At 47.2% G+C, this 225381-nt stretch overlaps 3 protein-coding genes, 1 long non-coding RNA gene and 1 other non-coding gene across 7 annotated transcripts; 1 reads left to right on the forward strand and 4 right to left on the reverse strand.

The window, feature by feature from the left end:
- Window positions 1–33025: 33025 nt before the first annotated feature.
- On the reverse strand, window positions 33026–35548 carry LOC133229003 (uncharacterized). Of its 2 annotated transcripts, XR_009730438.1 has the most exons (3): window positions 35451–35548; window positions 35118–35217; window positions 33026–33942 (listed from the first exon to the last, which is right to left on the reverse strand). It is a non-coding gene; the product is annotated as an uncharacterized LOC133229003 (long non-coding RNA). The 2 variants fall into 2 exon arrangements; XR_009730437.1 differs by having other exon boundaries at window positions 35118–35548.
- Window positions 35549–96588: 61040 nt separating this feature from the next.
- On the reverse strand, window positions 96589–118822 carry PIWIL3 (piwi like RNA-mediated gene silencing 3; the record flags this gene model as incomplete). Its single annotated transcript, XM_061383857.1, has 16 exons — window positions 96589–97167; window positions 97845–97998; window positions 98845–98973; window positions 99760–99913; window positions 100347–100417; window positions 101360–101463; window positions 101595–101902; window positions 106544–106823; window positions 107792–107918; window positions 108404–108521; window positions 108737–108863; window positions 112879–112990; window positions 114957–115163; window positions 116127–116207; window positions 116932–117134; window positions 118607–118822. Coding segments are annotated over 16 exons (2508 nt in total), but the record flags the coding sequence as incomplete, so codon positions are not given.
- An 18049-nt stretch (window positions 118823–136871) lies between these two features.
- Window positions 136872–210666, forward strand: SGSM1 (small G protein signaling modulator 1). 2 transcript variants are annotated; one of them, XM_061385179.1, is made up of 26 exons: window positions 136872–136960; window positions 137058–137101; window positions 160944–161019; window positions 165226–165388; window positions 167535–167687; window positions 170929–170996; window positions 171274–171419; window positions 171552–171683; window positions 173354–173478; window positions 175524–175591; window positions 176641–176804; window positions 176986–177118; window positions 180565–180729; window positions 182604–182742; window positions 185129–185193; window positions 187104–187249; window positions 188569–188697; window positions 189846–190028; window positions 191216–191284; window positions 192231–192821; window positions 197082–197206; window positions 197984–198066; window positions 202097–202206; window positions 204004–204100; window positions 205840–206007; window positions 208515–210666. In XM_061385179.1, the coding sequence occupies exons 1-26, from the start codon at window positions 136942–136944 to the stop codon at window positions 208601–208603; spliced, it is 3450 nt and encodes a 1149-aa protein (XP_061241163.1). In that variant the 5' UTR covers window positions 136872–136941; the 3' UTR covers window positions 208604–210666. The 2 variants fall into 2 exon arrangements, with proteins under 2 accessions (XP_061241163.1, XP_061241164.1); XM_061385180.1 differs by lacking the exon at window positions 180565–180729.
- Window positions 210667–211771: 1105 nt separating this feature from the next.
- Window positions 211772–211844, reverse strand: TRNAW-CCA (transfer RNA tryptophan (anticodon CCA)). Its single transcript has one exon. It is a non-coding gene; the product is annotated as a tRNA-Trp (tRNA).
- Window positions 211845–215011: 3167 nt separating this feature from the next.
- Window positions 215012–225123, reverse strand: LHFPL7 (LHFPL tetraspan subfamily member 7). Its single transcript, XM_061385184.1, has 4 exons — window positions 224251–225123; window positions 219386–219603; window positions 217904–218042; window positions 215012–215733 (listed from the first exon to the last, which is right to left on the reverse strand). The coding sequence occupies exons 2-4, from the start codon at window positions 219584–219586 to the stop codon at window positions 215471–215473; spliced, it is 603 nt and encodes a 200-aa protein (XP_061241168.1). The 5' UTR covers window positions 219587–219603; window positions 224251–225123; the 3' UTR covers window positions 215012–215470.
- Window positions 225124–225381: the final 258 nt, after the last annotated feature.

The raw sequence follows: 225381 nt of genomic DNA on the forward strand, positions 1-225381 counted from the left end.
TTAAGATTAAATATCAATAACCTCAGATATGCAGATGATAGCACTGTAATGGCAGAAAGTGAATAGCAACTGAAGAGCCTCTTGATAAGGGTGAAAGAGAAGAGTGAAAAAGTTGGCTTAAAATTCAACATTCAAAAAATCTGCTGCCATCACTTCATGGCAAATAGATGGGAGGAAAAGGTGAAAACAGTGACAGATTTTATTTTCTTGGGCTCCAAAATCACTGCAGTGACTGCAGCCATGAAATTAAAAGATGCTTGCTCCTTGGAAGAAAAGCTATGACAAACCTAGGCAGCATATTAAAAAGCAAAGACATCACTTTGCTGACAAAAGTCTGTATAGTCAAAGCTATGGTTTTTCAAGTAGTCATGTATGGATGTGAGAGGTGGACCATAAGGAAGGCTGAATGCTGAAGAACTGATGCTTTTGAACTGTGGTGCTGGAGAAGACTCTTGAGAGTCCCTTGGACTGCAAGGAGATCAAACCAGTTAATCTGAAAGGAAGTCAACCCTGAATAGTCTTTGGAAAAACTGATGTTGAAGCTGAAGCTCCAATACTTTGGCCACCTCATGCAAAGAACCGACTCATTGGAAAAGACCCCGATGCTGGGAAAGATTGAGGAGAAGGGGGCAGCAGAGGAGATGGTTGGATGGCATCACTGACTCAATGGATATGAATTTAAACAAACTCTGGGATATAGTGAAGGACAGGGAAGCCTGGTGTACTGCAGTTCATGAGGTTGCTGAGGCAGACATAATTTGGTAAATGAACAAACAAAATTGTTAAATGGAAGTTCTTCATGTTAAAATAGTCAATTTTCCTTACACGGTGAGCACAATTTTATCCTAGTTATACAGTCTTTGCCTACTCCCGAAGTTATGAAAACATTCTCTTAGGTTTTATTCTACAAGTGTATGTTCTACCTTACATAAGTAGATCCACAATAAATCTGGAACTGATTTTTGGGTCTGATTTTGAGGTCCAGTTAAATATTTCCATATGGAAAAATGAGCCAGTATCTCTTTATTGAAAAGTATCGTCAAATTTATTTTTGTTTTCATTTCCAAGAATGAGGTGTACAGATGTGAGAGTTGGACCAGAAAGAAGGCTGAGCACCAAAGAATCGATACTTTTGAATTGCAGTGCTAGAGAAGACTCCTGAGAGTCCCTCAGACTGCAAGGAGATCAAAGCAGTCTTAAAAGAAATCCTAAAAGAAATCAACACTAAATATTCATTGGAAGGACTGATGCTGAAGCTCCAATACTTTGGCCACCTGATGCAAAGAGCTGACTCACTGGAAAAGATCCTGATGCTGGGAAAGGTTGAGGGCAGGAGGAGAAGTGGGCAGCAGGGGATGAGATGGTTGGATGTCATCACCAACTCAAGGGACATGAATCTGAGTCAAATTTCAGGAGATAATAAAGGACAGGGAAACTTGGAATGCTGCAGTCCATGGGGTTGCAAAGAGTTGGACACAACTTAGCAGCTGAACGACAACATCTTTAAGTGCCTGTTGTAGAGACTGCAGCAGTGTGTTCATTTATTCAGCCAACATTAACTGAGGTCATACTTTGTGCCAAGCTCTGTGCTGGGCACTGTGGACACATGGGCACTGCCCTCAGCTTCCGTGGGGAGTGGACACAGGACAAACTGCCCATTGAATGGGTCTGTCTGATTCACTTCTGTATTCTCTAAGCCCCACATGGTGCTAGCACACAGTAAGAGCTCAATAAATACCAACTCCTTTGGATGACAGACAATACTCCGTCTCTGGCACCCGGACTTGGACAAAAACTTCATTAAACCACAGCCTGCCCAGTCCCTGCTCTGTGACTCTCAGCAGGTCACATCATCTCTCTGAGACTCAATTTCCTGATATGTAGGATGGGAACTTACATTGCAGGGTCTTGGGCAGCGGGTAGGGTGGGGTTAAGTAGCTAATCCGTGAAGAGAGTCTGGCACATCCTGAATGTGCGACAAGGTATAACTTTGGAGTTAATACTGTCAGCATGATGTCCACAAGCCCTGGTAAATGTTCTGGTCCCTTCTAGAAAATCAGGACGACATCACTTCTCTGTCTGCACAGGACCTTAAGGGATCAGAAATGACTATTGTATCAGGTGGGTATAGAGCAGCATCTAGTGGAGAAGGGGAAAAAAATGTGACAAAGTGTCACAAGGATATTTAGAAGAGGAAGTTTTCAAGGCTGGCAGAGAAGCCAGGAAGGTAATGTGCAGGTGCTGGTGTCCTCAGCATGGAAGGTATAAAAGGTGCCCTTAACAGCACCCAGGACTCCCTCCCAAGTATCTGCCTGAGCCTCAAAGTACTAAAGAGGGATATCCCCTCACCTGTCCCTTGGTTTCCCTGGGTGCTGAGTCTCTGGGTCCTGTGGGCTTTCATGTTCTGCTCCATCTTCCCCGTGTCCAGCTAAGGGCACTGCCTCCACTGATCCCAAGTCCCCAGCACTCAAGATAATTAAGACTCTGTGTTAGTAATACTCAAACACTTTCTGTTTCCACATTTTGCTACTCAGAGTGCAGTAGTTAATCTAGGGCCTGACTCCAGGCTTTTGTTTTCCATGTCTGTAAACAAATCAGACAATTCTCTGCATGGTCCTGACAGGTCATAGGGTAACCAAAAGTACGGTCTGGCTGCTCATCACTAGAGGACAGGTTGGTGGAAAGTTTGCTTCATTTGGGATACTGGCAACCAGGGAATGGGGGGCGGGGAGGGTGGACCCCTGTCCAAAGGCAACCAGTGGGCAAATCTTTTATAGGCTGAGGGAGGGGGCTACATGCAGAAATTGTATTTCATCTATAATCACTGTTTGCTTTTTGCAGGATTCTTTGATCATTGTAAAGATAGAGCCCAGCCTTCCTGTATTATCTAAGAAAAATTGAAAAAGACATCTCTAGAAAGTGTGCCCCATGTTCTGTGAGGCAGGGGTTCAATATCCTGTGGAAAAACAGAAGATAGTGGAAATAATTTATCTCGACATAAGGACAAATTTATGTTATGGAAGCAACCGTTGAGCTGGGCTTTGAGTTTTCGTGGAGTTTTGTCAGCCAAACAGGCTCATCTCTGGGCTGAAGGGAGGGTATGTGGATACCATTGGAGGAGTGGAAACAACATAAGTCGCTCAGTCATGTCTCTTTGTGACCCCATGGACTGTAGCCTACCAGGCTCCTCTGTCCATGGGATTTTCCAGGCAATAGTACTGGAGTGGATTGCCATTTCCTTCTCCAGGGGATCTTCCTGGGTCTCTCGCATTGTAGACAGATGCTTTACCGTCTCAGCCACCATAGGCTATTAATTAATCCTGTTAGTGTAACTTGTAGGGAATACTAGGACCTTGATGGAGAAGGCAATGGCACCCCACTCCAGTACTCTTGCCTGAAAAATCCCACGGATGGAGGAACCTGGTAGGCTGCAGTCCATGGGGTCGCAAAGAGTCGGACACGATTGAGAGACTTCCCTTTCACTTTTCACTTTCATGCATTGGAGAAGGAAATGGCAACCCACTCCAGTGTTCTTGCCTAGAGAATCCCAGGGACGGGGGAATCTGGTGGCCTTCTGTCTCTGGGGTCGCACAGAGTCAGACACGACAGAAGCGACTTAGCAGCGGCAGGACCTTGATAACCAGGGTAATGGGCAAATGCACAGTATGTCCACTGGGTGGCGCGAGGACACTATTCCGTGACCCGTGTAAAGATGTACATGTTTGCTCGCAGCGCTCTCAACAGCTGTGTTGAGCATCATGCGTGGTGGGGGATGGCTGGGTGCTGGGGCCAGGATGAAGACAGTCACGGTTTAGGGGAAAGTAACAGAAGGCAAGGGGCTGAGTTCTTAGAGCGATGACCGGTTAGGCCCGACAGTTTTCCTGTCCCTGCAGTGAAACCACGTATGGTCCGTCCTAAATAAGCAAGACACTGGGAGAGCACAGTCCCCAGCGGAGGCGTGTGGAAAGGCAGCAGCGTGACCAAGGAGACGCCGACTCTGGTGGGGAAGCACAGGGTGGAACCTTCAGAGAATCGGCCCAGGATAGGTGGGAACTGTGGGTGAATGCCCACCGCTCTGCAGTACATCATGAGAAATGTTGGGCTGGATGAAGCACAAGCTAGAATCAAGATTGCTGGGAGAAATATCAATAACCTCAGATATGCAGATAACACCACCCTTAGGGCAGAAAGCGAAGAAGAACTAAAGAGCCTCTTTAGTTTTTAAAGTGAAAACTTTTAAGAACTTTTAAACTTTAGTTTTAAAGTGAAAGAGGAGAGTGAAAAAGCTGGCTTAAAGCTCAACATTCAGAAAACTAAGATCATGGCATCCCGTCCCATCACTTCATGGCAAATAGATGGGGAAACAGTGGAAAGAGTGCAGACTTTTTTTTTTTTTTTGCTCTAAAATCACTGCAGATGGTGACTGCAGCCATGAAATTAAAAGACACTTGCTCCTTGGAAGAAAAGTTACGACCAACCTAGACAGCATATTGAAAAGCAGAGACATTACTTTGCCAACAAAAGTCTAGTCAAGGCTATGGTTTTTCCAGTAGTCATGTATGGATATGAGAGTGGGCTGTAAAGAAAGCTGAGTGCCGAAGAATTGATGCTTTTGAACTGTGGTGTTGGAGAAGACTCTTGAGAATCCCTTGGACTGCAAGGAGATCCAACCAGTTCATCCTAAAGGAAATCAATTCTGAATATTTACTGGAAGGACTGATGATAAAGCTGAAACTCCAATACTTTGGCCACCTGATGCCAAGAGCTGATTCATTTGAAAAGACCCTTTTGCTGGGAAAGATTGAAGGTGGGAGGAGAAGGAGACAACAGAGGATCAGGTGGTTGGATGGCATCACCGACTCAATGGAGATGAGTTTGAGTAAACTCCGGGAGTTGGGGATGGACAGGGAGGCCCTGCGTGCTGCAGTCCATGGGGTTGCAAAGAGTTGGACACGACTGAGCAACTGAACTGAACTGCAGCACCCAGTGGAGGGTTGATGAGAGGCTGAGGGTGAGGCACTGCCAGGCCCCATCTGAAGGGTACCAGGAGCTAGCTAGGCAATGGGTAGGCTGTGTAGCAGCAGGTCAGAGCCTCAGGCATCAGGTGTGCCAAGCTTTCAGATTTTGCTTACTACTTTAATTTTGTCAATGATGGAAATATCGATGGCAACATCACTTAAAATTCACTTTTACCAATAGCCCAAATTGACCTTGTCTTTTCAAATTATATACAAATTATTACTATTATTTGGCTGTGCCACATGGCTTGTGGGGTCTTTGTTCCCTGACCAGGGACTGAACCCAGGCCCTCAATAGTGAAAGCATGGAGTCCTAACCACTGGACAGCCAGAGTATTCCTTATGTACATGTTACTTTTATGTTATTTAAGAAAATTTCCAAATTGTGTTACATTTTTAAAACTATTATTTTCAAAAATATTTTTGGGAGCTTCTTTTTTGGAGTGTGTCCAAGCTCGCCATGTATTGCTTCCAGCCAGTGTTTGTTGATGTCACTTTGACGTTGAGGAAGAGGTTTATATTGTCAACAAAATGAAATTTAGGGACTTTCTGGTGACCCAAGGGTTAAGAATCCACCTCTCAATGCGGGGGACACAGGTTCAACCCCTACTCCTGGGAGGTTCCACATGCCTTGGGGCAGCTAGGCCTGTGCATGGCAACTCCTGAGTCTGTGCTCTAAAGCCTGTGAGCTGGAACCACGGAGCCCAGGGCACAACTACTGAAGCCTGCGCGCTTTAGAGCCCCTGCTCTGGGACAACAGAAGCCACCGCAGTGAGAAGCCCGTGCACCAGAACTAGAGTAGCCCCAGCTCGCCACAACCTGAGAAAGCCCACATGCAGCAACAAAAAGCCAGGGCAGCCAAAATAAAATTTTTTTTAAATTGTAGATATTCCACTTCACTGTTGCATATACATGTATAGTGTTAGTTGCTCAGTCATGTCCAGCTCTTTGTGACCCCATGGACTGTACCCCACCAGGCTCCTCTGTCCGTGGAATTCTCCAGGCAGGAATACCAGAGTAGGTAGCCATTTCCTACTCCAGGGGATCTTCCCAACCCAGTAATCAAACCCTCAACTCTTAGATCTCCTGCATTGGCAGGCAGGTTCTTTACCAGCTGAGCCACCAGGGAAGATAGTGTATATCTAATCAGTACATTATATATAAATATATATACATGTATAAGTATAATATAAATATAACATTAGACATATATATGTGTTTGTATATAAATATTTCATGCTTAATATTTAGCCAGTGCAATAGTGGGCTAAAAAAAAGACTTTCATTTTAACTTCACTCTGATGACTTTTTAAAGATTTAAAAAGTTCATTATCATATAAACCATACCAATATTTTCCTAGGTCAGTTTCCCAAGGCAATAGAAATAAAAGCAAAAACAAACAAATGTGGCCTAATCAAACAAGTTTTTATACAGCAAAGGAAACCATAAACAAAATGAAAAGACAACCTAGGGACTGGAAGAAAATATGTGCAAATGATGCAACGACCAGGACTTAATTTCCAAAATATACAAACAGCTCATGCAACTCAATAACAAGAAAACAAAAAACCCAATCTAAAAATAGGCAGAAGATCTAAATGTTGCTGTAGTCACAAAGCTGTGTCCAACCAAAGATGACATATATATGGCCAACAGGCCTATGAAAAGATACTCAACATCGATAATTTTCAGAGAAATGCAAACCAAAACTACAATGAGGTATCACCATACAGTGGTCAGAATGGCCATTATTAAAAAGTCTACAAATAAATGCTGGAAAGGGTGTGGAGAAAAGGGAACACTCATATTGTTGGTGGGAATGTAAATTGATGCAACCAGTGTGGAAGACAATTTGGAGGTTCCTCAGAAAAAACTAAAATAAAGCTGCCATATGATCCTACAGTCCCACTCCTGGGCATATGTTTAGACAAAACTATAATTCAAAAAGGTGCATGTACCCCAGTGTTCATTGCGGCACTGTTCACAATAGCCAAGACATGGAAATAACATAAAGGTCCATCACCAGATGAATGGATAAAGAAAATATGGTACATATATACAATGGAATACTACTCACCCATTAAAAAGGATGAAATAATGCCATTTGTAGCAACACAGATGGACCCAGAGACTGTCGTGCTAAGTGAAGTCAGAGGAAGATGAAGACCCTATCATTGTTATGTGGAATCTAAAGTATGACACAGGACTTCTCTGGTGGTCCAGTGGTTAAGAATCTACCTGCCAATGTAGGGGATATGAGTTCCATCGCTGCTTCAGGAAGATTCCATATGCCATGGAACAACAAAAGGCCATGGACTGACCACAACTACTGAAGCCCACATACCCTAGAGCCTGTGCTCTGCAATGTGAGAAGTCACGACAGTGAGAAGCCCAAGCACCCCAACTCGAAAGTAGCCCCCACTTGCTGGAACTAGAGAAAGGCCAAGCACAGCCAAAAGAAAATTAAATTCATTAAAATGACACAAATAGGTTCAAGTGAAATGTGAGATGCAGAAAAGACACTGAAAAGGGCTGTGGACAGTTGGATTAGAAGACAGAGTAAACTGCACACACAGATAGTCTACCATGTCTGCTACCCACAGAGGCTTGACTGATACTCACCAGGCATCCTCAAAGATTCTGCCCTTGAAGTTTTCCAAAGGAATTCATCAGCCTAAAGAGAAGAAATGAGCCTCAGAGATCAAGCCCTGAGCCTTTGGTGTGGGAGCACTGACTCCAAGACCCTAGACTACCAGAGAACTAACCCTAGTGGCTATCAAATAGAACTCACACAAAGGAAACCATTGTAATACAAGACCCTGCATCACCCAACCACCAAGAGCACCCTGTGCAGGACGCCTCATCTAAACAACAAAATGAAAATACAAACCCAATCATCAGCAGACAGGATTACCACCTCACTCAGCCTTGCCCATCAGAGGAAAAACAAACATGCCAAGAAACAAAAGCTCAGTACAAATCTCACCCTATAAGAAGCTCACACAAGCCACTGGACCAACCTGAGAGGGCAGAAACCAAAAGGAAGAAAGAATTCAACCTGGAAGCCTGGGAAAAGTAGACTTCAAACACAATAAGTTAAAAAAAAAATGAAAAAGTAAGACAAATGAAGGAACAAACTAGAAACAGAGAAGTCAAAATAAATGAAGAGGAAACAAGCAAACTACCTGAAAAAGAATTCAGAATAATGATAGTAAAGATGATCAAAAATCTTGAAAGCAAAATGAAGAAAATGTAAGAATCAATTAACAAAGACTTAGAAGAATTAAAGAATAAACATGCAGAGACAAACAACACTATTACTGAAATTAAAAATACTCTGGAAGGATTCAGTATCAGAACATCAAATCAGTGAGAACTAAGCAGAAGAACGAATCAGTGAGCTGGAAGATAAAATGGTGGAAATAACTTCTGAAGAGCAGAATAAAGTAAAAAGAATGAAAAGAACTGTCTCAGAGACCTCTGGGAGAATATCAAATGCACCAACATTAGAATAATAGGGGTCCCAGAAGAAGAAGAGAAAAAGAAAGGGTATGAGAAAATTTTTGAAGAGATGATAGTTGGAAAATTTCCTCAGCACGGAAAAGGAAATAATCAAGTCCAAGAGGCATATAGAGTCCTATATAAGATAAAACCAAGGAGAAACATGCCAAGACACATACTAATCAAACTAACAAAGGCTAAACACAAAGAATATTAACAGCAGCAAGGGAGTGTTGGGAGGTGCAGTGCAAAATAGCCTTGAAGGAGAAGGTCCTCGGGGAAATGGCGAAGGGCCAGAAGTACCCAGGCATTGTGTACTGATAGCTGAAAAACATTTCCTGCCTTTGGCTATGCTCGGCACCAAAATTTAGCGATTAAACATTTAAGACGTTGCTTGAGAAAAATGGGTCATGGATAACACATGGGTCATTAAGAACACACTGGTCCTTGAAGTATCTTTTACTGATTATATCTTAGCCTTGTACGTGCTCTGCTTGCCTTATGCTCTAAGCTCTTTCTTTGTTCCTTGCTCCTATAAAAAGGCTCGACTACAAAATAAAGTTGTCAGTCCTTGCAGAGACTGTCCGAGTGTTGTTCTTTCAGGTTCGCCGTTTCCAAGTCCCGAGAAAGAAAATTCCCACAGGGAGAAACAACAAGTAACATACAAGGGAAACCCCAGATGCTTAACAGCTGATCTTTCAGCAGAAACTCTGCAGGCCAGAAGGGAGTGGTAGGATATATTTCAAGTACTGAAAGGGAAAAATCTACAACCAAGATTACTGTACCCGGCAAGGCTCTCATTCGAAACTGATGGAGAAATCAAAAGCTTTTCAGACAAGCAAAAGTTAAGAGAATTTGGTACCACCAAACCAGCTTTACAAAAAATGTTAAAAGGACTTATATAGTCAAGAAATACAACAGAGGAAAAAACATCTACAAAAGCAACCTCAAACAATTAAGAAAATGGCAATAGGAACATATATATAAATAATTACTTTAAATGTAAATGGAGTAAATGCTCCAACCAAAAGACACAGACTGGCTGAATGGATACGAAAATACAACCCATATATATGCTATCTACAAGAAACCCACTTTAGACCTCAAGACACATATAGACTGAAAGTGAGAGGCTGTAAAAATATATTCCATGCAAATAGGAAGCAAAAGAAAGCTGGAGTAGCAATCCTTAGACAAAATAGACCTTAAAATGAAGATTATAAGAGATAAGGAAGGACACTACATAATGATCAAGGGATCAATCCAAGAGGAAGACATAGCAATTGTAAATATCTATGCACCCAACATAAGAGCACCTCAATACATAAGACAAACACTAACAGACATAAAAGGAGAAATTGACAGAAACACAGTAATAGTAGACCTTAACCCCCCATTCACACAGATGGACAGATCATCAAAACAGAAAATTAATGAAGAAACACAAGTCTTAAATGATACATTAGGTGAGATGGATCTCATTGATATCTTCAGGACATTCCATCCAAATGCAGAAGAATACACATTTTTCTCAAGTGCACATGAAACATTCTCCAGGGTAGACAACATCTTGTGTCACAAATCAAACCTCAGTAAATTTAAGAAAATTGGAATCATATCAAACATCTTCTCCAACCACAATGCTATGAGACTAGATATCAATTACAAGAAAAAAGCTGTAATAAACACAAACACATGGAGATTAAACAACATGTTTCTAAATAACCAACAGGTTACTGGAGAAATCCAAAGGGAAACCAAAAAATTTTTAGAAACAAATGACAATGAAAACACGACAACTCAAAACCTATCAGATGAGATCAGTCGCTCAATCGTGTCCGACTCTTTGCGACCCCATGAATCGCAGCATGCCAGGCCTCCCTGTCCATCACCAACTCCCAGAGTTCACTGAGACTCACGTCCATTGAGTCAGTGATGCCATCCAGCCATCTCATCCTCTGTCGTCCCCTTCTCCTCTTGCCCCCAATCCCTCCCAGCATCAGAGTCTTTTCCAATGAGTCAACTCTTCGCATGAGGTGGCCAAAGTACTGGAGTTTCAGCTTTAGAATCATTCCTTCCAAAGAAATCCCAGGGCTGATCTCCTTCAGAATGGACTGGTTGGATCTCCTTGCAGTCCAAGGGATTCTCAAGAGTCTTCTCCAACACCACAGTTCAAAAGCATCAATTCTTCGGCACTCAGCCTTCCTCACAGTCCAACTCTCACATCCATACATGACCACAGGAAAAACCATAGCCTTGACTAGACGAACCTTTGTTGGCAAAGTAATGTCTCTGCTTTTGAATATGCAGTCTAGGTTGGTCATAACTTTCCTTCCAAGGAGTAAGTGTCTTTTAATTTCATGGCTGCAGTCACCATCTGCAGTGATTTTGGAGCCCAGAAAAATAAAGTCTGGCACTGTTTCCACTGTTTCCCCATCTATTTCCCATGAAGTGATGGGACCCGATGCCATGATCTTCATTTTCTGAATGTTGAGCTTTAAGCCAACTTTTTCACTCTCCACTTTCACTTTCATCAAGAGGCAAAACCTATAGGATGCAGCAAAAGCAGTCCTAAGAGGGAAGTTTATAGCAATACAATCCTACCTCAAGAAACAAGAAAAACATAGAACAGACAGCCTAATTTTACACCTAAAACTTGAAAAAGAACAACAACAAAGAAAACAAACCCAAAATTAGTAGAAGAAATCATAAAGATCCAAGCAGAAATAAATGAAAAAGAAGTGAAAGAAACAATAGTAAAGATTAATAAAGCTAAAAGCTGGTTCCTTGAGAAGATAAACAAAACTGACAAATGTTTAGCCAGACTCATCAAGAAAAAAAGAGAGAAGAATCAAATCAACAAAATTAGAAATGAAAAAAGAGAGGTTACAACAGACAATGCAGAAATACAAAGGGTTACAAGAGACTATTATGAACAACTATATGGCAATAAAATGGATAACCTGGAAGAAATGGACAGATTCTTAGAAAAGTTCAATCTTCCAAGACTGAACCCAGAAGAAATAGAAATTATGAACAACCCAATTGCAAGCACTGAAATGGAAGCTGTGGTCAAAAATCTCCCCAAAAATAAAAGCCCAGGAACAGATGGCTTCACAGGAGAATTCTATCAAACATTTAGAGAAGAGCTAATGCCTATCCTTCTAAAACTCTTTAAAAAAATTGCAGAGGAAGGAACACTTCCAAACTAATTCTACAAGGCCACCATCACCCTGATACCAAAACCAGGCAAAGACAAAACAGAAATAGAAAACCACAGGCCAATATCACTGATGAACAAAGATGCAAAAATCCTCAACAAAATTTTAGCAAACAGAATTCAGCAACACATCAAAAAGCTCATACACCATGATCAAGTTGGATTTATTCCAGGAATGCAAGGATTCTTCAATATACACAAATCAATGTGAACAAATATTAACAAATTGAAAGGTAAAAATCGTTTGATAATCTCAATAGATGCAGAAAAAGCCTTGGACAAAATTCAGCACCTATTTATGATTAAAACTCTTTGAAAAATGCGCATAGAAGGAACCTACCTCAACATAGGAAAGGCCATATATGGTAGGCCTATAGCAAACATTATTCTCAATGGTGAGAAACTGAAAGCATTCCCCCTAAGATCAGGAGCACAACAAGGATTATCTTGTAATTGTATAATTAACCACTATTATTCAACATAGTTCTGGGAGTCCTAGCTACAGCATTCAGAGAAGAAAAATAAAAGGAATTCAGATCAGAAAAGAAGTAAAGCTCTCACTGTTTGCAACTGACAGGATACTGTACATCAGATCAGATCAGATCAGTCCCTCAGTCATGTCCGAATCTGCGACCCCATGAATCGCAGCATGCCAGGCCTCCCTGTCCATCACCAACTCCCGGAGTTCACTGAGACTCACGTCCATTGAGTCAATGATGCCATCCAGCCATCTCATCCTCTGTCGTCCCCTTCTCCTCTTGCCCCCAATCCCTCCCAGCATCAGAGTCTTTTCCAATGAGTCAACTCTTTGCATGAGGTGGCCAAAGTACTGGAGTTTCAGCTTTAGAATCATTCCTTCCAAAGAAATCCCAGGGCTGATCTCCTTCAGAATGGACTGGTTGGATCTCCTTGCAGTCCAAGGGACTCTCAAGAGTCTTCTCCAACACCACAGTTCAAAAGCATCAATTCTTCGGCACTCAGCCTTCCTCACAGTCCAACTCTCACATCCATACATGACCACAGGAAAAACCATAGCCTTGACTAGACGAACCTTTGTTGGCAAAGTAATGTCTCTGCTTTTGAATATGCAGTCTAGGTTGGTCATAACTTTCCTTCCAAGGAGTAAGCGTCTTTTAATTTCATGGCTGCAGTCACCATCTGCAGTGATTTTGGAGCCCAGAAAAATAAAGTCTGACACTGTTTCCACTGTTTCCCCATCTATTTCCCATGAAGTGGTGGGACCGGATGCCATGATCTTCATTTTCTGAATGTTGAGCTTTAAGCCAACTTTTTCACCCTCCACTTTCACTTTCATCAAGAGGCTCTTTAGTTCCACTTCACTTTCTGCCATAAGGGTGGTGTCATCTGCATATCTGAGGTTATTGATATTTCTCCTGGCAATCTTGATTCCAGCTTGTGTTTCTTCCAGTCCAGCATTTCTCATGATGTACTCTGCATATAAGTTAAATAAACAGGGTGACAATATACAGCCTTGACGAACTCCTTTTCCTATTTGGAACCAGTCCGTTGTTCCTTGTCCAGTTCTAACTGTTGATTCCTGACCTGCATACAAATTTCTCAAGAGGCAGATCAGGTATTCTGGTATTCCCACCTCTTTCAGAATTTTCCACAGTTTATTGTGATGCACAGAGTCAAAGCCTTTGGCATAGTCAATAAAGCAGAAATAGAGGTTTTTCTGGAACTCTCTTGCTTCTTCCATGATCCAGCGGATGTTGGCAATTTGATCTCTGGTTCCTCTGCCTTTTCTAAAACAAAACCCTAAAGATAGTATCAGGAAATTACTAGAGCTAATCAGTGAATTTAGCAAAGTTGCAGGATATAAAATCAATACACAGAAATCACTTGCATTTCTATATACTAACAATGAAAAGTCAGAGAAATTAAGGGATCAGTGCCATTCACCATTGCAAAAAAAAGAATTAAATATCTAGGAATAAACTTACCTAAGCAGATGGTGATTGCAGCCATGAAATTAAAAGCCGCTTACTTCTTGGAAGGAAAGTTATGACCAACCTAGATAGCATATTCAAAAGCAGAGACATTACTTTGCCAACAAAGGTCCATCTAGTCAAGGTTATGGTTTTTCCAGCAGTCATGTATGGATGTGAGAGTTGGACTGTGAAGAAAGCTGAGTGCCAAAGAATTGATGCTTTTGAACTGTGGTGTTGGAGAAGACTCTTGAGAGTCCCTTGGACTGCAAAGAGATCAAACCAGTCCATTCTAAAGGAGATCAGTTCTGGGTGTTTTTTGGCAGGAATGATTCTAAAGCTGAAACTCCAGTACTTTGGCCACCTCATGCAAAGAGTTGACTCACTGGAAAAGACTCTGATGCTGGGAGGGATTGGGGGCAGGAGGAAAAGGGGATGACAGAGGATGAGATGGCTGGCCATCATCACTCAAACTCGATGGACATGAGTTTGAGTGAACTGTGGGAGTTGGTGATGGACAGGGAGGCCTGGTCACAAAGAGTCAGACACGACTGAGTGACTGAACTGAACTGAAGGAGACAAAAGAACTGTACACAGAAAATTATAAGACACTGATGAAAGAAATCAAAGACAACACAAACAGATGGAGAGATAGTCCATGTTCCTGGGTAGGAAGAATCAATATTGTGAAAATGACTATACTACGAAATGCAATCTACAGATACCATGTGATCCCTTATCAAATTACCAATGGCATTTTTCACAAAACTAAAACAAAAAATTTCACAATTCATATGGAAACACAAAGACTCCAAATAGCCAAAGCCGTCTTGAGAAAGAAGAATGGAGCTGGAGGAATCAACCTTCCTGACTTCAGGTTATACTACAAAACTACAGTCATCAAGACAGTATGGTGCTGGCACAAAAACAGAAATATAGACCAATGGAACAAGATAGAAATCCTAGAAATAAACCCATGCATCCTATTGGTGCCTTATGTTTGACAGAGGAGGAAGAATATACAATGGGGCAAAGACAGCCTCTTCAATAAATGGTGCTGGGAAAACTGGACAGCTACATGTGAAAGACTGAAATTAGAACACTTCCTAACACCATACAAAAAGATAAACTCAAAATGGATTAAAGACCTAAATCTAAGACCAGAAACTATAAAACTCTTAGAGGGAAACATAGGCAGAACACTCGATGACATAAATCAAAGCAAGATCCTCTATGACCCACCTCCTAGAGTAATGGAAATAAGAATAAAACTAAACAAGCAGGACCTGATTAAACTTAAAAGGTTTTGCACAGCAAAGGAAACTAAATCAAGGTGAAAAGACAACCCTTGGAATGGGAGAATAGCAAATGAAACTGACAAAGGATTAATTTCCAAAATATACAAGCAGCTCATACAACTCAATCAAAAAGTGGGAAAAAGACTTAGACATTTCTTCTAAGAAGACAGACAGATGGCTAACAAATACATGAAAAGATGCTCAAAATCGTTCATTATTAGAGAAAAGCAAATCAAAACTACAATGAGATATCACCTCACACCACTCAGAATGGCCATCATCAAAAACTCTACAAACAATAAATGCTGGAGAGGGTGTGGAGAAAAGGGAACACTCTTGCACTGTTGGTGGGAATGTAAATTGATACAGCCACTATGGAAGACGGTATGGAGATTCCCTAAAACACTAGGAATAAAACCACCAAATGACCCAGCAATCCCACTCCTGGGCATATACCCTGAGGAAACCAGGGTTGAAAAAGACACATGTATCCCATTGTTCATTGCAGCACTATTTACAATAGCTAGAACATGGAAGCAACCTAGATGCCCATCGACAGATGAATGGATAAAGAAGTTGTGGATATTACTCAGACGTACAAAAGAAGACATTTGAGTCAGTTCTGATGAGGTGGATGAACTTAGAACCGATTATACAGAGTGAAGTGAGTCAGAAAGAGAAAGATAAACATCGTATTCTAACGCACATGTACAGAATCTAGAAAAATGATTCTGAAGAATTTACTTACAGGGCAGCAATGGAGAAACAGACAGAGAATAGATTTATGGACACGGGGAGAGGAGAGGAGAGGAGAGGGTGAGATGTATGCAAAGAGTAACATGGACACTTACATTGCCGTATCTAACATAGATAGCCAATGGGAATTTGTTGTCTGGCTCAGGAAACTCGAGGGCTCTGTATCAACCTAGAGGTGTGGGATGTGGAGGGAGATGGGAGGGAGGTTCAAAAGGGAGAGGATATACACATACCTGCGGCTGACTCATGTTTAGGTTTGACAGAAAAGAAAATTCTGTAAAGCAATTATCCTTCAATAAAAATATAAATTTTTTAAAAATGACACAAATAAACTTACCTATGAAACAGAAACAAACTCACAGACATTGAGCACAGGCTTGTAGCTGCTGAGGCAGAGAAGGTAGGGGAGAGATGGATTGGGAGTATAGGATGGATAAATAACCAGGTCCTACTGTATACCACAGGGAATTATTAATATATTCATTATCCTGTGATAAACCATAATGGAAAAGGATTTTACAAAGAATGTACATGCAATTAAGTCCCCTACATATGAACAAGTTCCATTCCAAGACTGCGTTTGTAAATACAATTTTTCGTAAGTCCAACAAAGTTAGCCTATGCTATGCTATGCTAAGTCACTTCAGTCGTGTCCGACTCTGTGCAACCCCATAGACGGCAGCCCACCAGGCTCCCCCTGTCCCTGGGATTCTCCAGGCAAGAACACTGGAGTGAGTTGCCATTTCCTTCTCCAATGCATGAAAGTGGAAAGTGAAAGTGAAGTCGCTCAGTCGTGTCCGACTCTTAGTGACCCCATGGACTGCAGCCTAACAGGCTCCTCCGTCCATGGAATTTTCCAAGCAAGAGTACTGGAGTGGGGTGCCTAGGTACCCAATTAACACCATCAGCTATATAGTACTGTAATAGGTTTATACTTTTCACACAAATGATACATAAAAGACAAAAACACAGAAAACATTTTTAATCTTGCCATACAGTACCTTGAAAAATACAGTAGCACAGTACAACAGCTGGAATACAGGAGCTGGTGTCAAGTGAATGGGCTGAGAGGGTTACCAGGTAGGAAGGCCAGAGGTCCCCACGCAGCAGGAGGAAATAAACTGCAAGTGGCAGGCTTTTTTTTCTCTTCTCTGTTGAAGACACTTAGTTCCACCTGAACTTTTTTCGAACCTTGAGCTAACCAACGCAATTTTCTTATGGAAATATTTTTTTTAATTTAAATATTTATTTTAATTGGAGGCTAATTGCTTTAAATATTGTATTGGTTTTGCCATACATCAACATGAATTCTTATGGAAATAGTTTTCTTAAGCTATGTTAAGGAAACATGTATTTGCTTTGGAATCTACCTTTCTTCAAATTGGTTCCAGCAAGGACTAATCTTTTTTTTTTTTTTCTCAAACTTTGGGCTGATAATGGCTCAACAAACCAGTATTAATGTCAAACGTTTTATGGCTGTGGGGGATGACATACCATTGCCATTCTATATCAAAAGTGCATATGGTAGGAGAGGGGCCTGGTGAAACTCCCTCACCGCTGAGATGTTTCCCTTATCCAATTAGCAGTCAGCTAACAGACACAAAACACACTAGCAAAGGGTGGGGCACTCTTTCTGTCCCCTTCTAATGTCTATGTCAGAGCTTTCTCTATCTCTTTTTATACTTTAATAAAGCTTTGTTACACAAAAAGGCTCTGAGTGATCAAGCCTTGTCTCTGGCCTCAGATCAAATTCCTCTCCAGAAGCCACGCATCCTGGTGTTGTTCACGGCTCTGTAGCAGCAGCCTTCCACAGGCAAGAACAGTTACCGACTGGAGCTGGGAGAGGAGGTGGGAGATGGTAGAGCTGAAGGATCGTCAGCAGTAGGAGACAGAGAGCAGGCTGAAGTCTCACTCACACCTGATGTTAATGGCACAGATTCCGATTCCTTGCTGGGTTCAATTCTGTCTACCCTCTTGAAAAAACAATCCAGTGATGCCTGGGTTGTTACTGTACTGTTGAGGTCCTTTAATGGACCGGAACCTGGTGGTCCAGAGTCCACGGTAAGAAAGTGAAAGAGAGAAAGAAAGAGAGAAAGAAAGACACGGGGACCCAAGCTCTGATGGAGCAAGGGTATTTTATTAGCAGAAATGCAGGCTTATATATCTGTAGGAAGAATGATTACTCAGCTATTACACAGAATGAAATTTTATCAATAGCCACAATATGGATAGTCTAATACATACAAGGTCGCTGATGCTGAAAAGAGTCACTGCATGTCTCATCCTATGACCTTAGTCCTGAGAACTGCGTGCAGCTCTACTCGTTCTCGGAATAGGAACTGATGAGAACAGAGAATCCTTGAGAAACAGAAAACAGCATGCAGGACTCCTCCTGTTAAATGCTCCCTGACACCACTGCTGCTTCTACACATGCTTCCGGACCTCCTGGGCTTGACATAAAGATGCTGTGCTATTGTACTGTGTACAGCGTTGCACAGTGAAGTATACTTGAAGAGCACAACCCCCTGTAGAAGATGCACGCATGCGACAATGTACGCCAGACATGTGAACGACTCTACATGACAGGGCATGTGGACACATGGTCGCATCTTTCCAAGTTCACAACTTGCAGGTTTGTATGCAAGGGATTTACAGTAGAGGCATAAGCAAGTCACTTTGCAGTACAGTAGAAACTAACACAACATTGTAAATCAGCTGTACTACAATAAAAGTTCAAAAATATTTTAAAAACCTTTAAAAAAAAAAAAAAGGAGAGAGAGAGAAACTGGGGCTGGAACCCCGGGAGACTCACTGTCCAGCTGGGTTCTTGTCACATCTGGGTGTCCTGCTTTGGGTCTCTGTATCCTCTGAAGCCTACGAAGTACTTGGAGATCCACCACTAATATGTTACAAAGGGAAAGGATTCCAATATCCACCTCCAGGAAAATCCCTGAAGGCCACTATAGACCTGGGCTGCCCGGTATTGTAGCCATCAGCCCCACGTGGCCACTGAGCACTGGGAATGTGGCTTATCTGAACCGAGATGCGCTGAGTATAAAACGCTTCAGAACCACATTTTGAAGATGTTTGTTTGTTTTAAAAAAAAGCAATTTCAACTATTTTGACATATTTTAATTGTTGATGACTGGTTGAAATAACATTTTGCCAAATGATTTTGACTTGGTTCCTTTCGCTCTAGATGAAGGTGGTTACTAGAAAACTTTTATCATTAGATGTGTGGGTTCCATTCCACTGGATATCCTCGTTTAGACTCAGAGACCCTCCAACCTCCGCCAGTGGGTCCCACTGTCTGGTCATGGCTCAGACCTACAGCAGCAGCTGAGAGGCTGAACTAGTCAGTGGGGGGAACTCACTTCACCATCTCATGAGGGAGTCCAAGCCAAGATCTGACTAACGAAAGAGAGCGTCGTCTCTACGGCTTCAGGGCTGAATTATCTAGTCCTGCCTACAGTTTCTGGAGCAGAGGGCCCGAGAGTCCCTAAGCGTACACCTTGGGTGCGGGATTTGAGTTGCCTCGGCAACACTTGCTGTATTTAATAAATTACTCCACTCCCCCAAACTTTGTTCTGTCATCTTTGCCTTTTGTAGAAAACTGAAAAGCAAAAAAGAAATCAAGATTGGCCTCACATTTCTCCTAGATCCTCCTCTGGCCTCCAACTCCTTCTGAGGATGGTTCAGGTTCAGGAGTGAAACCCACCTACAAGGGGCTTTTAAATTCAATTTTTTAGAAGATGCTTAGCTATAATTTTTTTATATAATTTATATATTTATTTTTGGTCTCGTGCTGGGTCTTTGTTGCTGTGCAGGCTACCCTCTAGTTGCAGTGTGCTGGCTTCTCATTGCTCCGGCTTCTCTTGTTGCAGAGCACAGGCTCTTGGGCACTCAGGCTTCAGTAGCTTCAGCCTGTGGGCTGAGTAGTTGCGGCTCCAGGGCCCTGCAGCCCCGGGGCTCAACAGCTGTGGCACACGGGCTTAGTTGCTCCACAGCATCCGGGGCATCCAGAGGATCTGGGATCCTCCCGGATCAGGGATCAAACCCGTGTCTCCTGCACTGGCAGGTGGATTCCTTACCACTGAGCCACCAGGGAAGCCCTCTTAGCTACACATTTAATGAGACCTGTTATAGGAGACCTGTATACAGTAAAACCTACAAATTTTGCTGAAGGATATAAAAATTGATACTTTCACTGAAGTATATAGTTGATTTACAATATTATATTAGTTTCAGGTACACAGCAAAGTGATTTAGTATTTTTACAGATTATAATCTGTTACAAGTTACTTATAAGATTAATGGCTACAATTCCCGTTGATACAATATATCCCTGCTGCTTATCAACTGCTTAGGAGTTTGTATTTCTTAATCCCTTAATCCCATACCCTACCCCCACTGGCAACAACTAGTTTCTATATTTTGAGCCTGTTTCTCATTTGCTATATACATTCATTTGTATTATTTCTTAGATTCCACATATGTGATATCATATGTATTTGTCTTTCTCTGGCTTACTTCACTGAGCATAATAAACATTGCAAATTATTAAAAATGACAGAATCTCATTCTTTATGGCTAAGTAACATCCCATGGCATGTACATACCATATCTTCGACAGTGGGCTTTTTATGTTGGAGGATCTCTTCCTGCCCTTCAAACCAGGTGTCTTTAACCTGACTGTATTTTGATTTCATTCTGGCAAAAATGAGATTCTCACTAAAGACAGAGAAATTATGCCACAAACTTTTTTTATTGAAGTAAAACAAGCATTTTTATTCAGTACTGAACCAAATTTCAAAATGATTTGCATTAATTACAATTCACTAATTATTTCATATATATTTGTAAATATGTTGTGCTTATTAATCTGTAAACCACACAATGCTAGCTAAAATTCTCATTCTGGCTCATATTTTAAAGATTAACTTTGCTAATATTTACCCTTCACTGATATCTAATATAAACTCTCACTTCAGCTAAACTGTTTGGAATATGTAGGTCCAATTTGATGGGCAAACAACCTACTCGATGACGGGCTTCTCAGGTGATTCTAGTGGTAAAGATTTCGCCTGCCAATACAGGAGACATGGGTTCAATCCCTGGGTGGGGAAGATCCCCTGGAGTAGTAAATGGCAACCCATTTCAGTCCTTGGGTAGAAGAGCCTGGCAGACTACAGTTCACCGGGCCACAAAGAGATGGAAACGACTCAGTGACTAAGTGCGCATGTGTGTGTGCGCGCGCGCGTGCACACACACACACACAACCTATTCGCTAAGCCATTGCATGGTAGGCTATTCCATAGTGAATGTGGAAGGCAAGATGGGATTAGGTAATAATTGCCATCCTATGATAAATTCTTCACTTTTATTTTCTTGCAAGAGACTGCAAATTGCTATTTTGTTTTACGACACATTAAATTGAAAAAGTGAAGTCAAAGCAAAAAATCATGAAGCTGATTTTAAATATTCTTGAGATTCAAAATATGAGGTCATAATGGCAGTTTATAAATTGTACATATTTTAAATATCCGTATCACCGAACACTCGATGAAATTTGAGAGTCTGTTGTTTCTAAACACCTGCGCACATAATGTGACCTTTTTTCTTCAGATATTAAAGAACCCTGGACAGGTTTTAGTTCTTGAGTGACAGTTGCACACATAGCTAACATTTGATTCGTGATAATCCTAAAAGCCTCTAGCCATCTTACAGCCTGGTAGGCTACAGTCCATGGGGTCGCAAAGAGTCGGACACGACTGAGCGACTTCACTTCACGTCATCTTACAGCTACCCGCTAGGTGGCGCTCTGTCAAAGTCTATGAAAGGACCTTGCTCTTCCCTGTTCTCATTCACGCTTCCTGTCTCCTACTTTCTTTGAAACGCCCACCAGAAGGCAAGGACCCGTCTGATGCTATGGCGCCTCAGCTTTGCACATATCTCTGCCTCCTGGTAACTGGGCTACGGTGACCACCTTGTCCTCACAAGACTATAAAAACTTACAAGCTGTTTAAATTCTGTTATGGGCTGAATGGTGTCCCCCCCAAACCAAATTCTGATGTCGAAGCCCTAAAACCCAGTATCTCAGGATGAAACTATGTTTTGAGAGAAGGCCTTTAAAGAGGGGGTTCAGTTCAAATGAGGCCGTCAGCTGAGCCCTTATTCAATCTGACTGGTGTCCTCACGAGGAGAGGAGACCGAAATGTACGAAGAGAAACCAAATGTGCGCCAGCCCTGAACGACCATGGGGTGACCCACAGGAAACTTCTGCAAACCCAGGAAGGTAGGCCTTCCAAAAACTTTTTAAACACTTTTCTCAAGTTATAAAAGGGACGGGTGGGATTTAGCCACAGATAACTCAGCCATTACTGAGCACCAACTGTATGCCCGGCAATAAGTATGCAACTTTGTCACCCACCCAATGTGGTACCGACTTTTGTTACTGTTTTAGTCACAAGTCGTGCCTGACTCTTTGTGACCCCCACGGACTGTGTAGCCCGCCAGGCTCCGCTGTCCATGGGATTTCCCAGGCAAAAAATACTGGAGTGAGTTTTCATTTCCTTCTCCAGGGAATCTTCCTGACCCAGGGATCAAACTCAAGTCTCCACCGTCGGCAGGCAGATTCTTTTTCACTGAGCCGCTAGGGAAGCCCAAGGTAGCAGCTGGCTCAGTGTAACTATTGAGCCCTACAAATGTGGCCACATTTTATATGCCACGTGTAAAAATTCCAACATTTTGGACATATTGAGTTGAAAAAATATATGATTTACGTTTACATCATCATTTTTCTTTTCTTTTTTCCAAAGTTTTTTTTTTTTTTTCCCTTGGTTGTGCTGCACAGCATGCAGAATCTTTTAGTTCCCTGACCAGGGATCAAATCTGGGCCCTCTGAAGTGGAAGCACAGAGTCTTAACCACTGGGCTTCCAGGAAAATCCCCTTCCAATATATATATATTTTTTAGACGATTCAAAATGTGTGCAAAAACTCTGATGTAGAGGATGGTAGATATGCACCGTCGCCTCACTTCCATAAACTTCTCAGCCCTGCTCTGGGTCAACGTCCCAGCCAAAGAGGACTTGCAGGATAGCTGGAGGTGAGTCTGGATATTTCTTCCACCTCAGCCTAGTGATGGACAACCCACGAATGGGAAAAAAAAAATGCAAATCATGTATCTGAAAAGGGGTTAATATCCAGAATATACAGAGAACTCCTACAACTCAACTACCAACAACCCAACTTTAAAAATGGGTAAAAGACTAGAATACACAGTTTTCCAAAGAAGATACACAAATGGCTAATAAGCACATGAAAAAAAAAAAACAAAAACAACTCAGCATCACTGATCAAGGGGAGAGATACAAATCAAAACCACAACAAGATACCATCTCACATGTATTAGGGTATCAAATACTTAAAAAAAAAAAAAAAAACCAGAAAGTAAGTGTTGGCCAGGTTGGGAAGGAATCAGAACCCTTGGGCACTGTGGGAGGTAATGTAAAATGATGCGGCCATTACAGAAAACAGGAGGGCAGTCTCTCCAAAGATGAAAAAATGCTGTGATATTTTTCTATTCCCAAAGTAGAGTCTTGAGGAGATATTTGTACACCCGTATTCACAGCAGCATTGTTCTCCACAGCTGAAAGGTGGAAGCAAGCTACGTGCCCACTGACAAGAGGATGGGAAGGCAAAACGGGCACATCCATACAAAGGTATTATTCAGCCTTAAAAAGAAGGACATTCTGACACATGCTACCGGTGGGCTTCCCTTGTGGCTCAGCCGATAAAGAATCCACCCGCAATGCAGAAGACCTGGGTTTGATCCCTGGGTTGGGAAGATCCCCTGGAGAAGGGAAAGGCTACCCACTCCAGTACTCTGGCCTGGAGAATTCCATGGACCGTATAGTCCACGGGGTCGCAAAGAGTCAGACACGACTGAGTGACTCTCACTTTCACCGACATGGATGAACCTTGAGGCCATTATGCTAAGTGAAAGAAGCCAGTCATAAGAGGGCATACACTGTATGATTCCACTTATATGAAGTGTCCAGTCAGATTCAGAGACAAAGTAGAATGGCTCTGTTCAGGACATCCCAGGACACTCCTCCTGGCAGCCACCATGGCTTGACCACTTTGAAGAAGCAAGCGCATGGCCTGGGTGCCGGGCCTTCACGGAGATACTCGTGTAAATATGGTGGTGTCTCCACTGCATCCGTTTACTGCAGGAGAACCCCTGTGGGGAGGGCTGTTGCTCTGTGAACTCGCAGAAGAATAACTTCAGACCCAACTCGAAAGTTGATTTCCAAGAGGAGGGACCTGGAGCCCCAGCTGAGAGATAGTCTCCCAGTGAATCCAAGGATGCTGACGTTCCAAGGAAGAACCCAGCCTCCGTGACTCCTATCCTCTTCACTCAGAACTCAAGAGACAGTGGACGTTCCCTTATGGCTATGAGCGAGGGTATTACGTTCTCTGCTCTTGTGGGTGGCCTGAAAAGCAAAGAAAACTCTACATATTCAGGAATGAGTCTACTGCTAAGGAAAAAAAGCTAGCGGAGGAAGGTGGAGCTTTTTTGCTGGCTTTTGGGATGACCATCCCAATTCCAGCTTCCTGGTGAGAGAGAGGATTTGGGGGTGTGGTGAAATAAATTTATTCTTCAGGTAAAGACCTATGGCCATGTCCTGTAAGTCCCTGGCAATGGCTGCATTCCGTTTCAGGGGGGGTGAGGGTGTGCGTGTGATTAGTGGGGGTAGGGGGTGATCTATGTGTAAATCTTAAGTGGGGTAATTGTGAATATGTGTGCAGAGGTTGTGTGTGCGTGCTTCCCCCAGTAGATACATCTAACTTACACAGTGCAACCTGCCAATTTTCTCAAGTAGCATAGAGGGAGTGAAGGAGGCCATCACCACTGCACTCATTCATTCATTCGACACCCACCATGGCCATACCTGGAGGTTTGCTCAACAACCCCACTCCTTAGATGGAGAAACTGGGGGACAGGTATGCATGTGTGCCAGTCTCAAGCGCTTGAGTGGAAGAGACAACATGTGAACCAGGCATGTGGTGTGGGTGGCATGGCTTGGACCCCCTGAACACCCATCACCCATCAATGGAACCATCAGTCACCAGCATCTGTGCTTGCACCCTCAAGCGCCCAGGCCCCCAGCCCTGTCACCCCTAGAAGGTGGCCCCAGGGGTCCCATAAACCAAGAGAGCGGTCAGGCAGGGAGGGCCAGCTACCAGTGCCCAGAGGGGATTCCCAGAACATGCAGATCCTCACGATACTGATCCTCCCAAAGTAGGAGCCTGCAGACCTCCAGCCCATGGCCATCTGGGGCTGGGGTTCAGTCTCCCGGGGTGATCACACCAGTTGGGTCGAGACAAGCTTTAGGCAAGAACGGAGAAGCCACACAGCGCGATCAGTGCCTGCAGTGCCCTGGTTCCCCCATGGCCAGCAGGTCCCTCCCCACAGCTGTCTCAAAGCCGTGGACCGCGTATCTGCAGGTGGGGTTGGCCAGGTGGCATACGACCACGCAGTTCAGCAGCACGAGTCAACTCAGGTCACGGGCAGACCAGGGGAGAGGTTCTCCTAATAAGAAGAATCCGGGACCATAAGACACAAGGAGAACTCTTGGTTCCAGTCCCAGCGTACCAATGTTGCAATGCTGCCCGTGGGGCCTCCCCACCATTCCCTGTGGGTGCATCCTCGTTACAGAGACTTGGGCCCCATGGTTAGCGTGAAGGGCACGCAGAGTTCACAGGCTCCTTGGCCAGCTCACAGATGCTAAGCACGGAAGGCAGAATCGAGGACGACTGGGTCACCTTCTGCCACTTCTGGGTCACGACTCCTTAGGAGCCAGCCTCAGACATCAGACAGGTAAAGCTGAGTGTTGGCTACATTATCACCGGGAGTCCTAGAAATTCTGAAATCCTTGAGTTACACACCCTGGGGATGGTGACAGGTTAAGAACTCAAAGTGCCTGGTGCCCACCCTCTTTACTACTCTCTTGCACTGCCCACGTTGAAAAGCGTTGGCCCTCACACACACCCCCCATCTCCCTCCCTCTGAAGTGGACTAGCCCACCCCCAGACTGCTACCCAGGTGAGGACAGCCACCTCTCCCAACGAGAACACATACGTGAAAAAGAAAAAGAACACTGGAGGTAAAAACAGCACATGACTATAGGGGGTTACTTTGAAACGGCAGTATTTCAGTGTTCTCGCGTCTCCACAGCAGAGGATCGGCAAAGCACAGTAGAATGCACTGCCTATGGCTGAATCTCTTCCACCAAAAATCTTCTCAAGTGTGAGATCCCATGCCTCAGATGGCTAACACCAACGCAGTATCGTTGCCTCGTGGAGACTGAAATGGTCTTGGAAGAGGTCAGGAAGAAAATGGCAAGCAAAATGAGCTTCAGAATGGGCAGGAGAGGCAATGGAGACCGCGCCACTGAATCACAGCCGGCAAGCCAGGACCACGCGTAGACTGACACATTCGCGTTGGTCAGTTTAGGTCACCTTGAGAGACGAAGCCAAACCAAGGGCTCTGTTTCTTTTTCACATTCTCTCCTTTGCCTTCCCCCTCCCCTCTGGTCCATGCCTGTTAACCAGCCACATCCACACACCGCCATCCCAGGGTCCATACATCAAGCAAAGCACTCCCCCCCCCACACACACCAAGTCATTTCTGAGTGGCACCACCAATGTCCCCACGTCATTGCGGGTTTTCTTAGGACCCCCACCCCGACCCCCTGCAGGACCTATTAGAGGATCTTCCCAGTGACAGAGCAGAGGAAGAAGCCCCATCCAGAGCCAAGGTAAGCTAGCTTTTCTTCGTCTGGGGTAGAAATGCTGCTTTCTTGGTTTCTTTCCTTTTCAATCAAATATGAAAGCTGGCCAGGGTACATGAGGGGTTATAGGCACCATTTCCATGGTGGGAGAGGGGAGGGGACTACTGAGTAAGAGTCTTTGACTGACTGACACCTGATCCCAAGAGGGCATTTACAAATGACAGCATCAGTGGTAAATTTCGTGGTGGCGGAGTGGGGTTGGGGGGAATGCGGTCAGGGGAAGGCAGACCTTTTGTTCGGCAGCAATAGTTCCCTCTTGAATTTTCGTATAGCCGACCAAACTAAACTTGAGAGTCTCAACCTTCAGGAAAAGCTCATGTTTTTGCCACGGGTGTTCCCTACCCCTTGCTTTTGGGGCCTTTGACCTGACCACTGTCTCCCATCTGGTCTCCTAAAGTCACCAGGAGAACGGAAGACTGGTGCAGGCAAAACGCACTGGGTCTGATCCTCAGATCAGTGTTTTTTCCCTGTACTGGCAGGTGGCGTCAGGGAACATGGGATGTAGTCTGGAGTCACTCACTCGCTGAGTGGAAAAAAAAAAAAAAACATGCTAGCTTTCGTGGGCAGAGCCCACCTGATCCAGGTTGCATCTGGGACTGGCCAGGAGACGCGCCCACAGGGATGAGGGTCGTGAGACAGTCAGGGCCGAAGACATGGAGGTCCCCAGGCCTCTCCCACCTGGGAGCCCAGGAGGGACAAGTTTCTGCTCACTCCTGTTTCTGGAAGTTGCCTGACAACCAGTCCTTATCTACACACTGTTGGCCAAGGGTTGTCTGGCTCAGAAACACATTTAAACAGCAGCACTTTCACACCACATGGCCAGGGCAGCTGTGGACCATTCTCATTGCAGAGGAGGTAGGTAGGAGGGGCGTGGGCCCCAGGGCTGGCCAGGGGGAGGGGACGCAAGGAAAAGAAATGGGGGCTGACCCCAGGTGGAGGTGGTCCCTCCTGCTCTCCTTTTATGGCCCCGTGGTCATCAGTTGGAGAGCTCCTCTGACAGGTCTTGCAATGCTCAGGCCCAAACTCCATGTCCACCCGCTCGTGAGTCCAGCAACCCTGGACGTTGCATAGGTGAGTCTCTGCAAGGGCGCTGCCTCTGTGTGTCTCCCTCATCAATTCTCACCCAAGTGAGAATTGGACAGCTCAGCCCTTGGACAACCCATCTCAGGCCACCCCCCATCAGTGTCTGAAGTGTACCCCCTGGGCTGGGATCTAGTTCAGGGGTGGCAAGCTTCCCTCTGCTCAGCTTGTCCAGGCCTGCTGGGCCCACGTCAAGCAAGGGCCCCGTCCACAGGCTCTAATCTCCATCAGGGGCGAGAAAGGCGGGCTCCTGAAGCATCACGCCCTGCCCGCCCCGTCACCCACCACCTCTCCAGACCCTGCGGTTCGGATTACGAATTACAGATTACGTCCAGCACCGGTGTGCCTGGCCTTGCCCTTCACCCTGCTGGGAACCCTCAAGGGCCCCTGGGTGTTGACCTGTGTTCCCCAGGGCCTCACGTAGGGTCCTGGCACGTGTGCCGGAGCCCAGGAAGAATCTGCAAAGGCATGGTCACCATCAGGCCGTCTAACTCCTCCAAAGCAAGGAGCCGCTTCTGATCTCGTTGTAGTGCACTGCCCCCAGTGGCCCCAAGCCAGAGCTGTCTGCTCCCATGGAAACCAACGTAAAAAAATCAAAGAAAATACTCAAGTCCCCCGCCCCCACCCACCACCCATCGCCCGAGCCCTGTTTCAAGGGCCCCATCCACAGAGAACATTTTCATCCTCACAGAACATTCTCCCGCGAAGCTGCCCTGTGCCTGCCAAGGGCTCTGCTCCCTTCAAGTCACCTAACCCACAAAGCCTGTGCTCGCCTCACAGGTGGATTTGCGGGCTAATAAGGTGGGAGGCCAGAGCGGGAAGGATCCGATGGAAGGGGGATGTGAGAAGTTGAAGGGGGGGATCTTCTCTCTCAGTGAAGGTTTTGCAAGTGCCATCAACCTCTGGGCGGAGGGCTCTGGCTCCAGGGAGCCCCGGGGAAGGTCTGAGAACCAAGAGGAAGGAGCTCCGTGATGCTGAGTGGCAGCCAGCCCAGCCTCTGCGGGCACAGGAAGAAAAAATGGGCCACTCTCTCTATTAACTCTATTGCTCACGTTTGTGTCGCTAAGGACTGTTTCCTGGAGAGTGTTTGTAGCTCAGTGAGGGTGGAGGCTCTCCAGGTAGGGACTGACATTCGGGCAGGATCCAATAGGTCAGGGTCCCCAGGAGCAATCGGGTTACCCATGCCTCTTTGGAGACTGATGAAGAGGGACACGAAATAAGAAAAGAAGGAAGTATGTGTGAGGGCTTGTGTTGCTCTTTTCTTATATTAATGACATAACAGTGGGAGACACTAAGCCTTTGTATGGGCTTCAAGATTTAAGATTTATCTTTCCCATGACATAAAGAGCTCCCATGAGCTCTTTCCTGGCTTTGCCAAAGCAAAGCCTTTGCTTACGTTTGCTTGGCATCTCTTGGGAATAAAACACATGCATTACTGGTCGGGGTTTGGGGGTTGAGCTGGGATGAGGCCATCTGGTGGGACATGACTCCCTCACCAACACTGGAACCTGGAGACATAGCCCCTCCTGTGCGCTCCAGGAGGGAGCAGATGCACTCTCCCCTCTACACGTGCAGGTCTCCGGGCAGCCCCTCCACTGGGGGGCTTGGGTCTCCTGCCCTCAGGTTTCCTCCCGGTTTGAGGGCGCTGCTCCCAGGGGTCGGGAAGTTAGAGAGGACGTCCCCCCAGCTCCCTCCACAGGCTCCCAGGTCCTCCCACAGAGCTGAGGGGGAGCACACCCTGGAGCACCTTTCTAGCCTCCACTTCTCCCCCACATCCCGAATCCCGGGGCCAGCTGCCCCCTCGAGCCCCTCCACAGCCAGCAGGAATCCTCCAGGATGCTGTGAACGACTGCGGGGCCGGCTGCACACCCCTGTCCTCACAGTCCTGCTGACCCGGTCCCCTGGGAGTGACCTGCCCCAGGACAGCGCCTCTGGGCAGCGGGGCCAGGGGTCATGGCTCTTCTCAGAAGCCCCTGCTCCCGCCAGACAGTGCCTGCTCCTGCCCCACTGCACCCCAGCCCAGCCCGCCCTGCGACCTTCCCCCAGGCCAGCCCAGGTCCCCGCCTCCCCGTCCCCAGTCCTTCCAAGGCTCCGGGACTAACCCTGGCCAGGACTGGGGATTTATGTGACCAACACCTGCTGAGGACGACCCCTGTTGCATCGCTTGCAGACCCAGAGAATTTGGACAAGTTACTTTACCTCTAAGCTTGTGTTCATCTTCAGAACGTATATACAGATTTGCTGTGAGTCTCAAATGTCTCTCAAGAACCTAAAGATGCCCCAGGATGGGACAGTCACTCGCTACATGGAGTTAGCTGTCAGTCTCTGCCACAGAGCCCAGCACAGCCAGGCAATCAACCGTGGTAGGGGTTCCCAGGGTAGGGATGCGGGAGTGGAACACCCGTGATTACGCCTCTTTCCATGCTCCCATGTTAGAGAACACTGATGGATGGAGGTTGACAAGGAGACAGGAAACGGGCTTTTACTCGAGAGAGAAAAACAGGGAGGTTAAGTCGTGAAGGGAGGGGGAGGAACAGAAGGCAATGCATGCAGTGACATGGGGACAGTAGTGACTGCCTTCTTGGAGGAGCAGGATGACGCAGGCATTCATTCTCGGCCACACACAGAATGCGGGCCGGAAACGACACTGGAGATCGTAAGCCCACCCCCCTCATTGCAAAAGTGACAGGGTCCCCGCCCCAGGGGAGAAGGCATAGCAGGGGGTGGGCGCAGAAAAGGCCCAAAGGTCGGGCTTCAGCCCTGCCGGGAGCAGCAGGAGCAGCAGGACCTCGCGTTCTCAGCCAGGCCCGGACCCTTCCGCCTTTTTCTTTTCCCAAGGCCTCTCCACCCCCATTCTTGCAATTCTCCGTGTGGGGCATTACTTGGTGGATTTTGAAGCCTCTTAAAGAGAGAGCAACAATCTGCATGTGATTTATTCCTCTTTTTTAAGTTCTCACCCTCTTATTCATAAGCTCCTCTTTCTCTCTCCTGTCCTCTCCTTCCCTCTTTTTCTGCTTCTCATTCAGAAAGACTTGGTCTCATCCAGGCACTTGAGGCCCTGGCACCAGCTATAAAATCTATACAATAATCTCCCTGCAGCCCTCCTCCCCCATTACCCTGGCTCCTGACACGTCCACCCTCAACCCGTCTAGAATCAGTGAATTCTATGGAAAGGGTAACCCCGAGTACCCCTCCAAGCCCACCCCGCCCCACCCCCATGCCCACCCTACCACCTCCAATCCCTACCCAACCCGTCCAACTTCCAGCCCCCACGCTACACCCCTCAGCCTCAGGCCCAGGCAAGAGGAGGGGCTTGGGTGTCAGAAGGGCTGGCCCCACCCGGCTGGAGGGACCCCCAGGACATCTGGCTCTGCCCTGGACCTCCCCCACATCACTGCCGCTTCTGCCATCCATGGGTGTCCTGCCCTGAGCAGCTGTGGACACACACAGTTGTTCCTTGCCCTCCAGCCGTCAAATTCTCTAGTCCTGGACTCAAGAGAAAGGATGAAGTAAAAGGGGATGAGGAAGAACAAGAAGAGGAAATGCGAGCATGGAGCGGGCAGGAGGAAGAGCAAAAGGCAAATAAGTGCACGCACCTCCCCTGCCACCCCTGGCTTTTTTTTTTCTTGGCGCTTCAGGAAAACCCAAAACCAGAGAAGAGCATGGAGGTGGCCATCTCTATGTGTGAGCACAACAGCAAGAGACAAGAGTATAGTGGTCATCCACACACGCAACTGGTGGATGACCTGAGCACAACTCATCAGGGGATGGTCCCCGTTCCATAGAACCCGAGATGCCAGGCTCCTACATTCAGGGCGGGGGCGGGGGGCGGCCAGCGGGACAAGCAATGTACGTCATCCCTGGAGGTATTGTTCACATCGTGTTCTCTGTAAAGGGTGTCCCTGGCACGGTTCAGCATCTCCCTCTGTAGGACCCGGCCTTGCCCTCCCAGCCAGCCAAGGTCAGCAGGCCACATCCCCAGTTAGTCACGTGATGTGGTGAGATAACAAGGATGGCCCGGGTACCCCTGAGTGCAGGCTTCCTGGGAGAGGGTGAGAAGAACAGACACCCCGGGGCTCCTTCTCGTAAGCAGACAGCTCCCTTGTGGGCGTGCAGCCGCCCTGACATCAAGCAGGGGACCCTGCAGAATCCACACCTGGCTGGGATTTACCCAACTACCCGCCCCAGCCTCCGTGGAGCCCCATGGAACAGCCCGGGTCACCTCACGGCACCATTTCTCAACTTCAGGTTCTATTGATTTTTAATAGACGTGTGAAAATTGAATACAACACACACACACAAATGAAGGCCAATTCAAAGCAATGCTAATTCAGCGTGCAGTAAAGAGCCAGTCTTCCAAATTAATAATCTTAAAATTAAATATCGAGTGGATCTGGTTTCATGGCACTCTGAAAAGCGGTGTCTTCTGTAAACTTTTCATGTTGGGATGGGGTTAAGTGGTGAAACCTATGATCCTGTCACAGCAGAAGAAACACAGGCAAGTTTGGCTGGGATGTTAAAGAAAAAGGGTTCTTAGGGGAAAAGGGAACGTTGTGGTTCTCTGACCATTTCCACTGACTCAACGGACATGAGTTTGAGCAAGCTCCAGGAGCTGGTGATGGACAGGGAAGCCTGGCGTGCTGCAGTCCGTGGGGTCACAAAGAGTCGGACGTGACTGAGCGACTGGACTGAACCGACCATTTCCACTGTGTGGGTCTCCCGATGAGTCGGCTGAGTAGGGCTGGAGGGACGGGGTTATTTACCACGTCCACCCGTGTCATCAGACCTCCCGCTCTCAGAGCGCCCAGACGGAGGGACCCAGCGTTTCCTTTCATCCTGGAGCCCCAGAGCCTCCCCGTTCCTCTGCATCACTTACACTGTTTCATAGGACCAGTCACTTGAACACTGCCTGGCCAAACGCCCAGGTTAAATCACCCCTTCAGAACATCTCTCCACTACTAGACACCACGTTTAGTAAAGAGCAACAAACAGGGGTGCCCTGGGGATGTGACCCCTGGGGGAGCCAGGGCCCAGGTCTGACTAGCCCCCTGGGTCCCGCACACAGACCAGGGAGCCCACCCACCTCTCCACTGCATGTGTGTGGCAGGTTCTGGTGCGACACCTGCGAAGGACCCGGAGGACTCATCCTGAGACTCAGAGGGGATGGAGCTTCCAGTGTCTGGAAGCTTAAATGAGACACATGAGGTGAAGGAAGGAGGGCCACCTCCCTACGCCTCCTGAGTTAGCTGTTTAGTGCCCCTTTTCTTCCCTGATATGATCTGTATGGGTTCAGCATTAGTTTCCTATATATGTTTTATATTTAACCCTTTTAATATCAAGCAAAGTTGAGCTCCTGCTGGGTTTATTTTTTAAACATTTGTATGTAAAATAACACACAAGTATAGAAAAAGCACCCTCAACAAAGGGAGGGCTCAGTGGATTGCAATGGGTGCTCCACTTTGAGAAGTAGTCGTGTTTTCCTCTGTAAAAGCCCAGGTGCTTCTGAAAAGCTCCTCTTACAACTTCCTAATCCCTGACCTCAGACGTCCACAGCACAAGTCCCAAAGGCATTGGATTCTCCCAGCTCTCCAGCTCCCTCCACTTCTTTCCCGGTGTGTTGCCACACTAATTTTGAGCTAACTGTGTGTAAATCATTGTGCTTGCTGCATGCACGGATAACTGATTTCATTCTTATAACCTGATAAGTTAGTGACTCCTCTACTTCCCTTCTTCAGAGGGCTGCCAGCATGCTGGGGATATCCTGTGTACTGAACTGGGTGTTCGACAGATGTGCTTATATTTACAAGATCATAAAGCTCTATACTTAAGACCTGTGCCCTGTACCATGTACCAAATAAGCTTCTGTTGAAAGAAATGCAAAAAAGAAAAAAAAATTCCACAAAACAGACTTCAGGCCCAGATGGCTAGCTCTGATTTCTACCAAACATTTAAGGTAGAAGTTGATGCCCATCTCCTAACACACTCTTCCAGGGAACAGATAATAGAGAAAATACACCTGACACTGCCTTTATCGGACCAGGAGAGCACTGCTCAACCTCAGCAGTAGACATCAGTAGACAAAGACAACAGCATCAGACAAAGAAAATTACAGGCCAAATGGTCCTGAATGTTGATGTCAAAATCCAAAGCCAAATATCAGCAGTCTGAATCCAGAGGTCTTCGGAAAGGAAGGAAGCTGGGATTTCCTGGCAGGATTTCCATTGGTTGATGTGGACAGGACCGCTGGGTATTCGGGTGCTGCCTGGGGGAGTGAAGGGACAATGCCATCAGGTTAGAGGAATGAGCCTTCAGTGACAGAGGTGTGGAGGGCCTGATCTTTCAAGGAAATTCTTTGCAGAGTATTGGACGGCTTTGGGGTCAGGGATCAACTCAAAGGAGGCAGCTGGGTCAGGCATGTGCCCTCCTGTTGGCTAAGACCCCTCTTGTCCTCGGAGCAACCGTGGGGCAGGAGGATTGAGGGGCCGAAGGGAGCAGAGTCCTGGGCTCTGGGGTCCAGGGCACCATCTAGAGGATTTAGGGTTTCAGAGTTTTCTGTCCCCAGGGGAGCAACTACATTCGTGTCCCACATCCATCTGTCATCAGCTTTGAGACTCTGGGAAAGTCACTGAAAATCTAGACATTTTAGTGCCATGTATATATGGATCACAGCACCTGCCCTGAGAATTTCCTCCCTGCCCCCATGGCTGATGTGGGGATCACAGGAGATAACAGATACTCTTCACAAGCTGCAAAGCATCGCACCCAGAACCTGCCCCCATCCTCTGCCCTGTGGCATCCAGGAGGCAGCACTTCTACATTTCTTGCTTATTCTTCCAGACGTTTAATTTCTGAACACTTAGGTAGCACCTATGAAGGACCAGTCGTTTTTCTTCAGCGTCTACCTGACTTTTTGTATTAAGCTTCATCATGTTATACTAATACGTGGGCCCATTAATATTTCCATATCACAGAACAGGGAACTGAAGACAGAGAGGTTAAGTAATCTTCCCAGATTCACGTGATGCCTGGTATGATCTGAACCCGGATCATCAGGCACCAGCCTCCACGCCCTCAGTCACTGTGCTGTGCACCATTTCTATATTATCTCATCTCAATAAAGTCATGTTCCAGTGCGATCAGTGCTGAATATTTTGGATGTATTAACTGTACACCGCATTGTAACATTCTTCTCCCCAGCTTTGATTCAGCTGACTCCCCTAGGCAGCTGGCGATCAAGGGGAACAGAAGTGGGGACAGAAGTGGGGCCTGGGAATGAACTGATATTTCCCCATGGTCTTCTCCCAGGAATATGTCAATAGTTCTGCTTTGAACGTATTTTCCAGTGTTGTGGCCCGGTTAACCAAAAGAAAAGGATCACAAGGGATTCAGACACTGGACGCACAAGAATATCATGTGCAGTCAGGATGGTCTGCTCACCATTCCCAGTCGTGGTTCAGACGCATCAGAATTCACTTCTGGCCAAACCACAGGTAGGGGCACATGTGTGCCACCCCCACTAACCACTCCATTGAAGGTGCTGTGGAAATAACACCAGTGAGTAGATTCAGGAGGAAAGGCTGTGGTTTATACAGCAGAGCCTGGATCTGGGAGAGCGAGGACTGGGCAGAGATGGTGCCCACTCAGAACCAGTTCAGCCACTGCCCGCCCCCAACCAGGCCTTAGTCCAGGCTACTCCAACCATTGGTCAGGTTTTAGTCAGTGAGGCACTGGGGCCCACATTCTTCATTCATTAAGCCCCCAAAACACCACCAGCCCAGGAGATCCTGTGCCCAGCTAGTGAGTAGCCACTGCTCCTCATCCAGGTTAGGTCAGTTGAAGATGATGCGAATTCTCTGTGCAACTGTCATGTGGGCAGTTGGTTTAGAATGTCCTGGGTTCTGAGCCAATTAGAGTCAAGCAGGCTACTGGTCATTCAGGGTGGTCACCTGACCACCAGGAAGTCTCATTGCAAAGCAGCAGCAGATAGAATCATGTGCTGAGGGGGAGGGGAGGGGGCAAGATGCATGTTCTCATCTCCCGGTCCATCAGGGGGTCTTGGGGGAAAAGGCAGTGTATTTGGGCTCAGGGATTGAGTCAGGAGTTGGGCTGAGATTTGAGCCATTTTCTTGGGCCAGGCACCTCCTCTGGGTACCAGCTGTCTCCCTGCAGCATCCTAGGCAGGAGGATGTGGGAAGGGAGTGAGGAGAGCTCTTGGTTTGTGTATCCAGGGCACGATCTCATGTCCAGGGGTTCAGGAATCTCCATCCCCAGGGAATCATCTCCCTGTCTTGCTTCATACCCATCACTCATGAGTGTTGTGACTCTGGGCAAGTTACTCAGTCTCTCTAAATTTCAGTCTCCTGAACCGTAAAATATGGGTCACCCCCTACTCTGCCCACCCCACAGTGCACTCTGAGAAATAATATTCTTTTCACAAGCTCTACAATCAATGTAAATAAGTACGTTCTGTCCTGTTCGTAGCCTCCTAGGTGCCCTTTCTGGAGACATTCTGCTTTTGCTTCCAGACACTTAATACTTGATCACTTATGTAGGTAGCACTTAGGAAGTATCTTATCATTTTTCTTCAGGCTCAGTATTTACTAAGTTTAGAACATAATACAAATAAGCAGGTCCTGTTAACATTTCCACATTACAGACCAGGGAACTGAGAAACAGCAAGTCTAAGCAATCAACCTTCCTAGGTACCTGGGACTTTCAAATGGGACACGACTTCAGGCCATCAGGCACCAGCACCTATTCTCTCAGTAAGTTGTGCTGACTTTGTATTGTCTCATCTAAAGTGATTGTTCCCATGCAATCAGCCCGTTGGGTATTTTAAGTGCACACTGAAATATAAGGTCCATCTTCGTAAGCCCTACTGTGATTCAGGGGGCTCCCTGGGACAGTTAATGATGAGATCTAAAGTGTGTCCTGGAAACAAGTTAAGACTTTTGCCAGGAAGATGTCAACAAACTCTCACTATTGTGAATGAATTTCCGAGGACCATGTTTCAAGCAAATGGAGAAAAAAAGACAGTGGATTCAAAGCAAGGATACATACAGGGATTGAATATACCCTGGGTATGAAGAATATATACTGGCATTCAACAGCCCTAAATGAGCATTTAGTTCCAAAGGGTTGAGTCTCAAATATCAATCACCTCATACAAGCCACTCCATTGAAGTCACTGTGGGAATTTCATTGTGAAATTGATCACGAATAATGACTGTATCTTACTCATGTACCATGTTGAGAGACAAACTATAAAAATGTTAAGTTGCAGTTTCTTTATTGAGATATAATTAACATTCCATAAATTCACACTTTTTAAAACTGTACTATTTGGTGGCTTTTTATCTTGAGGTTTTGCAACCAACACCCCTAATTCCAATACATTTTCGTCATCCCCAAAAGAAACCCTGTAGTATCAGTCATTCTTGCTGTCTCTACCCCTTTCATCTCAGCTCTGGTCCTGTCTCTATGGATCTTCCTACAATGGATGTTTCATATATTATATGTGGCTGAATAATATTGTATGGATATAACACATTTTGTTTTTCCAGATATCAGGTGATGGACAGTTGGACTGTTTCCACTTTTTGACTATTACAAATAGGGATACTATAACACTCATGTACAAGCTTTTGCATGAACATATGCTTTTATTTCTCCTGGACATACACCCAGGAGTGGAATTTCTGGGGCATTTGGTATCTCCGTGTTTAACTTTTTGAGGAACTACCGAACTATTTTCTTTTTTATATTTGTACCAGGAATGTTTGAAGGTACCCATTTACCCATATTATTTCCAACACTTAAAAAAAAAAATCAACTGTATCCATACTAATGGGTATGAAGTGGTGGTATCTCACTGTAGTTTCAGTTTGTATAATTTTGACTAACTTTGAACTATGTTCCCGTGATTATTGACAATCTGTGTCTCTTCTTTCGAGGAGTATCTATGCAGGGTCTTTCATTTTTCAGATTTGGTTGGCAGTTTTTGTTTTTGTTGCATGTGGGCTTTCACGAGTTGCAGAGCAAGCAGGGGCTACTCCCTCCTTGTGGTGGGTGGGCTTTTCCTTGTGGTGGCTTCTCTTGTTGCCCAGCGCAGGGAGCTCGGGCTTCAGAGGTTGTGGCACGTGGGCTCAGTAGTTGTGGTTCCCCGGATCTAGAGCACAGGCTTAATAGCTGTGGTGCATGGGCTTAGTTGTCCCGCAGCATGTGGGATCTTCCTGGATCAGGGATCGAACCCATGATCGATCATGGCAGGCGGATTCTTCACCATGTGCTGCCAGGGAACCTTGACATTTTATTGCTGAATAGCCAGTGTTCTTTACATATTATGAGCACTAGACTTTAACAGACTTGATTTGCAAATATTTTCTTTCATTCTGAAGGTTGTATTCTATTTTCCTTGGTGGTGTTCTTTGAAACACAAAGGATTTCAGTTTTATAAAGTCCTATTTATTTTTCCTTTTGTTGTTTGTGCTTTTGCTATCATATTTAAGAGTTCATAGCCAAATCCAAAAATAAAGACTTATCCCCCGTTTTCTTCAGAAATTGGTACAGTTTAGCCCTTACATTTAAGTCTTTGATCCATTTGTAATTCAAGTCGATTCTATCTGATATTGGCATAGACACTCTTGCTGTCTTTTGGTTACTATCTGGGTTTTCTCATTGAGTTTTTTTCTTATTATTCCTTTTTCCATCCTTTAACTTTCAAAATGTCTGTGTCTTTGAATCTTAAGTGAGTCTCTTATAGACAGCATATAGTTGGATTATATGTTCTTCCCTATTCTGCCAATCTCTATATTTTGATTGGAGAGTTTAATCCATTTACATTTAAAATAATTACTAAGAAAAGGCTATTGTGCTATTTGCTTTCTATATGCCCAAAGCATTTTTACCTCTCATTTCCTGCATTCCTATCCTTTTTGTGTGTTTAGCTGATTCCTTACAGGTAAATATTTAAATTACTTTCTCACTTCCTTTTGTGTATATTTCACAGCTATTTTGTGTTTACCATGGGGATTACCTTTAACATCCTAAAATGAAAACACTAACTTGAATTTATTTTATTTAATTATTTATTTATTTTGCCCATTCTGGGACTTAGTTACAACATGCAGGATCTTTAGTTTCACCATTCAAACTCTCAGTTGCAGCATGTGGGATCCAGTTTCCCAACCAGGGATCAAACCCCCCTTGCATTGGGAGTGAGGGGTCTTAAGTCTTAACCACTAGACTAATAGGGAAGTTTCAAAGCACTTAAGTTGACTCTAGATCAGGTTAATCTCAATAACATCCAAGTTCATAAAGCTAAAAAATCATCCCACCATCTCAAAGCAAAAGAGACCGTCTCTAAGACACATTATAATGAAACTGTAGAAAATCAAAGGATAAAGAATTCTAAGGCAGGTGAGAAAAGATTTGAACCTACCTAGGAACCCTCACTAGACTATCAGATTTCTCAGCAGAAACCCTATAGGCCAGGAGAGAGTAAAATGACATATTCAACATGTTGAAAGAAAAAATATGCCAACCCAAAATACTCTATATCATCAAAGTAATCCTTCAGATATGAAGGAGAGATATTTTTCTAGGCAGACAAAAGCTGAGGGAGTTCATCACCATTAGACCTGCCTTGAAAGAAATGTTGAGTTCTTCAAGCTGAAATGAAAAAACAATCAGCAACACAAAAACGTATGAAAGTATACAACATACTGGTAAAGGTAAATATACAATCAGACTTCGAAAACTCTAAATCTGTATTGCTGCTGCTGCTGCTGCTAAGTCGCTTCAGTCGTGTCCGACTCTGTGTGACCCCAGAGACTGCAGCCCACCAGGCTCCCCCGTCCCTGGGATTCTCCAGGCAAGAACACTGGAGTGGATTGCCATTTCCTTCTCCAATGCATGAAAGTGAAAAGGGAAAGAGAAGTCGCTCAGTCGTGTCCAACTCTTAGCGACCCCGTGGACTGCAGCCCACCAGGCTCCTCCATCCATGGGATTCTCCAGGCAAGGACACAGGAGTGGGTTGCCATAGGAAGGTGCATTAATCAAATTATAAAGATCAAAGGAAAAGAGTATCTAAACTACAGTTACTGTGAAGCACCGCTATGAACAAAGTGAGTGGAGGTGATGGAGTACAAGTTGAGCTATTTCAAATCCTAAAAGATGATGCTGTGAAAGTGCTCCACTCAATATGCCAACAAATCTGGAAAACTCAGCAGTGGCCACAGGACTGGAAAAAGTCAGTTTTCATTCCAATCCCAAACAAAGCCAATGCCAAAAAATGTTTAAACTACCACACAACTGCACTCATCTCACATGTTAGCAAAGTGATGCTCAAAATTCTCCAAGCTAGGCTTAAACAGTATGTGAATTGAGAACATCCAGATGTTCAAGCTTGATTTAGAAAAGGCAGAGGAACCAGAGATCAAATTGCCAACGTCTGTTGGATCATAGAAAAAGCAAGAGAATTCCAGAAAAATATCTACTTCTGACTATGCTAAAGCCTTTCTGTGGATCACAACAAACTGGAAAATTCTGAAAGAGAGGGGAGTACCAGACCACCTGACCTGCCTCCTGAGAAATCTGTATGTAGGTCAGGAGGCAACAGTTAGAACTGGACATGGAACGACAGACTGGTTCTAAATTGGGAAAGGAGTACATCAAGGCTGTATATTGTCATCACTCTGTTTATTTAACTTACATGCAGAGTACATTATTCAAAATGCCAGGCTGGATGAAGCACAAGCTGGAATCAAAATTACTGGAACCTGAGAAATACCAATAACCTCAGATATGCAGATGAAGAGGAACTGAAGAGCCTCTTGATGAAAGTGAAAAAGCTGGCTTAAAACACAACATTCAAAAAAGGAAGATCATGGCAACCAGTCCCATCACTTTACGGAAAATAGATAAGCAAACAATGGAAACACTGACAGACTTTCTTTTCTTGGGCTCCAAAATCACTGCAGATGGTGACTGCAGACATGAAATTAAAAGACGCTTACTTCTTGGAAGAAAAGCTATGGCCAACTTAGACAGCATATTAAAAAGCAGAGACATTACTTTGCTGACAAAGGTCCATCTAGTCAAAGCTATGGTTTTTCCACTAGTCATGTATGGATGTGAGAGTTGGACCATAAAGAAAGCTGAGCACTGAAGAATTGATGCTTTTCAACTGCACTGTTGGAGAAGACTCTTGGACTGCAAGGAGATCAAACCAGTCAATCCTAAAGGAAATCAGTCCTGAATATTCACTGGAAGGAATATACTGAAGCTCCAGTACTTTGACCACCTGATGCGAAGAACTGACTCATTGGAAAAGACCCTGATGCTGGGAAATATTGAAGGCAGGAGGAGAAGGGGATGGCAGAGGATGAGATGGTTGGGTGGCATCACTGACTTGATGGACATGAATTTGAGCAAGCTCTGGGAGTTGGTGATGGACAGGGAAGCCTGGTGTGCTGCAGTCCATGGGATCATAAAGAGTCAGACACGACTGAGCGACTGAACTGAACTGAAAAATACTGTCAAGTATAAATTTTACTAATACAGTGATTCCAAAGGATAAAGGAGCAGGGCAGTGACCTTACCGAGGACCCACGATTGCTAAGTGTTCACTGTGCCCAGTCACCCTTTAATTATCACCACATCCCTGTAACCCAGAGATGTAGGTGAGCTGATTTGCCCTGTGTCACATCGCTAGGTGAGAGTCTTCTAGGACCAACAGTAGCTTTTGCAGAGACACCTGCTGTACTTTAATCACTTCTACCCTCAGACACATTCCTTTTATATTATTCTGTTTCCTTGGGTCAAAGAATCCAACTCCTGAATTAAGGTTAACCCACTCCAATCCTCTTGCCTGGAAAATCCCTTGGACGGAGGAGCCTGGAAGGCTGCAGTCCATGGGGTCGCACACGACTGAGCGACTTCACTTTCACTTTTCACTTTCATGCATTGGAGAAGGAAATGGCAACCCACTCCAGTGTTCTTGCCTGGAGAATCCCAGGGACGGGGGAGCCTGGTGGGCTGCCATCTATGGGGTCGCACAGAGTCGGACACGACTGAAGCAACTTAGCAGCAACAGCAGCAGCAGGAATTAGTAGCGGATCAACAGCCAAAATCACTTCATCCTTTGAATTCCCCAAGTAATGCTTTTAGTCACAAAAGTATAGAATTTAATATAGAAAATTACAAATCAAGTGACCTTAGTGTTCACAGGTAAGCACTAATACATTTTAATGTACCATGATCATATTAAAACATTACTATGAAACATTTTCTTTCACATGCATTTATAAATGCATTTTTTTATCAGAGTGCACATGGAGTGAATACTTATTTATTGTCAAACAATCCTAATTTGTATTTCTTGGAAATCACCTCATTATCGAGTTGACTACTTAGCATAGTGCATTACATTCCTAAGCGTTCTGTGATTCCTAAGCATTCCAAGCATTATGTGATCGCTAGAAATTACCTAAATTTTTTATTGTGTTAAAAACACAACATGAGATCTCACCTCTTAAATTTTTAAATGCACCATGCAGCATTGTTACATGTTGTACAGCAGATCTCTAGAACTTATTCATTTGCCGAACTGGAAATTTATGCCTATTTAACTACTTTTCATTTCCCCTACCCCTAGCTTCTGCCAATCATCATTCTACTCTCTGTGTGTATACATTTGACTTTTTTTCTGGGGTTTTTTTTTGGGGGGGGTGATCCTTTTTTCAGCTCTATTGGATATCACTGATCAACAAAAGTGTGAGTTATTTACAATATGATTGAAAAAACACTGACCAACTTAAACTGGTTTTGCCTCTTTATATAGGTTGATTTGGGCTTCCTATGTGACTCTAGTGGTAAAGAACCTGCCTGCCAATGCAGGAAATTTAAGAGATGCAGGTTCAGTCTGTGTGTGGGTCAGGAAGATCCCCTGGAGGAGGGCACGGCAACCCATTTCAGTATTCTTGCCTGAAGAATCCCATGGACAGAGAAGCCCGGATGGCTACAGTCCATAGGGTCTCACAGAGTCAGACATGACCAAAGTGACTTGGCACGGCATAGGTTGACTAATCAAACCTTGAGTCATTTTATAGAGACAGCACTGTTGCACACGCAAGACGGGAATCCATGTCTCCGGAACACATCAGATCCTTAGGTTTACAGAACCTAAAGAAATCTTGTCACCGCAGTCCTTTACAGAGGAAGAAGTAGTACTTCAGGAAGGAAAAGCTGCCTTCCAGGTGCACGAGTCGGTTATATGGAGTGATTCAAGACTAGCCAGCCAGCTTCCAAGTTTGAAACTCCCTTAAGTCCTTAAATTTTGCCCCAAACACTGGATCAAGGAGACAGATTCCAGAGCCTTGCCTCCTGTCTGGCTCGGATCGACCTCACAATAGAGCTCTCTCTTTCCTCAAGACCCAGGAGTACAGTTCTGGCTTCTTTGGGCATGGGGCAGCCAGCCCTTGTTCAGCAATATGATTATTTGATGCACTGTGAAAGGACTTCCCCCATCAAGTTAACACACCTGGCACCTCACATATTTACCTTTTGGGTGGGGGAGGGGGTGTTCTCACTCAGCAAATGCCAATGATCCGATTCAGTGTTATCAACTGGAGTTGAGTTTAACTATTTCAGATACTTCATGAAAGTGAAATCTTGCAACTTCTGTCCTTCTGTGATTGGCTTGTTTCACTTGGCACAATGGAGCCATCTCACTTCTGGGCCTGTATCCAAAAGAATCGAAATGGGATCTCAAAAGAGATATTCTGCACTCCCATTTTTATGGCAGCATTAGCCACAAGGGCCAAGGTATGGAAACGACTTCATGTCCATTGACATATGGATAAAGAAAATGTGGCATACATACAGAATGGAATTATTTATTCAGCCCCAAAAGAAGAGGATACCTTGGCATATGCGACAGCTTAAATACATTTATTTCTAAAGTAACAGCAGACTTCTGGTTGGGCCAAGACAGAGGAAGCCTCATACAACAACCTCTCTTATTGCAGATTACAAGTGAAATTCAAGACAAGAGGACAAAGAAACATGCGCTTGCAACTTTATGAAGTAAACACTAGCAGGCAGATGGGGCCTGGAAGTCCAAAGCTGAATACCAGCCTGTTAAGGGATAATGTCTCTTGTCTCCTAGCTTACCCAAAGCAGGTGATGTCCAACAGCAGCTTGAAAGTTAAAACTCTGGGATCCACCCCTTCTTTTCAGCCAGAAGAGTGAAGTGTGAGACTTACATAACGAGGAGTGAGGGAGGCCATCCCCATTAGTTTCTTTTCCTCCCTGGTTATCCCATCTCCCCTGCAGCCTCAGTGATGACACAGGCACCTAAACCCTGAGAGATGACCCGCATCTCTGGGCAAAGGAACAGGTAAAGAGGCTCCTGTTTTCTGAAGAGTGGTGGGGTGGGGGTGGGAAATGCCTGTTATTGTCCTTTCTTTTCTCTTGCTATTTCACCTGAAAGGTCAACCTGGCCACGAGGAACTGCAAGACAGCCTGGAGGCTGAAACACTTTGAGGAACATGTGAGAGGAGCCCTTGAAGCCTGAGAATGTGGGTAGAATCCTGAAGAGGAGAGGGTTAGAGAAGGCCTGTGCATGAACCAGCATAGGTCCTAGGCCTCCCCGAGCCTTATGCACAGACAAAGCCTTATACCTCACCCGACGAGGCAAAGTGGAGGCTTGGAGAAGTGAACTACAGTATGAACTGCCACTCAGCTCCCAGGTCAACACCTGATGGACATGTGCCGCATGGACACAACGTCCTAGAAACGGCCCCAGGCTGGAACAACGCAGAGGACAAGGCACAGTATCTGCCAGAACACAGATTCACAGGCTTCTTCATAGAACAGCAGAGAGTAACGATCTACAGAGGATTTTAATAGGAACCAGAGTCTTACAATAGGCAAACTGTCCAGGGTACCAGCCAAAATCCCACAACAGAGCATACAAAGAACTAGGAAAATCTGACCAGTTCTCAAGGGGGAGAAGGCAATCAACAGACTCAGCCCTGAGAAGGAATTAGCAGCCGAAGCATCTGCTTCGTGGTTATCACCACTCTCAGTGAGGTTAAATCCTCTTGAATGGAAAGAAACAAGTTCTTCACAGAGAAGTAAAAACTACAGAAAAAAAAAAAAAAAGCAAATGGGAATTTTAGAACTTAACATGCTAAATCAAACATTCACTGGATGGACTGAATAACGGAACAGAGAAAACAGAGGAAAGATTCAGAAAACCTATGAATCAATGGAAATGGCACAATCTGAAAAACAAAGAGGAAAAATGACTGAATGAACATTGTCTCAGAGATGGGAGAAACAATAAGTTCGAATTTTGTGCCATTGGAGGATCTAAAGGAAAGGTGCAGAATAAAATATATGAAAAAAAGAATGGTTGAAAATGTCACTGATTTAGAGACACAGATCTAAGCTCAGAAAACCTCACCCTGACACAATCAATCTGACAAAAAAAAGAAGCAAATGTGAAGAGTAATCTTGAACACAGTCAAGGAAAATGACCTGTTACACATCAGAGAATACCAACTTGAAGGACTGTGACTTTTCATCAGAAAACAGAGGCCAAAAAAGAATGGAATAACATCTTCTTTAAAGTGTTGAAAAGATCACATCAGGACATCATATCCTTAAAGCAAAGATACCCTTAAAGATTGAAAGCCAAACAAAACTCAAAATGATGGCTGATGGAGACAAAAGAAAACTAAGAGAATTCTTTACCAATTTGCTATAAAAATGCATGAAAAGAACTTCAGGCTGAAGTCAAATAACACAAGAAAGTCTGAAACTTCAAGAACAAAGAAAGGGCAACTGAAATAAGTATCTGGATAAATTACCCTCTTATTTAATATATACATGACTTTTCTTTTTTCTTTTGGTCTCACCACGCAGCTTGAGGGATTAAGTTTCTTTACCAGGGATAGAACTCCGGCCCCAGGCAGTGAATGTAGTGAGTCCTAACCACTGGATCACCAGGGAAATTCCCTGTATGACTTTTGAATGAAAAAAGGACATCACAGTCTCAGAGGGTGGCATTCAAATCATATAAAGGTGACACATATGAAAACTATAAAAAAGAGTGTCAAGTAAAATAATCTATATGAATGTAAGTCTTCTGCATTTTATTTAATTGGTAAAATATTAACTCGACTGTTGGGCAACGTGTATACACAGTATTGTTCTGAGAACAAGTGAAAAATGACAAATTCAAGAAAAAGTGGACAATCTTAATAGTCCTGTGTTTAGGAGTTGTGGATAAGTTAGCTAAAACATTCCCATACATTCATTACAAGTTTTTCCCTGAGTTAATTGCCTAGGAGTGGGTTTATGGGTCATGGAGTAAGTATGGCCCTCTCTGCCTGCCCTGGCGGCTGCCTCGGGGTTCACCCCAGCAGGATCTGGGTGAGGTGGTCACTTCTGCTTTTAGCAGCTCTCCCCTCCATTGCTGCTAGAATTAAAAGCAGGAGGATGTACAGGCGCTGATGCCAAAGCTGCCACCCTGGGGGTGGGGGCTCACAGCCAGGAATCCTGCTGCTCTTTGTTGGGTGGAGACCCCCGAGACGTCTGGGACCCAGGCAGGAGAGAAGGGCCAGATGTCCTGCCAAGAAGCTCATCGCCCTCAAGGCAAACACTTCCAACCCTCAGACCCCAGGAGTTTCGGAAGCGCCAGACTGTCTAGGAGCGCATCTTCACCTGCGCACCACCCGGCCTCACTTGTCCTCTGCGCATGCGCCATCCTTCCAGCACGTTTTGCACCGAGCGCACGCGCCACATTCTTTGCTCACAGGTTCTAGAGCAGTGTCCCAGCAACACTCCAAGCAGTGCTTGCTTGCTTCGCCTTCAGCCAAGTTGGCAGCTGAACCAGAGCACTCCGAGCCCAGCTCTCTATCCAAGCGCCGAAAACCCACACGTGCCCTTTGGGCAGTTACCTGGGCAGGCCCTGCCGCTCATTCCCACCCCAGGCTCGGGGGGGCCAGCACCTGCCAGGAGGGCTCGACCGCCCCCAGCCCGATCCCCGCACCCGCCGATTTTCCGTGGCCAGCCCAGGTCACCCAGCTGTCACCCCGCTGTCCACTTGCAGGCCAGCCCACAAGTATCCGGTGACTCTGCATCTGCGCTTTGTCACAGCGTCTCTGAGACGGTGTTCTATGATTCCGCAGGCCCTGCGCTCCTTCCTGGGGGTCCTCACCTCCCTCTGCAGGCGACGCCATCAGAGGAAGGCGGTGCTGGGTGCTCGCATCTCCACGATGTGCCGCGGCTCAGCGTCCGCAGTGGGCACGGTCACTGTGTGTGGTGGGCACCAGCAGCAGGTCACCCCCGTGCCGCCCACCACACTGAGGTGTGCCCCGGGCTCCTGCACAGAGAAGATGGTGAGGAGGGCCCTGGGAGAGAGCGGGAAGGGCATGGCCCAGCAGGAGGAAGACCCCGCATCCACAGGGAAGGACCATCAGAAAAGGGGCCCCGATGGCTCTCGGGGTGCACGATCAACATTTAGGCCCCTGGGGGCCCAGAGAGACCTCTCTGCCTTCGTGCCCAAGCCTGGGCCTCTGCGGAGAAACCTCCACGCCAAGAGCTCAGTAGACAGATCCACCAAGAAACTCCAGACCTCTTGTGTGAGCTCCTGCCCCCAAGGAAACGCCATCACGAGCTCCTACAGCTCCTCCTGGCGAGGTTTCCCGCCAGGGCAGAGGAGGACGGGCCCCGGCATACCGCGAGGGCTGCCCCGGAGGTCCTCGAGGAAAGCGAGCGAGGGGGGCCTGCTGCCGCCCTGTGCCGCCCCGGTGGCCTCCCAGAGCAACAGCCGGTCTGACGAGGACGCGGAGGCAACCAGGGGGCAGAAACGAACCTGGAAGATAGGCGCCCCTACGTCGGACTGTCCCAGGCCCGGAAGACGCAGGTTTCCTCTGCTGCGGCGCAGGCGAGGGGAGCCGCTGAGGCTGCCCCCACCCCCTGAACTGGGTTTCCGAGTCACCGCGGAAGACCTGGACGCGGAGAAAGCAGCGGCGTTGCGGCGCATCAACAGCGCGCTGCGGGATGAGACCCCGGCCCCGCAGCCCTGCGGTCCCTTCCCCGCGCCCGCCGACCCTCCGGCCCCCGGCAGGGCTCCTCGGCCCGAGAGAGACCAGAGGGAGTCGGCCTCCCCAGCGCCAGTGGACACCCGGGCGTCTGCTGGAGGGGCCTCCTCTGCGCATCCCTGGTCAGGAGGGCGGCACGGCTCCCCCGGGCCCCTCTCCCCCTGGTCCCAGCCCCTCCCGGGCCCTCCTTCCCACTCATGGCCCCCCGCCCCGTTCACCTTGCCCACCCGCGCTTCCTCCCCAGGATCGGGCAGCGCGGGCCTGTCTGCTCGGCCCCCAAGCCCCTCTGCTCCTGCTTCAGCCCCCGCGCCAGGCACAGCGGGTGCGACGGGAAGCCTGGCTCCGGCCCGGCTGCGGCTTGGCTTCCCCGCTTCCAGCAGAAGCTCGTCTGGGGGCCTCTTACGAACATGGCAGGAGGAGGAGGCCCTTCCCAGCCCCCGGCGTGGGGCCCGGCTGCGGAGGATGCCAGACCGGCCTTCCCTGCAGCGCCCGGCTCCTCGGGCATGGGGTCCCCCACACCCATGTGCCTGGACTCTCCTGTCTTCACCCCCAGAGCCGCCCTCCCGTATCTGACCCTCGATCCCTGCCCCCCACCAGCCAGCTTATCCTGTCTGCTCTCCAAACCAGGCCCTCACCTTGCACATCTGGAGACCTGGCTCCCCACCTCGCTTCTGACACTGAGGTCGCCCCGATGGACACCATTCCACTCTCCCAGTCTCCCCTCTTCGGGTCTCCCCCTGGCTCCAGTGGGAGCCTCGTCCCATCTTCCCAGGCCCTGCAGACACCCCCCAGGGACAGCGCGGCCTGTCACAGTCAGCACCAGCCTGCCTGGACTCGGGTTCAGCGGCTCCTCTCACACCGGAGCCCCTGCCCAGCCCATCGATGGGGCCCCTGATGTGCAGCAGCAGGGCACCCCGCCTGGGACCACTCTCCACACTATGGAAACCCAGCAGCTCCAGCCCTAACCGGGGACCTAGCCTCTGCTCCAGGCCCCCCAGCTCCACCCACCACCTCCCCCATGGGCAACCACCCATGCCAGCACCCATCCGGCCTTGGCTGCCACCGCAGCTGTATTCCCATCCGGCCCAGCCCCTGCCCCTGGCTCTGCAGCTGACACCTGCATGCCCCAGGCCATGCCCAGTCCTGGGCCCAACAGTGGGCCACGCTGCTCCACAGTTGGTGGATCGAGCACAGCCCCCTGCAGGCCAGGGGTCTCGGCAGAACCTCGGAGCGTTAGGAGCAGAGCATCTGTCCTGGATCTGACCTGCCCCTTTGCAGCTTTCAGTATTTCAATGGAAAGAAGGGGAGCCCGGAGAACCACACACAGCAGAGTGGGAAGAGTGGCCCGCCACACTGGGGCCTTCCTGGCCAGAGCCCCCACATGGTGACCATGGGGGCCAGGGCTAAGAATAAGCCCAGTGCTAAGAATAAGCCCGGCTTTGGAGGCTTTATTGCCCCCATCTTCAGTCACATGCCTGGAGGTGCATCCAGGCAGAGCCCCCGTAGTTCCAGCTGAGAAGACAGCCCACCCCCACTCAAGGTTGCTTTCAGGGGTGTGTCTGCTCCAGCCTCTACCCCCAGCAGCCAGGAAACACCATGCTATAGGGACCTATCACCTGCTCAGGACTTGGCTAGACAGAAGACCGTTGGGCCATCAACCAAGTCCTCCTCCTCCTCCAGGGCGAGATCCACTCCCTTGGGGTCTAAGAGGTGGATGAAGACCTGAGCCGAGAACTTTGGGGACAGACAGTGTCTACCTTCCTCCCAGGCTGGGCCTCGTGTGGGCCCTGTTTCCATGTGAAACCCAAGTCTAGCCCTAACCCCTCTAACTCCAGAGCAAACCGGGCGCCTAGAGATACAGCACTCCGTTCCGTTCCCCGGCCTTCCATCTTCCCCTCTCAAAGGTGGGTGGTTCGAGGCTGTTGTCCCATAGTCCTATCCCCTCCACTCCTGGAGCAGGGGGAGGCCCCCCGTTGCCTACACAGTTGACTCCTCCCTTCTCCCTGTTTTCCTTCCAGAACCTTTGTGTTAGCTTTGTAACATGAAAGTTTTGTTCTCATTCCAAATGTGGAATAGCATTGGCTTGTATGAGTGGTGACACGGAAAGCCAGACCTAAGTGTTTTAGACTTTCCAGTAGTCCTGTTCATGGGGTATGTAGAGCAGTACAACGCGATGACTACAAGGACCAAATATTAAAAGTTTAAGTGATGAAGTCCAGGATAATATGAGGCCAAGATAAGTCAGGATAAACCGGATCATCCCTGTCTGTTGGAATTGCTCTTTCTCACCCACCTCTCTGACCTGAAGGAGTCTGGATCATCCTGAATGTACACCAGGAGCCCACATGCTATGCACCGGTCTTTTTTGTCTTTATTTTAGCCGTACCCATGGCATGCGGGATCTTAGCTCCCCAACCAGGGATCAGATCCGTGCACCCTACATTAGCAATGTGGAGTCTTAACCTCTGGACTGCTAGATAAGTCCCCACCCTAGTCTTTTCTAATGCAGCAAGTCTCTTTTTTCTTTCTTCTTTGCTCTTAGGATCCCAGGCAAATGACTGACCTATAGATACATCTCCCCTGGGCATCCCTGGTGGCTCAGCTGGTAAAAAATCTGCCTGCAATGTGGGAGACCTGGGTTCAATCCTTGGGTTGGGAAGATCCCCTGGAGAAGGGAACGGCTACCCACTCCCATATTCTGGCCTGGAGAATTCCATGGACTGTATTTGGGGTCACAAAGAGTCGGACATGACTGAGCCACTTTCATACACCTCCCTTAAAGAGTATGGGATTGGCACCAAAGCTTCTGGAAAGGGGCAAACAAGGAAAGCTTTAATTAGGATGTGACAGGTCCCTGAGCAATCTGTGGCATTCTGGTTTTAAACAACCAGGAGGATTCCCTGAGTACATCACTTCACAAGGGATGGTACTGGGAGGGAGGAAGGAGGAGGGTTCAGGATGGGGAACACGTGTATACCTGTGGCGGATCATGTTGATATATGGCAAAACGAATACAATATTGTAAAGTTAAAAAATATAAAAAATATATATAAAAAAAGAAGAAAACCTTCAGGTCATACAAAGAAAAAAAAAAAAAAGAAACAAACATTATTTAACTATAAGAGATTAAAAGACTTCCAGTTTGTGGTCCATTATGTTTGGAGCTTAGAGATCATCATTCCTGTCATCACAATAGGAGAAAAGCTGAACAAACTGAAAATCAACAATCCTGAAATCTGTCAGAGAACTGTTTTCATGTGGTGAGCTATCACCACAAGACCTAGATAAGTGACTACAGAGAATTATAGCTTCACCAAGCACAGGACTCTGCTGGAGCCCAGATCTGGGTAGCAAAACTTAGACTGCAATTGATGAATTTCTGCTCATGGTAGACACACTTAAACTCCAGGGGAGGGAGCAGTCTTATGGGAACCACCACCATTTCATGCATTATGCCACCACCCACATTCTCAGGGTGAAGATCAAAGAAAAGTCCTCCATACTTCTGGCATGGGAGAAGAAAAGCATTTTGAAACATGCCCAAAGCAGTTCTCCTTAAGAATGCTTTCCCTCAAGGGAAACTTTTACCAGAACATCACCTTAATTTCTATAAGATCATAAGAAAGGCCACTTTCTGGCCTGGAGAAAGGAAGTCCCCAAATCTAGTAACATGGTTCTAAATCAGGAAAGGAGTATGTCAAGGCTATATATTGTCACCCTGCTTATTTAACTTATATGCAGAGTACATCATGCAAAATGCCAGGCTGGATGAAGCACAAGATGGAATCAAGATTGCTGAGAGAAATATCAATAACCTCAGATACGCAGATGACACCACCCTCATGGCAGAAAGTGAAGAGGAATTAACAGCCTCTTGATGAAGGTGAAAGAGGAGAGTGAAAAAGCTGGACAACATTAAAAAAACGAAGATCATGGCATCCGGTCTCATCACGTAATGGCAAATAGATGGGGAAACAATGAAAACATTGACAAGACTATTTTCTTGGGCTCCAAAATCACTTCAGATGGTGACTGCAGCCATGAAATTAAAAGATGCTTGCTCCTTGAAAGAAAAGCTATGGCAAATGTAGACAGCATATTAAAAAGCAGAAACATTACTTTGCCAACAAATGTCTGTCTAGTCAAAGGTATGGTTTTTCCAGTAGACATGTATGGATGTGAAAGTTGGACCATAAAGAAGGCTGCGCACCGAAGAATTGATGCTTTTGCACTGTGGTGTTGGAGAAGACTCTTGAGAGTCCCTTGGACTGCAAGGAGATCAATCCAGTCAATCCTAAAGGAAATCAGTCCTAAATATTCATTGGAAGGACTAGTGCTGAAGCTAAAGCTTCAATACTTTGGCCACCTGATATGACGAGTCGACTCATTAGAAAAGACCCTGATGCTGAGTAAGATTGAGGGCAGGAAAAGGGGATGACAGAGGACGAGATGGTTGGATGGCATCACTGACTCAATGGACATCAGTTTGAGTAAGCTCCAGGAGTTGGTGATGGACAGGGAAGCCTGGTGTGCTGCAGTCCATAGGGTTGCAAAGAGTTGAACACAACTAAGTGACTGAAAAACAATAACAAAAAAACTCAAGACCTATTTACCTCAGTTGTTTTTACCAGATACATTGTTTAGTGTTCAATCAAAAATTACAAGGCATTCTCAAAGGTATAAAAAAAAGTTTGAAGAGACAAGCATCAGAACCAGACCAGGATAGGACACAGATTTTGCTCTTGTTAGACTGGGAGCTTTGTCCACCCGATGTGAAGAGCTGACTCATCAGAAAAGAACTTGATGCTGGGAAAGACTGAAGGTAAGTGAGAAGGGGGCAGCAGAGGATGAGATGATTAGAAAGCATTACTGATTCAATGGACATGAATTTGAGCAAACTCTGGGGCTTCCCTGATAGCTCATTTGGTAAAGAATCCACTTGCAATGCAGGAGACCCCGGTTCAATTCCTGGGTCAGGAAGATCCACTGGAGCAGGGATAGGCTACCCACTCCAGTATTCTTGGGCTTCCCTGGTGTCTGAGCTGGTTAAGAATCTGCCTGCAATGCAGGAGACCTCGGCTCAATCCTTGGGTTGGGAAGATTCCCCTAGAGAAGGGAAAGGCTACCCACTCCAGTATTCTGGGCTGGAGAATTCCATGGACTGTATAAGTCCATGGAGTTGCAAAGAGTCGGACAAGACTTAACCACTGAACGACAACAACAGAATGGGAATTTAAAATATGTAAAATTAATACAATAAGGGAAGAAGTGGACAGTATACAAGAACTGATGGGGAGTGTAAGCAGAGATAGGAATTCTAAGAAAGAAAGGAAACGGTAGAAGTTGGAAAGCATTGTAACAGAAATGGAGAAGGCTTTGTACGAGTTCCTAAGTACTGAATATGACTGAGGGAAGAATCAGTGAGCTCGAAGATAGGGCAACAGAAACTTCTAATAAGAGGAAAAAAAAAAAAGACAAGAAAATAGAAAATATCAAGGAACTGTGGGACAGTTATAAAAGGTGTAATATTTGTGTAAAGGGACTACCAAAAGAAGAAAGAGGAAATATATTTAAAGTAGTAAGGGCTGAAGATTATTATTCTACATGCATCAAACCAAAGATCCAGAATCTCAGAGAACCCCAAGCAGGATAAATACTCTTGGATAAATATCAGGATGATTAACACCCTTGGATATCATAGTTAAACTTTAGAAAATCAGAGCCAGAGAGAACCTTTAAAGTAGACAGAGGGGGAAAATCTTACCTGAAGAGAAATTAGTGTCACAGTGATCATGGATTTCTCTCCAGAAATCAAGCAAGCAAGAAGAGAGTGTGGTGAAATGACGAATTGCAAGGTGCGGGGTGGTGTGGTGGGGGTGGGGAGGAACTTAGATTTTGTATCCATCAAATTTCTACTGCAAAACTGAAGGAAAAATAAAGACTTTCTAAGATAAAGCTTGGATTTATCTCCAATAGACCTGCTTTGCAAGAAATGTTAAAAGAAGTTCTTCCCAGAAGTAAAAGGAAAGTGATATAGGATAGAAACTTAGATCTACATAAAGAAAGAGTGTTAGAGAAGGAATAAATAAATAGAAAGGTAGGTAAAATATAATATTTTAGTTGTTATTTTTTTATCCTTTAGTGACCTAACTGATTCATTTAGTTCAAAATAATTGCAAAAATACAACTGGTGATAATAGTTTATGGGTAAATAAACTGGTATGAGAGCAGTTCTTTATGAGATAGAAGGGAGGAACTGGAAATACTCTCTAATAAGGTACATGCAGCAAGCATGAAGAAATACAGCACTATTTGTTTATGAACTTAGGTTAGTTGTAAGTGTACACTGTAAACTCTGAGGGAACCACTTAAATCTTTTTTTAAAGAAGTACATATAATTGTCATGCTAAAAGAAGAAAAAAATGGAACTATACAAAATACTCAAAACCAGAAAAGGTGAAAAAAAATCATTTAAAAGAGTGGATTACAAAAAAAAAAAAAAAAAAAGGAAGAATGAGGGCAATGAATGGAAAACAGTTACAAATATAGTAGCAATTATTTCAAGTATATCAATAATCACTTTAAATATTAATGGTCAAAATGCAGCAATTAAAAGAGACTCTCAGGATAGATTAAAAAAATAAGCCCCAGTGATATTGTCTCTAGGAGACCCAGGTTTGATTCCTGGGTCCAGAAGATCCCTTGGAGAAGGAAAGAGCAACCCCCTCCAGTATTCTTGCCTAGAAAATCCCATGGACAGGGGAGCCTGGTGGGCTACAGTCCATGGGGTTGCAAGAGTCAGACACAACTTAGCAACTAGACCACCACCACATATTGTCTATAAGAAACTCATTGTAATTACAAAGATACTTTAATTAAAAGAGACAAAAAAATGATAAATTATGCTGACACAAAGCAAAAAAAAGCTAGAATAGCTATGCTAATGCCCTACCAAATAGACTTCAGAACAAGGAAAGTTATTAAGAGATAAAGAAAAGGTATTACATCATGTTAAAAGAAGTCAATTCTTTCAAAAAGGCATAATCTTTAGCATACATGCACCTAACAACAGAACATTAAAATACGTAAGGCAGAAACTGATAAAATTGCAAGGAGAAAGATACAAATCCATTATTGTAGCACTAAACACAGCTCTTTCAGTAACTGATAGATGCGGGAGGCAGAAAATCAGGATGAATTGAACAGTATCATCAATCCACTAGATCTAATTTTATAAAACACTACATCCAACAATGTAGAATAATACAGTCTTCTCAAGCTGATATGAAATGTTCACCAGATAGTCCACATTCTGGGTAAAAAAAAAAAAAAACTCACACCTCAAAAAACTTAACATAAATTATACAAAATAGATTCTCAAACCAAAAAAATAAAACACTAAAGTAAAAAAATAAAAACAGAAAGACAGCTGAAGAATCCCCCAATATTTAGGTGACACAGGAATCAAAAAAGAATTCTCCAGAGAAATTTTACATACTTATTGTCAGGAAGCATTTAACAGGAGGCTTCCTGTGTGCTGTTTTGGATCTGTCAGGAATTCTCTGTTCCTTATTAATTCCTGAATATTCAGGAATTAAGAGGAGAGGCAAGCCTCTCCGGGACTGAGGAATCCAGGCATTTCCTTCTTTAGTGTTTCTATATGGTGATAAGTACCTTCTTCCTTCTTGTGAACCATACGGTAAAAGTGATTGTTTACAACTCTCTCTCTCTTTAATATGGATTGCCTATGTTTTGTAAGTCTGGAATTTTAATCTTTATCTTTGCTGAGAATAACTACCTTATAAGACAGTATATATGCCCACACCATGTTCATTAAAACACCTTTGCTCCATAGGAGCTCTGGTCCCCATGTCTGTCTTTCTTTCTCTCTCTGTCTTTCAGGCTGATCCCCTGGAGCACAGAGGCTCTCTAAGTTCACTTTCCTGCCTGGGCTTCTAAGACCCTCTCGAGAAGGTGTTCTGCACCTTCACCCCATCGAGAGGGCGCCTGAGGCCTCCATGAACAGAGCAAGTCCCGTGTCAGGGGCTTTATTGGCTTTCTGTGTAAACCAAGGAATATCAGCCTCTCTCTCCTTTGCTTTCTTATCGGTTGACTCTGGACCAACAGGTTTCCATCCATTAAAGGACCCCAACAACTTATCACTAAACGAAAATGAATATAAGCATATAACTTATCAAAAGTATGAAATGCAGTAAAAGCAGCATTTAGAGGGACATTTATAGCACTAAATGCATATATTAGAAAAAGTTCTGAAATCACTTAGAGAAAGAACATTAAACCCAAAGCAAAAAAGAAAAGAAATAATCCAAACTACAGCAGAAATTAATGAAATTGAAAAAACAGGAAATCAGTAAAACCAAAACTAGTTCTTTGAAAAGAAGAAACAAATTGGTAAACCTCTAACTAAGCAACCTTTAAAAAAAGAGAGTGAGAGAAGGCACAAATTACTAATATCAGAAGTGAGTGAGGGACTATTATTACTTATCACATGGACATTAAAAGGATAATCAATAACATTTGAACGGGGTACCATATGATATCACTGATATGTGGAATTTAAAATACAATGCAAATAAGTATATCTGTGAAACAAAAACAAATACAAAGAACAGACTCACAGTTGCCAAAGGGAGGATGAGGGAAGGAAGGATTGGGAGTCTTGGATTAGCAGATGCATATTATTATATATGGGATGGATAAGCAACAAGGTCCTATTTTGTAGCACAGGGAACTATATATTGAATATCCTGTGATAAACCATAATGGAAAACAATATGAAAAAGAATATATAGAAATAACAGAGTCACTTTGCTGTACAGCAGAAATTAAGCACAACATTGTAAATAAGAAAAACGACATATTTGAACAGAGGAATGACATGTTCACTAATGAATTATTTTGCATATATACCAAATTTTGAAATGAACTAATTCAAATACTTCCCAAACCCTTTCACATTCAGCTTTTAATTCATATAACCAAAATACTGCTGAGGATGTGATTTAATGACTAAATAGTTCCCAGCCAGTAAGATTCCCTTATGCATAAACTAATGCATCGCTAAAATGTAAAGCTATTGTGATTCAAAGGACACCATTAAGAAAGTTAAAAAAACAGCCACCAATACAAATAAAAAATGGCAAGGGCTTCCCTGGTGGCTCAGTGGTAAAGAATCCTCCTGCCAATGCAGGGGACACGGGTTTGATACCTGATGCAGGGAGATCCCACGTGCTGCAGAGTAACTAAGCCCAACTAAGCCCATGTACCATAACTATTGAGCCTGTGCCCTAGAGCCGGGGAGCTGCAACTACTGAGCCCCCGTGCCACAGCTACTAAAGCCGGAGAGCCATGGAGTCCCTGCTTCAGCAGAGCCTAGGGCCCGTGTTCCACAAGAAAAGTCACCACAATGAGAAGCCCAAGCACCGCAGCTAGAGAGTAGCCCCCCGCTCTCCAGAATTAAAAAAGCCCTCACAGCAATGAAGATCCAGCACAGCCCAAAATAAACTTTTTAACTGCAACTCGTATGTGTGATTCTAAAAATCTAGAATATTTAAGAACTATTACAACTCACTTATAAAAGACACATGGCCTAATTTTTTTTTAATGGGCAAATGACTTGAACAGACCTTTCTCCAAAGAAACATTAAGCACATGAAAGGAAACACAACATTAGCCATCAGAGAAATACAAATCAATACCACAATGAGACAGCATTTCACATTTCATAGGATAGTTATAATAAGAAAGACAGATGATAAGTATTTGTGAGGGTGTGGAGAAACTGGAACATTCACATACTGCTGGCAGGAATGTAAAAAGGGGCAGTCATTTTGGAAAAAATTCTTGCAGGTATTCAGTGAAACAGAGTTTACCATATGGCCCAGCAATTTCACTTCTAGGTATACACTCAAAAGATATAAAAGGGTATATTCACACAACACCCTATACACGAATGTTCACAGTGACTTTCCCCATAATAGCAGAAAAGTGGAAACAACACAAAAGTCTATCAACTGAGGAATGGTCTATACAATGGAATATTATTCAGTAATAAAAAATCAGGGACTGATACATGCTACACCATAGATGGACCCTGAAAACATTACACTGAGAAGCCTGACACAAAAAATCATACACCGCATTATTCCATCTAAATTAAATGTTCAAAATAAGTAAATCCACAGAAATAAGGAGTAAATTAGTGTTTTCCTAGGCCTTAGGGGTTAGGGGAAAAAGGGATTGTTTGCTAATGAGTAAGGTATTTATTTGGGGGGAATGATGTAAAGCTTCTGCTGTTGCAGCCTTCTGTAAATATTCTAAAAGACGCCAAATTTCATACCATAAAGTGTGACTTGTAAGTGAACTATATTTCAATAAAGCTGTTACAGTGATATAAAGACTTCATTATGTATCACCAAAATACAAAGTAAGTCCCCATAAGAGTGCAGAATCTTGTTTACTCACTTTAAAAGACCCAAACTAGGGCAATGAAACTTCAGAGGAATCCTATCAGTTAATGTTTGAGGTACTATGACATATTGAAATATTCATAAGGATTTCCATGTTTATTCTTTTTTAAAAGTCACCTAAAGTTTAATAAAACATTCAAAAGTGTCAGAGAAAAATTGTAACTCAGGGAGAAGGTAACACAGGGAGGTTATCAAATTGAAAATAACTGTAAAAGTTTTGATTACATGAATCTACACCCTGAATATGAAATTGGACCCAAATTTATATGTCCAAAATAACATCAAATTAAAACAGCTCAGTTAACAACACCTCTTTAGAAAGCACCAATTTTTGAAAAAACAAAATAACAAGAAATAAATGTTTTGCAGTCATGAATCATCCAAATTTCTAGACTGAAATTTAAAAACTCAGATTCCATGTCATAGGCATTGGAATGCCTCTCCTCCTCCTGGCAGGAGTGGATTCCAGGTAGTGACAGATGCGTAAGGACAAAACTCATAAGAATCCAAAAGTATTTTTAAAAGACTACTGTCCTTTTTGACCCTGAATATAATTCTAAACTATATATAGTAGACAAATTCAAATCAGCACAACCCACAGGCAAAGTAACCAATAATCATGAAAAATTCAGAACTGTGTGCAATGATATTTCGCTGGTATGTATCTAAAATTTATAAGGCTTGGAAAGATGCATGACCTGCACTGTTCGTAGCAGCATTGTTTACCGTTGCCAGGATATGGGTGCAGCTAAGTGTCTGCCAACAGATGAATGGATGAAAGTGTGGCATGCATGTGCAGTGGAATACTACTAAGCCATAAAAAGAAGGACCTTTTGCCACTTACAGTGACATAGATGGATTTGGAGGGATTGTGCTGGGTGAAATATGTCAGCCAGAGAAAGACAAACATAGGTAGCAAACAGCTGGATACAATTGAGCGACTGAACTGAATTGAATATGATATCACTTGAATTTTGAAATTTTAAAGATACAACAAACTAATGAATATAGCAACAAAAAAAGGAGAGTCATAGAGAACAAATTGGTGGTTACCAGTGGGGAGAGGGACAAGATAGGGTAGGGAATAGGTACAAGCTATGATGTATAAAAATAAGCTACAAGGATATATTGCACAAGATAGGAAATATAGCCAATATTCTAGAGTAACTATAGATGGAGTAAAAACCTTGTAAAAAAAAGTTGCAAATTACTACACTGGACACCTGTCACTTATATAATATTGTACATCAACTGTATGTCAAGAAAAAGTTTTTTGAAAATTTAGAAAAATAAAATCCATCAGGCTTTTAATATAAAACTTTCCACAGGCATTCAAAACCCAAAGCAAAGACATTCTGCACTTGTCAAAAAGGTGTCTAACTGTCCTTTACACCCGTTTATTTCAACCCTCAGTTCACAGGACTACCACTTACCACAAAACACTCTCCTTAGCGCTTCCAAGGTGCCTGAGGCATCGTGCTTTTAAAGTGCCTGGGGCATCCTCAGCCAAGACGCGGCTACTTAAAGTGGTGAAAGAGGAGAGGCTTAAGCTGGCTTAAAACTCAACATTCAGAAAACTAAGATCATGGCACCTGGTCCCATCACTTCATGGCAAATAGATGGGAAAACAGTGGAAACAGTAACAGACTTTGTTTTGGGGGGCTCCAAAATCAATGCAGTTGATGACTGCAGCCATGAACTTAAAGACGCTTGCTCCTTGAAAGAAAAGTTATGACCAACCTAGACAGCATATTTAAAAGCAGAGACATTACTTTGCCAACAAAGATCCGTCTAGTCAAAGCTATGGTTTTTCCAGTAGTCATGTATGGATGTGAGAGTTGGACTTTAAAGAAAGCTGAGCACCGAAGAATTGATGCTTTTGAACTGCACTATTGGAGAAAACTCTTGAGAGTCCCTTGGACTGCAAGGAGATCCAACCAGTCCATCCTAAAGGAAATCAGTCCTGAATATTCATTGGAAAGACTGATGCTGAAGCTGAAGCTCCAATACTTTGGCCACCTGATGCGAAGAACCGACTCATTGGAAAAGACCCTGATGCTGGGAAAGATTGAAGGTGGGAGGAGAAGGGGACCACAGAAGATGAGACGGTTGGACTGCATCACCAACTATGGACATGAGTTTGAGTAAACTCTGGGAGTTGGTAATGGACAGGGAGGCCTGGTGTGTGGCAGTCCATGAGGTCGCAAAGAGTCCGACACGACTTAGCGACTGTACTGAACTCAGCTTCCTCGGAGCTGAGCACCTGTACCAAAAAGGTCGGGCAACGCAGACCACGCCCCCATCGAGGCCCGCCCCCACTGGCGCTATGTCCAACCAGGGCTCCTGGCTGGGGCAAGCCCTGCCCACACCCAGGAGAGACGCCCAATGCCTCAGCCACCGCGGGCGCCATTTTGAGCTCCCCGTAGTCACGCTGAGGCACCCAGGTGTGTCAAGCGGGAAGGCAGGGCTAGAGCGGGGACCCAGAACGCTTTCCCCAGCCAGACTGTGCCATTTAAAACTAACATTAAGCACTACTTATTTGTGCTGGGCACTATGCTGAGTACTTTCTGTGCATAATCGCCTGAAATCTCCTCAGCCGTCTTGGAACCTGGAAGGTGAGTCAGTTAGTCCTTTGGATGCATTAACAAATAATAATACGAAATGAATGAGAGACTACACCCCGGTAGAGTAATCTGAGTAAGCAGGACCCCTCGTTGAGTAATAGAAGTGGACAGAGCTTGGAGAATATTAAAATTAATCCTACCTGCATAAACCTGGAGTCTTACAGCGGTGCATGCTGCATTGCTTCAGTCGTGACCCCATGGACTGTAGCTGTAGCCCACCAGGCTCCTCTGTCCATGGGATTGATTTCCCCAGGCAAGAATACTGAGTGGGTTGCCAAGCCCTCCAGGGAATATTCCCGACCCAGGGATCGAACCCTCGCCTCTAATGTGTCCTGCGTTGGCATGTGGGTTCTCTACCATTAGTGCCACTTGGGAACCCCTTTACCACGATGGGGGTGCTTCTTTCTGGAAAATATGGGGCTGGAAAAGTACCTAATGATCCCGCTGCGAATGAGATGCCTCATTTTTTTTTAATGAATAAACTTTATTTTGAGATGACTGTCAATTCCCACACGGTTGTGAGAATTAACACAAAGGGATCCCATGCATTCTTGATCCAATTTCCCTTAATGGTAACATCTTGAGAAACAGTAGTTTATTTACAATGTCACAACCTGGGTATTGACATCGATCCAGTCAAGATAAAGAGTTGATCCATGACCACAAGGGTCCGTCATATCCATTTTATTCCCACATCACTTCCGTTCTCCATGCAGCTTTTCCTTAACCCCTGGGTTACACTCCTGTATTCTCCATCTCTGTAGTGGCAAGAATGTTGTGTACACTTTACTTCTAGATTTAACTATTAAATGGTTGTTTTTGTTTAAGTTGCTAAGTAATGTCCAACTATTTTTCGACTCCATGGACTGTAGCCTGCCAGGCTCCTCTGTCCTTGGGATTTCCCAGGCAAGAATACTTCTTCAGGGGATCTTCCCCACCTAGCAATGAAACTCGCATCTCATGCATTGGCAAGTAGATTCTTTACCACTGAGCCACCAAGGAATAAATGTGTGAAAAAGATGAGCATCACATATCTATTTTGTTTTTCTCTGTTCATAATCTGTGTATAATTCTATGGTTGCTGAATAAAAGTTTTTAAAGTGCATTGCCAAAGAAAAAGAATGTTGTGTAAATATACCATACAGTCCTTTTGAGATGTGTGCTTTTCACTCACATAATTCTCTGAAGATTCATCTAGGATGTCAGGTACATAAATAGTCTTTTATGGCTGACTACTGTTGCATAGTATGGGTGTTCTCCAGTTAGTTTAGCCTTTCACCCACTGAAGGACATCTCAGTTCTTTCTAGTTTTAGCTATTATGAGTAAAGCTGCTATAAACATCCATGTACAAGGTTGCTATGTAAGCATAAATCTTCATGTCTCTGGGTGGGTGGGGAAGAGATGCTCAATTGCCAGGGCTTGTTTATTTTACCAGTAAGAAGTTGCCAAACTGTTTCCTGGATTGGAAATAAAATATACCATCTTATATTCTACCAGCAATCTATGGATGATTCACATCCTCTCCCACCTCACCAAAAGTTGGTGTTCTCACTACTTTTTTTAGCCATTCTGATAAATAAATAATGGTATCTCATTGTGGTTTTCATCCCTGATGGCCAATGAATGTGGAAAACTCTTCTTCTCTGTAAATTCTTCTTTGATAAAATGACTCTTTATGTCATCTACCATCTTTAAAATTGGTTTTTTTTTTTTTATATATAAAAGAAAATCCATCCTGAACCCTCCTCCCTCCTCCCTGGGTTTTTTTTATTGTTGAGTTTTAAGAGTCATTTTATACACAGATAATGTGTTTGTATGATGCTGAGTCTTTGAAATCTCCTGAGACTTTATGACCTAAAACGTAAGATTTTTAATTAGAAATATCTGTGCTTTAAAAGAATCTGTACTTGTCTGTTCTTCGATGTAATGTTTGATATGCCTTAGAGAATTCTTTACATATTTACACAGTGTTGCTTTGTTGCATGTTTGTTGCTAAGTTTTCTCTCAATCTACAGGTGATTTCTTCCTCTTAACAAGGTCATTCACAGATCAATATATTTTAATTTTGATGAAGTTCAGTTTATCAGTTTTTCCTTCTAAGGATTATGCCTCTGCCTATCCTCAGATCTTGATGATTTTCTTCGTGATTTTTTTCTCCAAAAGTTTTATAGTTTTATATCTGTGATCTATTTTTTTTTTTATCTGTGCCATGTCTTCACTGTGGCATATGAGATCTAGTTCCCTGACCAAGGATTGAACTCAGGCCCCCTGCACAGGGAAATCCCTGTAATACATTTTTTATTACTTTTTGTATAACATGTGACACGTAGGTTATAGTTTTGTTTTGTTTTGTTTTGTTTTTTGTCTTTTTTTTTTTTTTTGGTCTTTTGATGTCCAGTTGCTCCAGCATCATTTCTAGAAAAGGAACATCTTTCATCTATTAATTGCTTTTGGCCCTTCATCAAAAATCAGCTGGGAATATTGGTATATATCTATTTCTAAGTTATCTGTCATTTTCTATTAATCTCTGCATCTGTTCTGTCAATTCCACAAAATCTTGATTACTATAAACCTATAAAATAAGTTGTGAAGTCAGGTGACTGATTTCCTCCAATTTTCTTCTGTAAAAAAATTTTGTTTTAGCAATTCCTGTTGCTTTGCTTTTCCATATAAATATTGTAATGATATCATTTGTAACTATAAAAATCTTTCTGGGTTTTGATAGGAATTACATTAAACCTATAAATGAACCATAGGAAATTGATGTTTTACCAGGTTGACTCTTGAAGTAGCATTTGAATTCATGACCACAGTAATACCACTTCATTTGTCTACATCTTTGATTTCTTTCTGTGTTATGTGGGTTTTCAGCATGCAAGTCCTGAGTATATTATATTAGAAATACACCTAAGAATTTCTCTTCTTTTCAGCTGTTGTGTTATTTTTGATTTTGTCCATATGTTCATTGCTGTTATTAAAATTAAATACCAAGTGGAGACCAGACTTGAAAATTCTCTTGCGTAGACAAAACCTGTTAAGCCACTTAACTGAAACTTAGCTTATCCTGCTGTGTAACCAAAACTCAGCTTGGATTGTTTCTTGTAAATGCCTCTGAAAATAATAAAACAAACTGTTTTTCAAAATTGGAATAAGATAACAACTTTCTAATCCCCTGTCGTTTGAAAAACCTCAATGCTGTAACCAGTCTTTGTAAAGAGTAAATAGCTTCTGTACTTTCACTGTATAAGCAATTGTAAAAGTGTAACTCAGCGTCATTCCACTGTGAGTCCGCTGTCAGCTCACAAGCTGTTCTTATGTGCCAGATAAACTGATCTCCGCCTCCTAATTACTGCTTTATTGATACAGTGATTTCATTTGTTATTTCTGGATTTTTAATAGTATATTGAAATGTAATTGATTCCTATAAGTTTTTGCCATCTCTTGCAAACTGCTAAAATCATTTATTCTAGAGTTTTATTTTCTGGGTTGTTGGGGTTTTGTTTGTTTTGTGGGGTTTGTTTTATTTTGATTCCTTGGGATTTTCCTCTATAGACAAGTGTTTGGTGAATAAAAGCACTTTTATTCTTTTCTGTCATCTGAGAATGTTTCTATTTCCTATCCATTCCTAAGGGATATTTTCACAAGATGGAGGATTCTGGGTTGACAATTCTTAGCTTTGAAGAATTGATGCTTTTGAACTGTGGTGTTGGAGAAGATTCTTGAGAATCCCTTGGACTGCAAGGAAATCCAACCAGTCCATCCTAAAGGAAATCAGTCCTGGGTGTTCATTGGAAGGACTGATGTTGAAGCTGCAACTCCAATATTTTGGCTACCTGACAGGGAGGCCTGGCGTGCTGCGATTCATGGGGTCTCAGAGTTGGACACGACTGAGTGACTGTACTGAACTGAACTGATGTGAAGAGCTGACTCATTTGAAAAAACCCTGATGTTGGGAAAGATTGAAGGCAGGAGGAGAAGGGGACGACAGAGGATGAAATGGTTGGATGGCATCACTGACTCAATGGACATGAGTTTGAGTAAACTCCGGGAGTTGGTGATGGACAGGGAGTCCTGGCATGCTGCGGTTCATGGGGTCACAAAAAGTCAGACACAACTGAGCGACAACTGAATTGAGTACTCAAGAAATGGTGTGCCACTTTCTTCTGGCTCAAATGATTTTTGCTGAGAAATTCTGTTACACTTAGATTGTTTTTCTCTGATAGCATGTTATTTCTCTTCCACTGTTTTCCAAATTCTTCTCTCTGTCATTGGCTCTCAAAAATCTGACCACACTGTGTCTTAGTGTGTAGTTCTTAGGTTTGTTCAGTTTGAAGTTCATTCGACTTCTTAAATATATAGGCCTGTGACTTTTGTCAAATTTGAGAACTTTTTGGCCAATATTTTTTCAAGTATTTCATCCCTGCCTTTTTTTTTTTCTTCTGGGACTCTGGTAATGAGACTGTGTTTATTTTTGTTCAGTCTGCTGTCTTTCTGTTGTTCAGATGAGGTTATTTCTGTTGGTATAGCTCAGTGGTAGACCATTCGACTGTAGACAGGTTAATTGTTCTGTCTTCAGAGTCATTGATACTTCCCTGTGTCTCCTATATTCTGGTCTTAAACCTGTCCATTAATTCCTTTTAATATTTCATTATTGTATTTTTCAGTTCTAAACTTTTCACTTGGTTCTTCATTATATCTTCTCTTTCTTTGCCAAAATTTTCTATTTTTTTCATTGATTTCAAGTATATATGATGGCTGCCTTAAAATCCTTGTCAAATAATTCAAAATCTCTGTCACATCAGTGTTGGCATCTACTGATTGTCATTGTTCATTTGAGATCATCCTAGTTCTCTTGATGTGATGACTCATTATCTATTGAAACCTGGACATTTTGAGTTTTATGAGACTCTGGATCTTATTTAAATGTTCTGTTTAAGCTGGATTTTATGACCCTGCTCAAGGAGAAGGTCTTGCCTCATGACTGCCAGGTGAGTGTGAAATCTAGGTCTTCCAATTGGCCTCCATTAACCCTGAAGGGCTGAGGTTCCCCTCTGCTGGTCTGGATGGGACAGGAACGTGAAGTTCCAGCTCTGACCAGGGCTCCAGTGCTACCTTGGTGGGAGGGAGGGGTATGAATGCCTCATTAGTGCTCCCCATGTGACCTCACTGACATCACAGGTAGGGAGAGTGGCCTCAGTAACACTGAGCAGTAGTCAAAGCCTCCTCTGACATCACCCCAGCAGGGAGAGGGTAGCCACCTCTTGACAGCTGGGTGGGGTTGGAAGTCCAGGCTCTTTCCAGACTCCACCAGCACTGAAGAGTAGAGGGCTTCCTCATCACCCAGCAGGGATGCAAGTCCTGACTCCCTTCTCAGGACACCCCCATGCCCTTGCCCTGCCAGAGGGGAGTTGGGGCACTTCATTACAGCCTGGAGAGAGTGGAAGTTGAGATTATTGAGTTGGTCTTTGCAGGCGTGTGTGGGTGGCTTATTCAGACTAACTTATCTCTGGTTTCTACTTTGTGCCTGGATCAACCTTGACCCTGAGATACAGATGAGAAGCAAACCAGTCAACTGGCTTCTTTGAAATGTGGCCAGACATTTTCACTGAGAACAATGAAGGGGAAGGGTCAGAAGGAAGAAACAGGGCTTGCAACCCACAGTAAGCACTATAAATTACTAATCCCTATTAATGTTCACCAATCCCTAAAATGTTGACATGTACTCTCGCCACCTCCTGCTTGACCACGTCCAATTGACCTTGATTCATGGACCTAACATTCCAGGTTCCTATGCAACATTGTTCTTTACAAGCACTGGACTTTCACACATCCACAACTGAGCGACATTTCTGCTTTAGCCCAGCCTCTTCATTCCTTATGGAGCTGCTTCTCCGCTCTTCCTCAGTAGCCTATTGAACACCTACCGACCTAGGGGCTCACCTTACAGTGTCATAACATCTTTTTCCCTTTTCATTTTGTTCACGGGATTCTCAAGGCAAGAATACTGAAGGGGTTTTGCTATTCCCTTCTCAAGTGGACCACGTTTTCTCAGGCCCTAACTAGCAGGGACATGCCCTTCAGCTGCTCCACGTAGCCAGACAACACGCCTGGCATCCTGGTTGTCCCACTGCTGGTCCTCGTTAAGCATGTAAACTTAGAACTGAATAAATAACATGTGCTGGCAAACCTTGACAAGGATAGCAGCCATGAACATGAGCTTTGGAATCAGATAGCCCTGGGTGCAAATTCTAGCTCTTCCACTAATTAGCTCTGTGACCCTGGGTAAGTTATTTAACTTCTCTGAACCTCATCTATAAAAGGAGAATTGTTAACGTAACATATTTTGGTTTCCAAGTATGAACAAATAGCTGTCTGCTGCTATTTTTGTTACTCAGGACCCTATCATTACACGTTGGGATGGTTTGTTGCACAGCAGTGGGAGGATATGGTTTTTATCCTCCCATATTACAGACTGAACAAATGGGATTTTCCTGACATTATGGAGCCAGAATTCAGTCTCTTTCCACTACACCATCAGGGTGCAGCCCCTTCAGACATCCCCAGCCCCATGAAGCAGGGCCCAGTTATTGATAAGACAAAGGGTAGGTTCCATTTGTGAAACTCCAGTCTACTCACTAATGACTCGGTTTTCATTTCAATAAAATGGGGTCACGGCACCTCCTGGGAGGATTATATTACTGTGAGAGTCTTTTCAGGTGGGGATTCTGCCAATGAGACTTTGGTACTGGCCTTCCTCCCTTGTGGAATCAAAAACTAAGACACCTTTCCCTGTCTCTCCTTGGGGGTGCACTGGAAACAGTGTCCCTGGAGGCCAGCAGACACACAGTGTCCACAGCCAGAGCCCTCCTCCTGAAGACCAGAGGGCTAGTGGAGGCTGGAGGGTGCGGGTGGGGGTGCCAGGCTTGGAGGAGACAACATACACAGTGAGTGAGACCAGGCCCCTGGCTGGAGCGGATGCAGTCCCGGGGAGGAGGAGGGTGTTGGGGCAGGTGTCTTTGTGGGTGTGACCCCCTGCAGTTCTAAAGGCGGCCCTGTGGCTGCCCCTTGGAGCTGAACTTGTGCAGGCGAGGCTTCTGCTAACCAGGGGTGGGTGGGGGGAGTGGGATGAGGTGAGGGCTTTCCTCTTCTGGAGCTCTGAGAGTTTCTAAAGAGGCAGAAGCTCAGAAGATGCTGGCACTGTAGCCCACCACCTCCCCAAGTGGGTTGGGGAGGCAGGCTGAAACTGCCCCCAAAGCACATAACTCACAGTGTGTCCCTGGGCCATCCACTGCCTCTTTGTTTATTCAGTCAATACATCTGAGCCTGCGGTCAAGACTCTTCATCTCACCACTGTGTGATTTGAGCAAGTGACCTCACCTCGCTGAGCCTCAGTTTCCTCATCTGTAAAATGAGGATGACAATAATACCGCTTTCATAGCTCTTCCAGGATTTATTGAGTAAACAAGTAAGGCCCTCTTACTCCTGTTGGTGCTCTCCTCCACTCCACCCCCTCTCCATCCCCTCAGCCCAGGGGACCCCAGACCTGTCTGTCTACCCAGAGGCCCAGCCCTGCTGATATTTGGGGTTGTGCAGGGAAAATACCTAAAGCCACAGCTGAAACCAGCAAGATAATAGTCTCTGTGACCTTGGACAAGACACTGGCCCTCTCTGGGTCTCAGCTTCTCCATCTATGGAAGACAAGAGCTGTACTATAAAAAATGTGAGACAGCTGTGCCAGTGCACCTGTGACGTGCCAGCCGTGTGCTCCACGCTTCACCTGCATCCCAGCAACCCTAGGGGGCTTGCCAGCAGCAGCAGCAGCTGCATTGTACAGGAAGAGAGGCTCAGAGAGGTGGGGTGATGTGTCCACAGGCACACAGCCAGGAGTAGGGGTGCTGGGCTTGAAGCCCCCCACTTTCCTGTCTGAGGAGCTTGGGCCCCTGGGAAAGCAGGGCTAACTCTGGAGGGGCTTCGTCTTGCCCTCCTTCCCAGTGCCCACTGGGAGGTGCACCCTGGAGGAGCAGCCACCACCCTGCCTCCACCAGGCTCAGCACAAAGCAGGGGCAGAGCTGGTGCTCCGACTCCAGCTCATCGGAAATGAGATGGAAAAACACAGGAGAGTTGGCCTGGGAGGGGAGGGTGCTCAGGAGCCAGTGTTGGCTCTCTGGGGCTGCATCTCAAACAGCTGAAACAAGATTCCATTCCTTTGAGCGTGTGAGGACCTACTGTGTGCCTGGCACTGAGTGGGGCCAGAGGGTGGGTGGGAGAGTTAGGAGCCGTTCCCGCCCCCAGAGAGCTCACGCTCCATCACACGAGCCCCCCAAAGCATCACTTGCATAGGATGCTCACCATGTCCCTTCACTCTCACCACCCTGAAGCTATGGGTGCTGGCATCACCCCCAAGGAATGTGTCTGGAAAATGAAGCCCAGAGAAGGAAAGTGATTTGTCCAGGGTTACACAGCTGGTCTATGTGGAAGTAGAGAATTAACGATTCTTTCCTCTTAATTATACAATTTATTATCAGGTATTGACATTTTAAGGTCAAATGGGCTTCCCTGGTGGCTCAGAAGATAAAGCATCTGCCTGCAATGCAGGAGACCCGGGTTTGATCCCTGGGTTGGGAAGATCCCCTGGAGAAGGAAATGGCAATCCACTCCAGTATTCTTGCCTGGAGAATCCCATGGAGAGAGGAGCCTGGCAGGCTACAGTCCACGGAGTCGCAAAAAGTCAGACATGACTGCGCAACTTCACACACATTGACCTTTTAAAGACAAAACAATCCTTTTGGGTCTCCAAACATATTTAGTTTTCTATTTATTAATGTGGCCTCATTAATCTTTCTCTCTCACTAGTGTTTGCTTAGTATAACTTCCAAATTTTGTAATAAAAAATACATATGTGTACTTATATGTAGATGTGTCTTACATGATTTATCTAATCTGGATAAAAGCTTTTAAACTCTCATATCAAGCCCATTTAAATTTAGTATAAGAGTATTTTTATATTCATTTATTTCTACTATATTTTTATATATTTGTATTTATTTCTACTTTTTTTTTCTATTTGTGCTTATGTCACTGAACAAAAGGAGAAGTCTTCAAATCTGATTGCTGTCTTTCTCACCTCATGCATTGCTTTTGTCTGATAGTTCACTTCTAACTTTTTTAACTCCAAATTTGGAAAATAGTGTTATTTCATTTGGTGAGTACTTCATTTCTGTTCACCAGTCTTCACTGAACATCCCAACATCTCAGACTTTGATTCTAAGATCATTGTCCCTTTAACTACCTCAGTTTTGTCTTGAAGAATCATCTTTACTCTTTTCGCTGTTACTTGAATACACATTCAGGCCTATAGTTCTACACAGACCTTGTGAATCTTAGCACACGAAGGTGTTTCAGTTCCTTTTAGATCTACTTTCGCTGGTTGTTTTTATGGGGTAAGAACAGCCCTTTCTCATCACTCCCTTTGTTTTTCTTGAGACACACCTGAATGTAGCTCTACATGGATTTTTAAAGTGAATAAAATTTTTTATTCACATGCTAGGGTTTTCATCTGCCTGTCTGAGGCTGATAATTTTTGTCAAATCCAGGAAATGCTCAGCTGTAATTACTTCCAGTGTTTTCTTTCTCCCATTGTCTCCATTTTCTCCTTGGAATAAAATTGGAAGATGAGCAAAGCTTCCCCCCTTCTGTGTTTCATATTGTTTAACCTCTTTATTTGAACATCCCATTTCTTTGTATACTGAATTGGGAAAAATACGCCAGACCTAATTTTCGTTTCTATATTTCTTTCTTGACCTATCTCTAATCTTCTGCTGTAGCTCATTAAAGGAGTTTTAAATGTTAATGTCTGTATTTTCCCTTCTAGTCGTTTCAGTTGTTTCCTTTAATCATCTGGCTGTTTCTGATCCCTTGGGTATCTAACTAGACAGGAGAACATAGGTGAATTTTCAAGGTAAAGACATTTGACCGTGTTCCTATAAACTGTTGTAGTCCCTTTATACAGTACAGATTTGTGTCCTGGGAGTGGGGTGTGTCCATGTGTGAGTTTGTGTGGTGCGACTGTGCGTGTATATTTGTGTGTCTTTCCCCTATATTCCTTTTACAGAGCAAAATTGCAAGTGTCATCTTTCTGTAAAATGTCCCATCGCCATTGCTTCATGGGTATTTGCATTAGGTATACTGTGACATCATTCTGAGGCTAACCACCTGATCTGGGCATTGGTATCTACTGCCTGGTGCATACATTTCAGTCCACAGTCAGTGTCTTTTCCTGCCAGGACTTAGCTATAAGCCCCCTGGGGCCCCAACATTAGTCTAGTCTAATCTACTTGCCAACTTTCCTCCTGGGGAATCTACCCCAGGAAAATCTACCCCAGGAATCTATCAGCAGTTTGTGTCTCCCCTGTGGACAGACAGAACAGTTCTTGGCATTTTGTGTCTGAGGGTACAAAAGGAGTCTGTGCAGATTCAGCCCATTTTTTTACAGTCCATGGACCAAGGAGGCCCCCTCAAACCAACACATTAGCATAGCCACTCATCAGTTCCAGTCATCTTACAGATCTGAAGAATGGTTTTTCTGAAGGGCATTGACATATCCTACTTTAAGTCAATCTTCAGATTTCCATCCTGATTTACATAGGGCCAGGCCCCATCTCGGAGAAGGCAATGGCACCCCACTCCAGTACTCTTGTCTGGAAAATCCCATGGACGGAGGAGCCTGATGGGCTGCAGTCCATGGGGTCGCTAAGAGTTGGAGATGACTGAGCGACTTCACTTTCAATTTTCACTTTCATGCATTGGAGAAGGAAATGGCAACCCACTCCAGTGTTCTTGCCTGGAGAATCCCAGGGACAGGGGAGCCTGGTGGGCTGCTGTCTATGGGGTCACACAGAGTCGGACACGACTGAAGCAACTTAGCAGCAGCAGCAGCAGCAGCAGCAGCAGCAGCAGCATGCCCCATCTGGGCATCCTTCCAGCAGGCCAGTTTTCCATTGCCTTCTGGCCTTGACCACATGGCCAAGCTATTGGTCACCACCCATGCCTCAGTGAAAAACCCCAACATAGGAGCAAACAGATGCAAAATATAGCCCCATGGAGCTAATTTAACTTCTTTGATCGGAGTGATAGTTTTCCAAATAGGAAACTGTTCACCTTGGAACTGTCATCCGAAAGTTAATCTGATCTTTGTTGGTTAATCAAGAGCTATTTATAGGGCACTGTCCCAAGTGGCAATAGAATCAGTGGCTCCTCACGTGATTCCAGAGTCAGTCTGGGGACAATGAGTGCACTTGCCCACGGACACGATGCGCAAGTCTGTGCGGCTCCCTAACAGCATATTCCTATGCTAACCATTGCTATTTTATTAGGAAACTCATCTGGGCATTTCCTTCTGTTAGAGTGTCCCTTTTCCATCACCCGAAATACTATGGTATTTTGGGTTTCAAGGTTATTTAATGTCCTTCAGTTGTAGGGCAGAGTCAATTAATGTCTGAGAACAAGAGAATAATTGTTCCTCATGTGGAAATTTTCTGGTCAGTGATCCCAGCAGTGGTCACTGGGAGGGAATCACAGGGTTTTGCCATAAACCCCAGTGTCTATACTCTACATGGGTCTATTGTATCTGTACCAACACTTCAACTTCTATTTTATACTCTGTAGCCTTTGACGTTTTACTGCTTCCCATATAGCAGTTAGGATTGCTTGAAGGGTGTATTTATGTGCCCTTTTTTATAATGCCAAGCAGGGTAAACATTCTCTAGTCAGACCCAGTGTCCATCACCATAATATATTCAGGTAAAACAGACATGGCCACTTCACACAGAGCTGCATAAAACATTCCAGTTTTCATCCAGACCTTCTGTCTTAATCCTATTAATTCATGCAGTTCTATTATTTTCTCAGTTTAATTATAGGCTTCATGAGATCCTGTCTCTCTCACAGGTTTGGGTGCTGCATAGTACATGAAGTTCGTTTGTCAAGGAGCCCGAAAAACTTCCCTCCCTCCCTCCCAGTCATTCCACCCACTGACATAGCATAAGGCTTTGGGTCCCTGAGCGGAGGCTTGAGCCAAGATACACTGGCCCCTTTGTCAGTCTTTATCTAGGTAACTAGGTAAGTCTGCTCACTCCACTGTCATCCCAGCTGACCCCCAGCTGGGTTCTCATTGTAATCTTTGCCTCCTGGCTTTTAAAATTACTCCACACTGGGTTAAATAGAGTGGAAAGGCATGTTTGAGAACCCATGTCCCCTTGGTCCACTCATTCTGTGATAGTGTTCCATTAAGACTTTTGTTTAGATCCCTTTAATGCCTGCTCTATTCATCCCATTCTCAAACACCGTGCAGAGATTTCCTTTCTGCAGGGATTTGTGCCTTGATTTTCCTTTCTGCTTTTTGCCATTTTTTAAGTCTATTTCTTAATTAGCATCTATAAGACTCATAAGGGGAAACAGAAAAATCTAACAAGTCATTTTGGGCTGTTGTTTGATTTGACAGCAGTTAGGTTACACGGCATGCTGATGCAAAAGGGGTGCTTTAATCACAGCACTTACCATGCCCTGAGTAAGGATTAAAGTCGCAATTGCCATAAAACCAGTGTCTGCCAAAGATGCATCCCCCACATTAGCCCTCGCACGTTCCATTTCAGCAGGCTTTTCAGGAAGCTGATAAAAACAACCCAAGAAGGAAACCACTTCAGACTACACCCCCTGGTGTCAGTGGGTTCTTGGTGTTGCCATCTTCCTCACCTTTAATCACAGCACTTACCATGCCCTGAGTAAGGATTAAAGTCGCGATTGCCATAAAACCAGTGTCTGCCAAAGATGCATCCCCCACATTAGCCCTCGCACGTTCCATTTCAGCACAGGCTTTTCAGGAAGCTGATAAAAACAACCCAAGAAGGAAACCACTTCAGACTCCACCCCCTGGTGTCAGTGGGTTCTTGGTGTTGCCATCTTCCTCACCAGGCTGACCTTTTTGATGACCAGAGGTCAACTCTCCCGTCCCACAGCTGAGCTTCGTCAGCTCCAAGACCTGACCCCAGCACTTTCTTTCAATTCAGTTTTAGCTATCACAGGTAACAGTAACCCCAGGGACTGCATACTTAACTGTTTTCTTATTATTCTACAATTCCTATACATCCACTGAGGCTCAAACCCCAGGAGCTGGGTATATCATCTCTAAACTCTGTTGTTTCCTTTTGAGTAGGAGATGGCAGCACAGCTGCTACTTCATACTGTGAATGACCTAGTGGCCGTCCAAGGATCAAAGGATCCTCACTGCCTCACCCACCCTCTCATCCTTTCTCTTCCCAAACCGCATGTCTCAGTGAGTCAGGCCTTGTAGTAGATCCCTCACTTTTGACACAAAATGCTGTTTCCTCCCTTTTCTGGGCATACAGTAATACGAATCTGATGTTCACCACACTACCTGGAGTTAGCATCAGACCCCACAGTGGGGGACAGAGTCCCCGACAAGACGGTCCCTCCATCAGAAACCATATGCAATTTGGGGATTCCTAGCTGTTAGGGGTGGAGTAGGCGATGGCACCCCACTCCGGTACTCTTGCCTGGAAAATCCCATGGATGGAGGAGCCTGGTAAGCTACAGTCCATGGGGTCACGAAGAGTCGGACACAACTGGGGGACTTCACTTTCACTTTTCACTCTCATGCATTGGAGAGGGAAATGGCAACCCACTCCAGTGTTCTTGCCTGGAGAATCCCAAGGACGGGGAAGCCTGGTGGGCTGCTGTCTATGGGGTCGCACAGAGTCGGACACGACTGAAGCGACTTAGCAGCAGCAGCAGCAGCTGTTAGGGGAAGCACACTGATTGAAACCGCCCACCCTGGCCAGGCACCATAGTAACCATTTGCATAAGTTGTTTTATGACAGGAGATCCTGATAAGGAATATGGAACTAATAAGCCACCACCAACCGGAAGAGTTCGGGAAAGGTTGAAAGGAGACACCGCGCGTCCGTCCACTTCCCAGAATCCCTCTCGCTAGCATCCATCTTGGCTGAGTGATGTGTGCACCACCAGGAAAGACTCTGAATTAGAGTGATTGGCCAAAGACCACCCGGAAACTAATCCCATCACCATAAAACCCGAGACTGCGAGCCATGCGGCAGAGCAGTTCTCCTGGGTTCCCTTACCCTACTACTCTCCACCCGGGTGCCCTTTCCCAATAAAATCTCTTGCTTTGTCAGCAGATGTGTCTCCTCGGACAATTCATTTCTGAGTGTTAGACAAGAACCGAGTTTCGGGCCCTGGAAGGGGTCCCCCTTCCTGCAACATAGCCACCCACACTTCTGATGGACTAGCTATATATTTAGGGGTTCCCACAACCCCTAGTAAAAGTAAAGTAAAAAGTCGCTCAATCATGTCCGACCCTTTGCAACCCCGTGGATTATAGCCTAACCCTAACCCACAACCCCTGGGGTACAATAATTCCTGTGAAATAATTCCTAGAATTAAGGGAAGAACTCTCTTTACACTTTCACTTTTATTAGGAAGGACACACACAGGTAAGTTCTAAGAGGGTTCTGGATGCAGAGCTTTTACGCCCCTTCCCGTGGAGTCCTAACACATCCACCTACTGCCACGTCTATGTGTTCACCATCTTCGAAGTTCCGCTGACCCCAGGTGTCCAGAGATTTTATTGGTGTGATCCGGGTTCAATCCCTGGATGGAGAAGATCCCCTGGAGAAGGGAATGGCAACCCACTTCCAGCGTTCTTGTCTGAAGAATCCCATGGACAGACAGAGAAGCCTGGAGGGCTACAGTCCGTGGAGTCTCAAAGAGTCGGACACGACTAAATGTGCCAAATTATGTGGGCATCATTAATCAAGTCATTGGCCAAGTGAAGTCAAACTCCAGCCCACTTCCCTCTGCCTGGAGGTCAGTTTGGCCTGAAGTTAAAACCATCTAATCCTGCAGCTGGCCTTTCACTCCCATCCTCCAGCCATTCAGGGATCCACAGTGAGCCGCCACTTTGGCATAACAAAGGCTATTTTAGCACACAGGAAGTTCCAGGCAATTTTGAACCTTTGTACCAGTAATCAGGGACAGAGGCCAGACACCATCTTTATTATACTAGGGTATGTATGTCCAGATTTATCACGTTGTAAACTTTCAGTATGTGCAGTATGTTGTATGCTAAGCACACCTCAGTAAACCAGGAAAAATGACCACTGCCATCCCGGAAAACATTCACCGAGTTCTAAATGGACAGAGCTGCATCTCACAATCCCCATGACTGGGACAATAAGCACTTTGTTTCAAGGACAAATCTCCACTCTGAGCTGGCTTTTCTGTTCCTCTCTTGGTATTTTGGTTGATCAGATACAAGAATCTATAACTGCATTTGACTTCAGAGAAAAAGGAGATGAGATGTGGGGGCAGGGGTGGGGGCGACGATAGGGAATTCTGCTGAGTTGTTCTGCCAGCAAACAGGGACCTAGGTCCTGTAGCCCTTCAGTTCTCAGTCCTGTATACTTTCTCTGGGGCTTCTGCTTCCTTGGGACAGACTCTAAACTTCTGCTGTGAACCTGGTTTATAAATTATGACTTTAATCCTTGGTGCCAATCCTCCTTGTGCGTCTGCTCACCAGGCCTGAGACTCTGGTAACCCCAGCCCTTGTTCCCCCAGATACTCTAACATTAAAGGGATGCCTTCTCAAGGGTGCATCCTTCCTGTCTCTCTCCCCATTTCCAAAGTGTTTTTTTTTTTAACATATATATATATATATATATATAGCCTCAGAATTAATCTTCCCCATCTCAGCCAGGGCTCTGGGGCAAGCCTTCCTTACTTTTGCAAAAGCCCAAGGTGAACCCATGCATCATACCCAGTTCTGGAGGAATCTGAGAAAGGAGGACCCTCCAGGGATAAATTGGGGGGGAGACTTTTAACTCCAACTTTCACCAACTAAGGTCTACTATTTCCCTTCAGAAAATGTTGCCAAGAATAGGAAATGACATTCTGGTGTGGAAATCAAGTCTCCCGTCACTCATGCCACCCCTGGTTTCTGTGTGCTGGGTGCAAAACACGGTCCAGAGACCCTCATGGACTGAGAGCATCAGGGTGGGCTCTGGGCTCCTTTTCTTGGGAGGGGGAAGGGGAACTCAGCAGCGGGACAGGAGCCTTGCCACTCACGCATGTCGCTGTCCCACCTGCCAGAGGAGATCGGGTCTGCGGCTCCTTTGGAAGCTTTAGCAAGTGACAAGTCAAGGGAGTGGTTTAAACTCCATGCAAATATAAAATGAGGAAAAGCCTGACTTGAGGATCCTTTTGTTTCATGGCTCCTGTGTGAAATGTATGACATCTTAATAGAATTTAATTGTCCTGCAGGGGTGTTGAAATTTTTACCCACAAAATAAAAAGAGACTGCTATATTTACAAAGATCACTATCCCCCCTGCCTAGAAGCAAGAAACCCTTTATCTCTAGATCACAGATTCCTAGTGGTTCTTGGTGAGACCCTGGCCGTGCACCAATTATAAAGGCTCCACCGAGATTCCAAGAGCAGTTGCCCAGTAGGTTCCATAGGAGGCATCCAAAAACCTTAGGCAGCACCTTAAGAGGGGAAAGACATAGAGGGACAGAAGGAAGATACAAAGTGTAGCCAGGCCATGGGAAAAAAGAGGGGGGTGGTGGGTTCCAAAGTCTTCAGTCTGTGCTCCTTCCAGGTGGGGAGGAGGGGAGATGGTGGCATAAGGTTGCAGTGAGAACGGCAGGGGCATCTGCCTCACTGTCTGCAGAGAGGAACTTCCTGCCTCTTTTGCAGGTTTTGTGGTATTCTCCATCAGCTGACGTGTGACCAAACACTTCACCAGAGCAGCTGGTGAGAGGCAGAGACAAGGAGTCAGGTCTGACGTGGATCAGCAGGAGTGGACTGCAGGGTCCCGGCAGAGAGAGGAGGCTCAGAGACCTCTTCTCTCTCATTCTGAGACGGACTAGTGTTTACTTTTCATCAGCTTCTAGAGGTTGCCTGACCGCTACTCCTCCTCTAGACAATATCAGCTGAGGATTGTCTGACCCAGAAAAGCACTTAAACTGAAGAGGGCTCACAGCGCGTGGCCCCACAACTGTAGAACATTCCAGGTGCAGTGGAAGTGGAGGGGGCAGTGGGGAGCAGGCCCAAAGTGCTGGGCGACCTCAACAGAGACATGCAGCATGATCCCAGAGTCCAAGTGGTCCTCAATATCCTTCTCTGTGACCAAGAAGGCATCAACTGTTTCTCTGAAATTGTCTAGCACAGGCGTGCCCCACACCTCACTCTTCACCTCTGCTGCCAGGTGGGACCCCTAACTGGGAGCTGGGGGTTGACCTTCTTCCTGTCTCTGCCCCCAGAGCCTCTTTTAGTGCCTGGCATGTGTGTGTGAGTCTCGGAAGGACTTGCAAACGCATGGTCAGATCAGATCAGCAAACTACACTTTCAAGGAACCCCCAGAGGAGGGGAGACCGTGTCTTCATCTTTGGATTCTAGAGCTGCACCATCATCCAATGTGGGTGCTCCCTAGCCAGATTTGTCTATTTATAACTAGGTAATTATAAATAAAATGAACATTCAGTCCATCCATCACACCAGCCACGTCTCAGGTGTCTTAGAAGTTATGTACTAGCAACCACTGTATTCAACAAGGCAAGAAGAATGTTTCCATCCTCAAGGAACACTGTGTCTTCCACAGCGGCTCTGATCTGGGCCCAGGGTCTGCTGGTTGAACTCATCTAATTCAAAGCATATCCATCACAGGTGGAATTTCAGGTTGATAATTTGCAGGTGAGTGTGGTGCTTGTCTGGTGGGAATGGGGGGCGTGAGAAGTAGAGGAGGGATTCTCTCTCTGTCTCTCATCTGAAAACTTGCAACTGTCATCTTGGAGAAGGGCTCTGGCTCTTGGAAGCCCAGGAAAGGCTGAGAACCCAGAAAAAAGAGGAAAGTGATGCTGAGTGAGCCAGCATGGCCCCAGCTGGAGTAGGAGGAATGAGTGAGCCACTCTCTCTAATAACTCTATTGCTCCAGTTGGTCTCTCTAAAGAATGGCTTGTGGAGCACATGTATGACTCAAGGAGCAAAGGTAGAGGCCGAGTCTCCATGTAGGGAATAAGTCTCAACTGAGAAAGAAGGGTGTAAAATCAGAAAGAAAAGGAAACCACGGAGGGGCTTGTTTGGTGTTTTCCATATTTCAGCAACTTAATAGGAAGAAGTTATTATGTCTACAGGCCTCAAGGGTGTTTGTAATCACCTTTTCCTGCTTTGTTATTGAAGATAATCATTTCCAAGAGACCAAGTCTTGCTGCCTTTGACACTGCCAGACACCATAGCCTTTGCTTACGTTTGCTTGGCATCTCTTGGGAATAAAGCACAAGCATTACTGGTCGGGGTTTGGGGGTTGAGCTGGGATGAGGCCATCTGGTGGGACGCGACTCCCTCACCAACACTGGAACCTGGAGACACAGCCCCTCCTGTGCGATCCGGGTGCTGGGGGAGAAGCAGATGCACTCTCCCTCTGCACGTGCAGGTCTCAGGGCAGCCCCTTCTCTGGGGGGCTTGGGTTTCCTGCCCTCAGGTTTCCTCCCGGTTTGAGGGCGCTGCTCCCAGGGGTGGGGAAGTTAGAGAGGACGTCCCCCCAGCTCCCTCCACAGGCTCCCAGGTCCTCCCACAGAGCTGAGGGGGAGCACACCCTGGAGCACCTTTCTAGCCTCTACTCCTCCCCCACATCCCAAATCCCGGGGCCAGCCGCCCCCTCGAGCCCCTCCACAGCCAGCAGGAATCCTCCAGGATGCTGTGAACGACTGCGGGGCCGGCTGCACACCCCTGTCCTCACAGTCCTGCTGACCCGGTCCCCTGGGAGTGACCTGCCCCAGGACAGCGCCTCTGGGCAGTGGGGCCAGGGGTCATGGCTCTTCTCAGAAGCCCCTGCTCCCGCCAGACCGCGCCTGCTCCTGCCCCACTGCACCCCAGCCCGGCCTGCCCTGCCACCTTCCCCCAGGCAGGCCCAGGTCCCTGCCTCCCAGTCCCGTCCTTCCAAGGCTCCAGGACTAACCCTGGCCAGGACTGGGGATTTATGTGACCAACACCTGCTGAGGACAACCCCTGTTGCATCGCTTGCAGACCAAGAGAATTTGGACAAGTTAGTTTACCTTTAATTTGTGTTCATCCCCTGTAAGGGGCTAGAAAACTTACAGGGTTGTTGTGAGGACTAAGTATGTCCCAAGTAACTAAGGTTGTCGCCCCAGGCACAGGACATGTGAGTCATCCATGGAATTGGCCTCTGTTCTCTCCCAGGGGGCCCATCACACACCCCCTCATCTGTGACAAGTGCTCCCTGTGTTTGGGTGGATTGGTTCATCAGTCCATTGATTGACTGGGGAGGGTGGCAGGATACTCATAATCGTGCCTCCAATGTTCCCATACGTTGGAGAACACTATGGCTGGTGGAGGTTGCTGAGGAAAAGGACCTTGAGGCAGAGGAGGAAGGAAGGGCATGGAGGGAGCCAGGAGGAAGGCAGTGTCGTGACCAGAAACCCCGTGCAAACGTGGCTGCCTGTTGGCAGCGCTGGTGACGCAGACAGGGCACCTGGTCTTGGTTACAGAGTTGGAGGGCTGAAAAGGGGGCCTTAGAGATTCTAGACCCCTCTCCCTCATTGCAGAGGTGAAGCCATCGAAGTCCTGGGATAGATGGGGACAGAAAGGGGCCCCGAAATGGGGCTACATAATCCCGGGAGCATCAGGGCCCCGATTGCTGAACCTGACTGTGGATTTTCAGCTCTCCTTTCCTGTGCCCACCCTCCCCCCTTAACACCACTGCTGCCCTTGAGCACCAGAACACTACTTTGCTGACAGCGAAGACTCTGAATGGGTGGGCAACAGTCTGCATGTAATTTACTTATTACTCTTTTTACCTTTTCATTTTCTCTCTTTTTCGAATCCATGACGCTTTTCTAGGTAGCTCTTCCCTGTCCCCTCCCCCTTCCCTCTTTTTATTGATTCTCATCCAGGAGGACCTGGTCTTATCCAGGTACCTGAGGTCATGGGATCGTCTATAAAATATGTACAGTCTCCCCTGCAGCCCCCCTCCTCCATTTCCTTAGCATTACCCTGGCTCTTGATTCTGCCCCACCACCCACCACCCTGTCTGCATCAACTCAATCGTGCTGAGCAACCCAGACTGCCCCCCTCTCCTTGGGCAGGAGGCAGGGCTGGGAGTCAGAAAGACTGGGCCCACCCAGCTGGAGCTACCCCACTCCCACCTCCCACCCCAGTGGAGCCTGGCTTTGCCCTGCCCCCTCCCACCACCACCCACCCATGGGTATACAGTTCTGCCGTGGGTGCCTCTGACATGTGCCGTTGTCTTCTCTTGCTGTCAAGAAGCTCTCTCTTAGTCTGCTAGGATGAAGGAAAGAGATAAAGCGGAAGAGGAAATGGGAGTGGGAAACAAGCAAACTGCAGAGGGAAAGGCACATAAGGCACCTGGGCTCCACTGCCTCCTTCTTTTTGGCACTTTTAGAAGAGCCAGCAAAGCCAAGGAGCGCCCTGGGTAGCCAGTATTTCACACAAAGGAGACACAAGAGGATGGTCGAAGTCCATGCAGACAAATGAAGGGTGCCCTGAAAACATCTTCCTGGACACGACAACCCACTCCACAGAAACTTTTAAGGTTGCTGGGCCACACCCTCCAGGGGCTCCTGCATTTGGAGGGCTGTAGGTTCCTGCAAAGCCGCCCGTGCCCAACTCCAGGCTGCATTGTTCACATCATACATGTTTGGAAGAGTCTCCCTGGGTTTATTGGCTATCTTGGTAGTACGGGACCCGACTCTCCTCCTCCAAACCCCACTAATGCCAACAGGGGTCGTATCCCCAACTCAGCAGTTGAATGCTAGGTCCGCTGAAACTGGATACGATGAGATAGCATGGGATGACCCTGCCCCTGCCCCTTCCTTCAGGCCTCCTGGGAAAATGATGAAGACAGAGACAGAGCCACCTGGGGTCCCTTCTCAGGCAAGCAGGGCAGCTCCTCTGGGCCAGCTTTGAACCCTGTCTGTGCTTAGTAGTCCTGGCATCAAGACTACCCCCAGGATCCACACCCGGCTTGGAGGGAGCCAGGCCCTGGGTGCCTCCCACCCCCACCCAGCCTCTGCAGAGCCCTGTGAGGGGCCCAAGTCCCCTCAAAGCACCATTTTTCAGGCTGAGCTTCGACAGATTTGTCACATGTATGTAAAAACAAAACAAAAAATTGAAGCAAACTCAATGCCATTCTCATTTGAGATAGGGTAAGGGGGCAGAATACAAATTGCTTACGTTTCTTTAATTTCCAAATTCATAAGTAAAGAAACCCATATTTCATTCTATTTTAAGTAGCAGTGTTTTTCTGTGACCTTTTCACATTGGAGCATTTAGGCCATAAACCTTATTGGTTTTTTGTCTATTTTTACCACTGCATAATCTTTTTTAAAAATTGAAAACCAGAGGCAAGCAAGACTGGTGGGGAATGTTAAGAAAAAGATTACTGGGGAGGAAAACGTAAGTTAAGAATTAACTTTCCACTGTGTGGGTCTCCCGATGAGTCGGCTGAGTAGGGCTGGAGGGACGGGGTTATTTACCACGTCCGCCTGTGTCATCAGACCTCCTGCTCTCAGAGCGCCCAGACGGAGGGACCCAGCGTTTCCTTTCATCCTGGAGCCCCAGAGCCTCCCCGTTCCTCTGCATCACTTACACTGTTTCATAGGACCAGTCACTTGAACACTGCCTGGCCAAACGCCCAGGTTAAATCACCCCTTCAGAACATCTCTCCACTACTAGACACCACGTTTAGTAAAGAGCAACAAACAGGGGTGCCCTGGGGATGTGACCCCTGGGGGAGCCAGGGCCCAGGTCTGACTAGCCCCCTGGGTCCCGCACACAGACCAGGGAGCCCACCCACCTCTCCACTGCATGTGTGTGGCAGGTTCTGGTGCGACACCTGCGAAGGACCCGGAGGACTCATCCTGAGACTCAGAGGGGATGGAGCTTCCAGTGTCTGAAAGCTTAAATGAGACACATGAGGTGAAGGAAGGAGGGCCACCTCCCTACGCCTCTTGAGTTAGCTGTTTAGTGAGACTTTTCTTCCCTAATACAATCTGTATGGGTTCAGCATTAGTTTTATATGTTTAATATGAAACAAAGTTGAGCTCCTGCTGGGTTTATTTTTTAAACATTTGTATGTAAAATAACACACAAGTATAGAAAAAGCACCCTCAACAAAGGGAGGGCTCAGTGGATTGCAATGGGTGCTCCACTCTGGGAACTGAAGTCACTGTCGGACTCTTTGCAACATCATGGACTGTAGCCTAACCAGGCTCCTCAGTCTATAGAATTTTCCAGGCAAGAGTACTGGAGTGGGTTGCCATTTCCTTCTCCAGGGGATCTTCCCGACCCAGGGATCGAACATGGGTCTCCCTCATTGCAGGCAGGCACTTTACTGTCTGAGCCACCAGGGAAGCTTCCCACTCTGGGAAGTAGTCGTGTTTTCCTCTGTAAAAACCCAGGTGCTTCTGACAAGCTCCTCTCACAACTTCCTAACCCTGACCTCAGACGTCCACAGCAGAAGTCCAAAGGCATTGGATTCTCCCAGCCCTCCAGCTCCCTCCACTTCTTTCCAGGTGTGCCGCCACACTAATTTTGAGCTAACTGTGTGTAAATCATTGTGCTTGCAGTATGCACAGATAACTGATTTCATTCTTATAACCAGATAAGTTAGCGACTCCTCTTCTTCCCTTCTTCAGAGGGCTGCCAGGATTCTGGGGATATCTGGTATACTGAACTGGGTGTTGGACAGATGGGCTTATATTTCCAAGAAACCATAAAGCTCTGCACTTATGGTTTGGGTACCTTAGCAAAACCACAATGAGATACCACACCTCACACCCATTAGAATGGCCATTACCAAGGAGACAAGAAACAATAAGCATTGACAAGAATGCAGAGGAAAGGGAACTCATGTGCACTGTTGGTAGGGTTATAAATTGGTGCAGCCACTATTGAAAACAGTATGGAAGTTCCTCAAAAAATTAAAAAATAGAGTTACCATATGACCCGGCAATTCTACTTCTGGATATACTAACTGGAAAAGACATATACACCCTCATGTTCATTGTAGCATCACTGACAAGATATGAAAGCAACCTAAGGGTCTATTGATGGGTGACAAAGACATGTGACACATATACACATATAATTCAGCCATTAAAAAAAAAGGAATACATGAAATCTTGCCATTTGTGACAACATGGATATACCTCGAAGGCATTATGCTAAGTGAAATAAGTATGACAGAGAAATATGGTAACAGTCTCGTTTACATGTGGAATCTAAGCAAACAAAACAACAGGCTCATTGTACAGAGAACAGATTAGTGGTTGCCAGAGGTGGGCAATGGGGAGAGTTGAATAAGTATGGGTGAAGGGGGTCAGAAAATATGAACTTTTCCAGTTATAAACTAAGTAAATCATGGCCATAGAAAGCACATCATGGTGACTGTAGTTAATGATCCTGTATTGTGTATTTGAAAGTTACCTAGGAGAACAGATCTTAAAAGCTGTCATCAAAGACAGTTTTTTCCTTGTAAGCATGTCATATGATGGGTGTTAACTCGTCGTTGTGGTGAGCATTTCACAATGTGTATACAGATAGTGAATGATTATGTTGTACACCCAAAAGCTAGTGTTATATATGAGTCACATTTCAGTTAAAGAGAATAAATGCTTAACAAATATTTGGGTACCTTATATAAATTGTCATCAATTAAAAAACAAGAAATGCAAAAAAAGTTTTTCCATAAAACAGACTTAAGGCCCAGGTGGCTTCCTCTGATTTCTACCAAACATTTAAGGTAGAAGTTGATGCCCATGTCCTAACACACTCTTCCAGGGAACAGATATAGAGAGAATACACCTGACACTGCCTTTATCCGCCCAGGAGAACACTGTCTCACCCAGCAATAGACATTAGAGAACAAGGAAATTACAGGCCAAACTGTCCTGAATGTTGATGCCAAAATCCGAAGTTAAATATTAGCCATCTGAATCTGGAGGCATTTAGAAAGGAAGGAAGCTGGGACTTCCAGGACCACTGGGTGTGTTTGGGTGCTGCCTGGGGGAGTGAAGGGACAATGCCATCAGGTTAGAGGAATGAGCCTTCGGTGGCAGGGATGAGGAGGGCCTGGGTCATCCTCAGAGACAGTCTTGGGGTGGGGTCTCCAGGCTATGGCTATGGAGGGTCCCTCTCTCCCTCTGGGAGACAGACTCCCGTGTCACTGCAGGGTCGAAGGATGGATGAGGAGTTGCAGGGGCTGGATTGTGATGAGGAAGGATGCAGGGGCTGGATTGTGATGAGGAAGGATGAGCAGGGAGGGTGAGCCCTCAGACCCAATGCAGCCACGGACCCTCCCTGGCCAGGCCGTAAACCCAGGGTGCTCAGACAAGTGCTCGCATCGGTAGTTGCGAGACAGTGGGGCATACCAGCTTCACCCACTAAACCACCAAGCACAGTGCAGCAGGCTGCTCTCCTCATGAAGCAGCACCAGCTGCACATCCAGGGCTGAATGGAGGCCAAGCTGCTTCATTAGAGACGTGCCATGTGGGGCAGTTGGCTTGGAGAGGTGGGGCTCTGAGACAAGCCGACCACTGGTCAGACCACCAGGAGGGGCTCCCTTTGAGGTGGCTGATGTGTGAAGATGCTGGGGGAAGAGGCCCACATGGGATGAGACCCCCTGATCCTTCAAGGAACTTCTTTCCAGAATATTGGACGGCTTTGGGGTCAGGGATCAACACGTCAAGGAGGGTCAAGCTGGGTCAGGCATGTGCCCTCCTGTAGGCTAAGACCCCTCTTGTCCTCAGAGCAACTGTGGGGCAGGAGGATTGAGGGGCCAAAGGGAGCAGAGTCCTGGGCTCCAGGGTCCAGGGCACCATCTAGAGGAATTAGGGGTTCGGAGACTTCTGTCCCCAGGGAACCAGCTACATTCGTGTCCCACATCCATCTGTCATCAGCTTTGAGACTCTGGGAAAGTCACTGAAAATCTAGACATTTTAGTGCCATGTATATATGGATCGCAGCACCAGCCCTGAGAGATTCCCCCTCGCCCCCACGGCTGATGTGGGGATCACAGGAGATGATAACAGACGTTCACAAGTTGAAAAGCAGCACACCCATAACCTCCCCCCATACCCTGCCCTGTGGTAACCTCCCCATCCCCTGCCCCGTGGCACACAAGAGTCAGTACTTCTACATTTCTTGCTTATGTCCCAGACATCTAGCTTTTGAAAACTTCTGGAGAAGGGAACGGCTACCCACTCCAGTATTCTGGCCTGGAGAAGTCCATGGACTGTACAGTCCATAGGGTTGCAAAGACTCGGACATGACTGAGCATATACCCTCCTGTTTGCTAAGACCCCTCTTGTCCTTGGAGCAACCGTGGGGCAGGAGACTGGGAGGGGCTGGAAGGAATGGAGTCCTGGGCTCAGGGATCCAGGGCACCATCTAGAGGATTTAGGGGTTCAGAGATTTCTGTCCCCGGGGAACCAACTACATTCATTGTCCCACACCCATCTGTCATCAGCTTTGAGACGAGACTCCAGGGAAGTCACTTAAAATCTAGACATTTTAATGCCATGTACCATAATGTATGGATCACAGCACCTGCCATGAGCACCTGTGAAGGACCAGTCACTTTTCTTCAGGGTCTACCTGACGTTCTATATTAAGCTTCATCATGTAATACTACTAAGTGGGTCCTATTAACATTTCTGTATCACAGAACAGGGGACTGAGGACAAAGAGGTTAAGTAACCTTCCCAGGTTCATGCGGCTTCTGGTACGATTTGAACCCAGACCAGCAGGCACCAGCCCCCACGCTCCCAGTCACTGTGCTGTGCGCCCTTTCCATTAATATATTATCTCACTAAACAAAGTCACGTCCCCATGCAGTCAGCCTGCTGGCTGTCTTAAGTGCACACTACACTGCAACGTCCCTCTCCCCAAGCCCAGCTTTGATTCAGTTGACCTCCCTACACAACTGGTGATCAAAGAAAGCAGAAGTGGGGCCTGGGAATGGACTGACACTTCTCCGTCGTCTTCTCCCAGCAATGTGGCAATAGTTTCTCTCAATGTTTGTTCTGTTTTCTATGATCATGACTCGGGTAACAAGAAGAAAAGGAAGAGTATAAGGAATTCAAACGCAGAAAGCAGATGAATACCATGTGTGGTCAAGATGACCTGTTGGCCACTCCCAGAAGTGGTTCAGACACCTCAGGATCCCCATCTGGCCACACAGCAGGGTAGGGGTGCACATGTACCACCCCCACTAACCACTCCATTGAAGGTACTGTGGAAATAACACCAATGGCTGTTTATACAGCAGAGCCTGGATCCAGGTAGAGGGAGCATTGGGTACCACTGGGCTTGGTGCTCACTCAGAACCAGTTCAACCGCTGCCTGCCCTCAACCAGGCCTTAGTCCAGGCTGCTCAAATGACTGGTCAGATTTTAGTCAGTGTGCCCCTGGAGGCCTGTTAGACTTCATCTGTTAAGGCCACCAAGGCACCAGCTCAGGAGACCTTTTCCCAGCTAATGAATATTCATTCCTCATTAAGAGTTGTCAGTTAAGATGAAGCTAATTCCTTGCTAATCTGTCCTATGGATGTTTGGTTTGAAAGGTACTGGGTTCTAAGCTATTCGGGAGTTATGCTGATTACTGACTATTCAGAGTATTTGGTAGAGCACCAGGAAAGCGTTTATAGGATGAAGATGCTGGGGGAAGAGAGAAGCAGATTGAACACCCCCGATGATCAGAGGGGCCCTTTGATTGGGACAAAGTGTGTAATTTGGGGTCAGAGTTTAAATGTCGAGTCAGGAGACTGGGTCAGATATGTACCACTTTCCTGTCTCAGGCACCTCTTCCGGGTCATCAGCTGTCTCCCTACAGCAACCTTGGAGCAGGCGCAGGAGGGCGTGGGAGAGGAGCGAGAGGAACTCCGGGGTCAGTGGTCCAGGGCACGAGCTGGCGGTCTCAGGTGTTCAGGGATCTGTGCCCCAAGGTGGCCAGTACCTTCCTGTGTAGGATTCATTACTCATCAGTGTTACATCAAGTCACTTAATCTCTCAATTTCAGTGCCCTGCATCATGTGGGTTACAGCCCCTTTGCTGCCCACCCCACAGTGCGATGTAGAGTTCACAGGAGATAACAGACTTTCCCCATGAGCTGTAAAGTACCAAACCCATGTGAAGGCTGAAAACTAACCTCTCCTGACTCATAGTCATTCCTCTCTGGAGGAACCACTGCCGTGTTTCTTATTCTTTCGGGCTAGTAATATTTGAATTCTTCTGTAGCACTTAGTGATAATTTTTCTTCAGGCTTTACTGTATTCACTTAAAATTAGTCTCATAATAGCAGTAAGTAGACCCTACTACAGAGAAGGCAATGGCACCCCACTCCAGTACTCTTGCCTGGAAAATCCCATGGACAGAGGAGCCTGGTGGGCTGCAATCCATGGGGTCACTAAGAGTCAGACACGACTGAGCAACTTCCCTTTCACTTTTCACTTTCATGCATTGGAGAAGGAAATGGCAACCCACTCCAGTGTTCTTGCCTGGAGAATCTCAGGGATGGGGGAGCCTGGTGGGCTGCCATCTATGGGGTCACACAGAGTCGGGCACGACTGAAGTGACTTAGCAGCAGCAGCAGCAGCAGACCCTACTAACGCTTTCCTATCACAGAACAAGAAATGAGAACAAGAGGGTCCACATAACCTTCCCAGGTTCACGTGATGCCTGGTATTTGAACCCAGACCATCAGTCACCAGCTCCCACATCCTCAGTCACCGTGCTGTGCACCCTTTCTATATTATCTCATCTGAATAAAGTCATGTTCCAGTGCAATCGGTACTGGATATTTTGAGTGTATTAATTGTACACCGCATTGCAACATTCCTCTCCCCAGCCCCAGCTTTGATTCAGCTGACTCCCCTAGGCAGCTGGCCATCAAAGGGAACAGAAGTGGGGCCTGGGAATGAATTGGTATTTCCCCATGGTCTTCTCCCAGGAATATGTCAATAGTTCTGCTTTGAATGTATTTTCCAGTATTGTGGCCCGGTTAACCAAAAGAAAAAGATCACAAGGGATTCAGACACTGGACGCACAAGAATATCATGTGCGGTCAAGATGGTCTGCTCACCATTCCCAGCCGTGGTTCAGACACATCAGAATTCACTTCTGGCCAAACCACAGGCAGGGGCACATGTGTGCCACCCCCACTAACCACTCCATTGAAGGTGCTGTGGAAATAACACCAGTGAGTAGATTCAGGAGGAAAGGCTGTGGTTTATACAGCAGAGCCTGGATCTGGGAGAGCGAGGACTGGGCAGAGATGGTGCCCACTCAGAACCAGTTCAGCCACTGCCCGCCCCCAACCAGGCCTTAGTCCAGGCTACTCCAACCATTGGTCAGGTTTTAGTCAGTGAGGCACTGGGGCCCACATTCTTCATTCATTAAGCCCCCAAAACACCACCAGCCCAGGAGATCCTGTGCCCAGCTAGTGAGTAGCCACTGCTCCTTGTCCAGGTTTGGTCAGTTGAAGATGATGCAAATTCTCTGTGCAACTGTCATGTGGGCAGTTGGTTTAGAATGTCCTGGGTTCTGAGCCAATTAGAGTCAAGCAGGCTACTGGTCATTCAGGGTGGTCACCTGACCACCAGGAAGTCTCACTGCAAAGCAGCAGTGGATAGAATCATGTGCTGAGGGGGAGGGGAGGGGGCAAGATGCATGTTCTCATCTCCTGGTCCATCAGGGGGTCTTGGGGGGAAAGGCAGTGTATTTGGGCTCAGGGATTGAGTCAGGAGTTGGGCTGAGATTTGAGCCATTCTCTTGGGCCAGGCACCTCTGGGTACCAGCTGTCTCCCTGCAGCATCCTTAGGCAGGAGGATGTGGGAAGGTAGTGAGGCGAGCTCTTGGTTTGTGTATCCAGGGCACAATCTCATGTCCAGGGGTTCAGGGATCTCCATCCCCAGGGAATCATCTCCCTGTCTTGCTTCAGACCCATCACTCATGAGTGTTGTGACTCTGGGCAAGTTACTCAATCTATGTAAATTTCAGTCTCCTGAACCGTAAAATATGGGTCACAGCCCCTACTCTGCCCTCCCCACAATGTTGATCCCAAGAAATAACAGATTCTCACCACTACTGACAGCTGAGTATTGACATTTCCAACTATTATCATTAAGGAGTCTCTTGTCAGTTTGCTCCATGTATTTTGGAGCTATCTTGTTCGGTGCAAAAAATGTAACTGTTTCCTCCTTGAAAAATGGACCCTTTGTCACTATAAAATGTCCTTATTTGTCTCTAGAAAAAATTGTCACAAACTTTGTTTTACATAGTAAAGCCAGTCAGATTTTCTTTTGGTTAATATCTGCTTGGTACACATTTTCTCATCCTTTGCTCTCAGTCCCTTTGTATCTTGAATTTAAAGCTCAGCTCTAGATAGCACATAGTAAGATCAGAGCTGTTTATCCATTCTGCCAGGGTCTGCCTATTAATTGAACTATGCAAACCACACACGTTTTGTTTAATCACTAATCACGTAGCATTGGAATCTGTTATTTTGCCATCTGTTTTCTGTACGAGTTACATCTTTTTGTTCTCCTATTCCTCCATCACTGCTTTCTTCTGTGGTTATTTTCTAGTGGGCCAATTTAATTCCCATGGTGTTTCTTTTACTATAGAGTCTGGATTATAGCCTTAGTGGTTTCCCTGGGGACAATTAACATCTTAATTTATAAAATTCTTATTTGGATTAACACCAAATTAATTTCAGTGATTCACAGAGTCTTGACTCATCTGTGGATCTGTTCCATTACCCTCCTGTATGCTGTTATTGTTATATTCATTATCCACTTTATACTTTTTGTGTTCAGGAACATAGATTTACAATATTCTTGTAGTGTCCTTTTTAACAAGATAGAATAAAATAGTACATGGTTTATATGGACTTCCCTCATAGCTCAGTTGGTAGAGAATCCACCTGCAATGCAGGAGACCCCGGTTCGATTCCTGGGACAGGAGGATCCCCTGGAAAAGGGATAGGCTACCCACTCCAATATTCTTGTTCCCTTGTGGCTCAGCTGGTAAAGAATCGCCTGCAATGCGAGAGACCTGGGTTCTATCCCTGGATTGGGAAGATCCCCCGGAGAAGGGAAAAGCTACCCACTCCAGTATTCTGCCCTGAAGAATTCCACGGACTGTATATGTATAGTCCATGGGGTTGCAAAGAGTCGGAAACTGCCAGGGTCCAGCCCTAGCAGGATCCAGGGATACCCTCAGGATGGACAGCATCGGCGAGAGAGAAAGTAAAGGAGAGAAAAACAGGCTGATATTCCTTGGTTTACACAGAAAGCCAATAAAGCCCCTGCTATGGGACTTGCTCTGTTCACGGAGGCCACAGGCTCCCTCTCAATGGAGCGAAGACACAGAGCGCCTTCTCTCTGGAGTGGAGATGCAGAGCGCCTCCTCGATTGGGTCTTAGAAGCCCGGGCAAAAAAGTGAACTCAGAGAGCCTCTGTGCTCCAGGGAATCAGCCTGAAAGAAAGGAGAGAGAGAGAAAGAAAGAATGACATGGGGAGACCCAGCTTAGGTGAAACGGGTCTGCAGCTTTATTTTCAAAAGGGGCTTTTATACCCTGAGTTACACATTTCCAGAAGTGAAAGATACAAAGTCATGCAGAATCAGCTCAACATTCCATCAGTTTTACCTTTATCGAAACCAGGACATTTTTTGCATAGCTTTTCATAAACAAGGGTCTTATGTTATGCACATCATCTTCTGGCCCTGTGGCCTGTTAACATTTTGTGACTCTTTCTTGATAAAGGTTGGTCAACCTGAAAACCTGCTTTCCCTTTATCTTTCCAGTCTGTAGTCCCCCTCAGGAAACAGAGTTACATTCTTATGAAGCAAAGGTGCAGTGGGTTACAACAAAGAAAGTACTTATTAACTCAAGGGTCTTATGTTGCTAATACCAAGGCTACTGCTTGTTTTTCTTGCATACCAACTATACTAGCTAATGCACTCCCAGGCGCACATTGGGTAAAGGACAAGGAAACTCAGTAGCAAACATTGGCTCAACAATGCAGTATTATTCTAATAAAGCTTTTTTATCGCTCAAAGGTTATGCTTGGGGTGTTGTAACAATCATGTGTGTTAGTTGCAAGAGTGTGGATAAACCTGCCGAGCAAGCTAAAATAGTAACAGAGGGGTTAGAATTAAAATGCTCCTTTCAAGCCCAGGAGACTTATTAACTAGAGCCTTAAGTTGATTTTCTTCAGAGAAAGGTGGTTGGGGATAGCCCCCTGTTAATGTCAGAAGAGTTGGTGAAAGGCATAATATAGTAGACAGTAGACAGACTTTGGTTTCGGAGTCGAGGCTCGAGGAGGTCCAGGGAGTCCCTTGAGTCCTGATCTGCCTTGCCTGTCAGGTCTCCTCCGCATGACCTTGTCATGGGTGGGATCTCCTGTGCTGGCTCCCGGCAGGAAACGACTGAGTGACTTTCCCTTTCACTTTATCTGTTTATCCTACATACATCTTACGTACTTACATTTACACTGTTCTCTTTTCAGCATAAAGGACTCCACATTTCTTATACGTAGCAAAGGATTCTCTCAGGTTTTATTCATTGGTAATGTCTTAATGTCTCCAGTACTGAAGGGCATTTCTACTAGAGAATTCTCGGTTGACATGCAGTGACTTTTAGCAGTTGTTTTTTGTTTGTCTTGTTTTTCTGACTGCACGACATGTGACTTACTGGATCTCGGTTTCCCAACCAGGGATTGAACCCCAGGCCCTTGGCCAGTGAAAGTGCAAGTCCTAACCGTTGGACTGCCAGAGAATTCCTTCTTTCAATGCTTTTAATACACCATCCCACCGATTCTAATAAAAATCGGCCCTTACACTTAGTGGGAGGTTTTCACACGATCTGCCACTTCTTTGTTGTTGCTTTCATGACTCTGTCTTTGGCCTTGAATCATTTTATTATGATGCAAGCTTACTCATCGTATGACGGCTTCCCTCATAGCTCAATTGGTAAAGAATCCACCTGCAATGCAGAGGACCCTAGTTGAATTCCTGGGTTGGGAACATCTGCTGGAGAAGGGATAGGCTACCCACTCCAGTATTCTTGGGCTTCCCCTGTGGCTCAGCTGGTAAAGAATTCGCTTGCAATGCAGGAGACCTGGGTTCGATTTCTGTGTTGGGAAGATTCCCTGGAAAAGGGAAAGGCTACCTACTCCAGTATTCTGGCCTGGAGAATTCCTGTATATACAGTCCATGGGGTCACAAAGAGTTGGACACAACTAAGCAAGTTTCACTTTCATTTTGGGCTTCCCTGACCACTCAGTCATAAAGAATTTGCCTGGAGTACAGGAGACCCAGGTTCAGTCCCTGGGTTGGGAAGATCCCCTGGAGAAGGAGAAGGAAATGGCCACCCACACCAGTATTCTTGCTTGGAAAATCCTATGGACCGAGGAAGAGGAGCCTGGCGGGCTACAGTCCATGAGGTCACAAGAGTTGGATACGAGTTAGTGACTAAACCACCAAGCTTATTCAACTTGATGTTTATCAAACTTCCTGAATATTGTGATTGTGTTTTCCATTAAATTTGGTGAGATTTTGGCTAGGACTTCACATGGCCTCCCTTTCTCTCTCTCGTGTCTTTTTGGAACTCTCTTTATGCATGTGATAGTACGCAGGTCTAATTAGGCTCTGTTCATTTATCTTCCCTATCCCCCTGCCTTTTTTCTTTAAAAAAAAAAACAAAACACTTCATCATACTGGAACTCAGTTATCCTGATGTCTTCAAATTTGCTGATTCTGTCTTTGTCCTATTGAAATCTGTTCAGCCCTATTTTGGGTTTGTGTCCCCACCCCAAGTTAGGTATTAATTCCTTATTTGGAAAGAAGGTCTCAAGTACGGATGCACAGACACAGAGAAGACCACATGATGTTGAAGGCAGAGATTAGAACTACGCAACCGCAAGGCAAAGGAAGCCATGGAGTTCCAGAAGATGCCAAACGCTAGAAAGCAAGGAATTCATTTTCTACTGTTTCATAGGGAGCATAGCCCAGCCTACAGCTTGACTCCAGATTTCCAGCCCCCAGAAGTGTGAAACAGCAAATTTCTGTTGTTTTAAGCCATGTGGTTTGTAGCGATTTGTTACAGCAGCTCTGAGAAAGTACTGGAAGCCCCTCCAGTGAAATTTCCAGTGACACCTGTCCTTTTCAACTCCAGATATTCCATTTGGTTCTCTTTTATAAGTTTATCTCCTTTATTGCTATTCTGTACTTCAAAGAATATAATTTCCATACTGCTGTTCAGTTTTTAAAGTATGATTTCTTTTGATTCTTTGAACATACTTAAATTATGTCCATAGCAGCAGTATTTACAATAGACAAGACACAGAAACAACCAGATGAGTGAGGGTACAGAGCAGAACAGAAGGGGGTCCCCCAGAAATCTTGCACCCAGAGCAGGTCAGCCCCCACATATACTGAGAGGGAGGAGGATGAGGAGAGCGGGGTGCAGGCCGTGGAGCAGGTGCTTAAGAGATGTGCCCCTGGAGACTCCAGCAAGGGACTCCCCCAAGCCTCTCTCATTCTGAGGCACCCATGGGGGAAGGAGTGCCTACATTCACATATGTCCCTTGTTCCCGACAGTCTCAGCCCTGGACAATGTTTCTGGCAGGACAGTGGCCCGTCTAAAGATGTCCATATTCTAATCTTTAAATTCTACCCACATGTTGCCTTATATGTTTGGGAAAATCAAGGTTGTAGACAAAGCTAGGCCGGTAATCAGCTAACATGAAAATAGGGAGAATATCCTGGATTATCCAAGCAGTCCCAGCATCATCACAAGGGTCATTAAAAGTGGACGTGGGAGGCAGAAGAGTCAGTGTCAGTGCGATATGAGAATGACTCCACTGAACATTGCAGGTTTTGAAGATGGAAGTGGGGCCAGGAGATAAGGAGTGCAGACAACCTATAGAAGATAAAGTGGAGGAAACAAGACTCCTGGAGCAGAAAACAAATACAGCCCTGCTGACATGTTAAGTTTAGCCTGGTAAGGCCTGCATCAGACTTCTCACTCAGAGTCAGGAGGTTCATTTATTCTTAGATTATATATTGTTATTGCTACTTACAGCTTCCCAGGTACAGAATTTGCCCTGCAGGAGGCGCAAGAAACACAGGTTCAATCCCTGGGTTGGGAAGCTCCCCTGGAGAAGGAAATAGCAACCCACTCCAGTATTTTTGTCTGGAGAATCCTATGAACAGAGAAGCCTGTTGGGCTACAGTCCATGGATCTCAAAGAGTTGAACACAGCTAAGCATACACACACACTGCTACTTAAGCCAAATTCATTCCTAAAAGACCTTTAATTGGCCTGCCCAACACCTACTCAGTAACATGAAACTTAGGTAGTACTGTGATATATTGGAGAAATAAGCCTTTGGAATAATACAGCTTTCCCCTAGAAATATTTGATACCCAGTTTCTTTCATCTGATTTTATAGGGCAACCCACTCCAGTGTTCTTGCCTGGAGAATCCCAGGAACGGCGGAGCCTGGTGGGCTGCCATTTATGGGGTCGCACAGAGTCAGACATGACTGAAGTGACTTAGCAGCAGCAGCAGTAGGCTAATAAAATCAGATAGTGTCCTGGTCACAATATTTCTATTAATCTTAGAAAAGCAACAATTTTTTTCTAATCAGTAGATTAAGAAGCCTAAGACCAGCATATATTTTTAATAACAAGATTGAATTCAATGATTTTAACATGAATACCTTTATTGAGTCACATTTTAAGTGTATGAGTCTAGAAATTATAGTGTTACAAATAAATGATATTTGTATTGCATTTATAGGAAACATTCAGAAAGTTATTACTTTGAATTTGTTCCTTCCAAGTGATTTCTGTAGATCTCTAGAAACCTGCTACCATAAATGTATTATCATAAATCAAATTCTAGTTTTAGAAGAGAATATGTTATCTTTAATCATGGAGACCATATCCTATATTTATCATTATTGGCAATATAGCTAGGTAGGACATTACCTGGACTGCAGTATATTTAAATAACTTGTTTCATTTTCGTATAAGACAGTTTCAAACCTAAACGAATAACCTATAATCAAAGCAATTATATTATCTTTAAGCATATCCTTTTGGATATATTCAAAGCCAGTGTATTCTCCCTAACCACCCCACCTCAAAAAAAAAAAAAATACCACTCCATTTAGAAGTATAGGAAAATAAAAGTTTCACTTACTGTCTCTTAAGTATATTTAAAGGTAGGTTTGAGTGGAGAGAGAAAAAAATGTCTGCTTTCAGGAAAAACATGACAACTTTAAACAGCTTATCTTCTGATGATGGTACAGCTATCACAATAATGTCACATTTAGAACATGCAGAAGAGAATGAATTAAACAAATGCTAACAAAGCCCTTAATTTACCTTCTTTGTGGGAAAATGACAAAATGTTATGTTCCTGAGCTTCCAACTTTTAAATCCATACTACAGCGCCACCAGAAAAAAAAAAAAAATTGATTCTTACATGGGTACAAAGAATAAACTGTTTCACATATAGGCTATTTCTTCCTTACAAAATATGAAACACAAATTCCCATTTAATTTTGCCACTGTTAAATCTTTGCTGTCCTTAAGGAAAAGGTTGTTTCAAAAATAGGTATGATTTTTCCAAGTAGAATTTACTTGTTCATAGACTTATTCTTCATGTGACTAATTCCCAACCTTTACAATTATAGCAGCTTTACTTGGAGTAGAGGTTTCAGGCACATTGAATCATAAAGTGTTTGTAGCAGATTTGAGAGGTAAATTGTGAGTCAAAAACTTCATTGTCAGTTCTCCCACCTGGAGAAGAGAAGCCTCATGTTTAAGTTAGTGATCCTGTTGAAAATAGCTTAACATCTCTGAAGCTCGTCCATGTCAAGAACGGTTTTAAATTCTGATCATACATCTGGAAAAAATATTTCAGATGTACAGATACAAAATGAGAAGATAAATGTATAAATTATGTTTTTCAGCATCCCATTGTGCTTTCTTCTGTAGGTTAAAGGTAAAAGAGAGATTTTGACAGAGATTCGTGTGGTTGTTGATGAAGACTCTGGCCCACCAAGTAAGCCAGTTTATGGGCATAATGGCAAGGAGCAGGAACTCGGATGATACCCTTTAGGAGAAAGAAAAAAAACATTTTTTTTTAACCTTTATGTTTACTTCCCCTAAGTTTCCATTTATTATAGATAGCCAAGTTTCAAAAAGTAGATTCAATTTTGTACAGTTTCACAGATGTGAAGGAAAATCAGTATCAAAAAATACCACAGCCACTCTGGAAAACAGTATGGAGGTTCCTTAAAACCAAAAATAGAGTTAGCATATGATCCAGCAATCCCACCCCTGGGTGCAGATCCAGGAAAGAAGAAAGTTTTAACTCAGAAACATGCATGCACCCCAGCAGCACTCTTCATAAGAGCCAAGGCACAGAAGCAACCTAAGTGTGTGTCAAGAGAGGAATGGACAAAGTCGTGGTATGTTTCTCTGATAGAAAACTCACTCAGCCGTAAAGAACGAAATGATGGCATTTGTGGCAACGTGGATGAACCTAGAGATTATCATGCTACCTGAAGTAAGTCAGAAACAAGTATTATACTGCATCACTTATATGTAGAATCTAAAAAAGCAGGGTACAAATTAACTTATTTACCTAGCAGAAATGGACTCGCAGACACAGAAAACAAATCCATGGTGACCAAAGGAGAAAGGGCAGGGGAGAGGGATAAATTAGGAGTCTGAGATTAACAGATACACACTACCAAACTGAAGAAGAAGAAAAAAAAAAAAACTTACCGAAAAATTGTAGTACATGTGGCAGAGTCTGTAAGTGAGACCCTGGACCGCATCCGGGCTCAAGTACAGCGTGTCGTGGATGACGTTATAGTGAGTAGGAGTGACAGTCCCAGTACCTTCCCGCACAGACTGACTCACAATGAAAAAATCATACCTAGAATTATAGAACGTGTCGGCCTCACGCTTATTTTAGGAGAGAAATGATGTAGCAAACCTGGTCTCTGAAGTAACATTAATTTATAGAAGTCCATTCTACCAAGCTTCCTTTATATTTAGAAGCCTAACTGTTGAGTGATGACTTGCTAAAGAGCACATCTCCAAATGACAGGGAAATCATTGACGGGATTAATAACACTCATGGGATTTAAACTCAAAAGCATATGTGCTGATGCCTAGAGGCTTCAAAATAGCACATTAGACGTGGTCAGAGGTAATGTGCTTCAGGGAAAAATAGAAGTATCTGTCTTTCAAGTCACCAGAATAGATTCAAACGCCCTAAATTATGTAAGCGGTAAGGTTAACCAGTTTACTGTCCGTGTTGAATGTTTATATCACCTTATGTTACGCTTCACGTTTATCTTATTCTCCACTGGCTTTGTTTTCTTCAGTCCTTTCCTGCCTTCTACTAGAAGAATCAGTGTTTCTGCCTTTCTTCAAGTTGTGTTCGTTTCTCCCTATTGGTATGAATGTCCTGTTTATTTCTCGCTGTGTGTTTTGCATAACTTTCTTATTTGCATAATTTCTTGAGAAGTTCAAAGTGAACCAGAAGTTCTAACATTTCTACCTAACACCTGAGTCATCTTAGAATGATCGGTATATTTGTTTGGTTTTTAAATTCTGAGAAACAAAATGAAGACAAAAAAAGTTACCATCTAACACGCAAATCATTTTTAACCCTCTTTAGGCCAATTCTTCCTTTCTCATCCAAATCATTCAAACCTTGAAAAATTCTTACTATTTAAATAAAAGGGAACCTTTAAAATAAAGAAAGGTGGCTTACCATTCTGTCCTAGTCACCTTTAGGTCAATAACTGTTCCTGGAGATGGATTGTTAAGTCTCCCTCCATCCTTTTCAATAAAAAATCTGGTATTTATTCGTTTCTTCACCACGATGAAAGTTAGTCTGACCCTTAAAAGATTATGATCACTTGTCACTACTTGCTGTGTGTTATCTCAGAAGCATTCAGAATGTCAAAAACAGCCCAGACTTAGGAGCCATTAAGGGGAGCCTGCAGACGGGAAATGGCAACCCACTCCAGTATTCTTGCCTGGAGAATCCCAGGGACAGAGGAGCCTAGTGGGCTGCTGTCTATGGGGTCGCACAGAGTTGGACACGACTGAAGCGACTTAGCAGCAGCAGACGGCAGGCAGCTTTCTGCCCACCCGTTTTACTGTCTTAGCTCCACTAGCCTGATTCAGGCAGTATAGGAGGTCTCGACTCATAGCCACTCAGATCCTAGGGGAAGGGTCCTTTCCTCCCGAGGTCAGAATTATTTGTACTGTCTATGCTGGCCACCAGGCTTCACTGACAAGCAGATGAGGCCAGAGAAGAGAACTGTGAGAAAGCCCCAGCCCTGGGATGTACAGAACTCCAGGATCGAGAAGCTGGATAAGTACAAAGTACGGACAGGCTGTATTCATGGATGCTAAAAATACCAGAGGTTAACAAACCCTCCTCCATCCAGGTTTGGCAGGAGATTAGATAAAGAGAAAGATTCATGGGTTCCCATGTGGGAAAACCACCTGCTATTCAGGGCTTCTAGGAGAAAGGTATGTTCTCTCCCCAGCCACCCACTGAAGGCTGCTGTGTCCAGCTCTCCAATTCACAAACCACAATGGTTACAGATACTCCTCCCCGCCCCCCAACTAAAATGCAAGACTTATAAAGTCTGCACTTCATGATGTATATACCTACTTTTGTCCTCTGTAAGAGTTCTCTAAGTAGGACTCCATCTGTTTTACTTCTTGATCTATGAGCGCTTGAAGCTGTCCGTCTCCCACTCCATCTCGATACACAATGATAGAACGTGGCGGAGATGAATTTTGTTCAGACCAGAGCTTCAGGGCAGCTGAAAGGAAGTCAGAAACACATATAAATGAACCATGACTTTTAGAATAAAGTGGCCACTATTTCTGACAACTTCTGGATTCTTCTGTCAATATGGTGGTGGCTTTCAGGACACTGCTAAAGTCCTCCGTCTAGTCCAGACTCAACAAGAGTATGGACATTTTGAGCCAGACAGTTCTTTGTGAAGGTCAGAGGCAGAAAGTATTGCCGTCTCATGCATGGTAAGACATTTGACAGCCTCCCCAAACCTCTATCCACTAGACTAGATGCCAATAGCACCTCTGTCCCCCTGTGAAAACCAAAAGCGTCTTCACTCATTGCCAGATGTCCCTGGGCTGGGAGTTGGGGGAGGAGGGGGATGCGGGGGGAGGGACTGGGCACAAAATCTCCACCCAGTACAGACTCAGGCCCTCCAACCTCCACCAGACACTGACTATACAAGCAGGTTGTCAGCCCCTTGACAAGCTCCTGCCCCGACTCCTGGATGATACACTGAGAGAACCACCTGTTTGGAGAAAAACAAACCATTAGCTTGGAAAACAAGATTAATTCAGAATCAAAATAATGAAGTTAATCTACGCATGCCCCCCCCACCCCCCGGCAAATTCACTGTCAGTAGCTGAGGATCCAACTAAAGATCCGTGTGTTCATGCCCCTGCAGTGATCCCAGTATTGGTCTCTTCCCATATCTTAGACATTTTGTAACATTTTGAATGCATACAAACAGTAAAATAGAATGGAAACAGCCATTAACATTAGCTACAAATTACACATGCTTTGAATACACATGGCTCCTACTGTTGAATTCCACCAGGTACAAACCCTGGGTTTTCCGCAGACTCCTCCTCATATTTCATAGGTCAGGAGTCATCCTTATGAATCGATTAAACAGCAGTTCATCCGTATGAATCTGCTTGGAGGGAACAGTTTTCTTCAAAACAGCAATAGATACTGTAACCAGTGCTCAGCGTATCAAGGACAATCACCGATTTGCCTCGCATGTCTAACCCTACTACACTCTTGTTCACTTCAGTCTTGGGATGGGCTGATAAACGGTCATGACGTATGTTTGTCTCGTCATCTGAATGTGCACTCGGTGGATGGGGTGAGGCATTCTGGCTCTACATTTTCACTGCCTTCTCAGGATTTACACATAGCAAATGCTTGTAAGGCCCCGAGAGCCCTGCCACCACCACCATCTGACCCACAGGACAGCCCGTGGTCACGTGGGCATTGTCTTAAGTGGCCACATTTGTCGCAGTTGTCATGCAGCTAAAGAGAATGGCCAGAAGCTTCCACACAGAATGTTTTGGGAGCCTAACTTTGCCAGAAGGTCAGGAAAGCACATTGCTAAGAACAACCTGTCCATGGATCTTGCCGGCAACGTGCATGAGGGCCGCCTCTGTCATCTGGTCTCCCCACTAAACACTCCCAAAGATTAACTCACCGCGTCAGGTCTGGATCGATGCTTGCCACAAATCCCGCGACTGACTTCCGTCGACGTTCAATATCGTGGAAACAATCGATACCGATGAACATTGCGTTCTGCAACTTAAGTTTTAAACAGGATAGAATATTGAGTTAGAACAGAACACAAAGCGAATTTACAATTTAAATAGGACCTTAACAAATTCTGCCAAAGATGGATGAAAGCAAGAGAAGCCAACAGAATCCCCACGTACTCCTATGTCCACCTTCCAGAGGGCACCTCCCAGCTTGCAGTTCATCTGCAGAGCAATTTTTGTAGCGATGGTCACTGGCGTCTTAGGTCTATCCAAGGTCCGTTTCAACACGCACTGGCTTGGAATTGGGTAATTGATGCACAGGTATCTTTTTATGCCATCGTAAATTTCCTTGTTGTCAGTGGGCAGCAGGCAAAGGACCTTGAAAGGAAGCAAACGTGAAACTCCCCAAGATGCGAGAACACGATGATGTGGGAAATGGATGCTGTGTCGAGGAACGTAGCGTCGGATCACTGACAAAGTAGAGCCTGTTTAAACAGATACCTGAGTCCATGAGCGTGAAGGGTCTAGAATCACACTTCATTCAACAATTGTTAGTGTGAACGTATGGAAGAGACAGGCTGTGAGGTATTATTTGGAAATACGCATCAGTCCCTTAAACCTGCCAGACGCTTCTATGCTGGTCATTTGATTTCCTGGAGTTTATCATGAAGTCGACACAGTGGGTTAAGAACATGGACTGAACTAAAGCATCATCAGGACAGTCACCATTGATGGATGATCACTATGTGTAGGGCACTCACCAAGCATTTTACTTGATTTGGTTACTTATCTCAACAGTCTACTTAGAAATATTATCCCCATTTTACCCTCCCCCTAATACCAGCAAACAAATTCGGGGAGTTGTTATGGAAATTGCCTGATTTACAAGGTTCCAAACTCTCGCCAGGACCTTCAATAGGATACTAAGCAGTTAGGAAGAGAGGTTCCTGCTTGACTTGTTTCTGACTAGTGGGAAAAAGTCATCAATATATTCTTTTCAACATAATGATACTTACAGAAGTTTTTGGCAGACATTATCAGATTAGGGCAATTCTTTTCTCATTGTAGATTTAGCAAGTTTTTCTTTTTACATGAAAGGGTGAAGTAAAAGTGGCTCAGTCCTGTCTGACTCTTTGCAACCCATGGACTGTACAGTCCAGTTCTCCAGGCCAGAATACTGGACTGGGTAGCCTTTCTCTTTGCCAGGGGACCTTCCAAACCCAAGGATTGAACCCAGGTCTCCCACATTGCAGGCGGATTGTTTACCAGCTGAGCCACAGGGCCCATGAAAGGGTATGTATGAGATTTTATTAAATGCATTACCTGCGTAATCCATTTAATCAAGAGAAATATTAACCATACTATAATTCTCCATGCTAACCAGTTCATTTTTAGGAAAGATATAAGATGTCAAGGTCGTAAAACCCAAAGACAGATTAAAGATACTTCCCAGATTAAAAGAAAACTAAAAGAGCCTGTCAGGTGCCTCAGGGGACCCTGGATGAACAAAAGAATTTATTTGGCCATAAAAGGGGATGAAGGTGGAATTCGAATTAGGTGTGTAGATCAGATAAATGGCTGAGGAAAAACACATACACACACATTTGTGTGCCTGTGTGCTTATCCATTCAGTTGTGTCTGACTCTTGGCAACCCCATGGACTATAGCCCACCAGGCTCCTTTGTCCATGGGATTTCCCAGACAAGAATCCTGGGGTGGGTTGCCATTTCCTCCTCCAGGGGATCTTCCCGACCCAGGGACTGAATGCACGTCGTCTTCATCTCCTGCGCTGGCAGGTGGATGAGCCACCTGGGAACCCATGTGCACACCTGCAGCTGCTGTGAACAGCGACACACAGGTGTATATACACACACAGTAATGTGTAATGAAGAGGAAAGAATGGTCATACGTGGGTAGACATAGAGGGCTTCCCAGGTGGCACTACTGGGAAAGAGCCTGCCTGCCAATGCGGGAGACGTTAGAGATGCAGGTTGAATCCCCAGGGAGGGAAGATCCCCTGCAGGAAGGCACGGAAATCCACTCCTGTCTTCTTGCCAGGAGAACCCCCAGGGACAGAGGAGCCTGGTGGGCTACAGTCCATGGGGTCACAAAGAGTCGGACACGACTGAAGAGACTGAGCACAGCACAACACAGGTAGGTATAGAGAGGGAAAAAGAATGTTTATAGAAATGTGACAAAATTTACTGATTGGGAAACCTGAATGATGGTTGTAAAGAGAGTTGTACTTTCCTATAAGTCTGAAAATATGAAAAGCAAAAAGGTTTTAAAATCTCACGAAAATAGTGGAGCTTTTACACTGGATTGATGTGTACTCATTTTTAAAACAGAAAAATTATAAAAGATCCTCTATTTAAAACAATGGGCACTGTGTTCACAGTTGGCATTTTTACTGCCAATATTGGATTTTGAGGAATAGGTAGTATTATGTATTAATATAAGCTGGTTATTTTATTCTTTTTTGCCTTAAATTATTAACTCAATAGATTTCTTTTCCTTCCTAGTTTAAAAAAATCTATAGTTTAAATGTGCTTTTATTTCCTGTATATCTGTCTTACTCCTCCAACTCACACGTTTATAGGAATTAATTTATTATTCAAACACTTATGCTTCCTCATCATGACCTGTTTAAAATAGTGATCTATAATCTTTTGTCTGCACACGCCATAAGGAAAATATTCCCGAACTATGTGAGTACTTATGAACTCTTCTAGTATTACCACCAATTCACTTTAACATTTGGGAAGTTAACATTTAATTTTAGATATAAATATGTGGCTTGATGTCTTCCTATCACATTCAGTGGATTACTTTAAACAGACTGGTTCTGGCCCCCCACCCACCCAATGCCACACAGACTTTGAAATTTGTGAGCCACATGGCTTCACCCCTGCTTATACACACGAATTCCCCTTTGTTATGGGTCTAGGGAGACTTCTGCTGCTGCTACTGCTGCTAAGTCGCTTCAGTCATGTCTGACTCTGTGCGACCCCATAGACGGCAGCCCACTAGGCTCCTCTGTCCCTGGGATTCTCCAGGCAAGAACACTGGAGTGGGTTGCCATTTCCTTCTCCAACGCATGAAAGTGAAAAGGGAAAGTGAAGTCGCTCAGTCGTGTCCGACTCTTAGCAACCCCATGGACTGCAGCCTACCAGGCTCCTCCGTCCATGGGATTTTCCAGGCAAGAGTACCGGAGTGGGGTGCCATTATGCCTAAAGATATTTTGCACATAATTTCCAGTTGCTGTTTCATCAGTCATTCCAGTTGTTTGGAGTGTATATGATTATAGGCATGTTCTCCCCACCATCTGAAACAAAAAATACCTTAAAATGTTTAAGGGGCACCTTGAATAAGAGATATTGTTCCAAAAAGCAAAGCCAGGATAAATGGGTAAAAGTGGGACACGTTCCCATTGAAGATACAGATACACTTTCTTAAAAGACATGCCCACAATTAGAAAGGCAGTCTTTCACTTTCCCGGCAGATGCTCAGTGGACAAAGTCATGTCATGAGTTGGGATGCAGACCCACCACCATGGCCTCTTCAATGCCATTCTAACATGTGAGTCTTTGCTGAGTCCCACCAGAGGCTTCCCTGCCCTAGCTAAGCATTTAAGGTTTAAGGCTACAACACCAGAGAAGAATTAAGCATGGTGTTCAATCACAGTGACAGGAAGCAAGCACACAAGACTTAAGAACGGGATTTCCAAAGTAAGACATTTCATTTGAGTATGATAATGGCTCACAGAAAGTAGCCATCATGCATGTGTGCTAAGTCGCTTCAGTTGTGTCCGACTCTGTGACTCTGTGGAATGTAGCTCTGTCCATGGGGTTCTCCAGCAAGAATACAGTAGGTTGCTATTTCCTACTCAAGGGGATCTTCCCGCTCCAGGGATCAAACCCGAGCCTCTTATATCTCCGGCATTAGCAGGCACATTCTTTACCGCTAGCATGGTGGCTCACAGAAGGTAGCATTCAGCGTAGCCTAAAAGGTTCCCTGGTAGAAGCTAAAAGGAGAGAGAAGGCTAGGCTCTATGGATAAGCCAATAAGAGGAATATTCTGGTTTTGTGATCAAGAAACAAAAGATCCCTTTTAGGAGCATTTTGGATGATGAAGGAAGAATGTGAGATGAGTTTGAACAAGGCACCCAAAGAAGGAAGGAAAAAGAAGTAACTTTAGTAATTTAGGTACAACACTTTTGACAGCTTGGTCTAAGACATCGGATGGGGAAAAGGAAAAATCCCAAGAGAAATACCAGACAAAAGAAAGGACACTGGAAGAGACCAGATCACAGACTTTGCAGGTTACAGCTGGAGAGAGAAATAGTACACACGTGACTACCATAATCCATACTACCTAATATTTTTACGGTGTTTTTCAGTTTGAGACTTAAAAACTCTAAGTCCTCAAGCCTGAAAGAATGAGCATAACACAGTGATATTAGGTAGTAGCTAAAACCCCAAAGTCTGTATTGAGCTACATTACAGGGGTAAATTTCTATTTTTTGGCTGATTTGGGAAACCAATGGCAACATCTCAATTCAAAGATATTAATACATTCAAATGCAGCTCACTCACTAAGGAGGCGGCACACATCACATAGACACTTACCATCTGTGTTTTTTGTGAAGCATGTTTTTCTAAGGTTCTTATGTAAGATTGGACTGTATCAGCTGCTTCAAGCCTAGAAAATAAGTATTTCATATTTCAAAAATAATGAACAGTGCTACATGTAACAAGATTTTATACAGCAATGAAACATGATACAAAACAAGATAAGCATTTCAGTTGAAAGTCTTAAACTTGGTTTAAGACAAAACCAAGTTCCATTTTTGGAAATAAGGCTGGAAACTAGTTTTTACCATCTCCCCCCCTCCACCCCATCCACTTGCTAATTCTCATGTCTTCAAGATGAAGCCCAATAGCCAGAAATCTACAGATCCCAAGAGTCTGATTTTAATACATGCAGGCTGGAGTAGACTTTACTTTTTTGTTCACATACATTTTAGAGTTTGGATAACAAGTCAGAGTCCTACAGTTTCAGAAGTCTTTCCACGTTCAGATTGCCAGCAACCAGTTTTGAAATCATAAATAATTTCTGCTCTACTTACAGTTTTGCATTTCTCACAGTTATGCCCATTTTGGGTGTCACTCTCTGTAGATTCTGCTGCAAGGTCAGGGCTGTTTCATAATTTCCCTTAGTATAGACTATTAGCCAATGATCCAGTGACATTGCTCTAAGTAATGGTGCCTCCCTTATGTTTTTTGACCAGTCTGCTTTATGGTTGTCAAACTGGAAGAGAATTCCAAGCCATGGTATAAAATTCATTAAAAAAGAAAAACTGACACCATCTAAGACCCTTTCCATTGTAAATGCTGTGGTATTTCCTATGAAACATTATCATTTTAAACTTCAGTCATGATAAGTTTATTATAACTAATACAAAATCTGACATGCTTTCAAACATGTTTGCTAAAAACGTAATCGCCCCCCGCCCTGCTTCCCCCATCCCCATAAGACAGAGTTATAAGAACTTGGACAGAGTTCAAGTGTTAAACGTGAAATTCTCATTCATTAGTTGATCCTTGAAAGCTCCAAAACATTATATTCTGAAAAACGTCCATTAACATCAAGAAATCAACAAGCCACTTGCTTTCTGCTGCCATTATGATGTGTTTTCAAAATGCTGAAGGATAAGAACAGGTAACACCAGACTGCATGAGACAAATATTCAAACTGCATGGATTGGGGCTTCCCTGGTGGTCCAATGGTTAAGAGTCTCTGCTCCCAATGCCAGGGGCTCAGGTTCGATTCCAGGTCAGGGAACTAGATTTTTCATGCTGCAACTAAGATCCAGTACAGCCAAATAAAAAATTTTTAAGTGTATGGATCTATGAAATCACAAACAACTGAGATGAGATTACTGGGAGTATTAAACATTGACTTAAAAAAGCAATCTCAAGGAAATCTTTGTCCATTGTAGACTTCAGCAGCTGATCTAATGTATTAGCTATTTTTCAAGATATAGGTTAGTAACACTGGAGTTCTACCATGAGCAATTCTGGGTTATTTTGATTTTAGATATTTGACTTTTAAGGATATTGTGACTCTCTAAGGATACATTTGATAGATTATTGTGCCACAAGAGAATGTACACAATACTATTAATAACAAAGATATAATATATAACACATATGAGTTTACTATATGCCAAGCATGTTACATGCATTTTTATCGAATGCTGACTTGTCCTCTCATAGAGAAAGGACAGGTAGTCTGGAAAGAGTTATTGACACGACCAAGTTAGTCCCTCTTTGGGTTGTTAGTAATTTGATCCAATTCTGACATGACAATTATGAAGCTCTTACCATCCTTCTTCCTTGGTGAATTCTTACATCTTGCAGAGTTCTTCCAGAAAAGGACAAAAACCCCTCCTCGAGTTCCAAATTCCAGTCTCGAAGCTCCTTCTGCACAGTATTATTTCTGAAAGAAAAGACATTTCCACATGACCAAACCCAAGAAAATAAGCAAAGATAATTATCCATTTGCAAAACACAAGTCAGTGTTGCTCTCATCTAAAGATCCTCATTGCCTGTCCTTTGTGTCAAGATGCCGCCAATAAACTCCCTAAACTCTGCAACAGTCCTGTCTTTGTTCTCACATTTGTGCGGGCACTTAGAATCTATTTCAGTCTCACCCTCACAATGACAGAAAAAAATAGTTGCCCTTCCCTCCCCCGTCTCCTCCCAAATATAATTTTCTTCCCCATCATCACTGTTTAATTGAAGAAATCTGAGATGCCAAGTGACCCACACAGGTCTTTACTTCATACTCCCACACAGAAAAGTAGCACTTACTCCACACGGCTTGTGGGATCTTAGTTCTCCAACCAGGGGTTGAACCTGCGTCCTCAGCAGTGAAAGCAGAGTCCTAACCACTGGATCGCCATGGAATTCCCAAGCACTTACTTTCTTAAAGCATCCATAAATGTGAGCAGTTTATGCTGCCTTCTATCAGGATCCATCCTCGTGTGGGTGGACAAGTCTCTCATCATTCTGTAGTCTTTACGCATGTCATCCGTTAAGCCTTTAAAAAAAAAAAAAAATCTGAACGATAACATGCTGAACGAGCAAGAATAGATTTGTATTAGAAGAGACTTAACTATTGTGTCCAGAAGAAGGAGGAAATCAGAGAGAACACAGGTCTGGGTCATGTGGAATCTTATTAAAAAGGCTGTAAAGTAATATTGGTGACTTTAAAGAAAGGGTGTCTTTTATGAAGATGGGATAAATCCGCAGTACCTGTCAGGTGGCACAGCTCAGGAACCAGCATGATAGGCTGATGAGGTGTGTCCTGTCGGCTCTTTTTCCATTTGCCTTTGGTGATCAAAAGTGGTTGATTTAAGGTAGTGACCACTGTACCATACCGCTGTTGAACAGAAGAACGAACACTGGCATGACCGTTAGCAAAACCTCAGTAATGTCACGTAAATAGGTGCAAAGGTATATTTTCAGGTCACAATTGGAGGCCCAGAGGTGTGGTGATACAGTTTCCCCAAGTTCAAGAAAGCACCAAAAATATTCTAAATGTTCTCTTGATTTGATGTCCCAGGGATCACTGATGGCCAAGGAGAGCAGGACACCCACCAAACAATGGAATCATCATGCTACCCTTTTTGGTGAGAGGCTCTTGGAGTATGTATTTCTCACCACAGTCATGCCTTTAAACTTTCTAAAACACACTGAGAACTTTTAAGAGGATCCCCGTTACTAACAGGGAACAAAAAAGCCCTACACACTGAGAACTTTTAAGAGGATCCCCGTTACTAACAGGGAACAAAAAAGCCCTGGCCACTTTTTAGAGTGGCAGTTATACATCTATTCCCAGAATTCCTCCTTGTTTATTAGCCCTAAATCCTTAGCCCTGCTTCCAGTAAGGAAGTTCAGTTCAGTTCAGTAGCTCAGTTGTGTCCGACTCTTTGCGACCCCATGAATCGCAACACTCCAGGCCTCCTTGTCCATCACCAGCTCCCAGAGTTCACTCAAACTCAAGTCCATCGAGTCAGAGATGCCATCCAGCCATCTCATCCTCTGTCATCCCCTTCTCCTCCTGCCTCCAATCCCTCCCAGCATCAGAGTCTTTTCCAATGAGTCAACTCTTTGCATGAGGTGGCCAAAGTACTGGAGTTTCAGCTTCAGCATCAGTCCTTCCAATGAACACCCAGAACTGATCTTCTTTAGAATGGACTGGTTGGCTCTCCTTGCAGTCCAAGGGACTCTCAAGAGTCTTCTCCAACACCACAGTTCAAAAGCATCAATTCTTTGGCACTCAGCTTTCTTCACAGTCCAACTCTCACATCCATACATGACCATAGGAAAAACCATAGCCTTGACTAGATGAACCTTTGTTGGCAAAGTAATGTCTCTGCTTTTGAATATGCTATCTAGGTTGGTCATAACTTTCCTTCCAAGGAGTAAGCATCTTTTAATTTCATGGCCAGTAAGGAAAGGCATCTTCTAAGACATCACATACAGAAGTTCCTATCCTGAAGGCAGAAAATTCTTGTACAACAGGGTGCCTGTATTCCCAACCCAAAGTGGAGGTTCTTCATAGATTTTGTTCTTAAGCTGCTTGTTAGCAAGGTCCTCATCAGTAATGAGTTAGCCACATGAATTGTGGTACCATCTGGCATTTAAAGGCTTCCTTGGTAGCTCAGTTGGTAAAGCATCCGCCTGCAATGCAGGAGACCCCAGTTCGATCCTGGGTCCGAAAGATCCGCTGGAGAAGGGATAGGCTACCCACACCAGTGTTCTTGGGCTTCCCTTGTGGCTCAGCTGGTACAGAATCTGCTTGCAGTGCAGGAGACCTGGGTTTGATCCCTGCGTTGGGAAGATCCCCTGGAGAAGGGAAAGGCTACCCACTCCAGTATTCTGGCCTGGAGAATTCCATAGACTGTATAGTCCATGGGGTTGCAAAGAGTCGGACACAACCAAGCAACTTTCACTTTCACTCACTGGCGTTTAAGCTTCTGGGAACTTCAAAAGGAGCTTGTTTCCAAAATGAAAACTCCAGGCTGTACACCCTGTGACTCCAAACTTATCAACAGGCCCAGAGAGCATGCTTTAATTTGGCAGAGAAATGATATTGAGCTCACCACATCTGTGCATGGAAGAGAACTGTTCATTGACTTAGGTTCAGGCTATAGGACTGAATTTTCACAAGTATGACTGGAAGTAGCGCGTCAGCCTACAACTTTCAGCCTAAGGGACCTAAGAGCCAGTAAGCTGCTTCTAGCTCTCTTCTAACATCCAAACCTTGGAGTCCACTTGTTAAGATGGTAGAGCCACAAAGTGGTAACAGATGGGATCTCCGAGCCTTTAAGAGCCAGAAGTATTCAAGCCAGAAGCAAACCTTTTAAAATGAACTCAGTGATATTTCAGTTTGCAACTCCATCAGTGCCTATCTTATCCCAGAACAGTCTCCAAACCAGCTCCTCCCACAGAGTCCCCCATTTCAGTCAATAATGCCACCCTCCACTCACTTCCTCAGATAAAGCCCAAAGGGTTACGTTTCGGTCATCCCTTTCCACCACTTATCACATCCAAGCCTTCACTATGTCCTCTCCATACTTCTCCCACCGTACTCCAGACCAAGCACCATGTAAGTTAACTGACTTAATAACCTTCTCACGGGCTTCCCTTCCTCCATTTTTACCCCCACGCAGCCCATTCTCTTGGAGAAGGCAATGGCACCCCACTCCGGTACTCTTGCCTGGAAAATCCCATGGACAGAGGAGCCTGGTAGGCTGCAGTCCATGGGGTCACGAAGAGTTGGACACGACTGAGTGACTTCACTTTCACTGTTCACTTTCATGCATTGGAGAAGGAAATGGCAACCCACTCCAGTGTTCTTGCCTGGAGAATCCCAGGGACAGGGGAGCCTAGTGGGCTGCCATCTATGGGGTCGCACAGAGTTGGACACGACTGAAGTGACTTAGCAGCAGCAGCAGCCCATTCTCTGTACATTAGACGAGATATCTTACAAATATCTGCATACGTTGACTGGACGATAACATCCAGGTTCTCTCGAGAACACTCCACCCTTGTTTGGGCTCTGGATACACCATGCCCATCCTGAAAATAGTGTCTTTATACCATCTCTTTTCCTTCATCCACACCCAGCTTGCTCCTTGCTGACATTAGGTATCAGCTTCTCCGAGGAGCTTTTGAAAAATATGCAAACCAAGTAGCCACCAGACGCTCTCCACAATGCCACCCAATTTTAATTGTCTCCATATCCCTTGTAACTATTAGAATAGTTTTCTTCTTTCATCACCTCTCTGTCTGAGAATGCAAGTCCCTTGAGAGTGAGAACTCAATTGTCTTACTAATGTATACCCAAGATATATAATAGGCATTCACTAAATGCTTTAGGGATCAAAATGAACAAGCAATAAGTGTGAAACACAAATGAAGATGTCATAATAACCAACCCTTGAAGCGACGTCAGAGAGCTATGTACAAACAAATTCCAAGTAGCTTTGGGTCCCAGTATAATACAGGCTCTTTAAGTGTCAATTTATAACTTTTAAAAAATCATCCATTTATAAATTCTTTCCATTTGTCACATGTATCTACCATGCCTTTAATTATCTTTCTTTTATGAGCCAAAACTAGAAAACCAACCTCACCAACTGGCCTCAGTTTATGTCTTTGTGAGCACTTAAATTAAAAATAGAGGAATCCATGAATTAAGAGATTTAACACATAACAGGCAGATAATCATTTCAGATTGCAGTTGGTCATTCTTTTTGAACCAAGTTGTGTAGGGCTGAAGCTCCTCCGTAACGTTCTCATTTCTGAAGTTCTACTATACTTTATTTTCTACCTAACAGCTCATCTACGTATTTAAAACCACCACAGCCACATCTAAAACTGACTGGGAGGGCCATCTTGGAGCCATTCTAATTATGTGACTTTACCCTATAGACAAGGCACTGGAATACATGGATAATTGCTATGAGCCAAGCTACAAAGACCCAAAGGGAGCAAGCTTATACACAAAAATATACAAATGTACATCTAAATCGGAGAAGGCAATGGCACCCCACTCCAGTATCCTGCCTGGAAAATCCCATGGACGGAGGAGCCTGGTAGGCTGCAGTCCATGGGGTCACTGAGGGTTGGACATGACTGAGCGACTTCACTTTCACTTTCATGCATTGGAGAAGGAAATGGCAACCCACTCCAGTGTTCTTGCCTGGAGAATCCCAGGGTCGGGGGAGCCTGGTGGGCTGCCATCTCTGGGGTCACACAGAGTCGGACACGACTGAAGTGACTTAGCAGTAGCAGTAGCAGTACATCTAAATAAGACTTGAGACTTATACTTAACTATATAATAGGAAAAATTTTTAAGATGAATGCATTTAAAGAAAATTTCATACCTCCTTGTAGTAGTCTACAAAGGAGATTTCACTGCCATCTGATTTGGTAAATGTAGAGCTGGGAGACATCTCCCAAATAATATCATCCACTCTGTAGGTTCTGTTGTTATACCTGCAGAATAATCATGGAACATATGGTATTATTCCTGACTTTAGTGCATGGAACCATATAAAAAGGAAGTGGTTTAAAATCCTACTCTAATTGTAGGATATATCAGCTTTGTTAAGATTAATTCATATAACATGCAATTCACTCATGTAAGTGTGAAATCTAGTGGTTTTTAGTATATTCACAGAGTCATGCATCCATTTTAGATACATTTAGAATATTTTCATCAACCAAAGAAGAAACACCTTAACTATGAGCTTAACTATACTTTACTATAAGTTATACTTAACTCTAAGTCACCCCCTTTTTCCACCCAGACCTTAAACCACCACGAGCTTACCTCCTGCCCCTATGTGTTGGCCTACTCATCACATTTCATATAAATTGAATTATATGAGACACCCTGACTGGGTTTCTTCAGGGTTCAGTCACACTGCAGCATGTATTGCTACCTCCTTCCTTTTTACTGACAAATAATATACCCTTGTATAGACATACCACACTTGTGTTCATCCATTTACCAGGTGATGAACATTTGGGTCGTTTACACTCAGTCTGTTGTGAATAGTGGTGGTGTAGATATTCATACACCAATTTTGGTGGACACGGTTTTATTTCTACTCTAGGAGAAGAACTGCTGGGTCATCTGGTAATGCTATACTTCACATACTGAGGAAATGACAGGCTCTTCAGCAAGGCCATACCAAGTGCATGATGGTTGGTTCCAATTCTTCCACATCCTTGCCAACACTTTTTTACATCTTTCTTTTTCAATTTTAGCTAACCTAGTTAGACAGGAAGTAGCATTTCATTGTGGTTTGAATTTGCATTTCCCTGATAGCTAATGATGCTGAGCATCTTTTCACGTGATTATTGGCCATTTGTATATTCTAGGTGGAGAAATGTCTATTCAGACTCTTTGCTCATTTTTTAAAGTCAAGTTTCTTTCAATATTGAGTTGTAAATATTCTTTATGCTTCTAGACACAAATTGTTTACTACATAGATTTGCAGATATTTCCCCCATTCTGCCAGCTGTCTGTTCACCTTTATGACAGTGTTCTTTAAGGACATTCTGTATTTGGTTAAGTCCAATTTGGGTTTTTTGGGTTTTTTTGGCATCACTTGTGCTTTTGGTGACTTTTCTAATTAGGTTTTTGCATAACTCAAATCATTTACTCATGTTTTCTTTTAAAGTTTTTATTTAGGTCTATTTTGAGTTAATTTTTTAGTAAATTTGAATTGATTTTGTATATCCTATGATGAAGAGGCAGGTAAATATACAGCTACCCCAGCAACAGGTGTTGAAAAGAAGACTATTCTTTTCTTGACTGAATTGTCCTCATACCCTTGTCAAAAAGTCAACTGACTTTAATAGTGAGGGTTAAACGCATGGATTCCTTATTCTGTTTCACTGGCGTTTATGTCTATCCTTACACCAGCATCACACTGTCTTGATTACTGTAGCTTCATAATAAGGTTTGAAATTAGGAAGTACGGTCTTCCAGCTCTGGTCTTCTTAAGATTGGTTTTAAACTTACTTAGTCAAAATGTCCTCTTATCAACTTAAGATTTCTGGTGTAGAGGGAGATTAAAAACAAAAACTTCCTTCAAATGGAAATTTGCTAGACTATAATTGAGCACAAATTTTTAAAAATAGCTATAGACAAAGAGAAAGGAAAATAAATTTGGAAGAAGCATACACACCCTCATGTGCAATAAGGATTCAGAGCCAACGACCGAATTAACAGGAGGACATGCAGGGACTGCACAGTATTACAATTGACTTCTTACGTTCTTACATACTTCTATGCTGTGTAACTCGGTGAGAAAAAGTATCTAACGATTCTTACCATTTTCATGCTATTTCTGCTTCTGAATGTCAACATTTAATCATTTTAAAATCCTAGGAACATCTCTAATGAAAAAAAGTAAAAGTGATGGCATAGGTTTTCAAAAAGCAGACTTACTTTGTAAGAACAGATGACCCAACTAATTTTCTAAGAATTTTCTCTTTGGCATCTTCTCCTCTGGCTTTTTCACGAGTGTGTGATATTAAGTCATAAGCAGTTTCCATTCGGAGCAGTTTGTGGCTCACATCAGCACAGAGGGTAAGACCAGTTTCATATGGAAGAATAGAAGTAACATAGCCAGGCCATATTTCCAACCTGCAAACAAGTTAGGTGTGGGTGTCAAGATCCCAGCTCTGGACATAAAGCCAAGCGGTAGGGGACCTAAACTCGCCGTCTAAAATGCACACTGTTGCTGTCAGTTTTAGTCTCTTATTTTTAATAATCACTGATCTTTTGAAGGACTTTCAAATACAGACTTTTACCAGATGTGCTAGTTAGAAGTAATACGTCTTTGTTAAATCATTTTTATTACCACTTTGCAGCCTTAAACTATTATATATAGGTCCATGGGGTCGTGAAGAGTCGGACATGACTGAGTGACTTCACTTTCCGTTTTCACTTTCATGCACTGGAGAAGGCAATGGCACCCCACTCCAGTACTCTTGCCTGGAAAATCCCATGGACGGAGGAGCCTGGTAGGCTGCAGTCCATGGGGTCGCTACGAGTCGGGTACGACTGAGTGACTTCACTTTCACTTTTCACTTTCATGCACTGGAGAAGGAAATGGCAACCCACTCAAGTGTTCTTGCCTGGAGAATCCCAGGGACGGCGGAGCCTGGTGGGCTGCCGTCTATGGGGTCGCAGAGAGTCAGACACGACTGAAGCGACTTAGCAGCAGCAGCATACTCATGTGAGAATATATACGATTATAATATGTAAATTATATACACATATACCAATAATAGATGCACATAGAGGCAAGTGTTGGATTGACTGTAATTTCAGAGAAATTATCCAAGTTTCAGATGATTGATTTCCTAAAGTTTATACAATAACTGACCATCTTAAAAGTTTATGCTTATCATGCTAGGAATTTTTAGGGTAAATAAACTTTTAAGTTTAAATTATAAATTCAGTTGTAACTTAGTTGTTCACAGTCATTGGATAGTATTTAAAAGATCACTTGGAAATCATACACCAGTTCAGATGAGCAACTTTCTCAAAAGTTTCTATGATTAGGTCTACAGAATGTGAAACTTTGCACTTCATAGATCACTTCATACATACCTATACTCGTTGAACTCAGTCTTCTTATTTTTATTGTAATAGTTGCGACCAATTTGGTTCAAATCCATCTTCTCCAACATTCTAGAAATGGAAGAATAGGTTTTGTTGAAAGTGCAGTGAATATTAGTAAGCATTTGTTAACACACATAAGAATTGGAAGTGTAGCTTTTGCTGAAAGTGAAGTATCAGTAAGCCTTTGTTAACACACATAAGGATGCATTAGAGAGGGAAACGACCTGTCCGTGGTTTTCTTTATACTAACAACATAAAATGCCTGATAATGACTATTAATAACAAGTAAATTATTAATACATTACTGAGGTGAATCCTGAAGTTAATTTAACCTCAAATTTTCTCTTTCGTAATATAAAACAGTATAACATGGAAAGGCCATCAGCATGTCCTTCATTCCTAGAAATGAATCGAAACATCTTTTGTAGTCTATGTGTTCCAAGTTTTAATTTTGACTAATTGTTCATTATAGTGAGTCTAGAACAGAAAACAAGTATATTTTCTCTAGAAAGAAATAAGCAGGGATATGCATAGTTGATGTCTATTACTTCTTCTAGATAGGTCCCCGAAAGGGAAAGTGGAGGTGGGCAGGAAGTGGAATATTGAAGAAACCCATGGCATTTGCACATGCCTTGCTAAAGCTGCAGTGTCATTTCATCTCGAAGATCCTTCACCCTCTCAGAATGTGGGACTTGTCAAGAACTCAAAATGCTAGAAGCAACTGGCTGTGTGCAGCGTCGCTGACACAGAGTAGTGTGCGTCAACTGAATCCGAAGGAAACACGCTTACATACTTCCTAAAGAGAATGTTGTAATAGCGGAGGCAGTCTGGAGAAGTGGTCTGGAGTTCTCTGGAGAGCTCGAAGGTTATCTTCACAGGTTCATTTTTCAACTTGCTGACCACTTCCTTTTTCTGAGAGGAAGAAAAAAAAAAAATTCCTTTAGTTCTTCCAAGGAAACTAAGCTCCACCATGTGACAGATCAAATTGTCACTTGGCTGCCCAGCACAGCACAAGTGCAAGGATCAGTCTCTCCCACAGATAGGCAGACGCAGGCAAAAAGTGGGATGGGCAAGACCAAAGAGAAGAGTCAGAATTAAATGTTCAAGTCAAAACTTTCATTTAAGCAAGTTCCTATGAATTAGTTGACCCTTTACCGGAGAAGTTTATAGGACAAAACAGTAAATTCTTCTCCTAATGGTTTTTTTTTTTTTTTCCCTGCTTAAAAAAAAGAGGAGGGAACAAGGAATTTTAAAAATTGTTGTTGTTGCTGTTCAGTTGCTCAGTTTTATCTGACTCTTTTGCAAGCCCACGGACTCCAGCCCTCGAGGGCTCCTCTGTCGATGGGGTTTCCCAGGAAAGAATACTGGAGTGGGTTGCCATTATCCAGCTTCAGTATCAGCATTTGAAACATACTGTGCCATCAGAAACGGTAAAAGTTTTATTTTACCTTTATGTCAAATAAACTCAGTTTAAGCAGTAAGATGAGACACTAGAGCGTGTCAGTGAAAATTAAACATGGTATGTGGGTTAGTTACAAGTCCTGTGGGCAAGGAGTGTTTAGGATTTCTCCACAAACTGTTGCACAGGAATGGTGAGAGTTTGGCTACTCTAGAGTGAAAAATGGGAAAGAAGAACAATGTAGAATACTACTACAGATGTAGCAGAAGAATGTAGGAAGACGTAGAATACTACTTAACCGTTTCCCCTAGCGAGTGAGGTAACAGCAAAGAGTTTCCATCGTATATACAACGGTTTCCCAGTAACTTTCCAAGTTCAGAGAGTAAAGCTTCCCGTTTGCGTCCATCCTCTATGTCTGGCGTGTAGATGACGTTGTACTTGTATAAATGCCTCTGAGAGCAAGACTTGAGCCGGACATGATTCGAAAATAGCATTACCGGGCTACCTTGCGTGCCTGGGAAAATGGAATCACGTGGCAGTCATGAGATAGTCCGGCTGATCAGACCCCAAACAGACGATCTGGACACCACGATACTGAGAGCCAGAGTTAGATCCAACAAGGGAGGTGGTCAGCAAAAGACATAAGCAGTTATATATCCCTGGCATCCAGAATCCCTCACATGAGTTTAGGTAAGTCCTTATGCAAGCCCACACTTAGGAAGTTCAAGGACAGAGGTATTTAAATACAGGTATTTAACAGATATATTTCATTATTTAACAGAAATATGAAAAGAAAACCTCTGCAGCACAAATGTCCCAAAAGCTGGGGATTGGGGGAGGGGAGCCACTGTATGTAATAATGTTTATTTTTGGGGGGGTGCAGTTTATTAATCAGTATATCTCAGCACAACCAAAGAACTGGGTCATTCTATCTTAGTGTCTATAAAAGGAAGAGAGGAAAATGAGTACCTCCAGGACTCTAAAGTAAGTCTTAATTTCTGCAAAAGTGAATGTTATTATAAAATGTAAGAAGGTGAGAGGGTACCTCCACTTAAAATGATGGTATAAAAGCATCATAGACACTTAAACAACTCCATAACATTGTATTGTTAATCGCCAGCATACCCTTTGTCGACTCTCTAACGTGGACCAAATTCTGCCGAGTATTTACCACAAAGTCTCGATAATCTCTACCAACATCCCTCTTCTTCCTCAGCAAGGATTCCTGTGATTCAGATGCCGGTTTAAGTTCTTCTATGTACAAACAAGCGTAACAGTTGTTAATTTACACAAAAAGGGAAATGTAACTAGAAAGGACAATATTATACCCCAGCTACTAAGATTTTTTTGAGGTAGAAAAGATAGCAAAGGAACCAAACATTACTTAGCAATGGGTCACCAGAAAAGAGGGCTTCCCTGGTGGCGCAGTGGTAAAGAATCCACCTGCCAATGCAGGAGACCCAGGTTCGATCCCTGGGTCAGGAAGATTCCCTGGAGAAGGAAATGGCAACCTGGTCTAATATTCTTGCCTGGAGGATCCCATGGAGAGAGGGGCCTGGTGGGTTATAGTTCATGGGATCACAAAGAGTCAGACACGACTGAGCGACTAACCCCGTCATGTACTAAACATTCTCTGCCCTTCACCGAATCTTTCTTCCTCCCTCTTTTTACCTGAAGGCTGAGACGTCGCTTCTGCTCCTGCTGGTGGTCCAGCCTCAGCCACGTGTCTAACACCTGTCAATGACTGGAGTCTAGGCTGGATTTGACGAGGCTGCTGAGCCTGCATGTTTTGGGGAGATAGAGTAATGTTATCCATATGTTCAACTATCATCCAAAAGCTGTCATATGCCTGCCATGTACCATAATGCATGTACCAGGGCATAAAGCAAAGGAACATCCTTGAAAAGCTCATATTCCAGTGACAGAAAATAAATCAACAATTAACTTACAAAGCATGACTATGATAATTGCTGGGGAAATTTAAAAAAAAGTAGGAGGAAGCCAAGTATGAAAAATCCTGGAAAGGTGGGGTGTGAAGGAGGCTGGTTGCCTTGACTCATGGGGGACAGAGCCTCAGCGAGAAGTTGACCCTGCAACAAAGACTCGGAGGCAGCGAGTTAACAGACTACACAAACCTCAGGTGGAAGAAAGAGCAAACCTCCTAAGGAAGAAAAGCTCAGGGAAGAGCGAGACGAACTGGGGAAGGAGAAGCAGGAGGACTCAGAGGGGCAGTGGAAGGGTGGCCAACTGAAGGGATTCGCCTCCGACTCTGAGGAGACAGGAGCCCTTACAGGGCGTGGGCTGAACGTGAACCCAAGATATCTGGTTCGATGCTGGGAACAGGCTGAGGGTGAGACCAGGGCAAAAGCAAGATGAGTTAGGAGGCCATTCGTGGGGTCCAGCCAGGGACGCTGGTGGGGTAGTAATAGAGAGGGGGTGAGAAATTATCAAAGACTGGATTTTTTTTTTGCAAGTCCAGAGGGGACGGCAGTACTTCCTGGTGGTTTCTGTGAAGGGTTTGAGGTCAAGAGAGGATACATCGAAGGTTTCGGCCTCAACAACTGGAAGAAGGGGATTTCACCAAGTGAAGTAGTTAGGGATTGTCTGGGAGGGCAAATCAAGAATGTGAGACATCCACGGGGATGTTCCTTTGTGTAGGAGAAGGGTCTGGCTGGAGATATAAACATGGGAACCTGTCCACTTGCCAGATCACACTTACAGCCATGATACGGATAAGATGACCAAAGGTGTGAGCACACGGATCACAGAGAAGAGGCCCAAGGATTAGGTCCTGGGCATTTCAACAGCACAGGAGGAGAACCCAGCCAAGGGAAGCTTACAGCAGTGGCTAATGAAGTCAGCAGAAAGCCAAGGGTGTGCAGTGACGGGACCACCACACGAGAAGGAGATGGCCAAGGAGAGAAGAGGGCTCGACGGTTCCAAGTATAAGCCATAGGCAAGACCGCGGAGGACTGACCTGGAGAAGTGACAAAGTAGAGGATACTAGGAAGGCCTGACCAGAGCCTTTTCAGCAGAGGGATGGGGAGACCCCTGGCTGGAGCAAAGAGACAAGACGGAAATAAGGGCTGGTGTTTGGAGTAGACACCAGACTTCTCTGATGAGAAGAGAAAGAAAGTTAACTATGGGGAAAGCGGAACCCAGGAGAGGATTGTTGTTGGTGGGAGTCAGCTCAGCCGGCTGTAGGCAGATGGGAATGACCTAGGACTCAGGAGATAAGAAAGAGAGATTCAGGGGATGGAGAGTTGGCTAAGGGACCTCAGGCAGGAGCAGAGCCAGTGCCCTGGGGTCTCAGGTAAGGGGCCAAGGCCAGGATGTGGAGATTCAGTGAAGACAGCACTGAAGTTCTGCTTGGGTGCTGTATTTGTCTTAGTGACATAGAAGCTGATGTTGTTGGAGGCTGAAAATGAAGACGGAGGAGGAGCCAGAGGAGGGACAGAGCAGGCAGCAGGGGGAGAGGATAGGGGATCAACAGTCCTGGAGGAGAAAGAATGGGACTACTGGGGTCATGGGACTGCTGGGCCAGCCCCAGGTTCAATCAGAGGTTGTAAAAGCCAGACCCACCCCGCCTCTCCTCAGCACACAAAGAGGACAGGGGATAAGAGAAGACCGAAATGCCTCGGAACAGCAGGGATACCAAGTTTTAAACAAAACAGGAAATTCTGTCCAACTCAGTCTGTTCACACGCTTGAATAAAATCGCCCGCGTTGAGGTCACTCCCCAAAGAGGAGTCACTGGCTGAGGCCAAGGGATCTGGGTGCCTTTCCATCCACTCAGGGTTGGAAGAAAGCCTGTGTGCACCTGTGAAGATACACACGAGAAAGGGAAGCAAGCAGTGGAGACAAAGCCTACCCACACGGGCAGCCCAGCCATAGAGTCCGACTTTTCTCATGAGTTTCTGTCTGCTCTCTCTCAGCAGGAGCGAACTCCATAGCAGGAGAGGAGCTGTACGGCTGAGCCACCAATCTCCCTCTTTTCTGGAAAGGCAGCATCTTTTGCATAAAGAGAACAACGTGAGGGAGCTCACCGCTGTGCCGCGTCTCACTAAGTCAGCGAAGCTCAGTGGTGGGTCTGTCCTGGGCACTGGAGGCATTGGGTGTCCCCTCGCCGCCTCGGGCTGAGCGGGCTCCGAGGGTGGTGTATCCCGCCGTCTGCCTCGGGCGTGAACTCTGGCCCTGCCGGTCATTGCTGTCCTGAATCCGATGGCCCTGAAGGGGAGAGGCCTTTAAAGAACACAGTCATGTTAGACATCTCTGCACTGTTGCCTGGGATTTTTTTTTTTTAACTGTAAGCATCAGGTTACTAACTACACATGATTGCCAACCACACCAACAAAAGGGATTGCTGCTAAATTAGTTAGAGGAGTGTCCCGTAATAAAAGACAGGGGACCTGGGAAGATACTCATTGGAGTTTAAGAAGATTGGTGATTGTGATTTTTTTCCTCACGTGGATTCACAAGACACTATGGTCAAAGTGCTTGCTGGGACTACTCAGGTGTGTCCTGAGATCTCACCTACGAGGCATCCCCAGAGCACAGTGAGGAGCCCAATGTCCCCTAGACTTTAACACACTCACAAACACACACACACCCTTAAACTGCTGCCACACATACACACACACACCCTTAAACTGCTACCACACACATACACCCACACACACCCTTAAACTGCTACCACCCACACACACACACCCTTAAACTGCTACAACATACACATACCCAAACTGCTACCACACACCCACACCCACACACACCCTTAAACCGCGACTCCACCGGTCTCCGGTCTTGGGCCTCTGGACTCGGCCCACACAGCTCACCTTCCGTCTTTCCTCCTCTGAGATTAGGAAGATCTGTGTGTGATGCGCCCACAGTTGTGTGCCCTCGGGTCCCTCTCCTCTAGCCCCACGGTGTCTGAACACCAATTTCTGCGGGGTTAGAGGTGCAGACCTCCTTTCCAAAAGAGTTATCCCTCCTCAGGACACAGTCCTGCGCCCCCAAAGCAGTCACCAAGCAGAGGTGGGACTGGAGAGAGGACAAGCCCGACTGCCTTTCGGGATGTACCTCACCGCCCCCGCCAGCAGGGCCCACCCCAATTTCAATTTCAACCCTGCTGCCCCGCCTCTTCCGGCGCCGCCTCCATCCCGGCCCAAGTGCAGCCGACTCTGAGTCGCACCTGGCGAAGTTGAGCGATGCTCCCAGTGTTGGTGGGAGGGGTTGAGGGGCTGCTCTGCCAGCCCTCAGGCCCACCTGATCCTGCCTCTCAGCCATTCACCGATTAACCCGCCAGGTGATTTTACCAAATGAGGTGCACTTGAAACTCCAGAAACTGATGTCCTTGGCACAGTAATTGTTGTTGTCGTTAAGCTGCTATGTCTGACTCTTCTGTGACAACCCCATGGACTGCAGCCTGGCCCGTTACAGCCCAATCCTCTGTCCATGGGATTCCCATGCAAGAATACTGGAGTGGGTTGCCCTTTCCTTCTTCAGAGAATATCCCCAATCCCGGGATTGAACCCACATCTCCTGCTTGGCAGGCGGATTCTTTACCCCTGAGCCACCTGGGAAGCCCTTAGCACTTAATACTTGAACTAAATCCCTGCTGTTGCCAATGTAGCCAAGTTGTAGCTGCTGTGACCGTCTTTGGACTCTAACGTTGGCTCCTCCCTAATCGTCTCCTGGCACATACATCCCTACAAGAGGATTTGCAGTGATTTGTAAGCCAAGTATTGGAGGTCGTTTTTGCAGATGATATTTGTCGTATTCTGCCTGCAACGCAGGAGACGCAGGTTCTGTCCCTGGGTTGGGAAGATCCCCCCAGAGGAGGAAACAGCAACCCACTCCTATTCTTGCCTAGGAAATCCCATAGACAGTCTGGCAGGCTACAGTCCATGGGGTTGCAGAATAGGACACGACTGAGCATATGTGTCAATTGTTTCCAGGTTTTGTCATTCTCTGGCTTTGCCACTTAAAGTAAAAAAGTAAAAGTAAAGTGAAAGTCACTCAGTCGTGTCCATCTCTTTGCGACCCCATGGACTATACAGTCTATGGAATTCTCCAGGCCAGAATACTGGAGTGGATAGCCTTTCCCTTCTCCAGGGGATCTTCCCAACCCAGGGATTGAACCCAGGTCTCCTGCATTGCAGGCAGATTCTTTACCAGCTGAGCCACAAGGGAACACATTTTTTTTAATCGTGAATTCTTTAATATTTTCATAGTTGCATTGTTCTGCATTTAATTCCTTGATGTACACAATGAACACCCATTTTAATTACGAGAAAGTTACTGACACTTGAATAACCCTCACCTTACTCACTGCTTTGAAATTCATTGTTATCCAACAGAAACCTGTGTGCACACTCAGCTCTAAACCTAAACTCAATTCTGCACTGTCCAGGGTGCTCCAGTAACAACATTTTGTTTGCCGTATCTTGAAATGATCCTAAAGATTAAAAAAGCCTAAAGGTGCTCAAAAATTTCTGCCTGTTCTTTTAAATATATTTTTTCAAATGAACTTGAGAATCCTTGCAATGAGTTCTAGACTATAACAAATTCTGTCATCCTGTTAATTTGAGGTTCTTTTGAATCTAGATGTTGATTTAGTTCTCCCAAGTTGCAGAGTCCTCACTAAGATTTCCCTGGAATATCCATGTGTTCAGGCTTCCCACATGGCTCAGTGGTAAAGAATCAGCTCCCCAATGTAGGGGATGCAGGAGACTCGGGTTTGATCCTTGGGTCGGGAAGATCCCCTGGAGAAGGAAATGGCAACTCACTCCAGAATTCTTGCCTGGGAAATTCCATGGACAGAGAACCCTGGCGAGCTGTAGTCCAAGGGGTTGTAAAAGAGTTGGACACGCCTGAGCAACTAACAGTTTCACTTTTTCCAGGCATCTCAGGTTAATGAATTTAGCTCTTTTCTACACATAGGAAGATGCAAGAGTCTGGGCTTGTTGACATCACTCCTTTGATAAGCACCTTTGCTGTCTAGGGCTGGTATCCTGTTCTTTCCCATCCTGAGTCCCCATCTGGGTGCACAGATGGGGGTGGCTGCAGTGGCTGAGGGCTTGGCAATGAGCCATCTGTTCCCATCCTGAGTCCCCTCGTGGCTCATGGCAGGAGAGGGCAGCTGCCGCGACTATGGTAGCAACATCTTTTGTTTACTGATATGGCAGTAAAGGATTTTCATCCACAAGGAAAATAAGGAGACCGAAGCTGAGATTGACACAGCAGTGGAAGTGTGGAGCCTTAACCACTGCACTCCCAGGGAAGTCCCAAGAAATCATTTAGCCTTAACTAGAATATTCAGTTCAGTTCAGTTCGACCCCATGGACTGCAGCACGCCAGGCCTCCCTGTCCATCACGAACTCCTGGAGTTCAGATTCATGAAGACTAAAGATCAATCAGAAACAGATACCAAGGAGCGTGGGACTTGAGATACAAATTAGATCCACACTAGGATCTGCCAGTTCCTGAAACAAGTGGGACAGAGCTGGAAGCAGCCCCTAAGCCTCCTAGCCCAACGGGATGGACTTTTGTTGGAGGAGTGGGATGAGAAAGCCAGGGCAGTCGTTACTAATTGATTACTGTACTCTTCCCAGCCAGACCTGGATGTGGCCTCAGATTTTCTTAAACAGAGCTCCAGAATCCCAGAACCAACCAACTGGAGTTGGACATCAAGATGAAGCCTGACCCAACAAAACTATAACTCAAAAAGACGCATGCACCCTATGTTCGTAACAGCACCATTCACAATAGGCATGACATGGAAACAGCCTACATGTCCACTGACAGCTAAATGGATAAAGAAAATGGAGATATATATATATGCACTGAGATCACTGCAGATGGTGACTGCAGCCATGAAATTAAAAGCCGCTTACTCCTTGGAAGGAGAGTTATGACCAACCTAGACAGCATATTGAAAAGCAGAGACATTACTTTGTCAACAAAGGTCCGTCCAGTCAAGGCTATGGCTTTTCCAGTGTTCATGTATGGATGTGAGAGTTGGACTGTGAAGAAGGCTGAGCGCTGAAGAATTGATGCTTTTGAACTGTGGTGTTGGAGAAGACTCTTGAGAGTCCCTTGGACTGCAAGGAGATCCAACCAGTCCATCCTAAAGGAGATCAGTCCTGGGTGTTCATTGGAAGGACTAATGCTGAGGCTGAAACTCCAATATTTTGGCCACCTCATGTGAAGAGTTGACTCATTGGAAAAGACCCTGATGCTGGGAGGGATTGAGGGCAGGAGGAGAAGGGGATGACAGAGGATGAGATGGCTGGATGGCATCACCAACTCGATGGACGTGGGTTTGGGTGGACTTGGGAGTTGGTGATGGACAGGGAGGCCTCAGATCAGATCAGATCAGATCAGTCGCTCAGTCGTGTCCGACTCTTTGCGACCCCATGAATCGCAGCAGGCCAGGCCTCCCTGTCCATCACCAACTTCCAGAGTTCACTCAGACTCACGTCCATTGAGTCAGTGATGCCATCCAGCCATCTCATCCTCTGTCGTCCCCTTCTCCTCCTGCCCCAATCCCTCCCAGCATCAGAGTCTTTTCCAATGAGCCTGGCGTGCTGCAATTCATGGGGTCGCAAAGACACAATTGAGCAACTGAACTGAACTGAACTGATATACACTGAAATACTACTCAGCCACAAAAAAATGAATAATGCCATTTACAGCTACATGGATGGCCCTGCTGCTGCTAGTCGCCTCAGTCGTGTCCGACTCTGTGCGACCCCATAGACGGCAGCCCTAGAGATTATCACACTATGTGAAGTAAATCAGAAAGAGAAAGACAAATATGACATGGTATCACTTATATGTTAAATCTAAAACATGACATGAAAGAAAGTGAAAGTGTCAGTCGCTCAGTTGTGTCCCACTCTTTTGCGACCCCATGGACTGTAGCCCGCCAGGCTCCTCTGTCCATGGAATTTCCCAGGCAAGAATACTGGAGTGGGTTGCCGTTTCTTTCTCCAGGGGATCTTCCCGACCCAGGGATCAAACCCGCGTCTCCTGCCTCTCCTGCATTGGCGGGTGGATTCCTTACCACTGAGCCATCTATACATAACAGAAACAGACTCACAGGCATAGAGAAGACTTGTGGTTGCCAGGGGGTAAGGAGGCGGGGGAAGGACAGACAGGAAGTTTGGGATTAGCAGATGCAAACTATTAAATAGAGAGAGGAAAAACAACAGGGTCCTACTGGACAGCCCAGGGAGCTATATTCAATATCCTGTGATAAACCATAATGGAAAAGAATAGCAAAAAGAATATGTATGGATAACTGAATCACTTTGCTGTACAGCACAAATTAATGCATTGTAAGTCAGCTATACTAAAATAAAACAATAAGTTTAAAGAAGCTATGACCGAGAATGTTGGAAAAACTAATATACATATATCAGCATTCTCATTTATTTATTCTGCCGATGGAGACATAAAGTGCTTCCATGGATCAGCTGTAGTAATTGATGCTGCTATGAAAATGGGTGTACAAATATCTTTGAGATCTTGCTTTGAATTCCTTTAGGTATACACGTAAAAGTGTAGTTGCTGGTAATTCTAAGTTTTTTGGTAACCACCACAGTGTTCCTTAGGGCTTCCCTGGTGGCTCAGATGGTAAAGCGTCTGCCTGCAATGCAGGAGACCCGGGTTCGATTCCTGGATTGGGAAGATCCCCTGGAGAAGGAAATGGCAATCCACTCCAGCACCCTTGCCTGGAAAATCCCATGGACGGAGGAGCCTGATAGGCTACAGTCCATGGGGTCGCAAAGAGTCGGACTGAGCGACTTCACTTCACAGTGTTCCTTAGTGGCTGCAGCATTTTAAACTCCCACCAACTGTGTACAAAGGTAACAATTCCTCCACACCCTCCCCAACACTTGTCTTTTGTCTCTTTGATAGCAGCCCTTGCGATGGATGTGAGGTGGCACCTGCTTGTAGTTCTCCGTTTGTGTTTGCCAACGATTAGTAACGCCGAGCATCTTTTCACGTTTGTTGGCCACTTGTATATACTTTGGAAATCATGTCTATCCAACTCCTTTGCACGTTTTTTATTGTAACGTTAGTTTTCTGTTATTGGATTATGAGTTCCTTATATATCCTTACATTGTTTCTGTATATCCTGAATATTAACTCCTCATGTTGTTGTTTAGCCGCTAAGTCGTGTCCAACTCTTTGCAACCCTATGGACAGTAATTCTCCAGGCTCCTCAGTCCAAAGGGTTCTCCAGGCAAGAATACCTGAACCGAGTTGCCATTTCCTTCTCCAGGAAATCTTCCCAACCCAAATGTTGAACTCGAGTCTCCTGCATTGGCAGCCAGATTCTTTGCCACTGAGCCACCAGGGAAGCCCAACCCCTTATGAATAATTTTCAAATATATTCTCTCATTCCCTCAGTTGCCTGTTTTTTTTTTTTTAACTCTGTGTATTGTGTCCTTTGATGACTTTTAATTTTGATGCAGTCCACTTACATATTTTTATTTTGTCGCCAGTGATTCTGGTGTCACATCCAGGAAATCACTGCTGACCTTTGAGGACCTACTTTATTGATGGGAGACTGTGTTTAATGTTGTGTGGCAGTCTGGGTGGGGGGGAGTCTGGGGGAGGATGGATCCAGGTACAGGTATGACTGAGTCCCTTTGCTGTTCACCTGAAACTGTCACAACATTGTTTGTAAATCAGCTATACCCCTAATATGAGTAAAAATTTCAATAAAAAGAAATAAACACATAAAAAAGGAAAAAAAGAAAAGAAAGCATTGCCAAACCCAATGTCATGTAGCTTTTGCCCTGTTTTGTTCAAGTTTTATAGATTTCGCGCATATGTTTACATATTTGATCAGTTTTGAATTAATCTTTGTATATGGCATAAAGTGAGGATCCAACTTTATAATTCTATGAATATTTATGGCATTTCTTCCTGTTTCTCCCCCAACCTTGGCCATTACACAAGCTTCCCACTCTCTTCCCATGTGGATGCCTCCACCGAAGCAGCTGTCTGCACCTGGAGTAGACAGCCATGAGATGGCGCTGTTGTCTCTTGTGAATATTGGTGACGCTAAATCTACATCAGCATAATTATGGAGTGGGCTTCTGTGGGGCTTCAGTGATAGCTCAGTTGGTAAAGAATATGCCTGCAACGCAGGAGATCCCGGTTCTATTTCTGGCTCTGGAACATCCGCTGGAGAAAGGATAGGCTACCCACTCCAGTGTTCTTGGGCTTCCCTTGTGGCTCAGCTGATAAAGAATCTGCCAGCAGTGCGGGAGACTTGGGTTCAATACCTGGATTGGGACGATCCCCTGGAGAAGGGAAAGGCTACCCACTCCATTGTTCTGGCCTGGAGAATTCCAGGGACTGTATTGGGTCGCAAAGAGTTGGACACGACAGAGCGACTTTCACTTACAATTATGGAATGTGCTGCGATGCAGGAGACCCAAGTTCGATTGGATCAGGAAGATCCCCTGGAGAAAGGAATGGCTACCTGCTCCAGTATTCTTGCCTGGAGAATTCCATGGACAGAGGAGCCTGGCGAGCTACAGTTCATGGGGTTGCAAAAAGTCAGGCAACGACTGAGACCGAGCGACAAGCACAGACAAGGCCTTTCCATAGGCCTTCGCATCACTTGATCCTCGCAGTGACCCGCAGGAGGAGGTAGTGAGTCACAGAGAGGCAAAGTTGCTTACCCAAAGTCACAGAGCTAGGAAGTATCAGAGACAAGATTTGATTCCATAAGCTAGAGGCAGAAGATTTCTGTAGTGAAATTGTAACACCAGCTGTCCCTGCCTGGGGAAAGGCTATTTTTTTTTTTTTTCCTTTTTTAGATGCTTCCTACCCTTTAGGTGTTAAGATGGTTTTTCTTCTATGAAATATGGAGAGAGTAGATTCGTGGTGGCTTTTTGTGTCCTTAGTAACCAAAATTAAAAATTCCTGGAAATTCTCTAGAGTTCCAGTGGTACAGTAAAAGTACAGCACAGGGATAAAGTGATTTAATATAAGTATATACACACATGTACTTTTTCAGAACCTCTTTCATTATAGATTATTAGCATTTATTTAGATATTTATTTTTAAAATTTTAAATTATAGTTTATTTACAATATGATATTAGTTTCAAGTGTATAGCATGGTGATTGAGTTATACATACATATGTAATCTGGTTTTTTTTTTTTTCAGATTCTTTTCCATCTATGTTTAAAGAAAACAGGCCTTTTTGAATCAGGAGTTTGTGACAAACCACAGCAAGGTGCTTGCATGGCATTAGGACATTAAAAAAAATTAAAATATGTGCCCGTGGCTGGAGTTCTGTGCTTCCACTGTAGGGGGCACAGGTTCGATTCCTGGTCAGGGAACTAGGATACCGCATGGACAGTGCACAGCCTAAATTAATTAATTACTTAAATTAATTACCCCTGTAGGTAGATATTTGTGGCCTCCACAATACACTATAGGATTCCTCTTCTAAATAAAAGTAAAATTGTTTTTGTACAACACCACCCACGTGTACAAATGTAAGACCATCTTCCCAGGAATAATTGCGCAGTCTGAGTTTAATTTCCATACATTTTGCTTTCCTGATTTCATAGGGTCAGAGTCACCTCTTTAAGCCTCCCAAAATCACATTAATTGGATCTTTTAAGGCCCATGTAGCTTCCCCAGACTGTCTCTTGCACTTCAAAATTTAGTTGTTGAGAGAATGCTTCCGGCCCAAAAAGTCTTAAGAACTCCCTAGTTCCTATGAGATAATGGGAGGTGGACTCATTGAAAAATAAGCCATGAAAGAGGTGCATCCAGGTATCAGGGATGTGAGTCCCCTGGTAAGTGGTTCTTCTTTTTTTTTTTTTTTTTTTTTTTTTTTTGCCGACCTGCCCCTTCGCAGCTCTCAACACTACAGCAGAAGCGAGTGGGTCCCCGAGAACCACAAGCTGCTGTGGGGGAAGAGGGACCTGAACACCTGGAACACCCCCTCCCCCGCCAGAACACCCCCACAGTGACTGGGGACCAACAGTACCCCTGTGTTTGCAGGCACGATTGCCCCTCCCTTAAGTCAGGACCCAGAGGTGCATCCAAGCAGAGCCCCCTTGTTGCCAGTAGACAGCCCAGTGACACCAGAGGCAAGGCGGCGCTGAGATGTGGGCTCTGCCTTTACTGCTGGTGGCCCTGATTCTGCCAAAGGCACAGTGAGAAGCAGCCTTGTCGCTAGGCTCCCCTCGCCGCCTGCCCAGGCTTTGCTGGACACAGAAGTGTCGGGTCATCACCCAGCTCACTTTCCTCTGGTTTGAGATCCACACTCCCAGGGTCTAAGCAGCAAAAGCTGACCTAAAGAACAGTTTGCTCAAGAAGCAGCCAGAGCTCAGGTTCCTGTATCCTGGACCTTGCCTCTGGTCTCTTTGTTGCTAACACAAACTTATCTCCCATCTGTGCATCCCTCCAGGAAACTGGAATCCCAAGACCTCACAGAGTGTGTGAAGAGAAGGAGGGAGGCAGAATAAGGCGGAGCAGAAGACACCTAATGCCCAGATCTTGGTTTTAAAAGCCACGCTCCAAACAAAGAAACCAGGCCTTCCTGGAGGAGTAGCTGATTCACAAGGAGGCAAGATTCACAAAACAGCCAGGACTTCCGATTCCTGCTGAGATCTGACCCCATCATTTTTTTATTATTATCCTTATTACTTTCTATTTTGTGAAAAGGTAACATATGTTTATAATAACTTTTTAAAAAGCACACTGCTGGAAAGAGTGCACAATTCAGAGTAAGTCTCCCTTCCCTTACGTCAGTGAAGGGAACAGGACCCATCAGTAGAGTGAACGGAGCCACACACAGCAAGAGAAAATCCATCAGCCTCACACAACCAGAGATACTGCTGTTTGGCTTGTCCTTTTTGTCTATCAAATCCACCCCCCCACCCCCTCCACATCTTTCCATCAGCTTAAGTGACTCAGAGCGAGTGTTTTTTCTCTCCCGAGAGCCTTGACTGAGATCTGCTTTAGCAGCTCGATAACATAATTGTATCACTTCGCTAAATTAACAATCCTGTGTACACCAAGAATCTCCATAAACACGATGTCATTTGATGCTTATCCTCACAGGTGCACTGGGAGATGAATAGACAAGTAAAATGAACACCTGTCCCATTTTATAGATGAGAAAACAGACTTAGAGAATAAGGAATGATGTGCAGAAGGCCATGGCTGTGAAGCAGGAGCCAGGCATCCTGGAGCCCTGAGACCATCGGGAACAGTTTTCACTCCCTCCCATCCTCTCCAGGCCTCACTCAGAGGCACGTGTTCTGACTGGAGACTTAAATATAAAAGCTGTACCTATAAAACTCTTAGGAGAAAACATAGGGCAAATAGGCAGAATCCTGGTTTTGGATATGGTTTCTTAGATACAGCATCAAAATCACAAGTAACAAAAAATACATGAATTGGACTTCATAAAAATTTAAAACTTAAAAAAAAACCATTTTTGCAGTATCTTACTAGGCCACTGTCAAGAAAGAAAAAAGCCTACATAATGGGAGAAAATATTTGCATATTATATGTGTAATAAGAGTCTAGTATCCAGAATACATAAAGAATTCATGCAGCTCACCAACTAAAAGACAATTCAGCTTAAAATGAGCAAAAGACTAGAATAAAATTTCTCCAGAAAAGTTATACAAATGGCTCACAGGCATATGAAAAGATGTACAACATCATTAGTCATTAAGAAAATGCAAATCAAAATCACAATCGGATACTACTTCACACCCATTGGGATGACTTTAATTTTTAAAAAGGAAAATTGTTTTGGCAAGGATGCGAAAAGAATTGAAATCCTTGTACACTGCTGGTAGTAATATGAAATGGTACAATCGCTATGGAAAAGAATATGGCGGTTTCTCAAAACATTAAGCATAGAATGGCCATATGACCGATGTCTTTGTCAGCCTAGACTGTTGAAATACCACAGACTGGTTGGCTTATAAACAGCAGAGATTTATTTCTCACAGTTCTGAAGGCTAGAAAGTCCACAATCAAGACAATGACAAATTCAGTGTCTGACGAGAGCTACCTCCTGATTTCTAGATGGCTGTCTTCTTGCTGTATTTTCACATGGTGCAAGAGGCCGGAGAGCTCTCAGGATCTAAGGACACTAATCCCATTCATGAGGGATCCATCCCCCTGACCCAATCACCTCCAAAAGGCCCCACCTCCAAATACTGTCACATTGGGGATTAGGTATCAACACGTAAATTTGAAGAGAACATAAACTCTTAACTTGTAGCACCCAGAAATTATACTCCTAGGTATCAAATACCCAAGTTAAAAATGTTTGTCCACATAAAATCTTCTTTGCCAATGTGTACAGTTCTATTCATAGAAGAACTCTATTTATAACAGCCAAGAGGTAGAAACCATCCAGATGTCCATCAACTAATGACTGGAGAAACAAAACGTGGGTATGTCCACATAATGGAATATTCTTAAGTCATAAAACGGAATGAAGTACTGGTATGTGCTGTAACATGGATGAACCTCAAAAATATTACAGTATGTCAAGGAAGCTGGATATAAGGGCCACATATCAGCTCATTTAATTTAATGAAATCTCCAGAACAGGCAGACTCATAGGTACAAAAAGCAGATGCGAAAGTTGTGGGGAAGGGGGAAGTGGGGAGAGGCTGCTTAATGGGTACGGGGTTTCCTTTTGAGGCGAAGAAGTGTTCTGGAACTAGAGAGTGATGATGGCTCAGCACACTGGGAGTACATGCCACTGGACTGTCCAGTTTAAAATTGTTACAATGGTGAATGCTATGTGAATATCACCACAGTAAATTTAAAAGGCTTGCTGGTGGACAGAATGTGGGATGAGAAAGTAAGAAGAAAGTCAAGGCTCTCTTGGGCTTTCTTAAGGAGTTGTGGACTGGAGGAGCCTTAAGCACTGACTGCATGACAATCTCTACCACACCCATTCTCTTCTTTGTCTAGGCATGCTGGTTCCCACCCCAGGGCCTTTGCACCTCCTCTCCCACGTGCCTGGAAAGATTGAGATCTGCATTTATTGACAGAGAGGGATGTTCATTTTCTAAGTGGAAAAGTAGGTCAGTTTTTTTTCTATTCATGTTCATAGAAACAGATGAACACATTCCACGGAATAATTTTATTAGCACAATGTTTTCAACTGCAAGTAAGAGAAAACTCTGGGTCGGTGGCTTCACAATGAGGCCATGCTATTGTACCAGTAATCAGTGTCAGTTCAGTCGCTCAGTCGTGTCCGACTCTTCGCGACCCCATGAATCGCAGCACGCCAGGCCTCCCTGTCTGCTTTTCAATTCCAAATTCATTCTTCCATAATAAATGGAACTGTTCAGGGATCTCTGGCCATAAGCCACAGAAGCTGTCTTTGGCTAACTTAAGCAAAAGGCAATAAACTGGAGGAAAAATGCGTTTTCCCAGAGTTCAACGGAGGCTTCTCGGTAATAGGACTGCGTTAACGTTGTCTCATTTATACTGAGCACGATGCTGAGTTTTCTCAGTAGAGGGCGCTAAAGGGACACTGCAGGAGGAACAGGCCTTCCTCACTGGTTCTGGCAGTTGCACAAGGGGTCAGCTGCACAGGTATGAGACAAAGCATAGGTAGCAGTGAGTCAGATGGTGGGATTCTCAGACCCTGAAGAGGGTTTTGTGACCCAGGAAAGATTTCCTGCTCTGATCTCAGGGAGATTGCGACTCAACAAGCTGACCTTCGGTGCCAGCGCCCCTAGTGGTGGGTGGTCTAACTGCAGCAGAGAGAGCCAAGCTCAGGGTCCAAGTTCAGTCAGTTCAGTCGGTCAGTCGTTTCGGACTCTTTGCGACCCCATGAATTGCAGCACACCAGGCCTCCCTGTCCATCACCAACTCCCGGAGTTCACTCAAACCCACGTCCATCGAGTCGGTGATGCCATCCAGCCATCTCATCCTCTGTCGTCCCCTTCTCCTCCTGCCAATCCCTCCCAGCATCAGAGTCTTTTCCAATGAGTCAACTCTTCACATAAGGTGGCCAAAATACTGGAGTTTCAGCTTCAGCATCATTCCCTCCAAAGAACACCCAGGGCTGATCTCCTTCAGAATGGACTGGTTGGATCTCCTCGCAGTCCAAGGGACTCTCAAGAGTCTTCTCCAGCACCACAGTTTAAAAGCATCAATTCTTTGGCGCTCAGCTTTCTTCACAGTCCAACTCTCACATCCATACATGACCACTGGAAAAACCATAGCCTTGACTAGATGGACCTTTGTTGGCAAAGTAATGTCTCTGCTTTTGAATATGCTATCTAGGTTGGCCATAACTTTCCTTCCAAGGAGTAAGCGTCTTTTAATTTCATGGCTGCAATCACCATCTGCAGTGATTTTGGAGCCCCCAAAAATAAAAACCTGAGTCCGGGTCCAAAAAGCTGAGCAAATCCAGGTCCCATAGATGCCCATCTTCCTGTTGCCAGTAAAGCAAGCTTCATCAAATCCTTCCTTTAGGAAGAAAAGCTCCAGGTTTTCAAGGAAGGATCAGTACAAGTCACCTTCCCATACTTTGAGCTTGGTAGGAGAAGGAAAACTTCCCAGGTGACATTAGTGGCAAAGAACCTGCCTGCCAGTGCAGGAGACCTAAGAGACCTGGGTTCCATCCCTGGATTGGGAAGATCCCCTGGAGGAGGGCACAACAACCCACTCCAGTATTCTTGCCTGGAGGATCCCATGGACAGAGCCTGGAAGGCTACAGGCCACGGGGTCACCAAGAGCTGGACACGACTGAAGCAACTTAGCACACAAATGCGAGAGAAGGAAAACCACGGGTTTTAGGAAACAGACACCAACGTGGGGCTTGGGTGCCCTACTTTCCTAAAGTAACTCCATCATCTTAGGGGCACAGTCAAGAACAGAACCCCTGGATCAGTCTCTTGGACCCTGAGGTCAGAATTCTGACTGCTGTTCACTTGGTTGTTCCATATTTTTGCTAAGAAGCAACTGTTTCCTATTCTCTGGGCTCCAAGGGGACCGCCACACCTACGCTGGAGATGGCGGGGTGGTAGGACTGTGAATGAGGCTGCCCTCCCTCAGCAAGGGGCCGGCGTGTGACCCAGCCCAGACCAATCAGACACTCCCTTTCTGCAACAGGACCTCAAATAGATGGAGTTCCTATCACCTGAGTGGTGGTGCCCTGAACACCCTGTCTCTGTCAGATGATTGTTCAAGGCTCTCTTGCTGGCCTTCCAGCGCTGCCTTGGTTTCACCCTTTTTCTGAGTCCTCCAGCCTCCTTTGGACTCTGGGAATGCCTGTTATCCTTCCAGTCTATGCCCTTTTGCAAAGTTAGCCAAAATCAGCAGCTGTGGCTTATGGCCAAAGGCCCCCCGACACTGACAAATGGAAAAGAGGGGACTCTGGATCCACAGCTGGATATACTGGAGTGGAGCTGGAATACTGGAATACCGGAGTGGGTTGCCATTCCCTTCTCCAGGGGATGTTTCCAACCTCTGGTTGGAACCGTGTCTCTTATGTCTCCTGCATTGGCAGGCGGGTTCTTTACCACTAGTGCCAGCTGGGAAGCCCGTCATCCGTGACTTCATGGAGGAGTCTTTTTGCTGGTGGAGAGTGTGAAATATTATGAGCACTACCAAAATGTGACAGAGACACAAAGCCAGTCGATGCCCCTGGGGAAATGGCACAGATAGACGTGCTGGATACAGGGTTGCCACACACTTTCCATTTGTAAAAAGCAAAACCCACAATATCGGTAAAGTGCAGTACAGCAAAGCACTATGAAAAGAAGTATGCCTACAGTAGTCGTAGAGGTAATAATAATAATACTAGCATAGCAGCACAGCTATCCTTTATGGTTGTTGGCCCTTTTCCCCTAGATGTGTGTTAAGTGCTTTACATTCAGGACTTCATTTAAGTCTCATATCATTCCTATGAGGTCATCAAACTATATCCATTTTAAAGAGGAGAAAACAGGCTAGGAGACTGTGTGTAGTAGCCCCCCAATCCCGACCCCCACCGCCACATCCGAACCTGGCAAACAGCAGACAGTGACTAAGCGATGATGTCTTTCCCGGCCCCATAGAAGGAGGGTGGGCATGGCAGTGGTCGTGGTGGTGGGGTTCCCCTTGGGAGGGAGGTGCAGGCGCCGGCTCCTCGGGACGCGCGGGACCGAGGGTGTGTGTCGGGCGGGGAGGAGCCTCCGGGAGGACCTGGGCGCCCGGCGTGGCTCCCGGGAGGGTGGGGCGGCCGCGGCGGGGCCTGACGTCTGGCGCCTGGACCGTCACTCGGCGCTCGCCCCGCCCCGCCGCGGCTGCAGCAGGCGAGTGGAGCGCCCGGGAGCCGCCGCCGCCGCCGCCGCCGCCCGGACTCGGATCGCCGCGCGCGCAGCCATGGCTTCGGGGCTGGCGGGTAAGGGGGCGCAGGGTGCGGGGGCGGCGGGAGGGCAGCTCCGCAGCACGGCCCCCAGCCCTGGGCTGAGCGGCCGCCCTCCCGTCTCACCCCACAGAGGCGGAGACCCGGCAGAGGCTGCTGCGCACGGTCAAGAAGGAGGTGAGTGCCGGGCGGAGGCGGGCGGCGCGACCCCCGGGGGAGGGGGCCGCCGAAACCACCCCAGGGAAGCGTCTCCAAAGGACGCGTGGCCAGCTGGGGTGGGGGGCCCACCTGGGTGGGGGCTAACCTCCCGCAGGGCTAGAAGCAGGTGAGTTTGGGGGTGGGAGTAGGGGGGTAGGGGGGCACTGGGTGTTTTTATGCTGTGTACGGGAGCAACTGCTGCTTGAGGGCCCCCAGGCTGGGGGGGGGGTGGCATACCTGGATGTGGCTCGGTAGGGTCCCCTCTTGTGGAAGAGCATGTGGGTGGGTCTCATCAAGGTGAGAAACGCACCTGGGGTGGAGGGGCGGGGGGGTTGCTGCTGCCAGGGCTTGTTGAGTCGGGGAAGCCCGGATGGGGCTGCAGGCAATGGACCAGACTTCCGGAAGGGGTGAAAATTCACTTTGGGAAAATAAAGCTTCCTGCACACACCCCTCCCCTAAATTCAGTCCTAGGAGCCATCCCTAGGAACCAGGGGACCCCTCCCTGAGAGTCCCAGGCCAGTGGGTTAAGTCCACTTGTAGGCATGTGTGTGTGCTCTCCTGGCAGGCGGGGTCCCCTGACCCCCCACCCACCCGACTCTGGCAGGAAGGTGAGAATTAGTCAAGGTTCAGCTGCCCCTCTGACCCTTCACTCTCCATGGGGTTAGCCCAGTCTAGCCTTCAGAGTTAATAGTTCATGACTTCTCACAGAGCAAGAGAATCTATAGTGATGGGTGCCTAGGGAAGCATTTAGATACCTGGACTCTGTGTGTGTGTGTGTCTGTGTGTGTGTGTGCACGCACATGCCTGTGTGGGTGAGGACGTGTAGCTGTGAGTATGTGTATCTGAGCACATCCACGCATCTCCCTGGAGATATCTAAGTGTATCTCTATGTGTCCATGCATCTGTGTGTTTATCTGTTTTCTGATTATGATGTGTATCTGTGTGATGAAGGAATCTGTGAATGAGTGAGCCAGTGGCTGTGTCTGTGTGTGTGACATGGGATGGCATGAATCTGTGTGTGGATGAGTGAGGCTGCGGCCGTGTGTGTGTGTGTGTGCATCCCCCCCCATGTCACTCTGCATCCCACCACCTGGGACCCCATCAATGCCGAGGCTGCCTCACCTCTGCGTTCTGAGCACTCAGCTCTCGGCGGAGGGGGCTGGCCTGGTTCTGTGCCTCCGTGTGTGCTGAGGGTGTCGGTGTCTGGGGGCAGTGCTGACCACCAAAAAGGCCCTCCCCGCACGGTGGCAGCCAGCCAGCCACCAAGGGCAGTCTCAGAGCTGGGACCTGTTGCTGCCCCTCCCCCCTCGGGGAGCGTGGGCGTGTGTCTGTGTGTGTCTCTGTGTGTGGCACGTCCCACTGTTGCTGAAAGGATCTGTTCCAGGCTGATTGCACATTCTAGTGTCTCTGAGTAAGGAGACATACACATGAAATCCCTCAGAAAGGCCCAGAACTTTTACGCTCACAGAGACCCCTGTGGGGACCTGAAGAGAGCTCTGTCTAGACCCTCTTTCCATTGAAAGCTACACATTCAGATGACTGTTTCAGGGGAGAGTGGGTATAGACCGCCCCCTCCAAAAGCCTTCAGAGTAAAAACCTGCAATTTTTGTGTTCGTTGTTTCATTAAACCCAGATGTTCTATGTTCTCTCCAGGGGTTTTCACCCAGAATGGCTGTGTTTTTAAGGAAATGGTTCCACTGAGGGTCGGGGGCGTGGGGGCCAGGGCTACAAGCAGAAGAGATTGTGAGCATGTTGGAGGGAGTGATTTCTGCTCCGGGCAGGCCTCCAGTTGAGGCCCTAAACCCAGCTCTGCCACCAGCTCCCTCAATGCCCTTACGAGTTCCTTCCCCTCTCCGGGACTCAGTTTCTCCATGTCTGGAGGAGAAAGCACTGGTCCAGTGTTCTTGGAGGTCTCATCCATGTCAGTCTGCTTTGGGCTATTGGCCAGGTTGTGGGGGACACTTTGCCCCTGGTGGTCGAGGGCTGCATTTTCTCCTGTGAGCCTCTGAGTTTGACGATTGGGATGAGCTTTCTGCCTGACTGGAGGCCAAGGCCATCTGGTCTAAGAGACCTTTGCCATCCCGCTTGATGCCTGGGCAGGGGTGGGTGGGGGTGCAGAGGCAGACCTTGCAAGTTTGGGAAAGAACTCAAGTATCCATTGACCCTGAAGTGCAGTCAGAGGGCAGGACTTTGCAAGCTGATGGCTGATTCTAAAATTTGCATTTCTCAGGGCTCATCATTTTGGTAATTAGTGCTTCCACTTCCTGGAGGCTACTCCAAGCTGTATCCTGTGTGCACAGTAATTTTATGAGGTCAGTGAGGTTGTCCCCATTTTACAGACACAGAAACTGAGGCTCACAGAGGAGTGAGTTCCTCACGAGCACACAGCCCAGAAGGGACAGACCCTCCCAAGCCTGGTCTGGCATCAGAGCCAGGCTCTTACCCACTAAATCACAAACATCCCCATCCACGTCTACACGGCACCACAATCTCAGTATGTGTGAGTGCTATAATTTCCATTTTACAGATGAGAAAACTGGCCCAGAGAGAGGGAGAGATGTTTCAGGGACACAGAACCAGTAAAGGGGAACAGTTTTCTGTCTCTGACCCCCCTGTTCAGCATGGGTACCCCCCCAAGGGTATGGAGACAAATCCAGCCACACACACGCCCCCCCAAAGCAGACCTCCTCTCTCCTTTGCTTCCTCTGACCACCTCCTAGGGGAGCATCTCCAGTGGGAAGGCAAAGGGGAGCTCTTTGCTTAGAAACCTAGGAGTCAAGTCTTCCTTCCCTGCACCCTCTGGGTTGCAGCCACATCCCTCCCTGTCACAGCCTCGCCCAGAGGTGCCTCCCATCCTTCTTTCTGGACTGGGGCAGCTTAACAGCGAGTTTCTGTAGATAAGCCAAGTTGGGTCTGCAACCTTTTGTCTGAGCCATTGAAGCCACAAAGGCCAGCAGAGTTTGTGGGGCTGGAAGCGCTGTTGAGTGCTGACTCGGCCGGGCTCTGCAGATCCCACGGTGAACTAGATTGGCTGAGTCCTCTTGGGGCTGACACTCCAGTATGGTGGACAGACCCTGACAGACATCCCGGGGGTAATGTAATTAAAGGGGTAATTGCAGGCTGTGCACCAAGGTCTGGAGGAGAAGCAAGCATCACTTGGCATTACAAGAGCACGCATCCGGGAGATGTAATTGCATGCAGGTGGCTCAGGAAGGCTTCCTGGAGGAAGTGGTGTTTAAGAAACTGTGTGAAGGATAAGTAGGCTTTTTAGGTGAAGGTATGAGGTAGTGAGAGATAGAGGAAAAACAGTTCCTGGCAGAGGGAACTGCACACGCAAAGACTTTGTAGCTGGAGGGAGAACCACACACTTGGAGGAATGGGCGCGGGGAGGTGGGGAGGGGGGACTCGGAAATGGCTGGAGTGCAGAGGGCTGCATGCAGAGGGGGCAGAGCATGTGGTCCTATCCTAAAAGCAAGAGGAGAGGAGCGGGGAGGACCTGAGGAATATGGAAAGAAGAGGGTGGAGCTGAAACTGATTGCCCGTCAGTTGTGCAATCTCGGACAAGCATCTGTCTTTACCTTCACACGTGTCTGGATTCTAGTTTATTGGTAATGGGGATGAAAATTACTCACCTGTCAGTATAAACCATGTGAAAACACCCACCACGTTAGCCTGAGCTTCTCCAGGACAGGAATCTTTTTTTTTTTAACTGTCTCCCTCCCCAGGGACAGCTGGGGACAGGATGGCCTCAGCATGATTTCCTCCAGTCAAATCCAGCCACTCTCTCCTGGCTCCTTCCTGGCTCCCTTAGCCCTCCCCTCTTTGCTCCTCCCTGCCTCCACCCCTTTAATTTTGTTTTGGTTCCCAGAGCAGCAGGGACTGGCTTCCCGTTGCCATGACGACTGCCATTAAAGGAGCCAGCCACGTGACACAGGTTGATAACGGAAGCAAAGTGACTAACTGCGTTGTTTTCCTGCCTCTTGGCTGGGCCTGCTTGGCCTCTTAACCAAAGGGGAGAAGGCGGCGGCTTGTGGGTCGGCAGAGAGACCCCGGGAAAGAGGCTGGGGATGAGAGGAAGCCGCGTTTAGCTCTGCTCCCTGGAGCTGGCGCGAGGGCTGTTCCGGGGGGGCCATCATCACAGCGGCTGAGCCGGGCTTGTTTGGGGAGCTGAACCTCCCCGCCCCTGAGTGGGCCATCAGGGCAGGCGGGTGGGACGTGCTGAGAAGGTTGGAGGAAGTCAAGAAGGGACACAGGGGTGTTAGCCCTAGACCCTGCGGTGGCGTCCCTCTAACCCAGTGGCTCTTGAGGAAGGAGGGGGGACAGTTTCACCTCCCAGGTAGGGTTGCCAGATAGCACACAGGCCACACAGTTAAATTCAAATTTGAGATAAACAATGAGTAGTCTTTTGGAATAAATATGCATCGCTAAATCTGGCAGCCTTACCCCCCACCCACTGGGACATTTGGCAACGTCTGGAGACGTCTTCGGTTGTCAGAGCTGGAGATGCTCTGGCATTTGGTGGGGAGAGACCAGACATGCTGCTCAACATCCTGCAAAGCACAGCACAGCCCCCGTCACGAGGACGTTTCCAGCTCAGAATAGCACAGCTGGGCTGAGTGGTCCCTAGACGCTTACTTCCTTCACCCCTCACGACAGACAGCCCTAACAGGGAGACTTGCCACCTCCTCTGCTGGATACAAGAGGAACTGGAGACACGGAGATGGTCACACGGCTGGCCGGGGGAGAAGCCAGGATTCAGATCCCACTTTGCCAGGATCTGGAGGGCGGCCTCGTGGCCCTTCATCCCAAAGGGCAGAGGTTGGGAACCACAAGCTTCAGCAGAGTCCCCAGAAGCCAGCTGGGGTTCCAATGTGTGTAGGGGGAGGAGATGAGTCAGAAGAGGTCCCTGAGTCCCAGCCTGTGCAGCGCTGTGAATGCCCGGCTGCAGCGTCTGCCCCCTCAGAGAGTGGGGAGCTCTGGAAGATTTGTGAGCAGGGGAGGGTCTTTCTTGGAGTTCTACCTCAGGAGGTTTCAACTGGCAGCAAGGGCCGAGACAGAGCTTTTCTGCCAGTTCTTAGAAGGAAACTTCCTCTCTCCTTTCCACAAATATTTCTTGAGCATCTACTAGGTGCCAGGCACTGTTGCAGGAAGATTGAGAAACGAACAAAAACAACATCCCTGCTCACATGCTCTTGAGAAGCTGTGCTCAGTCGTGGCCGACTCTGTGCGACCCCATGGACTGTAGCCCACCAGGCTCCTGTGTGCATGGGATTCTCCAGGCAAGAATACTGGAGTGGGTGGCCATGCCCTCCTCCAGGGGATCTTCCTGACCTAAGGGTCAAACCTGCGTTTCCTGCATTGGGTGTGTTCTTTACCACTAGCGCCACCTGGGAAGCTCTATTGTGAAGCTTAATAAATACATAATAAATAGGTATTAGAAGCAGCAGGAGCTGTGAGGAAGATAAAGCAGGAAAGGCGGTGGAGCGTGGAGGGAAGCGTGCTCCAGAGGTGACCCTCAAGGGCGGCTTCTCTGACGGGGTGACTTGAGCAGAGTCCTGCCGGGCGGACATCTGCAGCAAGGGTGTCCCCGGCAGAAGAAACAGTGCACGCAAAGGCCTTGAGAGGGGCCAGCGATCCGCGGGGAGGTCAGCCAGGCTGGAGCAGAGTGAAAAAGAACGGAGGAGGAGGACACGGAACACGCGGCCGGTCGTGCAGGGCCTGTGGCCCTGGGAAGCTTCGGCTTTTACTCTGAGTGAGATGGAAGCTGGGTTGGGTGGGGGGGCAGGGAGGGGTTGATCACGAGAGGAGTGTGAATTCACCTACGCGTGGCTGCCAGATGGGCAGTACATGGAGGGACAAATGAGGATTCAAAGTGGTTAGGCAAGAGAGGAAACTCCTGTCTTATATTTTCTGAGCTTTCCATTCTTGGGCCGGAAATCACAGCCCCACACTCCCCCGCCGGGCCAAGCACAGGTTCCAAAAACACTGGCCCAGTGGAAGGAATGACAGCAGGAATCCTGGGTGGGATATTTTGGGGGCGCTCTGATGCTAGCAGGGTTGACTCAAATCAGTTCATGTGTGTTGTGTTTTCAGGCTTAAGACGGCAGAAGTGCTCATGAATAATGCAGCCATATCTGCACGTGGCCCGGTTTCATGCTTGTTCTCGTGATCTGGCAATGCAGCTTCCTGGAGCTTTTGATAGTGGTGGGCTTGGGGACAATGTGACAGGGGAGTCGGGAGGGATGCTGGCTTTCCTGCTTAGGTGTAGTCTGCCCGGGTCCCCGTGCAGTAACCTCCTGGGGGGCTCAGGAGAGGGTGCTGGTTGGCACGTGGGAAAGGGCATTTCCGCCTCCCCACCACGTTGGGCCCACAGTTGTTGGCTGCAGACCCCAGGATGGGAGGTGAGGACACCCGAGTCCTTGTCCCCACGCTGACCCTAATAATCTGTGGCCTCCTAGCAGGCCCCTTCTCCCTGTCTCACTCTCCTGCTTTCTAAGCAGATGCGGTCGGACAGCTCAGGGATTCTAAGAACCTCCAACCATCTGATTTGGCCGGCATCACTTTCCGAGAGCCAAGTCTCCCCCATGTTTTCTCTACTCTGAATTTGCCAAGTCTGTATTTAAGACTTATTAAAAAAAACTCAGTAGCTGATAAGACTTTAGAGAGCTTTCACTCAAGGGAAACAAGGGCTCTACTAAAGCCATTCTAATGGATTAAAGATTTAAAAAAGAAAAAAAAAGAACAGCATTTACTGGGCATTTTATATGAGTGACCTCACTTAAGTATCTCAGTGCCCCCTGAAGTGGATAAAATGTTCTCCATAACAGAGAAGGATATTGGGGCACAAGAGATGACCTTGCCTGCAGTCACGGAGATTGTCAGTGGTACAGCTTGGGAATTTGGCTCCAGTATCCTGCTCTGTATCACTGTGGAGCCCAAACCAGTGACCCCCATGTGGTTGTGAGCGACGCCGGAAGCGTGGAGTTGGGGATAAGGCTAAGCTTTGAAAGCAGACAGCCTTGAGTTCAGGTCACAGCCCTGCCCTTTAGGGGCTGCGGGAACCTCTCGGACTTGAGTTTCCTCGTGTATCAGTCTGCTGGGGCATCATCTACCGCTCTGTTGTGCTATCATCGGAGGGCTCTTTGTGCAGGGACCAGGCACAGTGCTTGGCTCACCCACTTAAGAGTGAGATAGAACCCAGTTCAGCGTGAGAAGGACATTTTGCTCCCCTTTCTGGTCACACATCTGCTCCACTTGCAGGTCCCCTCAGCGTGGGATCGTGCTCTTCTTGGGTCAGCCTGGGGCAAAGGGGGTGAGGGGCAGGGCCAGGGCCACAGGAGGGGTGCTGTGGACGGGGAAGGGGCGTGTTTGGGGATCCAGAGGGACTGAGCCTCCTGAGTAGGAGTCCGGGAAGCTGAGTCTTGACTGACGGCATCACCATCTTGTGGTGGGCAGCTGGAGCGTCCCTCTGTGTCTGGCCACTCTTCGGTCCCCAGTGGAAGTAATTCCTCTGCCTCAGGAGGTCGGAAACCCTTGTGAGCCTGCCAGCCCTGCCGCTTAGGCACTGTGAGCCCCTGGGTGAGGCGGCTAGGAGGGCTGGACTCGAGTGGGGGTGGGTGGCATATTTTCCTCTCTTTTAGTGGTGCAAGAAGATAGGAGATGAGTAGTTTTTGCTTGGAGGTTTATTTGGTGCTTTTTCTTTGCAAAATCTTGAAGGAATTCAGTTTCTGGGTGTTTGTAAAGGACAGTGACAGGACCTTTTGCAGTAGACCTCCATACAAAAATCGGATACCTGAAGCCCCAGGAGATCAAGGGGCTTGGTGATACTTTCAGTGTTCAGTGAATTCTCCTCTAATTATTATTTAGTGCATTATGTTGAAATAGAACATTGGAATTAGAGCAGCTATTATTTTTCTTTTTTAAAAAAAAAGAAATAAAGACATCTTTACCACTACCATTTATTAAACACTAAGTGCTTAGCTCTGGCTCATTTAATCCACAAAGCAGTCTTCCTTTAGGGTAGGTACAGATTGCAGTTCCTCTTTACTGATGAAGAAACTGAAGCTGAGAGGTTAAGAAACCAGACTAAGGAAGGTCGCACAGCTGCGAAGCAGCACAGCTGGGTATTTTAGCCAGCCCCACCCAATTCAAGTTGGATCATAACTTGCTAACAAAACTAGTTCAGTAAATAAATAAATCTACAAGTATAAAACAGAAAGGGAAAGAGAGGCTAAGAAGTGGATATATCGGTGCAAGGGTTTGGGAAGCTGTGGAGTGACCCGCTTTAGGTACGGCTGTATCCAGGGGTTCCAATGATGTCATCTCTCCATCTCCCTGCGCTGCTTTTTCTCTATATAAGCTTTATGCTCTGTCTGTCTCTATGGGGAGGTCGAGTGTTGCCCAGCCGCTCTCAGGGCACAATCTGCCAGCTTGGCATCAACAGAAACCAAACTTCCCCTTCCCTGTGGTTCTAGCGGAAGTCTCAGGATTAGATTTCATGGGACCAACCTGGGTCGTGTGCTCTTTTTGCGCCAGTGGCCGCGGGACGGATTCCTCTCCTCCGACTGATCAAGCCTGGGAGGGCAGAGTGTAGAGTCAGCCCTGTGAGAGTAAAGGAGGGGGCCCAGAGGAGGGTCGAGGCGAAACGTCCAGACAGGGAGGTGGAACTCCGGCCAGGAAACCACAGGCGTCCACCTCGACAGCCTGAGGGCGCTGTGTTTGGAGCTCAGCCCCTCACGGTGGAAGTGACCGCTCTGATGCCTCGTGCCTGGCTGTGATCCCGGTGCTGCCTGGCGACCTACTGCGTGCAGGTGTCTGCCAAGTCAGAGATTTCTACTCCAGGGTGTGCAAACCCTGAAACTGTACGAACACTCTGTACTTGCCATACAGAGAGGGTATCCTCCCTTCTCCTCAGGACCCGTAAAGGATCCACAGCCCAAATACTCCAGTATGGTAGGTGTTCTTCACTGTGGTTTTAAATAAATCTTTCACCAAGTTTATAAAAGAAAACACCCTGCAAGGTGCTGGGATACAAAGATCCCAGTACAGTTCCCCGCCCTCCACATGCTCAGAAATGGTGATGTCTCCTAATTTCTAACCCAGTGAGTCTTCTAATAATAATAACAACCCCTAACAGCAATCATGCTGCTGCTCCTGCTGCTAAGTTGCTTCAGTCGTGTCCGACTCTGTGCGACCCCATAGACGGCAGCCCACTAGGCTCCTCTGTCCCTGGGATTCTCCAGGCAAGAACACTGGAGTGGGTTGCCATTTCCTTCTCCAATGCATGAAAGTGAAAAGTGAAGGTGAAGTCACTCAGTTGTGTCCAACTCCTAGCAACCTCATGGACTGCAGCCCACCAGGCTCCTCCATCCATGGGATCCTCCAGGCAAGAGTACTGGAGTGGGGTGCCATTGCCTTCTCCATAGCAATCATAGTGAGCATTTATTGGCCACCTACTGTATTCCAGACTGGCACTGTCCAGTGTGAACTACTAGCCTCATGTGCCTATTTACATTTAAATCAAGTAAAATTAAATTTAAAATACTGTTCCTCAACCTCACTGGGTACCTTTCATACTCAGTAGCCCCACAAGGCAACTATACTGTATTGGACAACGCAGGGATGGAGCATGTCCAGAAAGTTCTGTCATGTTCTAGACAGCATGCTAAGTGCTTTATATCCATTGATGTACGTAATCTTTAAAAAATCCTTAATGAATAGGACCTACCCCTGAGGCAGGGATGTCGTTGTTCTTGATGAGTCACTAAGTCATGCCAGGCTCCTCTGTCCTCCGTCTTCAGAGTTTGCTCAAATTCGTGTCCACTGAGTCAGTGATGCTATTTAACCATCTCATCCTCTGCTGCCCCTTTCTCCCTTTGCCTTCAATCTTTCCCAGCATCAAGGTCTTTTCCATTGAGTGGACTCTTCACATCAGGTGGATAAAGTATTGGAGCTTCGGCTTCAGCATCAGTCCTTCCAATGAAATATTCAGGGTTGATTTCCTGTAGGATTGACTGGTTTGATCTTTTTGCTGTCCAAGGGACTGTCAAGAGTCTTCTCCAACACTACAGTCTGAAGGCACCAATTCTTTGGCACTCAGCCTCCTTTATGGCCCAGGGCTTACATCCGTACATGACCCCTGGAAAAGCCATGGCTTTGACTATTTAGGTCCTATTTATCATCCCATTTTACAGATGAGTAAACCAAAGCACAGAGGAAGTGAAGTGACTTGCCCAAGGTCACAGGTGGTAAAAACCAGGATTCCACCCAACCCTTAGACACAGTATCTCACTGCTTTTCCTCCCAAGGTTTGCTGGAGGTGGCTACTCCATTTTCTGGTCCACAGTGTGTGAACCATCTGGGAATTCCATTTCTTACTTTCCTGTGGCCCCTACACCTCCGAATTTCAGGCAGCCTTCCAGAGAATCTCGGCACCGTCTGGAGTCTGTGTGCACCTTCTTCATCCACAGGCCCGTGGGTCTGCAGAAACAGGGAGTGTTGCCAGGGGAGCCGCCACACGCAGTGGGCACCTAGGAGAAAGCTGGCGGGGATCCAGGGTGTGAGCTCAGGATATGAAACACGGGCCCTTTCCCCTGGGGACGGGGGGCAGTTGGGGCAGCTGTCTTTGAGGCTCCTCCGTCTCCACCATTGACTGGGTATAGGAGTATTGGCTGAAAGGACATTTTGCCCAAGGTGCTCCCTGGCAAGTGCTCTTAGCATCAGGCACTGGGGGAGGCTTCTTGTCAAGGGGTGTCTAGGGTACCCGTGCAGGGCGTCCGGTTGGTGGGAACCCCATTCTCAGCCCCAGAACACCTCTCCTTCCAGGCCTGGCTGGCTGGCCGGCCAGTCCTCCGACTCTTGGGAAGCGATGCAGGTTTCCTATTTATACGCACTATTTATAGCACATCAGTAAACCATTAACTGGGCCGGGCTGGCAGCAGGCTGGGAGAGGCGTTTGCTTCTCCTGCAAGCCCCACAGCTACCTTTAGGGTCGTTAAGAGTGAGGAACTGGAGGGAGGGTTTTTCTAACCGTCTGAAGACTCGCATGCGACCGTCTCATCATTTATTTGTCTGCTCACTCACCATCACACGGATGGGCGGATGGGCCGGCAGAAGGATGCCCCTGGGGCTTTGCCTTCCTTACCTGTGCATGTGGCGGGCAGGACGGGAGGATGTGGGCGGGGAGGGTGCGGCAGGTCAGTCCCGGAACTGCAGGTGAGAGAGACAGTCCAGAGAAGGAAGCCTTGATCCATTCCCTGTGGTCGCCGAGGTCCTAACTGAGGTCTTCAGACCCCAGCTCTGCGAGACCCCGAAGGCCCCCCGTGGCCCATGCAGACTGAGGGCGCGGAGGAGTGCCTTATCCTGTCTGCCCAAAAGCTGGAACCCCTGCCAACATCCTCCATGAGCGGCAGAGTGAGGGAAAGACATTTAAAAAAAAAATAGGCTTTATTTTTAAAAGCAGTTTTAGGTTCACTGTAAAAATTAAGTGGAAAGTAGAGAGATTTCCCTTATACTCCCCACCTCCACTTCCCTGTGGGCTTCCCTTGTGGCTCAGCTGGTAAAAAGTCCGCCTGCAATGCGGGAGACCTGGGCTTGATCCCTGGATTGGGAAGATCTCCTGGAGAATGGATAGGCTGCCCAGTCCAGTATTCTGGCCTGGAAAATGGGCTGTATAGTCCATGGGGTTGCAAAGAATTGGACACGACTGAGCAACTTTCACTTTCACTTTCCCCACTCCCACACATGGACAGCCTCCCATATTATGGACCCTCCGCCACCAAAGTGGGACATTTGCTAACAATGGATGAACCTACACAAACGCATCATTGTCACCCCAAGTTCATAGTTACATGAGGCTTCACTCTCAGTGATGTACATTCTGTGGGTCTGAACCAATGCATGAGGACAGGTATCCACCATTAGAGTATCACACAGAATACTCTCGTGCATGCGTGCTAAGTCTCTTCAGTCGCGTCCAACTCTGTGACCCTTTGGACTGCAGCCCGCCAGGCTCTTCTCTGCCTATAGGATGCTCCAGGCAAGACTATCAGAGTGGGTTGCCATGCCCTTCTCCAGGGGATCTTCCCGACTCAGGGATTGAACCCCGCATCTCTTATGTCTCTTGCATTGGCCAACGGGCTCTTCACCACTGAGCCACCTGGGAAGAATACTCTCAGTACCCTAAAAACCGCCCATGCTCATCTCTCTCTCTCTCTCCTCCCAGCCCCTGGGAACCGCCGATGCTCTTACTGTCTCCATAGTTTTGCCTTGTCCAGAATGTCCTACAGGTGGAGTCATGCCGTATGTTGCCTTTTCAGAATGGCTTCTTTCATTTAGGGAACCGATGAGTGGCAGAGAGAGGGAGCTAGGAGGTAAGCTGGGAGAGGTGCGTGATGAAAGATGAAAGATGCCGGCTGGGGTAGAGTGGAGCTGGCAGGTGCTGCTGGACTGCAGCTGTGACGGTGACACTGGGCTGCGCCGGGCTGAGGGAACAGGTGCATTGTCCACCTGGCTGCTGGGGTCCCCACTGTGACCTGGGACTGCAGAGCAGGAGACCTGGATTCAGATCGCAGCCTCTTCACAGGCCCGACGATCTTTGTCCCTCCCAGGTCCACCGCTTCCTTGGGAAAATGAGAATAATAACGATAATACCTGTATTACTGTGAGTCTCTGGGCTCACTTTTGTAAAGCGCCTACCCAGCGTGCAGGAAGCATCTGTATGTGTCTGTTGAATGAATGAATGCGTCTACTGCGTGCCAGGCTCCGTACAGGGCAGACAGTCATGGGTTTGAATCCCTGCCCTGCCGTTTGAAAACCTTGTGCTCTTGGGAAGTCGTTTAGTCTCGCCGAGACTCAGCTTCCTCATCTGTAACATGGGGAGAGTAATTGTGCCCATTTTTCCGAATTATCACAAGGACTGGATGAGATAAACCCCCTAAACACAGTGCCAGGCACAGTGAGCCCCTTATAAGTAAATGCTGGTTGTTCTTACGTAAACAGATGCAGGAAGCACCTGCTGTGCGGCTGCTGTTAGGTTCAGCGCTCTGTGTTGAGCTGTCTAAGTGTTTATGTATATTTTGGATATTAACCCTTATCAGTCATATCATTTGCATATATCTTCTCCCACTCTGTTTAGATTGTCTTTTTGTCTTGTCGATGGTTTCCCTTGCTGTACAAACAGCTTTTAAGTTTAATCAGGCCCCGTTTGTTTATTTTTGCTTTTATTTCTTTTGCCTTCGGAGGCAGAGCCAAGAGACACTGCTATGGAACGTATTATCTTATGCCTGTGAGGCACCACTAAGATGAATAGTAACGTAGCACTAATGTGGATAGTACTCACTGTACGGATGGGAATGCTGAGGCTCGGAGAAGGGACACGGTTTGCCCGAGACCACGAGTGTGTTAGCTGGGATCTGAATCCTGGAAGTTGTGCTGTGGGTGTTATTCCATGTGTGTGCGCTCAGTCGTGACTGACTCTCTGCGACCCCTGTGGCCCACCAGGCTCCTCTGTCCATGGAGTTTCCCAGGCAAGAATACTGGAGTGGGTTGCCCTTGCCTCGTCTGGAGGATCTTCCCGACCCAGGAATCGAACTCGCCTCTCTTGCGTCTCCTGCACTGACAGGCGGCTTCTTTACCTGGAACAGATGGGGGTGGGCAGAGCCTCACATCAACTTGAGGGCATCTCAGGAGGGAGTGAGAAACTCACGTTACCTGGTTCCAAGTCAGAGCATTTGGCTGGTTTTCTAGAGCTGGAGTTGGAGGTAGGAGGTAGGGTGTCGGGTGCAGAGGACTGCGGAAGCCAAGGTCAGCTAGTGGGAGTCACGTGGGTCGCCCAGAAGGGGTGCACGTGTGACTGAGAAGGGACAAGATGTGGTTGGAAGGGAAGGTGGGGGCCACATGGAAGCGGTCACGAGTTGCAGGGCGGTCCCATCCGGGTCCAGCCCCCACATCTGTGTCTGTGCTTTGGAGCTTCCCAGAATATTCCCGTCCCCTCCCCCTCCCCCACCCATCAGGCCGGTTCCAGCCCCTCCCACCTCTCACCGCCTGCGCGCCTCGCCCGTAAAAAATTGAAAAATGCAGAGCCGCCAGCTATTTCCATGTAGTGCTTTTCCCTGCCACACCGTCCGTACATCTGTTCCTTCCTTTGAGCTCCAGGGCGCCTCTGTGGGGGCAGTAGCAGGAGGAAACTTTTCCCCTCTGCTTTCCAGTTGGTGAATCCGAAACCCAGAGAGTTCGTTTCTACTTGTACTTCAGAACTTGAGCATCACCTCCTCCAGGAAGCCCTCCCTGATCTCCCCACCTCCCCAGTTTCCTTGCTATTATGTTCTCATAGAACCAAGTTTTTTCGCTGCAGAGAATTGGTCTCACTTCACACTGGTTGGTGTGATTTAGTTAATATCTTTCCACTCAGCTGGACTGTGACCTCCATGAGGACAGAGACTGAATCTGCTCACTGCCTGATGCCAGACGCGGAGGAGGTGCCCTATGAATGTTGAGTGAAGGAGTGCGTTTTGGTTCATGTGATTCATGCTGGGAAGGCAGGTGTCAGTGGAATGTGGAAGAGGCACACTTATCCCCGCTTGGGATACAGAGAGTTCAGGAAGGCTCCCAGGAGGAGGGGACACCTGAGCTGAAGCCCAAGTTGCAGTTAGCGAGCTGGAGTGTGCATGGAGGGGCGTCTGGCAGAAGGCACTACGTGGGCAAAGGCGTGGAGGGGAGCCCATCGCGTTGCCCCTGGGGACCCACATCCAGGAGTCAGCTGTTCCAGGCAGGATTGGAAATACTGGCCTCTTACGGTGTGTGCATCTTGCTCTCAGCATCCGGAGTGCCTGCAGAGGGGCCAGCCCATCCACCACTCACGCCCTCACCCCAGTTATTGTTGAGGGGGCCTCTGTGTCACATCCCTCTTCTCCCCACTTTCCCCACATGCTGAGAGTTATTTTTAAAACCACCTCAAAGGCCCTCCAGGCATCCTAATTTAGCGGTCCTCTCCACTGAGTCTCTTGCAGAGTTGTTAAGAGTCAGGCTGCTTGGGGGCCTTCATCTCAGAAGCTGATGCTGCCTCAGCATTAGTCACCCGCCTGCACGGCCAGGCACCGACCCCCTGAGACCCCAGCTGGGGTGGGAACGCTCCTCGCTGGCCTCCGAGGAGCAGGTGGCAGCTCCAGGGGTGTTTATTTAGGCCTCCTATGGGCCACAGGCACTGCGCTGGGTGCTGTAAACAGGAGGTCCCTGTTTGTGGACGGCTCTTGAGCTGAGAGGGCTTTCTACATTATAAACAGCTGTAAAAACAAAAGAGACTCATTTAGACCATAGGTGGCTGAAAAGGAGTTTGCCAGATTTAGCAAATGAAAATTCAGAACGCCCAATTCAATTTGGATTTCAACATGCACCATGCACTCTTTAGGACATACTTATGCTAAATATATATTTATCTGAAACTTACATTTCACTGGGCATCCTATGTTTTACGTGGCGGCCTTGTCCCAAAGCCTGAAACATTTGCTGTCTGACTCGTTGTAGAAGAAGTTTGTCAACCCCAGCCTTACACAAGAGCAAACACGATCCATCAGAAGGGCTTAGGACACTGCCTGGAACCCAGTTCCACAAGCACTGGATGCCGGTATTAGTGTTATTAATATAATCACAGTGATCACCAAATATATACCGAACTGCTTGTCCAGTCACTGCCCTAGGGGCTCAAGGTGTACTTGGGAGAGACGGACACTGAGCAGGCAAATCCACAGCTGTGTAGTGACGATCAGGCCTCGATGAGTTCTAAGGTGCCACGTACGACGCTCTGCCTTAGGGCAGTTCTGAGCGCTGTTCCTGTTTTGTCTCTGGAATCTCCCCATAGCCCTGTGAGGTGGTGCACAACATCGTCCCCATTTCACAGACGAGGAAACTGAGGCCTAGGATTCCCCCAGCTAACAGCAGAGCTAGAGTTTGACCGCAGCCTAGTGGCTCCAAGCCCACGTTCTTACGTCACTAAAGTGCCTCCCTTTATACTGTGGCAGCTGTGTGCTGGGTCCCACTTAAGGCCCCCTGCCCGTATTTTCCACAGCCCTTAATGACGGTCCTGCATACTGGGCCAAGTGATTCCCATCAGGGGCTTGCAGGGGGTGAACACAGCACAGCGTGAGGAGGCAGGGAGGAGAAGCAAGGTGATTTGGAACCTAGCAGGGCTCCAGGTGGGCAGCATGAGAGTACCTGGGTGTGGGCAGGTGGCAGGTGTGAGGAGGAGAGAGACAGGATGGCCTGGGGGGCCCCCCAGGAGCCCCCTTCCAGCTGTGCAGATTGGTCCGGATTTCCCTGCCTCCCTTCAGAGATGAATCCTCCTTTTATGCTGTTTAAATATTTGCAGGTGGAGGGAGGTTGGGGTGAAGGAGGGCGGGGCATTTTTCTGAATGGTTGCAGGGTGAGGCCGGAGGTGCAGGGGCAGCTGCTCCAGGCCTGACGTGGAGCGGGGGCTGGGCCACAGCCAGAGCAAGTTGAGGTTGCTCGCCTGAATAGAGCTGAAGGGCCTCCTAGTTCCTGCACACCCTCATGAAATCCACCCCAGGCAGGGCAGTGAACCTGACCGTCACTGTCATCTCAAGAGTCACTACTGTTTGTAGAATCCCTATATGTGCTAGGCACTGTGTCCACGATCTCATTCAGGCCTCATGTTGGCCTGGTGAGGTGAGGTGTGCTAAGACCCCCACACACACCGTTTTCCAGATGGGGAAGCTTGTCCAGCGTCAGGCAGGCAGTGAGTGGCCAAGGACTTGGCCCCAGGTCAGTGACTCCACCTCCCAAGCTCTTAGCCTCTCTCACCTGCCTCCCGACATCTTATCCTTAGAGCTGAGAAGCTGGTTCCAAAAGGAGCAAGCTCCCCATCTTTGGAGGAATGCAAGCCAATGTTGGGGGACTCCTGAGAATGGAACTGGAGAGGGATCGCAGCTTCCTGACCACTGTGACCTTTGAGGTCCCCCCGTGCCTCTGAAGGGTCCCCACAATGGTTAGCAGAGTCACATCCGAGTGAGCCAGGTCTCCTGACTCCTAGTTCAACGCCTCTTTCCAGCCCCAAGTTGGGAGACACCGAGGAGTCCCGCCTCACAAATTTCTCAGCACCTGACCCATGACTGGGCAAGGCTGGAGACAGGACTCCAGGTCAGGCTGTCAGGAAGACCTGGGTTCAAGTCCTGGCTGTGTGACCTTCAGGCAGGTCGTATAAACTCTCCATGCCTCACTTTATCCATCTTTAAAGTAGGGGATAATAATGGTCTATTGATTAAATCAGACTTTCTATACAGCTCACCTGGCACTTAGTAGGTACTGTTAGTAAACATTTTCTTTAATAACAAAAGCAGAATGATAAAAAGGAAAATAAAAGCATTTGCTTCACAATGGCCTCTGGCTTCTGCAGAGAGAGACAAAGTATTATTAGAACAAAGGCCCTGGGTCTGTCCAGGCACTGCCCTAGGGGCTCAAGGCTTCCTTGGGAGAGATGAACACTGAACGGGTTCACGTAGTGATGACCCACAGATCCACAGATGTGTAGTGACCATCAGGCCCTGGGTCTGAGTCCTGACTCCTCTTCATGGCCCGGGTCAGATTAGCTAATTCTGTGTTTGTGTATCAGTTTCCCCATCTATAAAATGGGAATAACTTGGGAAATGGCCTCCTTAAGGTTGTGTTTACAAAAACAGTCCCCAGAGCATAGCAAGTGCCCCCCAAAAAGGTAAGAGTACTCTTTAGTGCCATAAAGCTCCTACTGTGTGCTGGCCCGGCCTGCCCTTTCACCAGCGACGTCCCATTTAATCCTCAGCGCAGCCCTGCGGGGTGACAGGTTCCGCTTCACAGTTGAGGAAGCCGAAGTGGCAGCAGGGGGGTGACCTGACCGTGCCCACACGGGACACTGGTGGCTGAGCCGGGGTGGGAACGCGGGTCTGTGCGGCTCCAGAGCAGCGCCAACCACAGCCACCGCCTCCGTGCCGCCAAGATGGGGCATGACTCCTGGGCCCAGGCTTGGGAAGTCACACTGGATGCCAGGATGCCACCCTGCCACCCGCACTGTCTCCACACCACCCCGCGGTCCTTCCGAGCTGTCTGCCTCCAAAGTGGACTGTGCTCAAGACCATGTCTGGCGGCCTGAGAGGGGGAAAGTGGTTGAGAGTTTGAGAGGTCCTCTGTGGCTGCCAGGCCCTCTTCCCCCGCCCACAGTGCTGGCCAGTCCTCAGGGATGGTCTCCCCCAACTCACGCAGGAGTGGGCAGCAGCTTCTTTCTTCCCGCCACAAGACCATGCCCTCTTCTGCAGGATTCTCAGTGACCTTCCTGGGCAGGCTCCCACGGCATTGCCTTTTCATTTCCTCCCTGGCCTCCGGCTGTCGGCCTGTTATTAACTTCTGGGGAGATACTCTAGCCCACATCTGGGAGCCAGCGGAAGTGGGCAGGGGTCTTTACTCACCAGAACCCCTCCTTCAGGCTGAGAACACCTCGGTGCTGCGTTCTCCCCTCCAGCCCCCCCACCCTGGATCCATGCCCAAGGCTCCTCCCTGCAGCCAGCTTCCTGACTGTGTGACCTCAAGACCTGAGTTTCAGGATCCACAGATGTAAGCAAACAGTCTTCTCTGCTCCGCAGATTTTGAACTTGAGACAGGGCATGTGTGCAGTCAGGGTGCCGATAGGAAGCAGATGGCTCCCCCAAACTGAGGACATTAAGATGAATTTAATAAAAGGCTGTTGACTACGGCGAGGGAAGGATGCTGAGAGACCGCAGGAAGCGTGCAGCACTCTGTGATATTAACACTGGGGAGCCAGGAGCCACCACTGTCCACAGCCTGACCAGGGTGTGAGAAAGGCATTCCCAGAAGGAGCTTGCTGTGTGGGGAGGGTCCCTGGACACAGCCGTGACTGCCACGTCTCTTCCTTGAGGATTTGGGGGCAGTTCCCTGTTTTATATCCTCCCCCACCCTTCCCTACTCTCTCCTGCCCTCCGTCTCCATCTCCTTAGCTCCTCTGTGCAGTCTGAGCGTGCAGAAGATCGCTTGAGGGTCTTGATAACCACCCTGGGGTTTCTGATTCAGTAGGTCCAGGTGAGGCCGAGCGTTTGTATCTGTAACCAGTTCCCATCTGGCGCCTCTCGGCCCCTCCTGGAGCAGCTCTGCCAGTCCCCATTGCAAGTGGCTCTTAGGACTAAGGGCCCCTCCAGCCCAGGACTGTCTGACTCCATCCCCTCCGCTCTCCCTACCTCGAGCTCAGTACCCAAGGGCTGATTCTCATGCCTCCTGCCCAGATGAGTTCCCCCTGCATTTGTATCATTTGCAACTTGTCCCTGGAGATTGCTGTCCAGATGCGTTGATGGGAGGTCAGTGCTGAGATGGAGGTCAGGATGCAGGAGGTTTATGGGGGCCCACTCTTGGGGTCAGGTCCAGGGGAGGTGAGGCGGAGCAGCCGGAGTGGGCGGAGGAAGAAGTTGGGCCCTGAGCTGGTCTCTACAGAAGCCCCCGGTAGCCCCCACCAGCCCCGTGGGGAGCTGGGAGGGCCCCTGTGAGCTGTCCCTTGTGAGGGCAAGGATGCCGGATCTTCACAGCCACATGCATCATTCCCTGTACGGCACCCAGCCCCCCAATCTCGGGAAGGAGCGAGACTTTGGAGGGGCTATCTGTGCAGCTGAGGTGACCCTGTTCCGAGGGGCCAGCAGCTCTCCCAGACTCCGGTCCTCATGGGATCCGAGTGGTGCCTTGTGGCAGCTGCCACATCATCAGAACCTTCTCACGGCCCACCCCTCTCCCCGCCCTCCTCTCTCTGTCCCAGAGGCCCATGGCCCCTGCCCCCCACGCTCTTCTTCCTCTGCAGCCCCAAACCAGAAAGGCTTCTAGCTAGCACTCAAGTGCACAGAGCAACCCCCCACCCAGTTTTTTTGCCCCCAGAGCAAAACACCTGCCATGGTTTTGCCGCCAGCGGACCTCTGAATCTTCACTTTGCTTGGCCAGGCCCTCCTGCAGCCCCAAGAAGTAAAAGCACCCCCACCAAGGCCCCGCCCCGCTTGCACTTCATCAGTGTTACCTGCCACGCGCCACGGGTCGGGGTGCCCCAGGCCTTCCGGAGAGAGAGGAACATGGCAGAGGTGTGAGTCTGCCCAGGCTGCGATAGCAGGGTACCACACGCTCGGCAGCTTGAACAGCAGGAATGCATTTCCTCGGAGTTCTGGCGGCTGGAAGTGCAAGATCAAGGTGTCGGCAGGACGGGTTCCTTCTGAGGGCCTCGCGGGAAGGGTCTGTGCCGGGTGCCCCACCGGCTGCCGATGACTGTCTGCTCCCTGTATCTTCACGTGCTCGTCCTCTGTGACCATCCATGTTCAGATTTCCTCTTCGTGTAAGGACCCCAGATGATAACAGATTCGGGCTCGCTCTGAATGTCCTGATTTCCACTTAATCACTCTGTACAGATCTCATCTCCAAATGCCGTCATGTGCTGAGGAACCGAAGGATAAGATTTCAAGATACGTATTTGGTGGGGGGCCAGGGAGGGCCGCAGCTGAGCCTGTAACATTAGGGGAGTTGATGGTTTAGAGGATTGGAAAGACGGTGACAAGGAAAGGGAAGGGAAAGAGTTTAAGGCATCCCGAGCAGGTATTTGAGGTCAGAGAGAGGGGGAAACCACAGCCCTGAGGGGCGGTGCCAGGCTCCAGGGCACCTCCTAGTTGATGGCCGAACCAGAAGTCAAAGCTGAGGGATTTTTCACGTGCCTTCAAGAAGCTCACAGCCTCCTTTTCTGGAGGGAGCTGATGGGCCTGGTCATCTCCGCACTCACCTTGGCGGAGGAGGCGGTGGGCAGCAGGGTCCCTGCGTCAGAGCCACTCCAGAGGGTGACCGGCAGATGGCCACCTCCAAGGAACAGGAGGATGTCGGCAGGAGGGCTGTGACCTGCTTAAAAGGGAGCCAGCCCTCTCTCTGGAAGGAGCTGGGGCCTGCCATGGCATGGGGCGGTCAGGCTTTGACCCTCCCCGACACCCTGCACTTCCCCCGCAAGAGCTGTCCTGCTGCTAAAAGAAACACACAGGCCAGCAGAGTCAGACGTTCTTGTGCTCAGTCGGCGAGCTGCGGAAACAAGCCCCCGCTGTGCATTTCTCCTCTGCTCTCACCTGTCCCCCACACAGTACTTTCCACACAATTCTCTGACACCACCTGAGTGTCCTATAGTTAACTCAGTTCTGACACCATCTACCCAGGGGTGGCATCAGATCCTACAGGTTAAGGGCCCAGTCCCATAATACTGATCCCCACCCCCCAATTTCAGGCACCGATCACAAATTTCAGGCTGTTCCTTGTACTTCTGGCAGACTGGCTGTAGATCAGGGCTCCCAGCTCCTAACCCCATCATAGTGCAAGTTTGGGTTTCGGCGGATGAATATTGGAGGACCCTGAGCTGCCTTTTGCAAAGGAAAGGAGTGTGCCCCCTCCTCCATCTCAGTTTCCTCCTTAAAAGGCGAGGGTGTTACCATGCCGTTCTTACGCTGATCCAGAGAGGTGAGGCAGGTAGGAGAGAGCTTTGGAAGCAGTGATACACGCAGGAACTACAATTCTTGCTCTCTCTGTCCACCTGCTTGCAACCCTCCTTCACACCCTGTGCGGGCTGCCCTTGGTGGCTGTGTTTCCCCTGGGAGGTTAATTTTGGTTTTGTTTTTAATTTGGTTTTACCTGTATGATGGCATGTTGTAGAAGGAGCGCGACCACTGGCGTGAGGTAAACCTGGATCCAAGCCCCGAACCCGCTCCTCACCAGCTGTGTGACCCTGTGCGGGTTACTCTACCTCCCTGTGCCTTTGCTTGCTCCAGGGATCAGTATGCTGCTGCTCTATTTACCCATGATTATAGTGACTGGAGAATTCCATGGACAGAGTCCATGGGGTCGCCAAGAGTCAGACACGGCTGAGCGTGTTTCGCATAGTGACAAGAAAGCTTATTTTTTTCCCCCAGACTAAAATATTCTACCAAAGCAGAAAGTCAGTCATGATCCTTCAAGTCGTTCATTAGTCAAACACAACTTTATTGAGCACCAGCTGTGTGCTGGAGATATGGTTGTAAATCAGGGAGATATGGAGTGCTTGCCCTCATGGGATCGACAGCTTGGCAAGGGGGACAGATGCTAACAAAATCAGCATCAATATGATGAGTGTTATGAAAGCAGCCACCGTAAGGACCTCAAGCCAGGAGATTTAACCAAAACAGCTAATGTTTCAGCCAGGATCAGAATTAGCAGTGAAGGAGGCCAAAGGCGAGGTTCTAGGCAGGGCAGTGCCTGAGGAAATACAGCTAGAAGCTGGAGGGGCTGGAGCCACGGTGAGAAACACTGTTACAGGTTGGAATTCCAGCTCTGCTCCTTCCTAGCTGTGTGGCCTTGGGTGGCCTAGCTCATCTTCCTGAGCTTGGTTTCCCCATTTGTTAAGGGGGGCAGTTCCACAGGCTTGGTTAGCTAGGGTTCAGGCTTTGAAATGCCGCTGGCAGAGCCTGGCTTGGAGCTTGCTGGGCCGGGAGGTCGGGAGCTGTTCACAAGGCAGGTGCTGACTTTGTTGTGTCAGGGCGGGGGTGGCGTGCCAGCTTGGGTGGGCACTGCCATGTGATTTTCCGGAGAACACGGCCAAGGATGCTTTGAGTTCTGTCTTCCTCTCCAGGAGGCATCCAGAAGGAAGGGAGAGGAAGGGCGCTGGGAGCCTGACCCTGCACTCAGCCCTGTGTGTGAATGCGCTGGCCGGGCTGAGTCTGGGTGGCCCTCAGGGCAGCCAGAAAGGGGACTCATCGATGGGGGTGGATTCCAGACTCCCACGTCAAGCCCTGCTGACGTTAGATCTGGGACCAGGCTTTGATATCATCTCTTCCCACCTCCTCAAGGTGGGAAAACTGATGACCCAGAGGGGAGAAACGTTTTGCTCAAAGTACTACAGTGACTCTCGGGCCCAGAATCCAGCAAAGCAGAAGGGCGTTCAGGCCACCAGGGGGTCGCCTCCATGAGCAGAGGCATGACGGCCCTTTCAGTGTGGTGTGGCCTGTGCCTGGCCCCTCACAGGCACGCAGCATTGATCGACTGAGGGATGCAGTGTGGAAAGCACACAGCCTGGGGACGCAGGCCCGTCTTGAAATCTGTCTCCACTCTGGGCCAGGTCTGCCTTTCTGGGTGAATTTCTGCATGTTGCTGAGCTCAGTTTCCCAAAATAAGACCACAAATCCAGCTGGTACAGGTACCCAAACAGGGATTTGATCTACCGGGTCTCAGGGCTGATATTTCATATTGCACTCCCCCCCAACATTTTTTTATATATGCTCATTTCATTCATTCATTCATCCACTCAGAAAATATTTGTGGAGACCTACTACGTACCAGGCCCTGTTCTAGGCTCCGAGGATACAGCGGTGAACAAGGCAGATGGGGCCCTGCCCTCGAGGAACTTACATTCTAGAAGTTGGAGACAGACAGTGAGCAAAGATATAGGACAGGAAGCACCCTGAAGGAACGATAATGGGATGGAAGAAGTTGGAGACGGGTGCCTTAGATTGCACAGACAGGGAAGGAGATGACACTTCATGTGCCATCTCAAAAGAAGCCCACTATGCAGAGAGCCTGAAAATGAATTCATTTCAGGGTGAAGTGTGAGGGTAGCAGGAGCCACAGGCCTCAGCCCTACAGAAAACACTGGGAATGCAAAGAGGGAACCGTTCCCGAAACATCCCAAGCAACCAGGGAACGCCCCTTGCGGGGGGTGGCAGGGACAGCGCAGCCGCCTGGGGTGCCCGCTCCCAGGTAGAGTGGGGTCTCACCCTCCGGCGCCTCTGCCTTCCAGGTGAAGCAGATCATGGAGGAGGCCGTCACACGCAAGTTTGTCCACGAGGACAGCAGCCACATCATCTCCTTCTGCGGTGAGTCAGTGGCCCCGGGCGGCCTTGAAAAGCGGCTTTCTCTCTGTGGGCTGCCCCGGGGCCGTGGCAGCTTTCTTTGAGCAGAGGTCCCCAGAGGTCATGCTTTCACTGCTTCGTAACTGCGAAGTGTTTTTCAGATTCCAGAGGGACTCCATTAGGGAATTTGGAAGTAGGGAAAAGATTAGAGAAGAGATTAAGAATGACATCTGTGCTCCGGAAGGACTTCCCTGGTGGCTCACATGGTAAAGCGTCTGCCTGCAATGCTGGAGACCTGGGTTCAATCCCTGGGTCCGGAAGATCCCCTGGAGAAGGAAACGGCAACCCACTCCAGCATTCTTGCCTGGAAAATCCCATGAACGGAGGAACCTGGTAGGCTGCAGTCCATGGGGTCACAAAGAGTCAGACACGATTGAGTGACTTCACTTTCACTTTCTGTGCCCCAGGAAGGGGTAATCACGGTCCACACGGAGAGATGACTCCCCTCCCTTGGGCTCCATTCACAGCGACCGCACCCCAGGTGACCGGGGGCTTGCCTCTGAGGGATGGGCTCTGTGTCCTTTCCTCACCCAGGTAGAGAGACAGGATGGATGGGGACTTTAAGGAATCAAGAAGCCGTGGACACTTCCCGAGGGATCGCTCCCAGCTGGCTCAGCCAAGGAGGCAGGCCCGGGGCTCAGAGTGTGACTCAGCCCTCTCCCTCTCCTTGAACCTGTGAGGCCCATGGGGCTCCAGAAATAGCCTTGCTGCCAGGTTCTTACCGTACCTTCACAATGGCTAGAGGCACAGGCCCTGTGTGTCCCCGAAGTCAGGATTCAGCACATACGCAGCGTGTACGTATATGTGGGAGTGTTTCTTCCTCCCTGAAGACCCTTTAACCTCGTGATTGTGGAGTGTCTCTCCACGAAGGACGAGCTATCATGCCCCTCTCACGGTCTTGGCTCCACGGAGGGGCCCATTAGCTTCTGTCCAGGTGGCTGGGGACACCACCCATGGGCCCACAACCATCTGAGCACACGCCACAGCCTGGGAAACCACAGATCTCAGTTCTGCTCTTTGGCTGCCCAGCTCTGCTCAGATCCCATCTCTGCCACTTCTTTGCTGGGTGACCTTGGGCAAGATCTTATTTTTTTAGGTGATATATCTTTAAGTACATAAATATAAATGAAAGTGAAAGTTGCTCAGTCGTGTCTGACTCTTTGCCACCCCATGGACTATGCAGTCCATGGAGTTCTTTCTCCAGGCCAGCATACCAGAGAAGGCAGCCTTTCCCTTCACCAGGGGATCTTCCCAACCCAGGGATGGAACCCAGGTCTCCCACATTGCAGACGGATTCTTTACTGGCTGAGCCACAAGGGAAGCCCCCCTCAAAAAAAAAAAAAATATATATAGACACATACATAAATAAATTAAATATTTGGCCACACTGCTTTGCTTGTAGGATCTTAGTTCCCTGAGCAGGGATTGAACCTGGGCCCGTGACAGTGAAAGCGCTGGTTCCTGGACCACCAGGGAATTCCCCGAAAGTATTTTATGTATGTAAAAATACATACATACACATGCCCATATACACACATATGTATTTGGAAATATATGTCTCCATCACTTCATGGAAAATAGATGGGGAAACAGTGGAAACAGTGTCAGACTTTATTTTTCTGGGCTCCAAAATCACTGCAGATGGTGATTGCAGCCATGAAATTAAAAGACGCTTACTCCTTGGAAGGAAAGTTATGATCAACCTAGATAGCATATTCAAAAGCAGAAACATTACTTTGCCAACAAAGGTCCGTCTAGTCGAGGCTATGGCTTTTCCAGTAGTCATGTATGGATGTGAGAGTTGGACTGTGAAGAAAGCTGAACGCCGAAGAATTGATGCTTTTGAACTGTGGTGTTGGAGAAGATTCTTGAGAGTCCCTTGGACTGCAAGGAGATCCAACCAGTCCATCCTAAAGGAGATCAGTCCTGGGTGTTCATTGGAAGGACTGATGCTGAAGCTGAAACTCCAATACTTTGGCCACCTCATGCAAAGAGTTGACTCACTGGAAAAGACCCTGATGCTGGGAGGGATTGGGGGCAGGAGGAGAAGGGGACGACAGAGGATGAGATGGCTGGATGGCATCACCAACTCGATGGACATGAGTTTGGGTAAACTCCGGGAGTTGGTGATGGACAGGGAGGCCTGGCATGCTGCGGTTCATGGGGTCACAAAGTCGGACACAACTGAGCGACTGAACTGAACTGATATATAAATATAGATATAGATCTCTGGCTTTCTTTTTTCTCCTGGATGTTGTTATTTGCAAAAAACTTAATATGCATGTCTGTTTCAGGGCTTGCTAGCATACCTACCAATTAAAGACTTAGAAGATCAAGACTTAGAAGATTTTAGCAAGTGATAAAAATCATAATAATTCTCTGTGATCAAAGTTCAGGGGTGAGAGAAACGTGCTGGCATTAAATGAGGCCTGAAGGACGTCCCTGAGGTTTCTTTTGTCCGTTGTTGCTTATGAGCCATTATCAGAAAAAAAGGAACAATGTCTATCAAGCTGGACTAGATCATGAATTTAATCAATGTAAGCAAATGAAAAGTCCTAGATATTTAGGCAAAATCGAAGCTATTTTAAAGATGATCACCCAGGATATTTTAATTCGATGAGCAGATTAGGCAGTATGTGAACAGTCCTTCAAAGCCAAGTCACTGCTGACAGCAGCAGCAAGAATAGGACAAGCAATTGCCCAAAAACTTCTCAGCGTTTCTCCTTACGCATGGCCTTGCCAGGCCCTTAACCCTGCACTTGGTGGTGTCCTCCTCTATGAAACAACAGTAACTAGAAAACTGGCCTCTTGAGTTTCACTACAGGGATTAGGGAAGGTGAATCTTAACGCTGGTCTGATGCCCAGCAGGTGCCCAGTAAGAGTGAGGAGTAGCTGTTAATAAGCTCACATTTCCCCATAGACATGGATTATGCGCCTGGTGCATACCAGTGTGAGCTCCTAGGCTGCTGTGTAAGACGGAAAGTCAGAAGACAAAGGCTGCTGAGGGACTTCCCTGGTGGTTCAGTGGCTGAGATGCCACGCTCCCAATGGAGGGGGCCCAGGATCGATCCCCAGTCAGGGAACTAGATCCCTCATGCAACAGCTAAGTGTTCACACGTCGCAACTGAAGATCCCGCTACAACCAAATAAATACATATTAATTTTTAAATAAAAAAAAAGTTAAGGCTGCTGAAAGTATCAGATATGTAAGATAGAGGTCATCAGAATGGCATGCACAGGGCCTGTTTCTTAGAAGGGAACAGTGAGGGGCAGAAAGGGAAAGTTATTTGCTTGAGGTCACACAGCAAGTTAGTGGTAGAACCCAGGCTACACCCCAGGTCTCTTGTTTGAGGAGGGCTGGACAGAGCCTCCAGGGGAGACCCAGAAATGGGAAGATTATGACTGAAACCTCTCTTCAAAGGCCCTTTGTGGAGGCACAGATGTTGTGAGCACACGCTGGGCCCAGACGTGGGTATGACTCCCAGCTCCATCGCTCATTTGCTCGGTGGCCCTGGCAATTCAGTTCACCTCTGGGAGCCTCAGTTTCGACATCTGGAAAACGGGGATGGTTTTCCTTTCTGCCTGGCCATGGCGGAGATTGAATGAGATCCATAATGTTAGCTGTTACTGAAGGCACAGTCGTAATGACGGCAGTGTGATTCTTTTAACTGAAATAAAGCTAGGCAGTCGCGCAGTCCCGGCTCCCCTCCGTCATTGACAGGAGTAATAGCTAACTTTCATGAAGCACACACACGTGCCAGGCTCTGGGCAAAGTGCTTTCCATGCATTCTCCCCACCTGATCCTGACAGCAACCTTATGAGGTTATTATTCATACTATCCCATTTTACAGATGAGGAAACTGAGACATGCGGAGGGGAACTGATTCGCCTCACCCCATCACACAGCTGGTTAGTGGCCAGGAGAAGATGTGAACAGAGGTGCTCTGACCCGGGGCAGCAAGCGTGGGTTCACCACCAAGCCCTCTTGCTCCCTTTTGAGGGGCCGGACAATGAAGAGGCATACAAGCTTTTAACTATGATGCTGTCATAGTGATGCTATGGGGCCCCAGACCTTCAAGGCACCTGTGTGTGACCGAGAAAGCCCAGAACCAGGCTGGGTGTGTGGGGGGGGGTCATGGGCGGGGCCTGCTGACCGCGGTGTCCCTGCAGCGGCTGTGGAGGCCTGCGTCCTGCACGGGCTGCGGAGGCGGGCGGCTGGCTTCCTGCGCAGCAACAAAATCGCAGCGCTCTTCATGAAAGTGGGCAAGAGCTTCCCGCCGGCCGAGGAGCTGAGCCGCAAGGTGCAGGACCTGGAGCAACTGATCGAGAGCGCGTGAGTGCTGAGCGCGGGGTGTGGGCTGGGGCGCCCCCAGCGGACAGCCTGGGCTCCTCCCTGGGCTCTGCAAGAGCCTGTGCCTCCCAGCACCCTCTCCACTCTCCATTCTGCTCCTCAAAGCTGCCAGGGCCTTTCACACCCCGGGGCCTTTGCACATGCTGTACCCTCCTCCCAGTTCACACCCCTCATCTTCTGTGGTGGTTCCCTTGTCATCCCCAAGGATGGTAATGTCCTCTAACTAGTAGTAGATTCTAACCCTTGCCCCATTTCTCTTTTGTATCAGTCTGTTTATTATCTTCCCAATTGTTATCACCACCTATAATTTTTCATTCACTCATTTACTGTTAACCTGATTGTTATCAGTCCCCCCCACTGGCCTCTGAACTCCATGAGGATAGGCAGCTGCATATGTGTTGCTCCCCATTAGGTCACCAGTGTCTGGGAGAGCACCCAGCACCCGGGAAAGGCCCAGGAAATGATTGTTGAATGAGTAAGTGCCTACTGAGCCAGGCCTGTGCCAAATGCAGGCAGATCGAAGTTTAATATAACCACATGGTCGCCATCTGCATGGATCTGAGGCTTACGGTGAAGCAGCCACTTATAGGGGCATTGTTTTAGTGGCTCATGGCCTGAAAATGTGTAAATGAGTGCCTCCCACCAGAACCACCCCGAGTCCCAACTGCACAACCAAGCCCCCACCTGGAGCCCAGTCAGGAGTGGCAAATAGGTTTCATCCCCAGTTGGTGCTGGTGGCTGTGAGGTGGTTTCCTGCCAGAGCTCATTGCTTTTACAGGAGCCCAAAGACCGGCAGAGAACTGTCTCGTGCAAAGTTCTGGAGCTGTGAGTAGGCTTCGTGGGAAAGAGTGCATGGATTGATTAGCCACATGTGTTATGGGCAAGAGAAGGGAGAGAGAGACAGGCAAGTCATGTGTCTGCCCTCACCACCATGAGTGGCCACTCCACCCCACTGGGAGAGAAATGGCCCTTGCCTTGCCCTTCAGACCCTGCCAGCCCAGGGCTGCTGGCCAGAACTGCACCATGGGCAGTGCTCTGGACTTAGCATTGCCAGTTCCCATTTGGAATCTCACTCTTCAGCCACCTGGTCTTTAGGGGTCTTCCAGTCCCTCTGCTAAATTCCCAGGTGTCTGCTGATAGCTTCTTAAAGGAGGTGGATTTCCATGGACCTTCCATAACATTGGGAGCAGCTTTCTGATGGAGAAATGAGAGATGTCCATTCCAGGGGCCCATTCACTCATTTTTGCAATCATTCTTTTATGGGCATATTTACTGAGCCCCCGTACACGCCAGGCACTGTGCCGGGCCCTAGAGATACAGGCGTGAAGCAGGGCCAAAGCTTGCCATGTGGTAGACTCTCGGTGTTTTATTTAAAAAGCAGTTGAATTGCATAATCCATGCCTTTGACGTCCCATTGTGGAGGGGAAGACAGAGAAGTGAGCCAGAAGTTAAGCTGCAGAGATCCAGGGAACACAGAGGAGGGGCCCCTCCCCAGCTTCAGCTGGTGCACGAGGGCTTCCTGTCGGAGGGGGTGCCCTCCCTGAGACCTCAAGAGTGAGTAGAGTTCAACCAGATAATAGAGTGGGGAGGGAAGCCAGAAAGAAGCAGCCCCTCACAGAAAGTCCTCAGATGAAAGCTTGGCAGCTTCAGGGATCTGCAGAGATCTCTGGTTGGATCCTGGGGTCAGAGGCAGGGAGTGGTAAGGAGGTGGCCAGAGAGGTAGACAGGGGCAAGGTTGTAGAGCACCCTGCTTGTCGTGTTATAAAGCTTGCTTCTCCAGAGCAATGGGGGAGCCTCCAAAATGAGAGAAGAATCCAAGACTTTTCTTGGCCGGCACTGCTTTCCAGCTGAGAGAGAGAAAGTAAGAGACAGAGAAATTTCAGTATGAGAATCTGGCTCACCCATCACCAGTGTATGAAAGGGTCAGATTTAACCACGTCTTCACACCCACTGGGTGTTGTTATTTTTTCAACTCTTCTCCCATTCTCCAGGAGCAGTGTGGGCTCCTGCTGTTGTTCTAATTGCCATTCTTTCATTTCTTAGAGAAGTTGGACACTTTCCCATTTGCATATTGATCCTGTTGGATTTCCTCTGTTGTATCTATTCTCTTTCTTTGCTGGTCTCAAAGGCGAAATCAGATCCAGGGCCTCCAGGAGAATGTGCGAAAGCTGCCAAAACTGCCCAGCCTGTCCCCACTTGCCATCAAGCACCTGTGGATCCGCACGGCCTTGTTTGAGAAGGTCCTGGACAAAATTGTTCATTACCTTGTGGAAAACAGCAGGTGAGTGGGAAGGAACACTTGGGTGCACTCTGCTTCCACCTGCTGGCCATCTTGGGAATTGCGCCCTCTCTCACAGAGCTGCTTTCTTTTTGCCCTCTTGATATACACTTGATTTGAAAGTGACTAATAAGGACTTCCTGGTTGTTTGACTCTAAACTAGCCAAAGTTAGAACCTTGGGAAGGTTTGGGTGCTTATTAGCAATGCAGGATCTTCAGAACTGGGGTGGGGTGTAAGGATCTTACAGTCTTAAGAGATGTTTCTTTTCCCGTGAGTGAAGCCCACAGTCGATTCACTATGTGACCCTAGGGGAGTCATTTAACTTCTCTGTGCCTCTGGTGTCTCTTCTGGTGAATGGGACAGGATGGGAATTGCTGCCACTCTGGAGAAGAGGCGAGAAAAGGAGTTAGTGAGCACACAGCATTTTGGAAAGGCCTAGTGGTATTTTTTACATTTTCTCTCCTAGCTCAGATTGCCCAGGTATAGAGGTTTTATGGAGTCACACAGAGTCGGACATGACTGAAGCGACTTAGCAGCAGCAGCAGCAGCAGCAGAGGTTTTGTAGTGCAAGTCTTCTTGGCATGCATTCATCTGTGGATCTGTTTACTCATCCGCTAAATAGTTAATGAACATTTACGATGCCAGGCACTAACCTAGATGTTGAGGATACACTGGTCTTGCCTGTCATGTTAAGGAACTTGGATATTATGAAGAGAGCAATGAGGAGCTACTGGCAGATCTGTGATCTGAGAGTCCTCATGGCCAGCACTCCTTTCCTTTGCCCGTTTGCTAGGAAAATATGTCTGAAAGTGCAGAGCAAAGTGCTTCCCCTCACGAAGCTCGCATTTAGCAGGGAGAACAGGCCCATAGTAATCGTGATAATCTGTGATGAGTGTGCCAGGACGGATGATGGGTGGCGATTAGTTTCCTCTGGGTCGTCAGGGAAAGTGTCCTGGAAGATGGGACAGTCAAACTTCAATTTGAAGGGCGTGTTACCCAGCAGAAGGGTGTGGGGGAAAGTGTTCCCAGCGGAGGGAACAGCAGGCACAAAGGCCTGGAGGCCAGAGAGGAACTGAAAGAAATCCAGGCTCCAGAGCTCCAGTTAACCTCTTCACCTTCTAGTAATTTATAGCACCTCTCTGCCCCCTGCCTTGCTGTGGGTCCAGGTTCTATGTAGTTACTGCCTTTGGCATGAGCTTGAGTTTTCCTGCTGAAGAAATTGGTCATGTTTATTTAGTAGTTTATTCGAGTAGCTTATTTATTTATTAGAGTAGTTTATTAGGGCTTCCAAGGTGGCTCAGATAGTAAAGAATCTGCCTGCAATGCAGGAGACCTGAGTTCAATCCCTGGATCAGGAAGATCCCCTGGAGAAAGAAACGGCTGCCCTCTCCAGTATTCCTGCCTGTTGGATTCCATGGACAGAGAGCCTGGTGGGCCCCAGTCCTTGGGGTCACAAAGAGTCAGACATGACTGAGCAACTAAGACACAGATTAGCAATACCAACACACTGTTTCTTCATTAAACACTTTGGATTTTAGATCCACACAGAATTGAAACAGTAGTACAGAGAATTCTTCCCTACCCTAAGTGTTAACATCCTACATAACCATACTACAAGTCTCAAAACCAAGACATTGCCATTGGCATAGTACGTTAACCAACCTCACTCTTTATTTTTTTTGCTATATAATTCTATGAAAGTTTAATACATGCCTAGTTTCATAAAACCCAACACCACACTCAGGCTACAGAATACTGTACCAAAGAACCCATCACCCTGAAGAGACTCCCTGGGGCTGCCCTCTAAGTCACATCTTACTCCCATCTACGCCTGCGATTCTTAAGGCATTATTTCCAGGTTGTGGTCACATAACTGTGCTGATTTGGGGAACAGAAACTGAGCGGTGGACTGGAAAGTGTCTCCAAGTCTTAGCTTCAGATCTGACACTGAAATGTATAAACTTGATGTTGAGCACGTCCAGGGCACGTCATTCTGCCCTGGCCAGCGTTCTGGATGACTGAAGATTTCTTTGGGGTGATATTACAGTCACGTCACGTTTAGTGAGAACCTCTCCCAATGTCAGAACATAGTACATGAAGTTGGACATTTATTCCTCCCAGCAGCCCTGGGTGAGTGAGTTCTGTCTTTCTTCCTGTTTATAGCTAAAGGACACTGAAGCTCAGAGAGGGTAGTCACCTGTCCAGGGACACACAGGGAGGGAGGAGCCAGGCTGGCCTCCCAGGTAGTATGTCCAACTCTAGATTCTGGGCTCTTCACCCGCTGCTGTTGAACGGGAAGAAGAGCTGAACTGGCTGGAATAGCCTACATCCACCTACTGTGCGGCCTCGGACAAGTCACTTCCCCTGTCTGGGCCTGAGATCCCTCAGGAGTCAGGACAAGGTCCTTTCCATTCTGGAGTTCTGTTTCTAGACTGTATGAATTTGCAAAGAATTTGAGGCCAGTACGCGACAATTCGGGCTTCCCTGGTGATTCAGACGGTAAAGAATCCACCTGCAATACAGGAGACCCTGATTCGAAAAGATCCCCTGGAGAAGGGAATGACTCCCCACTCCAGTATTCTTGCCTGGAGAATCCTATGTGGGGTCTCAAAGAGTCGGACACGACTGAGTGACTGAGCACACACAACTCAAACGAACAAAAACAGAAACCATTCAGCTCAAACACCATTGACGGCATCGCATGTTATTTTGGAGAGTTGGAGGCCAGGAGGCATTTCTGATCATGTCAGCCCAGCATCATCTGCATGGGTTACCCAGACGGGAAGGCCTGTTAGTACAGCTATTGGGGACACACCACAGCTAAAATGTTTTATTGCCTCGATAACATTAGAAGGGCAGACGTCATCTGACCCTCTAAGTGCCTTCCTGTCTGAGATGGAAGATGCAAGAGAAGCAGATAGAATCAGCCAGGCCTCAACAGCCTTCTAATGATTGTTCCTGTTATTATCATTAAGGCTTTTCCACAGCCTTTGTATTAGGCAGTTACAGCCAAGTGCTGTGCTAAGTGCCTGACATCTGTTGTCGCTCTCAAACGTCCTTAGGCAGCCCATAATATTATCATTATGCCCATTTTGCAGATGGGGCAGTTGAGGCTCACAGCAGTAACTGGGTGACCAGAGGGACATTGAACCCAGTCTGTCGGCTCTCAACCATCAGGCTGTAGTTGACTGTGCGCCCTCTGCTGGTCACCATCCAACCCTGCATGTCCTTTCCTCTTGCTAGTAAGTATTACGAGAAAGAAGCTCTCCTGATGGACCCGGTGGACGGCCCCATCCTTGCATCTTTGCTGGGTAAGTGGCCCAGCCAGCGCCCTGAGCCTCATCTGGATCTCGGTCTCGGCTCGAGGGGTCACCTCCGAAGGGCCTGTCTCGCCCCACTCCAGCCTCCCACCTTCAAAACTGGTCCCTGCCTCTCGATTTCAGGCTCCTGCGCTGGTCCCTCTTTGGCAGGAGCCTGGGGTACCCTAGCTGCTGGAGGGGAGGAGTAGGGAAATAAGTGGTCCTGCTGGTGGGAGAAGGGAAGGAGGACTCTCCGGGCGATGGGCTCCCAGCCCCATCTGCTCCGCAGTGGGGCCCTGCGCCCTGGAGTACACCAAGATGAAGACTTCCGACCACTTCTGGACGGACCCCTCGGCCGATGAGCTTGTCCAGAGGCACCGCATCCACAGCTCGCACCTGAGGCAGGACTCGCCCACCAAGCGCCCGGCCCTCTGCGTGAGTGGGGAGGACAGTGGGGCCCCGGGGGGGAGTCCAGCTGAGTTCTGGACTCCGCATGGAGGTGGGGAGTGGACTGGGGCCTTGACAGTCACTTCAGGCCTCACCCGCCACCTCCCCGCACGTTGCCAGATCCAGAAAAGGCATTCGAGTGGCAGCATGGACGACCGGCCCTCCCTCTCTGCCCGTGACTATGTGGAGTCCCTGCATCAGAACTCCCGCGCCACCCTGCTCTACGGCAAGAACAACGTTCTGGTCCAGCCGGTGAGAGTCCCTGTCTTGGCCCAGGGCTTCCACTGCGGGTCTGGCTCCAGGTTACAGAGGAGGGGGGTCCCTGTGGCCCCAGGTTGCTCATCCATCTATCCATCCATCCACTCACTGATCCGCCTGTTCATGCATCTGCCAATATCTCCATCTCTCCATCTGTTCACCCACAGGCTGGTATGTCCTTCTATTCAATCATCCATCCATTCATCTGTCAGTATCCCACCCAGCCAGCCAGTCAACTCTCTTCCAGCCTCTGTGTTCACCCATCCCTCTGTTTGTGCATCCGTTCACCATTTTTTATCCATCTGCCTATATTTACATCCACCCAGCCACCTAACCATTCATCCATCCATCTATCCATCATTATGTCCATCCATACATTCATCCATCCTTCTATCCATCATCAACTCCACCCATTAATCATCCATCCACCCATCTTTAACCTCTATCCGTCCATTTGTCCATTTGTTTTCCAGTCCATCTATCCACTGCCTGTCCACCCTGCTGTCTTATCTATCATTCTCCCTTGTCATCACTCACTCACTTAGTTCCCTCATCTTTGCTGAACCTGCTCTGCACAGGGTGCTTAGGATATCAAGGGGAACGTCTTCACAGCCAGTGCTTATGGAGTGCAGATACTGGTGTGTATGTAGGAAGGAAGCAGCCTTCCTGTGTACACAGTCACTTTTCCAATCAGATCACAGTCTATCATCTTTTTGAAGACATTTTAAAAAGCCCCCATACTCTGCATGTGGAGTAAAAACCATTACACAGAACCTCATTGAGGGGTCAACAGTATAAACGTCTGTAACTGAGTCTGCACAAGACTGGGCAAGAATGACTATGTCACAGTTGTAAGATAACTGCTGATTATAAGATGCATCCCCACTTCAGGTGCGTTAAAATGTGAGAAAACAGTTGTGTGCCTTAGAATCGATGAAATATGGCAAGGATGCTACCTCCCAGGGTTGCAGTGTGGTTGAGATGATACTGGTGGAGCAGAGCCAGGCTCGGTACACCCTGAGTGCTCAGTAAATGTTGGTTGTCTGTCTCCACATGTTTTTGGGGGTGGGTCTGAAAGGAGGAGGGCTGCCTCTTACATGTGAGTCTTGGAGCCCCCTCCACCGCACCCCACTTGGGATAAAGTGGAGCAAGTGAGAAGCTCAGCAGATGAATTGGGAAGGCGGAGGGTGGAGCTGCTGGGCGGGGAGCATGGAGGGGATATCTGGGGAGGGGCTTCTGGGTAACATCTGTGGGATGGGACATGGAGCTCAGCTGCGCTCTCTTTCTCGCTTAAGACTGGCCACAGTGATGGCAGATAAATGCCTTCTGTTTTGAAAAAGGTATTGTTGAAAGGGCAGAGCCCCATTCCTTGTTCTAAAGACCACCCCCCGACCCCACCTTTGCATTAGGGCCCTGGGTACAGTGGGTGGCTCTCATAGTTGGACCCCGTAGAACCAAACCCATCCTGGTGGTTGGTTGCAGAGGGCTTTGTTTGGCACAGCCACGTGGAGGGAGGGTCAGGGTCTTCCCAGTGGACATGGCCTTGGAGGGAATGAGCCAACCTCTTGGTTCTGGTTATGTGCCTGCGAGTCCCATAGGCCAGGGCTTGAGTCCACTGTGACTCTGGCACCACGGACCAGGCCTGAGTCCTCCTTTCTCTGCAGAGAGACGACATGGAGGCTGTGCCGGGGTACCTGTCCCTGCACCAGACGGCTGACGTCATGACCTTGAAGTGGACGCCCAACCAGCTGATGAACGGGTCTGTGGGGGACCTGGACTATGAGAAGAGGTAAGTCCCTCCCTTCCCCTTAGCACAGGGATGATTGCGCCCTGTCCCTGTGCCCCGCCCCTGGCCCTGATCTGTCTGGTTGTTAGGGCCAATGTGGCCCAGCCTCCCTGCAGCTGTGGCCTCATGGCTAATTCATGGGATCTGAGAACCGACTGGAAGAGTCTTAGGAGGTGGGAATTAGGCAGTGCCATGAGCAAACACCACCGGGAGAGAGAAATACTAACAAAGATCTTGTAAGCCCAGAAATGGCAATACTCCCCGGTCTCCAGCCCCATTACCCATCACCCAATGCAAAAGGAAGCTGGAGGTGTTGGTGTGAGCATCTCGTCCAGGGCTCCTGGATGCCCTGTGAGTTATAAGACCCAACAAAGGCCTTGGAGTCATGCTCCTAAGAGACCTGGTGGCTGGGGATTCTATTATTATTGTACACGTTCTTGACTTCCTCAGAACTTTTGCTTATGGGGAATTTCTAACATAAAGGGCTTCCCTGATGGCTCAGTTGGTAAAGAATCCATCTGCAATGCGGGAGACCCAGGCTCGATCCCTGGGTTGGGAAGATCCCCTGGAGAAGGGAAACGCTACCCACTCCAGTATTCTGACCTAGAGAATTTCATGGACTGTATAGTCCATGGGGTCGCAAAGAGTCGGACATGACTGAGCGACTTTTCACTTTTTCACTTTCTAACATGAAAGTAGAAAGAACTCAAGTACCCATCACACAGCCCTAACAACCTCCCCCTCACCCTCCTCTGCCCTGTGTATTGCCCTGCAGTAGCAAACAGATGTCATAGGATTATAGGATTTTATCTAGAAGTTTATATACATACTTGTAAATATATGTATGTGTGTATGCATATATGTGTTTATATACATGTGTATGTGTGCATGTGCGTGTGTGTGTGTGTGTGTGTGTGTGTATATATATGAATAGAATAAGGACTCTCTTCAAGGGCCATAAACAGAGCACTGTTACTGTGTTCTGTGTGATGTTAAACTTCAGTGTGATTACCGCCAGGCTTTGGTGTGATTAATTTCATTCTCTAAGCTGATCACTTCCTGAGCAGAGGTTCCCATCTGTCCTCAGAGAGGGTCATTGGGAGGTACAGTCAGTCCTCAGCTGGGTCAGATAATTCAACTCCAGCCAGACACCTGAGTTTCTTATGGAGAAATCCTCTGGGAGCCAGGAAACACTCTTGCCCTTGAACCTTATCTCAGCTTATTCATCTGAAACCTCAATATCAGACCTTCTATGACCTCCCCGCTGAGTTCAGATTGCACATAGCCCTGAATCTCCTTCTTAGCATTTACAAAATCTTAATAAATCTGTCCCTACTTGTGTTCTGACTGTCTCACCCTTTAGATCTCAGTTCTATGAAGGCAAGGAATCTGTCTTCCTCACTTCTTCTCCCCAGCGTCTGCTGGTGACAGAAAACCAAACTCAAGCTGCCTGAAGCATTGGCTCGCATGAACCGAAAAAAATGCAGGGGTGGGTGGTGGCTTCAGGCGTGGCTGGATCCAGAGGCTCAAATGAGGACCTGACCTCTTTCCATCTCTTGGCTCTCCTTCCCTGACTGTTGACTCCGTTCACAGGCAGGCTCTTCTTGCATAGGGCCCGCTACATCTCCAGACTTCTGTCAGCCTTACCGCTACGCTCCTAGCACAAACAAGCCCTTCTTCCCCAGAGAGTTCTCACATAGATCTAATAATTGCGTCTCACTGGTTCTGCTTGGGTCAAGGTCCGGAACAGTGTCATATGATATCAGCCAAGCCAGGGTCAGGTGCCCATTCCTGGAGTCCTGAAGGGGGAGGGTAGGAGAGGTCAGCCTCAGCCACATGGACTGAGGTTAAAGACATGTGTGTGTAGGGAAAGCTGGAAAACTGGGATACTGGACCCAGAAGAAGGGGAGATAGAGTCTGGGAAGTCGGGACAAGGAAGTTGGGGGTTAGGTGGTCCTGGTGAGGAGGGTGAAGGAGCCTGTGGGTGGGGCTTCGCCATGACGAGTGGGACAGGCATCCTGCAAGCCTGACCCTCCCGCCCCTTCCAGTGTCTACTGGGACTACGCCATGACCATCCGCCTGGAGGAGATTGTCTACCTGCATTGCCATCAGCAAGGTATGGACCGTGGGTAGACATGGGGCTTCTTCCCCGCCCCCTTATTATCCGTGCAGCCTCAGACGAGTGACCTCACCTCTCTGAGCCTCAGTTTCCACATCTGTAAAATGGGGATAGTAACAGTGTCTGCTCATGGGGTTGTTGTGAGGATCAAGTGACATTTGTTAAGGGCTCAGCGTCAAAGCCATGTGTCAGGCGCGGTTCTCACTATTCACGTTTAATTGTTGCTACAACCCAGTGCTAGAGGCACCGTCGTTCCCATCTTAGAGCCGAGGGAGCAGCATGGTGCACAGACAGCCTTTCTAAGCTCCCCAGTCTGGTCCCAAATCCAGGCCTTTGTCCGTCCGAGTTCAGTGTTCTGAAAATCGAAGATTTATAACTGGAGTTTATAGCTCAAAGAAGGTACGTTCTGAATAAGCAAAAGGCCATCCTGCTTTAGAAAGCAAGGAATCTGCACCTCACCAAGGCATAAAAGATAGTAGTTTAAGCCTATTTGATGAAACACACCTGGGTTCAAATCCAGGCTCTGCTACTCACCAGCTGTGTGACCTTGGGCAAGTGACATAGCCTCTCTGAGCCTCAGTTTTATCATTTGCAAAACAGGCAATAATAGATATGCCTCACAGGCTGTTTTGAGTATTACAATGAGACAGTGCCGGTAATGTGCTGTGTGTCTATAGTACGTGCTTAAGGCATGTAAAGCATGCCCTGCAGAGGGATCTGTCTGACAGCCTCCGTACAGAAATAGGTCAGGTCAACCTGTCCGGGGTGTTTGAGGGTGTCGTCATCTTCCTTTGTTGGGTGGCTGCAGGGAGGCTGCCCACCTTCGTCTTGGTCTTGTCCGGTCATTCTCCAGTCGATGGCCATGGCGGGTAGGGTGAGGGAGACTCAGAGGAGGTGAAAACTGCCCCGACCTTCTGCCCAGGCCTTTCCCAGAGCCTCGGAGCGGGACCCCTGGGTCTGGCTGGGAATGTCTGGGGAGGAGGGGGCATCCCCACGCCTCATCGTGACTTCCTGCCGGGTCTCCTCTGGCCGGGTCGCGGCGGCAGTGGACAGCGGCGGGACGGTGGTGCTGGTCAGCCAGGACGGGATCCAGAGGCCGCCCTTCCGCTTCCCCAAGGGAGGCCACCTCCTGCAGCTCCTCTCATGCCTGGAGAACGGGCTGCTCCCTCACGGACAGCTGGACCCACCGCTCTGGTCTCAGCGGGGGAAGGTGAGTGATCGTGGGGGCCCAGGGAGGCAGGGCTGGGGGTCAGCCGTGGGGAGTGCCCTTCTTGCCTTCGGGCCCTTGTGTGGCTGCGTGGGCTCATGCATGCCCCACAGGAGCCCCCGGGCTGTACAGGTTGCAGGACAGGTGTGTCCCAGGGGCCAGGCATTGGGGTGTGTTCTTTCAGGGCAAAGTATTCCCCAAACTGCGCAAGCGAAGCCCCCAGGGTTCATCCGAGTCCACGTCTTCAGACAAGGAAGACGACGAGGCCACAGATTACGTGTTCAGGATCATCTACCCTGGCATGCAGTCCGAACTTGGTAAGCTGCCCTGGCCCTCGGCTCGGGGAATCAATCTGTTTAGCTGGTCCTGAAATTGACTTTAGCTACGTGGGACCAGAGAACAAGAGATGTGAATTCTGGGGTTAGTAGGGGAACTTGGAATCAGGAAATTCGGGTATCAACAGCCTTGATTTTCCGCCAAATGAATAACCACTCTCTGCTTGGCTAACTTAGGTGTCCCTGGGTGTGAGGTGCCATGGGGTAGCAGCTGCGACATGGGCTCTGGAATCCTGGTTGAACTTGGGCAAATCCCCTCACCCCTCTGTGCCTTGGTTTCCTCATCTGTAAAATGGGGATGTTCATAGCACCTATTTCACAGGACTCTCACGAGGATCAAATGAGATAAAGTACTTGGCACAGAAAGAACACTCCAATGCTATTATGTGCTTGTCACTGTTTTCTTTTTACTTCAACAGATTATTGTAAGGATTCAGTGAGATAATAAGCTGGTCATCATAGAGCCCATAGAATGAGGCCTCAAATAGTTGTCAAGACAGCAGAGGGGGTGATTCCCCGGCAGTCCAGTGGTTAGGACTCTGCATTTTCACTGCCGAGGGAGCGGGCTCCATCCCTGGTTGGGGAACTGAGATCCAGCAAGTCATGCAGTGTGGCTAAAAGAATAAATAAAAGACAGCAGAGGGGAAGGGCAACCCTAGATACTGGCACATGAGGCTATAATGTATGTCCTGCCATTTGCATGGTGCCTGCTGGGAAGTAGATGCTTAGTGAATGGAAACTGAGCTTACTACAAAGATCATCAATTCCAGAGGGCTGTGGTGGTGATTAAATGAATTAATATTTGAAAAATTCTCAGAAGGAAGCCTGGCATTTGTTAGGCACTATATGCATGTCTGTTAAACAAGTGAGTAATAAGTTATAGCTTGTTTCTGTAAACCTCATTTTATCAAACCCTCTGTGGCCCTGTTGTTCCCATTCGATGGATAATGGCTCCGAGAATCCCTTTGTCTAAGTGACCACAGCTGGCGGTGAGGATGTTTTTAGAGCAGACGTCCTCCCTGGTGAGGTTGGACTCCTTGTGCCAGGCCTCCTAATGCCCGCGCTCACATCCAATGCTGTCAGAGCTGGGGTGTGGGGCAGGCTTGGTGGTAAGGCCTTGGTTTAGCCTGTGTTTTCACCTGCGTTCCTTTATGGCCCGTTAGGAGCAAAGCCTCACATTCCTGTGTCATTAAGAGCCACAGAGTGCCCTGACGTGTATCCCTACATCTGTTCCCACCCAGGACCGAGGTCTGGAGCTGCCCCAGCCTCTCCGTGGTACCACGTCCCCCCAGAGAGCTGATTCATCCTAGGGGCCAGATGCCCTGCGGCTGCCTTCCCTGGCAGCTCGCTCTACGGGGACCCACCCAACAAATGATTTGTAGGCTCTCGCTGGGAGCCAGGCTGGGTGCTCGATGTCTTTCCTCTTTGGGGAATATCCACGTTAGCCTGTCGTGGCCCCGCGTGTGCCAGGGGAACAGATGCTGGCTGCGCCCACTCACACCCTCTGTGTGTGCAGCTCCACGGCCATCTGCCAGCTAAGTGTCTCCTTGCCTAAGGGTTTCTCCAGCCACCAGGGTTCCTTCTGCCCGTGGGTGGGGTGGACTACAATCAGTGCCTCCCTGGAGCAGTCAGCGACTGGAAGGAGCTGTGTATAAACGCCCCAGCTCCCTCACCCCTCGAGTGAGAACATTCTGAAACGTGTGTTCTGCATGTGTCCGAGAGACGCCTCATGAGATCAAGTGCCAGTTATCCATGACAGCAACATACATGGTGACTAACTCGCTACTCTGCTCGCCCTTCTCCTCCTGGGTCCTTTATCTCTCCCTACCTGTGCTTTTTGGAAACGTCTCCCAACTTGCACCTAAATCCTTGTCTGCCTTGTCACCAAGTCTGTGTGTTTAAAACAGGGTTTCTCAATCTTAGCACTACTGGCATTTAGGATGGAATAATTCTTTGCAGTGGGGGCGGTCCTATGCCCTGCCCAGGATGTATATTAAAAACCGAACATCACTTTGCCAACAAGTAGTCACGTACGAATGTGAGAGCCGTACCATAAAGAAGGCTGAGCACCGAAGAATTGACTTTTGAACTGTGGTGCTAGAAAAGACTCTTGAGAGTCCCTTGAACAGCAAGATCAAACCAGTCAATCTTAAAGGAAATCAACCCTTAATGCTCACTAGAAGGACTGATGATGAAGCTCCAATACCTTGGCCACCTGATGCAAAGAGCCAACACACTGGAAAAGACCCTGATGCTGGGAAAGATTGAAGGCAAGAGGAGAAGGGGGCAGCAGAGGATGAGATGGTTGGATGGCATCACCGACTCAATGGACATGAACTTGGGCAAACTTCGGGAGATGGTGAGGGTCAGGGAGGCCTGGAGGGCTGCAGTCCATAGGGTCACAGAGTCGGACACGACTTGGTGACAGAACAACAAGAAAACATTCTTTGTGGTGCGGGCTGTCCTTTGCACTGTAGAATGTTGAGCAGCTTCCCAGGTCTCCACTCACTGGATGCCAAGTAGTGAATCCGTCCCCACCACCAGCACCACACTGTGACAGCCAGAAATGTCTGCAGACATCGCCAAGTGTCCCTTGGAAGGCCGGCAGCACCCCAGTTGAGACCCACTGGTCTAGGGCAAGGACGGTTTAGGGAGTCAACAGCCAACAGGAGAACAATGAGAGAGTATGAAGAGGCTCTCGGGGTCTGATCCTCTGGGTTGGAATCCCAGCCTCACCACTTATTAGCTGGGTGGTCTTGGGCATGCTGCTTAAACTCACTGTGCCTCAGTCTTCCAATCTGTAAAAGGGGATAATGGTAAGACTTGAGCTCAGAAAGCAACAGCTGTTGTTAGTGGGAAGAGAAGAAGGGACTTTAGCCAAAAAGACCAGTTATCCCAGTGACGACCTGGTGAGGCTTTGGGTGAGTAAGCTGTCTTGTTGTTCTGAGCCTCCATTTTCTCTCATGCAAAATAGGAGACGAAACACATCCCTTACAGCAGGGGTCCCCACCCTCTGGGATCCAGTGCCTGATGGTCTGAGGTGGAGCTGATGCAATAATAATAGAAATAAAGTCCACAATAAATGTCATGCACTTGAATCTTGCCCAAACCATCCACCCCAACCCCGGTCCATGGAAAAGTTGTCTTCCCCAAATCCAGTCCCTGGAGCTGAAAAGGTTGGGGACCACTGCCTTACAGGCTCATCAGGGATGAGGCAGTTCCCTAAATAGTATGGCACCCAGCACATAGTAGGCACTTTATAGATGTCAGCATTCTTCCTCTAATCAAACACAGGCCAGGGGAACTGTGTGGAGCAGGACAGGGGAAAGGCTCAAGCCCCGGGGAATTGGTTCCTCTGCCTTTTCAGTGTCCTCTCCACCCCCCGCAGACCTTCCATTTCATTTGTGTTTGTATTTTTGTCTCTCAAGTTGCTTCCAGCCCCCTGGGCGGCACTCCTCCCATCTCTGCGGGCCCTGCCTGGATGGTGGTTCCTGCAGGCCGGTCCGCGTTAGTGGTGGCCAGGGGCAGCCGGTGGGCGCAAGCCAGATGGGACACGACCCTCCCCACATCACGCCTGAAGCCGCAGTCCCTCAGTAATGTCTGGGCCCCCCTCATCCCTGGGACTGGGCGCCGGCCACCTCTGCCATGTTGTCATTTGAGTCCTGGTCCCCAGGGGGAGATGGAGGCAGGGAAAATTGATGCCTTGCACTGCCTTGCCTTTATGCTACAAGACACAGCTTGGGGTGTTGTGGGTTCAGCAGCAGAGGGGTCCACTGATGATGTCTGCAGGGTGCGAGAGGCTGGGGCTGGGGGCATGCTTGCCACACCTGGGCACATCTCCTGGTCGGTGCTTCCCGGAGGTTGGCTGAGAACTGATGTTTTCAACAATGTTTTCATAAAATGTTTTCAAGACATTTTATAGGGGCTGACTGGTCTTTCTTGGCCAGTTCATTGGCGAGTCTGCTACAAAGCCAATTTTGATGGCCCCCAGAACCTCATTCTGTTAGCGGCCTTCTGTTCTGTCTGTGGGTGCGGCAGATGCTATCAACAAGGGAGCTGTGATGACTGGTGGGGCCGGGTCCACAGCTCCTCCTCTCCTTAGAGCCCAAGGGGAGAGGCCAGGTATTACCAGCCGTCCTTGAGGAGGCACTGCTCATCGGGCAAATGTGTACCCCTCTTAAGTTCCTAAAGCAGGGCTTGGCAAACCAAGCCCAAAAACCGAATCCTCTGTATCACTCGGGAACTAAGATTGGTGTTGACGTTTTTAAATAACTGAAAAAAACAAAAAAGAATATTTTGTGACACGTGAAAATGATATGAAATTCACATTATAGTGTCCATGAATGAAATTTTATTAGAACATAACCCATGCTCATTTGTTTGCAATTTTTTTGGCTACTTTTGTTCTATGACGGCAGAGTAGAATGGTTATGATAGTGACCCGAAGTCTTGAAAACCCTCAAATATTGTCTACCTGGCCCTTTACAGGAGACAGCCAGCAAGTCCTGTCCTAGAGAAAATAACTTTCTTGCACCAAGAGGCCAGGAAATTAACCATAGAAATGGTAATGCCTGGGTCACCGGTGTGTTTGTTCTGCACAGAGTCGCAAATGCCTTGGCTTCCATGGAGCCGGGAAAGAAAACAATATGGGAAACGATGAGTAGTATATCCTTGGGAGCCCCTGATCAGGAACCACCAGTGTCCCAGTTAGGAGACCATTTGTGCCCCTTGGCTCTCAGACATGGCTGCTACCTCAGAACTCTTTTGGAAAGACAGACTCGAGGGTTGTATCGCCAGGAGATTCTGATTCAGTAGGTCAGGTATATGGGTGGGATACAGGCATATGGCTTTTAAAGAAGCACCCCACATGATTCTGGGGGAGTTGCCAACCTGTGTGAGGCTCTCTTGGTAGAGCAGCTATAGGAGCAGGACCATGCAGAGTGCAGGCATCTTCATCAGTGGGGACTCCTCTGGGTCCCCTTGCTAGTGAGTGCCCTGCCTCCCCTGCTGAGTCAGGCTCCCTTACATCTCACCACCAAGGGCACCCGTGAGACCTACCTCTGGGGACTTGAGGCCATGGGTCCTCCCCAGGATTCCCCAGCAGGCTCCCCTCCCTTCCTACCAGCCTCCCGTGAAGACAACTGAATGACAGCATGGTGAGGGGTGGCCTCCTGCTCTGCGATTGGACCTGTCTACTCGGCTCTGGTCTCTTTCTGTCTCTTCAACTGCCATCAGCTCTTCCTATCACCTCAGGGGCCCGAAATCTTGGTGGTGGCTTTCAATGGCTTGGATGGGCTCAAGGACCTGGGTCAGACAGTGACTGAGGTTGCTGTTTCCTGGTGTGACATTCAGGGTCTTTCCCTGTCCCTGTGCTGGTGTGGGGGTGAGCTGCTTGCTTTGGGGTGAAGCTTTTGTGACCCACAAAAGCTTTACCAGGGCTCTTCCTCTGCCCTTTCTACCACCACAGTTCCCCAGGACCTAATGGATGTCTCTGTGAGCAACCTGCCATCCCTGTGGCAACCCAGCCCCCGGCAGTCCTCCTGTTCCTCCTGTTCACAGAGTGGCTCGGCTGATGGTGGCTCAACCAACGGCTGCAACCACGAGAGGTATGAGGGGCTTGGGCTGTGGACGGAAGAAACGCAAGTGCTGACTGGAGGTGTGCAGGCACCCGTTTCTTGCCTGTGCTGGACTCAGGGGAGTTAACACAGGCTATAGAAGCATCCAGGGCTTCCCTGGTGGCTCAGCGATGAACAACCCACCGGTCAATCCAGGAGATGTGGGTTCGATCCCTGGGTGGGTGAGATCCCCTGGAGACGGAAATGGCAACCCACTCCAGTATTCCTGCCTGGGAAATCCCACAGACAGAGGAGCCTGGCGGGGCTACAGTCCATGGGGTCGCAGAGTCGGACACGACTGAGTGACTAAACAACAGCAGCAACACAGAATCATTCAGATCTCGGTTAAATCCTAGCCTTGTGAAGTCCTAGCTCCCTCATATATATCAGTCAGGATCAACAAGGTGCTGTCGCTGTAACAAACAGTCCTAAAATCTCAGTGATTTATTACAACAAAAATTACTTACCATGCATGCTGTGTGTCCACCATGCATCAGCAGGGGTCTTTGCTTTTTCTACATTCACGGGCCTGGCAGATGGAGTCACCACCATCTTGAATATTGTGAATCCCAGTGACTAAGGGAAATGCTTTCTTTATTTAGCGGTCTTAAGGACAAATCAAATAATGGTTTAAAAGCGGCCAGCCTGTGTACTGGGCACATGGTGATATTCAGTAAATGACACTTCTTAAATTTGTTGCATAAAGTTAAATCCCTGATCTCTCTCCTTGTCTGCAGAGCTCTGTCTTCTCAGGACTACTCAGCCCATTCATGAGACTGGTCATATTTCCCACTGACCCAGCCTGGCCTGGCCTGGGAGAGTGGAATCCTTTTTCCCTTGCTAGGCCTCTGTCCTAGCGCGTGGCCCATTCTTTAGCCGTAGGAATATAAGTGGGGGCCAACATCAAATCTGTGAAGCCACAGAACTCCTGGCTCTCAGTGTGTGGTCTGTGGACCAGCAGCATCATCACCTGAGCAAATTCTCTGCCCTTCGCCCGAGAACTGCTGAAGCTGAATCTGCATTTAACACATCACCTAGGGTCCCAAGACGATGTGTGTGCTTTTAAGCTTGAGAAGCACTGAAATGAGTAGAGATCCTCACATTTTAATACTATCAGAATCACCTTGGGGATCACAGACTGCTTCCTCGACCACTTCCTGGAGATCCTGATTAGGTAGATCTGTGCAGGGCCTAGGAATCCACATGCTGGAGAAACCCCAAGTGATTCTGTGACTGATGGTCCATGGACCATTGACAAATGCTGTTCTAACCCAGTACCCCCACTCACAGTATCTGCTTCCACAGCTGCAGTGATGGGGAACTCACCACCTTACAGACAGCCAGGGCCACTCTAGGGGGCAGCGATTGGTGTGATGCTGCCCTTCTGTAACCTGAGGATGCCTGAGCCTCACCAGCCTGAGGGCACAAAGAGGGTGACTTGAATGCTTAGTGCCTCCGTGTGCCTGCCTGGAGGACTTCAGCCACGCCTCCTTCCCAGTCTCCCTGGGCTTTTAATGGGGGTGATATTCTTCTACTCTGTTCTCTCTAAGAATGTACCACACTCCCTTCAGCAGTCCCGTTTCCCAATCTGTTCTGAGGCCATATTCCTCTCTCCTCTTTCACCCAAAACAGCCCCCCTGCCCTCAAATTCCCGTGCAGGGATACTCTCTGAGACATTACCTGCTTTGCAATTAGCCAGACTCTGAATCCCAGACTGGCTCCTCTTGGGTTCAGCTGGGTCACTTTAGAAGTCAGAGCATTTTCTGCTGGTGACGGAAACCCACTTCCAACTGGTGCAAATGGAAAAGAAAACGTACTGATAGAACTGAGACGTCAGCATCATGGGGGCTTCAGGCATGGCTGGATCCAGATGTTCCACACAGGAATGTGTTTCTTGAGCTCTTGGCTCTGCTTATCTCTAGGACGGTTTCATTCTCAGGCAGGCCCTTCCTATGCAGCAGTAAAAATGGATCCTGGCAGCTGCTGCTCTGTATCCCACTGGCTTAGGAACCCAAGTAAAGAAGAGTGTCATTTTTCAACAGAAACTGTAGTTCAACAGAAATCCCAGGGTTGATTCTCATTGGCCCAGGTTGAGTCATGTGACCCCCCCTCTGACCCAATCACTGTGACTCCAAGCTGAGTCATGTACATGGGTAGAATCAGCTCCACCCAAAGCATAGGAACAGAATTGGGAAGGCGGAAACCTCCAAGAAGAAGGGGCAGGGATGCTACGCAGGTGGAAACAGGCAGTACCCCTGGTCTCTCTGACTGGCTGCTTCTCATCTGCTCCCCAGAGATAAGGAGTTATTCTCCTGTCCAGCAAGCCCGGGCTATGTGTGGATCGGTACTAAATGTCTTCCTTTTGCTCCACCTGCAGGGCTCCCCTGAAGCTTCTCTGTGACAATATGAAGTACCAGATCCTTTCCAGAGCCTTCTATGGATGTGCGTATTGGCCTGATTTGCCATCTTTGTCTCCAGGGAGCACTTATTCAGCGCCTACTGCATATCAGCAGTATCAGGGAAATGAGCCTGGCTCTGCGCCTCTGTTTCCTAGGTGTCTAGTGTTGGTTAAGTTACATTAACCTCCCTGAGCCTCAATTCCCTCTTTTACAGATCAGGCATAAAATTTCTCCCTTGGTTCTAAGAGAAGGCAATGAGCAATGGGGCTCCTTGCTGGAAGGAGCAAGGTTTAATTACCATTTCATCTCTGTTTCCCACCTTAGAGGGCGTGTTTTCAGGATTAAATGGAAATATACAGAAAATATACAGAAAGCACCTAACGTTGCTTGCAGTGCTTGTTGGTGCTCAATAGATGTCAGTTCTCTCTTCCTATAGGCAGAAGCAGAAGAGCAAGATGGCCTAATGCCTTCCCAAGAACTTAAAAACTAAATTAATAACACAGGTGCTCTGATGATTTCCAGTTAACAGATGAGGAGACCGAGGCAAAGGGACTCGCACAAGGTCACACAGCAAATAACTAACAGAGCTGGAACTCTCAAACCCAGGCTTGTAAAGGCTCTGTTTTTGCTACTCTCCTATTTTGATTCTTAGCAGGTTTTATTTCCCCCACCTCACAGCCTAGATGGGGAAGATAAAACACGTGTATATTTTAAGGAAATCTAGAAAAGTGTTACTACATCCTGCATGGGCCTGTGAAAAACTAGTGCAGGTCACATCAGCCTGGAAAGAGCTCACAGGGAAAGCATGAGCTCCCCAAGGTCAGGCTTTTTGCCTGTTCTGTTACCATCCCTCCACAGTGCCCGATGCAGGGCCTGGCGTGGAGGAGGCTCTGGGCAAGGATTTATGAAACCACAGTGGAGAAGCGTCCTGGTAGAAGGGGTGGGAGTCAAGGTGGGCTTGATGCCCTCACGTGATGTGGCTCCTCCCTGATGGTGGTTGAGAGCCCAGGTTCTGGAGCGGATGGTCTGCGTTCATATCCCAACTCCACACCTGGCACCGTGACCTGGGCAAGTGATACATGCAGACTGTGCCTCAGTATCCCCATCTAAGGTGGGCATAGTAAGAGGACCTGCTTCATAGGGTTGTAGTGAGAATCAACTTAGTTATCTAAGCTCTGGGAGCAGCACCGTGGGGCAGAGTGTGTGCTGTGTGAGTGTTGGCTATCATGCCGTCGTCATCATAATCACCGTGATTAGCCCCATTGTTGGCGGGTTGAGTCCTCAGGCTCCAGGTGGTCCAGGGTCCTCTCTGGGACTTGAGGATGAATTGGGGGTCGGGAATAACCAGAAGGAAAGGGCATGGTCAAAGCAAACACAGGCTAGCTGAATCCTACATGTGGGCCGGGCACTGTGCCCCCAGGCACCCAGGGTGGAGCAGATGAAGGGTGGTGCGCTGGCGGGTAATCCTCTAAGAGTGCAGGGCCGTCTTTGAAAGCAAACCAGAGCCTTCAGCATCTCCCCTGCTACTGACCTCAGGGCCTTCTTTATCCAGCTGCAATTTGAGCAAGTCCTCTCCTTTCCCATTCTCTCTCTCGGTATTCACTGGAGGCACCCCGAGGCACTGAGCCCGTAGAGTCACTTGCCCCTTCCTGCCTCCAGCCTGTGAATTAAATGCCTTGGTTTCCAGCCCGAGAGGAGTGGGCGTCACCTCAATTGAGACTGAGAAAGGTGACGTGACTTCCCCAGGGTCGCAGGGCCATGAAGCAGTTAAGCCAGCAAGTAATTTCGCCCCTCTGAGCCTCACCTTCCTCAACCTGGAAAAGGGGGATGATGAGAATTCGCTGGTCACAAGGGTTCAGGCAGATTGCGAGGAGGACAGTACTTTGGAGACTTCATGAGACAAGGCAGGAGTGCTGGATGGTGGGCAGTGACACTTTCCCTCCCTCCCCACAGGGCTTGCCTACTGCAGACACCTGTCTACCGTGAGGACCCACCTGTCAGCCCTGGTCAATCACATGATCGTGTCCCCTGACTTGCCCTGCGATGCTGGACACGGGCTGACAGCCGGGATCTGGGAGCAGTACCTTCAGGACAGCACAGTAAGGCTTGGCCTGGCTTGGCCTGCTGTGGGGCAGAGACTTTGGGGGACAGAGACTATGGGGACCTCTTATCATTTTTCAAAGAAGGAAGAATGCAAGTGTACATATTTTTTAGAAGTTTTAAAATATCATGTCTCTGCCTCACCGCCCCCCCGCCGCCAGTTCTGATCCCCTAAATTAATGACTAATATCAGTTTGGTGTAGACTTTGCTATACATTTCCTATACTTATACATTCACAGGTATGTCTATATAGATATAACTGAAATTCATTTTTTAATGAGGTGACATTATGTTTGCATTTTGAGTGATCAATTTACTTTTATATGAAGGACATCTTTCAGATCTCTAGGTGAAATACTGTGTGTTAGAACCTTAGCCCCTCATATATGCGTGGACCATAATTCAGTCAAATCTTCCTCTAATGATGGACATTTAGGCTGTTCCTGTTTCTTTTTTTTTAAATTATTTCAGCAGTGCTGTAGTCAACATCTTTATAAGCATATACTTGTCTGTACTAGTTTTCTTATTTCAAGGGTAGATTCTTAGAAATAAAGCTGTTTGATGTCCATTTTAAATTTAAATGGATAAGACAGCTTACCTTTCTTGAAAAGTTATAGTGTTCATAATCCCTGGCAGTCTGTGAGCATGATTGCACGTTTCCTAAGGAATGCAAAAGATTTATTGACTTCTGGGCCCCACTCCAGCTTTACTGATTGGCCACTTCTAAGAGTGGACTCCAAGAATTTATGTTTTGGGAGTTTCCCACGGAATTCCCTGGCAGACCAGTGGTTAGGACTACATGCTTTCATTGCTGAGGTCCCAGATTCAATCCCTAGTTAGGGAACTAAGATCTCTCAGGCCATGCGTTGCAGCCAGAATAAAAGAAAGAAAGAAAAGAAAAGTTCCCCAAATGCTCCTAGAGATCTCCCCAGTTTGGGAAGCACTATCCTAAGGACAAATTGGCTGAAACAATAAACAGTCAAAATGGATGTTTTTCATCTAACGCTTCTGCAGCCATTCACTACCTGCTTGGTTGCATTGTTGTATCAGGGCTGCAGTAACACCGTAGTCCCTGCTGTTTTAGTTACTTGACCCTATAGAGGTGTATTTCTTCCTCATTTGTTAATAACAGCATTGGGGGCTTCCTAGGGTTTTGCTTTCTCAAATATGACACCACGATGGACACCTGTGTCCATGTGGCCCTGCTTGCTCACAGCATGATCTCTGAGGGCCAGGTCTGAGAGGCGGGACTGCTGGGCCACAGAGCCCGTGCCCTAGTTACGTGTCGACTGAGTCTTTGCCTCCCCCACCTACCAGAGTTACGAGGAGCAGGAGCTGCTGCGTCTCATCTACTACGGGGGCATCCAGCCGGAGATCCGCAAAGCCGTGTGGCCCTTCCTCCTGGGCCACTACCAGTTCGGGATGACAGAAACAGAGAGGAAGGAGGTAGGTTACCCCAGAGGGGCAGTGGGGTCCTTGACAGCAGGAAGAGCCAGGGACCGTGGGGCTAGGGGGGCTCTAGTCCCCTGGTGGACCAGGGGGACAGGGAGATATGGGGGAGCCAGGAAGGTTGAGGGCAGCGCCGTCCAATAAATGCAGCACAAGCCACAGATGTCGTTTTTTCAAATAGCTTTTTTGAGATAATGATAGATTCACATGCACTTGTAAGAAATAATGCAGAGACATCTCCATCCAGCTTCCCACAATTGTAACTTCTTGCAAAACTATAATACAATTTATCATAAGCAGGATATTGACATCAACATGGATATATACTGGCAATAAATCAATCTTCATTTTAAAAGTCCATATTTTATTGCATTTATTTTGTTTTCTATAATAAATATGTATATATTTTTAATCGAGATATAGTTTATTTACAACATTATGTTAGTTTCAGGCATTTAACATAGTGATTCAAAATGTTTATAAATTAGGGATTTCCCTGGCGGTGCAGTGCTTAAGACTCTGTGCTTCCCATGCAGGGAGCGTGGGTTCAATCCCTGGTCTGGGAACTAAGATCCATATGGCACGCAACACAGCCAAAAAATAAGATTAAAAAAAAAAATTATGTTAAACTAACTGATTAAAACAGTGCCTGACATACAGCAGACATTCAATAAATATTTTACTCAGTCCAGACATCTGGACTTAACAATTTAAAAATGTTTTTATAAATTACAACCCATTTATAGTCATTATAAAATATTGGGTATATTCTGTGTGCTGTGTAATATTTCCTTATACACACACACATATATATATAATGTAAATATATATATATATGTCAGCCTTGATCAGACTTCTCATTTTACTTGTGCTTGAGTGTGTGTGTCTATTTAGTTCTCCACAGTTTTATCACACGAGTGGGTTTGTGTTGTTGTTGGATGACACTGGCTTTTGGGGGTTGTTTGTTACACAGTTTTAGCGTGGCAATTGATGACCACAGTCAACGTGCTGAACATTTTCTGGTGCTGCTGTGGTCCTCATGTCCTTTTATAGCCATACCCACCTCCCTCCCGCTCACTCCCATCCCTGACCCCTGGCAACCACTGATCTATTCTCTCCAGCTGACCGTGCATCTACCCTGACAGGTGGACGAGCAGATTCACGCCTGCTACACACAGACCATGTCCGAGTGGCTGGGCTGTGAGGCGATCGTGCGACAGAGGGAGCGGGAGTCGCACGCGGCCGCCCTGGCCAAATGCTCGTCGGGGGCCAGCCTGGACAGCCACCTGCACCAGATGATGCATCGGGACTCCACCATCAGCAACGAGGTGATGGGCTGCTCCCCGGGGGGAGCCAGGTGGAGGGTAGAGGCTGGGATCTGCTTCAGGGGGCTGTTGCAGGAAGGGTGAGGGCTGGGAGTCCTAGCACAGACCTGACTCCAAACTCCAGCCCCTTCATTTCTTAGCTCTGGGGCTCAAGCAAAGCAGCTTTACCTTTAAGCTTCAGTTACCTCATCTATGAAATGGAAATGACCATTTGTATAGGGGAGATTTGCATGCAGCTCCAACAAGATAGCATATATAAACTCTCCAGCACAGCATTGGCCCTTCAGTTATTCAGCAAATGCCGTTGAGTACCTACCATGTATCAGGCACTGTCAGGAATGTCCTGGAATGTCAGGAATACTCCAGTAAACAGGTCAGACATATCTGTCCTGATGAAGTCTCAAGTTTAGCAGCCAAAAGCCGGAGGTGAAAAGAAAATCAGTTCCCTTCACCAATGACGTATCAGTCATCAATTGCCGTGCTAAAACTGTGTAACAAACAACCCCCAAAAGCCAGTGACATCCAACAATAACTGTTTCTTTTTCACTCATGAGTCTGTGGGTCAGCTGAAGCTCAGTTGAAAGGTTTGTTGTTCTTTGTTGGGTTCTCACATGTTTGGGGTGACTCAGCCCTGCCCCTCATGTCCATCCTCCAGCAGACTAGCCTGGCCACCTTCTCACAATGAAAGCAGCTCTTGAAGAGAAAAAGCAGAAATGCACAAGCATTTTTTATGTGTCTGCCCTGTTGAGTTTGCTAACATCCCATTGGCTGAAGCAGGTCCCATGGCCTAGCTTAGCTTCAGAGTAGACAGAAACTAGAAGATATAGGACAAAAAGCATGTATACAGGAAAGGAACAGAGAATGGGCATTAATACAGCCAGTCCTTTGAGTTTGAAGTCTCGAGTGCAGAGTGTTTAAAAGTGGCATTCTCTGGTTGCAGGTGGGAGGTGGAGGTCCTGTGGTTTCTGTAGCCTCCAAAGGGGCTCTAAGGAGGAGAGATGAGCCCGCCCACCGAGTTTCATTTGACAGATGGGAAGTTGAGACCCTGAGAGAAGCTTGCTCATGTCAGGAATAGAGATAAGACCACACTTACTGACTCCCAGCCTAGCACTCCATCCTGAGCTCAGCACAGGGACCCTGAGCCAAGATGCAGCCTCACCTGAGCTGCTTCCTGCCCCCTTTCCTCTCAGTCCTCCCAGAGCTGCAGTTCCGGCCGCCAGAACATCCGCCTGCAGAGCGACTCCAGCAGCAGCACACAGGTGACCTTCCAGAGGCCCCGCCCCCTCTCCACCCATCCGCCTCCCTCCAGCCCAGAATAATGGGATGAGAAGTCCCTCATCTCCAGGTCACTTAAGATTTCTCTGTTTTAGCTTTTTATACTTCCATTAAAAATTGAGGTTTTGCCTACACAAGTAATTCGTGAATCTCTTCTGCCTATTAAAAAAATATTGCAGAGAAAACTAAATTTGGTTTTGCCCATCCCTGGTCCCCACATGCCCTCCCTAGAAATAACATTGCCATCTTCTCTGAATATACTTTGCTTTCTAGTTTTGACTTTGGAGTTAGGAAAGTGTTTTGTTTTGTTTTTTAACATGACTGAAAGCAATTTAATTGAAAATAAATCTTTTTAAAACCAGAAGCACATGAAATTAACAGTAAATCAAGTGGGTGATATAACCACACCAAAGAAATATTTCAAGTGACCTTGTGACATGATCTTATACAGTCTGCATTGATGGGATATGGCCTGAAGACACAAATAGCCACAAATAAATCTTGGATATATATCCTGGAGACTTTTCCATAATATTTCATATTCATCTAAGTGTTCTTGAAAATTGACCCATAATGGTTAACTACATGGATATTTTTTAAGCCTGTTCCTTTAATTAGTTAACTTAAAAAAATTTTGTGCACATGATTTTTGTATGATGAAAGGTTTTCTTCCTCAGACCCAACTGCAATGCTCCCTGTTTCTTTCTGGATTTTTCTATGCCTGTTGCTGCATACGGAGCACTTTTAAATTTTCTACAAATGGGAGAATATGTCCCACCTTGTTCTGCCTCCGTCTTTTTACTGACTGTGTAGTGTTCCCCGGCATGCATGTTCCATATCTGAACCAACGCCCTGTGGGTGGCTATTCAGCGTGGTGCAGCACCACGACAGACATCCTAACTCATCTGTCTTTGTGCTCCTTGTCTGCAGGTCTTTGAGTCTGTGGATGAGGCGGAGCAGGTGGAGGCAGAAGGCAGGCTGGAGGAGAAACCGACCAAGATCCCCAACGGGAACCTGGTGAACGGCACCTGCTCCCCAGACTCAGGCCATCCCTCCTCCCACAACTTCTCCTCTGGCCTCTCGGAACACTCAGAACCCAGCCTGAGCACGGAAGACAGCGTCATGGACGCCCAGCGCACTGCCCCGCTGGTGCTTCGACCCAGGGACAGCAGCATGGATGACGGGCAGAGCAGTGAGGCCACCACCTCCCGGGATGAGGCCACTCGTGAGGAGCTGGCCGTGCAGGACAGCCTGGAGAGCGACCTCCTGGCCAATGAGAGCATGGATGAGTTCATGTCCATCACCAGCAGCCTGGATGTGGCTCTGCCGGAAAAGGAGGGCCCCGCGATGGAAGGCTGGAGGGGCAGCGAGGCAGAAAAGCAGAGCCAGGTGGACAGTGAGGACAACCTGTCAGAGGAGCCTGAGATGGAGAGTCTCTTCCCCGCGCTTGCTTCTCTGGCCGTGACCACCTCGGCCAACAGCGAGGCATCCCCCGTCTCTTCCAGCGGCGTCACCTACTCCGTAAGTCACCAGGATTCTCCTCCACTCCATTTTCTGCAGCCATGGGAGGGTGGCAAGCCTCTGTTATCCAGAACTACTTCTGTTTCATTGCCTTTTCCCCATCATGGGGGGTTCACTGCAGAAACCCATTTGGAAGAGAAGGTAATTTAATACTTTAAGAACACAGGCTTTGCACACAAACAGTGCTGGGTTCAAATCCCAGCTTGAGCACATCTTGGTTTACACTCATGTCCAGTATCTCTTAAATATTTTACTTTCTTGCCATAAAAAACCAGAGGAAAGAATGTCAACTGAAAAGGTTTTCTGAGCCAAGGATCATGTACCTGTTTTTTGGGGGGGCCTTCCCTGGTGACTCAGACAGTAAAGACTCTGCCTGCAATGCAGGAGACCTGGGTTCAATCCCTGGATTGGGAAGATCCCCTGGAGAAGGGAATGGCTACCCACTTCAGTATTCTTGCCTGGAGAATCCCATGGACAGAGGAGTCTGGTGGGCTGTACAGTCCATGGAGTCGCAAAGAGTTGAACACAACTGAGTCACTTTCTTTTTTTTAATTTTTTTGACCGCGCAGCATGGCTTGGCAATCTTAGTTCCCTGACCAGGGACCAAACTCATGCCCCATGCAGTGGAAGTGAGGAGTTATAACCATTGAATCACTAGGGAAGTCCCTGCATCCATTTTCTTTTAAAGAATTTGTCATTTCTGTCGCAAAGAGTCAGTCAGACTAGGCTGGATCCAAAAACCTAAAGTTGTCTGGCCCAACTCTGCCTTTCCCCAAGGCAGTTCAGTTCAGTTCAGTTCAGTTGCTCAGTCATGTCCTACTCTTTGCGACCCCATGAACTGCAGCACGCCAGGCCTCCCTGTCCATCACCAACTCCCGGAGTCCACCCAAACCCATGTCCATCGAGTTGGTGATGCCATCCAACCATCTCATCCTCTGTCATCCCGTTCTCCTCCTGCCCTCAATCTTTCCCAGCATCAGGGTCTTTTCAAATGAGTCAGCTCTTTGCATCAGGTGGCCAAAGTACTGGAGTTTCAGCTTTAGCATCAGTCCTTCCAATGAACACCCAGGACTGATCTCCTTTAGGATGGACTGGTTGGATCTCCTTGCAGTCCAAGGGACTCTCAAGAGTCTTCTCCAACACCACAATTCAAAAGCATCAGTTCTTCGGTGCTCAGCTTTCTTTATAGTTCAACTCTCACATCTATACATGACCACTGGAAAAACCATAGCCTTGAGTAGACAGACCTTTGTTGACAAAGTAATGTCTCTGCTTTTCAATATGCAGTCTAAGTTGGTCATAACTTTCCTTCCAAGGAGTAAGTCTCTTTTACTTTCATGGCTACAATCACCATCTGTAGTGATTTTGGAGCCTAGAAAAATAAAGTCAGCCACTGTTTCCACTGTTTCCCCATCTATTTGCCATGAAGTGATGGGACCAGATGCCATGATCTTAGTTTTCTGAATGTTGAGTTTTAAGCCAACTTTTTCACTCTCCTCTTTCACTTTCATCAAGAGGCTTTTTAGTTCCTCTTCACTTTCTGCCGTAACGGTGGTGTCATCTGCATATCTGAGGTTATTGATATTTCTCCCGGCAACCTTGCTTCCAGCTTGTGCTTCCTCCAGCCCAGCGTTTCTCATGATGTACTCTGCATAGAAGTTAAATAAGCAGGGTGACAATATACAGCCTTGACGTACTCCTTTTCCTATTTGGAACCAGTCTGTTGTTCCATGTCCAGTTCTAACTGTTGCTTCCTGACCTGCATATAGATTTCTCAAGAGGCAGGTCAAGTGGTCTGGTATTCCCATCTCTTTCAGAATTTTCCACGTTTATTGTGATCCACACAGTCAAAGGCTTTGGCACAGTCAATAAAGCAGAAATAGATGTTTTTCTGGAACTCTCTTGCTTTTTCCATGATCCAGCGGATGTTGGCAATTTGATCCCTGGTTCCTCTGCCTTTTCTAAAACCAGCTTGAACATCAGGAAGTTCATGGTTCACATATTGCTGAAGCCGGGCTTGGAGAATTTTAAGCATTACTTTACTAGCGTGTGAGATGAGTGCAATTGTGCTGTAGTTTGAGCATTCTTTGGCATTGCCTTTCTTTGGGATTGGAATGAAAACTGACCTTTTCCAGTCCTATGGCCACTGCTGAGTTTTCCAAATTTGCTGGCATATTGAGTGCAGCACCTTCACAGCATCATCTTTCAGGATTTGAAATAGCTCAGCTGGAATTTCATCACCTGAGGCAGTAGTAGGGACTTATTCTGCCCAAATTATCTGGTGTTTACCCTCATATCTGTAAATAATATACCTGTATTGCTACTGCTTAATATTTTTTTGGTTTTCTTCAATTTTAAATATTGTCTGTTGACTCCCCATTATGGAGGAAGAGGTTTCAGTCTTTTTCCTTCCCTACCTGCACACCCTCACCACACAAGTGAAACCATCCCACTCCCCATCCATCCACTATAGTCACAATAATTTTAGTTAAATGATTGATCTTTGTTTATATCATTATAGCAATATAATGGATGTTAAATTGGATATTTTCCTGCAAAAATTTTGTTTTTCCTAGAAGTGTTTTCATGTTTAATTGGTTTGTTACATGTATATTGTAGTGTATTTATATATACACATACATATACATATATATATATATATATATCTTGATCTTACTTTCTTCTTATATAAAATGAGGATAATAATTCTATATACCTCATAGGATTGTGAGAAAAAAGTAGAGAGAATTTTCATCAGACAAAATGAAAGAGGCCTTCTCAGGAAACAACATCAACAAAAAATAAAGTCAGACATCTGACTGGTCCAGATAGAGGAAGTTTTCTCAGTGATGGCAGGAGAGGGCTAGGAGGAGGAGAAGGAGAGAGAGAGGCTCTGTGGAAGAGTGCCCCTCTGAGGAGCTGGGGTGGAACAGTTCTTTCCCTCCCCTGTGAGGAGCTATAGTGTGACTGTTCTTTCCTCCCCTGTGAGGAGCTGGGGTGTGACTGTTCTTTCCTCCCCTGTGAGGAGCTGGGGTGTGACTGTTCTTTCCTCCCCTGTGAGGAGCTATAGTGTGACTGTTCTTTCCTCCCCTGTGAGGAGCTGGAGTGTGGCTGTTCTTTCCTCCCCTGTGAGGAGCTGGGGTGTGACTGTTCTTTCCTCCCCTGTGAGGAGCTGGGGTGTGACTGTTCTTTCCTCCCCTGTGAGGAGCTATAGTGTGACTGTTCTTTCCTCCCCTGTGAGGAGCTGGAGTGTGGCTGTTCTTTCCTCCCCTGTGAGGAGCTGGGGTGTGACTGTTCTTTCCTCCCCTGTGAGGAGCTGGGATGTGACTGTTCTTTCCTCCCCTGTGAGGAGCTGGGGTGTAGTAGTTCTTTCCTCCCCTGTGAGGAGCTGGGGTGTGACTGTTCTTTCCTCCCCTGTGAGGAGCTGGGGTGTAGTAGTTCTTTCCTCCCCTGTGAGGAGCTGGGGTGTGACTGTTCTTTCCTCCCCTGTGAGGAGCTGGGGTGTAGTAGTTCTTTCCTCCCCTGTGAGGAGCTGGGATGTGACTGTTCTTTCCTCCCCTGTGAGGAGCTGGGGTGTGACTGTTCTTTCCTCCCCTGTGAGGAGCTGGGGTGTAGTAGTTCTTTCCTCCCCTGTGAGGAGCTGGGGTGTAGTAGTTCTTTCCTCCCCTGTGAGGAGCTGGGGTGTGACTGTTCTTTCCTCCCCTGTGAGGAGCTGGGGTGTAGTAGTTCTTTCCTCCCCTGTGAGGAGCTGGGATGTGACTGTTCTTTCCTCCCCTGTGAGGAGCTGGGGTGTAGTAGTTCTTTCCTCCCCTGTGAGGAGCTGGGGTGTGACTGTTCTTTCCTCCCCTGTGAGGAGCTGGGGTGTAGTAGTTCTTTCCTCCCCTGTGAGGAGCTGGGATGTGACTGTTCTTTCCTCCCCTGTGAGGAGCTGGGGTGTGACTGTTCTTTCCTCCCCTGTGAGGAGCTGGGGTGTGACTGTTCTTTCCTCCCCTGTGAGGAGCTGGGGTGTGACTGTTCTTTCCTCCCCTGTGAGGAGCTGGGGTGTGACTGTTCTTTCCTCCCCTGTGAGGAGCTGGGGTGTGACTGTTCTTTCCTCCCCTGTGAGGAGCTGGGGTGTGACTGTTCTTTCCTCCCCTGTGAGGAGCTGGGGTGTGACTGTTCTTTCCTCCCCTGTGAGGAGCTGGGGTGTGACTGTTCTTTCCTCCCCTGTGAGGAGCTGGGGTGTGACTGTTCTTTCCCTCCCCTCCTGGGGGCCCGCAGCCAGAGCTCCTGGACCTGTACACGGTGAACCTGCACCGCATCGAGAAGGACGTGCAGAGGTGTGACCGCAACTACTGGTACTTCACACCCGCCAACCTGGAGAAGCTGCGGAACATCATGTGCAGGTGGCCGGGGCGGGGGGCGGGCTGTCGGTGTCCGGGGGCGGGGCCTTTGGGGCGGGGGCGGGGCTGTCTGTCGGAGATGGGTAATGGGTGGCGCAGGTGCGGGCAACGGGGAGCACACGCAATGGAGTGAGGCCCCCTGGATTCAAATCCTTTCTCTGCTGTTCATTATGAGGTGTGTGACTTGGCGCATGTCACTTAATTCTCTGTGCTTTATTCTCGTTATTTGTGAACTGCGATAATGATAGTAGCTTTTTCATATGATTAGTTTGAGAATTCAGTGATAAATACATATAGAGTGGACAGAGCATACAGTAAATGCTCAGTGAACAGTAGTTACGATTATTAAGAAGCAGATGAGAATTCCAGGCAGAGGGAGCGGCTCAGGCAGAAACACAGGCGCATGAGTGTGTGCTTTGTTTGTACAGAGGTAAATGCCTCAGTGCAGCGGGAAGGGAGAAGTCCTGAGAAGTGCTGTGTGAGACTGTGAAGGGGGATTGGGAGGAGGCAATAGACGCCTGGCACCCCCAGTGAAGGAGTTTGGACACTGCCTTGTCACGCAGTGAAGAGCCGTAAAGGTTCCTGAGCTTTAAGAAGGTCATCCTCGTGACGGCATAGGCTGCTTGAAGAGAATGAGACAGGATGGGAGTACAGGCGGGAGGTTGAGGGAGTTGGTCCAGGTGAGAGATGGGGGCCAAAGCAGGGTGAGAGGAAAGGAGGAGTGGCTTGGAGAGGCAGACTGTGGGTGCCATCGCTGGCCATCCTGTGTGTCTCTTGCAGCTACATCTGGCAGCACATTGAGATTGGCTATGTCCAGGGCATGTGTGACCTCCTGGCCCCACTGCTGGTCATCCTGGATGATGGTGAGTGTACCCTCCCTGCCCCCGGACTGGGGACCCGGCTTCCTTCTCATGACAGAGAAGAAAGGTTAACCTCACTCTGCGACTCCATAAACTGAGTCAGTGCCAGGGTTCAGAAGATCTGTCCAGTGAACACATCAAGGTCTTAGTGAAATAAAAAGTTCTTTTATTCTACATTGACCAACACTTATTTCCAGGTGCCTGACACCCATCCAAGGTTTTGCTAGCCACTGGTTATATAAACATGAATGAAAACAAAGGAAATCTCAGGCCCAGATGGCTTCACTGGTGAATTCTACCAAACACTTTATGAAAAATGAATATCAGTACTTCATAAACTCTTCTAAAACTTAGAAGAGGAGGGAACGCTTCTCAACTCATCCTATGGTGCAGGTCCTTATATGACGCCTTATTGGTACCCGGATAGCAATACCAGACAAAGACATCACAAGAAAAGAAAATTACAGACCAATGTCCTTTATGAAATCAAGGTAAAAATCCTCAAGAAAACACTAACAAACTGAATCCATCAAGATATAAAAAGAATTATATATCGTGATCAAATGGGATTTATCCCAGGAATGCAAGGCTGACTCAATATATGAAGTTCAATCAGTACAATTCACTACATTCATGGAATAAAGGATGAAGGTCACATGATCATGTCATCAGACAAAATTCAACAGCCTTTCATAAAAAAAATTCGGCAAACTCAGAACAAAAGAGAACTTACTCAACGTGATAAAAGACATCTCTGAAAAACCCACAACTAATACTCAGGGATGAAATTCTGAATCAGTTCAGTTCAGTCACTCAGTCGTGTCCAACTCTTTGAGACCCCATGAACCGCAGCACACCAGGCCTCCCTGTCCATCACCAATTCCAGGAGTCCACCCAAACCCATGTCCATTGAGTTGGTGATGCCATCCAACCATCTCATCCTCTGTTGTCCCCTTCTCCTCCTGCTCTCAATCTTTCCCAGCATCAGGGTCTTTTCAAATGAGTCAGCTCTTCACATCAGGTGGCCAAAGTACTGGAGTTTCAGCTTCAGCATCAGTCCTTCCAATGAATATTCAAGATTGATTTCCTTTAGGATGGACTGGTTGGATCTCCTTGCAGTCCAAGGGACTCTCAAGAGTCTTCTCCAACACCACAGTTCAAAAGCGTCAATTCTTCAGTGCTCAGCTTTCTTTATAGTCCAACTTTCACATCCATACATGACCACTGGAAAAACCATAGCCTTGACTAGACGGATCTTTGTTGACAAAGTAATGTCAACAAAATTCTGAATACTTCTCACCCAAGGTCAAGAGTATGACAAAGATTTCCACTTCTGCCACAAAAGGCTCTATCCTGGACAATTACTGAAGAAAAAAGAATAGAGATGTCCAGATTGAAAAGGAAATAAAACCATCTATATTTGAAGATGGCATGATCTTGCATACAGAAAATCCTAAGGAGTCAAAAAAGTATTAGAACTAATAAGTTCAGCAAGGTTGCAGGATATAGGACTTATACAGAAGTCAATTATATTTCTATACTATTGCAATGAACAATCTAAATATGAGAACAGAAAAGCAATTCCATTTGCAGTAGCCTCTAGAAGAGTAAAATATTTATAAATAAATTTAACAGAAGTACAAGATTTGTACACCAAAAACTTTAAAATGTTGCTGAATGTAGTGAGCCCAAAACACAAAAATTGAGTCATTTTTCTTCCAGTGAGCATGTGATTCTTAATTGACCCGAGGTTGCAAAGAGACAAACAGATCCCCCCAAAAGGAAACAAAGCAAAAAAGAAAAAAGACCATGAAATTGGATTCTTTATTATTTCTCACCCAACAGAGAACAAACTTTCATTATACACCCAACAGAACTCACCAGATAGTTAACCATAAAAGCAAATCCCCAACCATTGCTATCGCTAATTCAGATTAATTTGTTGAAGGTATACAAACCAGAAATAAAAACAAATACATAATATCAATAGAAAAAACAAGAACTAGAGGGGTAGAAAAGTTAAAGCTCTGTTGCCACCCAAAATTCACTTCAAAAACCAAGAAAAGATGTGCAGGCAAATGGACTTAATTTGTCTCCACTGGATTAATGCCCTCAAACAGCTCAGTGGATGACCTTCAGAACCGATAAAATGTAATTTTCAAAAGGTTACATGACTCTCACATACAAATAAAATGAACAAAGATTTTATTCCGTGTAGTAATGAGGAAACCAGTAAGGTAGGAAAACTGGCTTCAGGAACATTTGAGAAGCTGGGCACTTTAGCAACATCATGGTCAGGTTGCTTCCAGAAAGGGCCAATCTGTAGAGATGGAAAATAGACTCATGCTTGACAGGCACTGTGAGGAGAGGGCAATAGGTGATGACTGCCGATATATGGTGAAAATGTTCCTGAAATGAGATAGAGATGATGGTTTGCAACTCTGACTATTCTAAAACCACTGAATTATATTGGTTTGGTCAAGAATTTTGCCCGGATTTTTCTGTAACATCGTACAGAAAAACCCAAGCAAACTTTTTGGCCAACCCAGTACATTTAAAAGAGTGAATTTTATGGTGTGCAAGCCTCCATAAAGCTGTTTAAAAATGAGAAGTATAACTCCCAACTCTTAGAGCTGAGCATAGTGACTGCTTTCCAGAAAGTTCCCTGCGGAAGAGGGTGGGAGGTGAGAGAGAAGCTCTGCAGTGGAGAGACCTGAAAACACCGCCTCTAGCAGGTGGCCAAGGCCGTCCGCAGTCCTCAGCCACATCAACACTGTACACCCTTGATGTGATATGACTCAAGTGGCACCTCACCTACATGGTCTTTCTCACCATAACCCATAACCCCGATCTTATCATGAGAAAAACATCAGACAATAGAGGGGCATCCCGGAGAACACCTGGCATGCACTCTTCATAGCCATCAGGGTCACCACCACCAAGGAAGGTCTGAGTCACAGCTGTAGCCAAGAGGAGCCTGAGGAGAGATGACAGCTGTGTATAATGTAATTCTCAGATGAGTTCTTGGAACAGCAAAGGCCATAAGGTAAAAAACTATGGACTTGAGTTAATTATGTATCATCGGTAGGTCATTAGTTGTAACAAATGTACATATTAATGGGAGATGTTAGTAATGGGGGGAACTAGGTGTGAGGTATATGGAAACTCTACACTCTTCTCAATTTTTCTGTAAATCTAAACTGTTCTGAAAAATAAAGAAAATGAACAAGATTCTGTGGTGACTTGGGTAATCTTCTCATAACTTTCTCTAAAGCTACTTGGTGTTAAGAGAAAATAGGTACTGTTTTCAAATTATTTTAAACACTGGGTTGAACAGTATGAAACGGATTTTTTTTTTCGGCTGTGCCATGCAGCTTGCAGGATCTTAGCAGTTCCCCAACCAGGGACTGAATCCACACCCTCATCAGTACAAGTGTGGAGTCCTAACCACTGGAGCAGGGACTGAACCCATGCCCTCAGTGGTGAAAGTGTGGAGTCCTAACCACTGGACCGCCAGGGAATTCCCAACACAGATCTTTTAAATTACAGAAATGCTCAGAGCCTTTTTTTTTCCTTCGTATATATAGTCACTCTCTACGTAGCATTTCCCAAAGTTATTTGACCCTGCCTTTGCATAACACCTGCAAACACCCTTCCAGTATTGACAATTGTTATTTTAATACAGTGGTTCTCAGACATGAGAATTTCATGAGCCCCGCAGAATTTTTTTCAAGACGTGGGACCAAATATCGTCAACTTTTTATTAGAGCAAATAGGGATCTTTAAAACAGAGCATTTGCTGTCACCATTCTTTCCTAAAAGAAAGGATGCTCTATTTCAATACCTCTCAGGTGGGAGGTACGTAGTGAAAGATTGGAGAGCATCCCTTGAAATGGTGTGCATGCGTATACTCCACTTCCTTACGTTTCTTATTTGGCTGTGGACTTAATGAACTGGCTCATACCCTCGGACCATCACTTTGGGACCTTGGGCGGTGGCAGAGTTGACTCTTTCTCCTGTACTCTTTCCCCAGAGGCCCTCGCCTTCAGCTGCTTCACCGAGCTCATGAAGAGGATGAATCAGAACTTCCCCCACGGGGGCGCCATGGACACACACTTTGCCAACATGAGGTCGCTAATCCAGGTATGACCTTGAGCTTCTCAATAACATAACTTATTCCAGCTCAACCCAATGGACCACAAACGAACTTAATAGCCATTCCTAGTTTAAATTAACTCAGTAACTCAGTCCTACTTCACTCAGCCCAGTTGAGTTAAACTGAAAAACTCAATTCAACTTAACGTTGACTCAATAGCTCAAGTCAGCTCCACTGGACTCATTCTTACTGAGCATTTACTTGGCCCAGGCACTGTGGCTACAGTGATGAACAAAATACGGTCCTTCCCTTAATGGGACATTTGATTGTATTGGTCCTTTTCTGCAGAGAAGTGGTGGTTGTTTTATCGCTAAGTAGTGTCTGACTCTTTGCGACCCCTCGGACTGTAGCCCACCAGGCTCCACTGTCCATGGGATTTCCCAGGCAAGAATACTGGAGTGGGTTGCCATTTCCTCCTCCAGACTACAAAGAAATATTTGAGTATATTTCTCCCTCTCTCTTTCTGTCACACACACACATACACACACACACATGTACGCAGAGCTTTATTAAGATAAATTCATATATTGTAAAATTTGCCTTTTTAAAATGTTTAATTCATTGGTTTTTAGAATAGTCACAGGTGTGAAATCATCATCACTATCTAATTTCAGAACACTTTCATCACCCTGAAAAAGAATCTCTATCCCCTGAGCTTCCCTGTGACTCAGTGGTAGAGAATCCACCTACCAACACAGGAGACTCAGGTTTGATCCCTGGGTCAGGAAGATCTCCTGGAGAAGGAAATCAGCTGGTAAAGAATCCGCCTGCAGTGCAGGAGACCTGGGTTCGATCCCTGGGTTGGAATGATCCCCTGGAGAAGGGAATGGCTACCCACTCCAGTATTCTTGCCGGGAGAATCCCATGAACTGTATAGTCCATGGGGTCGCAGAGTCGAACACGACTGAGCGACTTTCACGGTCCAGTGTTCTTGCCTGGGAAGTCCCATAGACAGAGAAGCCTGGCGGGCTGCAGTCCATCGAATCGCCAAAGAGTTAGACATGACTTAGCAACTAAACAATGACAAACACCACCACCATTAACAGCAATCCCTCTCCCCCGCTCCTGGCAGCCACTAGTCTACTTTCTGTCTCTGTAGATTTACCCATTCTGGATGTTTCACGTAAATGGAGTCACACAATATGTGGCTTTTTGTGTCTGGCTTTTTTCACTGAGTGAGATGTTCACAAGGTGCGTCCGCGTTGCAGCATGTATCGATATGCCATTCCTTCCATTGCTGAATGTTCCATTGCGTGGATAGACCACATTCTGTGTCCCCATTCATCCTCTGATGGATACTTGGGTTGTTTACGCTTTTTGGCTATTATGAATAACACAGTTGTGTACATTCACATGTAAGTTTCTATGTGGACGTAGGTTTTCGTTTTTATTGGGGATGTACCTACGAGTAAAGCTGCAGCTGCACCATTTTACATTCCCACCAGCAACACACGAGGGTTCCAGTTTCTCTCCATCCTCCCAGGCCTTTGTTGTCTGTCCTTTTTATTATAGCCACCCTAGTGGATATGAAATAGTAGCTCATTGTGGCATTTTCCTAATTACTAATGATGGTAAGCATGGTTCCTGTGCATATTGGTTATTTGCATATCTTCTTTAGAGGAAGACTGGGTTAGGTTGCATCAGATTGATTTCCACTTCAAATTCTTTGGCCATTTTTAAACTCCACCCGGTTGTTAAGGGCTGTGCGGTGTCTGGTGTGGGGATGTCCCCTGTGGCCAGCCTTTGCCTGGGAGGCTGATGCCTTTCTTTCCTTCCTCTGACAGATCCTGGACTCAGAGCTCTTCGAGTTGATGCATCAGAATGGGGACTACACTCATTTCTACTTCTGCTACCGCTGGTTCCTGCTGGATTTCAAGCGAGGTACACACTTCCCACTGGGACCTTGTTCAGAATCCCAGGGGGAAAAGATACCACAGCAGTGAGGCTGGGAAGTATTGGGACAAAGCCACTGGAACCTTGTGCAGAATCCCAGGGGGAAAAGATACCACAGCAGTGAGGCTGGGAAGTGTTGGGACAAAGCCACTGGACGAGAGTAATACCTATTTGTTGAGTTCTGACTACAGTTTACCTACCTTATCTTGCAGAGACACTGTAGTAGGTGTTGTCACAATCCCCATTTTACAGATGGGGAAACTAAGGCTGAGAAGAACTAAATTCAGACCCAGCAATAACAGAGCCGGGATCTGAGCCCCCGTCTGTCTGCGCAAGCCCAGTTCCCTACCATTCTGTTAAGCGGCCTATCAGAGGCCAAGAACTCCGAAGCCCGTGGAGTATCTGTCTCATGTGACTGAGAAATGATGTCTGACACAGCGCATTGCTACCATACCAATTTGGGATAATGCTGGTAATAATATCTAACCTCTGTGCATACATATGTGCGCAATTGTCCAGTCGTGTCCAACTCTCTGTGACCCCATGGACTGTAGCCCACCAGGCTCCTCTGTCCATGGGATTTTCGCAGCAAGAATACTGGAGTGGGGTGCCATTTCCTCTTCTAGAGGATTTTCCTGACCCAGAGATCCAACCCGGGTCTCCTGAGTCTCCTGCATTGGCAGACTGATTCTTTATCACTGAGCCACCTGGGAATCCCCTAACCCATAAAGATATTTATTAAGGGCCAGGCACTGTGCTGAGCCATTTCTATGTATTATTTCTTCAGCCCTTTATTTTTAAAAAATATTTATTTATGTATCTGTTTATATGACTGTTTTGAGTTTTAGTTGCGACACGTGGGATCTTTTGTCGCAGTGCACAGGCTCTTCATTGCAGTGCAAGGGCTTGTGGGATCTTAGTTCCCCAAACAGGGATTGAATCTGTGTCCCCTGCATCGCAAAGCAGACTCCTAACCACTGGACCACCAGGGAAGTCTCTTCAGTCCTTTATTACTATTGGTATCATACCATGTGAAGTTCCCTGGTGACTCAGTGGTAAAGAATCTGCCTATCGATGCTGGAGACTCAGGTCTGATTCCTGGGTTGGGAAGATTCCCCTGGAGAAAGAGATGGCAACCTCTGCCACCAACATCACCATGCTTACAGATTTGGAAAAGGAAGGGCTCATGAAGGGGAAGTAACTAGCCCAAGGTCACCTTGCTCATAAGTGATGGAGCCAGGATTCAGACGGATTTTTATTGGACACAGGAAGCCTTACTCTTCATCCTTACTCTGTTGTCTCTCTTTACTAGACTCAGAAGCAGCAGCCGACTCTGCCTGGGTGCAGGGGGAAGGGGAGGTACCCCCACGAGTGCTCAAGGAGCTGGAGGGTGCAGGCAGAGAGCAGGACTCTGGCCCAGGGTCAGGGCAGGAACAAGTCAAGGAAAACTAAATCTGCACGTGCACAGTTCCTCCACTCATGGGATGTTGGAGCTGGAAACATACAGCCCACCTAGTGTGCCCAGCCTATTCCAGAAAAGGGGGAAACTGAGGCTGCTGTCAGATGACAGTGCCCGGGTCTCCCGCGTCCTGGCCTGAGCTCTGGCTGCTGCCCCAGGACAGAAGCACAGAACACAGCCAGCCTGGGACCCTTCTCGAGGGCAGGCAGCGCTGTGAGCTCCGTGGGGGACTCTCCCCGTGCATGCGTGTGTGTTGGTGTCTTGGCAGAACTCATCTATGATGACGTCTTCTCCGTCTGGGAGACCATCTGGGCAGCCAAGCACGTCTCGTCCGCCCACTACGTCCTGTTCATCGCGCTGGCGCTGGTGGAGGTCTACCGTGACATCATCTTGGAGAACAACATGGATTTCACAGACATCATCAAATTTTTTAACGGTACCCACGTGATCAGGGTCTCATCCGAAGGGGGCAGGCTTCTGGAGGGCCTCTTCCTGGGTCCTGGAGAGGGATGGATGGAGAGTCCCTGAGACTGATTCAAGATGAAGGGGACGGAGGAGGCTTCTGCCCACCTCCGGTGGCTATTTCCCAGTGGATGAGTTGACATCTAGTAATGCTGAGTGCTCCATGTGTGTTTCTCTCAGGATCTGGCCGAAGGGGCCTGGGTGTTGACATTAGGCTCAGGGGCCAACCTTGGCTCCGCTGGGAACGAGCTGTGCCATAGACACGTCACTTCCCCTCTCTCTAAACATCTGCTTCCTCACCTGGGAACATGAGGGAGGGTGTCTGCTGCAGAGGGTTGACGTGGAGGGAAAGCAGACACAGGAAGGTGGCATGGAAAAGGCACAGTCTTGCCACCCGGGAGCTGTGTGACCTTGGGCAAGTGACTTTGCATCTCCACACTTCAGATTCCTTGGGAATAAAATGATACTGACACCTCCATCAGAGAGATGTCAGGAGGATTAAATGAGACCACAGGGATGTCAGGCCCATCAGTCACGTGCTATGTGGCTCACAAGTGTTGCTTTGAATAGAAGCTGCTGCTATTATGACTATTAAAACACTCTCTTAAACTAAAGAAGGTTTTGGATAAAGCAAAAAAAGAAAAAAGCCGCCAGTGATGACCTTACACTGGAAACATTATTAGTTATTATTATTAATATATTTTATATTTTAATAATATGTAATAATAATAATTAACATTATTAGTTATTATTAGAAAAAATTTCAAAGATAGTACAGTTTCCTATACCTTTTAACACAGCAGCCCCTAATGTTAATATGTTACCTGATCCTCATACATGTATCACAACAAAGAAATTAACGCTGATATAGTACTATCAACTAACCTACAGACTTACTTGATTTCACTTGGTTTTTAACTAATGTCCTTTTTCTGCTCTAGGATCAAACCCAGAAAACCATGTTGCACTTAACAGGTTCATTTAAAAATATTTATTTTTTTATTCAGTCTTTTCCAAACTTATGTACATGGTGGCTAAGCCATAGAGAATCTACCTGCCAATGCAGGAGACACCCAGAGACAATCCCTGGGTCGGGAAGATCCCCTCAAGAAGGAAATGGAAACCCACTCCAGTATTCTTGCCTGGGAAATCCCATGGACAGAGATGCCTGGTGGGCTACAGTCCATGGGGTCGCAAAGAGTCAGACATGACTTAGTGACTAAACAACAACCATCACAGAATCCAGTTGTATCTAGGCTTTTTTCCACTTGATATTTTTAAAACCATTTTCCATATAATAATTTTTTGAGAAAGCAGAATATACCTCAAGCACCTGTTCATAACTTACTGAACCATCCTTTCTGGTTTAACATCTACGTTGGTTTTGGTTTGAGTTTGTGAGAACCCAAAGCAATTCATATCTTAGCGTGGAGGTTCTCAAACTTTCTTAGTTCATAGCACCTCTAGTGTCTCTGTGAAATTTTCATGGCATCCCGGACCGTTCAGTAACTATTGAATAATTAAGTCCAAACCACCTGATAAGTATATCTATCCTAACAACTTAGTAGCCATAAGTCAAAAGAAAATACTATATTTTATATTTAAACAAGCAGTTTCTAGTGGGTATTCTCACCTGTTGGACTTTGCCCAACTTCTCAAATTTTGGAATCAGTTTGAACTCACCACCTTCACTTCCTTTTCCATAGTGATTTTCACATGATACTTGCTTTTATCATGGCAACTGCTTGCTGAAAACTTGGTTTTTTTGCAACGCTATAAAGCCATTGATAGGAGCGCAAATTGCAAACTCACTCACTCCCATTAGCAGTTTATGTGGTGTTTAACAGGTGTGGAAGATCGCTGTATTTCCCCCCAAATTGCCATGAGCTCACAGGGGTACCCTCGGCACCCAGTTTGGGAACCATGGTCTTAGCGTCTTTCGCTCCTACCAGATGATTTCTTTATGACAAATGTCTAAATTTAGGATTATCATTTTTCAGAGAGCTGATCATTGTGTGTTATTCTTGACAAAATGGCTATTTGTGCTTTCTCCCCTTCCCTCCCCACCTCCTTCTGTTGCTTCCTTTCCTCTCTGCTTTGAAGCATCCACCGTGTGCCCAACATTGCTTTCTTAAAAGGTGCCCAGTCCCTGTGTCTGTAGGAGGATGGTGAGAAGACCGAACATTTTTTAAACACACACAGACGCACAGTTTTTTTAAACAAACACACTTCATCCCGTTTGAGCTCACAGTAACCTTGTGAAGTAGGTATTGTTATGGTTCCCATTTCACAGATGAGGAAACTGAGGTCTGGAGTCACAGGCCGTCCCCAAAGTCTGTGCTTCCAGAGCCACTCTGGGGGTGATACCAGTTGGTGATGGGGATGGGGGTGCCCCAGAGACCTCTCAGGGTCTCTGCTGGAAGTGTGGCCCAAGGACAAACAAAGAGAAGGCTCATGTGGTTCTGCTGTCTGCTCTTTCAGAGATGGCCGAGCGACACAACACGAAACAGGTCCTGAAGCTGGCCCGGGACCTCGTGTACAAGGTGCAGACCCTGATTGAGAACAAGTGAGGGCCGCGCCACCGCCCGCCCGCCCGCCTGTCCCGCCTGCTTCTCCTCCCAGCCGCCCGGGGAGCGAGGTCCTGATGTCTGTTCCCGAGCATGGACTTCTGTGCAAAGAGCAAGCACCCCAGCTTTGGCCGCTGGGCAGGTGCGGTGGAGGGGTTGCCCCTTCAGTTCAGCCTTACGTTTTCCTGTTTGACCAAAGATCGCCCAAGCCTGGGATTTCTCCCTTGTGGAAGTTGGGGGTTGTTGGTGGGCAGAGGAGCATCTTTGTTCGTGGTCTCCAGAATGGTCTCCTCTCCTTTCCCTCCCATCCCTCCAGGCTGTCTTGTCCGATGAGACTTGGGTTGGGAACTTTTCGGAAACGGGTATAGGAGAGGTCTGTGGGGCTGCCTCTGAGCTCTGAAGGGGCCTTTGGAGATGTTCCAGAGCGTGGCTGGGAGCAGAGCGCTGCTGACACGGAATTCTTCTATGAAGGACACTGTCCTGTGCAGTGTCGGGGGTTGAGCAGCATCTCTGGCCTCTCCCTGCTAGATGCCAGTAGTGCCCTCCACCCCCTGCCCCGCCCCCCGCCTTATGACATCCAGAACTTCTCCAGACATTGCCAGGTAGCCCCCCGTTCGAGAACCACTGGCTTGGAGGAGGGACTGAAAGTGTTTCTCCCTCCCCACTTTCTTCGTACCTGAGCCACCTGTGTCCTGAGACTCCCCCCAGCCCCCATTTAGAAAAGGCACATGGGGTCCTCTGCACATCTCTCCTGGGGTCGGGGATTTCAGTTTTTGGGTTTTCTCATCTTTTCCTCCTCCCCCTGGCCCCAGGAGAGACTTTTTTCTTCTTTCAACAAAAGGCTGTGAGAAGGGTCTGTAAGCTTGAGACAGGCCTTTTCATGGTCCTCCTCAGAGCCCCTGCTCCGGGCAGGGCAGAGCCCACATCCCCTTCCTCTCATCCTAGGGAGGACCTCGCCTCTCCTTCCTACATTGGGTCTGGAGTTCCAGAAGCTTGGAAGGTGTGTGTTGGTGCAAGCCCCTTGTTCAAGGAGGCTGGCATTTCCTTAAGTGCCCTTGCTAACTCAGGACAAAGGGAAGAGAGGAGGACAGAGGTTGGCCAGGGTAGGGTGTGGCGGATGTTCTCCTTGGGGAAAAAAAAAATGAGCTGATGAACTGGCATCCGGGTCACAGCCTAGCCTGGAAATGGTTCCCTCCATATCTTCACACAAAGGGTCACCAACACCCTAAACAGACCCTAGGCGAGCTAGTTTACCCTGCCTACATGTCCTCCTGGGAGAGCAGTCATGCCAGCCCTTCTCTGCTTCGGAGAATGGACCAGAGTCAGGAGAAACAGAGAGAGTCCCAGAAGGATGCTCTTCCCAAGAATGGCAGGTAGGATTTTGAAGAGGAGAGGAGACTCATCAAGCACATTGAAACCTTGACAGAGGGGCGCATCTGTCTTCCCATCCTCAGCAAACCAGGAGGGGGAGCAGTCCCTGCCTGGCATGCTTGTGAAGGCGCTTCCCTTGGACCCAGCACTTTCAGCTGCATCTGAACTTCCGCCCAAGTGGGGTGTCCTGGGTGGGATGGACGAGAGATGGACCTCGCTTCCGAAGAGCGCTCTGTGAAAGTTTCATCTCCCCGCCCTGGCCCTCTGCCTTCCCGAGACGGGTGATCATGTATGAAATCTCCCTCTAGATAAGAGTTTTATTTTGCCACTCAACTCTTCACTACAGAGGATGTTATTTTAGCAAGACCCAGGTCCTAGACCTTCCGATTCTTATTTATTTTTTAAGAGACTGGTCTGAAAGTACAGCACAAGATCTCTTCTCTGCCTTCTCTCGTGGTGTTCCAGAGAGCGTCGTGGTTGTGATTTGAAACAATGCTTATTTATTTGGCTTACTGTGTTTGTTCGGGTCTCTGTACGTTGCGTGTGTGTCCTTGTGTCCCCGAATCAAATGCGTGGGAGTTGTTTTATCTCCGGAGTGCTCTCCTTTTCTCAGTGCTGCCAACGTATCTTATTACTGTTTACTGAAGAGTCGTGTCTAAATAGAGAGAAAATATATATAAACAGAACTGTGTGAACCTGGGTTATTTCTTGCCTCTGTGTTGGAGGATTTTCTCTTTGATTTGAAAGAAAGAAATGTTTGCTGCTGAAGAGTGCGTCCTCATACCCTCCTCCTCCCAGCCTACCCCAGTTGACCCAGACCCAGAGAGGGACAGAGTCTCATGCTAGCTGCCTGATCTGTCCCCAGAAAGCTCAAGGCTGGGGGAACTGGTCTCATCCTTTGTATCAGTTAGTTGTTACCACAAGCGATGCTGTGTAACAAACGACCCCAAATCTCAGTGGCTTCAGACAGCCATTTATTTAGCTTGTGATGACTCTTTTTTAATATTTATTTATTCATGTATGTGCAGCGTGTGGGGTCTTCAGTTGCATTGCTGCATCTTCTTTTAGTTGCGGCCCGGGGAACTCCTAGTTGCGGCACCTGGGGTCTGGTTCCCCAACCAGGGATTGAACCTGAGGCCTCTGCACGGGGAGCTCCTTGTAGCCTCGAGCGCGTGGATACTGTCTGTCTCCGTGTCTTCACCTGAATGATGCTGTTCCCATGTGGGACAACATGCTGGGTTTAGGCCCCTCTGGCTGCTCCACCATTTCCCTTCTAAACCATACTCCCTTTTCTTTTCACCTCAAGCTTTCCGTTTGGTGTCTGGGAGAGTCCACAGGGACAGCTGAGAAGCACTTACACAAAGAGCTGAGGAGGTCCCGACCATCCCCTTTCAGAAGGGCCAGTGCCCATGTGTGCCGTCCTGTTCCATCTTCCTCCTCCTCTCCCAGGCCTGAGGTTCCAGCAGCCTGGCAGGGAAGGGAGGTGAGGGTACAGCTAAGGGCAGGGGGAGGAACTACTTTAGATCTCTTCTCTGTTTTCAAACAGATACTCAAGTTTGAGAGACATTAGATCCATCAATCAATGAGTCTTCTCCCCAAGTTTTATGATAGCTTCTTCCAAACTCAACTCACCTGCTGCCCCCTTTATGATTTGGACCATATCTGTGCGCTATTATATCTTTACTAGTTTTCTTTAAATCAACTCAGCTTTAAAAAATTTTTTTACTTATTTATTTATTTGGCCGTGCTGGGTCTTAGTTGCAGCATGTGGGATCTTTAGTTGTGGCATGTAGGATTTAGTTCCCTGACCAGGGATCGAACCTGGATTCCCTGCATTGGAAGCATGGAGTCCTAGCCGCTGGACCACCAGGGAGATCCCATAAATCAACTCACTTTTTAAACTTCAAGCTAAGAGCAAGCCAGGATCATTTGCATAAATAGAAGATGGTTGTAGAAATGAATACTACTATTTTACCAAAGTCTTGTTTCCCACCGAAGGCTCTTCCTGAAGCCTGCTCTCTCGCTGTTCAAAAGAGATATAATTAAGAGTCTGAGAAGTTAAAGACAGCACCAGACAAGCTTTTCTTCTTGGAGGACTTCAAGCAGGATTGATGTGGGAATGACTTTCTCACTGCACCAACTAAAATTACATTCTGTATCTTTGTCCACATGTTTGGGGAGTGATGACTTAGGATCCCAAGTCTGCCAGCTCCTGGCTATGTGATTTGGGGCAAGTGATTTTATCTCTCTGAGCCTTGGTTTTCATTTTTGCAAACTGGAGGTAGTAATGCCTCCCTTGGGTGTGGATTCCCTGGTGGTTCAGATGATAAAGAATCCATCTGCCATGCGGAAGCCCCGGGTTTGATCCCTGTGTTGGGAAGATCCCCTGGAGAAGGGGAACAACTACCCACTCCAGTATTCTTGCCCAGAAAATTCCATGGACAGAGGAGCCTGGTGGGCTATAATCTGTGGGGTCGCACAGAGTTGGACACGACTGGGTGACTTAACACTTTCACTTTTTTTGGCTGTGGATTCAGTCCTGGCCCTCTTCTTTCACTGGGACTCTCTGGCCCGAGCATCACTAGGAACGATTTCCTGGTAGAGACCTCAGTTTCCCTGAGTTCCCATCATCTCTTGCTCAGGTTCTCAGGGGAAACTTTGAAACCTGAGAATACAGCTCCTGGAGGAGAACTGGGGGAGGAATGAGCTCTGAGCCCTCTCGGCTGTGAGAGAGCCCCTGGAGGGGGTATGGTGAGGCCATCAGTTCTTGGCAGGAGCAAAACCCACGCCGACTGGATTGCACTGGGTTCTGCTGACTCAGGGAAGGGCTCTCGGGGCTCTGTGCTGCTGGCTTTGAAGCCACTGGAATCACTGAGAGCTTGAGCCCATACAATCAGATCCTCGGAGTCAACCTAGCAGAATTCAGATGACCCTCCAAACCCTGCAGTGCCCTGGGGACTTTCCATTACATCAGGGCGTTAGGCAGGACTCTCCGGTATCTTCCTGGCATCCTTTACTCAGACTTCTGGAGCAAGCACAGTGATTTCCAGCCTTGGTAGGGGCAGGGCTCCTCCAAACAAAGAGCGCCTCTTATTATGATGAAGAGAAAAATGAGACAGATCTCTCTGTCTCTTGTCAAATAAAGATGGTGTCTGTGGAAATGCTTCTGCTTCATAGGCTGAAGAATCGCTCCCTTTGGCACTGCTGAAATTGTTGAGAGAGAAAATGAAAGGGAACGTCCCCGGCGGTCCAGTGGTTAGGACGCCACACTGCCCGAGGGCCCAGGTTAAAGCCCTGGTCAAGGAACTAAGATCCTCCTAGCCACGCTGCGTGGTCAAGAGAGATGATTAAGGAACTTGGATGGCAGGGGACTGTTGTAAGGTTATTACACAGAGGAGGCGGCTCATCTCAAGCACAGGTGGGTGACCTGAGGCTGTTTGGGCTTCTTCTTGTTGGCATCTATCTGCTTGCTGCTTTTTGCACTGAGGATGCTGCTTGAGTGAGTGAGTGAGTGAGTGAAGTCGCTCAGTCATGGCCAACTCTTTGCGACCCCATGGACTGTAGCATACCAGGCTCTTCTGTCCATGGAATTTTCCAGGCGAGGGTACTGGAGTGGGTTGCCATTTCCTTCTCCAGAGGATCTTCCCGACCCAGGGATTGAACCCTGGTCTCCCACATTGCAGGCAGACCCTTTACCGTCTGAGCCACCTGGGTATGCTGCTTAGGGTTCCTGAAATCTTCCCACTCAAGCTTGACCTCCATCAACGTGCTTCTGATGACACTTCAAACATACCAAGGGTCTTCGAGTCCATCTGCACACCATGTGGCAGCTTCCTAGGTTTTCTATTACCTTATTCTGTTATTCTGTGATTTTGTAAAAGTAATTATAGTCCTTATTTTCTGAGAGATGAATGCAGGCTGCATTCTCAGTGGCCGATGTGTTTTTCAAAATAATAGAATTGCTATAATAATATAGTACTGTTGTTTACAGATGGTCTTAGTTGAATGTTTAAAACCAAAAGAGTTTGATGAGCTAGGTCAGGGCAGAGATGGCATTCTGCCTCCATCACAGAGTCTGACAGCCCTGGATTCAAATCCCAGCTCTGCCACCAATCAGCTGTGTGACTTTGGGCAAGTGACTCTGTCTCTTGGATCTACAGTCTTCACTTCTGTGAAATGAGGATAACCAAGTTTCCCTTAAGGAGAGGAGTTGGGCATTGAAAGTTTTTCGCTTGCTCAGCATCCTTGCCCCATTCCAGGACCAGCAACTTCTCCCATCTTCTGGGAAACTATATCGCCTACATTATAACTGTGGCCTTCTAGTCTAGATTGCTGACAGCCCCCTCTCCCCAGGGGGACACATGACCCACTCCTGGCCAATCAGCTTCCTTCCCTGGGAAGAGAGTGGCTCACGCTTTCTTCCCGTGCAGCCACAAGCTAGAGGGATGCCAGCCTGGAGCTGCCTGTCACCATGGGTCCTGCGGGTGGGGGAGCAGGCGTGGCTGGATCCAGGTAGTCAAGTGAACTCCTTAGCGCTCCATCTGTGTCCATCTCGTGGCTCCGCTCTCCTCCATGCTGGTTTATACAGGTCCCAGGCCCATCTCTGAACCAGTCATTCTGACCATTCCCGATTGGCTAAGCAGTCAGAAAGTGGCTGAGGGTCACATCCGAAGGGAAGATGAAGGTGCTGCTCCCAAAGCAGGGTACTGGGTCATGATCGGCCAAGGTGACAGGCTGGCTCCAGTACCCCATGGCAGAGAGAGCAGTGTGGAGCTGTGAAGAGACGGACTGTGGGCTCAGAAGTCAGCACGGCCAGAGAGAGAGGCGCGGGGTCGGGTGGGTGACAAGAAAGAAGCTGAAGAGAGAGGTCAGGACTGGGTCTCAAGGGGCCTCGTGTGCCCCAAGTAACGGTGAGGTTTTCACATCAGTGGGGTTATTGCATGAAGGGGTGAGACAGGTCCTTAATGCCTGACCCCACTCCCCGCCGAATCCCCACCCCAACACTGGACCAGCTCTCATTTATAAGGGGACGCTCTCGTTGATGGGAAAATGAATACTTTCCAGATTCACCAAGAGGAGGAGTTACAGAACTGAAGGGAAGAGAGAGAGAATATGCACGTACCCATTGAAAGGTGTAGTATCTGAGTGATGACCATGGATCCAGAATTGCCCCCAGGCACTTTTCATGAATAGGTTTATGCTCACCACAATCCTCGGGGGTCAGGATTACAATAATAATAGCTAAAGTTTGCCTAACATATGCTAAGGGCTTTATTTATACACAGCATCTTAATTCTCATAACTGCCCTCCGAGGTAGGCATTATTTCAACCCCCTCCCCCGCCCCATTTTACAGAAGTTATACACTGAGGTCCAGAGAGATGAGGCGATTTGCCTGAGGCCACATGGCAAGCAAGCAGCAGAGGTGGGATTTGAACCTGGGTGTGTGGTGATTTCATACAACTCTAGCCGGGGCTCTTTTTCTCCTCCTGAGATATTTTCATTTGGTCGTTTCTGGCACAAGGATGATGCTCTCAGTGTCACTGGAGAAGAAGATGGTCCTCCTCTGGACCTCAGTCACGTGGGGCCGCCTGATCACGGGCAGGAGGCTGGCCAGAACTGCGTTGAGGATGGCGGTCACATAGCCCCAGCCTAGCTGGCACTGACCACCATGGTACATGGAGGAGGCTACGCAGGCTTCCTTGGCGAACGGCGAGGCCAAGCTGATGGGGAAAACCAGCAGGCCCATGATGGTGGCGATGGCTGGAGACAGCAGGAAGGAAAGCCGGTGTGTTGGTTCAGGGGCCCTGGGCTGACTTCGCATCCCAGTCCTCCCATCCACTCACTCATCATCCATCATCCATTCACTTATTCATTGGCTCACCTATCCTTGTATCCACCTATCACTCAAGCAGCCTTCCACCCATCTGTCCACCTACTCACCCACCCTTTCAACCACTTTCTAGTCCACTCAGGCTCTCCATTCCTCTACCTATCCATTCACTCATCCATCCATCTGTCCAACCACCCACTTAGCCCCATGCCCCCCACCAATCCCTGCATCCATCCATTCCCCCATCCGTTTTCCCCATCCATCTAGCCATTCATCCATATATTCAGTATTACATCTACTGATGCATGCATCCATCAGCTCACCCACCTACTCACACACCCCACTCCACGCATCCACCAACCCACCCATCCGTCCGTGTATTCATTCCGCAAAACTGTCAGGGGCTCTGTGGAAGGCACTAGAGATACTAAGCAAATGAACCAGATACCTCCTCACTTTGGAGGCAGTCCCAGCGCAGGAGAGTCACGTGACCTCCAGCCCCCTTTCAGCCACACTTGTCTACTTGGAGTTCCTTGACTGTGCCTTGCTGTCTTGTCTCTCTGTGCCTTTGCCCCTGATGTTCACATTACCCGAAATGCCCTTCCACATTTGGTTAACTTCCTACTCATCCTTTCAGATTCATCTCAGTGACGCCTCTTCCAGGAAGCCTTCCTTAACACCCCCTCTAAACACTGAGTCAGGTCCCTCTTGGAGTTTTTCCTTACATCCTGTGCTCATCCTATTGTGCCAAATAACCACCGAGTTATAACTGCCACCCCCACTAGACACTGTGAAAGCTGATGACAAAGACTGTGTCTCTACTCATTGATTCGGCAAATATCTAGTGAGCTCTATGTGCGGAGCACTGTGTCAGATGCTGGTGATGTCAAGGCAGACGTGTCCTTGACCTCGCAGAGCTGATGTTCTCGTGGAGAGAGATGCACAACAATCAGGTAGGCAGATGAGATATTTCAGGCTATAAAAAAATAGAAAGCAAGGCAGGAGGAAGGAGACTCTAAGGAGAGGGGAGCTCCCTTACCTTGAGGTCATGGGAGACCCCCACTGAGAGAGGTATTTGAGCAGTGCCCTTAATAAAGTGGGAGGAGCAAGCTGTGAAGATCTGAGAAGAGAACATTCCAGGCAGAGGGAACAAGCTTGGTGCTTATGAGCAACAGAAAGCAAGCCAATGTGGCTGGCGTGTGCTGAGCCTGGCGAAGCCAGTTAAGAGATGAGGTCAGTGAAGGAATAAGGCCTCCTCAGTGGAGCCTCATGGGTAACAGGAAGTCACTGACACGGTGGCTTGATCTGATTTCAGTTTTAACAAGTCTCACTTGGCCAAGGTGTGGCAAACAGACTCTAGGGGATAAGGGTGGCAGCAGAGAGATGCGTGAGGTGGTCACCTCTAATCCAGGTGGGAGATGGTGGAGAATTAATTGGATGAGGGTTACCACCGAGTCCTGAGCTAGATCATCCAAAGCCGATGTGTGAATTAGAGAAAAGCAACCCTCTGGGCTTGGGGGCTTTGGAGGTGGCTCAGTGATAAATGATCTACCTGCCAAGCAGGAGATACGGGTTTGATCCCTGGATTGCGAAGGTCCCGTGGAGAAGGAAATGGCAACCTACTCCAGTATTCTTGCCTGGAGAATTCCATGGACAGAGGCACCTGGCGGGTACAGCCCATGGGGTCACAGAAGCGTTGGACACAACTTAGCAACTAAACAACAGAAACAACAACATTTCTTCTGGGCAAACGCAGCTCTCAGCCCCCCCAGCCTCAGCTGGATGCCCTTGTGCAGTGCACAACCTGCCCAACTGTATATGTGGTCCTGGTAAAAATGATGCAAAGTGGATGCTCAGGAGAGAAACAAGGAGGACAACTTTTAGGATTGGGGTTGGATAAGGGCCAGAGAGAGTGATGTTAAGGATATCATTCCCTACCTCCAATTTCTGGCTAGTTAAAGGATCAGGAATAGTCTGCAGTCGTAGGGTTTATCTCTGAAATTCAACCAGGAGGCAAGTCTCTGCTTATAGGCTCGCTCATTCATTCATCCATTCATTCCAAAACATGTCTGGAACACTTATATGTGACATCAAAGTTACCTGCTGCTGCCTGTACCCCTGGCACTGGACCACTGCCCCTCCATGGGCACAGGCCTTTGGGGGCAAGGGCCCAGGACAGGAGGAGAATTGCACTGAAAGCCAATAGGAGCCAGCCTCCAAGGAGCATTGCAGCTGAAACCTGCCAGGAAGAGAGAGAAGGACAATGTCGACTGGGGTGGGGCAGTCATGCACTCCCTCTGCTTAACTGATTAGCTGCTGAGTCCTCGAAACCCCCCAAGGTCTGTGCTATTATTATCCCTGTTTTGTTGTTGTTATTCTTTAGTCACTAAGTCGTGTCTGACTCTTTGCAACCCTATGGACTGTAGCACGCCAGGCTTCCCTGTCCTTCATTATCTCCCTGATTTTGCTCAAACTCATGTCCGTTGAGTCAGTGATACCATCCAGCCATCTCATCCTCTGTCGTCCCCTTCTCCTCCTGCCCTCAGTCTTGCCCAGCATCAGGGTCTTTTCCAATGAGTCGGCTCTTCACATCAGGTGGCCAAAGTATTGGAGCTTCAGCTTCAGCACCAGTCCTTCCAATGAATATTCAGGGTTGACTTCCTTTAGGATTGGCTGTTTTGATCTCCTTGCTGTCTAAAGGACTCGCAAGAGTCATCTTCAGCACCACAGCTCAAAAGCATCAATTCTTCAGCACTCAGCCTTTGCTATGGTCCAACTCTCAAAGCTGTACATGACTACTGGAAAAACCATAGCTTTGACTATATGAAGAAGCCTGGTAGGCTACAGTCCATGGGGTCGCAGAGAGTCGGACCCGACTGAGCGACTTCCCCTTCACCTTCTCTTTACTGAGTACCTGCTATACAGCAGGGTCACCAAGAGAGGCACCTTTGTACTGGTTTTGAAGGCTGTGTAATCTTCCTTAGATGGGCTTCCCAGGTGGCCTAGTGGCAAAGAATCCACCTGCCAGTGCAGGTGATGCAAGAGTCCCTGGGGTCAAAAAGAGTCAGACTGGACTAAGCACACACACAGCCTTGCTTAGAGGTGCTGAACTGGGTGTCCCAACCCATTGTCCCGATTGTGGAATTGGTAATTCGCATCAAAACAGAGACTTTCGACATCTTAGCCATGGTTTTCAAACCTAGCGGTGCTTAGAGGGTGACCAGGCAGGTGTGTACAGGTTGTGCACTGCACAACTCTAGGAGCAGGGAGTCAGCACAGAAATGCCTATTGATTATAGTAATTCTCCAGCAGATGGCCGTACAGTGTCCTGAGGAAGGGGCACCATTTCCTAATTTGTATAAAGGCACTGCGTGGGCCAGCAGCTGCCTTCAGAATCATCCTGGGTGTTTGCTAAAATTCACATTGCCAGACCCCACCCCATACCTACAGAGTCAGAGGTTGGAACGGAGGTGGGCAGAACTTGGCTTTTTTTTTTTTTTTTTTTTTTTGTGCTAATGCATTTGAGAATGCCCTGCTCCTGAGCCCTCAAAACTGCAATACATTGACAAGACCACATCTCACCTTCCAGGCAAAGTCAGGAATGTCATCCAGGGACTGGAAGGTCCCACAGCTCTGGTTCCAGCTGTCACCTTGAGGCCAGGAACAGTAGGTGAGGACACCGAAGGAGAAGGTGGTGGTCTGGAACCAGGCAGGGGAGACGAGGCTGATGGCCGAGATGCAGGTGAGGGAAAGCCCCAGAGCTGCCCACACACTGCCCACCATCAGGGCATGTCAGTGACCTAGGAGTCAACAGACAAGATTTGTGGAAGGAGGAAAACGGGGTGTGGAAAGGATGTCTCCATTTTCCCCACCAGCCAGGCATCTGGTCCTGTCTTCGGATCCCAGGTCATTAGCTTCGCTTTGGCCTGGGACGCTCTGGGAGGTCTTCATAACTGGGGTGGAGCTCTTCCCTAACACATTCTGGAAGCCAAAACTCCAAATTTTAGAATAAACGTTAGTGCTTACACAGATTTTGGCACACAACCAGTCCTCCTGGGAAATGAACATCACTGGTCCATGCAAGCCCCCTCTCATGTCTCACTCATTCATTCATTTATTTCTTCATTCATTCACTCTGCCTATCGAGCCTTGCAGTGTCCCTAAGGCCTGCTTCTACACAGAGAAGGGACCTTTCTCAAAACCACACACAGATGCTGTGTTTCCAGCAACCACCCTGCTCATCGGCTACCTCCTCCCAATCTCTGACCATTATTTAATGTTTCTCTTTTTGTTTGGAGGTATTTTTGCAAAACTGATACTGTTCAGTCTGTGTGTATTTTTCATGTACACAAATGGCATTCTTTATTGCTGTTTAATGTGTTGCCACAGAGGTCAGGTGGCACCTGGACTCATCCTTAAATGTCTCTAAATCATAGGATGCTGAGTTATTTAGTTTTCAATTCTTCTTCAACCCTTCAAGGAGAAAGTTTCTGTAAGAGCTGCAGGGTCTTAAACACCCCCCAATCATCTGTCAGTCTCCTCTGTTGGAAGACGGGGAGCCTTGAGGAGGCAACGGAGTCTAGTGAGACTTGGGGGATGAGGTTGGACTTTTATTTGTTGGAATGGTTTTATTCTATTTATTAGTTATCTATTTGACATTTAAATTTATGTTAATGAGAAATCGAGTCGCTTTCAAGTTTGGTCTTACCAAAATAGTAATAGAGTGTTGGAGGAGGAGGCTAAGGCAGGAAGGTGGTTTGCTAATAGCCAAAGTCGTCATTGATGGTCAGAACCAAGGTCCAGAAGGGCTGAGACAGCCCAGAGGCACCGAGTGTCAGGAGCCACTGAGCCAAACAAGGACATAGGCACGGAGCTTCCAGGACCAATGCTCTTCAACCTTGGGTTTCACTTGGGGACCCTAAGCCCAGCCAGCACGTTACACTTGGCCAGAGTCCTGGGCTTGGAGGCCAGCCAGTCCCTCTAGCGTTTGCCAGCTGTGTGACTTGGAGCAAGTTACCCTGTCGCTCTGGGCCTCGGTTTCTCCATCTGTAAAAGCAGATTCTAAATCCAGGGGGCAGATGGTGTTGGGTTCGATCACTGAGCAGGGCGATGAGGTAGAAAGAAACACACGAACTCCCCGGGGTGACCTTGGGGAGGTCATCTCTCTGGAAGTGGGGCCAGCGGGGTTGTTGTGAAGGTTCTTGGGGGTCAGATGCAGCTGTGTTGCAGGGAGATGGGGCTGAGCTAAGCCTGAGAAGGGAGGTCAGGGTTAGGTGGCACACACACTTTATTCCCAAGCTTAGAAAAACTTCATGGCAGCCTGCCAGCAAATGAGATGCAGTGCCTTGAAGTGAGGGAGGGTGGGTTTGTTTTTTTGTTTTTTGTTTTTTTTTTTTCCCTCCACTGAAATCAGCCTCAACTTTGGGGTTGGCAGGATCCCGAGGGGTGTAATTCCAGCCAGGAAGCTGGGGAGCCCAGAGCAGACTGAGGCCCACGATTTTGCCTCTCTCTGGCTGCCCCAGTGCCTCTCCAGGCATTTCTGACCTTGAAAGGAGTTTTGTTCTCCAGATAATATGCTCAGTGTCACCTGGGAAAATCACACTAACCATCCAGGTGCCCAGAAACTTAAATGAGGCATTATAACCCAAAACCACATCCGGCCGGGTTCCAATTAGCTGGAATTCACCTAAGGGAAACTTGAAAGGGATTGGATATTTTCTCCTCCAGCTCAGCGCTTTGCTGTTCAGGGCAGTTGACAATTTTCTTGAGCACTCATCAAGGCCCATTCTAAACTCTTTCAATGCCTCATTTGGTTTAAGCCTCATGGTTCCCCCATGGTAGGGTAGGTACTACTCTTATCTGAGTTCCCATTTTACAGATGACACAAAGAAGCCTCAGGAAGTGAGCAGTGGACCAGGGTCTCACACTCAGGGAATGGGACTGCTGACTCTGAGCCCTAAACCCAAAGTGATATTAAGGAATTCGTTTAAAGTCAAATACCCTAGCGTTTTTCAGGGGCTACCCAGGGTTAAAGTTTGGTCAACCCTCTCCCCTGCTCCAGCCAGGGAGCCTGGATGGGCTCAGGGGAGCCATAGACAGCCATGGCAGGAGGGGACCTGGGACTTGGGAGTTTAGAGGTGGCTACTAGTGTCTTACTATGTCCTTATAAGTCCCTTTCTCATTCTGGCATCCATGTGTCCTCATCCGTCAATTGGAAGGAGTTGATCATTCATTCATTCAGCTTTTATGTGCCCAGCCCTATGAGACTTTCATAGATACAGCAGGGAACAAAACATCATGCCTGCCCGCGAGGAACTTCGCGTTTGGAGGGCAAGACAGGGAAACAAGAGAGAACAATATGGTCCATCTGTCCATCCACTCAACAGATTTACTGAGTATCTCCTATGTTCTAAGAACTATTCTAGTGCTGGGGATTTAGTAGTGAGGAAAACAGACAAAAACAACTGTCCTCCTGGAGCTTACAGTCCCATGAGAGAGAGAAACAAAAAGGAAATTTTCACTTTTCACTTTCATGCATTGGAGAAGGAAATGGCAACCCACTCCAGTGTTCTTGCCTGGAGAATCCCAGGGACGGGGAAGCCTGGTGGGCTGCCGTCTATGGGGTCGCACAGTTGGACACGACTGAAGTGACTTAGCTTAGCTAAGATGCCTGATGTAGGGACTTCTCTAGAGGTCTAGTGCATTGGGGCTCTGTACTTCCATTGCTGGGGCACAGGTTTGATCCCTGGTCAGGGAGCTAGGGTCTCATACGCAGTGGGCAAGGCCAACACAAAAGGATGCCTGATGTAATAAGTGCCACAGAGAAAAATGAAGCCAGGAAGGGAGATGGTGAATGGACAGGGAAGGGTCATGGAAAGCCTCGTGAGAAGGTGACCTCTGCAGGAGCTGAAGGAGGAAGCCGTGTGGATCTATGGGGGAGGAATATTCCAGGCAGAGGGCAGAGCAGGTGCAAAGGCCCTGAGGCGAGCCTGTACTTGGCATGTTGCAGGAAGCAAAGAGGCCCCAGTGACTAGAAGGGATGAGGAAGCGGGGAGAGTGGGAGGCTTTGTAGGCAATGACAGATCTTTGGCTTTTAATTTCTGAGTTGGATGGGGAGTCTGTGGGTGGTCTTGAGTAGAGGTGGGACATGACTTGTCTCAGTGTTTTAAAAAGGTCAGCTTTGGCTGCTGGGTGGAGAAGAGGCAGAAGAGAAGGCAAGGGAGAAGGAACAGGAAGCAATTTCAGTGGGTCAGGTCAGAGACAGTCAGTGGGTCGGATAGAGAAGAGACAGGGAGGGCAGGGGCAGATTTGGGATCTATGTTGAAGGTCAAAGGTAGGTCCAGCCAACCGGATTTGCTTATAGACTGGACTTGGAGTGTGAGGGACGGTGGGGAGGCAAAGATGCCTCCAGGGCTTTTGACCTGGGCACCTGGGATGGGCGAGCTGTCCTTACTTGAGACGGGGAAGCTGCGAGAGGGGCTGGTTTGTCAGGACAAGGGAAGCTCTCTGAGCGTGGTGTAGCCCAAGTGAAGTCTGAGGTGTGTATTTCACCAAGCCATCAATCAACGGATGCAAACAGACACAGCGTCACACCAGGGGACCGCCCAGGACGCCATCGGGGGCAGGCGCAGAGCAGGGGCCCCTGGGGGCCAGGCGGACATCCAGGCTGGAATCTAAAGACGCGCGAATCGGGGTTGGGGCAGGACGCTGAGCCGCACTCCTCGTCTCATCCTCCCAGCCACACAGCCTGCTCAGCCCTGGCTGCTCATGAGTTTCCAGCTCCGGTACAAGCTGGCCGTGTGCACTGGGTCAAACTGTGATGTAACATAATGACTCCAGCTTTTGTTTCCCCGTTGCAGTGGACTGAATGTTTGTGTGCCTCTGGATTTGTATGTTGAAATTCTACCCCCAACGGTGATGCTGGAAAAAGGCGAGCCTTTGGGAGGGGAAGAGGCCATGATGGTGGACCTTCCATGAAGCTTAGAAAAGAGACCCCAGAGACCACCCTCGCCCCTTCTGCCGCATGAGAATGTAGCAAGAAGACAGCCATCTGTATACCAGGAAGTGGGCTCTCACTAAACACCAAAATCTCCCTGATGTTGGAATTCCTAGCCTCTGGAACTGATGGAAATAAACTTGTTGGTTATAAGCCACGTAATCTATGGCACTTTGTGTATAGCAGCCTGAATAGACTAAAACATCCACCCCCAGAAGGATGGCTACATCCTAGACCAGGGGGACTTAACCTTTTGGAGGTGATGGAGTCCTTTGAAAATATGATTTAAAAGCATAGCTGCATTCTTTATGCAGACTTACTTGTACTCACACACACACACACTACTGTAATTTCAGGGGCTCGTGGACCCTTAAAGCTCATTATAGCTCCCGGACAATACTTTCCTCTCCCCCTAGTCTTGACCTCACCTCCCTCTTTTCTCCAGACTCACCTACTTCAGGTCAAGACCCTCCAACGTGGCTACTTCTCAGGCTCCAGTTTTGAACGTAAGTCTGTGACCTGGTGACAGGCGTCCTCCCATCCGAAGGAAACAGTCGGGCTAGTGAACAAAGCCCAGGAGCGCGATAAGCTGGCCTGTGTGTGTTTCCTTCCCAGTTTCTTAAACTGACAGCCTGTCACTGGGCTGCTGGATGAGCTGGGCAAAGAGAGAAAAGCCAGCCCCAAATCAGAATAGGGTGAGGGCGTGGTGTTTCCGGGATAGAAGAAGGTGTGAATGGGGATTAACCAAGATTAAACGCCAGGTGTTAAAATTCTTGCCATTGTGCTCTCTGCCTTTCTGCCTTGGTAGTTCTAGTTGAGGGATATTTCTCTGGGATCTGAATATCCACCCTGCGGGCTGTGAACTTCCACAGAGTAGGTTCCGGATCTGAAAAGCCTTTATCCAGTAGGTGCTTGTCTTGCCTTTTGCTGTAAATGATGGAAGTGCAACTCCAACTGGCTCAACAAGAAACGAGAAATGTGTCAGCTTACATAACTGAGAATTCTGTGGTACAGCTTCAGACACAGCTGGCTCCAGGTGAACAAGCAGTGCCCCCCCACCCCCACTTTCTCTCCATCTCTCAGCTCTGTTCCTGCCGAGGCAGGTTTACCCTCAGGCAGATTCTCTCTCACAGTGTTGGCTTCTGGTGCCTCCAGGCGCAGCTGCTATGGCTGCTAAGTCCCATCAGTCGTGTCCGACTCTGTGCGACCCCATGGACAGCAGCCCACCAGGCTCCCCTGTCTACGGGATTCTCCAGGCAAGAATACTGGAGTGGGTTGCCATTTCCTTCTCCATTGTCTGAAAGGTAACCAAAGGTAATTAACCCTGGAGAAAAGAAAGCTCTTCTTCACACACAGTGGCTGCAATTCCTGTGATTAACTCTCACGGGACAGACGTGGGTCCCATCCACGAACGGAAGACTGTGGCCAGGGAAATGGGATCCTCTGATTGGCCAGACCTAGGACCTGGGCTCAAGGGTTAGGGGTCGAGGGTGGGAGACTGGGGATGAGAGCAGGTGTGTCCTGACGTCCACCACACTGGAACCCCACGAATGAAAGGCGGGGAGTGGGGTGGTTTCTAGGA

This window comes from Bos javanicus, chromosome 17, assembly GCF_032452875.1.
Source record: "Bos javanicus breed banteng chromosome 17, ARS-OSU_banteng_1.0, whole genome shotgun sequence".
NCBI classification, from domain to species: Eukaryota; Metazoa; Chordata; class Mammalia; order Artiodactyla; family Bovidae; genus Bos; species Bos javanicus.

Coding starts and splice junctions, on each gene's coding strand:
- LHFPL7 (XM_061385184.1), bottom strand. CDS start 219,586: ATGGTGGGCAGTGTGTGGGCAGCTCTGGGGCTTTCCCTCACCTGCATC. Junction 218,043..219,385: donor TTCCTGACTTTGCCTGGAAG/GTGAGATGTGGT, acceptor TCTTCCTGGCAG/GTTTCAGCTGCAATGCTCCT. Junction 215,734..217,903: donor AGGGGTACAGGCAGCAGCAG/GTAACTTTGATG, acceptor TGCTGTCTCCAG/CCATCGCCACCATCATGGGC.
- SGSM1 (XM_061385179.1), top strand. Junction 177,119..180,564: donor TGGCATGCAGTCCGAACTTG/GTAAGCTGCCCT, acceptor TTGTCTCTCAAG/TTGCTTCCAGCCCCCTGGGC. Junction 204,101..205,839: donor CCTGCTGGATTTCAAGCGAG/GTACACACTTCC, acceptor GTGTCTTGGCAG/AACTCATCTATGATGACGTC.